The sequence below is a fragment of the Amblyomma mixtum genome, chromosome 10, assembly GCF_055824585.1.
Source record: "Amblyomma mixtum isolate Tamu chromosome 10, ASM5582458v1, whole genome shotgun sequence".
NCBI lineage: Eukaryota > Metazoa > Arthropoda > Arachnida > Ixodida > Ixodidae > Amblyomma > Amblyomma mixtum.
In genome coordinates this window covers 6,312,093-6,568,352 of record NC_143021.1, presented here as the reverse complement: position 1 = coordinate 6,568,352, position 256,260 = coordinate 6,312,093, and the positions used below count along the sequence as shown (strand labels likewise).

The 256,260-nt window shown below is 47.8% G+C and overlaps 4 protein-coding genes and 1 pseudogene across 6 annotated transcripts; 4 read left to right on the top strand and 1 right to left on the bottom strand.

Annotated features, from left to right (window-relative positions):
• Positions 1-45,113: 45,113 nt before the first annotated feature.
• Positions 45,114-98,977, bottom strand: Bem46 (abhydrolase domain containing 13-like protein Bem46). 3 transcript variants are annotated; one of them, XM_089563691.1, is made up of 8 exons: positions 98,593-98,976; positions 89,991-90,222; positions 82,604-82,704; positions 77,984-78,237; positions 74,683-74,787; positions 55,927-56,034; positions 52,814-52,927; positions 45,114-47,820 (listed from the first exon to the last, which is right to left on the bottom strand). In XM_089563691.1, the coding sequence occupies exons 1-7, from the start codon at positions 98,858-98,860 to the stop codon at positions 52,841-52,843; spliced, it is 1,155 nt and encodes a 384-aa protein (XP_089419817.1). In that variant the 5' UTR covers positions 98,861-98,976; the 3' UTR covers positions 45,114-47,820; positions 52,814-52,840. The 3 variants fall into 3 exon arrangements, with proteins under 3 accessions (XP_089419817.1, XP_089419816.1, XP_089419818.1); XM_089563690.1 differs by having other exon boundaries at positions 45,114-45,198; XM_089563692.1 differs by lacking the exon at positions 74,683-74,787 and having other exon boundaries at positions 45,114-45,198; positions 98,593-98,977.
• Positions 98,400-181,205, top strand: LOC149325055 (epoxide hydrolase 1-like). Its single transcript, XM_089563687.1, has 12 exons — positions 98,400-98,553; positions 127,526-127,667; positions 141,032-141,330; positions 152,198-152,360; positions 159,231-159,363; positions 165,576-165,787; positions 166,000-166,228; positions 168,307-168,640; positions 176,266-176,340; positions 176,478-176,540; positions 179,036-179,170; positions 180,993-181,205. Exons 2-12 carry the CDS (start codon positions 127,526-127,528, stop codon positions 181,095-181,097), a joined length of 1,890 nt encoding a protein of 629 aa, XP_089419813.1. The 5' UTR covers positions 98,400-98,553; the 3' UTR covers positions 181,098-181,205.
• On the top strand, positions 98,567-100,142 carry LOC149325058 (zinc finger HIT domain-containing protein 1-like). Its single transcript, XM_089563693.1, has one exon. The coding sequence runs from the start codon at positions 99,391-99,393 to the stop codon at positions 99,868-99,870; it is 480 nt and encodes a 159-aa protein (XP_089419819.1). The 5' UTR covers positions 98,567-99,390; the 3' UTR covers positions 99,871-100,142.
• Positions 100,425-115,529, top strand: LOC149325057 (uncharacterized; annotated as a pseudogene).
• LOC149325056 (uncharacterized) lies at positions 129,573-138,271 on the top strand. Its single transcript, XM_089563689.1, has one exon. The coding sequence runs from the start codon at positions 129,583-129,585 to the stop codon at positions 131,008-131,010; it is 1,428 nt and encodes a 475-aa protein (XP_089419815.1). The 5' UTR covers positions 129,573-129,582; the 3' UTR covers positions 131,011-138,271.
• Positions 181,206-256,260: the final 75,055 nt, after the last annotated feature.

Here is a 256,260-nt window from a genome sequence, read left to right as displayed (position 1 = left end):
AAGTGAAGCCTATATCGTCGTCGAAAGTGGAGGGAGCATGAAATGTATGGCAGTCACGGCGTAGCATATTTTAAGACGGCACCCCCACCGTCAAGCGACACCTTCGAAGGGCCGCACAGGGACGGTGCCAGGGCATTCGTGGTGAGGAGGCTCAGAGAGGTAGAAGATGAGCGGGAGGGCGCTATGTTATGATGGATAGGCATAATGCTCCAAGGCCTGTGGCATTGCTCTTCATAAACTTAAATTAATCAACAAAACGCAGCGGTGATTGAGAGCAACACATAAGGCCGAATGCCGACTGCAAGGTCTGATCGCGACAGATTTTTCTGCGGTCCAGTAGACCTTCGGCTCCCTTGGCGCTCTCATGGGCCCGCACAGCGTGCTTCCACTCGCGGCGCGCCTGTTACGAGATCAGCGGGAGGATCGAAATGTTCGCTTAAGGTTCTAAAAGTTCTAGCTCATGTTCCCTGTCCTGTGCGCTGCTGTGCGTAGACGATGTTCGCTAGTTTGTCCAGAACGGAAACTGGAAGCACTAAATGCCTAAATTGTCCGTGTGTTGTGCGAATGTCAGTGCACGTTAAAGGACCCACGATTGCCGAAAATGGTATGGAGTCCTCCACTACGGTGTCTCCGATAGCTCAGGTTTAGCTTTCAGACATTAAACGCCGTATACCGCAGCATTTAACTTTTTTGTAATGGGTTTGCACAGGTACCTTCTGCTACTCGCTCAGTTTTGGAGAGCTACGTACGTCGGGGCAAAATAAAATTTTTGTTTTCTTCCCTTTGCTCTTTGAGCTTCTCAAGCTCTTCTGGGACCCTAATTAACTTCAGGTCTCCATCATTACCTTTCTTCCAGTTGACACAGAGGTTACTTCAAGAAATTGCTTATTTTGGTCTTGTTTTTTGCGCGTAGTTTCGTGCGTAAAGTAGAATGATTTCGCGCTGACAGTACTCCGTTTCAAAAATATGCAGGGTGTTTCACGTAACTTGAACCAAGGATTTAAAGAAAGCGGTACACCGCAGCCAGCTGAAACCAGCGATGCATTGTTCGCCATCATGTGGCGCTCCTCAGAATATTTTTTATTCCGCTTAATTAGTTAATTCACTAAGATGAATTACGCAATTTTTCATATATTCACTTTAGTGCCAAGACCATTACGTTAGGTTGTAGAGCAGGTTTATAAACAACGAATACAGTTTATTGTAGCATCGTATCTCCTACGGGCTCCTTTTTTCCAGCATCTAAAGAAAGCCCGCGAAATATGAAAAAATACCACGTGACTACACTCGTGCGCTACAAAATTGCAACGCTCTCAACGGCGTTTTCGAGCAAACTGAGTGTGCCCGCTGACCGTGGCGAAGTGAACGGCCGCCGCTCTTAGCAGCGGCTTGACAGTGCGTCAGCACTTTCCGCAGCGGCGCGGCGGCCGTAATAAAATCAATAACTCTTTTTTTTTTTCAGGTGCGAGTGAACCAATATTTTTCTCGCCGCTGCATGTATGTTCTCGGGTGCGAAAGATGTAAACCATGCCTCAAAGTGCAATCCTCAAAAGCGCATACTATCGCTCCCGTCAGAGCGTTTCTACTACCTTCATAATTAGATAAGTTGGGATCGCCATGTGGAATGTTGCCTTAACAATCGCGTCGATGCATCAGTGAAACGTGGATAAAATGCCGAAAACGCATGTTACTGCTTCACACGTGCACGTGTTGTTGTCACAGGAACCACGCCAACACATTTTGGCCCATAAAACGCACGAGCTACAGCTATATTTTATGTTTTTTACAGTTCCCTTCCCCAATTAGTCCGGCATGCATAACTGAGGTGAAGCCAGCTTTACATTTTTTTAAAGGAACACCCTTGCCTGCACTGGCGGGTATTTTGACCATATGCACCCGCCCCTGAGATGGTAGGTTGCAGACGGGTGCAGGACGGGTGCACGAGTAACAGAAACTCCTATTTTGTCGGGTGCGAGGGTGTGTTAGTCAGTATGTTCCCTTTAAAGGTGTGAAATTTTTTACAGTGTGGCTGGCCCCCCTGGAAACAAGCGCTGCGCGCTCGCCGACGCTCAAAGCAGGCCCAGACTTTCTCGGACAAGTCGCGACATGCAGCGTGACTCATCCCGACACCGCGGCGCCGACACGGACCCTTCCTCCTCTCCTCCTCTCCGTCGGTGCGAACTCCTCAGACGCTCGCCGGCTCTCGACCATTGGTCTAATTTGAACGGTGGCCAGTGATTGGAGGATTTGAACGGCTGGCTGCCGTAACCGTTTCCAGCGGCTTTAAAAGCGGAGCCGCGCTGAACCCGAGCAGCAGACGGGCAGCAGAAGAGCCATCACGCCGGAGCTACGCTCGCCGCCGGGGCCGCCCTTCTTCTGTGTGCCTGCCCGTGGTGCTCATGACCCTTGTATCATGTAAAAGCCCTTGTACATACTGTACATAAACGTCCTTTTACTCACCGTCGCCTCGACCGTTTCCTGGCTCGGACTCCTAGTCCCAACAGTGGTGACAGCGGTGGGATGCCACAGTCCCAACAGTGGTGGCAGCGGTGGGATGCCAAAGACCCAACAATGGTAATGTCGTCGGCATATATTGAGTGTTTAATGTGAGGTATCTCTTCCAAGAGCGGAGGGAGGCCTCTCATTGTAGTGTTGAAAAGGAACGGAGATAGGACTGCTCCTTGTGGTGTTCGTCGGGTGCCTAGTGTGATCTTCTCGCTGTGGAGGTCTGCAATGTGAAGTTCTGCTGTACGGTTATCAAGAAAGTCGGCGATGTAGTTGTAAGTGCGAGTGCCTACATTCATTTCTGAGAGGTTTGCCAGGATGGAAGCATGTGACACGTTGTCGAAAGCCTTGCTGACATCTAGGCTTAGGATGGTTCGTGTAGCTCGGATGGGTCTCGGATCGAGGATGTCGTGTTGGATTTGCCACATAATGTTTCGAGTGGAGAGGCACCGAGATATGAGAGTTTCCTGGCGCACTGTTTGTCTTTGTTTGTTTGTTTTTTGCGCCTCTCCTGTGATGTCTCTCGGTTCTGCGCATGCGCAGCTGGGGCTAATCCTGGTCACGGAGCATACGCCAGACTCGAGTTTGAATAGCCTAGTGAAGCTTTTCGATTCAAAAACAATGAGCCTATAGAGCCTGAGACAGCGACAGAGCTGCGCTCAAATTTTTAATTAGGGATTATCGTAATCGATCTTAAAATTTTTGTAAGTAAAGTTGTCGGAAATGCATACGTCGACCTATGCGGGAGCGGCACATTTGCAGGATATATGGTTAGTAACGTTACGGGAAATTCTCATCGCCTTCCATTCAGTATGCTCTTGTTGCATTCGCCGCCGAAAACAAACGATATGTAAGAGAGTAATCACAAAGTGACCAAGTGCTGAGGATGGACCACGGGCAGGCAGACAAGGACTGAAGTCTCGAAAGGTTAGAAGGGGGCTTTAATGAGTGCACCACAAACCAAGATGGAGTCCAGAACGTCCAAGCACGTGTCTCCTTGCGCACACTCCCAGCGGTTCCTCTTCATGGCTGGATTGGCAGCGAAGATGGTGAAAAAATTGGAGGCTTATCAAGGTTAAGCCCAGTGGATGCGAAGCATGTCCTTAGAGTTTGGAGGCATTTTGACCGCATACACGCCCGGCGCTAAGACGCTGGCGCGGTTGCGAGCATAGACGCCATCATCCACAAGGCAACTAAGTGAGCCCTGGATCTCCCGGTGGCTACCTCTAATGCCAAACTCCTATCAGGAGCTGCGGGAGGCCCACCTCGTGAACCAATACACGCGGCTCACGCAGACGGCTCCTGGGCGCCGCCTGCTAAACCGCTTACACATCCAACACGACTGCACTCCAGAGGAGGCGGAGCGTATCCTAGTACTATGGCTGGTTTCAGGTTTATGGGGTTTAACGTCCCAAAGCGACTAAGGCTATGAGCGACGCCGTAGTGGAGGGCTCCGGAAATTTCTACCACCTGGGGTTCTTTAACGTGCACTGACATCGCACAGTACACGGGCCTCTAGAATTTCTCCTCCAAAGAAATTCCAGCCGCCGCGGCCGGGATCGAACCCGCGTCTTTTGGGTCAGCAGACGAGCACCATAACCGCTGAGCCACCGCGGCGGCGCCATATGCTCTGGGTCTCCCCGCTCCCCCGTAACATGGACACCGACATGCATGAAAACAGACGACAAGCGACGGCTCGGGCTCTTGAGAGACAACACGGCTCCCGACCCGGTGTATATTATGTTGACGTAGCAGGGCCATCGCCCACGAGATTTTACTCGGCCGCTGTCGTTCACCAGGAAATGCACGTTGATGGACTCTCCTTTCGAGCCCCGAATTCAATGCGGGCCGAGGAAGCAGCGATAGCGCTTGCTGCCGCCCACGCCAATTCGAGAATAATCATCACGGACTCCCGAAAAGCATGTGAACATTACTTGGCAGGGGAGATCTCCCCCTTAGCTGCTTGTATTCTACGACGGACTGCCACTGATCCAACACCCAAACGAATCATTTGGGCTCCTGGCCACCAGGGCTTACGAGGTAATGAGGCCGCTGACGCGGCTGCCCGAGCGCTTACTCACCGGGCTCCTCATCCCAGCTCTTCTGGCTCGGAGACTAACCAGCCGCTGCTGCGATTCAGGGAAATATTAACACATTATAGCGACAACCGCCGCCTTTTCCCGGCCCCTGCAAAAGGGCTGAGTAAGACGGAGGAGCGAACTTTAAGGCGCCTGCAGACAGGTACTCTACTCTGTCCTGCAATAATAAAACATTACGATCCTAACACGGATGGGCGATGCCACACTGTGGGGAGACCTGTGATATCTTCCACATGGTGTGGGCATGTACTCAAAATCCCCACCTCCCCCCTTCCCCTACCCCTTCCAGAGAGGCATGGGAGACTGCCCTCCTCAACTGCTCCTCGCTTGAGTCCCAAAGGGCTCTGGTGAAACGGGCGAGAGACGGGGCCTCGTCATGCGGTGTCCCGGACTAGGGACGCCGACCATGTAGCGGGGCCACTCTGTGGCTCCCAAACTCTTTTTAACAAAATAAAAGGTTTCACCACCACCACCGCCTCATCCCTGGCGTGACGTCACATATCACGTGATGCAGCGATGGTGGCGCCGCCGCCGCGTCGCGCTCGACGGCGCGAACCGAAGCGTGGAGGCCTCCGCCGGGCGACGTCCGACGGCGTGATATGAGGCCCCATCTGCAGCCGGTGTGACGTCATCACGTGACGTCACACCGTGACGTCACGTGAAGATCACATGAAGTAAGATCATGTGATCTTACTTCAAGGTCAATTGTGGCCACCGCCGGGAGGCGACCGACGGCGCGATATGAGGCCCCATCTGCAGCCGGTGTGACGTCATGTCACGTGACCTACTTGAAGCTCACTTGAAGGTCAATGGTGGCCACCGCCGGGCGTCGCGCGAAGGCCCGAAACCTACGTTAATATGCTTCCCATAAAAGATTCAACACTCCCGGCTGCGAAATATCAGTGGTTAAGTTCCAAGGGCACAAGCTTCTCGATTGCGCTTGTCGTGACGAATCCATCGACGAGCTTTATCTTGCAGGAGCGAATGTACCCATCGGAACTCTTGTAAGTCCCTAAGACTCGCGCTAGCTTCCACAGCTGCCGTGGGACGTTTTCTGCGTGCACAAGCATGACGTTACCGGTGTTGAGCTCAGCGGAGAGTTTGTTCTTGACGTAGTGCGCAGAACGAAGCTGCAGGATATGCTTCTTCATCCGAGTCCTCCAAAAAAATTACGAGGAACTTTAGCGGCTAAAGTGGTGAAAGGCGAAATCTGACAGCTGCATTCTGCTACGCGATTGTTCACTGCAGATTTTGTTGGTGTAACTGCCAATTAATGAGGCTTAAGCTTCGCCTTTCGGAGTGGAACGCGACAGCGTGTTGTAGCGCTGCCACGGAGTCCAAGGAACGCCACCACCCGTTCGGCGCGATGCGTTGCCCTTTGAACGCAACGCTTTTTGAGGAAAGGTTTGGTTTGGTTTATGGGGTTTAACGTCCCAAAGCGACCAAGGCTATGAGAGACGCCGTAGTGAAGGGCTCCGGAAATTTCGACCACCTGGGGATCTTTAACGTGCACTGACATCGCACAGTACACGGGCCTCTAGAATTTCTCCTCCAAAGAAATTCTAGCCGCCGCGGCCGGGATCGAACCCGCGTATTTCGGGTCAGCAGCCGAGCACCGTAACCGCTGAGCCACCGCGGCGGCGGTTTTGAGGAAAGGAAATGGGGCTGTAATTCTCTGTCGTCTCGGTGGACACCTGAGCCGCACTGTGCAGGAAGGGAGGAAGTGTGAGTGAAAGAAGAAAGAGGGGCCGTAATGAAGAAAATGAAAATTGTATTTGAGGAAATGAAATTACGCATTAACTGTCTCGCAGATATCAGTAGACACTAGTCGAAAATTGTATTTCAGGAAAGGAAGTTGCGCAGTAACTGTCTCACATATTTCGGTGGACACCCGTCAAAATTCGCGCATGGTGACGTCATGACAATTTGGACCAATCTCCAACGCGGACAAATACGCCTTGCTCGTTGGTAAATTGGTTTTTTGAGGAAAGGATGTGTATCTGTCTCTCATATCTCGGTGGACACCTGAACCTCGCCGTAACGGGAAGGGAGGAAGATGGGAGTGAACGAAGACACCGTATTCACTAGACGCACCTTCGTTCATTCCAAACCATCGGGCTGGCATGGCGGAGTGGTAGCGTGCTCGACTGGCACTCTGGAGACCGGGGTTCGATTCCCAAGCTCGGCCAATTTCTTACTCGGTTTTATTTATTTATCTGGTCTGACTAGAAAGGCTAATTAGACAAATTGGTTAAGTAAGCAATTAACTAAACTCGGTGGAACTTACTTGGAGCATCCCTATACGATCCCTTTAACTGGTTGCATGGTTAGTAGCCAAAGTACAATTGGCCCCGTTTGAAATTCGCACAGTGACGTCACGACCGTTTCGACCAATTGAAAAGCGTGACATTTCTGTCGACAGCTCCTGCTTACAACGATGAGGCATTAAAGGCTTCCGCCTGCTCACCGGAGAGGTCGGAGCTCCTCATAATCCGCCCCACAACACGAAACTGCCCCACAGCCCCCATCACCGTGACACTGGAAAAGCGGCCCATCCCGGAGGTAAACACTCTCCGGGTACTTAACCTCCACATCCAGAACAACGGGAAAAACACTCACCATACGGAAACTCAAGCAGACAACTGTGTCGATATCACACCTAATCCGCCGCGTTTCTGCACACCACCGGGGCATGAAGGAGCATGACCTATGTCGTCTCATTCATGCCTTCGTCCTCAGCCGCTTTATCTTCACGCTCCCCTACCTGAAACTCCAGGCCGGGGAAATCTCCACCCTGGATGCCATGATTCGAACAGCATTTAAGACAGCACTACACCTGCCCCTAAATACCTCAACCGAAAAACTCTTTCAACTAGGCCTGCACAATACGATAGGGGAGCTTATTGAGGCCCACCGACAGACACAATACATACGTCTCGCGAGAACCACCACCGGGAGACACATCCTACACACCCTCGGTATACGCCTACCAGTTACCGATCCCACACAGCTCCAGGTCCCCCGCCTCATTCACCGCGATTTATTTATTAAACCTCTCCCCAAGAACATGCATCCCACCTACCACGAACCGCGCCGCAGAGCTCGCGCACGGGCACTCCACAAATACTATGGCACGGAACCGTATGCCGTTTGGGTGGATGCCGCATGCACGGGCGAGGACGCGGTTGTCGCCATGACGAACCCCTCCCTCCAACCCATTGCCACCCTTCACATAACCCCCTACTGCCACTTCGGAGGAGGCCGAAGAGGCCGCCATTGCCCTGGCCATCACCCGCACGGAGGCCCGATATATACTGTCAGATTCCAAAACTGCCATACTAAATTTTGCTCGCGGGAGAGTTCACGTCCCTGCATTTCGCATACTGGACTCCCTCGCCGCGCACCCGCCCCGCCATGTGGAGCTGATATGGGTGCCTGCCCAATCCGGGAATCCCGGAAACGAGGCCGCCAACGCTTTAGCCCGAGCTTCTCTCAACCGGGCACCGGCGGCCTCCGACCTGGGGTTCTCGCGGGAGCGCATGCACTCATTCAGTGAAATGACGCAGGCCTACAAAGCCGAGCGTCGGCTCTACCCCCCACCTCATCCTTCCCTCGACAATTACCATCAGACACTTTGGAGGCGGCTCCAAACACGCACTTTGCCCTCCCCTTATATACGCTCGCGATATCACCCAGTCCACACGAACCCTTCCTGTACCCTCTGCCACCACCCCAAAGCCACTCTCGACCATATTCTTTTCCTCTGCCCGGCGGATCCTCCCCCGCGGGGCCTGGAGCACCTTACCACTTGGGAGACCCTACTGCGCTCCGAGGACCCGGCCAAGCAAGCCATCGCCACCGGCCGGGCTGCCAGCGTCATGAGCCTCCGGGACATGAACGTTTGAGTGCAGTGGGGCCGTGCGGGGGCCCAAGGACCGACGTGTCCAAAACTCCCTTGTTACAAATAAAGTTTTCATCATCATCATCATCATCCACCTTAAAATCGTCTGTGGGTCGTTGTCTGTATGCGCATCTTCGTACTGCTTCCACTCTCGTCGTGGTCGCTGTTACATCGACATGCGCTTCCTGCCGTAGAGTCCTTAGCCCTCGTCCCAGCAGTAGGACGGGGGGGCTTACCGACGTCTGACTCTATGAAAGTAATCGGTCTGGAATACACCGGCTTCTACCTCGGTTAATACTGTCGTTAGCTCCTGAAAGCAAGACTTGCTTTCCCCAAAATCTTCCGTAGTGAGAGCTTTCTGGTTCTATGGTGTATGAGAGCCAGGCAGACATCATTGCCCGGTGTCCACAAATATATATTTTAGGCCCACTTCGGCAGGCGCACAACCAGACTGTGTGCCGACACTTCTGTCTGCGCGCACGTGTAAGTTGTCGCTGGTCTTCTGTTTCGGCCGGACCATCGTAGCAATCACGTGGTAGGCCGCGCTACAGGGCTCCCCGTCTAGCGAGGAAGCCGTGAAGGTGACGAGTGGGAAACAGGGCGACATGCACCGGCCAGGTCAAGAAGAGATGCAGCGGCGCAATTAGATGAGTCTTCAGAGTCGAAGTAAGCAGGCTTGATTAATGGAGATATACTCTCCCGGCCATTGAGAAGCAGCAAAAAAATTCAGGGGGGCACTTTGTTGACCTAAAGTGCGGAGAGGCGAAAGCCTTAAGCGCGTTGTTGCTGCTTGTGCCAGTTATGTGTTGTTAAGATGTAAAGCTTCGCCTCTAAGAGCGAAACGCGAGAGCGTATTGCAACGCTGCCAGGGAGTCCACGGAACGCCATCGCCCGTTCGGCTCTATGCCTTGTTCGTCGGTAAATTGGTTTTTGAGGAAAGGAAATGCATCTGTCTCGCATATCTCGGTGGACGCCTGAACCTCGCCTTAATGGGAAGCGAGGAAGATGGGAGTGAACGAAGACATTGCATTCACTAGACGCGCCTTTGTTCACTCCAAACCGTCGAGCTAGCATGGCGCAGTGGTTGCGTGCTCGTCTCGTACTCCGGCAACCCTGCTCGACGAATTTTAAGGCGAAAGCCTTTAATGTCTCATCGTTGTAAGCAGCAGTTGTCGACAGAGAATGTCACGCTTTTCAGTTGGTCGAAACGGTCTTGACGTCAGAGTGCGCCAGTTTCAAACGGGGCCAATTGTACTTTGGCTAGTAACCATGCAACCAATTGAAGGGACCATATAGTGATGCTCCAAGTAAGTGGGACTGAGCTTAGTTAATTGCTTAATTACCCAATTAGCCTAATTAACTTCTCTAGTCAGGCCATATAAATAAATAAAACCTAGTAAGAAATTGGTCGAGCTCGGGAATCGAACCCCGGTCTTCGGAGTGCGAGACGAGCATGCTATCCACTCGGCCATGCCAGCTCGTTGGTTTGGAATGAACAAAGGCACGTCTAGTGAATACGGTGTCTTCGTTCACTGCCATCCTCCTCCCTTCCCTTCCGGCGAGGTTTAGGTGTCCACCGAGATATGAGAGAGAAATACATTTCCTTTCCTCAAAAACCAATTTACCGACGAGCGAGGCGTAGAACCGAATGGGCGATGGCTTTCTATAGACTCCCTGTCAGCGTTGCAAGACGCTCTCGCGTTCCACTCTTAGAGGCGAAGCTTAACATCTTAACCACACATCAGTGACCACACTTTAGGTCAAAAAAGTGTACCCCCCCCCCCCCCCCCTGAATTTTGACGGTGTCCACCGAGATATGTGAGACAGTTACTGCGTAATTTTCTTTCCTCAAATACAATTTTTATTTTCTTCATTACGGTTTCTTCTTTCACTCCCACTTCCTCCGTTCCTCTACGGTGCGGTTCAGGTGTCCACCGAGATGACAGAAATTTACTGCGCCATTTCCTTTCCTCAAAAACCGTGGTGGCGTTCCGTGGACTCCCTGGCAGCGCTACAACACGCTGTCGCGTTCCACTTCTAAAGGCGAAGCTTAAGCTTAAGCTTAATTAACAGTTAATTAGTATTCAGGCATTAATCAGTAATTAATCATTAATTAGTGATTTGTCATCACTTAGTAATTAGTACTCAAATACATGTGACGCCACCAGTGCCACAGAAGCACTGAAAGTGGTGCGGAAAACGCTTTCGTTTCTACGCACTTTAGGCAGTCAAAGTGCCCCCTGAATTTTTCTACTCGGTTTTATTTATTTATCTGACCTGACTAGAAAGGTTAATTACGTTAATTGGTTATAACTAAACTCAGTCCGACTTATTTGGAGCATTACTATACCATCCCTTTAATTGGTTGCATGGTTACTAGCTATGTACAATTGGCCCCGTTTGAAATTCGCGCACTCTGACGTCACGACCATTTCGACCAATTGAAAAGCGTGACATTTCTGTCGACAACTTCTGCTTACAACGATGAGACATTAAAGGCTTCCGCCTTAAAAGTACTTGCTGTGCCGCTTGCGAACATTGAAGGGGTCGGCGTAAGGGGGACGTCAGGCAGGACGCACGGCGTCGTTTCGCGTGCAGCTCTGAAGGTCGGGAGGATGATGCATTGTAGCCAGGAAGGGAAAACTGAATTCCATGATCTTGTCGGCTAGCTGAGCTAGTGAGTCCAAAGTCGTGGATGCAGACACAGTCAGCAGCATGCGCACCTGCTGTGGTAGACGCTGCAGGGAAAGTGCCCGCAGAAGGGCGCTGTCGGCGTGTGTGTCCAGGTCGCCAGCCAATTCGCGCATGTGACGTAGTAAGTCTGTAGGTTTCCGGTCACCGAGCTCCTCGAAGGCAGTAAGTTGCTGCAATCGACGCTGTTCTGTGTCGGTGGTGCGCAGGATGAACACAGCATTTATATATTCTCTAGGTCGCTCGGCTGGGGAGGCATAGAACGTCAAGAATAATGGCAGCAGTAGTAGGCGTGAGTGCTCCGACGATGTGGTAGCACATTGTCAACTATGAACTGACGCGGTGAGGACGGAACAATGATTTTATCCTAATGAACCAAAGTTCGCGGTGTCCGAGGACCAGAATTCGGGAAGCTTGGGGGCAAATACCCCGGAGTCAGGAAGGAATGGCTAGGGTGGCGAAGAAAGCGGCGCCAGGGCTGTGGCATGTTGCAAGTTGCGCGTCCGCGCCGAGGGTGGCGCCATGGTCGAAACGATTGCAGCGATCCTGGTATCGGCGGTAAACGCGGCTGCAGTTAAGACTAATAAAAGTGAAATTTTTCGACCACTATCAATAATAAAAACATGCTTATTTATTTATTTATTTATTTATTTATTTATTTATTTATTTATTTATTTATTTATTATTGATACCCTCAGGGCCAAAGGCATTTCAGAGGGGAGTGGTTACAAATTACAGAAAGTGAACAAAAACAAAAATTCAATATACAAGCGTCATGTTCCTGGTTATACAATTCAGTAAAAGAAGTAAGCATAATATGTAAGTGCAAGGTAAGAGAACAAACAAGGGAAACTAAAGTAAACAAAGGAAATGGAGAATGATCAGTACATTTGTTGTGAGCCTTAGTATACAATGTTAGCTAAATTGTTACGGAAGAGCAGGATGTCTTGAATGCAGGCTGTCGATCCGGGAGGGTGGTTCCAATCTGCTGATGTACGGGGAATGAACAACTGAGAACAAGCTTTTGTTTCGTGCGACGTTACACCGACCTTGTGAACGTGATCTAGCCGTGGAGAGATGAAAGACGGAGGAGATATCAATTCATCGCGTAAATTGGGACAGTTGTAAAAAATTTTATGAAATAAACATAACCGTGAAAATTTTCGACGGGAGGCTAAGGGTGGGAGGTTGAGCGTATTTTTCATGGAGGTGACACTTGCAGTACGATTGAAGTTAAGTAGGATGAAACGGGCAGCGTTATTTTGTACAAGCTCGAGTGCATTAATTGAATTTGCGTAGCTGGGGTCCCAAATTGCAGATGCGTATTCTAGTTTACTACGGACAAGGGTTTTATATAACATGAGTTTTAGGGAGGTAGGGGAATTGGAGAAATTCCGGCGTAGGTAGCCTAGCATGCTGTTAGCGTTGTTAATTATGACGTTAATATGTAGCGACCAATTTAGAGTGGAAGATATATGAACTCCGAGGTAGCGATATGACGTGACGGATAATGAACTAAATTATAAACAGCCATAGGTATTAAAAATAAGATATCAATGAAATTAGTTGCGAAGATGACGACGCGGGTAACGCGGCAGCAGACGACAAGCATACGACGCCCGGTCAGCCGCGCAAGCGAAAACGGCGACGTCGGCGACATTCGCACTGCAGCAAGGTCATTGGCGTCATGTCGAGTCGCACAGTGAGCTTTTCTCTGAGTCTTTATACTAAGAACTAGCACTGCAGCCTATTATGTTGTCCCTGGCCCAACGCATTGTGGTTTCTTCTACACGAGTCAAAGGTTGAAAATGTTCGTTGCCTTTCTCTGCGTGTGTTTATTCATAGCCGCAGACTGATGCGTTTCAATACATGTCAGATGCTATACTCCCCTGCTATTTACCTAAATCTCTTACAAAGTCCCGTACAAACCTACATTCAGTCATGTAGCACTTTATTATGTATACTGTACCTACCTTGATACCCTTTTTTTATCCCCTATATATTCTCTGTGCGCTCATGTCTTCTAGGTTGACAATGGAGTGCATATTGCAACCGCGCTAAAACGACGCAGGACAAGAAAGGAAAGCACAGGACAAGACGCGGAACTTCAACTAAAGTTTACTACGGGAAAACCACATTTATACAGGAACCGTAATCACACCAGATAAACAGCCGAAACCATCAAATAACACAGGCACGAGGGCGCGCGTGGCACAAGTTCACATCTAGGTAGTTTAACTCTTTCTTAGATAAAGATACTGAAGTGGAGCTGATGCAACGGTCATTTTCTTTTTTTATGCAGTAGGCTTCAAAGATTTCCCTGCTAAGCTGGGTCGTCAATTTTTTTAAGACAATTGTGTCGCGGAACCAGGGCAAAACATTGTCGCCATTGTAATAATTGCACACCCAGGTTCCGCGACACAATTGTCTTAAAAAAAAAATTGACGACCCAGCTTAGCAGGGAAATCTTTGAAGCCTACTGCATAAAAAAAGAAAATGACCGTTGCATCAGCTCCACTTCAGTATCTTTATCTAAGAAAGAGTTAAACTACCTAGATGTGAACTTGTGCCACGCGCGCCCTCGTGCCTGTGTTATTTGATGGTTTCGGCTGCTTATCTGGTGTGATTACGGTTCCTGTATAAATGTGGTTTTCCCGTAGTAAACTTTAGTTGAAGTTCCGCGTCTTGTCCTGCGCTTTCCTTTCTTTTCCTGCGTCGTTTTAGCGCGGTTGCAATATGCACTCCATTGTCAACCACCAACTAGCCCGCCTTCACTTGTTACATGTTCTAGGTTTACATAGTGGCGTTTTTTTATTTTGATTTTTAGGATGCCTGTTACTGATACTGCAATGCCACTGATGCCTAAAATCTCTTTTTGAACATCGATTCTTACTGCTGATGTTCTTTTAATAAATTGTTCTTTGTACAAAACCATTTACGCTTTTCGTTCTCGAGCCAGCGCAGCTGTTAAGCAGTCGCGCCGCTCGCCACCATGCATCAACAGACACATCGGAATACAAAAGCGAGTGAGCAGATTCCGTAAGTACTTAGGAAATCAAGCGTGAATGCAGCGCGGGAGCAGTTAATCACCAGTATTTACAAAGCTTGGATCGAGCTAGCGGCCACCAGCACCAGGAACGCGCGAGTACAGTGCACGGTAGCGCGAGCAACCGGCCACAACCAGCCGCCTAAACACGCGCCGCCATATTGGATTTTTGATGCGTTTACCGCCTCTCCCAGGTGCCGCCACCATCGCCTTCGAAAAAAAAAAAACGTCCCCATTGGCTCTATGATAGTGTCACTCCCTTGGCGGCGCATCGGGGGCGGAATCCGGGGCCATGGCGCACAAGAGGTACAAAAGGCGAAGAGGGCGGGGCTCGGGCTCGAGCAGCGGGAGGCCTAGCAAAGCGGCTGAGGCAGAGGCTGGGCGGGAGCTGAGAGCGAAGGCGCGAAGTACGCAGTCACCAATTTGTGGAGTATGAGAACCAGGCAGACATCATTGCCAGGTGTCCACAAATATATATTTTTAGGGTCACTTCGCCAGGCGGAAAACCAGACTGTGTGCCGAATTTCTTCAGCCCGCGCGCACGCGTAAGTTGTCGCTAGTTTTCTTCTTTTTCTGCCGGACCACCGTAGCAATCGCGTGGTAGGCCGCTACAGTTCTCCCCAGGCGCTCCTACCAGCCGCCCCACCACGGGGCGTTAGGCACAATTAACTTCCACGTTACACCGGTGTTACTAAGGTGTCCAGCTACATCCTCGCTGGACCGCAGTTGATGTAGACGATGGAGATCGCAAGAAGACTTTTTAAATGCATTGGCATTGTCCGGGTATATGGCATCAGACGGCGACGGGACGGCGAAAGCACATCAGAAATGCCTCAGTGGACATGTTAAATACCAATTCCAAATGAACGGCCCGGATGTGAACAACGCAATGTAGCACCTGGTTTCTCCGCTGGGCAAGGACACAAAAGGTGATCCCGCGAAGTCAATGCCTATGACCCTATGACCCTAAGACGGTGATTCGGGATAAGCGCAGAGGGAGCGCTGCCTGGTTTGTTCGTGAAACGCTGGCATAAAAAGCAGCTCCTAAATGTGAAGCGGTGACGAAAGGATGGCATGGTGCTTGCACTCTTCTACTGAGGTTAGGCGTGAAAGGCATCCGTCAACTCGAAGGACCCCACACCGTTCAAGAAGGAGACTTCTTGGACACATACGGGACTTCAAGTCGAACAGAGCTCCCTTGGTCAAGCTCCTGATCTCTGCACGGCAGGCTTCCTTTTGAACGCATGACTCAGTGTCGCTCGGCATATAAGAGGTCTTCGGCTGTCAACAGAACAGTTTCTTTAATTATGCGTTGAGAAATCGAAATATCCATGCAGTGACCATAAGTAACCCCTGTATCGTACTATAACGTTAGCAATCAATCACCGAACTCAGAATCTCCACAACAGCAGCAGTATGAACTACAAGCATTTCACTGCTGGCGCATCTGTCGAGAAAGCCCGTCGGTTGCAACGGCCATTGCTCTGCTGGTCCTTCAAGCCACTTGGGTTCCAGCCACCATATGGGGCTGGACAAGATCTTTTCAATGTACACTCCACGAGTTAGGAGGTCAGCGGGATTGTCCGGTCCGGGACAATATTTCCAATGCGATGGATTGGTTCCTTCTGATTTCTGTTGGCCTGTTGCGGACAAATGGCTTTCACTTGACTGCGTCGCCGTGTATCCAGGTCAGAGCGATTGTAGAGTCCCTCCACATGTGGTAGTCGACCTTGAAACCCAGATAGCTGCTGCATACATGGTTGGGCAACCTGGAAGAAGTAAGCGTGCTTCTCTGGGAGTGGTCATCATGACGTAGATCGCTGCCCCATATGCTAGCAGGCTTGCATCACAAAATACGTGTACTTCTAGTACGCTAGGTAGCCTGCATCCGCCACCGATGTACCGCGGGATTGAAAGTGCTTGTGTTTTCGGCAGCTGTCGTACCCGTTCGTTCTGAAGGTATTCAGGGAGATTCACATTCCACGCGACACCACGTGACCAGTTTTTGGAATATGGGGATGGTAAAAGGGCCAAAAAACCCAGGGGGTCGAAAATTCTTAAGATGCTTGTAGGACGAACCGCCTTGTGTTCGACTTTGCTTTAAGGACAGCCAGTAGATTCGATATTTGTTCTGGACGCCAAGCAATGCCGAGAATGAGCGGTTTATTTATTTATTTATTTATTGAACCTCACAGGCCCCAAGGGGCATTGTGTAAGGGGGGTTACAATATCAAAAAGGATTTTAGTAACAAGAGGCAAACACTGGGTATATCAGTTTCAAAACAGAACATAATTCACAGGGACTAACAGAAAACTACATCGTACCTACACAGCGCAATACTTACAGGTGCATACATACATATTGATACATGGCGTCATCGCCTCCAGTTCGCGGCGCACGATACGGGTTAAGTTAGCCGGATCGGAAGGCTGCCGCAATGTTGGCAGATCTTCACAGGAGGAGCTAGCAGCAGTGTTCGGCAGCCGGTCAAAATGGTGAGAAATGAGCCGGTGTTTGGCTTGCTCGAAACGCCGGCACACTTCAAGAACAGAAGCGACCGTGGAACAGTCTTAGCATATAGAAGCAGATTAAAGGCATCGTCGGCAATGCCTTTCAGTATGTGGCCAACTCGATCTGTCTCGGACATGTCTTTATCAACTTTACGGCACAAGGCGAGGACGTCTTGTATGTAGGCTATGTATGGTTCGGAGGAAGTTTGGGCGCGTGACGCGAGTGCCTTCTTGGCGGCGAGTTGGCGGCCGATGGGTTTTCCGAAGAGGTCGCGGAGCTTCTGCTTACAGATGTCCCATGAGGTCAAGACATCTTCGTGGGTTTCGAACCACACTCTCGCGGTGCCGGTCAGATAAAATATCACATTAGCGAGCATCAGCGTTGGATCCCACCTGTTGTGCGTGCTGACGCGTTCGTAAAGGGCGAGCCAGTCGTCCACATCAACGTCGTCTGTACCGCAGAACGTGCCCGGTTCGCGGTGGTGGGCGACGACGACCGCTGGCGGTGTTGACGGAGAGGGAGATGGCTCGGACTCGTTAGACATGGTGGCGAGACGACGGCCACGGTGGAGAGCCAGCTTGACGTCGGGGATCGAATTTAGCGACCTCCCCCAAATGATACGTGACGGCTAGAAGCAGCAGTAGAAACAGCAGAGGTAACCTGCTACGCAAGGGACCGACGGCTTGGAGTAGTCTCTCAGCACACAAGCGCGCACCTCAGCGTCGTCTTCGTTACAAAACCACTTCGTCGTCCTCCCAGCGTCCGTGGCAATATACAAAGAAAAATAAAGCTACCATGGTAACACATGTACGTTGTACCGAATAAAACATGTACTTAGTGCTAGCAGTACACGTTTAACGCATGTTCACGGAATGACGCAGGTTTAGGTAACGATGCAATTGCATCAGGAAGATATCATTCCGGTATGAAATGGCACGAGGAAGTGCAGATGAATTGAACGGTTTTGTACGGCCGAAGATGCGAGAAAAACTAAGATGATTGTGCAAGCGTCGAGACGTGCGCAGTGGATTGCTGAGTGGCGGAGGTGATGGTCTATATGTGTACACGTACTTGTGTATCAAGCATAGAAGCGAGACTTGGCGGCGTTTTTCTAAGGGTGGGAGATCGTGTTCTTTTTTCATTTCAGACACACTTGATTGGCGGGTATAATTGTTAGAAATAAATCTGGCAGCTCTGTTTTGTATCGACTCTAATTTTAAGTTCAGCTAGTTTTGATGTGCATGCGACCATATCGGAGAGATGCATATTCAAGCTGGGGGCGAACGTACGCTAACTTGCGAACATGAGCAGGCGCATTTTTTAGGTTACGGCGGAGATAACCAAGTGAGCGAGATGCTTTAGCACAGATGGAAGTGATATGCTCGGTCCATGAGAGCTGCGGTGATAAAAGAATGCCCAGGTATTTGTACGAGGTAGTCTGAGCCACAGGCACTTGTTCAGAGAGTAGCAGAACTCGGAATTGGAACGTTTACGGCTGAAAGTCACTGTTTTGCATTTAGAGGGATTCAGCATCATGAGCCACTTTTCACACCACCTAGAAATAATATTAAGGTCCTGCTGAAGAAGGTGATGGTCATCAGTCGATTTTATTTCACAGTATATTTAAAATCATCAGCAAACAAGCGCACAAGAGATGATATGTTAGTTCGCAGATCATTAATATAGATAAGGAACAACAAAGGACCAAGTACACTGCACTGAGGAACACCAGAAGTAACAAGATGATGGCCAAAGATAATTATTAACAAATGTAAACTGTTCGCGAAAGGAAAGGAAGTTACGGAGCCATGATAAAGTTAAGGAATCAAGACGAAGTGCTGACAACTTGGAGATTAGACGGCAGTGGGCTACACGGTCAAACGCCTTCGAAAAATCAAGAAAGATGCAGTCTGTTTGTTCATTTTTATCCATATTAAAATTTAGATAAGCTGTTAGCTCGAGCAGTTGAGTGTCACACGAATAACCTTTTCTGAAGCCATGCTTGTAAAAGAAAAAGTTATTAGACACAAGGTGGCGACGAACACTAGAAGAAACAACATGCTCAAGTAGTTTACAACATATACATGTGAGCGATATTGGTCTGTAACTGTCAGGAGAATTTCTATCACCGATTTTAAAAACCGGAATGACTTTTGCCATTTTCCATTCTGCAAGGAGTGGACCTGTCTGGAGTGATTGCTAAAATATACGACGAAATATTTCGCTAGAAATCGGCTTCGTATTTTTCAGTACCTTGGAATTGGTATTATCAACGCCACACGAAGTGGAAAGGTTGAGGTTGTCGATTAGAAGTGATATGCCTTCGGAAGTAACAGCAATGGGTTCCATATACGGCCAGTCAAATTCGGGGACAAATGGTACACTGGAATGATCTTCCTTCGTGAAGACGGATGAAATGAATTTGTTGAACTCAGAGGGGATATCATTATCAGGAACAGGAACATGTGCGTCTCTACACAGAGAAATGTGATTACTATTTTGATGCGGCGCAATCAACTGCCAAAACTTTTTAGGCGCAGATTTTAACAATGCGGGGAGATCCTAAGAAAAGTATTTATCCTTCGCGTCACGCATGGCAGCACAATATGATTTGGTTTGGTTTGGTTCATTGGGGTTTAACGTCCCAAAGCGACTGAGGCTATGAGGGACGCCGTAGTGGAGGGCTCCGGAAATTTCGACCACCTGGGGTTCTTTAACGTGCACTGACATCGCACAGCACACGGGCCTCTAGAATTTCGCCTTCAAGCACAATATGATTTGACAGAGACCTTGTAAGTTGTCCAGTCATTCTGATTGCTAATCAGCAAGGCTTTCCTATATAATCGTTTCTTTTTATTTCTAAACCTTCTAAAGGATTCGTTAAACCAAGGATTACACTTATCATTGCTCACACGGACTAATGGGACGTGCACTCAACTAACTCACAGATCTTTTCCCTGAAAAGGGCCCAGTTTTCATGCACCGTTCTAGAAGAAAAGTATGTCAGAAATGTGAACCGAAGGACGGTGTCAACATAAGTGTTAATCCGAGAGTAGTTGGCCTTATCATAGTCACGTATCTTTTTAGTTTCACGACCGGAGTGCATATTAATGATTGTGATTGGTAATTGCATCAACTTGTGATCACTGACGTCATCAAAATATGTAATATCGCCTATGGAATCAGGAATGCTACTAAAAATTAGGTCTAGAGTATTTGAGCCACGTGTTGGATGGTTGACAATTCGAGACAGGTTAAAATCCAAAGTCAAATTTATAAAATCTTGGGATGTGCTGCTAGCGGTCGATAAATTAGACCAATCAATATCTGGAAAGTTGAAATCACCGAAAAGGTATAGGTGATCGCATGGATATTTCAATAGCGGCATCAATGCTAAGGTGTAACTTCTCAACAAAGCCGTGACTCTGATCGCGGGGTCGGTAGCAGGCACCAATAAGTATCTTTGTCGATGACGAGACGAAGGCTGTCCAGATAATTTCAAGGGGAGAATGTGTTTAGACTACAAACGACCCGATGGTTTTCTTGATGACAATCAAAACGCCTCCTCCTTTTCTTTCTGAGCGGTCATGACGATATATGCAGAAAGTATTTCTGTCAGGCAGAACTTCACTGCTGTTTATATCAGGGTGTAGCCAGGTTTCAGTTAGTATGATATCAGTGTTGTTGTCATCGACGAAAGAACATATCTGATCGCACTTCGGAAGCAAGCTACGAATATTAGCGAATGTTACTGACAAACTCGGCACCGATGCGCTTCTTGCAGCGCCTGTATGTGTATGAGGACCTGATATCCGAGCTAGCTATAGCTAGCTGCAAGAGATTACGGAATCTGTTTCACTCTCCCCAGCAAACCACAAACCTCCCAGAGATGTCCAGATTAAGTCTGAACGTCTATGTACCGAGGCAAAATCTCTCAGACGTCTTATTTACCAACATTTTTTTTTTCGTGGAAAAGCTGGATACGTACCTACGACATTATATCTGCCTTAACCTAGACTCCTCGTAGATATTACTTGTCACGTCCTGGGAATGTAAGTGAGATATAATTTAAGAATTCCATATTTTTCCATCGTTCGATGTTTTGTATTGCCTTAGTGCATTTAAAGTTGGAAATTTCTGTTGACTACAAATTGGGGGCATGACCAGCGCTGCCCGTGTTTTTGTGTGTTTTCGTGCTCGCTTCACGGCAACATTATCCTACCTAAAAAGAAGAAAAATGCGGGAAGTAGTAAAGAAAAATCTGAATGCACACCCATCAGGTTTCTGACTCAACTGTACGCAGTTGGTTCAAAATGCCAGTCATTTTGGTCAGGATTCGCACTGTTATTTTATTAGTATTCTTACATTCAATTTATACCTTGTGCTACAGCCAATGCAAGCTATCTCAACCACACTGAAAAGTGAGGACACACTGAAAAACTTTTTTTTATTCAGCAGCCAGGACTATAATAACCATTTTTTCTGATTAAGCATGTTTTATTCAACTTATCCAACTATTTAAACTAAAAAAATTGTTTCAGTTCAATTTTTGGGAGTTATTTTTTCTCAAAAATGTGTTAAATCTGCTAATCGCGCTAGTAATGAAAACTAAATATTGGAATGTTGAACTGAGGAACGCTTTGTTTGGCATTTGTGTATCTGAATTTGTGACCTCATATTTTTTGGGAATAAACTTTCTTGAATCCAACTTTTTATCACACCAGCCTATGTCCACTGCTGGCCACAAATTTCTCCATTTAACCCTGTCCTGTGCCAGTGGCGGCCACCTTATCCCAGCAAACTTCCGAACCTCATCTGCCACCTGACCTGATAGTCTCTGCTGTGCTTGCATTCTCTCGGAATCCAGCCCGTTACCCTAATGATAATTAGTTGTCTTGCCTTTATGTTACATGCGCTGCCCATATTTTGACTATGATGTTTTTAACTTAGGTTAATAACATCGTAGTTGAAATAACAAAGCCGGCATGGGTCAAGGAAAAATACGCAATTGGAAGCCAGCATAGTAGCAACTGGGAAACATCGTTTTCCACTTGCTGGAAACTGGGAAACATCGGAAAACTGGGTTGGGAAACATCGTTCCCCAGTCGAGGGCCAAATGAGAGGAAGTGGGGACCACCTGGGAAGTAAGTGAATGGTAATTATTATTTTATTAATTTTATTATTTTATTAAGTTAATTATTATTAAGTGAATGGTTCCACTTGTGGGTCAAGTGGGAAGCAAAAATTCCCAATTGAGGGCCAACTGGGCAGAACTAGCCGTGGGTAAAAACCAAATGGGAAGTTTTTTTACGGCTTGGAGGGACGATGAGAAGGAAATGAATGCTGCTGTGGATCAGCAGTCATTAGGCGCAGAAATGAACGTAGTGTGAAATTAGATTGAAGCTGGCTTATCGGCGAATATCAATCCGATAGCACTGTGTGCACTGCGTGCGAAAATGACGGTAGGCGCTCTCCCGGCGAATAACGCCACTTTCCTCAAAACTCTGCATTGCGAGTTTAGCATGGGTCGCACTGAGCGAACATATCGTGTGCCCGCGTTAATAGCAATGCTATTTTTTCTTCTTTTTATTAAGCCCGCTCTCTTTCTCTCTCCAGCCCGTTGTGACATAGGCGTTTCGAGCAGGGTAACATTATAATTATTTATTTATAACTGCCCAACCACCAAAACGAATGCTAAGACCGTGATTACCGAGACATGCCATGACAGCCGCGAACCCGCGGCGACGCGGAAAGTGCGGTGAAACTGTCAACGCCACCATCGCGTTGACGTTCGTATCGTAGTAAGACATGATGTTGGGCTAGTCGGTTCATGGTTAGAGCGAAACAAAACTGCGCGAAGACGACGGGACAAAAGAAAGGCACGAATACACACACACAAAGCGCAGTTTTGTTTCGCTCTAACCATGAACCGACTAGCCCAACATCAACTGCGCTTTGTGTGTGTGTATTCGTGCTTTTCTTTTGTCCCGTCGTCTTCGCGCAGTTTTGTTTCGTTCGTATCGTATTTTATCAATAATAGCGCGAACTGCGCATGGCGATTGCAGCTGTGAAAAACGTAATATGCTACAATTTAAAAAGTTATTAACTTACTTCTTGTGCCACAGCAAGCAGACTACTAAGTACAAAAAAAGAGACGATACAAACATGCGTCAGTTTCGCACACTCCGCATGAGGGTCGGCCATGGCGGCAGTGGTTGAGCGCACGGCGTGAGTGATTTCTCATCGTATTCCGTGGGAACGTTGTGTTTGAAGAACTTCGACATAGAATTAATTATTCGCTTATTACTGCTGGCGAGATTGTTCAACAGTTCTTTCCTTGAGAGAGCTGAAGGAAGACAGTTTGCTTGCTCTTACTACTGCTTGCTTTTACGGTTTCCAATATCAACATCTCCATCAACGCTGCAGAGGCAATGGAATTTGAAATTTCGTACAGCAACATTTCGAGTCATCTCCTTATCATATACCGCCCACCGTCTGGAAACGTGGCTAATTTTATCACAGCATTGCATGACGTTTGTAAGCAAAGGTTTAGCCAAGGTAACCTATGCATAATGGGTGACTTTAATATTGATCTGTTGAAGCCTGAGAGAGCATCTGCGCAAAACTACCTAAATGCCCTTGCTGATCACGGTATAGAAACACTACTTTCAGATCCTACTAGAGAAGAGATCGTAAATAACAGTTTGTGTAAAACTTGCATAGACCACGTTAATGTACGCGCGTCGGACTTGTCTTATGTTATGGCAGCTGTCATTCGAAAGAAATTAGCGGATCATTACTTTACACTATGCCACTTTGCTAAGGTCGATTCTGCACAGAAACCTAATGATAGCAGGTGGGTTATAACTACTAGATCGAAAACTATTTGACAGTAAGGTGTCATCCTTCGATTGGAACTCATTTATATCACGAAATAACTAAGATACCGCCTACGATAACTTTGTTTTGGTTCTTAAAAATTTAAAAGAATCCTGCAAAAAAAAGTATAATTGTCAAAAAACGAAATAATAAATGCTTCTGGCTTACAGCTGACATTCTCGTTGCCATTAGATGCAAAGAAGCGCTGTGGTCAAAATGTCGCGCTTCACCAAAAAATGCAAACTTACGAAATTAATTTCGGGCTTCTAGGAACAAAGTAACCGCTCTTCTTCGGTCCTCTAAAAGGCGTTACTATGCTAGCCAGTTTCGCAATTGCCACCATGACGTGGCCAAAACTTGGGCTATCGTGAACGAACTACGTGGGCGTCAGCGTAGACCGGTCAAGGACGCAATAGAGCATAGTTTTGGTCACTTGACATCCTCTTTGGCAAATGATTTTAACAACTTTTTTTCTAAAGAACAGCGCATTGCCCGTGCCACATCACGTTCGCCGTTACTTCCTTCTTCTGTGATTGACTCAGCATTTCTTCCACACATAACAGAGCCAGATCTTTTCAGCATAATCTCCAGTCTACGGCATAACAAATCAGCTGGAATTGATGGAATATTTATCAGCGACCTTTCCAGAAACTTCCAAAGCTTGAAGTGTGTCCTTTTTATGCTAAATGATATGATTGAAAGTGGCTTCTTACCATGCTCTCTTAAACAAGCGCGTGTTATACCACTTTACAAGGGTGGCAAAAGAAATGATATCTCGAATTATCGCCCAATATCTATCGTGTCGTGTATATCACAAATTTTAGAAAAACACGTCTTATGTGTAATGTCAGCATTTTTGCTGAGGCATAACGTGCTTAGCCCACATCAATACGGATTTGTTGCTGGTTCTGGTACCCAAACGTTATTAGAAAAGATGTCGGATTCCGTTCATTCTAGTTTTGATAAAAATGAAGTGGCATTTGGTCTCTTTCTTGATGTCAGGAAGGCATTTAATACTGTTCACCATGATATTCTCTGTGAAAAGTTGTTTCGCTACGGTTTTCGTGGTCCTTTTCAAATGTTACTAAGAAATTATGTGTCTCAGCGATCTCAAATGGTGGAACTTGGACCTGTGCAAAGCAGAATTATAGACTTATATAGTGGTGTTCCCCAGGGATCCATCTTATCACCCCTCTTATTTAATCTCTATGTTAATGACCTCCCCAGCATTATAACGTCATCACAGATTTATCAACATGTAGATGACATCCTCCTCATGTCATCTAATACAGATTTTTCTTGCGCACTCCGTCAACTTCAACAGGACGCTACTAATCTATATGATTGGTTTCAATGTAACCTGATTGATATAAACCCCCCAAAAAACTCATCTAGTGTGCTTTAGAAATGCACACAAGCCAATCCCGAAAAACGCTGTGGTTTTTTTGCACAGCTCCAGTTGCACTGCATGTTCTTGCTACCCCATTGCATGTGTTCCGTCCGTGAAATACCTTGGCATTTACTTTGACAGTGATTTATCCTGGAACACGCACATGGCACACCTCAGTAAGAAGCTTAGAGGCGTCGCATGCTTGCTCTACGCTCTAAGGGCCTACCTGCCATTTGCCATAAGACGTTTAATTGCACAGTCTTTGGGATATTCTCTGCTGAGATATGGCATGTGCTGTTTCTTCAACTGTTCTGCAACATGGAAAAATAGGATAAACCGTATTCTCAAGAATATGGCTAAGAGTGTCATCTATTCAATACCCCATAAACAGCAAAGTGTATTCCTTTCTTCAGGTCTGCCTTCCTTTGACATTGTGTTTAAACAAATCACTGTACTCAGATATTTCTGGAACTCTGAATTTCGGTTCCAAAACGTTAAACCAATCCCATTAAGAAAAGTTTCTGGATATATTGTCCCTGCAGTGCGAACTCATTTTGGTATGTCTATGAGGTCATATTATATCCCATGTATATTCAATGAGATGCCTGATAATGTTTTCAACTTGAACACTCGCAGACAGTTACGGGATGCTATTGCCGAGCTTGAACAGCTCTAGTGCATATGTTTTAATTTACACAAAACAAAGAATTGATTGGGTAACAGAGGTTGTTGCTGCTGCCGAACGGCGCCCTACAAGCCCAATTGAGGCTATGGCGCGTCCGCGTCTTGTATTGTTTCTTTGGAGTAAATAAAGTATTTATTATTATTATTACTCGGCCAAGTGGACCCGTCAGTACGAATTAGGACTACAAGTCGTTTTCACCGGCTGGGATCGCGACCTTTCCTGGTGCGTACTCAGTCTCAGCTCACTCATTGAAGTGTATTTTATGCTATTTTTGCGTTCGTAATGAAAATTTCTAACGCATTTATCGGCACGTTATATTTTTACGCTCACTCGTTTGGCTGTTTTGCCAAACTCGCTGTGTATTGAAACAAAAGCTGGTGATGTATGCAACTGGCCTCTGCTACCGAAATGAGGGCAAGCGTTCGGATGGTGTGCCGAAGTGAATGTGGAAGCACACCCTGCTCAGCACGACTGCCTTTTAGAGCCGCAAGGGCAACCTTTGACGCTTCATAGACTTGCGTCGGTAAAAATGGCAAAAAATTACTGGGCTTGTTTGTTGTGGTTGCTGTGCTATTCTATTGTCACCTATAAAAGTGAACAATTATGCTCTCTTTTGCAGCAACCCTGACTTATTGGGCTCGGCAGAAGAGTATTGATGCCACCGCAGCTGTAAACCTGACGATTATGCTCAACGAGAAGATTCAAGATTCAGTGAAAGCGCGGAGCGCAATAAAGCACTGACGCACTCAAAAGTCATCTGCAGTGTTTTGGGCTCCCGTGATGGCCATGTACTCGCTTAACTCAACTGTATTTGAGCTAGCTGGAGTGCTTGGACGTCCCGACGACTCCATGCAGTAGTTCTCCATACCATCAGGAATTGTAACAGGTGTCAGCTGCATCTCGTATTGCAACTGGTTCCAGTCGCAACTGGTTTAAGGAACAAATTTCCAGTTGCTAAACCGCAAAAAGGTTGTTCATAGTATACCCCCGTATTATGCGACCCACACAACATTACGCTCCAGTTTCAAGCAGTTACGGTGAAAAAGGCACGCAAAAATCTGAGTTTTCAATACCGAAACTGGAAAAACGGGCGCCATTGCCGCCCGCCGAAAGTGACGCAAGTTTGAGACTGGAGTCCGGACGCGTATTTAGGGCAAATGCACTGCTCTCCTCCTTGCATCGGATCAGAAGTTAATCGCGATACACAGTCATTGTACAAAGTATGAAGTTGCAACCAACCTTTAGCAACAAACAGTTGTCACTCAACCGCAGAATAATACACGAGCCACATGGCTGTTCGCAGCAGCCTGTGAAACGGCATCTCCCTCGCTTGTCCCATTTCTCCGCTTCTGGAGGAGCGCCGAAGTGGAGGGCTTCAGAACAGACGTCATTTTTTACCAAAACGAGAGTGCAGGGCAAACTGGCTCTGTGCACAAAAAGGGTAAGCAAAGCGAATTCGCCGAGATGCCCGATCGACTGACGACGCGAACAGCCATTTGCAAGCAAAACACGAGCACGCGAGCAGCGGCGTTCCAATGTTGTCATGACAACGCCGGATGTGACATCTCAGCCAATCAGGCGTCAGATGCGTCTATGTACGCTGAAATGGAAATACGCGTCCGGACTCGTCTCAAACATGCGTCACTTCCGGCGGGCGGAAATGGCGCCCGTTTTTCCAGTTTCGATATTGAAAACTCCGATTTTTGCGTGCCTTTTTCCCGTAACTGCTTGAAACTGGAGCGTAATGTTTTGTGGGTCACATAATACGGGGGTATACTATGAAAAAACAACCTTTTTACGGTTTGAAAAATTTCGGTCAAGTCACGTACAATGGCTCAAGTAACTAACCTGAAAAAGCAGTAGGTTGAGTGCCCCATTCCGGCAGCAGTATCGTGTACAGTCAAGGCAGGTGCAGGTCGGCGTTTATATGCCGCGCCGAGTATGTCGATAGCGCCTGCTGACGTTGAATGCCGGTGTGAATGTTCCTTTGCCGGCCAGGCTTGACCAAGTGTAGCATGGCCTGACCGAGCACAAAGTATGCTCCTCGAAGAAAGTGTGTCGGGTGACTTTGTAACTTGTGACTTTTATCTTTGAACTTTTTTCCAGAGATTTCTACACTTTTACTTGTAATTTTCCTTTCTTTGTATCAATATCCCACCCTGCTAAAATGCCTTGCGTCATTGCACTATTCATAAATAACTTTGACTGACGTCACTCGGAGGACGATCATACCTTTGCCAGTTGAGTGCTGTTCCTGCTCCAAGTCTTTTATTAACCGGTATGACTTCGTAGTCCAGTTCCAAAGGGTCCTGCCCGCTTCTTGCATTAGGTCTTGCGCCTCGCGGCACAGTTGGAGGGCTTCATCGTCTGTGTCCACACCACTTATGAGATCATCGACATAAAACGATTCGGCAAGCATTTTGGCCGTCGCCTCTTTGTCAGTGGGTGCTTGCTTCAAGTGGTAAAGAACGCTCGCCGTTAGTAAAAACGGACTGCAGGTTGCTCCAAAGGGCACGCGTGTCATTCTCCACTGTTGCATGCTATTTTCAGAATACTTGGAAATGACGCCTTCTCTGAACCAAATGAAGCGAAATGCCTCTCAATCTTCCTCTCGAATGGAGATCTGTAGAAAAGCCTCTCCGATGTTGGCTGTCAGAGCGATGCGGTGTGTTCGAAAGCGCAGCAGAATCTTCACTATAGGTCTTCGTACAAATTGTCCCCCTTTTCAAGATAGTCATTAAGAGAACTGCATCCTTTGGCATGTGAAGATGCATCAAATACTACCCTCACCTTTGTGGTCACGGCATGTTCTCTGATAACTGTACTTTGCGCGGCATGTAAAGTTTTGCGGGGTGTGTAACAAGGCTGTCAATCACTTCTGCATGTACCGCAGTGAGGTATTCTCTTATCATCTTGTCATAAACATCGAGCAAGTGACCGTTGCTCGAAAGTCGGCATATGAGCTCCTTAAGTCTCGTGACGGCTATGCCTGGGTTGTCAGAGAGCTCGGCTGCCTTCTTCCACGATACTGCGCCTTGATATCTTCCATCTCGACATCGGATATTTCGTTCAAATTCTCGCATAGTCGCACTAGTTGATTCACGCTTAACATCAGGATCTGAGATTCCCAAGCTTTTAGTTCCCCAAAAGAATGGAGCCAGTCGCTTTCTGCTGCGTCCGCTCGCAGCACACAAACCATCATTCGTGCCACGCCTCGCTCTGCTCTCAAGTACGACGTAATACCTTGGAAAGACCGAGTTTGGCATCCAAAGCTATTAGTGACTCAGTCGTGCCACATCTGCAGACAGTCCACATCTGGTCTGAGCCAATAAGTGCGCTCTCACCATCTCGAGTGACGATGTTTGGATACAGGAGCTCGTCTGCGTGCCACTCTGCTGAAACGATTCCACAAAAGACGAATCCATGAGCGCCTTCTATATCTTGGAAAAAGTGAGGGATCTCAATGGCACGTAAATTTACCTCAGTTTCTGAAAAATGGCTTTTCAAACGCCGTTCTACAATGCATCGCTTCTTAGCCACCCGATTGGAGACGCTTGCAAGCGGATTAGGGGCAATGGTGACAAAGCCCACAGGCTTCAACTGCAAATTCCTCGACAAAGCTTCAGTGAAGAATGTGCTCCGACTGCCATAATCGAATATTCCTCTAATATAGCGGCATGCGTTTCCGCCCACTGCCCAGTCACGGCACGTTTGCAAAAGCACGCATGAGTGCGATACGAACGGCTCATGGGGCCTGCTAAGATGTGCAGACTGTCGTTGGAGTGCATATTGCAACCGCGCAAAATGACGCAGGACGAAGAGAGGAAAGCACTGCGTCGTTTTGCGCGGTTCCATTATCAACCACCAACTAGCCCGCCTCCACTTGTTACAGACTGTCGTGTCGGTGCTCATATGGGCCTCACCTTGACCAGTTTTCTGGTTCGCGCCCGCGTTGCACATACTCGAAGCATGTCGACCCTTGCAGGTAATCCTGCTACGGCAGTCTCATGCTCGCTGCCCCTTTGTAGTGCAGCTGCGGCAGCACAAGTTCTTAGGAAGAACTTTCTAACGGAAGGTAAAAACAGCGCTAAATTTAACACAAATAACACAGAAAGATGGACAGGACGGGCACCCATCCTGTCCGTCGTTCTGTGTGGTTTGTGTTAAATTTAGCGCTGTTTTTACCTTTTGTAAGACAATGCTCCACCAACCAGCCCCGCAAGATGCACTGTTAAACGAACCTTCTTAGAAAGAAGTTCTTTCTTCTCCGGAACAGAAAGTTTGACATGGCATGGCTCTGTGATGTGGGCAGTCGACTGACAAAACACACCGGCCTCTACGATCTTTGGGGATGTTCTCATGATGGACAGTCGACGAAGGTCTTGTCCCTCTCTCGTACTGGCTGGCCGGGTTCTGCGACCTGGTTAGTGATGGATATACCCGGTCTCCGCGGTCCTGGTAGTTAGCCTTCTCCAAGCTCTCGATTTCAATTGCCAGATACACCAGCAAGCGATCCAACTCGGACGCAGTCAGCGCGGTGTTTGGCCATAAGTTGCTGCGCCAGTTGCACATTATCGATGGTACTGCAGGACCATGGCATGCGGTAGCGTCCAGATAAGAACATCGCAGAACATCGAGAAAAGTTATGCTTCGCGCACACCCATCAGCCCTGGCCCTCTGATGTTGGTATGTACTTGCATGGTCCAGGAGCTTACGGAGTCCGCCGCGTCAGTTGGTGAACGAATGGGTGGCAACATGCGAAACCTGGAGAAATACTCCTGCTACAACGTGTCTTGTCTTCGAAGCGCTTCTTGAGCATTGAAACTTTCGTTTGTGGGAAGGCCCACGATGGTTGAGGCTACGTTTCCTTTCAGGAACAGTCTCAAATACTGAAACTTCTCTGTTGCAGTGAGAGCAACGTTTTGATGTATAATTTGCCGAAATTGTTCCCAGAACTCACTCCAGCGGCTCAAGTCCCCAGAGAATGGAGTGATGATCCCTTTCGGTAACTTGGTTCCAGATCGTTCTAGAGATGCGGTGACAACTCGCCCAACAGCTCCGGAAGGCGGGATCACCGTGGACGAAAGACGCTTCTGATAACTGAGAAGTTCGGTCAGGCTGTGCATCGCGCGGTCTTCATACTCAATGACCGTCGCGTACTCGGCCTCAAAAGTTTAGTCATCGCAGATGTGGAGGTGGAGCTCGACATCAGTCCTCTTCAGTTCTTCGTTGTTTTCCTTCAGGCGCTCGTATAGGCAGTTAGTTCGCTAATTTTAGCATTATCGGAAGTCAGAAGAGCACTTGCCTCGTTAATAAGTCGGGTGCTCTGCGCCCGCCGAGCCGTCCGCTTGGATTTCAGCCTCTCTATAGGGAAGCCATGCTCGGAGCTGTCAGCAGGTCCAGGATCCATCCCTACTCCGCTTCCCGGGTTTCGGCACCAAAACGTTGAGGATGGGCCACGGGCAGGCACTCCAAGATTGAACTCTTGGACGGCTAGAAGGGGAGCTTTAATGAGTGCACCCTAAACCAAGATGGAGTCATGAACGTCCCAGCGCTTGTCCCCTGGCGCACACTCCCAGCCGTTCCTCTTCGCTGGCTGGGCAGCGAATACGATGAACAAGATTCAGCACAAGGGAGGGAAAACTTCAAGGCGTATGCAGTCGTTTCGACAAGAGGACTTGACGTCGTTTGGGCAAAGCATTGATCATTGGCAAGGTTTAAATAGGCTTATCCCTCCGAGCAGGAAGATCCGGTATAACCCATGTATATAGCCCATGTAGCAAGGAGCCCTCCCCATAATCGGCGGCAGCCCCTAGATCTCAGCCCCGCAGGGTCATGTTGCCTCACAGCTGCCCACCGTGCGCTACATGCTATTGCAACTGAAGAAAGACTGAAAAGGGAAGTGCACGGACCTGTCGGCTGCTTCAAGCTGAGCTACAATCACTGCCAAATGCAGGATGATGAGAGGTTGAGATTTGAGGAAGATGTGTGTCGTAACAGCCACGTCCTCCGAAGAGAGAACTGCTTCAACTGCGTATACCCCATGTAGCAAGGAGCCATCCCCATATTCTGCGGCAGCCCCTAGATCTCAGCCCCGCAGGGTCATGTTGCCTCACAGCTGCCCACCGTGCGCTACATGCTATTGCAACTCAAGAAAGACTGACAAGGGAAGTGCACGGACCTGTCGGCTGCTTCAAGCTGAGCTACAATCACTGCCAAATGCAGGATGATGAGAGGTTGAGATTTGAGGAAGATGTGTGTCGTAACAGCTACGTCCTCCGAAGAGAGAACTGCTTCAACTGCGTATACCCCATGTAGCAAGGAGCCCTCCCCATATTCTGCGGCAGCCCCTAGATCTCAGCCCCGCAGGGTCATGTTGCCACACAGCTGCCCACTGTGCGCTACATGCTATTGCAACTGAAGAAAGACTGAAAAGGGAAGTGCACGGTCCTGTCGGCTGCTTCAAGCTGAGCTACAATCACTGCCAAATGCAGGATGATGAGAGGTTGAGATTTGAGGAAGATGTGTGTCGTAACAGCCACGTCCTCCGAAGAGAGAACTGCTTCAACTGCGTATACCCCATGTAGCAAGGAGCCCTCCCCATATTCTGCGGAAGCCCCTAGATCTCAGCCCCGCAGGGTCATGTTGCCATACAGCTGCCCACTGTGCGCTACATGCTATTGCAACTGAAGAAAGACTGAAAAGGGAAGTGCACGGTCCTGTCGGCTGCTTCAAGCTGAGCTACAATCACTGCCAACTGCAGGATGATGAGAGGTTGAGATTTGAGGAAGATGTGTGTCGTAACAGCCACGTCCTCCGAAGAGAGAACTGCTTCAACTGCGTTTTTTTTAAAGTAGTTCGGACAGCGCGAAAACAACAAAGACAAAGGAGACACGAACACAACAGGACGGGCGCCAACTTGCAACTGAAGTTTATTGCACCAGACCCCTACATTTTATGCATCACCCCAGCCATATCTCGCAAGCCTATCACACATCAAAACGAAATTGTCATCAAAAGTCCTAACACCGGAAGTAGGCGCAACTATTACAGACAGATATGCATTCTGCACTATACACATGATAACATTTTCCTTATTTTATAAGTCTCAAGATTAGAAGAGCGCGCAACCCACATGAAAGCAATTCTTTCTGAAAAGAAATACCTAACGCTTGAACAAGGCAACCAGAGCGCAAACTCAACAATCCTGATTTAACACAAATTGTGATAATGAAAGAATGACCAACAACAAACGCGGAAAATTTTTGGTGGACATGAAAACGCAAACCTTCGGGGAAACCTCCCAGCGTCAATGAACTATTTCTAGCGTCAAAATCATTGAGAAAACCTCCCAGCGTCAAAGATAAAACGTAAAATCTAAAGACAGCCTTCGAGAAAAGCCACCTCAGCTTCACTAATTGAAATTGAAGGCCTACTCACGCATGCGTATAGTGCAGAATGCATATCTGTCTGTAATAGTTGCGCCTACTTCCGGTGTTAGGACTTTTGATGACAATTTCGTTTTGATGTGTGATAGGCTTGCGAGATACGGCTGGGGTGATGTATAAAATGTAGGGGTCCGGTGCAATAAACTTCAGTTGCAAGTTGGCGCCCGTCCTGTTGTGTTCGTGTCTCCTTTGTCTTTGTTGTTTTCGCGCCGTCCGAACTACTTTCAAAATATGAACCAACTAGCCCAAATCGAAGTACTTCTTCAACTGCGTATACCCCATGTAGCAAAGAGCCCTCCCCATATTCTGCGGAAGCCCCTAGATCTCAGCCCCGCAGGGTCATGTTGCCTCACAGCTGCCCACCGTGCGCTACATGCTATTGCAACTGAAGAAAGACTGAAAAGGGAAGTGCACGGTCCTGTCGGCTGCTTCAAGCTGAGCTACAATCACTGCCAAATGCAGGATGATGAGAGGTTGAGATTTGAGGAAGATGTGTGTCGTAACAGCCACGTCCTCCGAAGAGAGAACTGCTTCAACTGCGTATACCCCATGTAGCAAGGAGCCCTCCCCATATTCTGCGGAAGCCCCTAGATCTCAGCCCCGCAGGGTCATGTTGCCATACAGCTGCCCACTGTGCGCTACATGCTATTGCAACTGAAGAAAGACTGAAAAGGGAAGTGCACGGTCCTGTCGGCTGCTTCAAGCTGAGCTACAATCACTGCCAACTGCAGGATGATGAGAGGTTGAGATTTGAGGAAGATGTGTGTCGTAACAGCCACGTCCTCCGAAGAGAGAACTGCTTCAACTGCGTTTTTTTTTAAGTAGTTCGGACAGCGCGAAAACAACAAAGACAAAGGAGACACGAACACAACAGGACGGGCGCCAACTTGCAACTGAAGTTTATTGCACCAGACCCCTACATTTTATGCATCACCCCAGCCATATCTCGCAAGCCTATCACACATCAAAACGAAATTGTCATCAAAAGTCCTAACACCGGAAGTAGGCGCAACTATTACAGACAGATATGCATTCTGCACTATACACATGATAACATTTCACTTATTTTATAAGTCTCAAGATTAGAAGAGCGCGCAACCCACATGAAAGCAATTCTTTCTGAAAAGAAATACCTAACGCTTGAACAAGGCAACCAGAGCGCAAACTCAACAATCCTGATTTAACACAAATTGTGATAATGAAAGAATGACCAACAACAAACGCGGAAAATTTTTGGTGGACATGAAAACGCAAACCTTCGGGGAAACCTCCCAGCGTCAATGAACTATTTCTAGCGTCAAAATCATTGAGAAAACCTCCCTGCGTCAAAGATAAAACGTAAAATCTAAAGACAGCCTTCGAGAAAAGCCACCTCAGCTTCACTAATTGAAATTGAAGGCCTACTCACGCATGCGTATAGTGCAGAATGCATATCTGTCTGTAATAGTTGCGCCTACTTCCGGTGTTAGGACTTTTGATGACAATTTCGTTTTGATGTGTGATAGGCTTGCGAGATATGGCTGGGGTGATGTATAAAATGTAGGGGTCCGGTGCAATAAACTTCAGTTGCAAGTTGGCGCCCGTCCTGTTGTGTTCGTGTCTCCTTTGTCTTTGTTGTTTTCGCGCCGTCCGAACTACTTTCAAAATATGAACCAACTAGCCGAAATCGAAGTACTTCTTCAACTGCGTATACCCCATGTAGCAAAGAGCCCTCCCCATATTCTGCGGAAGCCCCTAGATCTCAGCCCCGCAGGGTCATGTTGCCTCACAGCTGCCCACCGTGCGCTACATGCTATTGCAACTGAAGAAAAACTGAAAAGGGAAGTGCACGGTCCTGTCGGCTGCTTCAAGCTGAGCTACAATCACTGCCAAATGCAGGATGATGAGAGGTTGAGATTTGAGGAAGATGTGTGTCGTAACAGCCACGTCCTCCGAAGAGAGAACTGCTTCAACTGCGTATACCCCATGTAGCAAGGAGCCCTCCCCATATTCTGCGGAAGCCCCTAGATCTCAGCCCCGCAGGGTCATGTTGCCTCACAGCTGCCCACCGTGCGCTACATGCTATTGCAACTGAAGAAAGACTGAAAAGGGAAGTGCACGGTCCTGTCGGCTGCTTCAAGCTGAGCTACAATCACTGCCAAATGCAGGATGATGAGAGGTTTTGATTTGAGGAAGATGTGTGTCGTAACAGCCACGTCCTCCGAAGAGAGAACTGCTTCAACTGCGTATACCCCATGTAGCAAGGAGCCCTCCCCATATTCTGCGGAAGCCCCTAGATCTCAGCCCCGCAGGGTCATGTTGCCTCACAGCTGCCCACCGTGCGCTACATGCTATTGCAACTGAAGAAAGACTGAAAAGGGAAGTGCACGGACCTGTCGGCTGCTTCAAGCTGAGCTACAATCACTGCCAAATGCAGGATGATGACAGGTTGAGATTTGAGGAAGATGTGTGTCGTAACAGCCACGTCCTCCGAAGAGAGAACTGCTTCAACTGCGTATACCCCATGTAGCAAGGAGCCCTCCCCATATTCTGCGGAAGCCCCTAGATCTCAGCCCCGCAGGGTCATGTTGCCACACAGCTGCCCACTGTGCGCTACATGCTATTGCAACTGAAGAAAGACTGAAAAGGGAAGTGCACGGTCCTGTCGGCTGCTTCAAGCTGAGCTACAATCACTGCCAAATGCAGGATGATGAGAGGTTGAGATTTGAGGAAGATGTGTGTCGTAACAGCCACGTCCTCCGAAGAGAGAACTGCTTCAACTGCGTATAGCCCATGTAGCAAGGAGCCCTCCCCATATTCTGCGGAAGCCCCTAGATCTCAGCCCCGCAGGGTCATGTTGCCTCACAGCTGCCCACCGTGCGCTACATGCTATTGCAACTCAAGAAAGACTGAAAAGGGAACTGCACGGTCCTTATAGAGCCACTGAGCTTAAGACCGCCACGCAGCAGCCGGAACATATGCGTTCCCGCCGGCCTGCAGGCTGTTTGTCGACGCGGTTGACACGGTCGCGCCGACGAGTGCCCGCGCCGGAGAGCTAGCCGGGTACGCTTTGCGTGAGTTACGGCGCTCCAGCAGTCTCGTCTCGGTCCCTTTGAAGGATCCCCGCCGCGAGAAACCCTAAACGGCACTTTCACCCGCGCCGCTTTTCGGGGGAACGCTCCTTTTTCTTTTGCTTGTGCGTGTGTGCGCCGACTCCGCGTATTCACCGTGAGGGACACGGCGCCGCTTCTGGGTGACGCGCGGGAAGCCGGGAACACGGACTGTGTTTGGTCGGTGTCAGTGGCGCGCTTTCCGAACGCTGGAATTTAGTTTTCTTTTTCTTTAAAGCAACGGGCGGCATCGGCGGCGGCATGCCATAGTTCCTGAGCTGCGCGGACAGATATACGCCTCAGCTAGGCTCATTGCTCGAACTTGCGGCCTAACGGCGGCGCCGAGACGATTTTTCTTTTGGCCGTGCGCTTTTGTTTCCGCTGGCTGGCGCCGCTTCGAGGAACAGAGGGCAAATTACGGTTCTGTTCGTGTGTATTCCTGCCTCTTTTCGTGAGCGCAGTCCGACTTCCTGAGGGGAAGATACTCTGTTATGGTTTCGTTGCGTTTTGCTTGTGTTGTATCTTATATAAGTCACGTGGGTCTCGCTGTAAGCACTGTGGGCCCACCTAAATACACGGCCACCAGCGACTGTGACGTCACGAGACGGCCGGCCCAATCAGCGATGAGCTGAGGGGTTAAGAGGAGATGTTGGCGGGAATCTGGGGGTTCTTTTGACCGGGAGAGCTCTGGCGGCTCCAGTCTGTCGTTGCTCTCCCTTTGTTTTGATTCTGTCTACACTGTACCATCATGCTAATCTCATGTGTATAAAGTTTTTTTTTGTTTCTACAACGAAAATCGTCGTCATCGTCCTTCGCGCTAATTAATGCCAATCACAAGACCGGGCCGTAACGACAACGAGACGGCCTGACCTCGCTATGCAACAGCAAGCGAGCAGAAGAAAAAATAGTGAAAAGAACCCCAACTGTCCTGTCGACTGCTTCAAGCTGAGCAACAATCACTGCCACGTGCAGGGTGATGAGAGGTTGAAATGTGATTAAGATGTGTGTCATAACAGCCACGTCCTCCAAAGCGCCAACTGCTTCAACAGCATATACCCCATGTAGCAAGAAGCCCTCCCCATAATCTTTGGCAGCCCCTAGATCTCAGCCCCGCAGGGTCATGTTGCCACAGTCGGCTGCTTCAAGCTGAGCTACAACCACTGCCACGTGCAGGATGATGAGAGGTTGACATGTGAGGAATATGTGTGTCGTAACAGCCACGTCCTCCAAAGAGAGAACTGCTTCAACAGCGTATACCCCATGTAGGAAGGAGCCCTCCCCATAATCTGCAGCAGCCCCCAGATCTCAGCTCCGCAGGGTCATGTTGCCACACAGCTGCCTACTGTGCGCTACATGCTATTGCAACTGAAGAAAGACTGAAAAGGAAAGTGCACGGTCCTGTCGACTGCTTCAAGCTGAGCTACAATCACTGCCACGTGCAGGATGATGCGAGGTTGAGGTGCGAGGATGATGTGTGTCGTAACAGCCACGTCCTCCGAAGAGAGAACTGCTTGAACAGCGTATACCGCATGTAGCAAGGAGCCCTCCCCATAATCGGCGAGAGCCCCTAGATCTCAGCCCCGAAGCGTCATGTTGCCACACAGCTGCCCACTGTGCGCTACATGCTATTGCAACTGAAGAAAGACTGAAAAGGGAAGTGCACGGTCCTGTCGACTGCTTCAAGCCGAGCTACAATCACTGCCAGGTGCAGGATGATGAGAGGTTGAGATGTGAGGAAGATGTGTGTCGTAACAGCCACGTCCTCCAAAGAGAGAACTGCTTCAACAGCGTATACCCCATGTAGGAAGGAGCCCTCCCCATAATCTGCAGCAGCCCCCAGATCTCAGCTCCGCAGGGTCATGTTGCCACACAGCTGCCTACTGTGCGCTACATGCTATTGCAACTGAAGAAAGACTGAAAAGGAAAGTGCACGGTCCTGTCGACAGCTTCAAGCTGAGCTACAATCACTGCCGCGTGCAGGATGATGCGAGGTTGAGGTGTGAGGATGATGTGTGTCGTAACAGCCACGTCCTCCGAAGAGAGAACTGCTTGAACAGCGTATACCGCATGTAGCAAGGAGCCCTCCCCATAATCGGCGAGAGCCCCTAGATCTCAGCCCCGAAGCGTCATGTTGCCACACAGCTGCCCACTGTGCGCTACATGCTATTGCAACTGAAGAAAGACTGAAAAGGGAAGTGCGCGGTCCTGTCGACTGCTTCAAGCCGAGCTACAATCACTGCCAGGTGCAGGATGATGAGAGGTTGAGATGTGAGGAAGATGTGTGTTGTAACAGCCACGTCCTCCGAAGAGAGAACTGCTTGAACAGCGTATACCCCATGTAGCAAGGAGCCCTCCCCATAATCGGCGAGAGCCCCTACATCTCAGCCCCGAAGCGTCATGTTGCCACACAGCTGCCCACTGTGCGCTACATGCTATTGCAACTGAAGAAAGACTGAAAAGGGAAGTGCACGGTCCTGTCGACTGCTTCAAGCCGAGCTACAATCACTGCCAGGTGCAGGATGATAAGAAGTTGAGATGTAAGGAAGATGTGTGTCGTAACAGCCACGTCCTCCGAAGAGAGAACTGCTTCAACAGCGTATACCCCATGTAGGAAGGAGCCCTCCCCATAATCTGCAGCAGCCCCCAGATCTCAGCTCCGCAGGGTCATGTTGCCACACAGCTGCCTACTGTGCGCTACATGCTATTGCAGCTGAAGAAAGACTGAAAAGGAAAGTGCACGGTCCTGTCGACTGCTTCAAGCTGAGCTACAATCACTGCCACGTGCAGGATGATGCGAGGTTGAGGTGCGAGGATGATGTGTGTCGTAACAGCCACGTCCTCCGAAGAGAGAACTGCTTGAACAGCGTATACCGCATGTAGCAAGGAGCCCTCCCCATAATCGGCGAGAGCCCCTAGATCTCAGCCCCGAAGCGTCATGTTGCCACACAGCTGCCCACTGTGCGCTACATGCTATTGGAACTGAAGAAAGACTGAAAAGGGAAGTGCACGGTCCTGTCGACTGCTTCAAGCCGAGCTACAATCACTGCCAGGTGCAGGATGAGAGGTTGAGATGTGAGGAAGATGTGTGTCGTAACAGCCACGTCCTCCGAAGAGAGAACTGCTTGAACAGCGTATACCCCATGTAGCAAGGAGCCCTCCCCATAATCGTCGAGAGCCCCTAGATCTCAGCCCCCAAGGGTTATGTTGCCACACAGCTGCCCACTGTGCGCTACATGCCATTGCAACTGAAGAAAGACTGAAAAGGGAAGTGCACGGTCCTGTCGACTGCTTCAAGCCGAGCTACAATCACTGCCAGGTGCAGGATGATGAGAGGTTGAGATGTGAGGAAGTGTGTCGTAACAGCCACGTCCTCCGAAGAGAGAACTGCTTGAACAGCGTATACCCCATGTAGCAAGGAGCCCTCCCCATAATCTGCGGCAGCCCCTAGATCTCAGCCCCAAAGGGTTATGTTCCCACACAGCTGCCCACTGTGCGCTACATGCTATTGCAACTGAAGAAAGACTGAAAAGGGAAGTGCACGGTCCTGTCGACTGCTTCAAGCCGAGCTACAATCACTGCCACGTGCAGGATGATGCGAGGTTGAGGTGTGAGGATGATGTGTGTCGTAACAGCCACGTCCTCCGAAGAGAGAACTGCTTGAACAGCGTATACGCCATGTAGCAAGGAGCCCTCCCCATAATCGGCGAGAGCCCCTAGATCTCAGCCCCGAAGCGTCATGTCGCCACACAGTTGCCCACTGTGCGCTACATGCTATTGCAACTGAAGAAAGACTGAAAAGGGAAGTGCGCGGTCCTGTCGACTGCTTCAAGCCGAGCTACAATCACTGCCAGGTGCAGGATGATGAGAGGTTGAGATGTGACGAAGATGTGTGTTGTAACAGCCACGTCCTCCGAAGAGAGAACTGCTTGAACAGCGTATACCCCATGTAGCAAGGAGCCCTCCCCATAATCTGCGGCAGCCCCTAGATCTCAGCCCCGAAGGGTTATGTTGCCACACAGCTGCCTACTGTGCGCTACATGCTATTGCAACTGAAGAAAGACTGAAAAGGAAAGTGCACGGTCCTGTCGACTGCTTCAAGCTGAGCTACAATCACTGCCACGTGCAGGATGATGCGAGGTTGAGGTGTGAGGATGATGTGTGTCGTAACAGCCACGTCCTCCGAAGAGAGAACTGCTTGAACAGCGTATACCCCATGTAGCAAGGAGCTTTCCCCATAATCGGCGATCCCCTAGATCTCAGCCCCGAAGCGTCATGTTGCCACACAGCTGCCCACTGTGCGCTACATGCTATTGCAACTGAAGAAAGACTGAAAAGGGAAGTGCACGGTCCTGTCGACTGCTTCAAGCCGAGCTACAATCACAGCCAGGTGCAGGATGAGAGGTTGAGATGTGAGGAAGATGTGTGTCGTAACAGCCACGTCCTCCGAAGAGAGAACTGCTTGAACAGCGTATACCCCATGTAGCAAGGAGCCCTCCCCATAATCGGCGGGAGCCCCTAGATCTCAGCCCCGAAGCGTCATGTTGCCGCACAGCTGCCCACTGCGCGCTACATGCTATTGCAACTGAAGAAAGACTGAAAAGGGAAGTGCACGGTCCTGTCGACTGCTTCAAGCTGAGCTACAATCACTGCCACCCTGCAGGATGATGCGAGGTTGAGGTGTGAGGATGATGTGTGTCGTAACAGCCACGTCCTCTGAAGAGAGAACTGCTTGAACAGCGTATATCCCATGTAGCAAGGAGCCCTCCCCATAATCGGCGAGAGCCCCTAGATCTCAGCCCCGAAGCGTCATGTTGCCACACAGCTGCCCACTGTGCGCTACATGCTATTGCAACTGAAGAAAGACTGAAAAGGGAAGTGCACGGTCCTGTCGACTGCTTCAAGCCGAGCTACAATCACTGCCAGGTGCAGGATGATAAGAAGTTGAGATGTGAGGAAGATGTGTGTCGTAACAGCCACGTCCTCCGAAGAGAGAACTGCTTGAACAGCGTATACCCCATGTAGCAAGGAGCCCTCCCCATAATCGGCGGGAGCCCCTAGATCTCAGCCCCGCAGGGTTATGTTGCCACACAGCTGCCCACTGTGCGCTACAGGCTATTGCAACTGAAGAAAGACTGAAAAGGGAAGTGCACGGCCCTGTCATCAGCTTCAAGCTAAGCTACAATCACTGCCACGTGCAGGATGATGAGAGGTTGAGATGTGAGGAAGATGTGTGTCGTAACAGCCACGTCCTCCAAAGAGAGAACTGCTTCAACAGCGTATACCTCATGTAGGAAGGAGCCCTCCCCATAATCTGCAGCAGCCCCCAGATCTCAGCTCCGCAGGGTCATGTTGCCACACAGCTGCCTACTGTGCGCTACATGCTATTGCAACTGAAGAAAGACTGAAAAGGAAAGTGCACGGTCCTGTCGACTGCTTCAAGCTGAGCTACAATCACTGCCACGTGCAGGATGATGCGAGGTTGAGGTGTGAGGATGATGTGTGTCGTAACAGCCACGTCCTCCGAAGAGAGAACTGCTTGAACAGCGTATACCGCATGTAGCAAGGAGCCCTCCCCATTATCGGCGAGAGCCCCTAGATCTCAGCCCCGAAGCGTCATGTTGCCACACAGCTGCCCACTGTGCGCTACATGCTATTGCAACTGAAGAAAGACTGAAAAGGGAAGTGCACGGTCCTGTCGACTGCTTCAAGCCGAGCTACAATCACTGCCAGGTGCAAGATGATGAGAGGTTGAGATGTGAGGAAGATGTGTGTCGTAACAGCCACGTCCTCCGAAGAGAGAACTGCTTGAACAGCGTATACCCCATGTAGCAAGGAGCCCTCCCCATAATCGTCGAGAGCCCCTAGATCTCAGCCCCGAAGGGTTATGTTGCCACACAGCTGCCCACTGTGCGCTACATGCTATTGCAACTGAAGAAAGACTGAAAAGGGAAGTGCACGGTCCTGTCGACTGCTTCAAGCCGAGCTACAATCACTGCCAGGTGCAGGATGATGAGAGGTTGAGATGTGAGGAAGTGTGTCGTAACAGCCACGTCCTCCGAAGAGAGAACTGCTTGAACAGCGTATACCCCATGTAGCAAGGAGCCCTCCCCATAATCTGCGGCAGCCCCTAGATCTCAGCCCCAAAGGGTTATGTTGCCACACAGCTGCCCACTGTGCGCTACATGCTATTGCAACTGAAGAAAGACTGAAAAGGGAAGTGCACAGTCCTGTCGACTGCTTCAAGCCGAGCTACAATCACTGCCACGTGCAGGATGATGCGAGGTTGAGGTGTGAGGATGATGTGTGTCGTAACAGCCACGTCCTCCGAAGAGAGAACTGCTTGAACAGCGTATACCCCATGTAGCAAGGAGCCCTCCCCATAATCGTCGAGAGCCCCTAGATCTCAGCCCCGAAGCGTCATGTTGCCACACAGCTGCCCACTGTGCGCTACATGCTATTGCAACTGAAGAAAGACTGAAAAGGGAAGTGCGCGGTCCTGTCGACTGCTTCAAGCCGAGCTACAATCACTGCCAGGTGCAGGATGATGAGAGGTTGAGATGTGAGGAAGATGTGTGTTGTAACAGCCACGTCCTCCGAAGAGAGAACTGCTTGAACAGCGTATACCCCATGTAGCAAGGAGCCCTCCCCATAATCTGCGGCAGCCCCTAGATCTCAGCCCCGAAGGGTTATGTTGCCACACAGCTGCCTACTGTGCGCTACATGCTATTGCAACTGAAGAAAGACTGAAAAGGAAAGTGCACGGTCCTGTCGACTGCTTCAAGCTGAGCTACAATCACTGCCACGTGCAGGATGATGCGAGGTTGAGGTGTGAGGATGATGTGTGTCGTAACAGCCACGTCCTCCGAAGAGAGAACTGCTTGAACAGCGTATACCCCATGTAGCAAGAAGCTTTCCCCATAATCGGCGAGAGCCCCTAGATCTCAGCCCCGAAGCGTCATGTTGCCACACAGCTGCCCACTGTGCGCTACATGCTATTGCAACTGAAGAAAGACTGAAAAGGGAAGTGCACGGTCCTGTCGACTGCTTCAAGCCGAGCTACAATCACTGCCAGGTGCAGGATGAGAGGTTGAGATGTGAGGAAGATGTGTGTCGTAACAGCCACGTCCTCCGAAGAGAGAACTGCTTGAACAGCGTATACCCCATGTAGCAAGGAGCCCTCCCCATAATCGGCGGGAGCCCCTAGATCTGAGCCCCGAAGCGTCATGTTGCCACACAGCTGCCCACTGTGCGCTACATGCTATTGCAACTGAAGAAAGACTGAAAAGGGAAGTGCACGGTCCTGTCGACTGCTTCAAGCTGAGCTACAATCACTGCCACGTGCAGGATGATGCGAGGTTGAGGTGTGAGGATGATGTGTGTCGTAACAGCCACGTCCTCCGAAGAGAGAACTGCTTGAACAGCGTATACCCCATGTAGCAAGGAGCCCTCCCCATAATCGGCGAGAGCCCCTAGATTTCAGGCCCGAAGCGTCATGTTGCCACACAGCTGCCCACTGTGCGCTACATGCTATTGCAACTGAAGAAAGACTGAAAAGGGAAGTGCACGGTCCTGTCGACTGCATCAAGCCAAGCTACAATCACTGCCAGGTGCAGGATGATAAGAAGTTGAGATGTGAGGAAGATGTGTGTCGTAACAGCCACGTCCTCCGAAGAGAGAACTGCTTGAACAGCGTATACCCCATGTAGCAAGGAGCCCTCCCCATAATCGGCGAGAGCCCCTAGATCTCAGCCCCGCAGGGTCATGTTGCCACACAGCTGCCCACTGTGCGCTACAGGCTATTGCAACTGAAGAAAGACTGAAAAGGGAAGTGCGCGGCCCTGTCATCAGCTTCAAGCTAAGCTACAATCACTGCCACGTGCAGGATGATGAGAGGTTGAGATGTGTGTTATATCCTCCAAAGCGACAACTGCTTCAACAGCATATACCCCATGTAGCAAGGAGCCTTTACTATAATTGCCCGCAGCCCCTAGATCCCAGCCACGAAGGGCGGTCAATGTTGCTATACCGCAGCCCACCGTGCGCTACATGTTGCGACTGAAGAAAATGTGCACGGTCTTGTCGACTGCTTCAAGCTGAGCTACAAAGACTGCCACGTGCAGGACATGTTGTGAGGAACATTAAGAGATGGGAGTGGCAACAGCCATGTTCTCCGAAGCAACAACTGCTTCAACAAGATATACCCATGTAGCAGGGAGCCTTCGGTCCAATTTCGGGCAGCCCCTAGATCCCAGCCCTGAAGGGCCATGTAGGCACACAGCCGCCCACTGTGTGCTACATGTTGTTGAGACTGAAGAATCGAAAGTACACGGACCTGTCGACTGGCTCAAGGTCTGCTACAATCACTGCCACGTGCAGAATGATGACGGTTGAGACGCGCGTCATAACTGCTTCAATAACAGATACCCCATGAAGCAAGGCAGCCCACAGCTAGGCTGTGTTGCCAGACTCGCCCACTGTGCACTACATGTTGTGTGTAAAGGAAGAACTAAATGTGCACAGGCCTGGCTCAAGCCACGTGCAGAGGAGAGCTGAAAGAGATGAGAGAGGAAGGATTAAATAAGAGGTGCGCGCCGGCACAACCGCATCCATCGGAGCAACGATGACGGCTTCAGGAACAGATAACCCTTGCAGCAAGGAGCCCTCGCCAGACAGCAAGCACTAGTATGTGAGGCTGAATCTGTGCAGGAATTTCAGATGCACTGGCAAGCTGACTTGCGGGCTCTGCAGCCCTTTTATATTATTAGTATTCCTATGGTTTACGATCATGTCGGAAAAGTGCAACCATAAAAATTCTGATGGGCTGCAGCTAAGATCAGCATGTTGATTATCAAAAAAACAAGAGGCAGGTTGTTAAAGCACAGGTAAAAGTGCACTTGTTTATTATTGGCAACCATGAAGCAGGGAAGGCATTCTTGTGGGCAGATTTTCCATGCTGCAAAAAGAAGAAAAATAGCCTGAATCATCCCACAGAAGCAAAGAAGGAAAATGCTGCTCTCCTTGCCACAGGTAAAACCTGCGTGAATGAGCTAGCAGTCACTGAAACTAAGGAAAGCTTGGGAAAATTTTTTTTTTTAAAGGGGCTCTGGAACACCTCAGGGGAGTATATAACCTCACTCAATCACTAAATATCTCGTCATAAACACATAGCCAAATAACACGGTTCTACATGAAGCAGAGAACCCACAATCTCGTGTGAAGATTGGAGAGTCCTTTCCGGCGACTCTTTCATGACCTTCCGTCGCACGCCACTGCGTAATTCTGTTGAGAGGTGGCTTTTGGTTAGGTTCTGTCAGGCGTCATGCAGCTAACATGGCTGTGGCCAGTCGGCCGCTCCAGCTGTTGAGGAAGCTCCGCCTCCCCTGAAAATTCTCGTGCACGTCAGCAACCGGCGGAGAAGCACAGACTTTTGAGCGTGCAAGGTATGACGAGAGAAGACGAAAGGAGAGAAATTCAAATTTTGACTACAGAAAACTAAGCTTCTATAAAATGCATCGAAAATTCGTGCTAGAGGATATTCGTAAAGCAGCGTCTTCAGGAATACCGCACCTTTACTGAGAGCCCTTTCAGAGAACCCCTTAAAGGGATAGTGAAGAAAATATTTGACACCGAGATTTCTGGCCCAAATGACAACTGCAGCAATGAGAGTGACCAAGCATAAATAAGCGGAAAGTAATTAATTTAATGAAAGTTTCGCAAACCGCCGCACTAAGTTGCCGCCTATGGAAGCTCTGATAACACGGGATAGACGTCAATCTTACCCGCTGCACAAACTGAAAGAAAGATGTGTCTGAAGTGCTTTTCCTTCATTGTACAGTGCATTTCGTTCAGTTTCCGTGTGTCCACGCTTCAAGATTATCTGCCTGCAGCTCATGGTTGTATACTCTAGGTGACTACTGCGAAAGCAGTTTTTGCAGGTGGACACCATGCCAAGCATCTGAAAGCGCGATTGAAAATGCGTTTCCTTTCCATTCGTGACTCGTGCACAGATGGAAGGTGACGAAGGTAACGTGCAATGCACAGCGCAAGAATGTGTTGCAGTTCAACACGAGGTATAATTGGCTGTGGTGATAGCATAGTGCTCTCTCTTCAGTGGCCAGCAAAACTGATGTGTCTGCGCTGCCGCAGATTCGAAACTTGGTCGTGGCAATATTTATTTTATTTCTCTATGTTGGGCCAGGTCACCCTCATTCAAGGTCTTGTTTTATTTTTCCGCCATTTCCTGCATCACATGACTAACTTCAGAGGCCTCACTATACACTGGAATTTTCCCGGTTAAGAGGTCAATAGTGCTTTCGCGATAACAGATTCACATAGTCTACATGACCACGATACAAGAAAAGCATGATTTCACAGAAATGGTACCAACAGTGTCATCTCACGCCTGCCAGAAGGATGAGTGACATTCTGATGTTCAGGGCATGAGCGTGCTTGAGCCTGAACCACTTAACCCGCATTCACTTAACCCGGTTCATCAAAAATACACGTCTCCTCTTCCGTTAAAAGCCTTGGTGTCACATTCCACGAGAACTTATCTTGGGATGTTCATGTTGATAATACAGCTGCCAAAATTTCAAGAGTAGTAGGTATCCTCTCCAAGTTTCGGTACTACTTTCCACAATGCATAAAAAAACTTTTGTACGACTCTTTGTTCACCAGTGTTATAACTTATTGTTTCTTAGTCTGGGGTAGAACCACTGTCTCCAATATTACAAAACTCCATGTACTACAGAAAAAAGCAGTTCGTGCAATTAACAACATTCCAAATGATGAACACACCAAACCTGTCTTTGAGGCATTACACATTGTACCTATTGTGCAATTGTACTCTGTCCTGCTACGCAAAAAGTACACATCAAATATTAATCAAGGAACTGCATTCCTCGCTGATTTGTCTAGACTAACATGCAGAGAACGCCCCTACAATACGCGCATCGGAGACAACTGGTATTTACCGCGAACGCGAACTAACTACGGCAGACAAATGCTGTCCTACAATATCCCGTCCATTTTAAACAATTTGTGAAAAACTGTCATTAGTGAAGAGTAACAGCATATAGTTTCTTTCTTTAGTGTACTAACTCAGCCTGCTTTTATGCCTTCCCTCTTTACGTGATATGTTTGATGGTTATGTGTTTTTTGATGCCCTGAACGTGTTCATTTTCGATACAATGTGCTTTTGTTTTAAATATGTCACAGGCATAACATATAATGCACCGTTGTGTGATTGTGAGTTTTTGTGCACAATGTAGTTGCTGTAGGGGGCGGGGACCTCCGTCAAGCCTCTATAGGCTTTTTGTCCCCGCTCCCCACATCCTTGATGTGAAAATAAACCTGATTGATTGATTGATTGATTTATATCTGGCCTCCACGTGTGATGCCACACCTAAAGCAGTATTTGATATTTTTGGTGTCAAACACTCTCCAGCACGAGATGAGACAGGGAATCCTTAACTGCGCACTGCCAGCCAGCTTGCCTACGGCAATATGCTGAGGGTATGCTTGATGCTGTGTCCATCAGCTCGTAACCAGAAGCACGCTGAGTGCAGGCCGACATCTGTGCACAAAAATTAGTGGAATGGTGACTGCGCATTTGGGTAATTGTATCTTACGTTGAAAATGTGATGCTTTCACAATATTTTCGGATCCCTTTAAACTGTACTGGTAGACAAGGAGCATAATAATTTTCAGACCAAACATAATTGAACACAATGACGAAGAAAAGTCAACTATATGCCGCCAGTGGGATCCGAAACCAAAACTTCCGCGTGTCACCACCATTACAAAAAAAAACAACCTTCCCCTCAGATTTCTTTAGTTTCCATTCACATGCATATGTAAGTAGAGAAGAAAAGGGAAATGGGCTTCCATTTGCACGGAGGCCATTTCTTTACCCTTAACTGTTCAACAAGCAAAGATGCGGTTCAGGACAAACTGGCAGTTTGATGCATGAGGGATGAGGAAAATAAACTGAACTGAACTGAACTTCAATATAATGCAAAATCAAAAAACCTACAGAGCTACGCTCAAATTTCGCATTAGGGAATATGGCAATCTTCCTTGGAATTTTTGTTCCATCAATTAAATTTGCTGCGGTGCAAAACAGTTTCAGGAAGTTTTCTATGAAGCCATTCAACTTCTTGAGCTTTGGATGATTCACACCTTTTTCTCATCCCTTGCGGTTCTTACTCCATTGTGAGACCAGCACATTATTGATAAGTTTGTTCGACCACAATTAAACTTACCACTGATTTCCACCCATAATTTACATTGTGCTAAAGCATTTAGCTACGTTTGCAGATCCAAAATGCAATTCGTATACACAGATACCGATACAGCAAATCTGCGCCTGTGCCGTGTATTTTCTTCCGCTGTGTCCTCGTTTCTTTGTGCTGCATTCAGTCTTGGATCATATTAAGGCCCACTTCCGATAACAAAAACCTCTGTTCCCTTGAGGCTTGAATTAACGAGAGTATTTCCCTCTCCTGCCACAGCCACTACCTTGGGGGCTAGCAGTATTGTAAATAAATAAAATTACGTGCCCTGCCCTAATGCCCACTTCTTGCTCTTGATTTCAACCGGGACGTCATTAACCTGTGTTTATTCCCCGACCACCCACTCTGCCCTCTTACTGCGCCTGAAGGGGGGATGAGGGGATCGAAGGCAACTTTTCTATTTTTCGACTTAGAGCGATGAAATTTGGCAGACTGGCTTAAAACAGCACCAAACAACCAGATATGAAGTTTCACAATGACAGCTTCAGTTAAGCTTCAGTTGGCTCCCTTTTGTCATTCTTTATATGTTGTCCCCATGTTGCTTGCTTGTGGAAAGCCTAGCATGACAAAGAAACAGGCTACAGGTTTGTAAATGCTTGTAATATTTACTAAGAAGTGTGGTGTAAGTCAAGGCTCTGTTAATATTTTTTAAAATTTCTCTGCTCTTTTTTATAAAGGACACAATATGCACCTTCTTTTATGTTTAGAATGTATCATGCTCTAATTACCATGTAATAAAAACATGCCAGCCTAAATGGTAAATCTGAGACTGTCTTGACGCAGACCACATTTCAGTGATCACAACAAAACAAACGGGGTAAAAATCCATGCACCCATTGCTGTGCTACGCTTTCCACAAGCAAGGTATTAAGCTCAAAACAAACTTTCGAGAAAACAAGCCTGAAAGTTCTAAGCTAGCACACACTGTCTATGTGTAGATGCCGACAAATATATTTATTTGGAGCGCTTAAGTTTATTTTTGGATGAAATATTTTGGTACAACATAGAAACAGTGTTGGAGATGCCAAAAAGTGTACTTTTCAAAAATCAACTTTTTTCGTCATTTTGTGATCTGATCCCCACATCCCTAACCCTTTCAGGCGCCACTTTTCGTTTTAACTGCACTAAGTAGTATATTCAGGCCTCAAGAAAGGGAATTTGCTAGTTTTTGAACATGAAAGACCAACAGGTATGTTTTTACAATGATGTGCAGAATTCTGTACAGAGTGTCAGATTTGTTGGAAATTTGGAAATAGTAATATCGAAATGCTCTTGTGCGCCAGGGAAACACCCTAGGGATCGTGGAACCGCTTTGCATTTCGAAGATGCACATTACGCTCGAAACTGAGCAAAACAATCAATGTTTTAACCCTCAGCAAAATCCGTCTGCACAAAAACGGCAGACAAAGTGCTACCTAGCTCACTATTATGTGAAATATTACTTACTGCATTCGCTACATGGCACAAAACAGCATCTTATTTGCAACAAGAAAGATACTCAGTTTGACTGAAATAATGAAATCACTGCTAAGTGCTCCAGTTTCTCAGGAAAAGCTGTAAGTTTGCCGTTTACACAGTTGTGTACAAAGCGCCTGAAAGGGTTAATGCTAGAGCCACCACTTTCCATAGCTTCACCCGTTTCTGTAGCCGACACATTTCCATGCAAGGCACAACCCTGTCATGCTTGCCTCTTGAGAGGCACTGGCTATTGATGAATGAACATCTAATGCACTGTACCCCATTCTTACTGTCCCCGCTGTTTCTCTACCACAGTCTGGACCTAGAGTCACGAGACAGATGCACCTAAATTAGCACATCCAGTGCTTTGATGCTCACAGTGTTGGAATGCAGTGCAAGATTGGTTTGGTTTATGGGGTTTAACGTCCCAAAGCGACTAAGGCTATGAGAGACGCCGTAGTGGAGGGCTCCGGAAATTTCGACCACCTGTGTGGCCCAGGAATGCAGTGCAAGAGACTGGGCCACACAGAGAAGAGCCTCACACACGGCACACCTGGTCACAACTAGAAGCCCACCAAAAGCACACAGTGCATGCAGACGAAGGAAGCCGGCAAAAGTAAAAACAACAGATTGAAGCATCCCCCTGTGCTTTCCTTGGTTTCGGAGACTGCTGGCTCCCGTCACATGGATATCATAACGAGGCCCTCATTTCCCGACCCTTGTCTGTTCAGTGGCTTAACGAGGGCCTAGGTTCCAGCAGTCTTGACACTCTTAGTAGCGTAAGAGGGTTCCCACACAGCTTCTGCCCACACCATTCGATCACTTTCCACGTGGCACTCACGGTAATACAGGAAACACAACCCGCCGCGGTGGCTCAGTGGTCACGGCACTCGGCTGCTGGACTGAAAGACGCGTGTTCGATCCCAGCCGCGGCGGCCGAATTTTGGTGCAGGCAAAATTCTAGAGGCGCGTGTACTGTGCGATGGCAGTGCACGTTAAAGAACCCCAGGTGGTCGAAATTTCCGGAGCCCTTCACTACGGCGTCCCTCATAGTATGAGTTGGTTTGGGATGTTAAACTACAATAAATCAAATCAAATCAAATACAGGACATGCACTACATCCGCCGCTATGGATGAAGGTGGCATTGGTGAACACTCTCAACGTTAGGTCACACTCAACACAACCAAACGCGAAAGCCGAAGACTGGACAGCTGCCATCGCAGCTCAGTTGGTAGAGCAGTGCGCATTAAATACGGAGATTGCGGGTTCAGATCCCACCAGCAGCACGCATTTTTTTTTTCTTCCACTTTCTAATCAATCATGTTTAAGCCATAAAGTAACTGCACTATTAACTTCTCACTGATCAACACCACAAGTCAAAAAAAGCAAAAAATAGAAACACTCCCCAGTGCTTTCCTTGGTTTCAGTGACTGTCAGATTTGTCATAAATGAGCCCCCCATTTCCGCTTCCCTAGTCTGCTCAGAACAGGCTAGGCAACAATGGCAGAAACAAGAAATAAGTAAACAAGATAAAAACACCCCAAACAGAGCACACAAATACAGCTGAGCTCCTGAATGTGATCTCCGAAGGATGTCATGCAAGTCGTGCGTGTAGCCGCAAATGTTGGCTAATGCCCCTTGCATTTTTCCATACTTATCACAGTTTTGTAATGAGTGCACTTAAATTAAATGCAGCTCACTGAATTGCACTGAACATATGCAAGACCTATACTGAGCAGCCAAATGTTTAGTTGTTGCCCGACGTGTTCTCTTAGCCACGTAATAACAAGTGTTTGTAAGGTGTGTTGCTGAGCGAGTTGGTTGGGGTACATCTCGAGAAAAACAGCGCTTGCAGACAAAGGACCAGAACTTTGTTGATCTTTACGCGTGCGCATCACTCCCTCTGGTTCTGCATAAAAGGTGCGAATCGGCTGCCTTCCGAAATAAAGTTGTCGGACAGCGCAGTTGTGTGTCCCTCTCGTCCTGGTCCTTTGTCTGCAAGCGCTGTTCTTCTCAAGATGTACAGTGTTTGTACTCTGCCTATGCATTCCAGGCCACAAGACCAGCCCATCTACACAGTAGTATAAAGTACACTTCTGGGCTCACAAGGCAGACCAAACTTCACTCAGTTTTGTGGGAGAACTGAACACAACATATAAGGCTCCTTCCTACTTTCCTGTGGTTCCTCAAAAAAAAAAAAAAAGCACATTTAAGTACTTTTTGCAGAATTGTGTGTTTGCAGTCCCATTCACATCTTTGATTTAAAAAAAAACTACTGTGTTACTTTATTTACGTGAATATAATGCACAGTGGAAGTTTGAGAACTCCATTCAGCTTTTTCCACCACCTTATTTCCATATTCATAGCCGCACGCACTTGCATGCTTTGCCCCATGGTCATTAAAAAGCTGGCTTCTCCTACTGGCTCTCAAGTCTAGTGGCAAAGGTCCCTTCAGCTACCTCGAAAAGCATGGCAAAAAACCAAAAAGAATTCAAACTGTGTTCATACTTTGGTTCAGAATACAATGCGAGGTGTGATCTCTCCATCATGAACTTTTCATTCTCAATTAGTAAAATTTAAAGTTTTCTTCCACAGGGAGTCGGGGGCATCAACAACATACAATATCAACCCTTTTAACCCAATTCCGCAGGCCACACTAACCCTGTGCTTTCCGACGCCTCAAAGCATTTGTGAGGTGGTGGTCAGGGTGGGTTGGGCCCTTGGGGGTGAGCCAACTTTAAAAAGCTATGGCAATGTCGCAGGCTCTCAAGTTTTCACCACAACTGTTGAGGCTCGACAGGGTTACCACCACCCACCGAATGTGCTGAGCAGCGCAGGCGAACTCAGATGATGTCGGCCGGAACGTGGATGCAGGTTTGTCCCACCGGCCACTCGGGGGCGCCCCGCTGCAGGTGACTGTTGGCCACCAGCTGAAACACACAGGGAGGCACACACACATCGGGCTGCGTTGTGCACAAGAGAAGAACGCCTGTAGCCGAACAACGCAGCAGCCCATGAACTGCACAAAGACGCCATAATGAGCATCCCTGGATTACGGGTAGATCGACCACAGGCCTCCAAACCTTACACTGTCGTACCTTGGCCAAGCACCTTGGTGTAGCAAGCACCACTCACTAAAAGGTGCACTGAACAGGAATCTGAACTTGTCTTTTTGCCTTGGGAACTCAATCTACATATTCCCAGCATTCTTAGAAACTTCGATTTATTGCCCCATGCAGCCGATTTCCCTAATTAAATGTGATGAACATCCAGCTCCCGCCATTTTTTTTTCTGAATTCCCCGCATACGGTGGGAGGAGTCGACCAACGCGTGGAGTGCCTTGCAGCCAGTCGCATGGAGATTTTGCTTTCGCTCTTCTTTTCTTTCTTTTAGGTTTCCATGAATAAATAGGTCTAGTCAGAGACTACATAGCTGCAAATTAGGCCCACAGAAATAAAAATACGCGTGGACTCTTTGCTTTCGCCGATCACTACATACCACTCCGCCAGTGGCAGAGCGGCAAGCTGCCACGGGACTGGCTGACAGATTGGCCGACTTCTCCCACCGCATGTGGGGAATTTAAAAAAAAAGGCTGGAGCCCGCGTTAATCAGATTTAAATTAGGGAAATCGGCCGCACAGGTCAATAAATCGAAGATTCCAAGAACGCTCAGAACGTGTAGATCGAGCTCCAGCGGTAAAAATAATTCCTCTTCAGTGCACCTTTAAGTTGGTCTGCACACATTGATAAAATCTCTGTGTCAACACGAAGAAGCTAGGTTTGACAAGACATGGACGTAAGTTGTCTCATTTTGCCTTTAAATTCACATTAATCAGATCTCACCTGAAATATGCGTGTCAAGTTTGGGAGCCTTTTGCTCCCTAACTATGTAGTGACCAGAGGATGGTGAGATCTCAAATTAGCTCAGAATTGAAGAGGGAACGGAGGAAACTAGTGAAGCGGAAGCCCATTAACAAGTTAGCGGTAAGCGCTAAAGTAGAAGGATTCAGGATATCGCTTCTGAATACATATTCGACTTTAACTGAGGATGAGGACCTCAACGTTCATGCTATGAACAACAATCTCACAGCTATCATTACAGAGAGAGCAGTGAAGGTAGGAAGGTTGGACAGGATACCAGCATGGTCTCTCAGGAGATGAAAGATCTGGTTAAGAGACGCTTAAAGCATGAAAGCATCAAACCCCACAGACAGAACAGAAATGGCAGAGCTATCAAAGCTGATCAACAAGTGAAAGGTGACTGGTGTAAAGAAGTTTAATATGGAGAGAATCAACCATGCCCTGAAGGACAGAGGCAGCTTAAAAGTGATGGAGAGAAAACTAGGCATAGACAAAAATCTGATGAATGTGTTAAGTCAGGGCACGGGTCGCCCAGCCCAGGTTGCAGCTCTTGCGTCCGCTCAGCAGGCAGTCTTGCTGTGTTAGTCAACCACTGACATCGCTCCTCCAGTGAGGAGGCCACGCTTCACGATAGCATCCCGTAAACTCCTCTGCTATGCGAGCAACAACTCAAACTGCGAAGTTAATATATATTAGACTTTTCTTTACTGACAGCCACTGTTATTCAAAAAACTGCGAACAGAGTACTATTCTTCAAAATAAAGTCTACTGCTATTACTATCGCATGATTCTTGCTCCCTTATTTAATTCATAGTATAGGGCTTACAGGTGTAACAAATAATGCTGATGATGGACGAAAACAAAATTCGTTTGCAATATATCAGTTTTTATTCATTTTTTTTTTTCATAGTTGTGTTTTATGAAAAAGTGTCTTTCTTTATACTGAACAACGTGTGCTGATACTCGAAATTATACAATTCAATTTGTGACCACTGTATTCACTTCACATCTAAATATTTGTTATTCACACACTCCTAATAAATTAGTCTTTACTGCATATGTTTCACAGAACACTTCATCTCTAATTTAAATTGGCAGTAATAGTTCTTACTTCAATTTGCACTCAATTTTTAATATTCCAGTTCCCTTTGCGCACAATATTTTGCTATTTGCACAGCACTTACAGGTCACTTACGCATTTAAACAACTTCAATTATATTTATTAATTTTAACAAGTTTTGTTTTACAAGCATTTGCCTAACCCAAGCTCGCATGAGAGAAGTAAAATTTCACACCATTTCCTAATGTTTAGGTCCTTGAAATGGATAATGGAACACATATTTGGTTTCATTTCTAAGTGCATAATTTCAAAGAAAAATAAAATAATCAAAAAACGCGAATATTAAATTTTTCCAGCCCACTTTCCCTCTGTCTCTGCACCTTGTCCTCTGACGCCCAGCAGCTCTGCAAATATGAACCAACAAGCCCAACTTCTGATGTCAGTATGTTCATCAATTTGGAAATAACCATCCACATAACGATGGTTTCGAAGGCACAATCATTAATTAAGGAAATCATGCAGAAACACAGGGATGAAAGATTGGTTGGTTTGGTTTTTTAAGGTTTAACGTCACAAAGCGACTCCGGCTATGAGGGACGCCATAGTGGAGGGCTCCGGAATAATTTCGACCACCTGGGTATCCTTAATGTGCACTGACATCGCACGGCACACGGGCCTCTAGAATTTCGCCTCCATTGAAATTCAGCCGCTGCAGCCGGGACCGAATCCGTGTCTTTCGGGTCAGCAGCCGAGCACCATACCCACTGAGCCACCGCGGCGGGGACAGGGATAAAAGCGAGGACACAGAGAGAAAGAATAAGCACTAACGATTTGGATGGTGGTCCGACAACATTTATGTCTTACAAATTGCCACTCTTCCGGAATTTGTCTCGTGTACCTGCCCAACCTCCAGACAGTTGGGGCAGTGAGCCCCATCACACCCCGTCCACAGGAGCACGGAAGATGAACTCCCTCCGTGAAGAAAGAGCGACACGGGTGGTGGTCTCACCTCGTTGATGAAGAGCGCCAGGCTGTGGTAGTAGCCCCGGCACTCCCAGGTCTCGTTGTGCGTGCCCGACTCAAACGTCACCAGCCGCTTCATGGGGCTCGCACAGCTCTGCACGGGGGAGACACAGGGGGGGGCACTCGGTCACACAGGAACGGGGTGGAAGGTTCCACTCCATCCAGCACAATTTCCTCCTCCAAACACTTTCCGAGGAGAGCCCACACCAACTCGCTCAACCCCTACACTGTGTTGTCATGAACACCTGAGCCAATAATAGGCTTCTACACGCGGCAGAAAACCCACCATCAAGAATGAAAGTTGGTGAGCCTTTTCGGCGACTTTTTCACCCTCGTGTCCTCCTCCGTCTCGCGCTCCAGCGTATCTCTCAAGGGGGGATGAGGGTCTTACAAACTTGTTTTTTTATTTGTCGATATAACTTGTTGAAACTTGGCATGCAGGTGTATCATAGAACACTGATTTCAAATGTGCATTTAAATTTCAAATATCTCACCTGAAAAAAAAATTATCACAAAAAACATCCAAATAAGGCCATTTCTTACGGGCCTTTATAGTAATTTATCGGTTAAAGAAGATTTTTTAAGAATATGCAAGCATTTCCAAAGGTCTGCCACACACCCTAAAGCTTTCATTTTTTCTTAGGCCAAGTTTGGGCTAATTACTGCCACATAATTTTTTTCCTTCCAACTTTGTGATTTATTTATGATCAACAAAATGATTTTATACACATTTTGTTAGCTTTAGGATGTGCCGTAGGCCTTTGCAAATGTCTGCTTACTCTTAAAAAATCTTTGATAAATTACTAACAAGGCCCTGTAAGAAATTATTATCTCAGCCGTAAGGCTTTATTTGCTAAAACCTTCTTATATGAAGGAAACAGGCAGAAAGATACACCACAAAAAAAAACCAGAACTAAAGACACCCTTGAAAATGAGCACGACAGTCAAGCATTATGAAGAAAATCCATCTCCTTATCAATCAAGGAAACTGATGGTTTGCTGAGGCAGCTTTTTTTTTTTGTGTGTGTGTGTGCAGGGGTGGAAGCAGGCTCCAGCTCTTTGGAGCAGGCATGGGAGCAGCAAAAGTCTTATTTTGGAGCAGCTTTGGAGCAGCAAATGGCCCATTTCAGAGCAGGTTTGGAGCAATTTGCAGGCTATTTCGGAGCACTTTTGGAGCAGACTGGCGACATTTAAATGCGACTGAGAGCAATTTTGTTTGCAACTCTTCCAAAAACTGCATAAATGCTGATCATCAATCCTACAGGCCAGAATTCTTTAAAAGGACTGAAATTGTTCAAAGATATTTGCTAGAGTTCATAAAAAAAAATAGACATGTGGCAGCTGCTACAAACAGTAGTTGCAGTAAATTAGCTGTTATCAATTTCAGTTCAGAAAAAAAAAGAAAACAAAATAATGGCGACAGTTCGTCAAAACCGTCAAAAGAGAGCAGTAGAATCTCGAATATACTATGTGAAGACCGAAAAAAAAAATCAATACCCGCCAACCGGTGGATTTTAAAACTCGGAAAATTGCCGCAGCCAAACCAACAAGAAGGTACTCACAGAATTTGAGCCCTCGCATAAATGCGCACCAAGGTTTTATTACCCAAGCGTATATGAAAAAAAAAAAATGCACCAGCGTGCACGCGGGTGCACGCTAGGCAGTCTGCGGAAAATCGGCGCGAACGTGTTGCTGTGTACGGCTGTGAAAGGTGCGAGTAGAGAGGGGATGCCGGCCGTGCCGCTGTGAAGATGTAACCCCGTAACTGGCCAGGCCAAGCCCAAGCAACGTCAAACGCGTGCGACGTATGAGCACGACGGTACCTCGCACGACGGGTAGGTGTCCATTCCCTGGCAGCTCCACGTATAAGTTCGTAATTCGTTTGTTAAATTATCTCCGGTAAAGAAAATTATATTTGTGGGCCGGACACCTTGTCCTTCACAGGACAAGGTGTCCGGAATCCTAAACAACCTAACCGTCGGTTCGGTTTGCCGCTAGTCAGCCGGGCCTATCGCGAGGACACCGTTTTAGCGCCGTTTAGAGATTCTAGATACAGTGCCTAGAAAACTGTACTCCAGAATTTTTCCTTCCTCCAAGAGCGAACCCAACTGTCGATGACAATGCGGTTGCGTCCGTTTCGTAGCGAGCGCCCAGTGTTGCCCAGCCGACAATAACACTCGGCTAAATTTGGCTCAGTATACTTGCAATGGGCGTAAATTGCCGTTCAGGCGGAGCTTGGCGCAGATCAAATTGGCGCAGCATGGCGCAATTGGCGCAGCACTTCCACCCCTGCGTGTGGTGGTGTATCTTTCTGCCTGTTTCCTTCATATAAGAAGGTTTTAGCAAATAAAGCCTTTAGTTGCGAGCCAGCACTTCTCCTGTCTCTCTCTTACTCTGGTTCCTCGTCTTTTTGCGCTGTGTTGTCACCAATGAATCTTTACCAACTAGCCCAGTTAAACGCTTTGCTAATAGGGAAAGGTGCAAAGACACTGAACAACCAATGACTACTGATAACTCAGCCTCTAACTAATGCATCAAAAAAAAATTCCTGCTGGAAGATGTTTGTGAAGCGGAGACCTTAGACATCCTACAACTTCAATGAAAGCCCCTTTCAGAGTGGTTAGCTGCGTGCTTGCCTACCATCGCACTGATTTCAGCAGCAGTTCAACCAGTGCAGCCAGGTATAGGTGGCTCCAGTGAGAAACGAAGCGGACAATCCACAGGCGAGAACAAACTAAGTCATTACTTCTCCACTCAAGTTGAAAATGTGCCGGGGGCAATATCCGTCCAGACGAAAACTAATCGGAACAAAGGTAAAAGTATTGTAACGGGGGGTTTATTACGAGGTAATGGGGCGACAGGAACGGCGACAGCAACAGTCCAGGATCAGGTCAGCGAAGCACACACAAGCGTAAAGCTGGCAAAACACGAGTTTTTTTCGATCATCAGACGCATCTCCTTCTTTATCCTTACAGTATGCGTTTAACTCGTATTTACCCACTGGTCGTTGGTTAATGGGTTTCCTTTCATAGCGCAGTTAGCTGTACCCACCCATGCAGGGCACAGAGTAACAGGGGGAAGCAGTTATCACACACAGTAGTACACACAACTGACCCAGTTGGAATCGCACCTTAGAGAAAAAAACAGAGCTAGGAGGACTTGGACAGAGACTAACAAGAGGCAAAGCAGCCCAGCTAAACAGAAAGAATGGAGAAGGAGGCTCTCATTCCGTGGAATATCTGGCAGCTTCACCTGCCACCTAGGTCATGTGACTTTGTGACATCATCACAACCTACCCACTGGACGAATGAGCAAACAACCCAAGATGGGGCAGGTGGCAATTAAATTAATGACTGGTCGCGAGAGTTTTGCTCGGGAAGAGCAACCCGAGTCTTGGAAGCCCCCATGGCCGCTCTGTTTGACAGAGCCACCCGTGGGGGCAGTGGTGCATCATTTATAGCGGCCATGACAGCCTATTTTCGCTTACATCCTGCTAAATTGCATTTAATTAACAACATGCTAAATTAGAATTCCCCGACGTTTCAGTTCATTCTGTGAGCCAGATATTCTTAAAATGAGTTTTTTCCATTTCTCTTGCGAACTGCTTGCTGGTCTGGCAACCTCTGGTCGCTCATGTCACAAGGGCATACCCGCCTCAGGTCGTCTGCTGCGCGCTGTTCGCTGCGTAGAGATGCTAGCATGCACACCGTGGACGGCAGTCACTCAAAAAGTTTTTTTTTTTTTGCTTAGCGAAATAAAATGCATTTTCCATGTTTTCTTTTCGGAAGCCTCCAGCATAGTACGCAAGCTTAGCAATTCTTGGGAAAGCGGACTTGCCCGTGGTGACCGTTTTCTGATTCTTGAGAAAACAAAAATCGATGCAGAGCTGCTTATTTACACTTAGAAGCATGTCATTCATATGTAATGCGTGTGGTCTCTTTTCAGCAGTCCAGTGTTTCCGTATGTGAAAATTAATCGTGAAGGGTGTAGTATTCTGTCACTGGCTGAAGTTCTTGCCCACTGTTGGTTGGCTCGATAATTAAACCAAAATTATACCACAGTGGCACTACAGTAAGCTTGTGGCACGAGAAGAGCAGAGAAAAGTGCCGAATGAGACGGCTTCCCCGCTGCATGTGTGAACACACATTCCTTTTGGCTCGCAGATCCCTTTTGCAGAAGCGAACCGCTGGCAAAACCCAACGCGACTCGGATCTTTGACTGCCTGCACCAACAAATAGTCGCCGCCGTTTAAGTGAGTGCTTTAAGATAATAGTGCATCATATAGCATTTACTGTGCGTGCTCAAATTCCCCCAGGAATGCGATGATTACGACAACTGCAGCCCTGCACTGAGGTTTTTACGTAGCTGTGCACAAACAGTACAGTCGAACCTCGTTATAACGAGGTAGCATAGGGACCGTAAATCAGTTCGTTATATCCGATATTCGTTGTAACAGTAGACATAAATAACGGCTCTGACAAATTCGTAATTTGGCTCGCACAAATATTCTAGACACTAAAATGCATTATATACTTGGCTTTGAACCCACTACAAACGAGGTAATCCTTACCTGTCTCCTTGTGGCATTCAATCAAAATAGGCCAGAATATGGGAAGGTCGAATTAAACAGAACAAGGTTTGTTTGACAAAACAGGTTTGCATCCGTTTATTTGAAGAAAGATGTTATCTTTGTCTGGTGGCTTTTCACAGCGCTGCGCAGAATGAAGTTTTCTACATTGTCCATGCTCAAGAGGGCCTTTTTTACGTCAGCAGTTTTGGTCGTCGGGAGTTTTTCCAAATATCCTTTCAGCCTCCTGGCCATGTCCGCGGCATCCGCACTGCTCATTGTTGGTTCATCCCGTTCACTCTCACCTTCGCTATCGCTGCTGCTGTCATCCTCAGGCAACAAAACACGATCCACAATTTCTTTATCCGTCAGCTCGGGCGCCATGGCCAAGTTCTCATCGGCCGAAACGAAATCGTCGAATTCGACACCTGAGACTGCCAGCCGATCCCAAGTTCTGTTCAGCTCTGCCTGGTCTTCGGGCTGCACTTCTTCGTAGGCAGGCAGAACAAAACCGGCATCCGTGAAACAGTTCCTTAATGTTGACTGCCTCACCTCATTCCATGACCCGTACAACATTTCGAGTGTCGTCTTGATGTTTATTCTTGTCGATCTATGTCGATTGATGTCAAACACCAGCTGCGTCACCAAACACTTCCGATAATTGCACTTAAGCGAACGAATAATGCCTTTGTCTAAAGGCTGCAAAGCAGAAGTTGCGTTCGGTGGCAGAAACTGCAAGCGAACTGCCTTCAGCACGATCGAAACTTTATGCGCCGAACAGTTGTCCAAAAGCAATAGGACCTTCCTGTGCTGCCTCTCCATGTCCTGGTCGAACGCTCTGAGCCAGTCCTCGAAAAGCTTGGTCGTCATCCACGCTTTTTTTGTTCGACGTGTATTCAACCTGCAAATTACGGACGCCTTTCAGGCACCTCGGATGTGCCGACTTGCCGACGACGGTGAGCCGTCTTTTGTCGGAGCCGTTCATGTTCACGGCAACGACGACAGTCACCCGGTCTTTGTTTTTCTTGACCCCATGGCAGGTCTCGTTGTTCACCGCCAGTGACCGCTCTGGCAACAACTTGAAAAACACGCCGGTTTCGTCGACGTTGTATACGTCGCACTCGTCGTACTCCTGGAGCAGAGGATGAAAATTCTCCAGCCACGTTTGACATGTCTCCATGTCAAAAGCGGACCCTTCGCCAGACAAAGTGTGGCACGCGATCTCGTGCCTGTCTTTGAAACGTTGCAGCCAACCGCTGCTTGCACAGAAATCGTCATGCCCCAGTACGCAGGCCAGGCTGTGGGCCTTCCTTTGAAGAAGTGCTCCCGATACCGGCAAATTTCGCGCCCTCACGTCTTTAAACCACGAAAGCAAAGCCGCTTCCACGTCCGGGTGATGGCAAGGCCTAACTCGTTTACGGTCGGCTTTTATGGCGTCCTCGGTGTTGCCCTCAATCTTCTTTCTAGTGGCCAAAATGGTGGATAACGTACTTGGGGGAACGCCGAATTCTGAAGCAATATCCTTTTTCTTGTGGCCACTGTCCACAGCTCTCAGTATCTGCAGCTTTGTCTGGAGCGAGATCGCTTTCCTCTTCGATGCCATTTTGAGCGCTGCAAGAACAAGACTGGCCGCTGTGCTGATGTCAGGTGGCCGGCCTCAAAGTTGCCAATGTTGCTGCGCTTGCCTTTCTTTAACGCTGGACAAGTGGCGCCGCCTTTTGGCCCTTTGTCATCTCAGAGTTTTCGCGCTCTGTTCACAGGTGGCGCGACCATCCAAACGCGCGATTTTTGTGCCAGACGGCGAAACTTTTTCAAACGATAAAAAAAAAAATTTCAGCTGTGTATCGGCCTCCGATATTCATTTTGGTTTTTGTTTTTTTTTCATGCTACTTTCAAGTTCTAAGCCTTGTGTAAACCAAATATTTCTTCGTTACAGCCGATATCGCGGCGGATCTCGCGTTTTCGGTTTCGTTATAAAAGAATAAATGTCACTGAAATGAAGCATGACCAACCAAAATTCGTAATTAGTTCGCTATAACCGATAATTCATTATATCAGTGTTCGTTATAATGAGGTTCGACTGTACTGCTTGTCAGCTTTACATAAAACGCAAGATGGGCTTTCCTTCTTACCTATTATCAACTTTTGCTATGCTGTTTCAGTTTTACTCATATACATGGTACAATAGTACTGCAATTATCTCTGATCGATGATGCTATAGCCTGCCGGGGAAACGCTTTGCGTAGGACCAGCGCTTCTGGCTAATTGTATGCTTCCTCCGATATCACCCAATACTTGATGTTAAGTCGCTTCACCTAATTCTATGTTTGGACACCACTTGCGTTAATGAAAACGGCCAAATTTGTTGTCCACAGTCGACGCCGATGACTGCTGCCAGCTGGTGCCTTCAGCACATGCTCTGCAGTGGTCAACATCGGCACTTCCCCCTTACTGTAAAAGATCATGTAAGGTACAGGTATAGATGACTAACAACGATTATCTTGTCAAGTTCATGATGTGTCAAGGAAAAACACAATGCAAGGCACCAATCAGTGAGCACGTTTCACACTATCGCCTGCTGCCTTGAATCTAAGAAAGCAAAGTCTTTTCTTGATAACGACACCGAAGGATCACTGACACAATTTTCCAATCCCTCTTTTCCCATCGCCGCATCTTAAATTATCTCCCTCGCTTTTTTTATCACTATTTTTTCCTAACACTGAACACTCCTCGAACTTAGGCGCGCACTTGTGGCCACGGCATTGACGAGCCAAATTACCTGGCCCCTCATCTCTAATGTTTCTGTGGTGCTCGCTGAGTCGCTTATTCAGGCACCGGCCTGTCTCTCCAATATACAACTTCCCACATGAAAGCGGCAACCTGTATACAACGTTATCGGTGCAAGCTGCGCTATGTATTGCGCGGTGTATTGCGCGCTATGGATCCTCATGTTGACTGCCCACTAGCCCTGTCTGCATGCCTGAACTTGTTTCCAGCTCCTTGGATGTGTGGCAGATGCAGAGAGGACTGTGATGAGGCGCCAAAATGGACTTTCCTGGCTGCTCCACTGTCCCCTGTGTACTTCATAGCACTTATAGCGGCTGTCCCCTACATTTACCCGTTGTGTCTTTGTCTGAGGCCTGCTTTGTGGCAGGTGTGTGTGTTTTTGGTTTGTGGGGTTCACGTCCCAAAACAACTCAGGCTATGAGGTAAATTGTGCGTGCCGTGAGTGTGTGCGCGCGCATGCACGTGCTTAGCGCCATCTGTCAAACGCAAAACAAAACCTTGCTCATAGCGCCGTTTGTGCGCAGCGGCAGTAAAATGAAGTAAAGACAACGCATTTGGATGTCAGCCACCCGCCATATTGCTGGAGCTGAGTGAGCTGTGGACAGACAGCGCCGTAATTCCGGGTGGCCTAACCTCAGTGCTGCAGCCACTTGACGTCCCAGTCAACAAACAATTTAAGGACAACGTGCGGCGGCTGTATGCTGAGTGGATGGCTGTGGGCAACCACAACCTGACACCGGTTGGCATCGTTAATCAAAAGACTAGCGCATAAAACTAGGACAAAGACATAGAAGGAGACAGGACGAGCGCTAAACATCAACTGAAGGTTTACTACACCAAACAGGTACTTAAAAACACTTCAGTGGCAGTTCGGCACGGAAGATCTTGGTGTGAATCACCAAGATCTTCCGTGCCGAACTATGGAGACACATCCGTTATTTCCAGCTGTGCTTGCGTGTGCATGCCGCGACCAGGACAAGCTGCAAGGTAACCTGTGATGCAATGATCAGGACTTGGGCTAGGGAGTCAGCTAATGTTACCGAGTTCCTGTGGTCTTGTGGGCTGCCATCTCTGTGTGCTTGGAAAAAAGCGGAAGAGGACTCTCAAAATGTTCCTAAGCAGGAAGTGTTGTGTTTAGCAGGATGTGGTCTCCCTGATAAAGTTCGAAGGGTTTTGAGCTGCGGGCCTAAATTTTGTAATGAAGTTAACGAGACCCCGCTCGGACTCCTTACCATGGTTAGGAAAGTAGGGCAATGTGCAGACGTGGAAGAGAAAGCTAAATGTATTTCCGAAGATGTCGACTGCTTGTTAAGTAAAAAACCATGTCCACGTGTGGAAACGCTAGCAGTGAGCAATACGGTTCATTACCTCAAGAGGAATAATCTTTCTTTGTTGACTGCTGATAAAGAGGGGGGATTCGTCGTGTTGCTGAAAACAATGTATCATGAAAAGGCTATGCAGGCTATTGACAAGAACTTTGTTCTCCTAAAAAGATCTGGCAGGAAAGTAAAGGCTGAGGCATTAAAGCTTTGCGAACAGATCAATTTGACAGGACTTCATAAGTCAGTAAAAGCAGCGAATATGCAGGGGCTGAACGTATTCTTTTCCGCGAAAACACACAAACAGGGCATGCCTCTCAGAGCTATTGTATCAGAGAAAGAAGCCTGGCAAGGCCTGGTGTCAAAATACCTACAAGAGCACCTTAGCCAACTAGACGTAGAAGACCCTTTTCGAGTGCGCAACTCAAAAGATGTGATAGACTTTTTGGCAGCGCAAAGTGGTGCTTCAGGAGCTAATTTCGCGTTTTCAGTTGATGTTGAGGAGCTATTCTATTCCATACCACAAAAAGAGTTGTTAGATGCAGTAAGAGAGTGGACTGAAAGCTGGGGGGGCTGTGAAGTTTCAGAATAGTTGCGGGGTTTCGGTAAATGATGTTTAGTTATATGGGGTTTTATGGCGCATAAGCAACTATGGCTATCATGCGCCAAACACAAGGTTAGATGATGTTATGTTAAGTGTATAGAAGTTACATTATATTAAATTTAAAACATTGGCTTTCTTTAGAAACTTACAAACGAGTGAAAACTCGACGAGTGTTTGCTCGCCTAAAAGCAATGCGGGATGAAATGGAATGTGTTCATTGTAAAATACCCTAAAAAATTTTTTTCGAAGTTCTTCGAGATGCGAACAAGAGATTAAAATGTGATTCACTGTGAGCTCCTCACCACACATTTCACACACAGGTTTGTCTTTTTTTGTTAATAAGAAGTTATGGGTGATGTGTGTGTGGCCTATGCGTAAACGACATAAAATTACTTCGATAAAACGTTCTTTATGACGGCATGATTTCCATTCTTTTAAAATGGGCTTTATGGTATGCAGCTTGTTGGTTCCTTCATTTTCCCAAGAAGCTTGCCACTTGGCTCTTAGTCTGCTATGCACTAACTTCAAGTAATCCCTCGGAGGCAAACCCACATGTTTCACCTCCATGGCTCTGGCTTGTGCAGCACACGTGTCGGCTCTCTCATTATCCCTAATGCCAACGTGACTGGGAACCCAGCAGAATTTTATAACATGTTTTTGTGCTGTGACCTTTACTATATTGTGTATGATGCTTCCAATCAGTGGCTCCGTGGCATTTTTGGAGTTTAATGCTGTAAGGACGCTCAGTGAATCTGTATAAATGATGCTCTTTTTGATGTTTTCATTTGTTATTTTCTGTACCGCAACATTAATAGCATAGCACTCCGCGGTGAAAACTGTAGCACATGAGGGAAGTCGTACTGCATTTTCATTTTTTCCTTGTATTACTGCGCTTCCCACATGAGCATGAGTTTTTGACCCGTCAGTATAAAATGCAGTGTAATTTCTGTATTTTTCTTGTAGTGCTAGGTATTCTTGTATTATATGGTGGTGTGGTGTACAGGTTTTCCTGAGGCGTGTTAGTGTGACGTCACACACTGTGGGGAGAGTGCATGTACCACGGTGGTAGCGCTTCGTGCCTGGGAGCAATATTTTTAATTTCGTTTAGTATGTTCAGAGCTTGGCATTTTTCTTCGAAGCGCAAGAGCAACGGCTTAATCGCGTTAGGCTTGTTGTTGAAGAGTTTTCGGGATGGGCATTTCGTCAGAATTGGGTAACAGAGATGTCTGGGCTGAGACAGGATTTTGAGGATGTATGTACAAGTTAGTGCAGTTCTTCGATCTTCGAAGGAAGGTTCATTCGTCTCCACATACAGACTTGCTATTGGTGAAGTTCTGTAAGCACCGGAAGACAGCCTTAAACCAAGATTGTGGATAGGATCCAGTCGTTTTATGTAGGATGGTCTTGCTGAGCCATATACTATGGACCCATAGTCTAACTTAGAGCGAACCAGAGAACGATATATATGTAACAGGCATGCCCTATCAGACCCCCAGCGTTTTCTTGGCAGTAGTTTCAGTATATTGAGGGCCTGGGAACCTTTTTTCTTTAAGCTATTTATATGTGGTAAGAAAGTGAGCTTTTTATCGAAACTTACTCCTAGAAATTTATGCTCTTGTTTGACAGGTAATGGGGTCTGGTTTAGATATAGTGTGGGGTCGGCCTGTAGGCCTCGTCTCAAAGAGAACAGAACCGCTACTGTTTTCTGAGGAGAAAATCTAAATCCGTTTCTATCTGCCCAGGTAGCCAGTTTATTTATTGTTATTTGTATCTGTCGCTCACAAGTAGGTATGCTGGAAGACGTGCATGCTATTTGGAGGTCATCTACGTAAACTGAATACATTATGGATTTTGGGATTACTTTTCCTATGGAGTTCATTTTGATGATGAATAAGGTCGTGCTGAGGATGCACCCCTGGGGTACGCCAGTTTCTTGTATAAAAGTGTTGGAGAAGGTTGCGCCTAGGCGGACTCGGAACGTGCAGTTGGTTAGGAAGTCGTTCAAACAGCTCAGCATCCTGCCGCGGATACCTAGGTCCGCTAGGTCACGGAGGATACCGAACCTCCACGTGGTATCGTAAGCCTTCTCCAGATCGAAGAAGACCCCGATACAGTGTTGGTTGTGGATGAACGCTTCCCGGACTGTGTTCTCAAAGCGAACAAGGTGATCGGTTGTGGAACATGTCTTTTTAAAACCGCACTGGTGTATATCTAAAAGTTGCCGGGACTGAAGTATGAAGGTTAGTCTGATGTTTAGAATGCTTTCGAATGATTTTGCTATACAGCTAGTGAGTGCTATTGGCCTGTAACTGGTGGGACTAGTTGGTGGTTTGCCAGGTTTTAGAAAGGGTACTATGATTGCTTCTCTCCATGCTTGGGGGATTTCTCCACTCATCCATATTTTATTGAAAAATTTTAGGAGAGCCTCTATGGCAGTCTCAGAGAGGTGAGCAAGCATGGCATAATGTATATTGTCTGGGCCTGGTGCTGTCTTTTTACCGGATGTTAGTACTGCGTTTAGTTCATGCATTGTAATAAGCTGATTGTAGTCTTCATGTATGCATGTTCTGAAGGGAAGTTTTTGTTTTTCTACTATTGTTTTGTGTTTTTGAAAGGAGTGTGTGTAGTTGGACGAGCTTGAAATTGTAGAAAAATGCTCACCCAATATGTTGGCCTGTTCTTCTAATGTTGTTTGAGTACCGGGTGTTGTTAGCATTGCAAATGTGAAAGGAGTAAAATTTCCAGTGAATTTCCGCACCTGCTCCCACATTTTTTTGGATGTTATTGAGCTGTTTATCGAGGATATGTACTGTTGCCATGATGCCCTTTCTGCGTTGCGTCTGATGTATCGTGCTTTTTGCTCTTGCTTTTTTAAAGTTTATGAGATTCTCATGTGTTGGATATCTCCGAAAAATGCCCCAGGCTTTGTTTTGTTTCTTTTTTGCATCTTTACATTCTTTTGTGTGCCAGTATTTGTGATTTTGTTTTACTATTCCAGAGGATTGCGGAATAGCTAAATGTGCGGAAGCTAAGATATTATTTGTGAACTTTTCATTGATCTCATTGATGTCAGTATTTTCTAAAACTATGTTCTCTAATGTGGCTTGTGCACTAAAAAGTTGCCAGTCAGCTAAATGTAGCTTCCAACACCGTGGTTTTGTGGGAATAACTGTTAGCGAGGATGAAAGACTTATTACGACAGGGAGATGATCACTTCCATATGGATTGTCTAAAACACTCCAGTTAAAATCGTTAAAAACAGACGGTGAACTAAAAGACAAATCTAAAACACTCATTTTCCCCGAGGTTGGGGAGCAGTATGTAGGTTTATTAGAATTGAGTAAACAGACGTCATTGCATAAAATAAAATCCTCTACGAGATGGCCTCTAGCGTCAGTTTTCTCGCTTCCCCAAAAACATGAATGTGCATTAAAATCTCCAACTATCAGGTATGGCTCTGGTAGCTGCTCTAAAAGATCCTCTAAGTCATGTAGTATTAAATTAAAGTGCGGATCAATATATAGTGAGCACACAGTGATGGTTTTATGGGCAACCAGAGTGGCTGCGGCAGCTTCGAGTCTTGTTTTTAGTTGAAGCTCTCGTGCCGGGACACCGTTTTTTACTATGATGGCTGCGCCTCCCGACAGCCGGCTCGCCTGTACCCGATCGCGGAGGAAAACAGTGTAATTCTTAAGAAAGTTATTTTTTTGGGGACCTAAATTTGTTTCTTGCAGACATAACGCGACAGGAGCGTGTGCTCCTAGTATGTCTTTTATGTCACTGTAATTGTTTAAAAGTCCTCTACAGTTCCATTGTATTATGAAAGCCATCTTAATTTTGTGTTTCTATAGGATGGAAAGGTAGATCAAGTTGTTGATGGCCCCGTGACTCGGGGCCTGTCTTTTTTTGATCGATCCAGAGAGCTCCGCCGACCATCCGACGTGGACGGTGCGGGGCTGCCCGGGGCCGTGTCCATCGCCTCTGCGGAGGCGCTGGACGACCGTGCAGAAGGCACGTTCGCGTTCGAGTTTGACCTCGACCTGTGAGAAGAGGTCTTGAGGCCCGCCGAGCCGGGGGTCTGCGCAGCCTGACTTGCAGTTGGCAGAGCAGCTAACGCTGCTCTGCCTTGGGGCGCGGATGGCACCGCCACAGGCGCACTGCGAGTGACCTGGATGGGTGCCGAAGCCTGGTGTGGTGCGCCGCGCCCACGCACCACATCGGCGAAGTTTGTTTTTGCACTGAAGGAGAATGTGTTTGTTTGAGCATATCGCCTTCTTGCTTCCTTGAAAGAAATGTTCTGTGTAGTCTTGAGAGTAATGATTTCTTTTTCTTTTTTCCAAGAAGGACAAGCTCTGGAATAGGCAGCATGGTCTCCATCACAGTTTGCACACCGCGGTGTAGCAACACATTCTTCAGTTTGGTGTTCCTTTGACGAGCATTTTGCGCAAGTTTTGCGGCCGCGACAACTCTGTGAGCCATGGCCGAATCTCTGACAGTTAAAACATCTTCGTGGGTTGGGTATATATGGTCTTACATTTATTTTCAGGTAACCAGCTTCAATGCTTTCAGGCAGTGTGCTGGTATTGAAAGTGAGGATCAGGTGCTTCGTGTCTATTTCCTTGTTATCCTTCCGGATCTTTATGCGCTGAACATTTATGACATCTTGGTCAGTAAGGCCTTCAAGCATTTCTTTCTCAGAGAGGTGGATAAAGTCGATTTCAGATATGACGCCTCGGACAGGGTTCAAAGATCGATGTGAAGTGACAGAGACTGGGATTTCCCCAATGGATGCAAGGTTTGGGAGTTTAGAGTGTTGGACAGTGTCACGAAGTTCGAGCAGTAAGTCACCGCTGGCCATTTTGGATACCTTGTACCCGAGGCCCAAGGTGTCTGTAAGGCACTTTTCTACTAGGAACGGGGATATCAGTCTTGCTTGTTTTCCTTCTGCTTCGCTATGGACAACATGAAATTTTGGGAAAGATAGTTTTCTTTTCTGAAAAAAATCATCTGCATCGTTCCGCCCTCTTTTGAGAGAGCGATCTGGTTTGGAAAATGGGGGAGCCATAAAATATTAGTGTTTTTCGGTCATGGTGCCAGCCACCCACCATGGAGCCCAACAAGGGGACGGGACAGGAACTTGCGAGCAAGTCCTGCCCACGCCAGCTGTACACCTTAACTATAACCTAATATGACCCAACTCAGGGTAGTTGGTCACACACGGTTAACCCTCGCCGCCAGGAAAAAGAGGAACAAACGAAGAAGAGAGGAGGAGACAGGAGAGTTGTAAGAAAGAGATAGGAAAGTGAAAGATAGGGGGAGGATAGGAAAAGGCGACTGCCGATTTCCCCCGGTCGGGTCAGGCCGGAGGTGCCGTCTACAGGAAGCTGGGGCCAAAGTGGTGTGTTGCCTCCGCCGAGGGGCCTTAAGGGTCCAAACGCTCAGCATCGGCTCAACCACCAGGATCCCCTTTTCCCCGGACACGGCGATGCCACACACGGCTAAGCGCGGATGCTCGGGTCCGTGGTGACGCATTGTTCACCATCATCCCCCTGCGGGGATGTCCCTGCGGATGCTCGGGTTAACCCCGTGGTGTCGCCACTCACCAACGTCTGCATGCTGCAGACGCCTCCCTGCGGGGAGTTTCGGTAAATGACTTTATAGCCTTAGTTAAATGTTACCTCTCATCCACTTACATTTGTTTTGATGACCGATTGTTTGTGCAAAAAGATGGCATTTGCATAGGGTCTTGCATAGCCCCGATTCTTAGTGAAATCTTTTTAGGACAGTTTGACAAGCACGTTGCAGCGTGCATTGAAGACGAAAAGCGTGTTGTTAAGTGTTTTAGGTACGTGGATGACTTTATTGTGTTTATGCATGTTAACAACGAGAGCGACAAACCACCGGTTGTAAAAAGTGTTCTAGAGATTGTAGGTGATTGTTCTGGCAAGCTGAGGTTCACGCATGAAGTTCCAGTGGACGGGTGCCTCCAGTTCCTCGAGCTACGTTTGTTCTTTGGCACTGGGCACATCTGTTGGTCGTACCAGCCTCGCACAAAAAAAGAAATTTTAGCGTATAATTCGGCCCATTCTAAATTGGTAAAACGGGGAATTGCAAAAAGTTGCCTGCAGGGTGCTCTCGAGAAGTCCTGCCAGCATAAGATTGAGGACAGCTTGCAAGCGCAAGTGCACCGGTTGAAGAAGGCCGGTTTCCCTAACGACACAGTGATGGCTGTGGCGGAATGCCTCTTGAAGGAAGTCAGGGCAGGGGGCCGCCCTGGCATGGCCGCCGGAGAAAGTGCCAAAAGGCTCAGGTGTACGGCCATACTGTACGTGCACCAGCTTTCGCACCGGCTGAGGAAAGTTGGAGGGAAGTGCGGTGTGGACGTCATGTTCACCGCCCCCGAAAAGCTGGTGCGCTTGTGCAAAGCCACCAATGAGAAGAGGAAACCGGTATGCACCATAAAACACGTGTGCAAGTTCGTTCCGTGCACTGCTGGCATTGTATACCGCATACCCCTCTCATGCGGTAGATGCTACGTGGGACAGTCTGGACGCTGCCTAAATGAACGGCTACGAGAGCATCGCACGCTGGTGGATTCATTGGCGGGGGGCAGCCATTTGGCTACGCACTGTAAGCGGTGCGGGTGCGTGCTGGCGTTTAATGCCACGTGTGTGCTTGGTAGGGGAGGCACAAGGTTAGGTCGTGAGATTTGTGAGGCTTATCACATTATCAGGGAAGGTGACAAGTGTGTAAGCATGACGTCACTTGCCCTGACCAGGAAAGAAACCATGTGTCTTCGAAACAGTTTGCCACTTCTTGATTAGTTTTTTGTAACTCAGTGTGCGCATGTGCCACTGAAGTGTTTTTAAGTACATGTTTGGTGCAGTAAATCCTCAGTTGATGTTTAGCGCTCGTCCTGTCTCCTTCTCTGTCTTTGTCCCAGTTTTATGCACTAGTCTTTTAATTAACTATGACAAACCAACTAGCCCAACTTTCCGCCCTGACCGGTTGGCAAGATACGAAGGCCAACCATGCTTTGCTGATGGATTTTGGAAGCGTGGAATTTAATTACCCCCGAGGTGATCATCTGCAGCTTCAAGAAAACTGGAATCTCAAACTGCTTGGACGGCACAGAAGATGACGCTTTGTGGGACAATGACGACGACGACGAAGTTGCGAGCGTCGCGAGCGAAAGGCTCGACTCAGAGAGCAAGGCCAAGTGATAGTGCGAGACCAAGACAAGCAGTGTAAATAAATTTTTTTTATTCACATCGCTTCGTGGTTTTTCTATAGAGGTAAGGCTGCGATTGCATTTTTCATCGATGTTGTGATATGAAATTTAATTGCCCGAAAAATTTTGGAAAAAATTTTTTGCCACATAATGAACCCCCCTCAACTTGAAGTCAATTTTTTGGGAAAAAAAGTGGGTTCATTACGCGAGTATATACGGTAACTTGCATTTGGCCTAACTATGCAAATCGACCATCAATTCTTTTTCTTACCTTTGCTTGAACGATTTGATGGTAAAAAAAAAACCTTACATGTTTCGCCTTTTTTGCATTCGCAATTGCAGTGCTTAGTCAAATTGACCCTGTGCTTTATTATGTCCGAATCCTGTATGCCCTGCTGCCTTGTAATGGGCCCCGGGCCTAGTCAGGCTACTCTGAAGTAGCTTTTTGCCTCGGGGCCTTTTTCTCTTTTACAGAAATAAAGAATATGTGTATGTGTATGTATTACCCAGTGCTCGTGTGTTCAAGCAGTTTCTTTTAACATAATATACTTTTGCCACTGCCTATTCTGTTCAGAAATCTGCTGTTTCAAGTTCGTGCGGCAGTCTCTGTACACAATACACCACACACGTGTGTGCGCGTGCACACGAATGCGCACACAGACACACAAATAAGAGGGGGAAGCACCAGCTGAGGCTCAACACTGTCACCATCACCTCGGCATCAGTGGCCGAAGGGGAGAAGGGCGAACTGGACGAGAGAGAACTCAGGCTGGAGGAGACTACAATGAAATCTGCTCTGGAGTTTCAGTTGTCCTGTCTCTGCCTGTGCTCTACAATACAATGCAAAAACTTTAGGGCCCTTCTTAGCCACATTCTTAAAGACGAAAATGCGATTGCGTTTATAGGTGCACTAAAGAGGACACTGAAATCATCTTTTTGCCGAGGGAACTCGATCTACACACTCCGAGCATTCTTCGAAACTTCGACTTATTGTCCTGTGCGGCCCATTTCCCTATCAAATCAATTTAAACGTCCTGGCTCCCGCCGTTTTTTTTTTTTATCCTCCTCCGAAAAGAGCAGGAATTGACCAATGTGTTGAGTTCCTTTCAGCCAGTCACCTGGCAGCTTTGCATTAGCTTTTAATTTGTTTTTTTTAAATCGCATACTACAAAGCTGCAAATTAGATCCACAAAGAGCAGATTCTTTACTTTCATTGATCACTACGTTATCACTGTGCCAATGGCAGACGGCTGGCTGAAAGGCACTCCACTCATTGGCTGACTCCTCCTCTTTTCGGAGGTGAGTTAAAAAAGAAAAAAGGTGTCAGCTGGGACGTTAAATCCGATTTAACAAAAAAATCAACAGCACAGGACAATAATTTGAAGCCTCCAAGAATGCTTGAAGCGTGTAGATAGAGTTCCCGCTGTAAAAAGACGAGCTCGGAATCCTCTTCAGTGCCCCTTTAAGTTGCCTGCTATGGTGCCTTCAATGAGTGCCTTATGTTGTTCTTGTGATTTTCCCTCCAAAACTTTGATGTGCGCATGAGTCATCGCCCTCTAAAATGTTCAGAGCACCTTTTATTGAACCATCATATGGGATTATAGTAATCATATCCATTGATTCACCTTAATCCATTTTCTGGGGTGGGCCTACTGCCAAAATTTCGGAGGCCCTCAGTATTTCAAATTTACCGGTGCCCTACGATTGGTCTGCTGGTGGTCACATGGTTGTGAGGTCGCAACCCTCTTGACCAACCAGAAATTTTGTGAACAGAAATTTTTGAAGCGAAGAGCCTCACTAGGCTAGTCAACACCGGGTCTGGCGTATGCTCTGTGATCAGCATTAGCCAGAGCTGCGCGTGCGCAGAACAGAGTGACGTCACAGAAGAGGCGCAGCTGATCGGAGCGGCCGCCGCCGCACGCTACTGCGCATGTGTGCCACCCCTCACCACCGCTACTATTGCACGCTCGCCTCCTCGCCACCGTTTGACCTTTCGTTGCAGCCGCATGTTTACCACAGTTGCTACGCATGCGCAAGGAGGGCTACATAACACGCCTGCCTCCACCGTTGTCGTGGTGCTCCCAGTGCATTGTGCGCCAACTGCCACAGCCATGACATCAAACCAAGCACAACTGCAGCTTTTCCCTTGTACATCCAAGCTTGACCAGGGCTAAGCCCCTGCCAATTTTTTTCGTCAGAAACTGCCAATCTGCCAAGAGAGAGAGTGGTCCCACCTGGTAGAGGCGCTGTGTCATGGAGGGTGGGATGAGGGCGTCCGAGAGGCCGCACACAAAGAGCACGGGCACCGTCACCCTCGGCACCTTGTCAATGGAGCGGAACTGCATGGAACAACAACGGGGGGGGCCTTGATGGCAGCAAACTTCCCGTTCAGGTCGTCGTCATCATCATCAGCCTGACTACGCCCACTGCAGGGCCTCTCCCGTGTCTCACCATTTAACCCTGTCATTCGCCAACTGCATATGGCGCTCAACACCCCCTGCTATGCTAGTCTTCTCCTAGCATCCACTCGGTTACCTTAAGGGGGGACATGGGTCTTAGAGCATTTGTTTTTTATTTACAGACCAAGTGCAATGAAACTGCACATACTTATTCAGTTTTTTCTACGGGATTCTACGCAGAATTCCTCTAGAACGGCGAGAGCCTCGGCGGCCTCCCGCACAGTGCGACGTCGCGGCGGCTGATCTGGATTGTCATCATCAGAACACTCATTCTCCTCTACACCGAGCACTTCCGATATGATGTCATCGTCAGTCAGCTGGCCAGCCACAGCAACAAACACCACCGTCAATGGCAATGTAGTCGGCAAGCTGGACATCAGCAGGCAGGAGAAACTCCAAGCTCCTGTCATCCGTCGCTTCGTCACCCATCCTTTCAGCGTCCTCGGGAGGCACATCTACATCACAGTCGTCAGGGCGGACAAACCCGCTGTGCCCGAAGGAGTTCGCAATGACCTCCGCCGACGTGTTGCTCCAGACATGGGCTAAGATGTGGACTGCGCTGAGGAGGGTGATGTCCCATTCGCGCTCAGCCTCCTTGCAGAGCAGCATCCTTTCCATCACGTGCTGGATGACGCCCTGGTCCAGCGGCTGTAGAGCAGCCGTCGTGTTTGGTGGCAGGAATGCAAGCTCGATGCATTCCAGCCCTGTCACCCTGGTGTGTGCGCTGCAGTTGTCCACGTTGGCGGAGAAGCGCCGGTCGAGCTGCCGCAGCCAGGTTTGAAAAATATCCATGGTCATCCACGCCTTTCTGTTAGCTTTGTATTCTACAGGCAGGCAGCGAACGTTCTTAAAGCACCTAGGGTGATTTTCTTTGCCTATCACAAGAAGTGGTAGGCGCTCCGTGCCCAACATATTTGTGGCGAGGAGCACAGTTATCCTTTCTTTGCTCCTCTTGCCTCCAACGCACGGGTCACCCTTGGACGTGATCGTTTTGTTCGACAAGGCCTTGAAAAAAGTGCCGTTTCATCGGCGTTGAAGATGTCGGCAGGTTCGTAACAAGCCAGGTATCGGGGAAGCTCTGTCGACTTCCAATCAGTGATGCATCTACCGCTGCCTTCTCACCACATACGTTCCTGAAGACCAACCCATGTCTTTCTTTGAAGCGCGTGAACCATCCTTCAGACGCACTGAAAGAGTCAATGTTCATTTTCGCTGCGTATCTCTCAGTCTGCTGACAGATCAGCGGCCCGCTCAAAGGAAGTTGCCCACTGCGCATATCTGCGATCCATCATAGCAACACACTTTCTAACGCCGGATGCGCTGCCGTCCTGAGCCTCTTTCTTGCTCCGGTGAACTTCCCGCTGTCAAATGCTTGGAGAACTTTTTCTTTGTTCTTCACGTAGTCACTCAATGTGCTACGCTTGAGTAAACTTTTTCATTATCTCTTGCCGAGAAACGCCTTCACCGACCTCCTTTAATATCTTGACCTTCGTTTCTAAATTATTGGCCGGCTGCTGTTGCCGCTTCGCTGGGGGGGCGGCCGCCATAACAGCAAAGCGTGAAGGCAGAGACAGCAAAGCGTGACGGCAGAGACAGCAAAGCGTGACGGCAGAGACAGCACGCATCAGTCCGCGCGCAATGCGGCTTGTCACACTCGCAACTAAAAAAAAAAGCAGCTGCAGCGTCGGCGTAGACGTGGCGGCAGTTACAGCACGCACCAGAAGTCGAACGCAACGGGCATGAGTCCGCACACAACACGGCTTTTCGCAGGCTCGCAAAAGAACCCAGCAGCAGCGCACGCGTAGCGTGGGTCGAATGGGCTGAGCAGCATGCGTGTAGATCCGGAGACAAAGTAAGCCTAGCAAGCCGTCCTGTCGTCCTTTGCAACTTTTAGTGGTTGCTGGATGGCGGAATGCTCGACCAGTGCGCTGGGTGGTGGCTAGCGCCACCTGGCCACTGATTGCTCTCTCACTATCATCATCACATCTCTCGCCTCCTGCGGCCGTTTCTCGTCTTGTTTTGGTTTGTGTGGCTCTCCTCGGCTGCACCGGCTTCGTGGTCGGTTAGGGGTGTTTGAACATTCTGGCCGCCGAGTATGGACGTTTCGATAGCTCTCGCCAGGGTTGTCCGAGTTAACCGATACGCGGCTAAATGCTGCCGAGTTAACAAGTGTTTAACACCATTGAACTACACACATTTTTGCCGGGACCGCGGTGCGTGTCCGAGTTAACCGAATTTCCGAGTTATCGAGATCCGGGTAAGTGAGGTTTTACTGCAGAAGGTTTGAGCACTGTCCTTCGCACATGTCCTTTACATTATGTAGTAATCATTTCATTCCTGACAGCTCATCCAGCAGCATTGATAGACTAGCCCCGCTCCATAAAGTTCTGACATTAAACATAGCCAGGTTCACTTTCCAATGCTGGCCTGTGAACACCGGGTAGCCTTGATCAGATGCTCTGCAGCCACTGGGGACCGAGGGCTACTGCAGTGGCAGCGGCATCCAAGCCATGGGTCTCTTGCACATAAGGCATATGCACTGTCTACTGACTAACAGTGCACCATGTTACGTTGCACTGACCAGTGTGGGATTGGATCAACTGGAGAGACATGGGAGAGGCCCTTACCCTGCAGTGGGCGTACTCAGGCTATGATGATGATGATTATAGTTTGTTTATTGGGGTTTAACTTCCCAAAGCGACTCAGGCTATGAGGGACGCCGTAGTGAAGGGCTCCGGAAATTTCGACCAACTGGGGTTCTTTAACGTGCACAGTACACGGGCCTCTAGAATTTCTCCTCCATTGAGATTCGACCACCGCCGCTGGTATCGAACCCGCATCTTTCGGGTCAGCAGCCGAGTACTGCAACCAATGAGCCACCACGGCAGGGCGATGATAGTTATAGTGGGAAAACATGAGCAAAGCCTAATGTGAGGTCACTCCTCTGTTGTCAGGTGAAGGCTGTCACGGTGCTGAAACCCACCGTCGTGCAAAGTCTCTTGTTCCCAGCCACGACCGCCACTACAACACATCATCATCATCCGAAGCCCCTCGGCTGGGGAGACAAAGAGGCTACCTGGTTCTTGTAGCAGCAGTCGGGCAGCCAGCGCAGCAGCCGCCAGCCGAAGAGCACGCGGGCCATCTCGGGGATGGAGCAGAAGGTGTTCTCCACAATGAGGCCCAGCAGGTGCTGGGCCTGGTCCGGCCGCGAGGCCAGGTCGAGCGCCACGGCACCCCCCAGGGACCGGCCAAACACCAGTAGCCGCGTCTGGTCCAGCCCCGGGTGCGACAGCAGGTACTCCAGGCCCGCCTGGGCGTCCAGGTACAGCCCTGCACATCGGTGTCGGCATCTCAAGGTTCGTTTATTGCATGTTTATGGCACCAGAATAAAAAAATTGCTGGGGTTTAGCTTTGGTTAAACCAGGTAGGTTGCGTAAGCATCCATAGCGTTCCATTCGCGATCATCACCGGTTGTAGACGATTCGGTTTTGATAGAGACCCGTCTAGCAGCGTCTTGAGCGCGCCGCTTAGCAAGGCGCTGTTCGCGTTCTTCATCTGTCTCCGTTGTCATTTCCTGGCTTCATCAAGCCGACATAGCCTCCCTTTCTGTTTATCAGGCGGCATAATGATGGAGCCGGCAAGCGAGCGAATGCATTTTATACCCCCCCCCCCCCCCCCCTCTCCGTTCTCCGGCGTCCTCTCCACACTCCGGCACTGGCGACAGCGCAGCAAGGGCAGCGCCTCCACTCAGCAGCGACGCGGCTACAGTTAAGTGCACCGCGCCTCGCGCCGCCCTTCAAGGTCAAACGTGCCTCGTGGCCGCCCCGACGAGACGGGCTGAAACCTGTCATAACATTGCTTATGCAATAAAAAACACTGGAATACAGAAGGAGGTCCCAAAGTCAGAGACTGTGGACGGGACCTCCTGTGAAAAGAATTGTAAGAATGAATATAGAGACAGCAGAGGCAAAAAAATTATAAAGATGTTGGCATCAGTAAAGAGCAGTGAGTGAGGTACAAGAAAGAATGCAAACACTTATTTGAATGAAAAAAGATTACACACCTAAAAGCATACAGAACAACACAAAACAAGAATCATAGAGTGATACAAATGACAAAACTAGTACCATTTACCATAAGAAATATTATCAGAAAAACTGAGAAAAACTGACAGATTGTAAAAACTCAGCATTGTTGACGGTGTTGTCGGCACTGTAACACGAAACTCGAGAATCTCCAAATAAGAAACCTTGTGGAGATACAGGGAATCAAACTATGGTAGTGCAGAACATGCTATGAAGGCTTGCTGGTTCGAAATAAATAAAGCTGCACCTAGTGAATGCGTTGTGGTATTTGACTTTGTGAAGTGTCTCTGTGTACTGATGAGTACAGGAGTAATTATGAGTGTGCGAATTTTTAAAAGGTCCCAATAACAGTCTCGTTCTACTCTATAAACCATTTCAACTGACTGCCATGATCTGTGGCAAAGCAGCGCCATCTATGTTGTAGAGATGAAAGTAAATGAGAATAGCTTCACTGAGGTACAATAGGTGGTGTTATGATAGTGTCCGATTTGAGCTTGGGTTTATAGAGTTCTATGTTCCAATGTAACTCAGGCTATGAGGGACGCCGTAGTGGTGGGCTTCAGTAATTTTGGCGACCTGGGGTTCTTAAACCCCACTGATAACGCACTGATACCACACAGGCATTGTGGATTTGAATAGACGATGTGCGAAATGCGCAGCGCCATCTCTCGACGCTCCGAGAACTAAGTCCTCCATGTTGGCACGGTACAGAAAACGAAACCGCTGCCCAGCGTTGGGTTAAAACGGCTGCGCTTTGTTTGAAAAGTAAAATGCCGATGCAGTGTTGCGCTACCCTCTCCACTGTGAAAAGACACTACGGTGCGTGCCAGAACTAGGTGCGTTCCAGCTTTTCGCTTTTTTTATTTTTTTTACTCCGTCCCAACGTTTTAGTAACACAAAACGCCATGCGAGGTATCATGTGTCAGCGCGCGGATCAGTGCGCAGCTTTCGCTTTCTGCGCTGATTTTTGACAAATCTCTCGAGGTGATTTGCGTTTAAATTAAGAATAAGGACCACAGCCTTTGTTGTCTGTGATCAAAATTAGAAGCCGATTTCGTGCATTTATCAACTCCCCGGTCGGGCGTGAATATATATAGACGCATACTTGAACAACGTAATAGAGAAGGTAATTTTTTTGAGCGGGCCAATCGCTCGTGCCGTGGCGAAATAAGTTCACTCGAAGAGCCATATGCCGATTACAGCTTATGAAGGTAAAGGATGCGCAATCAAAGGACGAACCACGAAGAAAGACACAGGGACAAACACAAGCGCTTGTGTTTGTCCCTGTGTCTTTCTTCGTGGTTCGTCCTTTGATTGCGCATCCTTTACCTTCACAACATCATGTACCAACTAGGCCCTACCCAAGTTTTGTTGAAGATTACAGCTTAGTTTGCTACGTGTTCAGTTAAGTTTTTCCCGCGTTCAATTAGTTTTAGAAGGGCGAGCAAACTCTCTGGACCATACGCATATGAAGCAATACACCCTACGTATAAAAACTGAGGTGCGAATGCTTTATTTCTTGAGGATTCCTATACCTTCCATATCTGCGGCGCCGAAAATCTAAAAAAAAAAGCGAATAATATAGCTACTTTATTATGAAGGAGGGACGCATTTCTAAGCTAGAAAGTTCGTGCAACAGTGTTCTGAAAACGCTTCAGGCCATCAGATTTTATTATCGTTGTGGCAAGCTTCAACAGCTTGCTTCGCAACAAAGCCATTTGTCCAAGTTTGGGAGTAAGCTAATTAAGTTTCGGAAGCAACCGAACATGCTAATTTCGCCCCTGCACACACAGCTTGACCAGCGTATCGAGTCCGTGCATGCACCTACAGCTGTAGCATCTTTCTCTAATCAAGGTGCCGCGGTGGCTCAGTGCTTATCTGAAAAAAAAAAAAAAGCTGCGTCTTTGCTTACAATATTTTGAATTATATGTGCATGCCTACTTTCCTCTTGTTGATGTCGACTGACTGACTGCGTCTTAAGCAGGACGCGGTTTCAACGAATTGTGCCGAAAGTCAACCGACGCCGGGCTCTGAAACGGTGACGTTGAAAACCGCGGATGCGCATTACACATTACAGTAAATGAATCGAATTACGCAGCTGGTCGAGGGTCTTGTGTGATTATACTGCAATGCACGAAGCTCCTGGCGTCGGCGCGAATGAAAGTTCGCACTGTCACAGAAGTTTGTCAACACACGTGAGCACTCACCGCAAAATAACCGCTCGCTACCCTACCAGATGAATTTGCGTCCACCTGGGAATAAAATAGCCATGATAATGCGTGATGCTTGAACTGGTGCTTTAATGCGAGCATTAAAACGGCAACAGCACACGGTCACGGTTCGACTTTCCAACCCACTTTCGAGTGCCGATTATTGCGATCATCAGCGCCAGACTTCAAGCGAAGCTGAGGACGCGGTAGGAGTAAGCTGGCGCTTATTGAAAGCACGTATACATTTAGTCAAAGATCAGCTGTGAAAACAACGCAGCAGCTGAAGCTTGCCTGTTGAAATTCCACTCGCAAGAAGAAAGTACGCATAGCAAACGATGCACCAGCTCGACGAGCTCGACCGCGCCAAGATGGAAACCGGAAGTTGTGGGCGCGGTGTTGCCAGACCACCAAGCAATTTCGCATATCGTCTATTTGGAGGACCGCCAGACAAAACCTTTGAAGACGTCACTGGTCCTAACATGGCGCCCGCTGATAGCACGACGGTTTCGCCCCTGCGGGTGGCAGCGTAGGTGCAACCCTTTATGACCTCTTCGGGCTTCAGACTCGCACGTAGCGGTGACCGGATCTTTGTGCATCATGTTTCTGCTATGCCATGGAACTTGAACTGACCGAGCGCCTGTGATGTACGCATCTGTGTGCTGTTGTGGTTCATGCAGACCTCCATTACGGCCTCTCTTTCTGTCTTTTCTCTTTCACTACAAAACTTCCTCCCTTCCCACGCGGCATGGTTGCGGTGTCCACGGATATGTGAGACAGTTACTGCGCCTTTACTTTCCTCTAAACACAGAATCACAATGGAGATGCACAGCGGCCAATTTAGAGAGCAGCGTCACTGCAGCCCGGTCATGATCTCTCCGGGAGGCAGATGGGCTTTCACAGGCCTCCTAGAGCCTCCGAGCCATTTGTCCAAGGGGCAAGGATTCGGGTCGAATGAGCAATTGCATTCCGTGGACTCCCTGGCAGCGCGCCAACACACTGTCGTGTTCCACTCTTAGAAGCGAAGCTGAAATGTCCTCAATTTTTTTTTTTTTTTAAGGCTTGCTCTCTAGCACACCTCTACAGCTCTAGAGCCTCCCACAATACCTTGGTGAGCACTAAACACAGTGCCCATGTATCTCAATGCTGCAACCGTCCAACGTGGACTGAACTCTGAATACATCACGTGCAAGCACCTCTACCACCATTTATCTACTCTCACACCCTCAATGAACTGCTCGTAATGCACGGCCCCACCATGCCCAAGGAACTTGACCATCTTGAACCTGTCCACTACTCCTACACTAAGGAGGGAACGACCACCTGTGGTCTACAGGGAAAAGAGAACTTTAGGAGTATTATGTCGGGGCAGCCCCATAAATGGGAACAGCAGAGCCCCCTCACCTTCCTCGCTGGGCGTGCCCTCGCTGCGGCCATAGCCCCGGTACTCCAGCAGCAGAATGTTGCACCCACACCGGTGGAACAGACCCCCGACATTGGGAAGCCTGCGTGTGTATAATACCACAGTTAGTTCCAGGCATAACCGCTTCCCCCCCCCCCCCCCCCCCCACCTCCAAACAGAAACGCTACCGCCACTGCACTTGTACTCAAGTGCCAAACACAACAGTGCTCGCACAAGGGCCCTCCTCCATACAAGTCCCACTCATTCAAGAGCAGCCACTCTTCTATCAAGGCAGTCTTGTAAGCCCACCTCTCATGCAAGGGCCTCACTCAAGCTCATCATCATCATCAGCCTGACTGCGCCCACTGCAGGGCAAAGGCCTCCCCCATGTCTCTCCAATTAACCCTGTCCTTTGCCAGCTGCGGCCACCGTATCCCTGAAAATCTCTTAATCTCATCTGCCAGCCTAACTTTCTGCCGCCCCCTGCTACGCTTGCCTTCTCCTGGAATCCACTCTGTTACCCTTAAGGACCGACGGTTATCTTGCCTTTGCATTACATGCCGAGCTACTCAAGCTACTGAATGAATAAACAGCCCAGCAAGGTGCAAACCTTGGTGCAGGTGAATACAGCACACAATCTTATCTCCCTTCCAAGCAAACAAGCTGACCCATTCTGGTGGCTAACCAAACAGCAAGCACAAAAGAACACGCCCTAGGAGGCACAGTGCTCTGCACGTGTTTCACTCTCCTGGCTGTCATCAGGGTGCTGCTTGCCTGCACAGAACGAACCACCACAAACTAGCCCAGCCTGCAGTTTTCGCAAGCAGGGGAATCCGGACAGCCCATAAGACTCACCTGCCATGAGCAGAGGTGTTCCCCCTTCTCGTCGTGTGTGTTTTGTCTCTGGACCGCGCTGTCCTCTCAGTCCTCAAAGGAACAAACTGCTCAGTAACTGGCTAATATGGCAGAACTCGTGCTCATACTGAACAACCAGCTCATGTGGCACCATATAGCACGGGACAACTACAACGTTCATAGCCTACCGCTTTTTAGGAATTTTAGCACAATGCATATCTCTACTAGCAGTTTGCCGCAAGCAGAAAATAACTACCACTGACAGCACAATAGCCTCACTTGCCAATTAAAAGATGCACTGAAGAGGATTCTGAGCTCTTCTTTTTATCACGAGAACTTCATCTGCACGCTCCGAGCATTCTCAGAAACTTCGAATTATTGTCCTGTGTGGTCGATTCCCCCTATTAAATCGAGTTAAATGTCCCGGCTTCCGCCTTTCTTTCTTTAACTCGCCTCCAAAAAGAGGAGGAGTCAACCAACGCGTGGAGCACCTTTTGGTCAGCTGAGTGGCTGGTTGCTGCTCCGTCATCAGTGCAGTGATACGTAGCGATGGGTGAAGGCAAACAGTTGACACGTATTTTTATTTCTGTGGGCCTAATTTGCAGCTATGTAGTCTGCGACTGAAGCTACTTATTCACGGAAACCTAAACACAAAATAAAAGCGAAAGCGAAGCCACCACGCAACTGGCTGAACGGTACTGCAGGTGTTGGCTGACTCCTCCTCTTTACAGAGGCGAGTTAACCCCTTCACCATTTTTTTATATCAACGAATTTCTTAACACAACTGCTTATTTTTTTTTATTCCTGATTTCGATTATTATTGCAATAAAAAGCACGCATTCGATCTTTGAAAAATATTTGGAGCAAACACAAAGTCAAATTAGCATATTGAAGTTTATTACTCCTCACAATACAGAAAACCAACTTCCGGCTGGTAATGAGCGATAAAAATTAAAGAATGACCATCATCAGGCTAGCTTACAGTGAATGTCTTGCCAGGAACTGCCAGAAAAGGAAACTGAGGGGGTCGCGTTGGTGTGCTACTGGCACTGATCTTCATCTACTGACGCACGCCCGCAAAGTTCGCTTCTGAGCTGTCCTCTTCTTCATCGGAAAAACTGCTCAGCATAACGTCATCACTGTCGTCCTCGCTCCCTGAAACAATGTACACTTCAGTGTCTAAGTCACCATCGTCTCAAGAAGATGACAACGAAGAAAAGCGTCTTTTCCGTGAAGACGGGCCAGGAATACACGCGTCACCTCTGCCGGGTGCCATTTTTAAACCCAGGTTGCCACACAAAAAAAACGTTTATGCGGTAGAAGAAAACGAAATAAACAGGTCAGTGCTGCCATCTGCTGAGCAAAATGCCATCTAAGCCACACACGAGCGCTGATCGTCTGAAACGCTGAAGGGAAGAACCTATTCAGCGAGGACGAGCTACAGTCGTCCAAAACAGTTTGGGGACGGCTTGGCAGGGATGAGCACAGCTCATCCAAAACGGTTAAGGGGTTAAAAAAAAAGGCGGGAGCTGGGGACGCTTACTCAGATTTAATAGGGAACTTGGCCTCACAGGACAATAATTTGAAGTTTCTAAGAATGCTCGGAGTGTGTAGATTGAGTTCCCATGGTAAAAAGAGCATTTCAGATTCCTCTTTAGTGCACCTTTAGCAGCACTTAGAAGAACATATGCTTAACAGTAAACAGATAATTGGATAATAACTTTCTCACAGACAATACATGTCAAATACACGCCTCCGCATGTTCTGCCCTCACGGTTAACTACCATATATTGCCGCGCATAAGTCGACGTTTTTTTTTTTAAATGTCCTTCCAAAGTTGGGGGGCCGACTTATAATTGGAGTCGACATATATGTGGAGTCTTAAAGTCGGCCTATATGCGGGGTCAAAAGTAAATTCAACCGAGTCGCAGATAATAACACGCCCCGTGCGCTCGTAATTCCGTAATAGTTGTCAGACACGGTGCGAAAGTGGATCTGCTTAAAAAAACTTGAATTTAATTGAGATATGCACCAAAGGTTTGTTTTCATATGATAGCAACTTGTTATCGACAAACCGTGGGCATTCCATGGAAAAACGGCCAAAGCTGGGCGGGCTGGCAATGTTTGATGCAAATGGGACAGCTACAAATCCAATCCAATCCAAAACTAGACCACACGTGACCAGTCACATGAGACGAGAAGCATTTTCGCGTGTTGTTCTGCAATGCTGTTGAGTGCCTTTCGCCATTTCTGCACGTCGCACCGCCTACGAGACAGCTAAGAGCGGTGTATGTGGTTTGTGTCAATGCCCAATGGAGAAAAGTGCTTGAGAGAAAACAAAGAAGCAAGCTTTTTGCATGCGCTGCTACACGCCGTTCCTTTCACGGGCCAAAGTCCATTCAGGAGGCGGTTCAAGAGTGGGTTCACGACCAGGGAAGCAAGAGTCTGAGTGACTAGTGGCAGCAGTGGCTCATAAAATGATGATCGCGACTGTGTCCTCACAAGCGACGACGAGCCAGAGATGTTTCGTGCACGAATAAATGTTTCTTCAAGACTCGGCCCTCTGAAAAACTTTTTGGGCGAGCTAGGACCGCAGGGTGCGGCAGCATCAACCTAAATTCGGAGTCTTCACTTTTTTTTGCCCAAAGGGGGTCGGCTTATAATCGAAGTCGACTTATAATCGGCAATATACGGTATTTATGCTACACCAAAATAGAAAATGTTGATAAGAAAACAATACTGTCACTTTTTCTCATACAAATGTAGTTTTTTTTCTCTATTTTTTTTCTACTGCATTTCTTGTATTTGATGCTATGTTGGTCTGGTGTGAACCATCGTGGCCTAGTTGTCTGGGCGTCCGCTTAGGCTGTGGGAGATGGGCGACTCATAAACCCAGCTGCGCCCTTTTGGGGGCAACACAATTTTGAACACATCGGGCTGCAAACGTGGTTCGTGTTACCGTATTTGCACGGGGGTTCTCACTGCGAACTGGCGAGTTCAAGCTCATACACTCGAGCCAGCGTGTCTCAACAGACATACAGGTTCATCTGGCGCTCGTATTTTCTGCCCCTTCGTGATGTGTTGTAGCCTTGAAGTTTGCACATGACAGAACAATACATATTGAATATAAAATGTTAGTAACTGTATTCGGTATTAATTACTGTCCCTGCTGAAGGCGCATTAAGTTTTGTAATTGGAAACCCGCTGCCTTGACACGTAATAGTGCCCGAGCACTGTCAAGTGAATTAACATTTCACTTTCTACCTCGGGTCCCTCATTTCTTATGGAAATGAAAATAACCTTCAAACTAATATTGAAAAGTGAACTTTTAAACTATATTACTGACAGTCTTCTTATTTACTGAAAGGCATGCAGCCCATCGTAAGTAATATCCATGTCAGTTTTTAGGATTTCAAAAACACAGTTACCCTCAGGGTTGTGGCCCTAAATATTTTTGCTATTTTGACGAGTTACGGCACTGGAGGGGTTACTTAGCCTGCAAGCTCCTTGAAAGTGCACGTATTTTGGCACGATGTAGCCAAAATTTGTTGGGCCACAGTGCCAAAGGGTAACTGTGTTTAAAAAAATAACTGAGAAGTTTTGCCTAAATTCTACAAGCGTTTGAAAGCAGAATTGCATGAACAATAATGACGATGATGAAGGCAGAGAATTCTCCGTCTGTCCTCATGCTGCAGATGGAAGTTGGTGAACACCACGATGTGCAATGCACAGCGCAAGAGTGTGTTGCAATTTAAACGAGTATAGACATCTAATTTTTACATGCATGTTTTCTTGTTTGTAATGACGTGTATGGCATTAGTTTTATAAATGGATTACCACACGGTATTCTCCTATGACCGCTAAATAATTTATAGTCAAATTTCTTTCTCGTGCTGTTTCGGTTTTGGTTTCAACAGCCGAACGAGGACTGTGACGTCAAAGTGTGGTTGTAGGTCATGGAGGCATGAAAAAACTGCCATATAATCGCTGCTTCCACATTCGTTGTCATTCTGCCTCTTGAGGAAGTCTGGCTTCAGCACTGTATAGTGAATTAAAATGATGAAGCGGCGATTATATCGCAGTGCTTCCATGTCTCACGTGACGTATAACCACACTCTGACGTCAAAGCCATCGCTCGGCTGTTGAAACGGAAACCGAAAATGCATGAAGGAAAAATTCGATTATAAATTATTTAGTGATTGCAGGCGAATACCACATGGTGATTCATGCACAGTAGTGTCTTCCGCATCATTGTAGAGAAGAAAACATGCCACCAAAATTAGGTGTCTAAACTCCTTCAACACGAGGCGGGCTCAGCTGCGGCCACAGCCTAGCATTCTTGTACACCGGCCACCGAAGCTGAGCTGTTTGTGCTGGCGTGGCTTTAAATCCCTGTCGCGGGAATATCTATTTGATTTATTTTTATTCATTTGACTTGGCACAGACCAGCAAACATCTCAAGACCTTGCTTGGGGTTTGCCTATCGAATAGTGGTTTCGCATTAAAACTGATATGGATATTACTCATGGCGAGCTACACATCTCTCAGTAAACAAGGAGACTAACAGTAATTACTGAAAGGTTAGCTAACTACTCAATATAAGCGCACCAACCTACTAGTTAGCACGTCTTAGCTGTATTGTGGTGCGCTACATTACTGACAATTGCAATGCCAAAAAAAGCACTCTAAATCAAAAAGCTAGGCTTTAAAAATCGCAGAACATCTTAGGTGAAACACCTGGTATAATGCTAGGACAGAGTAAGTTGGAGAGACATGCGAGAGGTCTTTGTCTTGCAGTGGGCGTAGTCAGGTTGTTGTTGATGATGATGATATAATGCTGCACTAAAATGCAGTACTGCAAAGTAGTTCATTTGGCACCTAACCGCCAGCGTGCAATGACAACCCTTTCCACCAGCGGCTTTCCACTTTTTACAGACAGAGAAGGTAACCAGGGCTACATTAACCTTTTCAGTTGCTTTGTACACAATTGTGTAAGCGGCAAACTTAAAGCTTTTTCTGAGAAACTGGAGCACCTAACAGTGATTTCATTATTTCAGTCAAATGGAGCACCCCTTCTTTTTGCAAATAATTTCATTTTTTGTGCCATGTAGCGAATGCAGTAAACAATATTTCACATAAGAGTGAGCCAGGTAGCACTTCATCCGCCGTTTTTGTGCAGACAGATTTTGCAGAGAGTGAAAACATGGATTGTTTTTGCTCAATTTCGAGCGTAATGTGCATCTTCTAAATGCAAAGCGATTCCATGATCCCTAGGGTGCTTACCTGACACACGAGAACATTTCGATGTGACTATTTCTAACGAATCTGACACTTTGAATGGAATTCTCCACATCGTTGTAAGAACTTACCTGCTCATCTTTCACGTTTTAAAGCTAACAAATTCCCTTTCCTGAGGCCTGAATATACTACCTAGGTGAAAAAAAATAACTGATTTCAGTCAAAACAAAAAATGGCGCCTGAACGGGTTAGCGCATTTGATTCCATGAGAAGGTAAGGGCAGCAGAGTATCGGTGGGTAACGTTGACGGATGAGACTGATACAGGACAGGGGTAACTGGAGGGGTTCACAGTAGCAGCATTAAGCAGGATTTGGAGTGGAACTCCCTTAAGGAGTGCCGATTACAGATTAAACCAGAATTTCTCTACCACATTTATTTTAATAAAACTGCCATAAACCCTAAAACATATATGCTGCCACCCTATTTCACATCGAAACGATGCGATCATGAATGGAAAATATGCGAGACGGAATATTGTACTGATGCTTTCAAGCACTCTTTCTTTCCGCATACCACCAATAAAGGGAATGAGCTGCCTCATGCTGTTGTTGAATGTCGGTCTGAGAATGCTTTTTGAGCACTGTTTTAGAGCCTGCGGCGTGTGTGAATGCTCACTTACACTTCATTGGCTTTCCTCTGTTTTGCATTGGTACCCTAAGTAAACCTGATATGTGTGCACAAAGTTCATGCCACTACTTTCATTCCATTTCCTTCTTCATTACCATGCATCACTGACTGGGTAGCCCATGCTGTTTGTTTGACATGTATGTAGTATGTATCCCCCCTGCAATTATGCTGTCACGGCACTGCAGGAAATTCAAATAAATAAATAAATACGCCTCTGTTCTGCAGTGGGCGTAGTAAGGCTGCTGCTGATGATGATGTCACCTGTGTCCAATGTTGCCCGCATTCACATGCAGGTAGAGCACTCTGCCAGAATGAGGGACTGATACAGGACAGGGTTAATTGGAGTGGTGATGGAAAAGGCTTCTGTTCTGCAGTAGGCGAGTATGACAACGATGATCGCCGTTGTGGTGATTATGATGATGATGATGATGTCACCTGCGCCCAATGTTGACCGCATTCCCGTGCAGGTAGAGCACTCTGCCAGAATAAGGGACTGATATGGGACAGGGTTAATTGGAGGGGTGATGGAAAAGGCTTCTGTTCTGCAGTAGGCGAGTATGACAACGATGATCGCCATAGTGGAATTATGGTGATGATGATGATGTCACCTGTGTCCAATGTTGCCCGCATTCCCGTGCAGGTAGAGCAGGGTGGGCGCCTGGCTGAACAGCTCGGGCGGCTGCTTGATGAGCCACGCGTGCAGCGTGATGCCATCGCGTGTCTTCAGCTGCAGGCTCTCCGCGGGCAGGCCCAGCATGCCGGGCGAGGGCACATACAGCCGTGAGTGCGCTGGCTGCTCCGGGTGGTAGAGCAGCCAGTCCCCAACCTGGTACACCAGCCCTGAAACACACCAGCACCCTCAGAGGTCACCGGAATCTTCGCGAGAGACACGAGAGCGCAAAACGGCAGCACGGACGAGTAAGAGAACAGGACGAGCGCTGCTTACTTTCAACAGGATTTATTCAAGGAAGAACGTTTATATAGCCTCTGCCCTTATCCATGCCCCTAATCGCACCTGACAAACATTCACCTCTCACAGATATGCATCAAGTGAAATGCTGTTTTTTGATGCATATCTGTGAGAGTTCACTTGCACTTCATGCATATCTGTGAGAGGTGAATGTCTGCGATCAAGAGCATGGATAAGGGCAAAGGCTATATAAACTTTCTTCCTTGAATAAATCCTGTTCAAAGTGCAGCGCTCATCTTGTTCCCTTACTCGTCTGTGTTGCCGTTTTGCGCTCTCATGTCTTTCAAGAATACGCACCAACAAGCCCAGCTGCAAGTACTCCTTCACTGGAATCTGCATTTTAAAAGGGACGCTAACAAAAATGTGGCACAATATTTGCTCTGAACAAAAACCAATTCTACAGCCCTTTGTGCACATGCTGCTATTCATTCGTTTGGTTTGCGCAGTTCAACAAGCGACACATGGGCTTCTTTTACACGCCCTGACATTCACGGGTGTTTTTGCATTTCACCGGCACAGACGTACAGTCACTGCGGTCTGGATCAAACCAGCGGGATCGGCAGCTGAACGCCAAAGCCACTGAGCCAAAGAAGTGTGGTTTTTAACGTGAAAGCATTAGACGACTCATCGACAAGATTTGGTTTGGTTTATGGGATTTAACATCCCAAAGCGACTAAGGCTATGAGAGACGCCGTAGTGAAGGGCTCCGGAAATTTCGACCACCTGGGGTTCTTTAACCTGCACTGACATCGCACAGTACACAGGCCTCTAGAATTTCTCAAAGAAATTCAACCGCTGCGGCCGGGATCGCACCCGCATCTTTCGGGTCAGCAGCTGAGCACCATAACCACTGAGCCACCGCGGCGGCTCATCGACAAGAAGATCCAGCATCGCCAAAAAGAGGTGGCCTTCTCACAAAACAGTGTGACGTCATCGAAGGAGGGAAAACATGAAATGTTATCAAGGCGGAAAGCTGGGCTAGTTGGTTTGACATAGTTAATTAAAAGACTAGCACATAAAACTAGGACAAAGACAGAGAAGGAGACAGGACGAGCGCTCGTCCTGTCTCCTTCTCTGTCTTTGTCCTAGTTTTATGCGCTAGTCTTTTAATTAACTATGAAATGTTAACCTGTAACAGTCAGTATCAGCACTTACAAATGTATCAACTACAATAGAGTAGAATAGAATCGAATAGAGTTGGAATGCTTTCACAGTGCTCGCACGTAACTCCCTCAACTGCCCCAACCCAGGTAATTTTTTAGCCCACCAGCAAAAGATGCATTTACTGCCAAGGAAATTGCATTCACAAAATTTTCCCACAGCTCCACTTAAACTTCTGAGCTTCGACACTGAATGAAAAGGCCTCCGTGACCGCTGTTTTCAAGTGAATGGAAACACAGCCTAGCCTCAGAGATCCACACCCTAAAAACTGTCACCATGCAACAGCTTATTTTTGAAATCAGCGAGTGGTGGCAACACCCGAAATCCATTTATCGATGTTTTCTACGTTACGAAAGTGCTACTTTCAACGTGAATGTCTTTTTCTTTAGAAGGCATTAAAGGTCAACTTTAGTTTCCTCTCAGTGTCGGGGGAATGTGGCTTTCGGAGGAGAATTTTTTATTTTTTAGTGTAATGCAATGAAATTTGCTTAAATACAAAATTTCACTCAAATATCTCAGTAGTTGTGACAGTTCATATTTCTATATGCTTCATTGCCATACCAAGCTTGCAGGAAGCCTTGCATGACAACAATACAAGGTAATAATAGCCTGTAGTCACTAAGTTTTACCCAAAGCAATGGTTGATACAATGACATTCTGCGAATAATTTTAGTAGCTTGGTATTTTTATACACAGAATGTTATATGGACGCTTGTATAATGCACTCATTACTGTCATGTAAAATTAGTGACGAAATAAAAAAAATTATAATGTAATTTGCCGCAGTGGATCAATGGTTGTGGTGCTCGGCTGCTGACTCAAAAGACGCAGGTTCGATCCCGGCCGCAGCGGCCGAATTTCTTTGGAGGAGAAATTCTAGAGGCCCGTGTACTGTGCGATGTCAGTGCACATTAATGAACCCCAGGTGGTGGAAATTTCCAGAGCCCTCCACTACGGCGTCTCTCATAGCCTGATTCGCTTTGGGACGTTAAACCCCAATAAACCAAACTAAACCAATCAAAAATATAAGAACATCACTGCATAAATAATTTATCAAGAGCAAAATGCAACAAACAGCACGAAAATTCATGAAGCCATTGCTATGCTTTCTGTAAGCTGGAAAACACTCCAGCAAAAAAACTGGAATTTGAGAAGCTTTCAGCCACCTTTTCGGTACCTACAGTCCCGAAAACATTTTTTTAAAGTAACTTCTGAGCTGATTTCAGGTAAAATATTTTGGCATGTGATTAAAATAACCTTACAGATATGATATCTGGTGTCTACAATAATTTGATTTTTTTTTTATTATTTTCCCGATTTGAAAGTCATGTCCTCCCTTAAGAAGTGCCATCTTGAAATGCGTCTTCAAAGGGGACAAGTTAAAAGTTCGCCGGTAGGGATAAATTACAAACTTCTAAACAGAAAGAGATTAATCACACTAAAAACAGAGCTTTTATAACATAGAAAACACCGATTACGAATTACTGATGTTGCCAGCACGGGCTTATTTGTGCATTTTCAGAGTTCCTATGCTGCGGATCTCTGAGGCTAGCCTACGCTGCCATACCCTTCTGCACAGCATTCATGGAGTCCGTGTTGTTGCTGAGTGGGCAAGTTTGAACTGTGTGCAAAGGAAAACATAGGTACAATTTTAAGAGCCTGAACTCTTATACCCCTGCCACACGGCAAATTTAATGTCATTCTCATCGAATGACATTTGTTCGACTTAATGTCATTTTTTCTGCGCGCTGCTACACGGCAAAAACTAATGTCATTTGCAAATGATGGCGATTGCGATGGAAAGAGAGTACAGTGAGTACAGCATACAAAAATTTCGATGTATGCTTCAATACGTTGCCAAAAGTATTGCTTTGCTAATGGAAACCGATTCTAAAATCTTCATCCTCATTTTAATCAACGTATTTAGATAGGCGCGCTGTGCGAGGGATCTAAAAACGTTGATTTCAATAACGTGTTGATCACTGCTATCCACCACAAGTCCAAGCCAAGCCAAACCTCAGCCAGCGGCGGCAGGCAAATGGCGGGCGTCATATTGTGAAATGCTCTCTATGGTGAAATTAGACAGTATTAGCTGTGCGTCCGCAAAAGCTTTGCGCATGCTACAGGCGCACCTTGCGCGCACTGCCGCCCCTCCTCACAACAGTTTTAGTAGGGAGCACGGTGGTTGGGTGTGACTAGCGTAGCGCGCGAGAAGCATAACATACTGTGGCGCCATCTAGACGATAGCGAGTCAAACCTCCTGAACTCAGTGCCGAAAAAAAGTTTTTCTCTTTTATTAACGGCAGTAATGAATGCATTCGAAGGCTTTGTTTTTTTTTAATGTAAATCAATTGGATGAAATGAAAATGTAGATTCTAGTGCAAAGTTGGAGAAATACTTCGCTCGGGGTCGTTGCTATGACGACAGTGTACGCCGTGCATAGTTAAGCCTAGCATCAAGAAATTCTGAAATTTATCTCAAAAGCGGCTGATATTTCAAACCTATATTGTTAAGGAGGGATGAGAATGCACAAAATAAAAGCGAATACAACCGTTTAGAGCAAGCTATCGCGTCGAAAAATGCAGCGGCGATGCAGTATTCGGTCCGAAGCGGGTGAGCTGGGCGTCGCCATGTTGTGAATGTTAACCACGCAAGGCTGGTAGCGAGAGTGAGTTTTATTTTTTTCCAATTCTATTTGGCATTTTTATATACATAAATGAACGACAGCACAATCGTAGGGACGCGGAAATATTACAGTGCTTGTGACGTTTTTGTAATCGTGTTTTTCGGTGTATATTCTCACCAAGCCTCTGGTGTCGAGGGAACACATTAGCTCGGACGTCGCAGGCGAATGTGTTCAGGGAACTCATTCGATACCTAATGTCGTTTTCATCGAATGACATTAGATTTTCTCGTGTGGCAGCAAACTAATGTCGTTTTGAACGAATGTCATTCGATGGGAATGACATTAAATTTGCCGTGTGGCAGGGGTATTACTCATCACGTTTCGAGATTTCGAGGGGTCTGCTACCACCCCGAGATCACAGGGCCATCTGGGGGCAGCAACTAGAAAACAGCACATCTCGCATTGAGACTTGTAGCGCCATCTACAATAGCACTGTGGAAACGACCACCTAGTAAACCAAACAGCTAACGCTTGTTACTTCAACATCTTCCAGACAGTGGCAGCCTTTTTTTTTTTTTAATCTTTTTCTGAGCAATAATGGCATTTTGCTGCTGGAAAATTTTCAACAAAGCTTGAAAGAGCCAATAATCCATTTTTACAAGCAAAAAGGAATTGATGCACTTGTTCTCAGGGTCCCTTTTAAGATACGAGGGCACTTTCGAAACTCAGCAGTTTTTAGAAAAAAAAAAATCAATCTTTAAAAATTTGTTACACCAAAATACTCGCTTATTTGTGAATAAACTGTAACAAAATTAAGTTTCTAATTAACACTGTTCCAAAGATACAGCCACAGTTGTAACCCCCACTGCATCTCCCAAAACAAAAACTACATGGTTTACACCAAAATAACTAGTTAATTTTTGCAGCTGCAGACCTAGGAGTATATACTGACAGTGAAGTCAACTTTCAGGCCCATGCAAATTATTTAAAACCCCCCCAAGTTTTCAGACTTTGAGCACAGTCGCGCGCTTAACTAAGCAATTCAAATGCAAAGACTGTTTTCTCATGCTCTACAAGTCTCTAGCATTACATGGAACTCTGACATCTGTACAGCGCACAATGATTGACCACGTCCAAAGGCGGCTGGCTTGTATCCCATTTGATCGATATATCAGGAGGCGATTCTACTCCGATTACGATCGATTACCGTCTAAACTGAATCTTCTTCCACTGTCAACAAGGCACGAACTCCGTGGTGGTTTATTCTTACAGGAATGCTTGCAAGGATCAATAGACTGACCTGAGCTAATCGCTGCACTTAAACCGACAGTGCTTGGGCAAAATGCAAGAAGCCATCGGGTGTGTCATGCTGGCAACCACAGATGTCTCTATCACTGCGCATTCATTACAAGGTTAATACATCTACACTATTCAACAATGCAATTGTGGGCATTTGTTGTACTCTTAAGACTACCTATTTCGCCTACACATCGGGCATGCTTGAAGTGTTGTACCATGATTGACTACAATAGTGCACCACATCCCAGGCAGGTATGCTGTTTGTAGGCACCTAAAGTAGGCAAATAAATAAATAAATAAACTTCTTTATTTCTCAGGTTAGACTAACAATAATTGTTTCTTACCGTCTATGTCTCCTTTTGTCTGTATTTAACAAATAAAACACTCACATTTAGAACACATGGGATGGTTATATGCCAGCCTACCAGCACTGAAGTTTGTAAGGTACCGTGTCATGTCAACAACGGCAACTCAGGGACACGACATTTTGAAGCACATCAGGATTAAATTTCGTGTGCACACACTGAAAGATTGCTTGACACATGACAAACAGCGTATCTCGAAATGTGCATTATAGTAGATTTTAACCGTCCTGGACACTTGCTTATGGGATCTGTAATTATTCTGTAACTTCTTTGTCGTTTTTCTCAAAACTCACTTTTTCCTAACTTTATCCTTAAAGAAAAGGTTTTTTAATTATTTATTGTACCCTCAGGACCACAGGCGTTATAGAGGGGAGTGGGTTACATAAGATAAACAAAACAATGAACACAATACAGTGAATTAATGTTATTGGAAAACAAATTCCTCCTGGATATACAAAGTTAGCTAGTACCTCGCGAAAACCTAGGTTATCTCCAGTGGCTGCAATATCAGGGGCAAGGCGGTTGCACTCGACGGAGGTGAGACTGAAAACAGGTGCTGGCAAGGCATTTTGCAATCCTGACCTTGTGACAATGGAACGGGAAATGTATGTGGGTGATAAAAGGAAACCTTCATGCAGCGTAACGTGGGGGTACACCTTGTGAAAAAGAGTTAAGCAACTGATTTCCCAGCGAGATTGTAAGGATGGGAGGAATAGGTGAGCTTTCTTGGCCGAGATACTTGCGGTGTAGTTATAGTTGGGAAAAAAAGAAGTGAACGGAATTATTTTAGATAAGTTCGAGAAAAGTTATGAGGTTTTCATGCATAGGGTCCCATATGGATGTTGCGTATTCAAGTTTAGGACGTATTAGTGTTTTATGAATTAAAAGTTTCAGGGACGACGGAGCGGCCGAGAAGTTGTGATGTAAATGCTCTAATATGCGATTAGCGCTATTAGTCATATATTCGATACGAGCACGTCATGTTAACTTTCACGCAATAAGAATGCCTATATACTTATATGCTGTGACCGAATCAAGAGGAATGCCATTCAAATAATATGAAGGAAGAATTTTAGACATGCGGAAAACACGCATGAACTGACGTTAATGTTTAATTCCATTTCCCATGTTCTGCATCAGTGAGAGACAAGATTAAGATCGTACTGGAGAGTGTCTATGTCATTGTGGTCACTGCTTTCCCAGCAAAATAGTCTGCAAAAAGATGGAAGGCAGAGGCTACAGCAGAAGGAAGGTAATTAATATAAATTAAAAATAAATGCGGCCAAGGACGGATCTTGGTGGTACACCAGAAATCATGTTAGTAAGCGGTGAGGTAGCGTCATTAGATACCAATTGCCAGCAGTTAAGCAGGAAAGATTCAATCCATCTGGAGACATCAGGATCGAGATCAAGATGGCATAATTTATGAAGTAACAACTGATAACACACTTTATCAAAGGCTTTCGAAAAGCCTAAAAAATGCAGTCTGCGCAAGACGACTTATGAAGTATGCGGTGTAGCTGTCAGTGAATGACAGTAATTGTGTTTCACATGAATATGCTCGATGAAAATGTCATGCACTATGCAATCGTGGATTAGCAGACAGACAAGAACTAGATGTGGGATTCCTGATCAAACAAGATTTAACTGGCAACACAGAAGAATTCTACAGTAGAATTGGCAATGAGCAAAGTAAAAACACCGGACAGTGTACTAATGGGCAATATCAATGCCCAGGTAGGGAAGAAGGAAGCTGGACACCAAGCAGTCAGCGACTGTTATACAGGCTCTAGGAACAGCAGGGGGGGGGGGGGGGGGGGGGACTTATTAGTAGAGTTCACAGAAAGAAATAATTAAATAATTCATGGATCATGAATACCTTCTTCCACAAATTCGAGAACAGGAAATGGACATGGAAGAGCCCCAATGATAACACTAAGAATGATAAAACTTCAGGAGGGTGACGAAAAGGGTTCAGCTTAAGTTAAAGACAATGCAGTGAGCTATGGAAAGAAAAGTGATAGGTGTAACGTTAAGAGATTGGAAGCGGTTGGAGTGGGTGAGGGAACAAACACGGATCAGTGACATCCTACCGAAACCAAGATGAAGAAATGGGCTTGGGCAGGGCATGTAATGCGAAGGCAAGATAACCGCTGGTCCTTAAGGGTAACGGAGTGGATTCCAAGAGAAGGCAAGCATAGCAGGGGGTGCCAGAAAGTTAGGTGTGCTCCTTGGCTGTTATCCCTTGCTCTTCCTAATCCAATCAATGAAACCCTCTTGTAAACTTATGCTGGATAATGGGGGAGAGATTGTGCTTCCCACTGTGTCACCTTTTCTGACCAGTGTTTTCTCACTCTTGGAGGTCGCAGAGTGCACGCATGACTAGTCTGTGCAGAGCTGTGGTCGCTGTCCTCTGAATCGCGTCAACTGAATCGAACGCAATCCACTCAGGTGTGGTCTTCGATGAATGAGAAATTTTGTTTGGACGCCTTATTCTGTACTCACAACCAGTTATGGCCAGATTTACGTTCACCTGCACTCGACGGGGGTTCGTCGTATCGTGGGGCCGTTTGAAAAGCGCATGACACCCGCGAGCTATCGGCGCCAGAAATACGCCCGCTATCTGGTAGGAGGAAGCAGCAGCGGACAGGTTGCCTCCTCCTCTCCCCGACACGGCCACAAGGCCGCCGCCTCGTGTTAGCAGCAGCAGCCCCACACGCCCGCTACTACAGCTACGAGACGCCGCAACGGTGAGTGGTGCGGGGATAGATTGGGGCGGGCGGTACTACCTGTGATTGCGAAGACTAGCAGCAGCAGCGCTAGGATGCTGCTGCAGTACCAGTAGATGACGAATATCGTGACGAAGGAAACCCCGCAGACCATCCAGCACTTCCTGAGAACGAACAGCACCACGCGACTGACGATGCGGATGGTGGCAAAGTCCGGGTTGCTCTCGGGGACCTTGCAAGCGGCGATCTTTGGGGCGCGCGGCGGCCGCACGCCCTCGGTGTCCGATGGCGTCGATCCATTGCCCTGCGGAGGGTGTACCTTAACCATCGGCGGGCTCGACGCTCATGACAAACGCATCCAATTTGGTTCTAATGGCCAGAAACCGAAAGAAATATCTCCGGGCCCCCACTGCACGACCAGGCGCGACACTGGGCACTAATAACCTGCTATCAGCGGTGGCGCTCGCGTCGCTCTCTTTTCCGCTGCGTGCCGCACCGAGCGCTATTCATAAGGTGCGGTTACAGTGTACTAGTGCGGTTGTTGTTGTTGTGGCGTGCGTTGTAGGCTTTCGATCTTTCCTTTCGCATCTCGTTGTTTCGACTGTATTCTTTCGGCATACGGCACCGATAGCGGCCCATTTAGAACCAGTCGACTCGACAAGCCCGTGCACTTTCCTCTTCATTCTATCACAACAGCAGCAGCAGCACTATCGTGACCATCGAATCGCACGCGCTGGTCGGTTCGTGCAGTGCAGTGTTCTAGAAGGCCTTCTGGAACAGTGTAGTAGGTGCTGTGCATACCGAGGTGCCGTATTGTGGGACAGTCGGAGGTAAACCCTAGGAAGTTCCCGGCGCAAAATGAGTGCATCCTTCTACCAGGTGAGCGACAAGCGCGAGTCGGGGCGTGTGAAAGACGCGAACCTGCGGCGCGTGCTCGACTCTGCGGCCCGCATGCGCCGCCAGAAGAAGGCCGTGGACGGGCTTGAGGACGACAACTTCCACGACGATCCGCACGCCAATCTGGTGATGCACAAGAAAGCGCCGAAATTCGAGGAAACGCTCGAAGCGAAGCGCAAACGCCGGAGCAAAGGCGAGCCGTTCAAGGCCCGCTTCAAGAAAGGTTTCAACGCCCTGCTGGAGGAGCACCAGGCGAGCAACCCGGAACCGCCGAACTACAGCCACGCCAACGTGCCCCCGTCGAAGCTGCCGCCGAGGCACTTCTGCGCCGTTTGTGGCTTCCAGTCAAACTACACGTGTGTCTCCTGCGGTTCCAGGTACTGCTCTACCAAGTGCCTCGGGGTGCATCGCGACACGCGCTGTTTGAAGTGGACGGCGTAGTTTCTTTTTCGCCCTCTTGCCGCTGTTGAACCTTTGCGCAGCTGAGCTGGTTCGGTTTGCTGGTCTGTGTAACCGTGCGCGTGTAATGACCTTGAAGACAGTGTTCCTCTTTGCACGTGCGTCTCTGCGTCTCGTTTCTGTCGACGTTCCCACTTATTGAGATTTTGCCTTTTTCGACACCATAATCTGAACACAGGCAACTGTGCAGGCTACAGTGAAAAGCGTCATCAATTAGTGATACCCTGCAATACTGATTTATGCTTGTGTGATGATGCATTATTGAATTACTGCCAACTTTGCGCCGTGATTAAAGGTGCACTGAAGAGGAATCTGTACTCGTATTTTTACCGCCGGAACTCAATCTACACGTTCTGAGTTTTCTTTGAAACTTGGAATTTGCCCTGTGCGGCCGATTTCCCTAATTTAAATTTGAATTTAAACGCTCCGACTCCCGCCTTTTTTTGTTTATTCCCCACAGACAGTGGGAGAAGTGAACCAACCTCTCAACCAGTCACGTGGTGGCTTGCCGCTCTGCCATCGGCGGAGTGGTACGTAGTGATCGGTGAAAGCAAAGAGTCCACATGTATTTTTGTTTCTGTGGGCCTAGTTTGCAGCTGTGTAGTCTCTGACTGGACCTATTTATTCACGGAAACCTAAAAAACAAAATAAAAGCAAAGCCACCACACGGCTGCCTGAAAGGCACTCCATGCATTGGTCGACTCCTCCTATCATCTGCGGGGAATTTAAAAAAAAAAGGCGGGAGCCGGACGTCAATCCGATTTAAATTAGGGAAATCGGCCGCACAGGGCAATAATGCGAAGTTTCCAAGAAGGCTCTAAGAATGCGGGAATTGAGTTCCCACGGCAAAAAGACGAGTTTAGATTCCTCTTCAGTGCACCTTTAAGGGCGATCCTCACCTTTATTTTTTGTCCTTTCGTTTATTCTGACTAGTTCAATTTTTTTGCTCCACGTATTGGTTCACTGAAGAGGAGCACATGTAGCACTTCAGACAGCGACCAAAGCAGATAGTGACAGTTCCTAGCTGGCGTTTTCAGACTTCCATTTGCTGGGAAAATGTGCTACCGCCCTGCAATAACAAAACCAGGAATCTTTCAAACTGCAAATACTAATACCCATATCACACGGGCATTTCGAAGGCCCTCGAGCTGATAGTCTTATCGAGTCAACGGAGCAGCAAGGAACTATAGAAATTTCAAGGGCCTTCGAGCGTTGCTCATTGTTGCTATAGCATTGCTTCAAGCGGCACCAACACGCACTTTCTTGCAAGATACATAACCATGAACAAACATTATTCTCCTAAACTTTAATAGTAAACTGGTTTTTGAGGATAGGAAATGGTGCAGTGTCTGTCTCACATGTCTGAGGGCGCACACCTTACAACTGAATTTTAATTCGAAAGTAAGCGGTCATCTTATACGCGTCTCGTCAAGCACAGATGCACTGCAACCACGATAAAAACTGATGAAGAAAGAATGAACAGGAAAACCCCTTCCAAGGCCCGTGCGCAATTATCTCAACCCACAGTTTGTGTCGTCTCGTCCCCTGTCTGTGCTTGTTAGCGCTGGTTTTTTATACAAGGGATCATCACCCAATCCTCAGTTCTTTGCATATGTTGGTAAACACCTCAACCGTGCGGTAAGGGAAGGGTGTAAGGTGGGAGTGAAAGAAGGAATAGAGAAAGAGGTGCCGTAGTGGAGGTCACTGGAATAATTTCGACCTCCTGGGAATCTTTAACGTGCACTGACATCGCACAGCACACGGGCGCCTTTTGCGTTCTGCCTCCATCGAAAGGCGGCCGCCGCAGTCGGGTTCCAACCCGGGTACTCCGGCTCGGTAGACGAGCGCCTTAACCACTGAGCCACCGCGGCAGGTATAAACTTCAACTCAAGCAACAATATTAGTTTATACAATGGCATAAAAATTGTGCCGGTCTGGTTTAAAATGCATCAATTTTATACTCTCCATCGCAGAAGACAAACACCAGCCGTATCAGTGTGGCCAGAGCTTTACAAAACTGCGACAGCAAATCGTACAAAGGTAGTGTCTTTTAAGACAGCGCAACTGGCCTTTAATATGAATTAAAAACATCCTGTGGCTCTGAAGTGTATTTTGACATTCTGTTAAGGTCTCTAAAAATATTTTAATTGCGCAAAATCGAAAGTAGTGATTGTGGCGCCATACAAGCTTGGCGTAAAGCACGAGAGCCATTTCAGTGGCCATTGAGATTTGATGTGCAGCAGCGATACAACTCGTTAGAGTTGGATAGTGATTGAGAATCAAGAGGCTCTTGACTCAATGGCTGGCTGTGTGACAGGGGTATAACTGTAGTGCTGCCCTTGAATTCAGGTGTGCTCAGATACACACGTCATCACTGACCCAGCCTTGAAACGGCTTGTAATGTGCATGGCACTTAAGTCTTGCAGGTTATCCATTCAGTTTTAGTGCTTGTAGAACTGGTAACAGTGCTAGAAAGTGAGCTTGCTGCATGGATTCTAATTGATGAACTGCAGTGCAAACAACGGTCAGGAATCCTCGCTTAGTGCCAGTGCATAGCTGTGTTTCACAGTTTGCATTACCACTACCATTAAGTTTACTCTGCAAATGCAAGTCGCAACAAAAGCTTTATTTTAGAACATTATTCACACAAGATATGTTTACAGCAGTTACCCACAGTTTCCTTATATCCCTTTCAGGCGCCATTTTTTGTTTTGACTGAAATCAATTATTTTTTCACCTAAGTAGTATATTCAGGCCTCAAGAAAGGGAATTTGTTAGTTTTCGAACGTGAAAGACCAGCAGGTAAGTTTTTACAACGATGTGGAGAATTCTGCACAAAGTGTCAGATTTGTTAGAAATAGTAACATCGAAATGTTCTCGTGTGTCAGGTAAGCACCCTAGGGATCGTGGAATCGCTTTGTGTTTCGAAGATGCACATTACGCTCGAAATTGAGCAAAAATCAATGTTTTCACTCTTGGCAAAATCTGTCTGCACAAAACCGGCGGACAGATTGCTACCTGGCTCACTGTTATGTGAAATATTACTCACTGCATTCGCTAAATGGTACAAAAAAGCAACTTATTGGCAACGAGAACGGTGCTCAATTTGACTGAAACAATGAAATCACTGTTAAGTGCACCAGTTTCTCAGAACAAGCTGTAAGCTTGCCACTTACACAGTTGTGTACAAAGCGCCTGAAAGGGATATGGAGCAGCTTTAGATGATTCCTTTGTGAAAGTCAAGACATTGTGGGGGCACTAGATGACTGACTGACACTGGGGGTGTCGTTAATCGCTCCAACCTGCCCACCGTTGCATTCACTAAGTTTGGAGGGTCGCAAACAAACTTTTCCACCCTGCATGCAAAAGAAGAGATTTGGACTGCTGGCTGGCCATAGGTTCATACCTGATTAGCCACAGACCGGAGGTACGAAGCATAAATGGCAGATAATTCAGCAAAACCCTTTACTTTGCATCCAGGTGTAACAAAACACTATTACGCGCAGTGCTCAAGACTAAATGCAGAATGCAAATAATACAGGGGTATTAATGACGCAAGAAATGTGTTAACCACAAGAAAAATGTACAATAATGTTAAGCAGTGGGGGGAATATTATGCAAAAGAACAAGAGGAGAAACATAGTGAATAAAGAAAACAATGAAAAGAGCAAGAAGCGGTGGTTTCACTGTGTAGCGACCAGGTCTGGTCACAGGGAGCACCGGGCTACAGATGCTCGCTGCAGGGCGGATGTAGGGATGCGGGTGATCAAATACTTGTGTGCGCTGGTGACCTCAGCCTCCCTTGCATTGACTGGAACTCTAGATATCGCAGGGTGCCAAAAGTGTGCATCTCCTTCTTTATGCAACATTTTCTCATGGCCTCACACAACTGGTGACTGCTCCTACCCGGGTCAGACAAACAGCCGCGGCAATCCCTGATCTTATATTTGGTAAAATTTATTCCTGAAGACCGCATTGTGTCTGTCACAGATGGTATTGCTGATCACAGGTCAGTCCATGTAACTTTAAGCGTACAGGGCAGCAAAGTAGTGCTTGCTGTGAAAACTTGATTTTTCGGCTGCACATGGTGAATCGGTTCCTGATGTGTCGCATTTAATTTTTCCTGACTTCAAACATGGTGGAGACCTCTTTTACCCTTGGAACAGGTTCAGGAGTGTGGTCATGTTATGCGTGAGCAGATCTTTTCCCATCCAGCATAAGATAGTGAGGCATTACAGTCAAAGAATTCGCCGCATATTGTCCACTTAAAACAGCTTTTAGTGTGGAGGCAAAATTTAAAGGTTACCATTGCTGAGCTGTGTGCTCTTAAAGAAGAGCTGGTTTTCAAACTATGAAGTGCCCGCAGAAACTTTTTTGCAACAACATTTGCTGCTTTCGGGAACAATTCACCTGGCATGTTTTGGTGCACTCTGTCCAGTAGTAAGCAGGCTGTCAGTTAAGGAAATATTAATGAAAATGTTAATGTAAATGTTAGACATTGTCAATGATTTTAATATTACTCTTCAAAGAGCATTCACATGGACTTTTACCACCGCATATTGCTGCAATGTTAATTTATTCCCTTCTTGTCCTAATGTACCGAAATTGGTTATAGCCACGAGGGCACACACACACTCTTATTAAATATAAAAAAGAAAGTCAAATGATGCTGATGGTATTCCTAATGCTCTCCTGCATCAATACTCAGATATGGTCCTGCTACCCTCATGCCATTGTTAATGGCTTTCTTGATTGGAGTTGTCAAATCGGTTAGTCGCTATAATAGTGCTGGAAACTACCGACCTATTTTGCTAATAAGCACAAGGTCCAGGTTGCTTGAGCACATGATAGCCCACCATGTATCCAATCTTATCGAATCGGTCAACTTCATAAAATTTGAGCGCAATTTCTGCAAAAACATATCAGCAACGACGCAGCTCTTATCTGTGAGTCATGATTATTCCTTGGGTATTGATAATCTTGAACAGATAGGTGCGATTTTCCTAGATTCGTCAAAATCATTTCATTGTGTATCTTTCTGCTTGCTTACTGAAAAGCTAAAAGAAACTGGGATACAAGACAAGCTTCTCATTTTTATGCAAGCGTACTTACAAATCATAGACAGTTTGTAGAACGTGCAGGAATTGCGGCTGAGTGCAGGTTGTTTCCATCATACTGTAGGGATCAGTGCTGGGACCGTTGTTGGTTCTTACATATGTCAGTGTTATTGCTCAGTATGTTGATGAAGATGTCACTGTAAAATTGTTTGCTGATGACCGCGTCATTCTGTCATATGAATGCTTCCAGCCAGTCTACTAAATACTGACCTTGTAAATTCACGGATTGGTGTGAACAAATGACGACGAAAATTAACTTTTCATGGACTGTCTCAATGACAATTACAGCAAAGAAGCGTCCCCTACATCACATTTTAAATTTGAGATCACTGCATAAATCCAGTCACTTTCATTAATTTTCTTGCTAGGTGTCAGCTCAGGAGAAAACAAAGTGAGGGCACGTAGGACAACACTGACACCAACAACAGCTTCAGGAATTTTTTTTTTGTACACATAAAATCACCGGTGATAACAACAATGACAACATGACAACAGTCATAATAACCTCTACCTGGTGTAAACAACATGTCAGGAGTTGTGCGTGGTCAGCGATGCAGCAGCGATGGCGTTGAGGTAGAGCATCCACCTCGCGTGCACGAGGACCGGGGTTCCAATCCCGGTGCCGCGCAGTTCTCCATCGGATAAAAAAAGGCTTCGCGTGTCGATGCAATCGCATAACCAGGCCTGAGGCCTCATCTTGGTGACCAGGACCAACAACTCACTCCCTCACCAGAACAGGATTTGGCCACCGTGGTGTAGCACTTGGCCACAAACTCTGTTATGATAAACCAGTCAACCCTCAGTCCCCAGCGGATGAAGGGCAACTGACCAAGGTGGCGGTCAGACGTGTGAAGGTGCGGAGGGTCTCTGGCTCCGGACAGGCCGCCATTAGAAACTCAACCTGGCAATGTTTAAACTTATCCAGTGAGGCTAGTCTAGCAGTGCTGTTCGAGGAACTAGCGGGCATTAAAAAGGATGTCGTAGGGCTTAGTGAGGTTAGGCAGACGGATGAGCACATGATATGCTACCGTGTATTAGCGGACAGATGAGAACCAAGTGTGGGATTCTTTATCAATCAGGATATAGCGAGGGTGGCAGTTATCGTAATTCGGCTTAACAAACTGAAGGTGGTATACGCGAATACATCGAGCCATGTTGACCAGGTCGTCGAAGGCTATGAAGATGTGGAATAGGCAGTGCACAAAGTAAAACACAGTAGTACACTGTGCTGATGGGTGACTTCAGAGCCCAGGCAGGCAAGAAGCAGGCTGGTGACCAGGCAGTAGGCCACTGTGACATAGGTTCTAGGAATAGCAGGGGGAGTTATTAGTAGATTTCGCAGAGAACAATAATTTACAGATCATGAGTGCTTTCCTCCACAAACAACAGGAGGTGGACGTGGAAGAGCCCCAATGATGAGTCCAAAAATGAAACAGACTTCATACTGCATGGTCACCCTGGCATCGTGCAGGATGTGGAGGGGGTCGGAAAGGTGCGTTGTAGCAACCACCGAATGGAAAGGCCTCGAATTAGCCTAGACTTGAGGGGGAGCGAAAGAAATGAGTGGTTAGCAGTAAGAGGGAAAGTAGAGGAATTTAGGATCTCGCTGCAGAAGAGGCATTCGATTTTAACGGAGGACAACGGCCTTAATGTTCAAGCAATGAGCGATAATCTCGCAGCTATCGTTACAAGTGTGCAGAAGTGAAGAAAAGATGGTTCGACATGATATGTGCAAACTCTCTCAGGGTACGAAAGAAACTCCCAAGCGTGAAAGCATAAAACCCCTAAGAGAGAATAGAACTGGCAGAGCTATCAAAGTTGATCAATAAGCGCATGGTACCCGACATAAGGAAGTTGAATGTGGACAGAATCGAGAATGCTCTAAAAAACAGGTAGCCGAAAAGCGGAGAAAAGGTAGCTGGACATAGGCAAAATCAGATGTATATATTCAGAGACAATGAGGGCAATGTTATTAGCAATATGGATAGCTGTGAGAAAGCTGTGTAGCCTTCTTTGTAGCCGTATAGCTGTGCTTGGGTGGATGTCAATGAGTAATTAGTCCGTTATTACAAATCTACTCCACCTTGGGGGATTCCCCCTAAACATTTGACGAACACTGTTCTCACTTCAAGTTATTGATCAATTCGCTCTTGCACTACCATAACCTTGCCGTCCCGGTTATCTCAGTGGGTAGAGCGGCTGCTCCGGTGAAGCAGTGGTTCCGAGTTTGAGCCGCGGACCAGGATGAACTCTTCTTTAACTGTGGAGTTTCTGAGAAAGCTGTGTAGTGTCAATGAGTAATTACTCCCTTATTAGAAATCTACTCCACCTTGGGGGATTCCCCTAAAATCATTTGACCAACATAGTTCCCACTTCGAGTTATTGATCAATTCGCTCTCGCCCTACCGTAAGCTTGCCGTCTCGGTTCGCTCAGTTGGTAGAGCGACTTCTCCGGTGAAGTGGTGGTCCCGGGTTCGAACCGCGGACCAGGACGAATTTTTCTTTAGCTGCGGAGTTTCTGAGAATGCTGTATAGCTTTCCTTTGCAGCCGTATTGCTGCGCTTGGGGGGATGTCGGTGAGTAATTACTCCCTAATTACAAATCTACTATCTTGGGGGATTCCATTAAACATTTGACCAAGATAGTAGAAGAACTTGCTTTGGGGCTAGTTGGTTCATGATTGAAGTTCAGAATGGCGCAACACTGGCCAGACTGGCCGGTGTTTCAACGAGAGAGCTAGCGAGCACAGAAGAACAATTAAAAACAATGACAGGGGCAACCCGCCGGATCACTGTAGGGATCACTTGGTGGCTGTGCCATGGCAAAGACCACTAATCCGCTCTTCCTGACAATGCAGGTGCTTGTAACGATCATCGTCGCATTTCTGCCTGGCTTGACGACTGCGCAGTCGGGTTCGTCATCCCTACCGATTTATCTTGGCTGCGGCGGATTTGAGGCCGGCTGCGTCAACGTCACCGCTGCCGTCGACACGCCGCCACGGATCTGCCCTACCCTCGCTGCCTCCTGGATCGCCCCATCACAGTCGACATCATCATCTTCAACTATAAAACCGCTGCATCCGTCAACGACACTTCGTGGGCTTGGTGGCTGTGCCATGGCAAAGACCACTAATCCGCTCTTCCTGACAATGCAGGTGCTTGTAACGATCATCGTCGCATTGCTGCCTGGCTTGACGACTGCGCAGTCGGGTTCGTCATCCCTACCGATTTATCTTGGCTGCGGCGGATTTGAGGCCGGCTGCGTCAACGTCACCGCTGCCGTCGACACGCCGCCACGGATCTGCCCTACCCTCGCTGCCTCCTGGATCGCCCCATCACAGTCGACATCATCATCTTCAACTATAAAACCGCTGCATCCGTCAACGACACTTCGTGGGCTTGGTGGCTGTGCCATGGCAAAGACCACTAATCCGCTCTTCCTGACAATGCAGGTTGGTGAACAATACAGCCTGTTCGCAAAGAAAACTAGTAACTGCTTCTTAGTGCAGCTACCAAGCCCACAGTGTCTGAGTGCTATCGTTGCCGATTTTGGCCGTTCTCTTCTGTTGTTGTTATCCGGTGATATTGAAACTAACCCCGGTCCTGATACTGCCGCCATTCTTGCCGAGCTGCAAAAAATTTCAGCCAGTCAATCTCAACTCATCGCCGATGTGGGTGAACTAAAAAACCAACTACTAACGACAAACCAATTCATCTCCAATCTGTACGAAAGAATGACTGATCTCGAGAACCACTACCAAACCCTAAAAACCTTACAAACAGACCTCGATACTGTCCGAACTAACGCCGCCCAGACAGCCAGCTTAGTCTCTGCACTAGAAACACGCCTAGACGACGCCGAAAATCGATCGCGGCGGAATAATCTAATATTTTATGGCCTTGAAGACACTAATGCGACCGAAACATATGCTGATGCTGAAGAAATCATCATTCGCCACTGCCAGGATCGCCTTAACATATCAATCGACCCTAAAGAAATAGAACGCGCTCATCGCCTTGGACGCCACTGACGACCGCTGCCGCCCAATAATAACCAAATTCACGTCCTACAAAACAAAATACAATATTCTCTCAAATGCCCGGAAACTAAAGAACACATCCTACAGCATCGGCGAAGACTTCTCTCGTTCTGTCCAAACCGCGCGTAGCCACCTTGTAGCATTTGCCAAAGCAAAAAAAGCTAAATTTTCACTTTGCTACAAGACATTGCACATTGGTACTAAGCGTTACATCTATGATATCTCATCGCAGATGGTTAAAGAGATACCGTAGCGGTCACCTCCCCCAAATGTAATCAATACCCGTCCCCGCACTTTACCAAGTAATCATCTTTCGTTCTCTGTAACCTACACTAATATTTGCAGTCTAATGCCGAAACGAGAACGCGTGTCTAGCTTAGTCACATCATCTAACAGCAGTATACTGTTATTAACTGAAACCTGGCTTACTAATGATATCACTGATGCTGAAGTTATTGCCGATTTGCCGAATTTTTCTGTTTATCGGAAGGACCGCACAGATTCTCGAGGAGGTGGCGTGCTGATCGCTGCTGGACCAGAATTATCTTGTTCACCCATCCATCTCGCATCTAACTTAGAGATACTGTGGCTTTTGTGCTGTACTTCACCGCATTCAGTCATAATCGGCGTGTGTTATAGGCCTCCGCATACTAGCCCAAACTTTTCTCGTGAACTGAACAATATGCTAAACCAGCTCATGATATCTTATCCGAACGCACATATTCTTCTGTTTGGTGATTTTAATTATCCAGGTATAAACTGGCTCAACCGTTCTCATTCACAGCCAATCAGTGCAGAATCAAGGGATTTTCTAGATGTTTGTTTGAACTTTAATCTTTACCAACTAGTAACCAGCCCAACTCGCATCGCAGGCGATTCGAGCAACATTTTAGACTTAATACTAAGCTCTCATCCTGACAGTTTGTCATCCATTACATACTTAGAGCCCATTAGCGACCATAAAGTCATTCAAGCAGATTTTTCCTTCCGCACCGAGCGCCATGAAACACAAAAGAAAACAATCACCCTGTATGACAAGGGTAACTACAATGCCATTAATCATGAACTGAGCATTTTTCTCCCACTCTTCGAAGCCGGTTATAACCAGAGATCTGTTAACGAGAATTGGCTAATATTTAAAGATAAACTTCATGAACTAACACAAAAATTTATCCCTAGAATAACTTTTCGTGAAAATCGCTCTAAACCCTGGTTTTCTAAGACACTAAAAAGACTGGAGAATAAAAAGAAGCGGCTTTTTCGCGCTGCCAAATTTAAAAGCAATTCCGAAGCGTGGGAGAAGTACTTTTCAGCCGAAAAAGAATACTTGACTTCCGTCACCAACGCTAAACACTCATTTTTTAACAGCGACCTACCGCGCATGCTATGCGATAACCCCAAAAAATTTTGGCGCATCATCAATCCCGCACCATCACACTCAATCACTCTCACTCATGCATCCGGTATTCAAGCCTCCGACACAGAATGCGCTAACATCTTCAATACGGCGTTCTCGTCAGTTTTCACCCAGGAGCGCAACCCGCCTCCAAGGATACCTCCTACTAATGCCACCTCACCGATGGACGCAATAACTTTTTCTTCAACTGGCATCTCGTCTTTAATTGAGAAAATGAAACTTTCCTTGTCAGCCGGCATCGACGAGATAAACACTAAACTACTAAAAAACACGAAATGTATCAGTGCAGTGTGCCTTGAATTATTGTTTTCGCAATCACTCTCTACAGGTCTCATTCCGGAAAACTGGAAAGTTGGGAAGGTCGTTCCTCTCTACAAATCAGGTGACAAAAATTCCCCTCTGAACTACCGTCCTATTTCTCTAACTAGCGTCCCCTGCAAGATCATGGAACATGTCATATACTCTCATGTAATGGACTTCTTAGACGCTAACAATTTCTTCCATCCATCCCAGCACGGTTTCCGCAAGGGGTATTCATGCGAAACACAACTAGCCATGTTCCTCAACGACTTACATGCTGACCTGGACGCTAACCTTCAAGTTGATGCCATCTTTCTGGATTACGCTGAAGCATTTGATAAAGTTCCACATCAACGTTTAATACAAAAGCTTTCTATTCTAAACCTTCATCCTAACGTGCTAAACTGGATCAAGGCCTTCTTAAGAAATCGGTTTCAGTCAGTCGTTGTAAATAACCAGTCTTCCAACCCTCTCCCTGTAACATCCGCCGTCCCACAAGGCTCTGTTCTTGCACCCCTATTGTTTTTAATATATATTAACGATCTCCCACAGTATGTATCCTGCCAAATTCGAATGTTCGCTGACGACTGCGTAATTTACCGCCAAGTAACAAACATAACTGATCAAGAAGCCCTCCAGCAGGACCTTAACCAAATTGAACAGTGGTGCGCAGATTGGCTTATAACCCTCAACCCTAGCAAATGCAAGCTTCTTTCCATTACCCGTCGCAAAAAGAGTCACGCCTTCCAATACAAAATCGCTAACGAGTCCGTAGAATCTGTATCATCTCTCAAATACTTAGGCGTCACATTATCTAATGACCTAACATGGAATGCACATGTTGCTAACGTGATATCATCTGCTAACAAAACTCTGGGATTTCTTAAACGTCACCTTCGCTTCACCTCGCATCACGTGAAATTGCTCGCCTACAAGTCACTCATTAGACATAAACTTGAATATGCATCCGCCATATGGGACCCGCATTATATTAACCTCGTAAACGATCTAGAAGCCGTTCAAAACCGCGCTACAAGGTTCATTCACTCTTCTTACTCCTATGATGTCAGTGTTTCAGCCCTAAAAATTAAATCAGCACTATCGCCTCTTTCCGTTCGTCGTCGCATAGCCACGCTATCACTGTACCACAAGTTCTTTTACTCATCACTTAACCGTGTCCCTTACATCACGCCAGCATCATGCATTTCTCACCGCACTAGCCACACGCTTCAAGTTTTTCGCCCACGTCCCCGAACTGTTACTTTTTCAGCCTCCTTCTTCCCACGTGCAGCTAAAGATTGGAACGGCCTTCCCCAGCATATCGTCGACATCACCTGTCCTTCATCATTTGCAAGAAACCTAAACAACATTTTTTGTTCATGATCACATGTCTTGTACCTTTTCTGCTAATCCCACCCCTTATGTAATACCCCGCGAGGGGTCTTTAAGGTAATAAAATGAAATGAAATGAAATGCAGAGACTGCGGACGGATGCTGGAACAGGCAACGTTTATCGGCAGAGGCAGGGAGCGATTTGAAAGAGAGACTATAGACGCATACCATATACAGAAAGCTGGGTCCAATTGCATTAGCACTTCATCGATTAAACTATGCCGCCAGGAGCTGGGTTTTATAGACGGGCACGTGTAGTTCTAGATTCTGTTGTTTTTTTTGTTTTTTTTGTTCTTGTAGCTTTTTCTTTTCTGCCGATGGTGTTTTGAAATGTGAATTCAAACCATGAATATGTGTTTTTGCTGCTTCCGGTTCGTGGTTGATATGTCTAGCCGTATAAAAGAGGGTGTTTCCACAATAAACTCATTTGGTAGTAGGCGCTCTTTGTGTCATCCCCTATTTTTCCTGTGTTGTGTCTTTTGCGCCATTCTGAACTTCAATTAGTTAAAGTAGCCGCAATGTTCCACACAAATCTGTACAGTAGCCAATGTAATCAGAACACTAATTAGGTAGCAGTGCATAGCGATGCGTTACCCCGTCAGTGACGGAAGTGGAAGTAAAGAAAGGCTTAGGAGCAAAAAGAGCAAAAGCAGCTGGTGAGGATGAGTTCACAGCAGATCTGTTGAAGGACGGAGGGGAGATTGTGCCAGAAAAACTAGCCACCTTGTCTGTATACACAATGCCTTACGACCTCAAGCGCACCAGAAGCTTGGAAGAACGCTAAGATTGTCTCATTTCATAAGAAAGGATCGAGATAGAGACTTGAAAAATTACAGACCGATCAGCTTGCTGTCCGTTGCCTGCATTGTATTTACTCAGGTAATAGCAAATAGAATCACGACAACCTTAGACTTCAATCAACCGATAGTGAGGCAGTCTTTCGTAATGGCAACTCATCACTACGCCACATTCACACTGTCAGTCAGGTGCTGCAGAAATGTTTTATTTATTTATTTATTTTTATTTCGATTTACTGCAGGCCAATGTTTTGGCCCAAGCAGGATGCGCATACAAATGTAGAATACAACAAGAAGAGCATATACAATGCGAGAAAGAACACATGGGAAGCAACACATTTCTTAAAAGAACAACTATATAAAAAAACTAATATTGAGTAATAAATGGCAACAACACATCTCACGTATAATAAGAATGCAAAATACATGACAAATAACTCTTTTGGAAGGAAAACAGGATATGTTAAGTATGCAAAATATGGCTTTCTATTCCTTTCACAAAATCTTTGCTCTTAAAAATGTTGCGTGGTAAAGAATTCCATTCAGTGATTGTGCGGGGAAAAAAACTATATTTAAATGTGTTAGTGCAAGCGAAGATTGGGGCTAAAGGTTGTTCGTGATTATGCCGCGTTGTCCTTGTACCAGCATGTTTAACAGATTCTGGTATGGGTAACTTGATCTTTCCGGAAAGACCGTTATAAAGAAATGCAAGACGGCTAACTTTCCTTTGCGCTGCTAAAGTAGGTATATTATTGAGCTTTTGCCGCCGCGGTGGCTCAGCGGTTATGGTGCTCGGCTGCTGACCCAAAAGACGCGGGTTCGATCACGGCCGCGGCGGCTAGAATTTCTTTGGAGGAGAAATTCTAGAGGCCCATGTACTGTGCGATGTCAGTGCACGTTAAAGAACCCCAGGTGGTCGAAATTTCCGGAGCCCTCCACTACGGCGTCTCTCATAGCCTTAGTCGCTTTGGGACGTTAAACCCCATAAACCAAACCAAAAACCATTATTGAGCTTCATAAAATTAGGAGAGTCTGAGCATTTATATATTTTTCCAAAAATAAATCTAACTGCTTTTCATTGAACCTTTCCAAGCTGCATAATATCTTTTTTACAATGAGGGTCCCATACAACAAAGGCATATTCTAGTTTCGACCTTATGCGTGCATTATAAGCTAGAATCTTTGTACAAGTTGGTGCACTTCTGAGTTTTCTTTTCAGGAGCCACAGCTTTCTAAGAGCGGCTACACAAATATCGTTTATATGCTCGGACCAGGTTAGCTTGTTAGTCAGTGTAACACCAAGGTATTTATACTTATCAACTACGGAAATAGGCCTGTTATAGAGCGAATATGTGAAAGTATTAATTGACTTTTTCCTAGTAACACGCAAAAGTACTGTTTTATCTGTGTTCAGCTCCATCCCACAGCAATCACTCTATCGTGCTATTGCTAGAATACTGTTCTGAACTAAAGTATGATCGTTAGCAGAGGTTACATCTTTGAAAACAAGACAATCATCAGCAAACAGTCTTATAGATACTTCACCAGGGATCACATCCACTAAAGCATTAACATAGATAAGAGACAACAGCGGCCCTAGAACACTTCCCTGTGGTACGCCTGAGGTAACAGGAAGCACACCAGATGCACAAATTCTTATTTCTACAAATTGGCTTCTATTGCAGAGGTATGCACTGACCCACTGAACAATAAAAGAAGGAAGACCAAGGCGTTCTAATTTATGCGGTAGTTTACCGTGAGGCACTTTGTCAAACCCTTTGAAAAATTTAAAACAGAATGTCCACCTGACCACACACATCAAGCACACTCGATAAATCATGCAGTTGAAACCAGCTGGGTTACTGTCGACATAGCTTTTCTGAAGCCATGCATATATGACAACAGCAAAGTATGGTCTGCAAAAAGATCTTGAATGTAACATGCAATAGTATGCTCCAACAGTTTACAACATGTACTTGTAATTGAAACAGGACGATAATTATTTACAGAAAGTCGGTCACCCTTTTTATGAATTGGCGTAACATGTGCAATGTGCCAATCAGCTGGACTGTCACTTGTAGCAACCGACAAGTTGAACATATCAGTTAGAAACCCTGAAATCTGCTCAGCATAATGTCTAAGAGAAGCGTTCGGAATGCCATCAAGGCTTGTGGACTTTTTTGAATTCAAATTAAGTAACATGGTAATGACACCTTTGGAACAAAACCAACTAGTATATTGCCGCGAGTCTTTGTAGCGTTTGTTTGTTGTGTTTATTTGTTCATGCTTCAAGGCTGCCGGCACGCCGCTTTATCGCTTCGTTTGTGACGCAAGACGCGCCTAGAATAATCTCGATTGATCGCATCCGGACGGACCCGATTCTAGTTTGTTCCAGAAGGTTCTAGTAACTTCTCCTAAGCTTTATCTCGAATGCTCGCTATCAGCTTTAAAACGAGCACGGCCGACAGCGGCGGGCATTCTGTTCGACGACCGCCGAGCACGCTTGTTGCTACGCCGCCGCCGAGTGATTCAGTTCTCTGCGGGCGCAAGTCAGCCCGAATAAAGAGTTTCGTTTCGAAGACATTCTCGCTGTGTTCCTGTTCGCCGGACTCCAGTCACCACTACGTGACAATATATAGGTGTTAGATAAATGTTTAGAATAAAACCAACCCGTGTAATAGCCTTCATTGATTACGGAAAAGAATAATTGGGGCAAAGCCATTCCCGAGCCGCCCCCCGGGGGAGGTGACGAGAGCGCGCGTTTGCTGCGCTCGTTTCGCTGCCTGGAAACAGAAAGCCAGCGGCAAGGCACGACGGGTCTCCGTGCGCCTACCGCGGATGGTGACGAGAGCGGCTGCAACCGCTCGTGACGCTGGCTGGATTGCGAAGAGGCCTCTCACTGGCTCCGTGGAGCTCCGCGTAACCTTCGAGGCGGCGCTCCTGTCGCTGATTGCGCTTACCGGAGATATCCTACTCGTCCACCCGGCGCTGTCCTGGCCACGATTATCAAGCTGGTCGGCCGCGTCGAAGACGAAGGGGGAAACAGGTTTTCTACGAAATATAAAACGCGGGTTAACGGCATCCTAGTCGAAATTAGGAGGAAGAAATGGGCTTGGGCAGGGCATGTAATGCGAAGGCAAGATAACCGATAGTCGTTGATGGTAGCGCACTGGACTTCAAGAGAAGGCAAGCGTAGCTGGGCCGGCAGAAGGTTATGTGGGAGGACGATAGTAAGAAATACGCGGCGATACGGTGGCCGCAATTGGCAAAGGACAGGGTTAATTGGAGAGATACGAGAGAGGCCTTTGCTCTGCAGTGGGTGTAGTCAGGCTGATGATGATGATGATGGGGTGTGGTCAGATCGGTTAAATCACCTGCTTTCGCTTCTGAACCTGTTTTAGACGTGTTCATCGTTCCCCGTCCTCCTTCGGATTAAATATACCTTGGTACACATCGTACCTGCTGCCAACATTATTAGAATCTGCATGATTTGTTTATCAGACTAGAAACCCGTGCGCCGATTACGTAGCTACGCATGGAGATGTGTATAGGACGCTGTATAGGGCACTTTTCGCTGTCTGGTCTCCGTCGGTGAGAAAGCAGTTGTCTGGCCAGTGACCTCTTGTACGCGGAATTCCGGCTCGAGCGTCAGCAGGGGCTTGGCGCGGGTCGTTTCGGTGCGATAGTTTACGTTTCGTTGCCGCCTCTGATTCGTCGGTCCCGGGCCCAGGGCTGTCTGGGGACGGTGAGAGAGAGAGGGGGACACTACGGGGGGACTGTGGAATGTGGCGGAGAGCAGTCGAGGTGGAGATCTTGGATGTGGCGATGTGCTGGCTAACCGCGCGTGTGTGTGAAGTGTCAGCCGAGAGGTGGCCGGCTCGTCGCGAAGTGTCTGGGCAACGAGTAGCGACTCCCGAGACCCGACATCGACAGCGCGACGCCCATCTGGGACCGGACCTCAACCACCCGAACAGCTGAGCCACCGCCACTCCCACAATCTATACCCTAATTTCTTTCCTTCAAAAGTTCCTGTATTTCCTCCCACCTGTCATATTTGATGCTGTGTGTCAGAGCTAAAATTGGTTCCGTCTGTCCGGTGTCTATGCTATGCTATTCCTGATGACACGGTGAAAATGTTGTTTCTCTTTGTTAATTAAATTCTATTCACTCCCATTCCCGACTCCTGTATCGTGCCTCCGGTCAGCAGTTGGTCAGGCGTGGACCTATCGCCGGTTAGCCACTCGGTTCCGCATAAGATCTGGCACCTGGGTGGAGGTGTTTGCCTCTCCTCCCCTAGAATTGGTAACAGAGAGTGTGGAGCCCATTGGAGGTGTGCTCCCACTTCGTGACAATATGCAGCTGCATTGCAATATTTAAACTTGAAAAGGAAAAAAACACCTAGAGAGTCGCGTCGCCATCAGAAACGTGACACCAGAAAAAATTCGCTGTGGTGCGACCAATGGCCATCCCGAGTAGAATTGCGGAAACAACGGCGCGGCAGTCGCAGCGGCGGCAGCATCTCAGGGGGCACTTTGACTGTCTAAAGTGCGTAGAGGCGAAAGCGTTTTTCGCACCACTTTGACTGCCTCTGTGGCACTGGTGAAGTAAAGTTCAGGTTCTACTTCTTTCTTGCACCCGAGGTGCCCCGCCAGAGACGGTTAAGACTGAATCGTTATCTTCGCACCAGGGGTGCCCCGGTCTTACGATGAGTTGGAACGCAGAGATAAAGAAAGGAAAACTTGAAGATTTATATACAGATATTTACATCACATACAAATTTAGGCACTGGAGACAAATTTAGCGGCAAAAAGAGAAATTAAGCAACAAAGATACAAAACAACCAAAAACTGGATCTGGCTAACATTAGGGGAGGCCCCTACTCGTCATAGCCGAAGATGCATAGCATCTCACCTTAGCGCAGAACTCCTTATTCCGGCTTCGGGGTGCGGTTTTAAAGACCTAGAGGCCCGGCCCACCTTTAGTAGCACCCAATCATGTTATACTCCTAACACGATTGCTTCATCGAGAGCATGGCCAGCCCTCTAGCTTCCGTAAAGTAAATAACTTTCTTCACCACAAAATACAAGTAAAAACAAACACACGCACAGACGTGCCAGCACGTGCGAGGTAGAACATTCTCTTCCTCGCAAAAAAAAAAGAAAAGTAACTGCAAACACCCAGTCGTGCTCGCAAGTGCGAGGTAAGACGTCCTTTCCTTCGCACAAAAGTACACGTGGGGCGGGGGGCACCCGTACTTCCCGGCGCATTCGCGAGCGGCCGCGTTCCGAAAAAGGAGACGCTTCGGTTCGAGCGCCCCGGCGCCCCCCTCACGCCGGTGGCGTCCATTGAAGACGGCAGCTAGAGTAACTGTATATGCTACTCTAACGGCAGCTGGTGGGGTTGTGAGGGAGAATAACCGGTCCCGATGACCCCGCGTACACTACCGATCAGGTGACGTCACCACTGGATAACGTCACACATAATTAAGTACTAATTACTAAGTAATCACAAATTACTGATGGGTGACTAAATACTAATTAGTGGCTAATTACTAATGACTAGCGAACCGGTTAGGCATAAGGAAAGAAGGAAGGTTGTTGTTTTGCCTTATCTCCATCAGGTGTCGCACAACCTCCGGAAAATTGGAAGTAGGGCAGGTGTTGAGGTAGTATTTTCAGCGCCGGAAAAACTGTCCAGGTTGTGCTAAAAAGTTAACTGCACGACTAACGAGCCGCGCAGGTGTAAAGTTAAACACGGGGATCGTTTTGTCCCCTGTCAAGAAGGTGTGGTGTATTCTCTGCCCATGTCCTGTGGGAAAACATACATCGGGCAGACTGGCCGCTATCTCAACAAAAGGCTAAAAGAGCACAGTGACAATGTCGCACGTGTTGCTACCTCAGGCCACGTAGCCAAACATTGCAGGGACTGCAGCGCAGAAGATGATAGCGACGATAAATGTGAACCTATATACAGGCAATGCAGTGTCATAAGGAAACATCGAGACGCATTAACAAGAGAGATAATTGAAGCTAGTATGATTATAAGACTGCAGGACGAGTGCATAAGCGCACCATCAGTGGTATTGTCCCAGAAAGAAATCAAATATCTGGAATGTGAAATCTGACACGTGCCGGCTAACCGCCGTTCTTGTACCCTTGCGCATGCCTGTAGCCATGTTGTATGTGTTTTTCCTGTTCTGATCGCCAGGTGGTATAAAAACCCTACTTGTCTCGAATAAAATTTAGTTGACAGTCAGCGCTGTTGTGTCCCCTTCTTGTTGTGTGCCGTCGTTGCGCTGTAATAATGAATGCAAGAAGTTCGGCTGGTTGGTTTCCATTAAAGTGAATTTAGCGCGAAGAAACGGGACACACACAAGGAGGAGGAACAGGCAACACTCGTGCTCTCTGTTCTTCCTTCCTCTATCCTGTTTTTTGCTCTAAATTCACTAATGCATGTTTCCAAGATGGACAGGACGTCTCAGCTTACTCCTCGGACATTGGTTGAACAATTTTAAGACGTCTTGACAACGGCTTGCAAGAGATTTCAAGACATCTTGAAACAGCCGGTAGTTTTCTGCTGGCTTAGCTGATAGTCCCAGTTTTTGAACTGCAGGTTTTGCAAGGCATCTTGTGAATGCTTCGAAGAAAAATTCTTTGTCTACAGAAAGCTTGCATGACGATCTACAGCATCAAACATGCGTGAAAACCACAGTCTGAACAACTCATTTTGGCATGTCCCTGAAAGTTCTGCCTGGCCGCTCAATGAACACTGCACATCTAAGATACAAAAAATTAGATAGTGACACTTAAGAGTCAAGTCTTCTTTCGTGTGCGAATTGCGAAAGCTTTACTATTCCTGGGTGCATTGCTGCGCGTATTGTTTGTACAGCCGTTAAAGTTCTTTTCTGCGAGTTATGTGTTTGCGTATCGTTTGCGCACCAGATCGCAGACGTTCAGACCCTCTCGCTGCACGGCGATGAGGTTGGCTGAGTTAGCACGTCATGGGTGCAAGACGTTGACGTTTGGTTGTTTGGAACCACACACACGGGCTTGCATCACACCGCCCGGAAGGCAGCATGACATACGGTTGCATCACCATTTTGATACGAAAATCTGGTAAGGCATACAATTGAAGGTTCATATGTCATCGGTTCGAATCTCTGTCGCAAGCTAGCCTCCAACTTGACAAGCACATGTAAGCTACATGCAACGAGAAATCATAAGACATCACCCGGAACGCTGTACAACAAACGGTTCCTTGACATTCTTGGTACGAATGTGAGTAAAGTGCACATGGCGGTTGGCCAGAGGCGAGTATGTATAGACGAACGGCATGTATAGTATTATCTGAAGTGGCGGTGCTCGGCTTGCTGTATGCGTCATACGGTCGCTTGATGACGTCACCCTATCTTCTTGCCATCGCTGGGATTTTCTATACCATCTGCAAGTGCACATACACACACGCACTCGCGCTGTTTTTTCTTTGTCATGGGACTAGTAATGCTTTAGCATTAAAAATCTAAACTAACCTAAAATATTTAAAACACCCCTCGGTGAAGGTAACACAACACTTTGGGCCCCGCTTTCTGTAGGCGGCTCCTCTGGGCTGACCCGATCGAGCCAAATCGGCAGTCGTCTTTTCCTGTTCTCCTGTTTAAAAGCACTGCGGCCATCCCCTGCATCGTATTCCCTGAGTAACGGATGAATGAACTCGTTAAATACACTACACAAAGCATTTACATATATTCAAATTCTTTCACCGTTATTTCACTTTCCTGTCATCTTTCTCTCAACCGTCCTGTCATCTCCTCTCTTCTAGGTTTTTCCTTTTTATGGGCGGCCAGGGTTACTCCTCCTGTGTGGCTAACTACCCTGAGTTGAGCCTTATTTGCTTATAGAGGGGGGGGGGGGGGGGTGAACAGCTGTCATGGGCACGACTTACTTCCAAGTTCCTGTCCCCCAAAGTGAAATTGCCCCATGATTGGTGAGTCGCCGGCCTTGAGTTGGTAGCCGATGTTCTCGGCCGACTAAACTCAGGCCGGCGTCGGGCAACGGCTGGCCAACTGGAGTGTCAGCCAGGGGTTAGCAAAAAGCAAACTCACTCCCGGCAAACGCCTGGCAATAGTTGGAGGAATGCGTAACCGGAGGGTATTTATGACCGGACTCGTCGGGAAGGTGGCTGCTGGGGAAGGAGGAACGTATGACGAGAAGGAAGGCATCTTTAACTGGCGCGTGGTTACCACCGGTACCATCGGGAGTGTGGTTATCCTAGAAGGAGGAAAGTATGGCGAGAGCGCGAAGGAATGCACAACCGTTGGGTGGTTGCTGTCGGCTGTCGGGTGGTTGCTGTCGGCAGTCGGCTCTCGGCCGTTAGAAAGAGGAGGTCGCTTGTACTGTGAACCCCTGTCGAAACGTCTCGTCACGCAGAATAGTCGAGCGTTTACTGGATCAGTGATACGTGATCAAATTTTGAGTAAATCTTGGTAAAACGGGCAGCGACTCACAACATGATTAAGGAGGCCTACGGTGACGCTTCCATGGGTAGATCAGGTGTTTTTTGAGTGGCACAAGCTTTTCCGAGAAGGTAAGGAAAGAGTGGAGGAAGACGACCGCTCCAGACGCCCTTCGACCAGCAAGACCAATGAAAATGTGTAGCGAGTGAAACATTTACTTAACAGTGATCGTAGAATGAGCATCAGAATGATTGCTGAAGACTTGAGCATTTCTCAAACCAAAGTTTTCGAGATCGTAGCAGAAAACTTATCCATGAGGAAAGCGTGCGCGAAGTTGGTTCCGGGAGTGTTGTCAGAGGAGGAAAAGGCTAACCGGTAGGATATTCTTCATCATGTGAATGAGGACCCCGATTTTTTGCCCAGCACAAGGCGGCAACGCTGCCTCAGCCCCACTACAGCCTCGACTTGGCCCCGCCAGACTTTTTTCTATTCCCGGAAATAAAATCGACGCTCGAGGGGAAACATCACGGATCGGTAGAGGTGGTTCAACAGGCCGTGACGAGGGAGCTAAACAGCATTCCGGTCCAGGCGTTCCTGGAGGCGTACGAAAACTGTAAAACTCATTGGCAGAGTACTCAGCAACGCATTGGCAGCAGCGTGTAGGTGCGGAAGGGTGCTACCTTGAAAAATTGTAATCGTTTGTACTATTCTCTTGAATAAATTTTGTTTAAAAAAAATGAGTCCTACTACTTTCAGAACAGACCATGCATGTTCTTGCGAGGGCGTTGGAGCGCGTGTCCGGTGGATGGTTACCATGGGAGGAGGGGGGCTGGGTCAAGAGCGAGGTAGGCGCAACCGGAGTGTGGTTTCTTCGGGAAGAATGGGTGCCCTGGTAGGAGCTCGGGAGAGTATGGCGAGAGCGGGGGACCGTGAGTCACGGGCGCGCGCTTTTTGAATGGCATAGATGAGCCACGGCGGCGAGGGTAATCGCGTTTTCGGAATACTAAAAACTGATATGGCTATTACTTCAATAAAATGGAGAGTTGAGCTAGTTGGTACATGTTGCTTGGAAAAACAGCTCTATTACTAAAACTGGCTATTACTAAAGGCCGGCTAGAAATCTTTGGTTGCACGCGGGCGCTTCGGTTAAAAATTTGAATATTATAATTTAGTGAATCACTTTACTATAGTAGGATACAACTTTAAAAAACAGCAGTTGCTAATTCTGAGCAGCGGGTGCGACGCCTTGTATTACTCCACTCGCCAATGGCAGCAAAAAACGAAATCAGCTTTTTAATGTTTGACTATATCAAACAATCCACGTGCCAAAATTCTAGAGCTCATAATTTTTTTTCTTGTGATAAGTTGCTTGTTTAGGTATACAAGAAACGTTTAAGCAGCGGACTACTTTTTCGTCGTGGAGGAATTCTGTGCGCGGAGGCTGAATGTGGGCGGAGCATCACTGCAGACTTAAGTTGTATCCGACTATAGTTCACATGATTCGCTTGTTCTTTGACCGCCAACACTGGTATTACTGTGGCACAAAAGCCTTCTCTTTACCTCAAAAACCCTATTTTTAAGGATTTGTGGCGGGCTTCCCTGAAACACCTGGTATACTTACATGCTTTTTATAACGAAGGAAAGACCGAAGGACAAAGTACAAGGCATTGAACCGCGTGCGTCGACACCGAATTTCGGGCGCCCATCCCAGAAGCTATCCCACACCGCCACTCACTTCCGTCCTTCTCTGAGTAGACGTCACGAGTTTGAACCGAGAGGCATGAAAATTGTTGAGAGCAACTTTATGAGCTTGTAGGGCGCAAGCAGCTTGAAGATCCTCAGACAAGATGAGGCGTCTGTGCAGTTCAGCCGTTTATTCTCTGTGTGGTAACGGAGCTGCGGCGGGGGGCGCTTTACTGCAAGAGGGAAAAGGGAGGAGGACGAAAGAGCGCCCCAGAACAAGGTGGCTTTGTCCAGACGCATGAGCGCGCGGGGTGCTGTCTGGTTGGTCTGGATCGTTTCAAGCAGTGTTGTCGGTAACGCGTTACAACTAACGGCGTTACCGGTAACGCGTTACTTTTTTGGGTAACTTAGTAACGTAATCGTTACCATTTCGGAACTGTAACGGGTAACGTACTTACGTTAACATTTTCCGGTAACGTGAGGTGTCACGTTACTAGTTTTTATTTCAATTGTCCCCCTCCGCCTTTTTTTTTTTAAAAAGTCGAAAATGATGTTGCAAATAAACCACTCACACACACACAACTCTCTTAAGAGTGGACGCTTGCCCAGCCACCAATGGACCATTTGCAGAAATCTGGAAGTCAGTTTCTCCGTAAGCTTGTTTTCCAACCAAAAGGTCTCTTTCACAGGCGGCACTCTCGCATTCTTTGTGGAAGCAGTTCCCTCTTCTGAGTAAACTCGGGAATGTCGCCAGTTTACTTCCAAGAAGGCCCCAAGAGAGCCGTTGACAGAGTACAATGGTACAGCACAGAAAAGGGGATTGCAGTCAACCGGCTGTAGCACCGAAGTAGAGGAAAAAAAGGAAATGGGCCTTTGTTCCTGTGCTGGCAGTAGTGGGCTACCTCAGACTAAACTTTCTAAAAATTTTCTGCTCGACAACACCGTCGCTCCAACTTTCTCCCGTCATAGTCATACCCCCCCACCCCCTTTTCTCCCCTAGCCAGAACAAGGAACAACGCACTCCCCACAGCACTGTGACAAAGGACGGCCTCCCTCCTTTTCCTGCCTAGACTCTGTTGCAAGCAGAGTGCGACCATCCGGAGTTTCTATTCGCTTGGAAAACAAGCCTTGCAGAGAAGATGAGTTATAGGTTACAGTCACAGCGAAGACGCATTGATTAAAATTTATGGCCATGGAGTAACGGCAAAGTAACGTGCGAGACTTTTTTTCGGTAACGGTAATGCGTTACCTTTTTTTGTAGGTAACGTGGGGCGGTAACGCGTTCTTTTTTTTAGTGTAACGAGCAGTGTTGTAGGCGTTATAGAAAAAAAGTAACTATAATACGTTACTCGTTACGCTAAAGAAAAAAGAACGCGTTACCGCCCTACGTTACCTACAAAAAAAGCTAACGCGTTACCGCTACCGAAAAAAAGTATCGCACGTTACTTTGCCGTTACTCCATGGCCATAAATTTCAATCATTGCGTAATCGCTATAAGAACTCAAGAAAACAATTTTATAAAGCTCATATTTCACATGATTTCAACTCCAAAAAGAAAATATAGCTGAGCTAAACAAATTTACAGTAATTCTGGTGTGCTTCTTCTTACGAAATTATCCACAAATTGTGTAGCAATAAAGAAATGCTTAAATTGCATAGTTCCGGAAAAAATATATTTGCGCACATAAACATTTTTTTTTCACCTGAACCTGCATAATTATCGCGAAAATGCGAATGTTTATGTCAAGGTGTTCAAGGTCACCTTCGCTCGGTTTAGGAAGTAAATAAGCAGAAACGTAGCCGCAGTTGCAGATATAAATAAGCAAAATTTATTGTGAAAACAATGTTGATGAAGGGAGAAAGTTGGAGCGACATTGTTGTTGAGCAGAAAATTTTTAGAAAGTTTAGTATGAGGTAGCTCACTACTGCCGGCACGGGAACAAAGGCCCATTTCCTTTTTTTCCTCTACTTCGGTGCTACAGCCGGTTGACTGCAATCCCCTTTTCTGTGCTGCTCCATTGTACTCTTTCGACGCCTCTCTTGGGGCCATCTTGGAAGTAAACTGGCGACATTCCCGAGTGTACTCAGAAGAGGGAACTGCTTCCACAAAGAATGCGAGAGTGCCGCCTGTGAAAGATACCTTTTGGTTGGAAAACAAGCTTACGGAGAAACTGACTTACAGATTTCTGCAAATGGTCCATTGGTGGCACGGCATGCGTCCACTCTTTACAGAGTTGTGTGTGTGTGAGTGGTTTTGGGGCGAACAAGTGTGTGAATGCGTGTTCGTGCTTTTTTTTTTTAGTTGAGTGCATCGTCAAGGGCAGGTGTTTTCTGGCATGCATGCGAGCCGCAACAATAAGGGTCGTCGAGAGCACCTGGAAACTGTTTATTTGCAACGTCATTTTCGGCGTTTTTTTTTTTCTGAAGAAGAGGCGGAGGGGACAATTGAAATAAAAAGTAACTAGTAACGTGACACCTCACGTTACCGAAAAATGTTAACGTAAGTACGCTACCCGTTACAGTTCCGAAATGGTAACGTTACTAAGTTACATAAAAAAGTAACGCGTTACCGACAACACTTGTAACGTATTGAGATACTTTTTTTCATTAACGGCCTACAACACTGGTTTCGAGTGACACCTCTGCAGTCTCCGACCGCAACCGCGTTCACGGGAAAGAAGCACGCATACGTTGTGCCGGCGGGGGCTGGCGCACTACAAGCTACGAAGGCGTCTTTTGCGGTCGAACAGACGTTAGCTTCCTGGGAAAAAAATCCAGATAATCAGTTTTTAGTGAGGATAGAAATTCGATGGAGTTGCCCTCAATTTTCCTTTATTGAGAGCCTCGGTTTTGGCAGTCTTGAAGCCGTAGGTAGCGTGTTCTCACACAGCTGCCGTCCTCTCCGTTCGATCACATTCCTACGTGGTACTCGCGGTAATATAGAACATTCCATGTGCGCCGCTGTTGCCCAGGGTGGCGCCGGTGAACGTCCTGAATGTTAGTCTACATGCAACATACAAGCGAAAGTAGAAAGTTGGACAGCCGCCGACGTAGCTCAGTTGTACGCGACACACGAAGGGCGTGGGTTCGGATCCTACTGGCAGCATGGGGTTGTTTCTTCCGACATTCTAACTAGTTATATTGTAGGTAAAAATGATTACGCTACTAATTTTTCACTGATCTGCTCCAAACGCACGCACACACGCCCCCACACACGCCCGCACACACACGCACGCACGCGCACACACATAAACACACATGCACGCACGCACGCGCACACACAAACACACACGCACGCACACCAACACACACAAAAACACAGACACACACGCGCGCACGCACACGCACGCACGCACACACATTCCTTTATGCTCTTCTTGGTGGTTTCAGTGAAAGTTGGCTTCGCTTCTATAATATGCGGGAGCATAGTAGTTTAAAACAAATTGGTAATATCTGCCTGTAACAGTAGATAGGTCCGTTCTGTGTAGCGTCTAAGGGATGTATCTGAGGTACTGTCACGGCCTGCTGATATTTTAATGATGACGTTAAGCTATATGTTCACGATTCCACGTTCCGTGACCATAACGTCTAAAATTGATAAGACTTGCTCCAGAGTGCAGTCGCACGAAGCGCTTGAGCGCGCACGGCAGATTGGGAGTGAATTGAAGCAATTTTTTATAGTGCGGTATTGTCACTAACGCAGTCCTCTATATTTATTTTAGCCACAGCACTTTCGTACCTCGAAAGGTAACGGCGAAATTTTCTTGCTGATGCGTCATAAAACGCTGCGCGTGATCCCGGGGTCTGTAGTCTTTGTTTTTTTTTTAGTTCAGTTTAGAGAAAGTTGCATTCGCAATATATAACTTTGAATCCTAATTAATTGTCGTTAACGTCCAAAGAAAACTTAAATTACTCTAGGCTGTTTGCAAAGAGTCTTAAAAGCTAACGATTCGCACTAGTCCTGCCCTTGGAACGTGATCGAGCATTTAGTCTAAACTTGATATTGACATTTTCTGGTCCCAAATGCCTTCTACCAAGTTAACTGCACTCTTTAAGCGGCTTTGTGACAAGTTGCGAAAGTGAGACTGAGAAGCTAAGCTTTCAATTATCAGTGTTTTTGTTGCTGAAAGTTAGGCTGTCCTAGTCTTTTGTCGGCAAACTAAGATCCCTGCGGATATGAGCTCAGTATGCAACTGCTGTGAACTGAGCCTAGATGGTTGTACAGGGCGCTTAAAACGCTCCACACGCTGTGTATCTGTCATTTTTGCCATGTTTGCCGTAAAGTGTATAGAGCATTGTAAACATCGTTAGTGTGCGACGAGTCATCTTGCCAGGAATGTGATCATGCAGATGCACGAAGGGTAGTCAGGAGAAGAAATGTTTGCTTCTGAACAACATTCAGGAATGCTTGCTGTTTCCACTTCCTCTTTACCGATGCAGATGTGCTCGTGCCGGCGGGTTTTCAGCTGCTTTCTGGTGGGCGGCATAGTCGCCGCCGTCCTAGTGGGATTCCTCAACCAGGCGCCCGAGCCGCTTAAGGTCAACCCCACCGGCTACTGGGGGCCCGCCACCGTCAAGAACGGTGAGTCGCCTTCCTGCGGCGCGATCGAGGGTGTCGGCACGAAAACCAGCAGGAGAGAAGGGAGAACCCACAAAAGCAGGAAAAGTGGCGGGAACCCAGCCGCGTCGCGCAGCCTGCACGGCCTTCGCGACGCGCCAAGGTTCGTTCCCCGCGGACACGCGCGTGACTCACCTGCCCACACGGAGATATTTGCGACTCTCGCTTCCATGTATTCTTCATGTCACAAGTTCACTGCTGGCTGAAAGGTACGCGTGCCAGCCGCCGGCCTCCAGACTTGTGCGTAAGAACAGTACGAAGCCGCGGCCTCTTTGCATCGCGCCACAAATGCCAAGTCGGTGCCGAAACATCGGGTTTCACCGTTTGAGACCTTTGGTTAGAGTTGAAAACTTTTTCTTTGCAGTTCGCCTTCCGACCAGACTGATTTCTGCTCAAATGTTTACGTTCCACGGCGTGACATGCACTGGTGCGCGCAGCACCCGCTCTGCGGCCGTTGAAAAGGACAGGGGAGAAGATAAGGATAAGATCCCAGATGAAAATATTCATTCAATCAATCATTCATTTTATTTCCTTAGAAAAGGAGGAGTACGGGACTAAAAGCTCGAACAGCTTGACGAGGTCCCGACCCCTTCCCGACGAGGTCCCGAAAATATGAAGTGGGATTCCAAATGGTCCCACTTGCTTTCAAGTGGTGCCACTTGAACGCAAGTGGTTTTGCAAATGGTCCCACTTGCCTTCAAGTGGGACCATTTGAAACAAGTGGTTTTTACATGTGGTCCCACTTGCTTTCAAGTGGTGCTATTAGAAAGCAAGTGGTTTTCAAAGTGGGACCATTAGACTGCAAGTAACCACAGCTGGGCATCAAGTGGAACCATGATCCATGTGAACATTTTTTTTTATACAAACAAGGCAGAACCATAATCCGACTCTTAAAATAAGAGCTGCCAGCAGCTTAACCTAATAAATTGTATTCATTATTTGCTCAATCACTGAGGCCGAAATTATATAAATAACTGCACTCAATAGGCAAGCGCCACTGGCCCCAGTATGAGAGTCTCACAAGCAGGGTATATATGTATGGAAGCAAAAGAGTGTTGTATGGATGTGTACACATGAGTCGATGTTATCAGTGTCTGACTGTATCTCCTTCTGTGTGATGTATGTTTGTGCATGTGTCTTGATTTCCATGACAGTATATGCAATTCTCAGTATCAGTTCTCCTGTGAAAATGCACCATGCAGGCTCAGCACTGCCCTGCAGTCCTCACAAATCAGTTTTCCTTTTGCACCTTAATAATATGCAAAGGCACAATTGGAACCCATTTCAAAACCCAGTTGGAACCATCTGAAATATCAAATTTCATGGTTCTAATTAAAATTTCAAACTTTTTTATTGGTCCTGTTTGTCAAGTGGTCCCACTTGCTCAAGTGACCCCTGTCCAATAACCCACTTTAAGTGGTCCCACTTGCTAAAGTGGTCCCACTTGTCAAGTTGTCCCACTTGCTCAAGTGGTCCCACTTGCTCAAGTTGTCCCACCTGCTCAAGTGGTCCCACTTTGCCAAGTGAACAGGGTGAGCTCACGGGCTAGTTGGTTATTCATAATAATTTTTTCAACAGCGCATGCTACACAAGGACACAAGACGAGGAAAGACACACGAGCGCTGAACTGCAACTTTATTTGAGAAAAGGCGCCAACCTCTACATATATACCCTCAAACAACCGCCCACTAGGGTAAAACCTAAAATCACCTTGGTCACCTGTCTACTGTATGCTTAACTCTTGAATATTTTTTCTTGCTTGTGGCTTGACACGTGCAGTGATTTTAGGTTTTACCCTAGTGGGCGGTTCTTTGAGGGTATATATGTAGAGGTTGGCGCCTTTTCTCAAATAAGTGGGCACGGCGGAGGCGTTGGAACCATGCGGCTAACAAATCCGTTCCTGTTTTTTGTCCAGGCCGTGTTTTTCGTGAACGTGGAACCCGCATCACAGGGGGCGTACCACGACAGCACTGGAAATTGGACCGACCATCGTGTTTCCGGCGTGATTTCTTCATCGGAATGCATCGCGAAGACCAAACTGATAGGACTGCGCAACTGGACACCACTACTGCATGCGCATCGCACGCCACCATCGACTACGTCACCAGTCACAGCACATAAAAGAGAAGCTTCTGCCCGGTTCGCGACCAGTGGGCACGGCGGAGGCGTTGGAACCATGCGGCTAACAAATCCGTTCCTGTTTTTTGTCCAGGCCGTGTTTTTCGTGAACGTGGAACCCGCATCACAGGGGGCGTACCACGACAGCACTGGAAATTGGACCGACCATCGTGTTTCCGGCGTGATTTCTTCATCGGAATGCATCGCGAAGACCAAACTGATAGGACTGCGCAACTGGACACCACTACTGCATGCGCATCGCACGCCACCATCGACTACGTCACCAGTCACAGCACATAAAAGAGAAGCTTCTGCCCGGTTCGCGACCAGTGGGCACGGCGGAGGCGTTGGAACCATGCGGCTAACAAATCCGTTCCTGTTTTTTGTCCAGGTAAGAGACAAACAGCCTGTTTACTCTTACCGCAGTGACAATGTGTGCCTACTGCTTCTGCCGTGCCCACGGCCGTTAGTTACGCTCCTTACAGCAATGTATCATTGTTTTGTTGACGTGCTTGCTATGTGTGGTGACGTAGAACCAAACCCAGGTCCTTCGACGCAGGAAATGCTGCAAACAATAATGGAAGATCTTAAACAGCTGAAACAAAATACAAGCTCTACTAACACGAGACTGTCTGCTATCGAAAAGAAGCTAGACGATATTTCCTCAACGGTTACTGACTACACCTCTAAAGTAGAATCACTGGAAAAAACTGTCGACAGTCTACTTATGAAAGTAGACGACCTAGAGAATAGAAGCAGGCGGAACAACCTAATTGTGTTTGGCGTTAAGGAAACCGAGGACGAAACACCCCAAGACCTTGAGAACATGGTCTGCAAGGATGTTCTTCTGGACCGGTTGAAAATTTCGGATGTGGCTATTGAGCGTATCCACAGAATAGGGAAGCCAGCTGAGGACAAATGCAGACCAGTTATCTTTAAGCTAGTTGACGGGAGGGTCAAAGAGAGAATTCTCAAAAGCTGTAGAAATCTGAAAAACTCAGGCTATAGTATATCCGAGGACTTCTCCCCTCGCGTTCAGTCAATACGAAAGAAGCTCTGGGAAAGTGCGAAAGAGGAAAGGTTGAAAGAAGAGAAGGTCATGCTCAAGTTTGACAAAATTAAAATAAACGGCAAACTGTATCGATGGGACGACGCCCGCAATGAAAGAGTTCCCTGCGCTCCAAAGTGATGGTCTGTTTCCAAACTCGTGTCCGCACAAAGTAACACACAGAGCTCAGGAGCACTAAGAACACAGACATCCTTGAATTCCTTTTCCGTGCTTAACATTAATGCTAGAAGCATAGTAAATAAATTCGACGAACTTGAAAGCCTCCTCTTCACACACGATCCTGACGCTGCTGTTCTGACAGAAACATGGCTTCATGATGCAATTCCGAATGATGCAGTTATCACATCCGATCAATACGAAATCGTTCGTCGCGACCGCACTTCAAGAGGGGGCGGTGTCGCTATTCTGATAAAGAAAGGCATTGACTATACGCTGATACCGCATCACACCAACACTGAAATGGTTTGGGTTGTTCTCCGTCTTCTTCAGCTTAGTCTTTTAATAGGTGTTATTTATCGACCACCGAATGCTGATACTTCTGTACTGGACAACTTGCACGACTTTTTAAATGAACATACAAAGCGCTATAGCCATGTTATCGTATGCGGCGATTTTAACTTGCCAAACATCAACTGGGATTCTCTGTGCGATCAAACTTTGTGCGCTAACTCGGATGCTTTGCTCAGCATTGCTTTCAACTATAACTTAAACCAGGTTGTTCAGAAACCTACGCGCATTACAGAAAGTACCAGTTCTCTTCTTGACCTAGTGTTTATATCGGACCCTGTTAGTCAATTGGGCTTTTCGACAGATGTCTTTCCCGGAATATCAGACCATGAAGCGGTGCTCTTTAAAAGCGAATTGCTGCGACCAGTAATTGTTCATCAGGCAGGAAAAGTGTTTCGCGACTTCAACAATGCTCAGGATGAAAGCGTTCTAGATCAGCTTGAAGTTACGTATGAATCCTTTGCCAAAAAATACACTGATGGGCGTACAAGTGTGAACGACTTGTGGTTAGAATTCAAAAGTACGGTTCATCAATGTATCAACAAGTACGTGCCGCTTAAACATAAGAAGCTGAAAATCGCGTGTCCCTGGATAACACGCGAGATCATACAGTTAAAACGTCGCGTGAAGCGCTTATCAAGGTCAAGCAATAAAGTTGGTGGTGCTTTGCCGGCTCTTCGGGCTGAACTGCGTTCAAAAATAAAATCTTCACGGTACCACTTTTTTAATGTCAAGATGCACAATTTTCTAAAAACTGACCCCCAAAAGTTCTGGAGGCATCTGTCACAGAAAAAAGACCCGGTTAACAAACTTCTCCTTAACAACACAGTTGTTACCGACTCCCTCCGTTTAGCGACTGCCTTCAATGAGCACTTTTCTTCTGTATTCCTGAGTAACAGCAACTCAGTCTCCGAATCTCGAACTAGCCATTTCAATCTGCCAGACCTAATTATTAACGAGGAGGGTATTGTTTCGGCTCTATTGGAGTTGAACACAAAAAAATCCTCTGGACCAGACGATATCCCTAACGCTTTTCTGTACAGATATGCTGAGTGGTGCGCTAAATACCTTTTCATTATTTTTACTGAAAGTCTCAGGACAGGAGAAATTCCAAACGACTGGAAAACAGCAAAGGTGGTACCCATTCACAAATCAGGAGACAAGCTTTGCGTGAAGAATTACAGGCCAATTTCTTTGTTATGTACGTCCAGTAAGGTATTAGAACATTTTATTTTCAAGCACATAAGTTCATTCCTAGAGGGAAGCGGTTTTTTTATTGAAAGCCAGCATGGGTTTCGGCAAGGCTTGTCGACAGTGACGCAGCTTATTCATATTACCAATGAAATTATGATGTCGCTAGACAATAATGGACAGGTAGATTTAATTTTCATTGACTTCGAAAAAGCGTTTGACCGGGTATCGCATGGCAATCTTTTGTTAAAAATAAGGTGGTGGTTAAATAATCGGCAAGTAGTCCAATGGTTAGATTCCTACCTTACACAGCGGCATCAGTTTGTTCAGATATCTGAATCTAATTCCACAAAAGCGCCAGTACTTTCAGGAGTTCCCCAGGGCTCAGTCCTTGGGCCGCTTCTCTTCCTTATTTATTTGAACGACCTGTCCTTCAACTCACGCATACGCTGTCGGTTCTTCGCCGACGACTGTGTTATATACCATAGTATCACATCAGTCGAAGACCAGACACTCCTAACCGACTACTTAACAGCAGTTTCCAGCTGGTGTTGTACTTGGCAAATGGGTATAAACAGTTCAAAATGTGGAAAAATGACAGTAACACGAAAGAAGCAACCGCTCCAATGCACATACAAAATCAATGGCCTTCCGATCAACTCAGTGACTCAGGTGAAATATCTTGGGGTAACCATGACATCCAACCTGAACTGGAGCGTACACATCCAGTCCATTGTCTCAGCAGCGTCCAAAAAACTTCGGTTTTTAAAGCACCGCCTAAAGCATTGCACGAGCAAAACTAAACTGACAGCATACACATCACTTGTGCGTCCAGTGCTCGAATACGCCGACGCTGTATGGGATCCGCACACAAAAACGGATATAAAAATTCTTGAAGGCGTCCAGAGGAAAGCACTCCGGTTTATTTACCACGCTTATGGTCGGCAGGTCTCGGTATCTGATTTGCTCAACAGATCTGGGCTTCCCACGCTTGAATCCCGTCGAAAGCAGCACCGACTAAAAATGTTGTTCAATATCATACATAATAAAACAAAACTGAATTTTCAGAGTTACATGCAATACAACACAACACGCCCCACCCGTAACAAACACGAACGGACTATCTTGATGCCACGATGCCGAACAAAAGCATATTCTTGTTCCTTCTTTCCACGCACCATTTCCGAATGGAACCGACTGCCAAGCGATATCACCAACCTGGTATCTTCAGAATCTTTTTTGTCTGCTGTTTCGGCTCATGTATCGCAGTAGCGCGTCTAGTACACAGTGTATTTCGATTTCCTTGTTTTTATTCTGTTCACTTAGTCTGTCTGACGTCGGATGATTTGCCTGTACTTTTTTGCTTCCCATTGGTCTTATTGAATTTTGTTCTCGTACTGTAATCGCCCTTTGTTGCTGTTATTTGGTTGTTACTACTTTGTAATTTTTTCTTTTTTTTTTCTTTGTGCACTCCTGCCTTGACCGCCAAAGGGCAGTCGGCAGTATTTATGAAATAAATAAATAAATGAAATAAATAAATAAATAAATAAAGTTGCAGTTCAGCGCTCGTGTGTGTCTTTCCTCGTCTTGTGTCCTTGTGTAGCATGCGCTGTTGAAAAAATTATTTGCCAAGTGGTCCCACTTTGCCAAGTGGTCCCTGTCCAATAACCCACTTCAAGTGGTCCCACTTGCGAAATTTCCACCTGGGAGATTTGAATAAATATAGGAGAGGCAGAGACATGATGGATAGCGAGATAGGATAGCGGGAGGGAGTATATAATAACTAAGTACAAGGTTCCCTGTTAGAAAAAATGTTTTAGTAACATCCCTTACAAAGTCTGTAGACAATGTTAAGATCATTAAAACAAACAGAACCTATATTAATTGTCTTTATACTTACTAGTAACATTCTGTCAACACCTTTCTGTCAACTGGCCATAGTTATTGAGTTTGCCTGTGTGCATTCATTCTTTGTACTCTATATCATTCAGCTTCCTGTGACTACAAATGCACTTCCGGGAACCTCTACCCGGGAATTTCTCATAACATGGCAGGAGCTAACGGCACGGCATTACATTTTTACTGCAACATTGTAGCACTATAAATGCAGTTCATGGAAACTGTACTGTGAAACCTTCAAACAAAAGGATACACTAGTGAAATGCACACCACACAAGCACTAATGTCCAGTTAATGCAACTACAGATTCCAAGAGAAGGCAAGCGTAGCTGGGGGCGGAGTAACATTAGGTGGGCGGATGAGATTAAGAAGTTTGCGGGGATACGGTGGCTTTAACTGGAAAATGACAGGTTTAATTAGAGAGACATGGGAGAGGCCTTTGCCCTGCAGTAGGCATATTCAGGCTGATGATGATGATGACAGAAAGTGAGGTACGTTTTATCTCACCTTTGAACGTCAATCAAAGGTTTTATTAACGTGTAAAGATTATCTAAAGCTTATGTAATGTTTTGTTCGTGTCTTATTGCCGTGACAAAAATATCTTTTGAGCAGAAACAGCATTATTCGTGTAGTAAAGCGCGCAAAAAATCATTTCACCTCAAAACTTTTGCAGCAGGCTAGGGTAGTGGATGCTTCTACTTCCTGGCATGTCTTAGAACAATTTTAGAATATATTAAAGGATAATACAGTAAAAAAAGAGGACGGAAGCACTAACTACCGGCTCATTGTATTTGTGAACATACGTGTAATTTTATCCTTTACTAATAAACCAGGTTTACGTGGGATCAAGATTACCTCTCGAAGACACCAATTTTTAATAATGAAATGCCAGAATACAGTCTCAGCCTAATTTCGGCGTTCAGAATTTTTTTGGGGCCTTTTCCTGGAAACAGCATTTCAACTTCCCATATACATTGCAAAAAATAGCAAGCCAGTTATCACGCATATTTTTCTTTGCTGAAAAGTGCCTCTTATCCCTCACTTGGCTTAATTGTAGAGCACGGCTTGAAGCATAAAGCAGTACCTGCTAAGTAAATGTAGTGGATACATGCTAATTACTTCTGTGTCTTTAGTGGTAACTGCGTTGCTCTTCCCTCTGTATCGCTTGACTCGTACGACTTGGTTAATCTGAGTGGAGATGGGGGAAAACGAATAAAGGAACCTTTAGAGTTTGCCGTTTCATCGCCCTTTCCTTCTTAGATGATGAGACGAGTGTAGAACATTGGTCTTCTCTGCACCTTTCCCTGCTTGACCACGAACCTGCACTGTCCTTGTGGGGATGCTTCACCGCCCATGGTTTCAGTGAGTGATGCCTGTATTTTTCACGGCAGCTTGCTTATCGAATGCAGACATAAAGCAGGCTGTGATACCGCTTATCAAAAAGCCAAGGAAGTTTGTCTACAGGTCGTTTTGGTTGTTTCTGTTTTCGCTTTAAATGATTTCTTGGCTATGCCAGCGCGCTTGCGGAAGTGGTATTCGTGAGAATTACGGCACCAATCCTTCCTCTGTAGAATTGCGCTTCAATCCCACCACTGCCACCAGTGTTGGAGACGGAGGGGCCCTGGTGTTGACTGACTCGTTCAGCGCCGCAGGTACCGGCTCCGAAGGACGGTGTCCTACTCCGTTATGGAGGAAACTGTACAGAAGGTTTATTTTACATATTTACAGTCTAGATGGGACTGCTTCGGTCACAAAACAACATTCCGTTAAATACGCTTCGTATTGCCCAGGTCCCTGACTAGGGAATAAAGTTCGGTGATTGATCTCCAATCAGGCGGGCAGTTGTGGACACTGGTGGTACCACCCAGGGCAGGGAGCAGTGCTGGGCTCTATCGCTCTCTCGCAGCTCTGTCGATGGGAAGGGGAAGACAGAGTCATCAAACACTGATGCGTCACCTGACCACTGCTGCAAGTCTTCTGTGCGTTGCCTCCGCTGGAAAGGGGTCTCCCGCAGTCTCCCTGCAGGTGAACGTCCTCGAACTCACCCGCCGGACGTCCGAAACACGAGACCTCTGTCGAGGACACAGCCGCTTTTCGGTCAACAGCAACCGCGTGACCCTGCGCAGCACCACTCCGTCCGGCGACCCGAGAACAGACTCGGCCACTTGCCGCCGTCGCCTCTGCTTCCGCCGCTGCTGCCGCCGTCGCCAACCCTCGACGCATCTTTGCTTCGCGATGGGTCACGTCCAGTACTAATTCTTCCCAGGCCCGTGTACTCCGATCTTAACAACGAGTAATTGACATTAGAGGCAAGTACGGGAAATAGCTGACACTTAGAAAATCTGAGCACAAAACAGGGTAAAGCCTAAGAAAAATAAAACATACAAAACAGAACTGCATGGCAATGCTATGGCAGCGGCAGCAGCAACATTGTAGATTGATTCTTAATGAAATAATAAAAGTGGTTTTAACCTATAACAAGGAGGATTCCACTTTTACAGGTGTTTCCACGAGCTGCCACCGCTGCCAAAAAATCGTGGAGTTTGTAGAGTCCTTTTGGTTTTTACGTCACGAGTTTGAATGAAGAGTGCGAAAAAAAGTTACATTTTTAAATCCAACTTCCTCGACAATAAATGCGTCATTTGCTGCCGGACGAACATGAAGGCAGACAGAAAAAAGCCATCTTTAAACCACATTTAGCGCGAGACATGCGCTAAATGTGAAGAAAGGCAGGGCAGGACGAGTGCTAAGTGGCAACTGATGCTTATCGTCCTGTGTTTCTGCGCTGGGTCTCTCTGAGAAATGCCACACCAATTAGGGGAACTCAATCGAAAAAGAAGGATAGAATCATGTACAAATACCACAAAATGCTTAGTCGTAACGACAGATTTTTCTATTATTTGGTAGTATTTGTAGTACTGTGTTTTTTTCTGCATCACTTTTCTGTAGTCTGTAGAGCTTTGCTGTAGTAACTGCACAAAATTCCGTTGCTATACAAAAACTTTTGTTACCGACACAAGTTAAAGAGCAAAAACATTACAAAAAATTGTTGGGGTCATAGAACATTGTTCATTAAAACTTCCTGTTGGGCGAGTTGGTAGTTCATTGGTTGGGCGAGTTGGTAGTTTATTCCATTCCCCTGTCTTGTGGAAAGTTTTATGTAGGCCAAACTGGACGTTGTGTCAACGACCGTCTAGGGGAACACGCCCTAAATTTACAAAACAAAAGTGATAAATACAAGCATCTTGTTGCACATGTAAGTGCATGTGTGGAGCATGCGTGGCCCGGTTGGAGGAGACAAAGGTTCTTGGTAAGAGTAAAGACAGGACAGCACGGATAAGCCTAGAAGCCTACCACATACAGAAACTTGGCAGCGAGTGCGTCAGCGAACCTTCTTTATCTCTGTTCCAGGCTGAGATTGACTATTTTAATGCAGCTACTTGTTGATTAGATCGAAGATAAACGGAAGTGTGATGCCCTTGCCTACCCGCGCATGCGCTCGCGATTTGATGGCTCTGACACAACCCTTGTTTTTTTTGTCATTTTTTTTCTCTCACGATCCTTCGGCCTATAAAAGGTGTGGCTTTCTACGAATAAATTCAGTTGACAGTTAGCGCTTCTGTTTGTGTTTCGTCTCTCTTGTCCGTGTCTTTGTTTGCGCTATAACATTTCTAATTCAAGAAAACAGAACATTGTGTGTAGTGTTTTCAGACCTTGACAAGCTTGCTAAGGAAGAACCATGGGATTAGTATATAGGGAAAAGAAAGCTGCATTTAGTACATGACCTCGGTGCCCTTTAATTCGGGAGGGGGGGGGGGGAGCTGAGCTGCTGCGGCAGGATGCGCACCATGCAAGGGTGGTGTCGCCCTTGTGTGAACAACGCTAGAAACAAGACGTGGGCCCCGACAGGAGTGTGCTGCTGAAAGCTTGATTGCCTCACATTGCAACACACAGCCCTGTACAATAATGCTATTTCATGCATTACTTGCTAGTTTGCTTCTTTGCTGTAACCTTTGTGAGTGATAATTTAACTTTTTATTTTTTTTTTCAAATCAAAATTTTATTTGTCTGTATACGTACACATTCATAAATTCTGATCTGCCTAAGCACATTTTGCTTGTTGGCTGATCAGGCAGCAGGTGGAGAAATACCTTCATATGTATACTTTACTTGTCTAAACACTCATACTAACATAGAAAAAAAAACAATAAACCAAACAAAACACACACAAAAAAAAACTTTTGAACACAAAATTGCACATACGAAAGAACTCAAGCTATACACAGGGAAATACATTTGCACACAAATTTCTCATGTCAGTCATCATCCTACGTTTGTTACTTGCAATACATAGATCATCGGGAATTTCATTAAATACAGCCGGTACATAATAACTGCGCATCTTTTTACCATAGTTTGTGTAAACCCGTGGCTTAAAAAAGCGTTCTGTTTTTCTCAAGGTGACATCTTTTTTTACGGGAGTCTTATATTCATTTGAATAATAATACCGTGTTAACACAACAAAGTGAAATAGTTCACGAATTTGAAGGATGCCTAACTCATCGTATCTCTCTTTCATGTCAACCGAGTGTAGTTTTGTGCCGTACGATATAGTGTTGACGATTCTTTTTAGGATAACATTTAATGCTTCTTTCTTGTATTCGGAGCAGTTACCGTATAGAGTAATGCCGTACTTTAAAACAGGTTCTACTAATGCTGTATAGATCAGTCGCCTAAGATGGAGCGGAGCTTTACCACGAAGGTGATACATCATAGCCGCAATGGCCCTTATCTTTCGAGAGAGGTAGACGATGTGGTCGCTCCATGTAAGGTGTTGGTCAAAGTGGATGCCCAGATACAGAACTGTTCGCTCTATTTGCATAGCTTTACAATTACACTGGTAACAATGGGATGTATGAAGATACAGTGGTTGGTTGAAAGCAACAATTTTATGAGGGTTTTTAAAGCATGTCAGTTTTGTTTTGTTCACGTTTAAAAAAATGAAATTTTGTGAGAACCAGTCAACAACTTCACTTATATCTGTTTGAAATGACTCCACGCCTGTACGATAATCAGTAGCTTCAAGCGCTAGCGCTGTGTCGTCAGCGTACTGAAAAACGTTTGACTTAAGCTGTAACAAACCCAAATCGAATACATATATGTTAAAAAGTAGTGGGCCAAGTGTACTTCCCTGAGGTACACCGAATTTAACATTTTTTAAATCTCCATGCGTATTATCAAGCATCACACACTGCAATCTACCTGTAAAATAATTGACAAAAAACTTGTTAAAATGACCGCGGAACCCAAGTGAGCTTAATTTTTCGAGTAGTAGTGTATGGTCTATTGTGTCAAATGCCTTAGTTAAGTCCAGAAATAAGGCTAACACGATGTGATTATTTTCAAGTGCATTGTAAACATAGTCAGAAAATTCTTCAAGAAGTGTAGTCGTACTTCTATTCCTTGTGAAGCCAAACTGCGCATCATTGTTCAAAGAGTATTTTTCACAGAATGATTCCATAACATATGCAACATGCTTTTCCATAATATGTGCTATTGATGACAGTATTGCGATCGGCCTATAATTTGTAAAATCACCTTTCTTCCCGTGTTTGTAGATTGGCCTGACAACAGATATCTTAAGTTCTTCGGGGATATCACCAGTTTCGAATATACCATTCAATATGTTCATAAGCACTTCTTTCAAAGCGTCAAAGTTTCTGCAAAGATCTCTCAGACGAATGCCATCATACCCAGGTGGCTTGAACTGCTTCATTCTGCACATGATGCTCCATAGCTCGTCCACTGATATCAGTGGCAGATATGCAGTATGCACACATGTCCGCTTCGGTCGATGTGGTACAGGCCTACTGACAACTATATTCCGCAATTTTTCGGTTGTGTGTATAAACACGTCATTAAATTTTTCACACAGCACTTTCACGTTCTCTTTTGGAAAATTCTTTTTTACTGCTTCATCAACGGAAGCTTTTCTCTGTCTACCCATCAGTTCATTGGCAATTTGCCACGTTTTCTTTCCGTCATGTTTGTTCAGTGAAAACTGTCGTGCGTAGAAGGATCTTTTCGCCAGACGCATTTTCGCCGTTACCTGATTCCGCAGAGCGCGATATTCATCTCTTCGAGCTTTATCTTCAGGTTGCTTCCTACATTTTTGCCACGCTTTATCTTTTGCACAGCACAACTGTGCTATCTCGTGAGTTATCCACTTCTGATCTGGTCTTCTTATTTTGATGTTAACAGATTTAGTTGACTGTGCATAGACGTTGTGAAAGATTTCAATAGTTTTGCTATATTTGTTGTTACTGAGCCTAGCCGTGCCCTGTGTATTTTTGGGCCTTCTATTGTATAACCAGTGCTCAGTGCATTTTTTTTCTGTTCTTGCCATAGTTTGAAATCATGCTTGTACCACCCTGCTAAAATCGCCGTGTGGTGATTGCAGTATCTACAGATCAAGCAATCCGCCTTTAATCACGAACCCTACAGCAGACGACAGCCTGCTCACGCTCTCTGCCGGGCGTCGCAGTGCGCGCCGCGCCCGAGGACGACCCGACCATCTCCCGCTTCACGGTGCACGCGCCGGAAGAGGCCCTCGCGGACCTGCGCCGGCGGCTGGCGGCCACGCGGTTCGTGGAGCCGCTGCGCGACAGCCGCTTCGAGTACGGCTTCAACGCGCACGAGCTGCGCCGCGTGGTGGACCACTGGAAGGACCGCTTCGACTGGCGCGCCCAGGAGCAGCGCCTCAACGCCTACGAGCACTACCACACCACCATCGAGGGCATCCGCGTCCACTTCATGTACGCCAGGCCCCGGCCGGAGCCCAAGGTGAGCGGCCCGCACAGCTGGCGTCACAACCTGACCTCTTGAATAAGCACGCCGTGGTTATGAATATCATTACTGACAGTTCTTCAGCAAGGTGTGTTGCTGGGCGAGTTGGTTGGGATTCATCTCGAGAAAAAACAGCGCTTGCAGACAAAGGACCAGAACAAGAAGGACACACAACTGCGCTGACTAACAACTTTTATTTCGGAAGGGGGCCGACCCGCGCCTTTTATACAAACTAGAGGGAATGATGCGCACGCGCACAGATCAGCAAAGTGGGAGCATGGAAAGAGCCAACACATAGACCAACTATTCTTATCGTCACTGATAACCAACAACGCAGCCAAAACAAGCGAGAGAAGAAAAAAGAAAAAAAAAAGAGATAGAAACAACGGGGGAAACAAAGGCAGAGAGCGTAAAGAAACAATTCCAAAAAGTTCTAAAAAGATCCCGAAGAAGCCAACAACCAACACGGCTAAACGAATGACGATGAAAGGTGACAGAGATGAACAGACAAGCATAAAAAGTGCAGGAAAAGCCTGCGGAAGATGTAAAAAAGCGGCACAGCTAAAAGATGACGGAATTAAAAGCGTTAAAACAGATACAAGCAAAAACCTGAGAAGCCGATGAGAATAAAAACAAGCAGGAAAGGTGGTCACTAAAACATGAAATTGAACAGACAACAGATCTCTAAAAACAAGCAGTGAATCGTAAAAAACGTGTGGGCGATAAAACCTAAGGTGAAATAACAGAGAAGTTTTTACAGAAAAGTTTAAAGATCACTTTGCTGATCAGAAAAGATCACTTTGCTGATCTGTGCGCGTGCGCATCATTCCCTCCAGTTCTGTATAAAAGGCGCGGATCGGCCCCCTTCCCAAATAAAAGTTGTTAGTCAGCGCAGTTGTGTGTCCTTCTTGTTCTGGTCCTTTGTCTGCAAGCGCTGTTTTTTCTCAAGTTCTTCAGCTCAAGCCTTTAAAAAAACATTAACACATTTTTTTATGAGCACAGAATTTTGACTATTTCCTTTTTTTTCTGGGTTCTAAGTAGACACCAGATGGTTTTTGTTATGAATGCTTTATTGTTCATGCTTGTTTGTTTTCTCTGACTACATGCCACTTATTTTAGCTGTTTGTTTCCTCGCAGTATGACTTGGCCCTGTGTGCTGTGCTGTCTTAATGTGTTCCTTTTATGGTGGTGATTACTGATCGGAACTGTTCAACGATGTGACTGTAACTGCTGTTGAGTGATGTGTTTGGGAAGGGGGCCGACACTGAGTCAGGCATTAATTTGCCTTTATGTCTGCCTCCTAGGCACCTATTACTGCTGCCTGAATAAAATGACTGACTTAATTTGGCGGCCAAGTTCGGTCGGCTGCTGTGCCCGAGGTCTCGTTCTAAGCCGCCTCTGTGTGCGTGCTGGTGACGCCGAGTGGTCGCAAGTACGCCTATCCTTTATCTTCTTTCACTGGCTCCCGCATTACTTGGCTCATGGCACAGACTCCACCGAGGACTGCGTTTTTTCCTTCCTTTTTCTTTTCATTTTTTAGGTAATTGCACGTCCCATAAACAGCTTCAGGTGTTAAATACACCCTGCTTATGGGAAAGACCAATGCCGCATCCATTCAGGCCGGCTGTGCTGCCCAAGCAGCGCCTGCAGTAAAGTTCCTTCCGTACCCCCGTGTCAGGGAAAGCTCAGGAGAGGCCCTCGCTGTCCGAGCTGCACGCCAGAATTTGTGCTGGAAGTCACGCGCTTTCGCAAAGACTACAGGCGACGGCGAAGCCGATAGTAGACGACACCTTCAGCAATAGAGAGTTTTAGCGCCACCGCACGGTAAACACAGTCAACTGCTGCATTAAGGCAAATGCTACCGTACGGCAAATATGTGGCTGGCAAGCCTGGCAACGGTAGTAACGGCAGCGCGTTACCGTATTTACCGTACGGCTGTCTGGTTACGCTAAGAGAGATTTAGCATACCGGAGGCGTACTACCGGAGACGTATACCGGTTTTACGTACACCTGTTGCGCTCGCGAAGCGGTGCTACCCGACCACGCCTTTGCGCATGCGCAGCTGTCGCACGTAAACTAAGATACAATACGTCCCCAGTATGCTAAATCTCTTTACTTGGCACCTTTAGCATACCGTGCTACCGTTGCCCTTACCGGAGTACCGGGCTACGCGTCACGCGTCACGGAGTACGCGTCACGATAACCGCGCTGACGCGCGCGGACCATCCGCAATCCGGTCAGCTCGTCTGAACCCACCTTTATCGTGACGCGTGACCAAGCTCCGGGAGACGGTCCGGACGTCGAGCATTCACACGAACGCAGCGGATAATCCGCGCATCCTCTCGTCCACGGCGTGCTTGCGCTGTTTGCGTGGCTTCGAAAACTCAGCTGCCGAGAGCTTCAACATGAACGCCGAGTGAAAACGTCGTCTCGCCGCACTGGCTGTAGCCATTGAAGCGTCTGAGGACGAGGAAGGAAGGAAGGAAGGGAAAACTTTATTTACACTAATGGTTTTTCCTGCGGTTTGGGGGCATCTTCAGAGACGTCTTGGTTCTACCCCCAGGAGCCTTCTCTGCCGAAGTCGTCCGCCTCTAATCAGTGGTCGGTTGCCCTCAGTCCAGGGCTCCGCTGGCCACTGCCGCCCGTTGAGCTCGCTGTACCAGACCTTGTTGGTCTTCACAGCGGTCGCTGGACAGCAGAGTCTCCCACTGCTCCGCACTCGGGTTTTGTATTTTGGGGACCACGTGTATGTTTTGGCAGGCCCATGTGATGTGGTATAGAGTAGGTTTTCCGTCGCACCAGGGACATTTGTCCGTGTATATCGTAGGGTGCATTTTGTTTAGTATATGTAGGTTTGGGAAACAGCCTGTTTGTAATTGTCTTCAAGTGACAGCTTCCTCTCTGCTGAGAGATTTGTGCGGCGGGGGATATCGCATTCTTCTGCCTCTATAGTTTTGTAGTATGGCCGAATATTCCCTGGGTGCTGGCGCGAGTTCGGCGGTCTCGTCGGATGCTCGGAAAGTAATGTATCCTCGAGCTATCCTGTCGGCCTCTTGGTTCCCTGCCACCCCCGTGTGCCCCGGTACCCACACAATTTTGTGTGGGATCTTGTCGTTTTGTTCTTCCTGGTTTTTAATTCTGTCGCTCGCTGCGAGGAGTATACGGAGCGCGTGACGACCTATCCTGCCATTCATGTAATTTCGGCAGGCTGTTTGAGAGTCCGTGAGTATTGTTAGTGACCGCCCGGTTCTATAGCCCTCCGCCACCGCTAGAGCAACGGCTACTTCCTCGGACTCTGCAGCTGTGCAGCCTCGAAGAGACGCGCTGGTCGTTTCGCGTAAAGACGAATCGACCACCGCCGCTACAGCGATTTTGGTATCTCCTCCTCTCCAAGACGCGTCTTTATACACGGTCGTGGCTTGAGGAGCGTATGTTTTCTCGATGAATTCGGCCCTCGCTTCTCTTCTGCCTCGATGGAGGTTGGGATCCATGTTTTTTGGTATTGGAGCTACCTTGAGCGTCTTGCGAAGCTCGTCGGGGATCGTTGCCGTCCTCGACATTTCTCGCATCTGCTCGCAGTATCCGAGCCTCTGCAGGAGCGCTCTTCCAGTCGTTGTTTGCAACAGCTTAAGATAGCAGAAATTACGGCAAAGGCGGAAGAATACGCGATGCAACTCGCGAAACAAAATTGGGAACAACTCAGCGACTCGCTTAGGGGAACTCTAGCACAGCCAGAACCTGGAATCTCTTAAGAGCACTAATCGATCCGACCAAAATAAAATCAGAAAACAATAAAGCCATCCACAGGTTCATCCACTCCTTCGAGGGATCAGACATCGCCCTACTGGAGAAGGCACGAGAAAAATGTTTCGGCGATCACAATCCCCCGCGATACCAAGGAACGTATCGAGGAGCCGAAAACGAGAACCTCGACCGCCCCATAACTGTGGAAGAGGTTTACGCGGCCATAAGAAACACCACCAGAAACACGGCAGCCGGAGCGGACAGAATCGACAACGCCCTAATCCGCAACCTGAGCGACGACCTCATACAAGAGCTCGTCAGCTTTCTTAACTGGGAGGCGGAGACGGTTCCCGAAGATTGGAAACACGCCAAAGTAATAATGATACCTAAACCTGATAAAAAGCTACAAATTGAAAACATCAGGCCCTTATCACTCACGTCGTGCCTTGGCAAGCTTTACGAACGGGTTGTAACTTTAAGACTGCAAAATTACATGGAAGATAACGACTGTGTACCACATACCATGTTCGGCTTCAGAGCGAAGCTCTCGACGCAGGACGTTCTCCTCCAAATACAAGAAGATGTCCTGCGAAACGTACCTCGGACGGGAGAAAATGTCATAATGGCCCTGGACATCAAGGGGGCATTCGATAACGTCAGCCACGAAGCGATCCTTACGGGCCTAGACAACCTGGATTGCGGACGCAGAATCCACGGCTTCGTCAAAGCCTTCCTGTCCGATAGAACTGCCACCATCGGCATAGGAGACCTTCGATCGGACAAAATTCGCATTCCAAACAAGGGAACACCCCAAGGGTCAGTTATCTCACCCCTACTCTTCAACGTAGCTATGATAGGCCTAGCTCGAAAACTAGAGAACATCGAAGGCATCAGGCATGCAATGTATGCTGACGATATAACAGTCTGGACAAACACGGGCTGTCTCGGAGAGAAGGAAGAAAGGCTACAGCAAGCGGCCTCTTGTGTAGAGCAATACCTCGCTGAAAGAGGACTCGCATACTCGACCGAGAAATCGGAACTGCTGAGAGTCTGGAGAGGCAAGCAACACCGGACCGTCCCAACCAACGAGGACCTAAAACTCAACGTCTACCTAGAAGGGACGCCCATACCCGAAAAGACACCGATAAGAATATTGGGCATGTGGGTTCAATCCAACCAGCGCAGTACTCACACTTTTACCCTACTGAAAGCAGCAACGCTACAAGTCGCACGCATGATCACCCGCATCACCAACAGGCGACATGGCATGCGTGAAGAGGACAGACTAAAACTAGTCAGAAGCCTAGTAGTTAGTCGAATCACGTACAGCCTACCCTACCAGTGCCTCAACAAAAACGAAATACAACAAGCGGATGCCTTGCTACGCAAAGCGTATATGACTGCGCTCCGACTACCACGCTACACGTCTACAGAAAAACTCATGGCCCTGGGATTACATAACACCTTTGAGGAGCTACGAGAGGCGCAGCTTGAGTCGCAAAAACTGAGGACGAGGAGGAAGCTTTCGTGGCTAAAAGCTGTTATGCTGGGCGAAGTCATGGTTGGAAAAAAAGTGCTTGGGCATGCAGGACCTGCTTTACGAGGACCTACTCGAATGCGACCCGGAGAGTACAAACGCTTGCTGCGGCTGAGTCCAGAGCAGTTTTACCAGATACTGGCTCACTGAGCGCCTTCTTTCCAAATTCGCTCAAATTAGACGAAACAACAAAGCAAAGCGGGTATTTACGCACACGCTCAAATACACACTACGTCGCAGCGCAGCATACGCGGAGTGAACAGCGCAGTGAGCGAAACACGAAAAGCAGGACACACATTGCCGCACTCGAGCTGCAAATTCGGCGAAAAGCGCGCCAAAACGAAAGGCGCCAGCACGGAGCAAAGCCGACTTCATTCAGGATAGCTAGCCAGACGAGCGCGCCTAGAAGCAAGAAAGAGCAAAAACAATCCCGGTCCGCGGCTGAGGCTCGGTCTGCGCGGATTGAAAAAGGCGCTCGCCTTTTTCACTCCGTCCGCGATCCGGGGCCGGAAAAGTCTGTGCCGCCCGCTCAAGGTCGCTCAGAGCCGTGACGTTCCCGTCATGTGGCGCGCGGAGTGCGCTGACGCGCCCGGGCCATCCGCGATCCCGTCCTCTCGTCTGAACCCACCGTTAGCATACCGTGTATCGTGCCACCGTTACCGCAGTAACGACAGCCCGCCCACCGGCGGTGAGCGCACGCTGATTGGTCCCGATGCTGCGGGCACGCGCGCAGCTGCCGGGTACCTGGAGCCGCCAAGATTACTCCAGTACCGGTAACATGGTACACGGTTTGCTAAAGGTGCCTATTAGACACCTTTAGCATACCGTGCACCGTGTTACCGTTACCGGTACTGGAGTACCGGGAGCCCGCGCGCAGCCAATACGCATGCGCAAATGTTGCGCCTGCAGCATCGGGACCAATCAGCACGTGCTCACCAGCGGTGGGCGGGATCCCGGTACTCCGGTAACGTTAACGGTAACATGGCACACGGTATGCTAAAGGTGTCTAATGTCTAATACAATGTTACCATTATCGGAGTACCGGGAGCCTGCTCACCGCCCATCCGCACGTGCTGATCGGTGCCCATGCGGTAGGCGCGCGCGGAGCTGCCGGGTACCTCGCGTCATCTGGAGCCCTGAAAGCGATATGCGCATCCGCACTGACGGCGCGCGTGCTGCCGGTACTCCGCTACCGGTAACACGGTACACATCAGACACCTTTAGCGGACCGTGTTGGACAGAATAGAACTGGCAGAGCTGTCAATGTTAATAAATAAGCGAAAGTTAGCCGACATAAGGAAATTTAACATGGATAAAATCGAACATGCTCTAAAGAACGGAGGTAGCCAGCACATGCCAGGATATACTGATTTATAAGCGATCGTTACTGGTGGGACAACATTGACCAGCGCATCCCAAGATGTGTGCTACATTGGCTACCCATCGCAACCGGTGGGGTAATATTGGGCAGCGCAGCCCAGTGTGATATATTGTTGGGAAGCCATCCCAACTGGCAGGACAATACCGACCACCTTATACCCAAGGTATGTCTGATGTTCACAGGTCTAAAACTGGCATGATGACATTGACCAACGTCTGCCATGTAGTATGCCACTCTGGCTAGCTATCGTAACTGTACGTACAATATTCGCCAGCGTATACCATGTTGTGTGCAATAATGGTGTGCCATTGTTCCTGGTTGGCCACCGTTGAACAACGTTCGTGCCAATGTTGGGGAAGACAGGGCATGACCGTGCCACTGGTGGTCATGTTCTCGAAGATGTCGCCGTAGGACTACGGATCGCCAACAGGCGATCAGTGCGATTGATGCCGAGGAGAATGCAAGAAGTCCGATTTCCTGAGCAATTTGTGTTGACAAACTGAATTGATTAACGTCGACAATTTAAGCTCGGTACATGATTTCTCTGCATGTTAACCAATTATTTGAAATCACTGGGGATGGTGTCCAGTTTTTTCGAATGAGATGTGCAGTAACCATCAAACGTATACTTCAAAAACCAGCCACGCTTTCGAACCTTGGATCGCGCGTCCAAGTGTCCGCGTGTTTGGATTGCTTCGCGCATGGACGGAAGTTGATGAAGACATTATCCAAAACACAGCGTGAGAGGCTGGCACTTTATCACGCGGGCAGAAAGACCACAGCGATGGCCGAATGGAGCGGCAAGCGAAGTTGATCTGCTGCCGCGGTTTGAATCCCGCTAAGCTTTTTTTTTTTTTCTGCTCCCGCGCTCTCAAAGGCTTCAAGACCAACGCCGCACAGAATTCCCAGCAGGTGGGTTTTAATGCTAGCGCTCTGAAAGCAGGCGGCGGAAGACTCGCTGCAGTGCCTGTCTGCAATTTGCAGAAACGCATCGGGCCTGCCGATAATGCCAAGCTACGGTTGGTAAAGCCCCTCAATGAAACAAAAGTAACGAAAAGCTTTCAGCTTTCCGACACTCCTCCTCTCCTAGCGCTCCGCCGGATAATCGAGCCTCTCATTGGCTGAGGCGCCATGGTCACGTGTTAGCGCGCGCTTTTTGGCTCCGCAGCAGACGACGGTGCCATTGCCGGGGGCTGCGTTTCCGTTTGGTGCAACACAGTTTTGGCGGGAGCGTTTTCCCAGCTTTGATGGTGTGTTCGCGCTGCGACGCCGAGCTTTTGTTGCGCTTGCGGGTGCAACAGCCGAGGAGGCAGTGGGAAAGGTTTTTCGTCATTCCGTCCGCAAAAAGCAATGCGGCTCGCCGAAAGGTTTGGCTGCATAGGATCGGCCGGGAAAGCATTGATAATGAGCTGGATCGCCATCTTTACGATGCGATTGCCGTTCTTCAGTTGTCAGTCGCGTTTTTTTTTTTTTTTTTCAGAAGATTTGGTATCAAGCGCGAGCGACTGCAGTCTTTCTTCGCAGTTAATGCCGTCGGGCATAGTTTTAGATGGATTCGTTCGCTCACGGGCTACGAAAGCCTTGCTTTTCGTTGTCCTAGCCCTGCCTTCACGCTACTGGCTCTGCTAGGCTCTGCAGGCATAGCTTTGATGTAGCGCGCGTTACGTGGCACATTCGTGGTTGAAGTCGGACTCATCCGCGGGCTCGACTCGAAACTTGCTCTTAATGTTGTTTAAACTCTGCTGTTTACGCTGCTCGCGGTGCAGGTCTAGCTTTCATGTTGCGCGCATCGCTGGACGTATTTGTTTTGTTGCAGTTGGACTCCTTCGTTCACGGACTTGATACCAAGGGAGTGTTCTCGCTGTTGAAGCCCCCGCTGTTCATGTTGCTCGTGGTGCAGATCTGGCACTCATGTTGCGCGCACTGCTGACCGTATTTGTTCTGGCAGGGTTCATACCAAAATCGGTTGTTACAGTGCCCAGTAATGTTAACCGAACTATATTTTGAATGCTCAATATCTGCGTGGATAATACTTGAGAATGCAAGCGAGGACCTCTGTCAAACATAGTTGCATACAATTTTTTTTGTGTGTTTTCAATTTTCGCGTGAAGAAACTTCCTAAACGAACAACATTTCGCTTCGAACAGGACTGAGTTAATTAAAGGTTCTGTTTTTCAGCTCGAATTTTTTTCGCGCTGCTTCGACCGAGCGATTAATGAACTGCGGCAGCTCAGACTGCTGCGCATTGTGCAAGGCAAATACACGATTGAAGAAAATGTCCTCTTATTAGCCATTATTGCGTATGCTGACCCAATATGACAATCACTTAAACAAACAACATTCTAGTGAGTCGTGCAGCGCTGTAGCTGCGCACGATGCAGCAGTTAAAAGCCTTTTTTGATTGCTTTTACCCAACCCACACAATTAACCGTACATCAGAATTCTTCTGGTCACAACCGTGTTACAGTGTGAAACTATGGCACCGTATTCTCCTAGGTATTTACGAACAAACAGTAAGAGACTACCGTCAGTCGGTTCCTTTTAACGTTAGCCTGCGAGGTGTCCGAGATATAGTAACTCCGAAATAACCGATAAGCTTTCCTGAACTAAAAAAAAACTTAAACTGAGGTGAGTAGGAACCTACGCATAGCCGATTGCACGAGAAAACGCGCTTCTGAGCGAAGAATATATTATGGCAGCATTACACTGCCAACCATTCATATATAGCCTAGGCCGCACGTCTATTCTTATGTCGTACCACTTCCTCTAGGCGGAGTTAATTTTTGATTAAGATTGGGCAAAAGACGCCGGTCGAAAACAATATTACGAGGATGTTCACTGCTGTGCCGCGAGCTCGCTCGCGCATGCTATTTCCACCGTGCGCACCGCAATCAAAGCGATCGCAGTTCCGATAAAACAGTGCAGTTGTATCATCGGGGCAGTTGTTTTAGTATACCTATAATTTTTTGGTCTCCCATACCATGATCGCATTGCGGCTGAATCGAAGGCAGAAAATGCAAGAAATTGATTCGAGCGCGCGGTCCACTGCGCGCCAAAGCGCGAGTATTGAGAAACAACACTCTGAGGATATCCTGGGCCGCGCACGGCACCTCCACACCGAATAAAATCAATCGCAGTTTCGATAAATGAATCCAACGTTGCTCGGGGCAGTTATCTGAGTGACTAATTCTTTAACCTTTCAAGCCTTGATCTCATTTCGAGCGAAGCCAAGGCAGAAAATGCACGCCAAAGGGCGAGCGTTGGGAGCGTCTGCTAGCTTTATCCGGCCTAGGTGCCGCCACCGTCGGCGCCCGGGAAGAGCCGAGAGAACGAGCGTCGGCATTGGAGGAGGAGGGACGAGATGTCGTTACTTTTAGTTTATTGAGGGGCTTTAACAGTAGGCAGTAATAGTTTGCGGATGCGGGTTGTTGCGGAGAAAAACTATTACTCCTGCTGCATGTGTTGCGAAATGTAGTGACAGATAGCGTAAAAATAGTCATTATTTCTTTTCCCTTTCCTTCCCCTTCTTCATCTCTTCCGTCTCGGCAGGATTCTCATACCGGTTCCAGGCTTTTTATTTCTTATAGGATTTCATAACTACTACTATAGCCACCTCAAGCCGTTACTGCCACTCAAACTACCGTTTGTTATCTACCCCTCGAAGCAACTCCGTTGTGTCGCCTGTGGCTGGGAGGGTTGTTCAAAAATTTTTATTCCAGCCTCACCGAAACCACGGACTCTGGCCTAAATGTGATTTCTGGCCGGTGCATAATTTTCTCTGTGCCGCCTTTACGCTTCCTCTGTTCCTTACAGTTTGCTCAATCCTCTCCAATGTACCTCTGTGCGTTGCTTTCCTAACATTGATTGATCAGCTTTGAGAGACGGTACTGGCCCCCACCTAAGTTGGCCAGCATGGCAGAATACTGAAAAGTCGCGACTGGGCTAGTTGGTTAGTGCTGGATGAAGAAACCGATTTCCTCATCCAGTGTGTGCCAGCTGGCCCAGGCCTTCACTATTCTGCACTTCTTTGGTCCAGTATCGGTTCAGTGCAGGGGCATCTCATGTTTGCTCCATGCAAGATTTCTTACCTCGGAATAGTAAGGCAGGGCTGATGAGAGGCTGATGAACGTTTTAGAAAAGCAATTAAGGGGCATCACAGACGCCTGTAGCGGGGACGGCAGCTGAAACTTTCTCGCGCGCAGACCAAGGTGTACACGCTGGTGCTGATCCACGGATGGCCGGGTTCGGTGGTCGAGTTCCTCAAGATCGCCGGACAGCTGACGCAGCCGAAGGAAGGAATCGCCTTCGAGGTCGTCTGCCCCTCTATCCCGGGATATGGCTTCTCCGAGGCGCCGCACCGACAAGGTACGCTGTTCACTGCCGCTCGCTATAAGGTTTCCTACGAAAGGGGAATGTTAAAGAGCGACCCCGACAGGGAACTAGCTTCAAGTGCTTAGTTCTGGTCAGCCAGCATTCCAAGAGTCTTGTCTGGGCCGCAGTAGTAGCACTAGTTGTTCTCCCAGGCTAGTCATTCCCACTCACGCCATGTACACTCACTCGGTTTGTGGACCCCAACACGTCGTCGTCGACTGCAGCGTGAGGCCTAAGCCCATTATTGATCATTTATGCGTCCCTGGAGGCCTTTTCTGCGCGTGGTGGCGGCGGCAGTGGCGACATATTCAGAACCGCAGCGTTTGCAGTAGTCGCGCCGTACACGCACTTAAATGGTGCTATTTCGTGGCCTTTTCTGCTCACAGCGAAGACTGCGTCTGGTGTTCCGTTTTCCTCCCAATGTGACGGTGCCTAGTAAAGGTTTCAGAACACAGAAAGCACGGAAATTTTGAAGCGACAAGCTTCACTAGGCTAGTCAACACCGCGCTTCGCGTGGGCCCCGTCGTCAGAAAAAGCCACAGGTGCGCATGCGCGAACTGCGTGACGTCATGGTGGACACCAGAACCGCGCCGTAAGGGAAGGAAAATGAAAAGAAAATTGGTTTTAAGGAAAGGAAACGACGCCTGTCTCTCTCATATCTCGGTGGATACCTTGAACCGCGCCCGTAAGAGCCTTAAGAAAAATGAAATGAAATGAAAATTGGTTTTAAGGAAAGGAAATGCCTGTCTCTCATATCTTGGTGTACACCCGAAAGGAGTGACGTCACACGCTGCACAAATAAAAAATAAAAACAGACAAGCAGTGCGTGAGGAACCTCTCATATCTTGGTGGACACCCGAACCGCGTCGTAAGGAAAGGAAAAAGAAAAGAGAATTGGTTTTAAGGAGAGGAAACGACTCCTGCCTCTCCCATATCTCGGTGGATACCCAAACCACGCCGTAACGGCGTTAAGGAAAATGAAATAAAAATGAAAATTGTTTTTAAGGAAAGCAAATGCCTGTCTCTCACATCTTGGTGTACACCCGAGAGGAATGCACAACCTTCTAAGACAGCACTGTATTCTCTACACGCGCGGCTCCTCCTCCGCCTTGCCGCAGCTTTTCGCTTCGACATATCCAGGCTTAATCTTAGCTAAGCCATAGCCAATTTTATTGCGAAAGCAATACTGCTTGCACTTTTCTGCCATCGATGAAGGTTCATCCTTCGCTCCGGCGGAGCTGCGGCGCGCTACCACGTGACCGCGTGACGTCACGACAAGAAGACCCGATAAATAAATAAAACCCAATAGAAAATTGGTCGAGTTCGGGAATCGAACCAGGGTCTTCGGAGTGCGAGATGAGCTAGGGTGCCTCGATGCCAGCGCCGCCGTTCAGGGTGGTGCCATCCTTTGACCGCTCCAACGCCGCCTCTCTCTCCCTGCGGCGCCATGTTGAATCACAGCGGTCGGTCGGGCTGGTCGCCGTTGCTTAGTGCAAGCAGCTGAGCTTCCGTTTTTCGAGGCCCAGTGGCTGCGGACGATCGCCGGTGGCTTTATTTGTTTGACAGTGCTCTACCGCGTGATTGAGGATCTTCTCAGGTCCACCGAGGCAGCATGACGGGCTGTTGTGTTCTAATGTGCGCCGGGTCAACGCGTAAAGGTCTACGCTGTTTTCGCTTCCCCCGAGACTCCGAGCGAAGGAAAAAATGGGAAGCTCAAGTAAAGCGGGATCAGCCCTGGAGTACATTGCTTTAAATGTTACACCTCACTGTGCTTTTTATCACTCTGTCTCGTTCTGCTATTTCGTGGTTTGCATCTTTTTTTTCATACTTTGTTTTCATGTTTACGGCGAAGGTTACACCACACTGGGCACAAGAACATTTTTCCCCTAGGTCTTGTTAACTTATTTCGTGGTTTGAACCTTTTTCATGCTTTATTTTTATGTTTTCCTTTAAGGTTGCACCCCACGGTACATGCCCCACTTTTCTGCCCCAATGTCTTGCTTACTTATACTGTAGTTAGTTCGTGTTTTTTTCATGACCTACAATTACAGTTGGCATTAAATGAATAATTTGCATTGTCTTTTGTTTTGTTCTCTGTAACCTCTGTAAGAGGGTAGGCTGAAAAGCTATGGTACATATTTGTCTTCATCAGTATTAAAGATCAACTTTTAGGTAGGAGTTGTTTTTCTAACAGCCTAATCCATCTGCACACAATTTTGTAGACAGAATAGGTATATACACTGATAGCCAACGCTAAAACCGCGTTTTTTTTTAACAAAACCCTCTATGGTCGATTTTTTTCGAAAAGCGTGACTTTTTAATGTCGATTAATTCGATTTCGAATTTAAAATTTTCAGAATTACTGCAGTTTTTTAATGACTAAAATCCACCCTTTTTTTGAACAGGTTTACTTGCATGGTTTATTAATGAATACCGATTGGCTTGAACAAAAAAATATGAAAAAATATGCGTAAAATTGTGTTTCACAAACTGAGGAATCGCGGGAGAGCAACCGGTGCGTATGTCCAGGGCGCAAGCGAAGTGTGCATGCGAGCGCACGCAAGAACATTCGGTGGTTGTGCACCCCTCATAAAAAAGAAACGAGTGAGAAACTTTCAGTAATCCTTCATGCTATCGCCAACGAGGGGCGATTCGTTTTCTTTGGCCTCGAGAAAGAAAACGCAGGAGCAGTGGCAACGTCGGTATACGGCGGCATCATTTGTATATACCAGCGACCACCCCATAAGCATATGTAATTGCGCCCTTGTGAGCAATAAACGGGCGAGCAACTCGCAGTTACCCTTTGAAAGATTAGAAAGAAGACAGACACCGGTTTTTGCGAGCAAAAGGAACGGAAACAGCCCGCGCGACGATAGCGAAACCAGCCGCAGTGCTCGGGCGGCTGACGGCACGCGGGCGTTAACAGAACGTGCGAATTAAAATCCAAAATATCGTGAAAAAAACAGAGGCAGCAATTTATTCTATCCGCATGGAGCAGCGGCACCTGCCCGGCAACTGATCTTTAAAATATCAGCGCGTTTTTCAAACCAACAGACGGAACAGTAAATGTTCAACCTCGACCACCTGGGGCTGTAAAATTAAGTCATGCAATTACGCCTTCGACCCTCGGATGTTAAAATGGCTATTATGAGGTTTACAGATACGCAGTGCGATGTTGATGAAAAAGACTTCTAGTCAAAAGCACACTCACGCCCGCCGAGAGTAAGAGTGGCGCCGTTACACACGCTAGAGCAGCTGATCCCATGTGATTCAATATGGCGGCGCCGGCGATGTTGTCTCCACACTGAACGGCGGCGCTGGCATCTAGGCACTCTAAGATGAGCACGCTACCACTCCGCCATGCCAGCTCTTTTTTTTTGTCTTTATTGCCTTCCGCCATGCCAGCTCGATAGTTTGGAATGAACAAAGGGGCGTCTAGTAAATACGGTCTCTTCGTTCACTCCCATCCTCCTTCCTTCCCTTACGGCGAAGTTCAGGTGTCCACTGAGATATGTGAGACAGACACATTTCTTTTCCTCAAAGACAAATTTACGAGCAAGGCGTAGAGCTGAACGGGCGATGGCGTTCTGTGGACTCTCTGGCAGCATTGCAAGGCGCTGTTGCGTTCCACTCTTGGACGCGAAACTTGACATCTTAACTACACATCTCTGACACAAGGAGCAACACCGCGCTTAAGGCTTTTGCCTCACCGCACTTTAGGTAAACAAAGTGCCCCCTGAATTTTTTTTATTTGGTGTGCAGTCTAACGCATGCCACCACGAACTGGACAGTGTGTTCTCTATTAGAACAGAGAATCAGGAACAACTCAGCTGGAAGAGAGCAACATCACCTACTACTCGGGTGATCGAACCGCGCCATAAGGGCCGGTCGATCAGTGGTAAGGCGCTTGTCTACCGAGCAGGAGTACCCGGGCTCGAATCCGACCACGGCGGCCGCGTTTCGATGGAGGCGAAACGGAAGAGGCGTGTACTGTGCGATGCCAGTGCACGTTAAAGATCCCCAGGTGGCCGAAATTATTCCGGAGAACTCCACTACTGCACCTCTTTGTCTCTTTCTTCTTCCACTCCTACGTTCCTCCCTTACCACGCGGTTCAGGTGTCCACCAATATATGTGAGACAGATACTGGGCCGTTTCCTTTCCTCAAAAACCAATTTTCCAATTTTTGCCTTAAGGAAAATGAAATGAAAGGAAAATTGGTTTTAAGGATAGGAAATGCCTGTCTCTCATATCTTGGGGTACACCCAAAGGGAATGGACACCACAGTATGTCTCTCAAGCAACCTTCTAAGACAGCACCGTATTTACCACAGGCGGCGCGTGAGCGTCTCCTCCACCTTCCCCTGCTGCGGTGACTGCTCGGCTGCTGACCCGAAAGACGCGGGTTCGATCCCGACCGCGGCGGCTGAATTTCGATGAAGGCGAAATTCTAGAGGCCCCTGTGCTGTGCGATGTCGGTGCACGTTAAAGAACCCTAGGTGATCGAAAATTGCGGAGCCCTTCACTACGGCGTTCCTCATAGTCTGAGTTGCTTTGGGACGTTAAACCCCAATAAACCAAACCAAACCTCCTCCGCCTCCATACAGGCAGTGTGTGGACGGCCGAACGCCTCCACCGTTATCGTGGTGCTCCCAGTGCATTGTGCGCCAACTGCGACAGCCATGACGTCAAACCAAGCACAACTGCAGGTTTTCCCTTGTATATCCAGGCTTAACCAGAGCTAAGCCACTGCCTAATTTTCTATTTTATAATTCAGTGCTTGGAAAACTGAGATTTTTCCTTTTAGTGTTTTGTGCCCCGTGAAAGTCAGTCTCCCTGTGCCCATGAATCATGTCCGGAGAGAAGAGTGTTCCGGAGTGTGTGAAGCGTCATGCCATTCCTTTCATCAAGTACTTATTTAGAGTTGTATACGAAGTTTACACAGGCCAAACGGGCCGTTGTCTAAATGAGTGGCTAACGGTACACCAGGAGTCAATCAAAAACAAAGCAGGCCTTACTTATTTACTTCAAGGTACTGCAGACCTAAAATGTTTGGCCTATTCAGGTGGAGAAATCCAAACGAAACAAATGCAAGAAAGCACAGCGAAAAGGCATTTCAGTAGGTCACAAGTAATGCACAGAAATAATACAACACTAGTAAATCTTTAGCAATAGTTGTCAGGCTGGTTAGTCTGATACTTTAAACGTCATGAAAGTTGTTTTTTTTTGCCCCAAAAGCAGGCACATAGATCTGGCTATTTAACCAAGGACCTTAGGAACATAAATATTTGAGTGCAGTGGGGTCCTGCCCCGAATTCCTCTTCAATTAAAGTTTTTCTCTCTCTCTCTCTCTCCAAGAACCAAGATCCTGAATGGTCCTAGCGGCGGTGAGTGAAACCCTCCTCCAGAAGGTGAAAGGAAAAACGCGCAGAAGGGCTCGAAATGAAGGTGCGACACCTGCGGTAGTAGCTTACACGCATAAGGTAGCAGTGCGCAACTTGAAGAAAATAGGCAATAAGTACCGAGTACTGATGAAGTTCTCAGCACCTGCGCAGCTGGGCCAGCTGTGTTCTCTCACAGCAAAGGAGAAAACCAGGCAGAATGAGTGCACCAAAAAGCATGGCAAGCCCTATGTGAGATGCGCGAATGGAACGGTTTATGAAAGTTCACTGACAGGAGAAAAGACTACATTTGCCAAACTGGGCGCTGCATTAATAGCCGCGCAGGGGAGCATGGACGCACGTTAAGAGATCGGGATAAAAAGAATTTACAACGTGCGGGAGTCGGCCACGACTGGCTGAGAATAAGATTCTTCGCAGGGAAAGCAGCCTTACTGAAATCTTTATTGTATGTTGGGGTGAGGATGCACCTTTACCAGACATGCTGTGGGAGAAGCTGGCACGCATGCACCGACTTGTCGCATATTTCGAGGTGTCAACCCCTGACTAAATGAGTTAGTCGCTGGAACTGCATAAATCAACAGAATTCGTTGAATGGCGTGAAGAGAGCTGCCCACGGCCATTTCTTGTTCATGTCAGCTGCGATGTCATTAACTCGCGCTCCCTCACCCACACTGCTCTTGTCAGTCTCCGGTTATGAGGGGATTAGAAAGGGGAAAAAATTGGCAGTGGCTTAGCTCTTGTATGCGAGGATATACGTAGCGTGAGGTACTGGTATATATTGGTTAAGTTTGTTGTTATTAGATTGGTTTCCTCTCTGTTAAACCTTGCAATTCCGGTAGGTGTAACTATGCTAAAGTAAAGACGAGACAATGTGCATTATCAGTTGTGAAGCGTATTTATTTCTTATGGTTTCTCCTGTTCTCCTCGCTGGGGAAGCTATAGGCCGTCGGCGTCCGTTGTGTTCATTGGCGTTGACCACGTTTTACTCTCCGATAATTTTAAGCAAAGGAAGTGCGCATAATGGCTCCCTGGGTCAGTGCAATGCAAGGTTGTGCCATAAACGCGGCGCTGAAGCCATAGGCCATCGGCGTTCATTGTGTTCATTGCCGTTGGTGTTTTTCCTCCATGGAACACAGCTCAGTAGCTGTGTATCCCGCCACATTTGTACAAGCGGCGCAATCCCCTCGCGCATGCGCAGTAGCCCGCAGCGGCGAGCGCGCGCGGCGAGGCACGCCAGCTGTGTGTAGTGACGTCACTTGCTCCTCGCGCATGCGCAGTGTGGTCGAGCAAGAGAGCACGCGAAATGGCGAGAATGTGAGCAATGTAGCTCAAGCTACAAAATTATGGTGTCTTGGCAGGGCGCCCGGCACACGGAGTGGTATACCGTGAGCGGAATAATGTGTTTACGCAACGTGCTGTAGACGCAGAGCACTGCCCCAGTGAAGCTCCCCTGTGATCGCTGCAGGGTTCAACGGGCTGGAGGCAGCACGCGTATTCGTCAAGCTCATGGACAGGCTAGGGAGGAACAAGTTCTACGTGCAGGGAGGTGACTGGGGGGCAATGATTGCCAGGCTGATGGCCACCTATTACCCTCACCGGTGAGTACTTTTGCATGCAGGTTCGAGAGGCGTGTGGTACCGCTGGAGTGCCAGCGGACATGGCTGTTGTCGCCTGAAGCTTTCAGCACTGAACACCTTGGGGCGCTGTATCGCTTCGCTACGTCCTCAACGCGTCATTAATGCAGTGGCGTTAAAGGCCCCGTTCACCAGAAAATGCTGTGTCAGCGTGGTGAGCGAAAAATCACTGGCATGGCTCAGGGTCCCCAGAGAGCAACCTAGGAGGCAGGTGGGCCTCTTTAACGGAAAAAGACGGGCTAGTTGGTGCTTTTGATTCGCTAGCCGAAGATGGTTAGCAGCGCTAAAAAACACAAGGGACAGCGAAAAGATACCCACGGGACACACGCTATAGTCGGATACAACTTAAGCCTGCAGTGAAGTTCCGCCCACACTCAGCCTCCGCGCACAGAATTTCTCCACGACGAAAAAGTAGTCCGCTGCTTAAACGTTTCTTGTTACTTAAACAGGATGCTTAGAAGGGTTGTTTTGTAGTCCAGTTGGTCATACATATTTCAAGAAATGCTTCGGCGCGGCAGACAAGGACAAAACGTAGAATAACACCACAGAGCGCCAACTAACAACTGATTTTATTGGAACCCGCGTCAACGAATATATGCTTTAAGCTCATCACGTGAGCAATCCATCAGTGGCGCTTCTCAAGAGAGAATTAGAATTCCTATCAGAATGATTAGATTTGGGGCATGACGATGTACGCGTGTGCCACACGTGCCATGGGTGCTGATCATTTTTTGCCTAATGCTGTCTTCACTGCATGTTATCTTTTTTTTCTTTTCTTTTCTTTTTTTTCTTTTTTTTGTCATTGATGAGCGCAAAGCATATATTCGTTGACGCGGGTTCCAATAAAATCAGTTGTTAGTTGGCGCTCTGTGGTGTTATTCTACGTTTTGTCCTTGTCTGCCGCGCCGAAGCATTTCTTGAAAAAAAGATGCTTACCACAAGAAAATGATTATGAGGTCTAGAATTTTTATACACGGATTGTTTGATATAGTCAAACATTAAAAAGGTGATTTCGTTTACAGTTGCGGTTGGCCAGCGGAGTGATACAAGACGCCGTGGACCGCGGCCCAGTGTTAGCAACTTCTGTTTTTTTTTTAAGTTGTATCCTACTATACACATCAGTTGATGTCTAGCGACTTGATGAGTTATATCTAGCTTCTGTACCGTCGGTATCTTCTCGCTGTTCCCTGTGTTTCCATTTATTTATTTACCTTAAATACTGCAGTTCATGCATGCTCCTAGCAGGAGGGGCGCAGTTGAACAAAAAATGACAAGCGTATGCAGACAACAAAGGGGAAAAAAAGGCAAAAAGAAAATTAACGAAGACAGACATCGTCTACAGAACTAAAACTCCTGAAACAAGGAGGTGACGTTGCAATGCTGTTGCAATATTACTTGACGGAAAAATGTGAGAAGGTAGGGCATTTCATTTGGTCTGGAGTATGGAGCTATATTTAAATGTGTTGGTGCGGGCGAAAATGGGTGCCAGTGAGTGTTCTGAAGATACTTCGGCGCTACGAGGACAACACAAAAAGAAAATGACAACACGTCCGCACATGTGAGTGTTCCTGCGCGTGTCTCGTCTGCCTCGTACAATGAGCTTGACGCATTTATGAAGGAAGCCAACAGGCACCGAAACCGAGGAGCATAGGGGATTTTTTTATTTTGTTGTTTTTCATCAATGGGAAATTGATGAAAGCAGAAGAAAAAAGAAATCCGAGCCCACGACCTCCAAATTACGCGTCCGGTGCTCTACCAACTGCGCTACGGAGGCGGTAGCCGAATCTGCTGCTTGGGGGGGTATTAATGTGTAGAGTAAGCGAACCAGCGCCGCGCTGGTCCCCTTATGAATGAGGGCGGCGCTGGTGAACATTCTCAAGGTTCGCTTACACTACACATTACTACCCCCGCAAGCAGCAGATTCGACTACCGTCTCCATAGCGCAGTTGGTAAAACACCGAACGCGTAATTCGGAGGCCGTGGGTTCGGATGCCACCGGCGGCATGGGTTTGTTTTTTCTTCTGCTTTGTGCTGTTGTAATAGGGGGAGATAAATACCTTCTCCCCGGTTAAGCGCGGCTGAAACAATGCAAAACCGTTGGGACCCCACCCCGTGATCGTGCGCGCTACCGAGCGCACGCCGACCACGACGGGCGTTGCTCTGAGGGAGCAAAGAAACGGCACGGTGGCTGACAAAAACAAGGCATTTATTGCTACAACAACAATAACGCCAGCTAGCAACACAATACTCTGAGGAATCGAGTACGTCCGACTCACCAGCACGGTTACGAGCGAATGTTCGCCCACGCTAGGCAAGGGATTCTCCGCGGCCGGACGAGACGAGATGCGGGAGAACGTTCCACCCCACAAGGCTTCGTCCCATCGGCGATGAGCGGAGCGCGGTCCCGACACGTCGAAGAAGGCCGTTTCTTGCGCGCGCGTGCAGCAATCTCGACATCTGTGGCGCTCGTATCACTGCGATGCTGGCGCCCTCTCTTGTTAGTTAAAGTAACTAACTATGTTAGCGAGGATGCATCGCGGGGAAGCCAACCACGGGGTACCGGGGGGGGGGGAACCGGGGGGGGGCAGCACCTCCATCTTTTACTAATATCCCATTAATGAAAAATTGCAAATTAAAAAAAAAACATCCCCTATGCTCCTTGGTTTCGGTGGCTGTTGGCTTTTATTAGTTTGGTGCATTTAGACAAATTCATTTTTATTTTTCCTTGGAGTCGCCTCATCTAACAAGATGAGGCGACTAACTTTCCTTCGGGATTCTATAGTGCATACGTTGTGCTCTTTCCTTAGCACAGATGGTTAATCATCTCTTCTATATTTATCAAAAATAAACCCAGTAGCGCTAGTAATAATGTTTCAGCCTGTGGGCCACCTAGGCCATGCGCCTTGCGACGTCTTCATAACCTACGGACAGGATAGTGAGCAAACTGTCCACCGTAGCAGGTGGCAGTTAAATTAATGATTGGTCGCTTGGTAAGAGCAACCTGGGTTGCACAAGGCCAACCGCTGACTCAGCGGCGCTGAAAGCACCTGCCATCCCAGGGCAGTATCGCACCGCTCAACCGCTGCACCACTGCGCCAGGAAGGGACTCCTAGGTATCTATGAATGTGAAGTAGAGATTGACCTCATTCATTATGAGAATTAACCCATTACACTATCGCGTCATGCGCTTAAAGCAGAGCTTAAAGGGACCCTGAAATGGTTTCTTCAATCATATTTATTGCAACAACTCTGTAGAGGTGGTCTCTGCGAGTATTCTAGTCTGATTCAGAAAGCTGCGCGTGGAACCAATAATTTACAAACAATTTTTAAAACTTGCCGCTCACAGCCGATTAGGGCGACACCTCACCGCACGTTTTTAGCCGCCCCTACCACATGACGTAAACTGGGCAGCCTTGGCCATGGACTGAGCGACCCTTATCATTGGCTCTGCCCAATGACGTCACGCGCAAGTTTTGCAATAATTCATTTGAAACTGAACACTGATGCTGCTTGAAATACTATTTTATTGATTGCTTATTATTTTTTAAAACACGTATACAGAGGTAAGAATCCAGCGCATTTCTTGAAATTAATGTAGTACTTTCGGTGCAGAAGGAAATCCGTCTGTTCACAAAAGCATGTGTTATCGTCAAATCTTTGCGCCCGCATTTGCGAGTTTCCTAGCTGCGCCGACGAGTCGCTGCTGCCGTCGCCCTGTGGGTCTCGGTATGGCGTGTACTGAAAGGCTCGAAGCCCATCTCAGCAGTGGCTGCACTCAGCCGCGCTTCGAGCTCCGGATCCATGCCGTTCGAGCAGCAAGCAGGAGACACGTGCGAAAACTTGGCCGGCGCGCCGCACCGATCGTCATCAGAAAGACTGTCAGCTATACTCGAGCAGTGACAAAGCATGCCTGCTTATGCTGGGAGCTTTCGGCAACGGCACCGTTCGCGGGCTCTCCGAGCGACGAGCTCTGCTGCTGCCTGGCTGCCGTGGTCGTCGCTAGGCCTAGAGCTCGTTTCGCGTCGAAGCCGCAGCGGCCGGCGCTTCGGAAGTCGCCTGCGCTATAATAAAAGGTCTACTCTACACATCGCTTTACTGTCAGCAGCATCATTTCACAATAAAATAATAGTACGGTCAATTTCCGTGGCGTTTTCAGCGGCGGAGATAGCGGGCGCCAGGCGAGCCGGACCCCAATGTCGTGCCAGCGGCAGCTGCAAGGCGGGTGTGGCCAGAAATTTTCTCGTATCACAGTTGTTACCTGCACCAGCAGCTCAGTATTGGTCAGCGATCCTCAAAAATGACACATTTTTCACATTTCTTGTCCCAAGACTTATTATTTACATCACGAACACTCTTTAGCTCATTTTTTATGACGCCAGCAGACGTAATCCAGGCTGGTCGGCCGGCCGGCATGCGGCGTACTTGACGTTCGCACAAGGAAATACAAAACAGCCATTCTACCAGAGATGATGCTTCCTAAATTCTAGCAACGACAACATGTCTGTTCAAAAGTGCATCATTCGGCAACGACACCGACTGCGGCAACGCCGGGCGACGAACTGCGCGCTGGTCCCAGGCTGCCCTAGTCGTCGCTAGGCCTAACTGGTTTCGCATCGAAACCGCGGCTGGCGGCGCTTCGGAAGTCGCCTGCGCTATAGCAAAAGGCCTACTCTTCACATCGCTTTACTGCGAACTAGTCCCATAATAGAAGGTATATTCGATTTCCACGACGCCTTTAGCAACGGAGCTAGCAGGCGGCAGGCGATGCGCCGCAGTAGCACCAAAGCGGCTATGGATGAAATTTGCAACGAGCGTCAGAAAGGATGCATTTTTGACATGCATCTATCCCAGGGCTTGCTATAAACGCGAAACAAACAATACTACAGCAGTTTTCAGTCGCCGGCGGCCGGCATCAAGGCTGGCAGGCCGGCCCGGCGTGGCTCGGCCCCGAGCGCCCTGAGGAGCGCGCTGTACGTCATCACGACGCTGCCGCTCTCCGCGCTCGCTTTGGCTCCCGCTTCCCGTCGTTGCGTTTGCCGCGCGCGGCTCGTCGTTGACATCTAGCAAGTTGCACGCAAGCGACGAGCTGCGATCGGACGTTGCGACGCCGTTCGCAACAGCGCACCGCAGTGAATCGCACTCACTTTTCGCACATTTGTCTGCGAGCACCGGAAGTAAACAAGCAGAGCGCCATTGCTTGACGTACGCATGGGCGGAGCATCGGCCCGTCTTTTCTTTTTTTTTTTTCGGAGCGAGCCCCGCGTGTATGAGTTGAGGGTAGTATGTGGGGGAGAGGAGGAACATCATTTTTAATCGGCAATATCTTCGGTGTTGATGAAGTTCGCGTAACAATTTTTGCGGTGCGGTGACAAGTGATGGAATGCCGATCTCTCGTGCGCTTTTGCTAACCTTGGCAAAGAGCTTTTCAGGGTCCCTTTAAATGTCCCGTCTAATTTTTATTGCGAAAGCAATGCTACTCCCAAGAACGGCCTTTCGCGTAGCGGCGGCCACTTGGCATGTTTGACCTTTAGAATGACCCCTGACGTCATGCCGTGCCTAGTGACGTCACAGCATGACGTCATACCAGGAGCGAGAGACTGTCTAGCAAGTCGGCTCGTCGTGTAACGGCGGCCGCATGGCACGGTGCGCCGCGTTCTTTTCACTGCTTTCGCAACCAACCAGGCTTAACCAAAGCTAAGCCCCCGCCAATTTTTTTATTAGTGGTAACTTAAGCTCCTACGTACTTGGCACAGCTAGCTTCGAGCAGGCAAAAGCAATCTTCGCAGCTCCTTTAAGCAGCACTTCTATGCAGGTCCTAGAGCATAGCTTAGTGGCATAAGAAGGGCGTCGCTTTCAGCAAGTTCCCTGCAAAAGTTGTTGCTCACTGTTCTCGCCACGGCAGCCATGCGGTACCTTCATTGCCCGGCAACGCGAGAAATCGGAACAGGTGGTAGGACTGCTGGAACTTTTATTGGCCGATCAGTTGCGGCTGATCGGTCGCGCTAGAGGTGGACAGAGTGGGAGTTTGGGCGCTTCTCCCACACGGAGTGGTATTGTTGCAAGACTGGTAGTGAGAGGGGCAGGGAAGATGTGCTTAAAGTGGAGGTTCGGGAAGGAGTTGGAGATCTTTTTCTGCGAGTTCCCCGCTGAGCGATGGAGCGCCTTCTTCCATGCAGAGTTCTGGGCGCTCACATGAACATGATGGAGGTGGAGATGAGCCCTCTGGTGGGGCTCAAGCTGCTCGTGGGCTCCTTCTTCCCCCAGCTGGTGCTGGCTGAGGGTGAGAAGCTGGAGGCCGCCCACGTGCTGCCCGTGTGGCCCAAGCTGCGGCAGCTGCTGCGCGAGAGCGGATACATGCACCTGCAGGGAACCAAGCCGGACACCATCGGTGCGTATATGCCTCCCAGAAGAGGCCTGAAAAGAAGATTGTTCCAGGCAGAAAAGAAAATTCTGCTTGAGTGTTTCACTCCTTGGAAAAATAGGCGCTAGCAAACGTAGGCTTTCCTTGAGATCCACTTGTCTTCCAATGCCGCGTTAGGTTCACACCGAGACTCGCACAGGCTGCGTGATGTCGCGATATCCTGAGGCACGCGTGCGCAGGTCTGGCGCTGCTCAACTCCCCGGCGGGCCTGGCCGCCTACCTGTTGGAGAAGTTCTCCACGTGGACGCGCGCCGCCAACGTGCATCGCGAGGACGGCGGTCTGGCCGAGAAGTACACCTACGACGAACTGCTCACCAACGTGATGCTCTACTGGCTCACCGACAGCATCGGCTCCAGCATGCGCTTCTACAAGGAGAACTTCAACGCCGGCATGGGACGTCCCACCAGGTACGTTCCACAAATTTCCCCCACAGTGCACGATCCCTGTGGTATCCTTCCAATCATGCCGCGCCATGGGCAAATTAGAGCATATTTAGCAGCCAACCGCTGCCTTGCTCGCCTTCACACGCGTTGTCTCGGTCTACTGTAAGCAGACTTTCAGGGAGACGCTTGACAGTCCCATTCCTGCATTTTTATACTTTTTAAGAGTTTACCTCATTCAGATTATCTTTGCTATGGGCAGGGAACTAAAAAATATATAATTATCTGGCCCATGTCCGGAAAATGAATACAAGCGAAAAGTATAAAACAGCTGTATCTTACCGGTACTCACCTATGGGGCAGAAACATGGAGGCTAACAAAGGGGGTTCAGCTTAAGTTAAGGACAATGCAGCGAGCTAGGGAAAGAAAAGTGATAGCTGTAACGTTAAGAGATCGGAAACGGGCGGAGTGGGTGAGAGAACAAACGCGCGTTAATGACATCCTAGTCGAAATCAAGAGGAAGAAGTGGGCTTCGGCAGGGCATGTAATGCGAAGGCAAGATAACCGCTGGTCCTTAAGGGTAACGGAGTGGAATCCAAGAGAAGGCAAGCGTAGCAGGGGGCGGCAGAAAGTTAGGCGGGCGGATGAGATTAAGAAATTTGCGGGAATACGGTGGCTTCAACTGGCGAAGGACAGGGTTAATTGGAGATACATGGGGGAGGCCACTGCCCTGCAGTGGGCGTAGTCAGGCTGATGATAATAATGATGACGGTGTTTAAGTTTGATAGCGCTCTTTGGCCACATCTGTAAAGATGTGGCCAAAGTGGCTTCAGTAAAGATGTGGCTTCAGTAAAGATGTTTGTTCTACTTTGCCAAATCGACAACCGGACCTTTTCATGGTGCAAGCAGCGTCGATTTTTATAGGAGAAATGTCGGAATACATTCGGGTAGTCGTTTCTTCTCATTCAGCAGAATGTTAAGAGCAACATTATTAGAGAGGCCATAGAATATGAGGTTACTACGCCTCCATCGTCGAAACGGGCATCCTGATGAAGCAGGTGTCCTGATTTTAGGCTGCTGCTAGAGTCTATAAATTCGAGACATGATTTAAATGTTTATGTTTTTCATGCTGGTTTCCAAGTCAGGTAGTCATTTAGTCAGCTCAGAAGTGCGCCATGAGTGGCTTTTTATTGATTTTTGAGAAATGCTTACTTGAGATATTATCTGCGATTGACCAATGGATAGCTTTTGCGACTCACAGAGGATAGTTTACTTTAGTGTTTACTTTAGTGCCTTGAGTTTACTTTAGTGTCGCCTGCAACAAATTCAACACTGGACAGATGCATCAAGCAAGGATGCTGATCATACCTTTGGTCAGTTCAGGAAAAGAATCATTGCGGACTGCACAGATGCACCAAGCAGTAGTTACTCTGTTCTTGGCAAACAAGTTACTGCGGCTATTAACCTGCTCTGCAAAGAAAAATTCATTGGCGATACGCGTGATGGCTCAGCCCCAGAGCTGACACAGCGTTGTCATAGGCCGTTGTGCTTTTATGCCAGGCGCGCCTTCGTTATGCATGTACCCTAGGACATCAGTGAGGCTGCTCGCAAAGTTAACGACATCTGAACTGATACGGAGATTCGCTAAAAAAACATATTCAGAGTTGCTGAACACTGGAAGCGAGTCATCTTGGGTATACATCTCTTAATCCTGAAGCAGCCTGATTTTGGTTCCCGCCCCGGAGCATTGGATCCTAAACGATTAAAAAGTAAACAATTTTTTGCTTTTTGAATCCTGTGCCGTATATTGCCCGTTTTTTTACCCTGTACGCGCCCTTTGCCCATTATCTTTAACCGTGTACTTCGTCATCATCCCTACAGCTTTCACTTTGCACCTAACAAAGACAACTACTTGACCCAACATGAACAGGTGTTGTAACGTGAACTGTTTTCTAGATGCCTTGCTCCCTTTAGTTGCGTGCATGCTGTTTTCCTTCGGGTCCATCCCACCATCGTTTATCTGCAATGAAAAAGAAAAGCTACGCATGATGGCTGTATATGCCCTTGAAGAAGCGCGAAAGGTCAGCGAGTGCCCGGCGCGCAGGGTGCCCGTGACTGTGCCCACGGGGTTCTCGGTGTTCCCCGAGGAGCTGATCGTCTTCCCCAAGTCATTCGTGGGCCACACGTACCACGACGTGGTGCTTTTCGAGCAGCACCCGCGCGGCGGCCACTTCGCCGCCTTCGAGGAGCCCGAGCTGCTCGAGCGGGACGTGCGCCGCTTCGTGGCTGCGGTGGAGGCGCGAAACGCCTCAGCGCCCGGTCCCTTCCCGGCCTTCCCGTCCGTGGACGTCGGGAAGAAGCTGTACCGCGCCGCGGCCGCCTTCGGCCCTAGCCATCCGGCCGGCGGGCAACGCTTCGAACCCAGGCCGGAGACCCAGGTCAGAACTGCTTTTCTTTTAGTGCCCTATATCTTCCGTTCAGCCGCCTAATGTGCGGTCTCTCTGTGTGCTCTTAGCCGAGAGGTAGGCCGCGTAGGCCGCGTGACCTTGGGATGTCATCACAACCTGCCCACCTTGGCAGGTGGCAGTTCAATTAATGATTGGTCGCGAGACGACGTCCATCTAGGTCAGCGACGATGTTCAAGGCGGTCAAGGTGCAAAGCGTAAGTGGTATAGCGTCTCGTAGCACCTGCAACCAATATAGTGCAGAAGAAACGAAGACTGATTCGAAAATGCAACCCCAACCAAGAGGCGAGGGGTACGCAGGAAGTCGGAGCTGCAGTTCAGGACTGTTGGTTCTGGGTTAGTGACATCGGCGCCTCCGGTGTGGTGTTGGGCCCGAGTGAACGGAGATAAATGTGCTTTATGTGAGATCCCGGCCATAGAAAGAAGCAGATGCAGGCTCCATACGGGACGTGATTATTATGTGTTATATCAAAAAGGCGCGATGAGCATCAATGAATTTGACAAATCTTGTGCCTGGTGTCGAATTTGTGCTCTCAGTCTGTGAACCGCAACGTGGATAGTGACGGAATGCTCCTGGGCTATGAGAATGAGTTCCAGCCTAGAGCGGTGCTTCGGTAATGCTAACGACATCCGTGCAGCTGGAACTACTTCGGAGAGCTAGGACGTTTGCCTATCTAGCTTTCTCAAGTACAGGGAGACTACCACAGGAATGCCAAGAGTAGTGCAAAGTAGGGTTGTTGCATCGACCGCAGGAATGCACCCGACAACTCTTTTCCTGAAAAAAGAATGAGTGTGGATAGTTGCAGTTAGTCTGTTTTTCATCTACGGGATATGGGTTTATGCGAGAGCTTTTGGGTCAGTCTTTGATAACGCCAAGAAAGCCCCGGTTATTTCATAGGCACTGCTTTGCCGCACTGTCGATACATGAACGGCCGCGTCAAAGCCTGGACAAAATACCGGGGCGCATTTGGTACCATACCATATTGTTAGTGCAAGTATTGTTCTTTGCATGAGTTTGCCGATACAGATGACCAGCACAGTTCAGCGGTATGATCTAAGGTTGAAACCTCCCAGGTTGTAGGAGAGGAACTGTATGACTGGTGCCGCACATGTTAGGAAGCGCTACCTCACAGCAGGACATGTGATGTTCAAAATGCACAAGGTTTGAAAGTACATTATACGTCACACCATCGAGTCCCGGTGATGACGACTGTCTGTTGCTGGGCAGAGCGGTGTCTAGCTTCTTTTTGGCGAAGAGAATATCTGGTCAGCCGCCGCGGTGGCTCAGCGGTTATGGTGCTCGGCTGCTGACCCGAAAGACGCGGGTTCGATCCCGGCCGCGGCGGCTGGAATTTCTTTGGAGGAGAAATTCTAGAGGCCCGTGTACTGTGCGATGTCAGTGCACGTTAAAGAACCCCAGCTGGTCGAAATTTCCGGAGCCCTCCACTACGACGTCTCTCATAGCCTTAGTCGCTTTGGGACGTTAAACCCCATAAACCTAACCAAACCAAACCAGAATATCTGGTCACGAATTTTTGAAGCCAGGAACGTCGCTGCAGTTGTTGGGACTTCTGCCCTAGCGTAGAAGCCTTTTAATACCTCGACCTCGCGACTTTTTTTGTGTGTGTAGCATGATAGACTTGAGAACGTGAACCTATTTAAGCGACATTTGATGGCCATGCACGGCACTACAATTACGTGAGGAAGACTAGCGAGGGTCAAATTATTCTCAAAACGACTTACAACGTGAGTGTTGGGTCTACCGTTTGATGTTCAGCGCTAGATTTTCTTCTGCAGGTCGAGAGACGACGATTTGCGCTGGTATCGACGTTCTGCCCGCCGACAAATTGATGCAAATCGTGTGGTTCCACATCGAACTTTTTACTGTCTGACATGCCTGAGGAAGCATGCCTGAAGCAGTATGTCGTGTTCCCTTGCCAGGTTAAAACTTCGACCAGTCCAAATGGTTTATGGAACAACTCCCAGTTTGTTGCACTTGGAATCAACTGGGAATTGAATTGATCCCTGTTGGAACTAATTGGGAATTGTTCCATAAACCAGTTGGACTGGCTAAGATTTTCACCTGGGATTTGGCCTGTTTGATTTCATCTTGCAGACCTAGGGAGAAGCGTTCTTTACATGCATGGTCCAAGCGGGTTTTCAGCACTCACCATTCACGATCTGCAGAACAAAGGCATCTCCCATATCCCTTCTAATCCTTCGCATATGTTTGACAGATGTGGTCATGCAGCCCAGACCAACAATCTTGAGCTGCGTGGGTACGTGTTCGCCATCATGGGTTTCTACCCTATTTGCTCGCGTAATGATCGTACTTTTTTTTTGAAAAAACGGACGAAAATTTAGTGGTGCGATCATTTTGAGGGGTAAATTTTTTACGAAAAATTTTTGAGCACCGAATACGCAAACAAGTTGCAGGCAGACAACCCTTGTCACAAGGGCGTGCTACCCGCGGTTACGCCGCTAAACGCCGTTATCGCGAACCGAGCTCGGCGATCTCGGCTTACGTCGTTAACCGAGATGGTGAGCTGGCCCGCTTCAAAAACGTACTTTCTTCGCACTAAATCACGTTCCAAGAGCAACGCATCAAAATAGGCAGTGTGTATAGTGCTTCGCGACGGCGCTTTTGTGCAGCCTTCGATCTCGTCCGATTGCGCAGCAACAGCGTACAACAGCAACGTCCCGCGGCGCTCAAGCTACGCATTTTACCGCCGTTTCGCCGAAAAATGTCCGGTCCCTGCCGCATCATTGATGTACTTAGGTAACACGTTCACAACGCTCGGAGCACTGGATTCCGCGCGCTTACCGCAATGGTGCCGCCCGCGAGCGCGGCGGACGACGGCGCTCTGTACTCCGTAGCTAGGCCTAACTTGTTTCGTATCGAAGCCACAGTGGACGGCGCTTTTGAATTGACCAACGCTATAATGAATGTTCTACTTATGGTGCTGCCTTAATGACAACCTAATTGTCTCATATTAAAAGAAATATATACGTTCGATTTCAGCGACGCCTTAGTAGCGGAGCTGGCGTGCAAGCAGATCGGGTCACTCGCGCTGCAACGGCAGCAGCTGCTACGCGGCTGTGAACGTAAAACTACCTTGTATCGCAGTTATTACTCCTACCAGCAATCCGGTACAGGCCAGTGATCCTCGAGGAGGATTCATTTTTCACTGTTCCGTATCCCAGGGCTTATTATTATGAGAACAATGAAGTTTAGCCGGATCATCGCGTCACTTCGTTCGTTGCACCGCAACCCGGAACGGTGGCGAGCCTCGACAACGGCGAACCGTGATTCTAGATAACTGCGGTTAAGTTTAATTGGTATCCGCGATTAAGCATAAGCGCATTTAGACTGCCCGTGTGACTGCAGGTCAGCCAACAGGCAGCTGCCGCTGCAATGCTGACAGAGGAAGATTGTCATCTGCACGTGCCATCTGTCAGACAGATAAATACGATCATCGTCGGCTAGACGCAATCAATCAATCAATCAATCAATCAATCAATCAATCAATCAATCAATCAATCAATCAATCAATCAATCAATCAATCAATCAATCAATCATTCAATCAATCAATTTTACTTCCTTAAAGACCCCTTTTCGGGAGAATTACATAAGGGGTGGGTAAAACGTTTGGTGAGACAAAGTAATCATGCGTTATGATGATGACAAAAAGCTGTTAGTTCTGCGCGCGAAGTTCGCGGGACAGATTATTAGGCCATTCCAGTCGGCGGCGGTGCGTGAAAAAAATGAAGCTGCGAAGGTGATGGTGCGTGCACATGGGCGGCTGATCTGGAGTTGATGGAGAGTGTGGTGAGATATGCGTGAACATCGGTGAGATATGCGTCAACAGACTCAACATCGTCGACAAATTGCAGCGGCAAGTTCGGGGTGCGATCATTACGGGGGGAATAAAAAAATTGAATTTCGCCAACAAAATTCGGGGGTGCGATCATTATGCGAATAAATACGGTATATCTAAAAATCACCAGACACTAGCTGGTGAGGTGCTGAGTAACAAATGTCTAATCTGGACATCTGCTGTAAAATATTCCTCGGACGCATACTGGAGCGCCGTTATTGAGGCGCGCATTACGCACTCGAGTATTATGAGGCGAAATCAATGATATTAAATCACACGTGCAGTTTACTGTGAAGCGGAGGAGAAACATTCATTGGAACGAACGTTCGAGTGGTCGAGTGGGTATCTTCTTCATTCTGGGACTCCACTGGCCATGGCTGGAGCTTGCTAGACGAGTACTTCTTCTCCCGCCAGGGTGTCGACGGACAGCTGTAACTTCAAATGATGTGCTGGGCGTCTTTAAGTGTTGGGGTTCTCACTCGCACTCCCATGAGATGTGGGAGAGTGTGGGACGTGTGTCGGCGCACCAGGGGTAGACGCCACGATATATTAGGGGGTGCATCTTGCTGTATCTGTGTAGGTTTGAGAATGTGCTTGTTTGAAAAAGTCTGAGAGCTACGGCGGCTTCAGTGCCGAGGTTTTTGCGAAGGGAGGATGAATCCTGCTGTTAAGTCGCTGGAGGCGTCCATCCTAACTGAATGGCAGGGGCACGAAGGTAAAGGGTGGGGATTGATTGGACGGTTGCTTTTGCCCCGCTAGTTTGGTTAACGCTCGAACCAAGGCGTTCGCCCTTTCGTTTCCCTCCAGTCCCGCGTGGCCCGACGACCACTTGATGTGATGGTACTCTTCCGACCTGGGGCCCACCCCAGTTAAAAAAAAGATCAGTATGTCGCATTGGGCATACCATTTGGTTCCAGTTGGAACCAGTTGGACCCAATAGAACATCCAGTTGGGCTCATAGACCCAGTTGGGTAGTCCGTTTGGTTTCCCTAGTTCCAGTCGAGCATTCCAATTGGTACTGCATTTCTGTTTGGACCACCCAACTGGTTCCCCAGGTCCCAGTTGGTTCTGGCACTTCCAGTTGGAATGCCCAATTAGGACGATTTGAATCCGATTGGAGCTCCCAGCTGGAACCAAGAAAACCAGTTGGAGGCTCGTCTCTCGATTGGAAGCGCCAGTTGGTTCCAATTGGGCATTGCAAGAGGAAAATCTAAGTGCAAGTCATTGATGTTCTTCACTGAGATATGTATATTTGAATATCTATAGCTGTCTATAAAAGAGAACACCAGTCTATAGGTTCTTGTAATAGAGATATTAGAGCTTAATCTTTTGAATTGTTTTCATCATTCACCACGAGCATTCTTAAATAAGATAACTTCGCTTAACTGTAGTCGTCGCTTCCCGGCTCTTATCCGCCGTGCTCATCTCAGAGGGGTGACGGTCTGTTGAGCCGCTCGACCACTGGGATGTCTTCCCCCTCACCCGCCGTGCTCGCGAAAGGGTCTGGCAGCCTGTTGGGTTGTGCCTGCTGGCACCTTGGAGAGAAGCTGGGACTTGAAGATTTTACTCCGTTCATTTCATCTCCTCTTTGCTGTCCTGCCAAGCACACCTGTAAATAACGTTCCAAAACAAAGGACAACAATGACACCCATGCCCACGCCCTGGGGCGTAGCGCTACGTTCCCCTCTTCTGTCTTTCCTCTTGCCCTTGAAGCGGGCGACCAATCGCTATGCCACGCGCTCTCTCGGTGGTCACCACGTCGGCGCAAAGTTGCCGAGTCACGGGGTCGGTTGCTCGTGCACCGGCGAGCTGTACGTCACTCCAGGGCTCCAGGAATTCGGGGTCGTTGCCACGCACCTTTCACCGCCCTACCTCTAGCTGTGATCGGGTCCGGCCGCAGGAAGCCGCCGCTCTCCCGACTGATCCCATAACGGACGAGGGGAGCCCCGCGGGATGCTTCGCGTTCCCACAGGGTTCGCTCAAGGTCGCGAGTTGCGTCGATGGGAGACGGTGCGTTGAGAAGCGCAACAGTTGTAAACCGTTACTGGCCTCGGCAATAGGGTCTCATGATTGGGGTATGCAGGGTGTTTCACGTAACTTGAACCAAGGATTTCAAAAAAAAGACGGTAAACCGCAGCCCGCTGAAACCAACGATACATTGTTCGCCATCATGTGGCACTACTCAGAATATTTTTAATTGCGCTTAATTAGTTAATTAACTAAGATTAATTATGCAAATTTTCAAATATTCATTTTGGTGCCAAGACCGTTACGTTAGGTTGTAGAGCAGGTTTATAAACAACCGATCCAGTTTATTGCAGCATCGTATCTCCTACGCGGCCCTTTTTTCCGGCACCTAAAGAAAGCCCGCGAAATATGAAAAAATGCCACGTGACTACGCTCGTGCGTGCCCGCGAAGAAAGCCCGCGAAATATGAAAAAATGCCACGTGACTGCGCTCGTGCGCTACCAAATTGCAGCGCTCTCAACGGCGCTTCGAGCAAACGGGAGCGTGCGCGCTGACCGTGGCGAAGTGAACGGCCGCCGCTTTTAGCAGCGGCTTGACACTGCGTCAGCACTTTCCGCTGCTGCGCGGCGGCCGTTCACTTCGCCACGGTCAGCGCGCACGCTCCCGTTTGCTCGAAGCGCCGTTGAGAGCGCTGCAATTTGGTAGCCGTTCACTTTGCCACGGTCAGCGCGCACGCTCCCGTTTGCTCGAAGCGCCGTTGAGAGCGCTGCAATTTGGTAGCGCACGAGCGTAGTCACGTGGCATTTTTTCATATTTCGCGGGCTTTCTTTAGGTGCCGGAAAAAAGGACCCCGTAGGAGATACGATGCTGCAATAAACTGGATCGGTTGTTTATAAACCTGCTCTACAACCTAACACAACGGTCTTGGCACTAAAATGAATATTTTAAAATTTGCATAATTAATATTCGTTAAGTAACTAATTAAGCGCAAATAACAAAATATTCTGAGGAGCACCACGTGATGACGAACAATGTATCGTTGGTTTCAGCGGGCTGCGGTTTACTGCTTTTTTTAAATCCTTGGTTCAAGTTACGTCAAACACTCTGTATAACTGACTGCAAAAGTGTGTTCCGTGCGCGCATGTTGAGAATTTATGTTGTTATAGTGTTTACCAATAGTGTTCCTGTATGTGATGCATACGTGTTGGTCTCGCTTGATTTTCATAGAAGTGTGTCATTATAATTTCATTTCCCTTAACTGTAGAAAGGTTGACAGAAGTCTCGCAGAAGAAAAGCCAACTGGTCCCAAATGGAATTAAAATATTTTTTCTGGCTGGACAGTTCAAACTATACACCACCTGCCAAACGTGGCAGGTGATATACGGGAACACTTGGGAAGAGCATCTGGGTCTGTACGAGCACGGACAGAGTTACCGCTGTCGCTGAGTTTCCCGCACTATGAAGCAAGGCGTTAGCAAAAAAATAAACATGTGTGCGCATCATCGTTGTTTGCTTTAGGTTGCAATGGTTGTGATCTTTCGTCCATCTTTTACTATATGGGTATGGCATAAGAGAACACTAATTGGCTCTAATTTAAGTCTTTTTTTTCTCCTGACATACTGAGCTGTACTTGTAAATGCCTCTTTTTCAAGAAGCTGAAATGCAGCTCGCAGGATTACCTATGTCACAAGAGAAGTTGTTTGGGCCTATGACGCAATTTTTTTCTTCAATTTACCAAATACTTTCTGCAGCCATCCCCAGCGAACATCCGAAAGGAGGAAGCCAAGCCAGCAGCCAAGCCAGCTGCCAAGCCAGCAGAGCCAAAGGTTAGTGTGACGCCATTTCATGTTTATCAGAGCGATCTGGCACGGTATGCACCTTGGAGGCATGCCCACAAGAACAAGGGAGGCGGTTGGAGTAGCAGGCAGCTTCCTCTGCTCAAGTTCCGAATTCTTTTGTGCAGCCATCCCCACCGCCGGTCCGAAAGGAGGAAGTCAAGCCAGCGGCCAAGCCAGTCGAGCCAAAGGTTGGTGTGACTTTGATGCTTTCATGTGTGTATAGTTTCGACTTTTTCCTTCAGGTATTTCGCGTGCACATAAAAGCATGTGAGATTACGAGAGGAGCCAAACGCCCTGCCCCACACTGGGTATTCTACTCTCTATGGATACGAAATTAAAATAAATAGAGCAACGTCTTTATCGCAAAACCTTGTATGCGTAGTTTAGCGCTCCAAAAACTACTCCGCAGTTTCAACAGCTGTATTTTGGAACTGAAATCAGAGGTGACTAGCTTTCCCATCGCATGATAGATATAATCAACTCTGCTCTCAGCAGTGTTGTACACGTTGCGGAAAATAAATAACTTTTGCAGTTACTTCTTCTGAAATGTGATTGATTTCAGTGACCAATTGCAGCTCATAAAAAGTAATCGAACAGTTCCAGAGAAAAAGTCGATTACTGTTACGTTATTTATCATCCATTTTTTTATTACCAGAACGTTCTTGCGGGCTATTGGTTCATCTTTGATGAAAGTTAGAAACTCAGGAGGTAAAGAAACGAATATGACACTATGGTGCAGTGTAAAAAAGCAAATGTGAGGTGATGCCGCTTGCTCGATCTGTCGTCAGTTGCAGTACATTGTTTTTCTAATCGCGGTTGTTTTTCTAATCTTTAGTTTGCATTTTTTCACATTTCCTTGCGATCACATCCGTAGCGGCTCTAAAAAGAATCTCGCTGTACGCGCCGGAGAGAAGTGCGCTGCTATAGTGCACGCATACCTTGGGCACCACCTCGAAGCTACACACAGTGACGCGCTTTGACGTTGTTTTCACTCCGGGAGGACAAAGCCCAAGCTCTATAATGTGACATCGAGTTGCTGCATTGTGGTGAAATTGCGAAGTGTAGAACACGGGTCTATTGACATGTAGATCACGTGAGTTTGCACGTGTAGACATCTCAGCACATGCAGGTTCTGCGCAGCTCGACAGCTGTCGCTCAAAGCAAAGGAGTTCCGTGTTCCACCAGCTTTTGCCACCGAATTCTCGGTTGTCGAAATTACAGCAGTGGGTACAACGTTTTTTTACAATAAAATGAGACGGATTACTAGCACGGAAGAAGTAATTAAATTACCGAGAACGTACGTTACACCTTAAAAAAAGTAGTCAGGGCAGTGCAAAACTCTAAGTACTCAGTTACTTGTAACGCGTTACCTAAATACTGGGTCTCAATAGGGGTAACACTAATCGAGACACTATCTCTCCGATGCTATTCACCGCCTGAATACAGGAGGTATTCAGAGGCCCAGACTGGGAACAGTTGGGGATAAGAATTAATGGAGAATACCTTAGTGATCTGTGATTCACTGAGTGCTATGTTACTTGGGTCATGAAGTGCAAACCATGATCAATGATTTGGACAGGCAGAGCCGAGCGGTGGGCCTAAAAATTACTATGCAGAAAACCAAAGCAGTGTCCAACAGTCTACGAAGGCAACAGCAGCTTAAAATTGGAAGAGGTAAGGAAATACGTCTATTTAAGGCACGTAGTGAGCGCAGATCCAAATCACGAGAGCAAATTAACTAGAATAAGAATTGGGTGGAGTGCATTTTGTAGGTTCTGTCAGATCATGAATGGCACTTTACCGATATCACTCAAAAGAAAAGTATGTTACAGATGTATCTTACCGGTACTCACCTATGGGGTTGAAACATGGAGGCTAACGAAAAGGGTTCAGCTTAAGTTAAGGACAACGCAGCGAGCTATGGAAAAAAAAATGATAGGTGTAACGTTAATAGAACGGAAGCGAGCGGAGTTAGTGAGAGAACAAACGCAGGTTAATGACATCCTAGTCGAAATAACGAGGAAGAAGTGGGCTTGGGCAGGGCATGTAATGCAAACGCAAGATAACCGCTGGTCGTTAAGGGTAACGGAGTGGATTCCGAAAGACTGCAAGCCTAGCAGGAGGTGGTAGAAAGTTAGATGAGCGGATGAGATTAAGAAGTTTTGCGGGGATACAGTGGCCGCAACTTGCAAACGTCAGGGATCATTTTAGACATATAGGAGAGGCCTTTTTCCTGCATTAAGCTACTCAGGCTGATGATGGTGATGATTATGAGTTAGTATTGAGGGTCACTGCTGAAAGCATTAAGGTGGAAAGATTTGCATGTGGTGGACTTAATTTACGAAGTTGTTCATAGCAACCATATTCCTACTTTTACATGCTGTTCTGTTGTTTTTATTGTTCTTAGTTTTGGTTTGCTTTCTTTGGTACTTATTCTTTTTATTTTAAAGACAAACTTTTGGTGCATTCTTTCTGTGAAGTGTAGGCACTCCTCACAATACTCCTGTACCGAGCTCTGGGGTTCCTCCTTTGTAAAACATATAGCGTAAGACTTATGACTAAGAATGAACATTTCTTACTGTTGAGCTTCTGGGATGTGATACAGCTGGGGGCATGTCCACAAGGGAGTTGATTGGAGCACCCCGCAGTTTTCTTGGCCCAAGTTTCGAAATGTTGTGCGCAGCCATCTCCACCGCCCATCCGAAAGGAGGAGCCCAAGCCAGCAGCAAAGCCAGCAGCGAAGCCAGCAGCGAAGCCAGTGGAGAAGCCTGTGGAGAAGCCAGATGCCAAGCCAGCAGCCAAGCCTGTGGAGCCAAAGGTTCGTGGGATGAATGGTGTGATGTGATTGCTTGTTGAGCAGTCTGATCTTAAGCGATGCGCTTTGGAGGCAGGTTCTAACTAGATCAACAGATTACCTTGTTCATTAGGTAGATATGCCATTATGTTGTTTGTACCGAAAACACGGCTTTGGCAATCCGGAATTTCACGTGCGAGGGAATGATTTCCAGTGACCCGACAACCCAGCTTCGGCAAATTCGGTGGTCCACTTGCATTCTTGATCCTTTAAGACTTTAGGCCAGCAGTCGCGGGGTGCTGCTGCGCACGTGTCAGTTCCGTCATGAATGCTGTGAATGGAGCAGGCGCATTAGAGATTTTCTGGAATCAGGCGCTCATATGTCACATCTCTTCTTAGAACACGTGGGTTCAATCGCGGCCGCGGCGGGCGACTTTCGACGGGGGCGAAATTCTAGAGGCCCGTGTACTGTCAGTGTAGGTTAAAGAACCACCGGTGGTCGAAATTTCCGGAGCCCTTCACTCATAGCCTCAGTCGCTTTGGGACGTTAAGCCCCCTTAAACACTCTTGTTTAGTTGAGACACCCGCACTGCCCGGCGGCTCAGTGTTTCCTTTCCGAGCGGCTTTAAGTGCATACTCTAAAACATGTGCGGGTGCCCCGGCCATGACGGTAAATGGCGGCACGTCACGCGTGCTACACACTGTCGGGGGTCAGCAGTTTTTCTGGGTTTATGGCTCTTTTGATTCGCGTTGTCACACAGTTGCAACTGAAGGTAACAAAAGCTTCGTGGGTCTGAACATGTGCTTTAGAGATCGACTCAGAGATCATTTAATTGCCTGGGAAGACTGTTCAGCTCTCGTGAAACTTGCACGGCGTGCACTCATACACAGACAGTTGCATACTGACAATCTGCGTATGATTGCTAAAAATTAGATTTGTTCAACCTATGTTTGTTCCCTTATCCAAAACACAACTGTGAGTGCTAAAATATAGCGGCGGGAGAGCGGTGTTTTTTTTTTACATTATATAGTGTGTTTTTATATTTCGCTGGCTTTCTTAAATACGGTATAAAGGACCATGAAGCAGGTGCTTTGGTGAAAAAAAAAATAGAACTGGTGGTTTTTGTACCCACTCTGCAACTTCACACAACGTGCTGGTAACTAAAATTGTTAAAAATCAGAAACTTTGCAAACTTTATTTTGTTCTTAGAGAGCATTATATATCGAAGTCAGAATGCTTGACGTGACTTTTATGACAAGTTTTTACCACGGCGGTAATTGTCGTGTAGGCAGCTATTGTTTCCTTGCAAGCTGCTTAAGCTTGTGCATTTTTTCCTTTATTTGTTCCTCAGACAGTGTCTAACAGGAGGCCAAGGCTAAAGGCTAAGAGCCTTACTAGGCCTTGACCCCTTGTACAGATTTCTGCAGCAAATTTTGCAACATGCTTTCTTGAGTGCGATGTTGCAGAAGTTTATGGTTTAAGGGGGTTTAACGTCCCAAAGCAACTCAGGCTATGAGGGGTGCCGTAGTGAAGGGCTCCGGAAATTTAGACCACCTGGGGTTCTTTAACAAGCACTGACATCGTACAGTACACGGGCCTCTAGAATTTTGCCTCTGTGGAGATCCGACCGCCGTGGCCGGAATCGAACCCGCGTCTTTCGGGTCAGCAGCCGTGCGGCATAACCACTGAGCCACCGCGGCTGCGTATCTCCTAGAGGCTTATGCCAGTTACTGTCTTTCTGCAGACACCGTTCAGATGTTTCGATACAGCGCAAGATGTGTGCAGTCATTTGTAGTTGTTTCAAGACGTCCCAACTACTCTCTATGTTTCGCGGGTCTGCCGCAGGTGCCGACCAGCAGCAAAGGAGAGAAGTCCACAGGGGAGCCCAAGGCTGCGCCGCCCAAGCAGGGCTCGGCCGGGCCCCAGAGCGCACCGTCCCGGAAGGCCTGAGGACCGTGACGCAGTGCCCGCTGCCCACCAGTCATCCCACAGGACAAGTCACGCTAGATCCCGTACAGGGCGTCTTAGAATGCAAATAAATGTTTTTTATGAAACGCTTTAGAAGAACTTTTTGTTGGGCTAGATGGTGCATGTTGTCCTCTCTTGTGTTCGTCTTGGTTGCGCTACTGTTCCTTTCTTATGAAACGCCTTGTTGTGAAAGTGGTGGGAATAAATAAAGCTCTAATGACTGGCTTCCCGAAGCTGTATGCTCTCAAGAAATGGGAAAACAAGAGAAGATGGAGTATGAAGGCGCCACTGCCTTTTTCAAAAGTATAGATCCCTGGGGTTTTTTTTTGGGCCATGCTGTGGCTTGTTATAAGCAACCAGCAATATAAATGTTTTGATTCGGTAAGACGAACTCTTTTCCTCAGTCCTCAAAAAAGGATCTTCCACAGGTATTACAAAAGCCCCACTACACGGCTTTGCATCTTTACTTTTGGCAAAGGCTTTACATGACTGCTGCAGATTTCGGATTATTTGCACAAGAACTGGAGAAACTTCATTATGATCCATTCAGAATTACGGTATCGAAAGAATGAGCTAAATTTCTGAATGGACGCATTCAAGTAATTTGCTTGGTAGTAAGTATTTGTGTCGATGATATATTTTTCCTTGTCTTATGGAGCCCTTAGGCTGCTCTGCTTTAGTGAATGCATCACCAGACGCATTAATGATGTGGTGTATTGGTGCGGCAGTTTGTGCAGCTTGGCAGTTTTTGTTAGTGCCGAGGAGGCACCAGTGCTATCGCATTCTTCCAATGCTGGTCGCCGCAGTGATCTCGAATTGCTTTTTCCGTACCCTCAAGGGCCATGGCATTGTAGAGGGGAGTGGAGAATAAAAGCAAATCGTAGCAGCAAGTCTATTTTGCTTAAGGTAAAGTGGTTAGAAAATGAAAATCAATGTAGACACATATGAAACATACAAGAAGTAGAGAAGAAAATAACGCTCATAAAATAAGCAAAGCATAAAAGCTACAAATAAAATGCATAAATGCTTATGCAATTTGTGAAGATTTCTATCTTGCTACAGGAGTAAACTTTGCCAGGCTAGTTGGTTGATACTGAAGTAAGGGTTTGCTGCTCGAAAGGGTAAGACAACAGGAAAGAACAGATACGGCGCTAAAGTGGACAGTCTCTGCTTCTATGCGTCGTATGTATTGTTTCCTGTTGTCGTACTCTTTCGCGAAGCATGACCTTATTTGCTATCAGGCGCATCTCAAAACTGATCCAGTATGCACACGATAAACCCCTCATTTATATTGCACTTCGATCTTCTCTTCTCTATGATAGCAGGAAAAACAAGGTGAAAGAAATGAAGAAATAGCTATATGACAACCATTCTTCAAAATCTGAAACCTCGTGTGCGAGTGCAAAGAATGTGACTCTTCTCGTGACCTTTCACCTAAAGGGATCCTGAAAAGCTCTTTGCCACGGTTAGCAAAAGCCCACGAGAGATCGGTATTCCATCACTTGTCGCCGCACCGCAAAAATTGTTAAGCGAACTCCAACAACACCGAAGATATCGCCGATTAAAAATGATGTTCCTTCTCTCCCCCACATACTACCCTCAACTCATACACGCGGGGCTCGCTCCGAAAAAAAAAAGAAAAGACGGGCCGATGCTCCGCCCATGCGTACGTCAAGCAATGGCGCTCTGCTTGTTTACTTCCGGTGGTCGCAGACACATGTGCGAAAAGTAAGTACGATTCGCTGCGGTGCGCTGTTGCGAACGGCGTCGCAACGTCCGATCGCAGCTCGTCGCTTGCGTGCAACTTGCTAGATGTCAACGACGAGCCGCGCGCGGCAAACGCAACGACGGGAAGCGGGAGCCAAATCGAGCGCGGAGAGCGACAGCGTCGTGATGACGTATACGCGCGCTCTTCAGGGCGCTCGGGGCCGAGCCACGACGGATCGGCCTGCCAGCCTTGATGCCGGCCGCCGGCGAGTGAAAAACGCGCTAGTATTGTTTGTTCACGTTTATAGCAAGCCCTGGGATAGATACATGCCAAAAATGCATCACTTCTGACGGTCGTTGGCCAATACCGAGCTGATCGTAAAAGTGATGAATGCGATACTAGCAAATTTCATCCCATAGCCGCTTTGCTGCTGCGGCGCTTCGCCTGCCGACTGCTAGCTCCGTTGCTGGAGGTGTCGTGGAAATCGAATATATATTCTATTATGGGACGAGTTCGCAGTAAAGCGATGTGAAGAGCAGGCCTTTTGATATAGCGCAAGCGACTTCCGAAGCGCCGTCAGCCGCGGCTTCGATGCGAAACCATTAGGCCTAGCGACGACTAGGGCAGCCTGGGACCAACGCGCAGTTCGTCGCCCGGCGTTGCCGCAGTCGGTGTCGTTGCCGAAAGTTCCACTTTTCAACAGCGTTGCTCGAATCTAGGAAGTATCATCTCTGGTAGAATGGCTGTTTTGTATTTCCTTGTGCGAACGTCAAGTACGCCGAGCATGCCGGCCGGCCGAGCGGCCTGGATCACGTCTGCCGGCGTCATAAAAAATGAGCTAAAGAGTGTCGTAAATAATAAGCCCTAGGCCAAGAAATGTAAAAAATGTGTCATATTTGAGGATCGCTGACCAATACTGAGCTGCTGGTAAAGGTAACAACTGTTGATACGAGCAAATCCCTGGCCACAACCGCCTTGCAGCTGCCGCTGGCCCTACGTTGGGATCCGGCTCGCCTGGCGCCCGCTCGCTTTGCTGCTGAAGGCGTCGCGGAAAGTGACCATACTCTTACTTTATTGTGAGATGATGCTGTCGACTGTAAAGCGATGTGTAGAGTAAGCCTTTTATCATAGCTCAGGAGACTTATGAAGCGCCGGCCGCTGCTGCTTCGACGTGAAACGAGCTATAGGCCTAGCAACGACCACGGCAGCCAGGCAGCAGCAGAGCTCGTCGCTCGGAGAGTCCGCGAGCGATGCCGTTGCCGAAAGCTCCCAACATACGCAGGCATGCTTTGTCGCTGCTCGAGTATAGCTGGCAGTGTTTCTGATGACGATTGGTGCGGCGCGCCGGCCAAGTTTTCGCACATACGAGGTCTGTTAAAAAAGTATCCGACTTTATTTTTTTTTACGAACACCTGACGAATATGAAACAAGCGCGCTTGCATCACGTGACCTTGAACCTTCGTGCGCCTGCACGAATTTTTTCCCGTCTGCCGATAGCGTCAGTCGCTGGGACGCAGCGTTTGAGTGAGGCGGTGTGCAGTGCTCTCGTCGGTTTTTTATTGCAAGGAAAATGGCGGAGTGACAGGAGCAGCGCTACTGCATCAAATTTTGCCATAAACTGGGCGACAGCCAAGTGGAAACCATTCGGAATATTCAGACGGCTTTCGGCGACGATGCTATAAGCAGCACACAGATACACAGATTAAGCAGTGGTACAATTGATTTAAAGATGGCCGCACATTGGTGGAGAGCGAGCCACGCTCCAATCGGCCATCAACATGCCGAAATGACCAGGTCATTGCCGAACTGAACGCTGTAGTGATGCGACACCGTCGCGTGACTATCCGAGAAATTGAGGAAGAGGTGGACATGAGCAATTTTTCCGCACATTCCATTATCACCGAAGATTTGGCCATGGAGAGAGTTGCGGCGAAATTCGTGCCGAAGCTGCTTACGGTGGAGCAAAAGGAGCTTCGTGTTGAAGTCTCACAAGACATGCTGGATTCCGCAAACAGTGACCCCGACTTCATCAACATCATAATAACTGGTGACGAGTCTTGGGTGTACAGGTACGACCCGGAAACCAGACCCAGTCGTCACAGTGGAAGCATTCCACGTCACCAATACTTCAGAAGGCCCGCCAAGTGCGCAGCAATGTGAAAGTGATGCTGACTGCTTTCTTTGACACCCACTGTGTGGCAGACCACGAGTACGCACTCCACAGGGTGAAACAATGACCAAAGAGACTTCAGGGATGTCCTTTGTTGCCTACGTGATGCTGTGCGGCGCAAAAACCCGGAGTTGAGGTCAACAGGAAAGTGGCACATCCATCACGACAATGCTCCTGCACATGCCTCGCACTTGATTCAGACTTTTTTTGGCAAAAAACCAGACTCCTGTAGTTCAACAGACTCCTTACTCTCCTGATATGGCCCCTGCGATTTCTGGCTGCTTCCCAAAATCAAAAGGCCATTGAAAGGAGCGCGATTTCAGACAAGGCTGCAACGGCATTATGGCTGCAACGACAGCTGATCTAAACTCCATTCCGAAAGGGGCCTTTTCGGAATACTTCCCAAAATGGCAGCACCGCTGGGAGAAGTGTGTGGAGTCCCAAGTAGACTACTTTGAAGGTGACTAGGTTTGGAACGCTCCAGTTATGCAAGTTTTTCTTCTACGGCCAAAGGTCGGATACTTTTCTAACAGACCTCGTATGTGTCTCCTGCTTGCTGCTCGAACGGCATGGATCCGGAGCTCGAAGCGCGGCTGCGTGCAGCCACCGCTGAGATGGGCTTCAAGCCTTTCAGTACACGCCATACCGAGACCCACAGGGCGACGACAGCAGCGATATATATAATTCTAGTACACTATAGCAGCGACTCGTCGGCGCAGCTAGGAAACTCGCAAAGGCGGGCGCCAAGATTTGACGAGAACACGTGCTTTTGTGAGCAGACGGATTTCCTTCTTTACCGAAAGTACCACATTAATTTCAAGAAATGCGCTGGATTCTTACGTCTGTATACGTGTGTTTTAAAAAATAATAAGCAGTCAATAAAATAGTATTTCAAGGAGCATCAGTGCTCAGTTTCAAATGAAATATTGCAAAAATTGCGCGTGACGTCATTTGGCAGAGCCAATGATAAGGGTCGCCCAGTCCATGGCCAAGGCTGCCCAGTTTACGTCATGTGGTAGAGGCGGGTAAAAACGCGCGGTGAGGTGTCGCCCTAATCGGCTGTGAGCGGCAAGTTTGAAAAATTGTTTGTAAATTATTGGTTCCACGCGCAGCTTTCTGAATCAGGCTAGAATACTCGCAGAGACCACCTCTACAGAGTTGTTGCAATAAAATATGATTGAAGAAACAATTTCAGGGTCCCTTTAATATCTTGATTGGTAACTGGCGAAGCATGAGAAATAAACTGAAGGGGTTTGCCATTGTGCATTCATGTGTGCAACTGCATGTATAGCTATCACAAATGAATCTTGACTCCATGATTACATTGCAAACAGTGAAGGCTTTCTGTGTGGTTATGCTGTTCACCTGTGTGAGAGGCACACACGGGGTGGCGATGTTTTCGCCTCATGAATGAATGCCTTCAAAGTAGTGAACTACGCCGCATGAAGACGCCGCCACCCAAAAAAGCCCCGACGACACGCCCTACCCACGGTTCACATGCCCGACGAAGCCGTGACCCGACCTCAAGGACAACGTGCAGTGCAAGGAGCGGGACATTCGACCTGGAAGTGGCTGTCGACTAGCATAAGCTTACCGCTCTCGTCAACACAGGGGTCGATTATACGGCGATATAACGAAGGAGAGCCACGACCGCTTGGGACGACCCACATATCTGCACTGCAGGCCACCTTTTGTAACATACATAGCAACAAAGCACAGCGCGAGCGTCAGTGAACGCAACTATCGTACGACATTCGTTGCGCTACAGCAATGCTACCGTGACATGAAATGAGGCATTATGGGGGTTTTAATTGGGGGGAGATAAATACTTTTTTTGCGTTTGAACGCGGCTGAGCCAGTTCAAAACCGCTGTACCACACCCCTTGATCCCCTACGCTACCAGCGCACGCCGACCATGGCGGCAAATTTGCTCTGAGGGAACAAAGGAACGACACCCTGGCTGACACAAACAGGCATTTATTGTTACAACAACAATAACGTCACCTAGCAACAAAATACGCTGAGGAATCGAGGACGTCCGACTTACCAGCACGGTAAAGAGCGTGGTCCGCACTCGCAGACACCCTAGCTATGGCAGGGGAGATACTCCACGGCCGGACGGGAGAAGATGCGGGAGAACGTTCCGCCCCTCAAGGCTTCGCCCCGTCGGCGGAGAGCGAGCTTTGCGCATGAACGTCAGCGCGCATTCAAGTTCACGAGCTGAAGAGCGCCGTCTTCCCCGCGCGCGTGCGCAGCAATCACGCCATCCGTGGCGCCCCTGTCGCTGCGACGCCGGCGTCCTCCCTTGTTATTTACGGTTACTGAGCCCGGGGGAGGGAAATGCATCGCGGGGATGCCAACCACAGGGGACAAGTAGGGCCGCCTCCCAAATTTATTTAGTGTGAGCATCAGGCGATCATTGACCTTGGATCTCATCACGCTTTCGGCGGACGAAGCTATTCCTCCCATGACATGCCCTCCCTGAGTGTCCTGGATGAACAAGTGACTCCCACTCCACTCAAGCATCATGATCGCCGCAGGTGCATGGAAGCCAAAAACATCTAAGCCATCAATGAGGGGTACACGGAGCTGATTCTATACCGGCGAATCGGATCTCGCAAGACGCATCGCCTATTTTAGCCATTGCCAAGCCGAAGTGCTGAGAAACTTTGGTGAAGAACGCCGGCGTGTCAGCAAAGGCACATCGATTGTATTTGGGGACGAATTCACCGATAACTTCGCCCTATTCTACTCATTCGGAAAAGATCCGCTCTCCAGAGACCACACTTCTACCTACATCATCAAGCCAGCGCAGCCCGGACAAGGACAAGACCAGATCAACAGTCTCCTTCAGAGTTACATCATCATCATCATCATCAGCCTGACTACGCCCCCTGCAGGAGAAAGGCCTCTCCCATGTCTTTCCAATTAACCCTGTCATTTGCCAGCCGCGGCCACCGTGCATATTCCCGCAAATTTCAGAGTTACAGCGACTGATTTTGTGCCTAGCCAAAGGTCCGACGGACATCTGTTGGAAAGCGTCACATTATAACCGGTGATGGCACTCGCCCTCTTCTCCAAAGCCACAGTGTCTCGATGTGCGACCACGAAGCCGTCCGGGGCCAAGTTGAAGAAATGCTACACGGTGATGCCATCCAGCCATCCAAGAACCCCTGGGCAGCCCCGGTCATCCTCGTGAAGGAGGAGGGCAATAGCTGGTTTTCTATCGATCACCACCTATACCCTATCAGATCATGAATGACAGTTCATCAATATCCCTCAAGAGAAAAGTTTGTAACAGCTCTATCTTACCAGTACTCACCTATGGAGCAGTAACGATGAGGCTAATGAAAAGGTTCAACTTAAATTCAGGACCACGTAGCAAGCTGTGGAAAGAAAAATGATAAGTGTAACGTTAAGAGACAGGACGAGGGCACAGTGGGCAACGAACGAAATGCGGGTTAATGAAATCTTAGTGGAAATCAAGAGGAAGAAGTGGGCTTGGGCAGGGTATGTAATGCGAAGGCAAGATAACCGCTGGTCCTTAAGTGTAACGGAGTGGATTCCAAGAGAAGACAAACGTAGCAGGGGGCGGCAGAAAGTTAGGAGGGAGGATGAGATTAAGAAGTCTCATTTTGAAATATACCTGCGCTTAAAAGACACGGACTGAAAGATAGAGACACACACACATAGCGCTGGACTTACAACTGAATCTTTATTCGGGAAACACTGCTCTTTATGCACACCAGCAGCTGATAAAAAATGGAAGATGGTAACACCCGGATGATAAAAAATCGACAAACTGTCTCGTCACATGTCCAGTCCTACCTTCCCTTTTGCAAAAATGCCCTTTCCTTTGATAGTAGTGAAAGGGACGTGCTACTCACACATGCATCCCACTGTCCGCTATGCTCATGGCTTCATTCATTATTACAGCGCAAAGACGGCACAGAACAAGAAGGGGACACAACAGCGCTGACTGTCAACTAAGTTTTATTCGAGACCAGTAGGGTTTTTTTATACACCTGGCGATCAGAACGGGAAAACAAACATACAAGAATAGCTGTAGGCATGCGCAAGGGTACAGTGACGGCGGTGTATAAAGTGACGGCGGTGTGATCGCCAGGTGTATAAAAACCCTACTGGTCTCGAATAAAACTTAGTTGACAGTCAGCGCTGTTGTGTCCCCTTCTTGTTCTGTGCCGTCTTTGCGCTGTAATAATGAATGTAGGTAACCAACTCGCCCAAAATGTTGTATCATGGCTTCAATTATTTCACGCGCCGTTTGGTCACGGTTCCTGCTTACTATCTTCGTCTCGTTATAGGAAGGTACACATTTACACTCTTGACAATGAACCACTAAATTCCCATCGCCTTTCCGTTCCATGTTCTTCCGATGTTCCCGGAGCCGCTCGTTCAAACATCGCCCCGTTTGGCCTACATATGCTTTGCCACATGTAAGCGGCAACCTGTATACCACTCCTTCTTCGCATGCGACCATGGGGACTTGGTGTTTCTTTTTACACCCCTTAGTTTTTCTTTCTGGGTACGTTACTATTTTGCATAAGTTTTCCAATTTGTCCGGGGCTGAAAAAACGACCCTAGTTTTTACCTTCGAACCAATTCTTTTAAGATTATGGGACACCCCATGAATGTACGGAATCACCACCGTTTTCTCCTTTTGTTTTTCTCCCTCCTTGCTAGGCACCGTACCCTTTTTGCCAAATTTCTTGAGCATGCTTTTTGCCACCGACACTAAAACCTGATCCGGATAACCTGCTTCCCTTAGCCTCACCACCTGCTGCTCAAAACTTTCTCTGACTAATTCCGGGCAAGATTTCTTCAACGCATTTTGAAAACATAACCTCACGATTGCCCTCTTCACTAATTTTGAATGTGCAGAGCTGAACGGAAGCAAACCTTTGTTACCTCTAGGCTGGTACATCCAAAATGTCCCATCAGACGCCAGTGACAGCTTGATATCGAGGAAGCGTATCGTGCCTTCGTTCATTTCTTCATATGTGATTATTAGTGGGTTAAGGGTTTTACTAAAAACAGCAAGTAGCTCTTGCACAGCAGAGTCGTAAATACCGTCAAGGTGATTAAAGACCACTAAAAAGTCATCCACAAACCGGAACACTTTAACGCCATCAACTTTGTTTTGATCTCGCAACAGGATAGCCAACTTTCTGTCACACTGGGCAAGGAAAATGTTACTTAGAACTGGCGCGATACACGACCCGATGCAAACACCTTTCTTCTGCCGATAAACCGCATCATTCCAAGTGACGCACGTGGCAGCCAAAGGATCTATATTATTCCTTGCCACATCAGGAGTTGCTTCAATGCGTGGCTGATTGCATTGATCAGTTTGGAAGTGTAGCATTCCAAAATGAAACGGGAATGTGCGTGAGCAATTTTCTGGAAATGTTGTCCTTCTATTTGGCTGCCACGTGCGTCACTTGGAATGATGCGGTTTATCGGCAGAAGAAAGGTGTTTGCATCGGGTCGTGTATCGCGCCAGTTCTAAGTAACATTTTCCTTGCCCAGTGTGACAGAAAGTTGGCTATCCTGTTGCGAGATCAAAACAAAGTTGATGGCGTTAAAGTGTTCCGGTTTGTGGATGACTTTTTAGTGGTCTTTAATCACCTTGACGGTATTTACGACTCTGCTGTGCAAGAGCTACTTGCTGTTTTTAGTAAAACCCTTAACCCACTAATAATCACATATGAAGAAATGAACGAAGGCACGATACGCTTCCTCGATATCAAGCTGTCACTGGCGTCTGATGGGACATTTTGGATGTACCAGCCTAGAGGTAACAAAGGTTTGCTTCCGTTCAGCTCTGCACATTCAAAATTAGTGAAGAGGGCAATCGTGAGGTTATGTTTTCAAAATGCGTTGAAGAAATCTTGCCCGGAATTAGTCAAAGAAAGTTTTGAGCAGCAGGTGGTGAGGCTAAGGGAAGCAGGTTATCCGGATCAGGTTTTAGTGTCGGTGGCAAAAAGCATGCTCAAGAAATTTGGCAAAAAGGGTATGGTGCCTAGCAAGGAGGGAGAAAAACAAAAGGAGAAAACGGTGGTGATTCCGTACATTCATGGGGTGTCCCATAATCTTAAAAGAATTGGTTCGAAGGTAAAAACTAGGGTCGTTTTTTCAGCCCCGGACAAATTGGAAAACTTATGCAAAATAGTAACGTACCCAGAAAGAAAAACTAAGGGGTGTAAAAAGAAACACCAAGTCCCCATGGTCGCATGCGAAGAAGGAGTGGTATACAGGTTGCCGCTTACATGTGGCAAAGCATATGTAGGCCAAACGGGGCGATGTTTGAACGAGCGGCTCCGGGAACATCGGAAGAACATGGAACGGAAAGGCGATGGGAATTTAGTGGTTCATTGTCAAGAGTGTAAATGTGTACCTTCCTATAACGAGACGAAGGTAGTAAGCAGGAACCGTGACCAAACGGCGCGTGAAATAATTGAAGCCATGAGCATAGCGGACAGTGGGGATGTATGTGGGAGTAGCACGTCCCTTTCACTACTATCAAAGGAAAGGGCATTTTTGCAAAAGGGAAGGTAGGACTGGACATGTGACGAGACAGTTTGTCGATTTTTTATCATCCGGGTGTTACCATCTTCCATTTTTTATCAGCTGCTGGTGTGCATAAAGAGCAGTGTTTCCCGAATAAAGATTCAGTTGTAAGTCCAGCGCTATGTGTGTGTGTCTCTATCTTTCAGTCCGTGTCTTTTAAGCGCAGGTATATTTCAATATGGCAAACCAACTCGCCCAGCAAACCACTCTGCTAAGAAGTCTGCGGGGGTTGGGTGGCCACAGCTGGCACAGGACAGGGTTAGTCGGAGAGATATGGGAGAAGCCTTTGCCTTGCAGCGGGTGTAGTCAGGCTGATGATGTTGATGACTAAGAAAGATGCCTACCGCCTTCCCCGCATCTACGACATCCTAGATCGCCTACGCGACGCCAAATTCTCGTCAGTTGACCTAAAGGTCGTGAGAAGACCGCCTTGTCACGCCCGACGGCCTCTACTAGTTCAAGGTAATGCTGATTGGACTTTGTTCTGCCCCAGCAACATCACAGCCTTTAATAGACGCAGTACTGGCAAACCTAAAATGGCAGATTTGTTTCTTATACTTAGATGTTGTGGTCGTCTTCTCGACTTTGGATGATTACCTAAAAATGCTTCGGATGGTCATCAATGTTCACCCTGAGGCTAGAGAAGTGCCACTTTGATGACAAGCAGCTGCTGTTTTAGGCCACGTCGTAAGCAATGATGAAACACATCCGCTGCTGTCGCACTCTTTCACAGTCGACTGACAAGAAAGCTGTGCGCGTATTATTAACGTTCTGTGAGTAACTTATAGTGCATCCCCGGACTCTTGACGCAGCTAACGAAGTGAGATGCGCCATTCAAGTGGGAAGCTCCTCTTCGACGAAAACGCCGAAACCGATATCCATACAGATGCAAGGAGCGTGGGGCTAGGCGCCGTTCTCATCCAACAATGCCAGAAGCAAAAGTGCCACTAGGGGGTACTAGCGTATGCAGCCTGCTTTTTCGCGACGGAAAAGGAGTGCCTTGCGATTGTGTGGGCTATGTCGAAATTCCGCCCACACTTGTACGGCAGGCCTTTCAAATTTGTTGCTGTCGATTAAAGGGATACTGAGGCGGTTTTCTAATCAGCAGATTTTTTAGTATTTTGAAGTAGTGTCATTGCTGATCACGTCTATTCAATTATTTTTTCGATGTTGGCTAAAACAGTGGCGCAATCACCAATTAAAAACCCGATGTTTAAATCTCCCGCGCCCCGCGCTAGCGCTGGGGAGGAGAACAGCGGAGAGGGAAACCTCGTCCATGTCGGCCAACATGACGTCACGTTGAGGAGCCGGGGATACTTCGGCCATAGAGTAACATAAAAGTAAAGAGCGGACACTCGGGCCCTTTCGCGGCCGAGTTCGGCGCTTCCCCGTTTCCGCCAGATGGCACTGAACGTGCAAATAAAAAAAAGAAAAAGAGTATGGTTCGCTGCCGTAGTAGGTTCACTGCCGCTTGCCAAGCGCACGCGATGCGTGGCATAACGCCTTTGCGGCTTGTGGGTGACGTGTTCGCCGCGGCGTCCAGGCAAGCGATCAAAGCCAAACGCTTTTGACGAGCGTTGCACGTCGAAACCTGGATAATCGTTGCGTGCTCCGTTATCGTCACGCTGGTGGCCGGCTGCTCAGCTGCGCAATGTGACACCGCCTCCTCCGCGAGAGTGGAGAACGCACAAGACGCAATGAAAGTAGAGCCTCGAAGATTCCTGTTAAAGCCTGTCATCTCTGAGGCCAGTGCGTTTCCCCGGGTCCGCTAGGTGCGCTGTGCACAAAGGTCGGCCGCTGGGGCCTACGGGAGTGTCCGCTCTTTACTTCTATATTACTCTTATGCTTCGGCGCACCCGAGCGAGCTTTCAGCGCGCGTTGTTTCTCGTGCTGCATGCGTTGTTCCTCGTACTGCGCGCGTTGTGACGTACAAAGCGTGTCAGCCGACCTTGAAAATCAGATTAAACATGAGGTACTACTCTGCGGTCGTGTCCACGAACAACTACGGCCGCGACTGTGTCGTCTTCCACTGTTTTCCGCAATATCATAAGCTCGCAGCGCAAGCGCTCGCTGCTGCGACGATGAATTCAAGCCGACCAAAGCAAGCCTACTCTGCTCGAAGCACTTTTGTTAGAGCGGCTACATGCAGAGCTTGTTCCTAATGTGATCTCTGGAGATTTCTGTCGAAAAGGCGCGGCTGAACTATGACACAGTTCCTTCGATTTTCTCGCGCATGAGAGGCGTGTCACCATTCCCAAGAAGCGCCTCTTCTGAAAGTAGAAACATGCTCACTTAGCCCCTGCAGAAACCTTACAGAGGCTCAAGCATGTGTCGCTCTCCTCAGCTTAGGTGCGGCCAGACCACCTGAGGCGTGCTCAGCAAGGCTTGGTTAGTGATTTTATACTCGGTTCGACGTGTCCAAGCAAGCAAGCAATGAAAAGCACAATAAAGCAAAGCAAGCAAGCATCGAAGTTCTTCATAGGCGACATCTCGTTTAATCGTAGCTAAGAGATTAAAATGAAAGCGTTCTACGTGCTGATTTCTGATGCAAATTTAAGAGAGAAAGGAATGCCAACCAAGTTTTTGCCAAAAAAAAAAATGTTTCGCAACCTTACTCGATTTCTTCATGAAGTTGTGGCAGCGGGCGAGTTGCAGCTAGCTTGGCTTTTAAACACACATATAGTTGGCCACTACTTCACTGAACCTAAGCTGCATATCTAGGAAGGGCGAACGTTTCCGAGGCAGCGATTAATATTTCCTGGTGTCTGCTGAACGCGCCACGAGTGAAGCAGCAGCCTTGTGCGCGTATTTGGCTTGGCTTCCAGCGCACAAATGATTGCGTCACTATCCTGTGGTCACATTCCTCGCAGCGCTTGGCCACTGCGCTTCGGTCATTTTGACATCAACTTTGTGCTGCTTCATCGTTTCCTTGAAATACTTTCTTGCCCCAACCTACAACGCCGGGTACTGAGAACAGGATTTTTTGTACACAGCGCTTTGGGCCTTTTCTTTAGGATGACGCTCTTTCGGGCGAGCCAGGAGGCGTCCGGTGGTAGTAATTGACTTGAGTATTGTTCGAACCCCTTTCTTTCCGAGAATACGAGCCGAGGTCGTGCTGGCACCCTTTACGCATGGTCTGCATACGCGCTTTTCACGCTGGCGTATGCTTTTGCTAGGCGTAGAATTTTTTGCTTGTGTCTTTTTTGCTTTCAGGTGATACGTGGAATGAACAAACTGTAGTATCCTTTCCTTTGGAGGTCAGTAAAAAAGTAGTCGCCATATTCGCTTTTACAACGACACGGAAAGCTGCGACCTGCACTCAACGCAGCGCCGTATCCGCATCGGCAGCTTCTCCAGTCCTCAAAGTGACGTTACGACCTCTCTTGACCAATCACGGGCGGCGGCGCGCCGCACGGCGTGCCCCGCGGCACAGGCCGCATATTTCTTCTAAAAAAGGCAATTCTCGCTTGTTTTTGCCTTATTTCGATGCGATATTCCAGTATACAGCATGAAAAACTATACGACGGCGCTGCCAGCCTCATTTTCAAAAAAAGTGCTTCAGTCTCCCTTTAAGGTAGCTTACGAGGCCATAAAATAATTTCACCCATGTCATCACGAGGTGGACAGCATCCGGATCCGAAGGTGCACTCAGTGCCCAAGTCTCCACCACAGCACTTTCGAATGCGGCGAGCCGGCAAGATGCGCTCACTATCCCAGACGGGGCCACGAGGAATACAGCAACGAGGCTTGCTGCCTCATTCGCACGAACCTTGGAAGAACGGAGGGGGAAGCAGCCATGCTGAGTGTGGACTGCCCCTCCTTTCAAATCAGATTGAAGGAAAATCTTGCAGAGGCTCAACTAAAATCACCTTCAGCACCATGGCGGAACAACACAGGCTACGGAAAGAACTGGATGAAGAAGCGGCAGGTAACACAGCGGAGCTAAACAACATTGAAGCAATGAAGCAACCAGTCGCAAGTACCCAAGTAAACATACCATACGCACAAGTAACTGGGAAACAAGTAGGAAAGAAGGGAGCAACATCAAGTAACCCTCGAGTAAACGTGAAGCAAGGAACCAAGAAGCGCATCAAAATTGAAAAGAACTCAGGCAACAGTAACGTAGCCCAGCCTAGCGGGAGCGCACTGCCCAGCCGGCAACCCCGAGCTCCCAGGGTGCCTTGCGCGTTCTCCACAGATCGGCGTGCGCCGCAATAAGCAGCCCGCTTTGTTCAGCACTCGCTTTGGCGCACGTGTCGTTACTCGCGTACGTTACATGGTGTCAGAAGTGGCAGCGCCGTTTCCGCGCAAGCGACCGTTTCGATAGCGAGCTCGAAATTCAAGCGTACGCAAGGAAGCCCTGCCGCCTCCTGCTCCGCTGGTGCTCGCTGAGAACGCGGCAGCCAATGGGAGGAAGTTCAGGCAACGCGTCGAGCTGTATTTCGTAGCCACGGGAAAAGAACGTACCAGCGCGGAGAAGGCAGTCATTTTTTTACATGTGGCCGGCCAGGAGGCCATTGATGTCTTCAACACTTTTCGACTTGCGTCTGCCCAAGCGGAGGACTACGATGTGCTGGTGCGCAAGTTCGAAGAGTACTGCGCACCACAGCAGAATGAAACATTCGAGCGATACGTCTTCCGCATGCGACTCCGGAATGAAGGTGAGCCATTTGAACAGTTCTTGAGGGACGCGCAGCTCAAGGCGCAGTCGTGTAACTTTAGCGATCTCAAAAACTCCATGGTGCGTGTCCAGTTAGTTTGTGGAACTCGGGACAAAAAGTTGCACAACAGACTGCTGCGCGAGAAGGACTTGACACTCGAGAAGGCCATTGATTTCACCAAAGCGGCTGAGGCTGCCACGAGTCAGGCGCGAGTCTGGGAGCAGGCAGAGACGGCACAGGTGGTCGGCGCAGTGGAAGGAAAGTTTGACGGGCCGGCTCGGGGCAAGACTTTGCCCCGCATGTGAGAAATTCGGCTTTGTAGCACGAGTCCGGTCAGTGTCACAAGAGGAAGGAATGGACAAGCAGCGGATTATTGAAGCGTTTCCCGCTCTATTCCGTGGCCTAGGATGTACGAGGTGGAAATACAGGATCAGCCTGAAAGACGATGCGCGACCTATAGCGCTACCCTCGAGGAGGGTGCTACACGCACTGAAGGAGCCCCTGCGCCAGGAATTGGACCACTTGGAGGCGGAGGGCATTATGACCCGGATGCAGGACCCAACTGACTGGGTAAGCCCGCTTGTCATCATAACCAAGAAAAATGGGAGATTAAGAGTGTGCATGGACCCACGGCGTGTGAATGAAGGTATCCGAAGGGAGCACTACGAGCTGCCCCAAAGAGAGGAGATTGAGGGAGAGCTGGCAGGAGCGAGGTATTTCAGCAAACTGGACGCTAATAGAGGCTTCTACTAGATACCTCTAGATGACTATACGTCCTGCATTTGCACGCTTAGCACGCCGTTTGGCAGGTACCGGTTCCTGAGGCTTCCGTTTGGGCTGAGTTCAGCGCCGGAGGTTTTTCAGAAAGCCATGAGAGATGCTCTGGACAACCTCCCGGGGGTGCGGGTCTATATAGATGACGTCTTAGTATGGGAAGCAACCAGGGAGGAGCATGACGCCCGACTGAAGGCGGCGCTCAGAGCAATTGAGACTGCAGGGTTTACCCTTAACCCGGAGAAGTGTATAGTGGCCGCTGACAAGATCAAGTTCCTAGGTGATGTGCTCTCTAAAGAAGGAATACGGCCAGATCCGGACCTGGTGCGATGCGTAGCCAGTATGCCCTCACCCACATGCAAACAGGAGATGCAAAGACTACTAGGCGCGGTCAACTGTTTCGGCATTTTTTCCTTGTCTGTCTGAAAAGACACACATGCTACGCTCCCTCATGAGGAAGGACTGCGCATTCGAGTGGACAGAGGCGCATGACAAGGAATGGAAAAAGTTGTGCGGCATGCTATCTTCTGCCCCCTTGTTGGCCATTCAGAGGCCCACTAAAATGTCAACCGATGCGTCCAACTTTGCCTTGGGTGCTGCTCTCCTCCAGCTACATCAGTGGGTTTGGAGACCGGTGGCATATGCCTCGCGTGTTTTAACGCAAGCGGAAACCCGGTATTCTCAAAATGAGAAGGAGGCACTAGGAATAACATTCGGCTGCGAACGCTTCAGAAAATTCATCGTGGGGTCTCTTGTCACCATAGAAACAGTCCATCAGCCCCTTCTGCTATTGCGAAAATGGGACTGAATGAAATACCCCCTCGTGTTCAGCGTTCTTTCTTGCGTCTGATGCAGTTCGACTTCACCCGGCAGTTCGTGCCCGGAAAGCAGCTCCTACTGGTGGATGCACTGTCCCGTCTGCGGATCCCACCAGACTCAACTCGGGCAGAGGAATATAAGATGTAGCCATACATGCTGTGAACGTACTTTCGACCCTCATTAGTGACGCCATGATAAAGAGGCTGCATGAAGCGACGGCTGAAGATGAAGACCTCAGACGAGTGATGACCGCTCTCGAGAATCATGAGGCCATGCAAGGGCAGTTATCGCCTGTGGCAGCAGAGTTGTCGGTTGTGAATGGTATCCTTATGAGAGGCGCTAAAGTGATAATACCTAAGAAGCTACGGAAATAAATGCTGGATCGCTTACAAGAGGAGCAGCTCGGGGTAAACAAGGCAAAGGCGAGAGCTAGAGCCCTAATGTATTGGCCGACTATGCAAAAGGACATTGAGGAAAAAACGTCAAAATGTGAGACCTGCTGTCGCTACGCGTATCGGCAGCCATCAGAGCCAGTACTAATGAAGCCTGTCCCTTTGTTGCCGTGGTCAAGAATAGGGTTGGACCAGTGTGAGCATATGGGAGTGCAATACTTAGTGGCCTCTGACGCTCACTCAAACTACCCAGAAGTAGAACAGCTGACTCAAACAACGAGCCACCAAGTCATCCAGAAACTTGAAAATGTGGTTTGCCAGGCATGGGATACCTTTAGAAGTGTGCACGGATGGGGGACCGCAGTTCACCTCGAGGGAGTGCCTAGAGTTTTCCAAGCTATGCGACTTTCGATACGTGGTTTCGAGTCCGAAGTTTCCAAGGGCAAATGGGCTAGCCGAGAAAGGAGTACAAGTGTTCAAAAGACTCCTGAAGAAAGCAAAGCATGCTAATGAGCCTCTGTGGCTTGGACTTCTAAGCTACAGGTCATCGCCACTAGAGGATGGAAGGAGCGCTGCGCAGCTGCTGATGGGAAGACGACTTCGAGGCCGTCTTGCAGACTTCTCCACCCCTCAGGCAACCGAGGTGAAGAAGCAGACACAAAGGCACCGGCCAAGGCCGGAACTACCGCCACTCAGGACAGGAGACACCGCCCGCCTTTTAGAAGATCAGGGTTGGACTAGTCGAGCGAAAGTAATGCGGCAGGTCACACCACGGTCATATTTGGTGGAAACCGAATACAGGAGCCTGCTGCGTAGCAATCGGCAGCACATCCTGCGGATGGCAGAGCCGTTCCACTCGCCTAGTGACACAGCCGACAGCACCCACCATCCTCAGAAAGCTAATGGCAGCGGCAAAGAAACAAGCCCTGCAGGCACACCAGAACGTCCGCCAGCCTCTGTCCTGCACGACGCAGCAACTCCCATGCGCCGCCCCGTGCGGGCAAGTAACCCGCGAGTGCGTCTAACTTACGATGAGAACTTCGAGCAAGAACCTGGCCCCTCACGTGGAAGTGAGGGAGGTGTAACATAGCCCAGCCTAGCGGGAGCGCACTGCCCAGCCGGCAACCCCGAGCTCCCAGAGTGCTTTGCGCGTTCTCCACAGATCGGCGTGCGCCGCAATAAACAGCCCTCTTTGTACAGCACTCGCTTTGGCGTACGTGTCCTTACTCGCGTACGTTACAGAAACCAGACAATAAAGAGAAACAGAAGAAACCAGTCAACAAGCAACAAGAAGGCAAGCAATGTACAGCAGCACACAAACAACCAATCAACCAACAAGTAAACAACCAACACAAACCATATAAACCACGGGAGATCATTTAAAGGAGATCAAACACTTCAAGAATACCAAGATGAACATCAACAACATTTCAGCCATTCAGGAGCCATATGATCTAAAGAACCAAATCATCCTGTTCCGCCGCCGCGATGGCTCAGTGGTTATGGTGCTCGGCTGCTGACCCGAAAGACGCGGGTTCGATTTCGGCCGCGGCGGTTGAATTTCTTTGGAGGAGAAATTCTAGAGGCCCGTGTACTGTGCGATGTCAGTGCACGTTGAAGAACCCCCAGGTATTGTGGGTTTTTTGCGCAAAAAACCCGTCGTGTCTTTTGCGCAAAAAACCCACAATGCTTAGGCACCAACTAGCCTGCAAAAACATACTCGCAACCCCCAGGTGGTCGAAATTTCCGGAGCCCTTCACTACGGCGTCTCTCATAGCCTGAGTCGCTTTGGGACGTTCTTAATTTATATCAATGATCTTCCTTCTCATGTGTCCTCTAACTTACATTTATTCGCCGACGACTGTGTGATTTTTCGTGAGATTAAAAGCGATAACGATATCAACATCCTACAGCGCGACCTTACGGCTATAGTTAATTGGTGCAATCAGTGGCTAATGGAACTAAACTTTAACAAATGCAAGGTCTTGCGTGTATCCCGTTCTGCTAATCCGTCTCCCGTGTTCTACTTGAATGACATTCCACTTGAAAGCGTCAATTCTTATAAATACCTAGGCATTCACATTACTTCTAACCTATCTTGGAGGCTTCACATAGATTACATAATCAATAACGCTAACAAAACTTTAGGTTATCTGCGACGTAATTTTTCTCGCGCGCCTTCTTCTTTGAAATAAATTCTTTATAAAACATTAATACGTCCGAAGCTAGAATACTCACCAGCAGTCTGGGTTCCTAGCCTTGACTACTTTATTACTTCGCTTGAACGTGTTCAAAATAACTCCGCTCGCTTCATTCATTCTAACTATAACCGAGGAGCCAGCATAACGGAAATGAAAGCTAACCTTAGTCTTCAGTCATTGGCTTCGCGACGAAAAATTTGTCGGCTAACCCTATTTCACAAGTTATATTATCACCCCAGCCTACACAATAATTTATTTCATAGACCTTACTACTTATCTAGCCGCATTGATCATCCCCACAAAGTTGCCATCCCATTATGTAAAACAGTTTCTTTCTTACACTGATTTCTCCCGCGTACTTCTAAGGAATGGAACGATCTTCCTGGTGAAATTGTATCTATTACTGACGTAAATAACTTTCGCAAAGCTTTGGCTGGTGTTGTGTAAACTCTATTTTGTTCTGCACTAATGTATTTTGTCTAGCTAACATTGTATACACAGGACTAATCTTTGATGTACCCGTTTCCCTTTTCTCCATTGTTTTGTTCTATATTTTCTGCCCACTCCCCTCTGTAATGCCTGCAAGGCCCTGAGGGTAAAATAAATAAATAAATAAACCAAGCAACCAACCATCCTGTTCCATTCTAAACACAGAATAATTACAACAGATAACCCAAAAGTAGCAGTTAGTCATTCATGATGAAAATATTCAGGTATTTCCTATGAAAGTTCAGAACTGTTTAATTGTTGCAAAATTACAAAAGATGACAAAGCAATAGTGTAGTTAATGTTTATTGTCCGCCTAACGACGACATCGTTCCTTAAGTATGGCACGCCCCTAAAACATGCTCTACAGTCTCTAGCAGAATTCGTACAATGTTATATCAAGTAAAGCATGTTATACAGGAAGGAATTCAACTCCAAATCGATTTTAATTTGAAAACGAAAAAGGCAGTAGGGCGTTGCTCGCCGCTTCGCACGTTGTGACGCCTGCCCTGCATTTAAAACTGCGGCGGCGGGCCTATGGCGCACCGGTCGGCGGCGCTGTCGGTGCTGGAGGACTCTGCGGCGCACACGAGGCGCCTGGGCGAGCGCGGCTTGGCCACCGGCGGCACGATGGGCAGACTCACGTCGCTGGGCGCCACGGTGAAGACGGACGAGGGCCGCCTGAAGCTGCTCGCCGTGAACAGCGGCGACGTGGAACCGCTGCTGGCAGCCTGCGCGGAAGCGGGATAGTACACGCTATGTCACGCGCTACACGAACGCACTCGAAAGTAGAAGGGGAGAAAAGCCGCCGAAGTACGCTCAGTTGGCAGAGCATGCGGACGTCGTGGGTCCGGTTAACACCGGCTATTTTATTCAACCTTCTAACTGCCCCTGTAGTCCTGGGTGTGTGGTACCTTTAACCTTCGACATCGACCGCCATTGGCTTTCCGCACAAACGCGGTTTAACGCTTCAACATCGCCTCGTCGCCAGTATCTGCAAGTACTGAAACGCTGTAGTCCAGGAAGAGACCCCGCCGCGGTGGCTCAGTAGTTACGGCGCTCGGCTGCTGACCCGAAAGACGCGGGTTTGACCCCAGCCGCTGCAGCCGAATTTCCAGGAAGGTGAAATCCTGGAGGCCCGTGTGCTGTGCGATGTCAGTGCACGTTAAAGAACCCCAGGTGGTCGAAATTTCCGAAGCCCTTCACTACGGCGTCCCTCATAGCCTGAGTTGCTTTGGGACGTTAAACAACAATGAACCAAACCAAATTAATCCAGGAAGACATGACATACTTCACATCGCATCAAGTGCCAGCTTTAAACGAGCGAAGAGTACAGCCTCACGTTCAGTTTGCATCTTCTTCTACGTGGCACTAATCCAGTGTTTCTGGTTGGTTGGTTTATGGGGTTTAACGTCCCAAAGCAACACAGGCTATGAGAGACTCCGTAGTGAAGGGCTTCGGAAATTTCGACCACCTGGGGCTCTTTAACGTGCACTGACACCGCACAGTATACGGGTCTCTAGAATTTCGCCTCCATCGAAATTCGACCGCCACGGCCGGGATCGAACCCACGTCTTTCGGGTCAGCAGCCGAGCGCCATAACCAATCCAGTGGTTCTGACCCGAGCAAAAATCGTCTCGCATGTCCGCAGCTGAACTAAGGCGAGCGCTACGTACCGCGGCATTATCCGCTCATCGTCGTCTTCTACGTGGCAGTATTCTCTGCTTTCACATTGATTCGAATGTAGTTAACATTCTATATACTTTCTTTTATAAATGTACCTCTATTCGCTTGGGGTGAACTTTGATAATACAGACCCTATTGCGACTGGGTTGACGAAGGACGATGTGCCTCCTCATGAATCCAGATATATAAGAGCGTAGCCTTAGCAGAGAAAACAGGAGAACCGGCTATATATTGATTTTCTTTAAGAGTGATTACACATATGTAATTCTTGATGACATAACAAATATTTATGAAAATTGCGAAAGCGATAGGTGCTTTGCACAGAGCGCCAACCGGCATTGCAAAAACTACAACTAAACGAAAACTAGGAAGACAAAGTAAAAAAAAATGAAAGCAATAAGAAAGTAAAACATCAAAAATTGAAGGAGCAAGTAAGAAAAAGGCTTTTGCATTTGCGCTCTAAAGCAGACAAGTGAAATACCGACGCATGAGGGCGACAAAGAAACGACAGTTTTCGCCACACCCGATGGCTTATACGAATTGAACGTTATTCCAAGAGCTGCAGCTAGGGCCTAACTATATTCGGGCCTTCTGAACGGCTGCACCGCCTCCCTGCATATAAATTATATACAGACCCCCTCCTTCACCGTTGGTAACATTGGCACCCGCAAGGGGAAGTGCTAATAACCCTTCCTCGTCCCCTCGCCAAGGCTCTCAGCCGCATCCCGCACTTGGGGCACACACTTTACGCGGATGATATAACGGTTTCAACCACATACGGCTCGGATGGCGACATAGAATCGACCCTTCAGGAAGCAGCCACAGCTATAGCTACGCACGCGGCAAAAATTTGCCTTCAATGCTCCCCCAGAGAGTCTGCAATCCTCATAATCCGACCGCGGTGTGTCCCTACCTCCCCCATCACGATTTATCTGCATGACACTCTCATACCGCACCTTCCGCAGTCTTGGCCTGTATTTACAGGACACGGGGAAAACAACCTTACCCTGAAAGCACTAAAACAGTCCACTTAATCCGTCAGCCATCTTATAGAATAGTTCAAACTCACGAGCAGGTCCAGACGAAGCAATCTCAAGTTGCTGCATGCCTTCGTGCTGAGTAGCATTCTCTATGGCTCTCCTTACCTGAACTTCTCATGTGCGAATAACGATAAAATAAATGCTCTATTCCGCATGGCTACCAAACCAGCGCTCAACGTACCAAACAGCACTAGCATGGAAAAGCTCTTAAAATTATGAATGCACAACTATACAAGAAAGTATAGCGCCACATCGACAGGCACTGTACCTTCGTCCGACTGGCAGGGAAACTGGACGGCATATAGTGAATTCTCTGGGAATTCGCATACCCGCACAAGCTGCAGACTTAATCTCTCCCCCTCGCGCCATTAACAGCACGCTTATCTTCAGACTCTGTCATAAGAACGTCCACCCTGAATACCATTAATACCGCCGAGTCACGCGAGCCAAAGCTCTCCATAAAGAATATGGCACTTCAGAGGATGTGCGTTGGGTGGACGCATTGTGTGATCCAGACCATTCAGTGTCTCTACCTTACCATCCAGCAGCCCCCCAAATCACCCACTTCATAGACCTTCCCGGAAGAAGTAGAGGAAGGAACTATAGCAATAGCCATCGCCCAAACCAGTGAGGCTTAAATAGTTACGGATTCCAAAACAGCCGTTCTTAATTCCGCCCGCGGACGCGTCCATACCCATGTGTGGCAGATATTGAGGATGTGCACCCTAAATTCCGATGGGTGTGTTGAGCGCGTGTGGGTGCCGGCTCACTCCGGCAATCCCGGAAATGAGGCCGCCGATAACAGAGCCCGAGGAGTTAACTGCCGTGAAAATGGCGACCCCAGTCGAGATTTGTACAGGGAACGGGCACACACGTTCTCAGAACTTACACAACAAGCACGCCTAGACCGTCGACTATTCCGCCCTCCCCACCTCCCGCTATCCTACTCCGAACAAATCATCTGGAGGAGACTCCAGACGCGAACTCTTCCCACCCCTCAGTTTCTATCCTACTTCCGCCCCGTTTCCTCACAGTGCACTGTCTAAGGAGAATCGCATGCCACCCTAGACCAAACCCTCTTCGGCTGCCCAGCCGGTCCCCCCCCCAACAGGGACAGCCCGCCATCGGAACATGAGAGAAATGGAAGGCCTTCATTGCCTAGCGAGGCACAGGGGTGCCAGTGCTATGGCCCTACGGGGCCTGGACACATGCGCGTAATGTGAGGGCTCTGCGGTGGCCCTGAGCCCTTGGAGGGTCCGAACTCGCTTGCAAAATAAAGTTTCCCATCCATTCAACGTTATTCCGTTGGCCCTGTGCAATGCTCCGGCAACGTTCGAACGCATGATTGACGCCATTCTCCGCAGCCTGAAATGGAAAACTTCTCTGCTATCTGCACGACATCGTCATTTTCTCCTCGACTTTTTCTGAGCGCCTTGATTATCTCGATGAAGTTTTAAGTGCCCTTTCCGAGGCCGGCCTTCAGTTAAACACAAAGATATGTTGCTTTGCGTCCACTTCTGTCAAAGTCCTCGGCCACGTCATTAGTCAGAAGATATGAACAAGGAAGACGACAGTCGACCACTTTGTTATTGTGTTCCGTTCATTCTTCCGCTGTATCCTGCAAACATGGTTAGTCAGAAGGGTATGAATCCTGATCCGGACAGAGTGGCTGCCGTTCTGCATTTTCTTCGCAGATCGCGCGTTAAAGACCTGCACAGTTTTCTTGGACTAGCGTCATACTTGGTTTGCGGTTTTGGGGTTTAACATCCCAAAGTGACTCAGGCTCCCGAAACGTCATCCGCAGTTTCGCCTTTCATCGCACACTGTCAGATACGTTGTCCACATATATCCAGCCGGACCACTTTAACTGTGACATCAGGCTCCGCTTCTTTACTTTTGTTTACAACCCCGTTTTGCACAAAAGAAACAGCTTTTCCACGTTTTTTCTTGTGTATGGACGTCCACCTACCTTCACTCTCGAAGCATTTATTCTCTGCCCTCCCCCCCCTTCCCGCCCCGCCCCCCCTACATCTTCAGCACTCTTCCATAGAGAATTTGCTTCCCGTATTGCCTGCTGTCATACTATTTCCCGCCTCCAGGAAAAGCACCTGGAAAAGCAAGCCTCCAGGAAAAGCCCCTATGGCTTTACACACCATGCTGTGTCATTTTTCCCAGACGATGAAGTGTTGCAGTTGACTCCAGTGCGTACCTCCAACTTGTGCGTAAAATTCCTCATCCGCTATATTGGTCAGTACACTGTACTCGAACAACCGTCCCCTGAGCACTTTCGCGTTGGCCCTGACCATCCTGTAAATGATCGTCGTTGCCGCGGCGCAGGGATTTTTTATTAATGTTGAATTCATAGCGCGATACCGAAAATGACAAAAGGCACGAAACGACAGGGACGGGGACAGGGACGCCCGTTCCTGTCGTTTCGTGTCTTTTATCTTTGTCTGTTTCGCACTGTCAACATGGACGGTCATCAGCTTGCCCAATGGAGAATTCTGAGATTGATTGTTTCGCGCATAAAACCCTTCTCCCGTCACCCTGCTGGGCTAAAACCTGCGGCCGGGGCGGCCGCTTTCGTCAGCGAGGGAAGAAAGGGCAAGCACAGTGTGAGACCTTCTTCACGTGTGCATATTCATCATCATCACTCATAATCATCTTCCGAGAAGTGGCCACCATAAATTGCGAGAGGGAATAAAGCTCGCTCCGTCCTCTCTCACAATATACAGGGTGTTTCATCTTTACACAATTTTTTTAAATATGGCTTTTCAGTCGGAAGACTGCTTTTTTCGGCTTAGTATTGTGAGTGGTTCACTACATATGAAACAAAAGACGTGTTACTTGGCAGGCTGCTTACTAATACTGAATAGTCACCTTTTTAACTATCACTGTTAGGGTCCTTAATTATTGAGAGGCATGTAGCCCACCATAAGTAATATCCATATCAGTTTTTAGAATTTCGAAAACACGGTCTGCCTCGGCGCTGTGGCCCAAGAAATTTTAGGTAATTGGACGAGTTAGGTGCACTGAAAGGGTTTCTTTGCCTGCAGGCTTCTCGAAAGCGCGCGTATTTTGGCGTGATGTGTCCAAAATTTGCTGAGCCACAGCGCCGAGGGCAACCGAGTTTTCAAAGTTGCAAAAACTGATATGGATAGTACTTACAGTGCGCTACAGGCCTATCAATAATTAAGGAGCCTAGCAGTAACAGTTAAAACGATTATCTATTTTATATTAGTTAACCAGCCTGTTAGTTACACGCCTTAATTGTATTCAAATGTACTACACCGCTGACAATGCTCTGCGGAAAAAAGCGCGCTTGTAACTCAAAAAGCATATTTTTAAAAATTCTGTGAAATATTTGATGACACACCGTGTATATAATTGTCATGGAATAAAACGCCAGTATAAAATTTGCGTGTGTGCGTGTCTTGTATCTCGTCTTGTCTTACTTTACGTGATACCGTTTCAAGTAATATATGATCAACATGTCCAAGCCTATTTTCTGAAAAGGAAGCGTTTTGATACTATTTTTTGTTTTGTTTTAATGACTGTAGCCATGCTTCACTGCCGGACTGTTTGCAACAGCTGCGATTGTAAGACGCAGTTTTTGCCTTCAGTAGCCCTTTCACTTGCTCAGATGGCATTGCTTTTCGTGGAAGACTGAAGACGATACCAAAGGCGAGCGTATGTTTTGCTTAGCTTTGCAATCTGGAAGCAAGGGCAAGGTAGCTAAAATCAGCAAAGTACTTTTCCTTCCGCGCCTATACTCATTACAAGCAAATCATGTTTTTTACGAATGCATGCGCACAATTTTTTATGTTATGTTGTAAAGCAGTGACAAAGAGGTAGTCATGAGAAGTATATTCATCCATACTGGTGAACAGCGCAAATATTCATCAGCGGATGAAGCTAAGTTAGCTGGTTTTTTCTGGGTACAAAATTAGCGAAAAAAAACAGGACATACAGAAGAAGATAAACCAGAGAGAAAAGTATGTCATCTCTCCTGTTGTGTACGTCCTGCTTTTTGCTCTAATTTTGTAGTTGAGTATATTCAATTGAAAGAATAAGTTCGAAGGGCGATCTTACTTCGGTCGAGTGTGCTGCTGGTCCACTGCTGTCTACCTGCACGAAGACGAAGCGGAAAAAGTTTGCTCAAGCAGGCTCGCATGATCGAGCTATTCAGCTTCAGTTCATTGATTTAACATTTTTACACGAGTGCAAACAAAAGGTAGTATAAAAGGAGGTCCCAACGATATAACTGTCTAAAGCACTTCCTGTTAAAGGTGCGTTAAGTAGCGTTATTAACACGAATGAAAATTTAAAAAATTCTTAAATTTAAAAGCAAATAATGCAGCACGTGGCAGCGAGCGCAAGAAACGCTTTTCGCCAACCGGACTGCAACACATGTTACGGGCCAGAACAGCAAGCCATAAGCTTTTCGGAGAGCCCCTCGCGTGGAAAAGACCACCAGAGTGAGTGGAGTGAGGGACCCAGGTGGCCACTCAGTGTCAGCGGCCATAGTGGTCTTTTCTGTGATTGCCGAGGTGACAGATTCGGGGCCGGGGTAGTTGGCCAGCGTGATCGGCAAAGGCATATTCAGAAGGGCGAGCACCAGAGGCAGGCAGCAGCGTGTCCCGAGGTAGCGCTGGCTTGCGGCCGTACAGGAAGTAAGAAGCTAACATACTGTATTGAGGCCTGGGGCCTTACGTATCCATCGTATATTGAACCCGTGGTAAGGCTGCAAAAAAGGGCTCTTAGAATGATCAATTTTGTAGCACCTAGAACTCCATCACTGCCTTTATTTAAACAAAATAACATTATGCCACTAACTAACCTAAGAAACTATCGTTTAGCAATTTTTGTAAAAAATGTTATCTGCAACCCTATCACCTTTCCTTTAGTTTCATACAAGGCTCCACCGTCCAGTTCTCGCTCAGCCACTCATGGAAAGTTCTTGCTTCCAGTATCTAACAATCATTATGGTCATCGATGTCTCCGTTTTTCTGGTGTCAAAATTTGGAATGCTATCCCATGGTCAGTCATATCTTCACCTAATACATTTAGAGCACTGAAGAATTTTTTCCTTCAAACAGAAGCGTCTCAGTGAAGCGACACTATATGCGTCTGTGGCGTGGCATAATACTACTAATCTATTGAACGTGGCAATCTGAATGTAGAATGACATTTATTTTTTATTTGGTTATATGAATGTCATACGACAGTGTTTCAGTCTGTATTTTGTATTGTATTGTATTTTGTATTGTATTTTGCATTGCAATTCAATTCAATTCAATTCGTTTATTTCACCATATGCATGGTAGGAACTCTTCGGCAAAAAGCTGCTCGAGGCAGCTTGACAGGGCCCAAGAGACCACAACAAGGCAGGCCAGCGTGGCAATACAAACACCAAGGGAGAAAAACAAATATAAAATCGAAGCTGACATGTTCATACATGAGGACACGCAATACAAATAAAGTAGGTAGACAAGCAGTTAGTATTGCAATAGTGCAGTCAGTCATCAGTGAGCGTATTACATTAGATGTTCAGTGTACATTCTAGATGCTGGAGAGACAACATTTTCAAAGTTAATTATTATACTAATTTCAATACGGAGTCAGACATTTTATAATGTGGCACATAAAGAAAAACATACTGCATTTATAAGTGGAAATAATAAAAAAGAAAAACCAGCTTACACATCTTTAATTTCAAAAGCAACAACTACATTAGACATAACAAAACCAGCATTTTTGAAGTGAGAAACAATCAAGGTAATGTTTAAAACTTTGTCATAATGTGTTAAGAAATTGCTGCCTCAACTGGTTTATCGTAGGCTTAGTAGGAAATATGTATGTGTTTAGAACCGAAGGGAGATTATGTTTAAGTGACTGATGTTTATAATTAGTTCGAAAGCGCGGAATGTACCAGTTATCAATGCTTCTGGTAGAGAGAATATGTTCGTGGCGCTGTAGTGATGCGGTTGCAATTACAAAGTCACGAAATGGGCCGTTTGAAGAATAAAACGTGGGAAAAATTCGGAAGTCGTACAAGTCGTTCATGCTACACCGACAAATGTGTGTGTGTTTTTTTGTTTTTTTTTTTCCTCCTGAATCGTCAGTAGACTTATTTGTATTCCTTTTGGGATCCACGACTAGCCTCTGGCTAAGGATCCTTGAGTGTCTTCATGTAATTACATGTGTACTTTGAAATAAAAAGAAAGAAAGAAAGGTGAGCAACCGGCGGTGTCGTGGCGGGAGGAGTTAAAGGCGAAGGTGACATATGGGAGAGCGATGGTCCGGATATACGTACACTGAGAGCATATCAGTGAGGGTTCTGTTGAGACTCTTGGCAAGTCCGTGAGTCTGCGTATAATAGGCGGCGGTTAACTTTTGTTTGGTGGAGCAGGAACGGAGAACGTTGCTGACAATTCAGGACCGCAAAAACAGCGGGCGCGGACGATAAGAAATTGACGTGAAGAATCACGTCGTTAACGAATTCATGAAGCAGAAACTTTGCAACGCCAGTAGCCCTGATGGTGGGGATCATCCTTATGATCGCGTAGAGAGTCGCCCAGTCCGTGGCGACTGCAGTCCATCTGTTTGCGGAGCTGGAACGCACCAAGGATATATAAGGAACTTTTTGATCAGGGGGACTATCAGTTAAGGAGATAGGAGACTAGTGGGGCTCCAGTGCGCACGCGTAGAAGAATAACCAGAAGGCCGCTATTGTTCTGCTCTTGCGCATTAGCGCCCCAGAATTCTACTACCTTCCTAATGAACAGAGTACGCCTATGCTAAATCTCTCTATAATCCCACGTGGTTGAAAGGCTTAGGCGGAGTATCTATGGGCTGGAGAAGGGCCACGGGGAGAGTGGCAGGTCTTGTCCTCCTCTGGAAGTGGTCACATACAGCAACACAGCGGCTTGTAATGGTATACAGGAGGGGGCCAAAAGAATAGGCATTGCACACGCCCGTAGCTGCACGAGAGACGCCCAATGACCAGCAGTAGGAATACCGTGGAGCGCGCAGGTGCTTGGGCATTGCGAGCAGAAGTCGGGGGCCATCAGGGTTGCGCGGCTATAAGGCGTCATCACGAAGGAACAAGCGGCGTACCGAAGGGTCAGATTGGGTGGTTGGTTAAAACAGATGCTTGGGCAAGTTGGTTGGCTTTTCTCGTCAAGGAAAAACGTGTTCCAACGTACGTTCTGCAGCTGTTTGGAGGATTCCAGCCTTCGCAGGGCCATTGCTCAAGAATTTGCCACATCCTGAAAGCTGAATGGAACAGACAAACTCGGTTTTACAGGCGCAGTCTTTTTCTTCTGCTGCAAAGAACCGAAGCCCCACCACATAGAAAGAAGAAATGGAAAGAGTTTTCTGATTTAGCGAACACAACGGCTGACTTCCTGTGGCACCAAACCCTTTTCCAGCTCCGGGCATCTCCGACCAGAAAGAAGCACTCGACAGAGAATGTCATCCACACCGCAGGGAACGTGTCGCTGCCTACGGAAGTGCGTCGTGTTCTCTCCCAGGGGCCGAAGTGCGCCACGGAACCCAAAAGATCGCCCGCAGAACTTCTGAGCATGGTGAGTCAGGTGTCCAGGTTGGCACCGGTGGCAGAATCCGATAGGTGCGTGTCTGAAGGAGTTGATGCGCTTCTGCGTTGCAAGGCCCCAGTGAACACCGTCTCGGTCAGCGCTCGTGTGTGTCGTGTCTCCCTTCGTGTCCGTGTCTTAGTGCGCGCTTTTCCGGTGAAAATGGGTGGTTGGGAGGCGTCCGATAATGGAGTGGAGCTCTATATGCTGGCACTGCTCTTCTTCGAGCTTCAGAAAGGCAGAAATTGAGACAAAACCGGAGTCGGTGTTGCTGTATACCAGGAGTGTCGGACAGGCCAACAAGGTAAGGTGAACTGCAATCTGCTTTTGTGCGTGAACGATCGGATTGTAGACAACGCTATAATTGTACTCTTGTAGGCGCAGCGCTCAACAACCAATGCAGCCCATGGTATCTTTTAAAGAAGAGATCAACACAGGGCATATGGTGATCAGTTACAACAGTAAAAGAGCGGTCGTATAAACGTTGGCGAAATTTCCCACCAGCCCGTACTAGCTCTAAATACTCAGGCTCAGTCACGGAATAATCACAGCCGGTTATGGGAAGAAGGCGGCTGGCGCAGCTATTAAATGGTCGCGGTCACATTGTCGCTACGACAGGACAGCGCCTGTAAAAAGGCCACTGGCGTCAGAATCGATTTCGGTGAGGGCTGCCACATCGAAGTAGACCAAGATTGGCGTGGTGATCAGCTTCAAGGTCAGCATTGTGCATGTTCCTTCTCGTGTCTGGAGGAAATCGGCGCCTTTTCTGAGAAGATCGATGACGGGATGGGCCTTCCACGAAACATCAAAAGTACGAGCTCCCAGGAAGCCCCGGAAGTCTTAGTAGGAAAGCGACACAGGGAAGTTCTCTACACATGGATCTTAAACGAATCGAAATGAACGCCTGTGGCGTCAACGCAATTGCTCGTGGTGGTGATTTCACGATATGCGAAGCGGCATTAGGAAGAACCGAGCCGGAGATCAGCATTTCAAAACGAGGAAAAAATTTCGCGAAAGATAGTCACAAAGAACGCCCAATCAGTTAGTGATATCAGTTATCTACCACAACATGTGCCCAGACACGATAGACTGAATGCAGACGATTGTGTCTACCGCCCCATCACTTGTGAATCAGATCCGGAATTACTGCATGAGGGCTTTGAATGTTTATCGGAGCGGAAAGCTCCATTTCTCGCATGGAAAGCTGAAGGTGAAATGACGCTTGGATTTGACCTCTATCTGGAGGCTCGCCGCCGGTGTGGCTGTGACGTCATGTCACGCGACTTGTCGCAGCTGTTCTCGCGCGTTCCGCTGCTGGGCCGCTCCGCCCGCTCGCTCTCGCCAGTTGTGTCACGTGACTAACCACGTGATTCCCTCTTGCTGAGTAAAGGTCAACGCTCGCCGCCTAGAAACCGCAGAGAGACGGAGCCAGAACCGGCCACAGGGACGAGTTGCTCCTCTGAGCATTGCAGGCGCCGGGCTGCTTCTAGCGATCCCTAGGACAGAGAGCGTCACGAAGCCGCGTTGGCTCGAGATAAGTCGCGAACGCGGGGTCGTCTAGTTGATAAACGCGATAGAGAACGGGAGGTAAGTCCGTCTGAAGAAGAAGCGGCACATGCAACAAGAGTATCTCAAGCGGAAAAGGGCCAGCCGATGCTGCCAACGTCTGCGCGCCGACATCGGCCACAGTTTCAGTTGCCTTTCGCTCCGTATAACCTGGCTCAGCCGAGTTGAGCCATTTTCCTCTTTGGATTTCCTGCTATCACTGAAAAATCATCTGAGCCTTTCAAGACATAATACACTCACGTTCAGAACAAAAGACAGCCTGGGAATGCATATACTAGGTGACATATACGTGTCTTTTGTTTCAGAATGCAAATATGTGGGGTTTATGCTTACAAGTGACCTGCTCTAGAACACCCCGGGACATTACTTGTCCAAAGCTAGTCCCGCGCTCCACTTGATCAGACAAAAATTGGAGCAAACACCTAATGAACTGAGAAAAATATTACACGTTACTAACGTCCGCCCTGACTGGAATACGGTTGTTCTGCTTGAGACCCTTAAACAAAGCAGAACGACAATGAGCTGGTGAAAAAATGTGTAGCCTGGTCTCTCTATCAAGACACAAAAAGCGAAACATTTATTCCAGAAGAGTTCCTTTGGCCTCTGATAGCAGAAAAGAGTAGTTACCTTTCATGGTGACTGTTGACATAAGTTACGGATAGAATTGACATTCTAACGGAGTGCAGGCCATGAGCTTGCCTCCTCGAATAGATCATACAATGAAAATTAATAATGGCAGATGTGGGATAAATATATCAAAATACACTTTCTTTCTGAAAACGGTTCGTGACTGAACATATGAAAGAAGCCAACAGCTACCGAAACCAAGGTGCATAACGGAATATTTTTTAATTTGTGGTGTTGATTAATGGCAGACTAATACTATGATTAATCTGTCGTGTAAAGACAATTAATGATAGAGCGGAAGAAAAAATGAGTATGCCACCATTGGGATCCGAACTCACGACCTCCGAATATCGCGTCCGGTGCTGTCGCGTCTGGTTTCTAGAGCACCGGACACGAAATTCGGAGTTCATGGATTCGGATGCTGACCACGACATAGTTTTGTTGCGAAAGCAACACTACGCTAGTCGCCGAGCCATTTCGCGGAGCTCTGAAAGGCCAAGCTGCGCATGTGCGAGGAGCGGGTGACGTCACACGGCGCACAGCTGGCGCGCCGGGGCCGCCGCCGCGCGCTTTCCATCGCCTAGCCGACAGTCTCCCTCCCTCTCTCTCTCCCTCTCTGATGCTCAGCAGCGATTGCGCATCGCCATCTTCGTGGTTTGTGGTGTATATAAATTTGGGAGTGGCTTAGCTCTGCTATTTATTCCAGGATATACGTAGCGTGAGGTGGGGGGGAGGAGTCCGCATCTCGGTGGACACCTGAGCCAGAGGTAAGGCGCATAACTGCCCTCTTGGATCAGTGGACACCTCAACTATGCTTTAAGCTACGTGGCGGTAGTGACAGGTGTGCGCTGCATGCGTTGGCATTGACAACGTTCAGCCAGAAACGCGGCACTGAATCCATAGGCCGTCGGCGTTCGTTGTGTTCATTGGCGCTGGCGCTGACCACGTTTTACACTGCGATCATTTTAATGAAAGGAAGTGCGCATAATGGCTCCCTGGGTCAGTGGACGCCTGAATCGTGCTTAGGTACGTGGAGTGATGAGAGAGAGATGCGAGCTGCAGGCATTGACAAGGTTGTGACAAAAACGCGGCACTGAAGCCGCGTTTCGATGGAGGCGAAACGCAAGAGGCGCCCGTGTGCTGTGCGATGTCAGTGCACGTTAAAGGGACACTGAGGAGAGCACTATTAATATTTTTTTTATAGTAAAATCCGATAGTTCGGCATGTCATGGCTTTGTTGCCACTTGGCCGGCAGCGAAAGATGCATTATCTCTAAGAAATTTGGATTCGAAGTTGAAAAAGTTTTTCCCACCGCTCTGATTCAAACTTGGGATTCGTCTATGACGACAGAGGACTAAGAGACGTGAAACATGACGTGCACATGACGTAACGCAGACTCCGTGATTTCTGGCGGCCAGCAGTGCGGCCTAGCAGCAGCCGAAAAGAAAGCTACCGCCGGCCGCACGTTGAAGGCATCTATCGGCTATTGCGGCCGTCGCTACAGTCGCTTCGATTACGTTTGCACTGGCGTTTTGCCAGCGTTACGATGGATCTCGTTCTCGAAGTCGTCAACGAAGTTCTCGCAAATAGACACCTTTAGCATACCGTGTACCTTGTTACCGCTAGCGGAATACCGGTAGCCCGCCTACCGCCGGAAAACAGGCGCCGATTTGTCCCGATGCTTCAGGAGCGCGCGTAGCAGCCGGGCACGTGGCGCCATCTCGCGACGTCAAGGAGATTTGCGCATGCATTGGCGGCGCCTCAGTGATGCATGGTTTCTCGGTTCCTGGTGTTGCTAGAACCATTCGTTCTAGCAACACTGTTTTGTTCTATGATCTCATCACGCTTGTACTTGCGAGTTTGGCCTGTGGCGGCGATACCTGTATTTTGGTTCTTGCTCTTTTCTACGTTACAAGAGCTTTGTTGTCAGTATGAGTGGCGTTTTTGTAATCAGGAGCTGGTATTCTGTCGATACAAGCCAACTTCAATTTCTCCTCAGTGTCCCTTTAAAGATCCCCAGGTGGTCGAAATTATTCCGGAGACCTCCACTACGGCACCTCTTTCTCTATTTCTTCTTGAACTCCTACCTTCCTCCCTTCCCTTACGGCGCGGTTCAGGTGACCGCCGAGATATGTGAGACAGATACTGCGCCATTTCCTTTCCTCAAAAAAGCAATTTATTTAGCCATAGTTGTTGTTGTTGCGAATGAGAGAAGGATGAAAAGGAAAGTGCACGGGTCTGCCGACAGGCTCAAGCCGAGCCACCACCGCTGCCACGTGCAGCTAGAGGAGAGTTCAAAGATAAGAGGAAAGAAAGAAAAGAAAGGAAATTAAAGGATGCGCGTCGCAACAACCGCGTCCGCCACAGCGGACGCTGGCTCAAAAAAATCAGGGGGCACTTTGTCTAAAGTGCGTAGAGGCGAAAGTGTTTTCCGCACCACTTTGCCTATGTGACACTGGGGACGTCACCACTGGATGACGTCACACATAATTGATGACGAAGTAATTTACAAATTACGAATTAGTGGCTAATTACTGATTAATGACCAAATACTAATTAACAACTAATCAATGATGCTTAAGCTTCGCCTTAAGGAGTGGAACGCGACAGGGTGTTGTAGCACTGCCAGGCAGTCCACGGCACGCCACCACCCGTTCGGTGCGATGCCTTCCCTTTAAACGGAACGCTTTTTGAGGAAAGTAAATGGCCACGGCACGCCACCACCCGTTCGGTGCGATGCCTTCCCTTTAAACGGAACGCTTTTTGAGGAAAGTAAATGGCGCAGTAAATCTCTGTCATCTCGGTAGACACCCGAACCGCACCGTAGAGGAAGGGAGGAAGTGGGAGTGAAAGAAGAAAGAGGGGTCGTAATGAAGAAACTGAAAATTGTATTTGAGGAAAGGAAACTACGCAGTAACTGTCTCGCATATCTCGGTGACACCCGTCAAAACGCGGACACATCTGCCGACACGGCTGTCGACACGGCTGCTAACGACAGTATGAGTCATTAAAGGCTTTCGCCTTAAAAACAGATAAGCGGCCGAAGCCCTGAAGCCATGGGCGTTCATTGTCTTCATTGGTGTTGGCGTTGTCAACGTTTTGCACTCCGATCATTTTAAGTAGGGGTGTGCGAATATTCAAAATTTTCGAATATATTTCGAATATTATATTTTTAGTATTCGAATTCGATTCGAAATCCAAGTATTCGTGTTGTTTCGAATATTCGACCCGACGCGAATATTCGTATCTAGCCGAATATTCATTGTGAGCACCGGCGTGCATTTCGGTCCGCAGCCCTATCGACAGATATATAACTACATGGCGGCGCCTACACGGAAGGAAAATTCTTTCTTCCTCCAATGGCCATGCCGTAGCTGACTGCGCTGGTGAGTTTTTTTGTGGCTATACCTGCGAAGCTGCTATGGTCAGAGCTGTGCACGAAGTACCTCGCAATACGTGCCAGGTCAGTGCGAAGTGAGAGGGCATTTTCTGTGGCTGGAGGAGTCGTTTCAGTTAGAAGGGAACTACTTCTGTCTGACCATGTGGTGCAGCTGGTTCTCCTTCACGACAACCTTTTACGTCATCCCAGCAAAGCGCTTTTGTGCTGATGGCAAGCTGGCCTTAATCAATGCTGTGTACTAGCCATCTTCTCTGATATTTCCACTCTTCTAAGAATAATGTTCGAGACTTTGATACTTTTTGTGCAGCCACACACACCTTTTGTGTTCATTTAATCATCGATAGTTGAACTGTGATGTTCTTGGATGCCCAAATAAATGTTTTGTAGTGATTAAATGCGTCCGTCCTTGATTATTCGATATTCGATTCGATATTCGGAACTAAGTATTCGTATTCGATTCGTATTCGAAAAATTTGATATTCGCACACCCCTAATTTTAAGGAAAGGAAGGCGAGCGCGCGCGGCGAGGCACGTACGCCAGCTGTGCGTAGTGACGTCACTTGCTCCTCGCGCATGCGTAGTATGGTTGTGCAAGAGCACGCGAAACGGCGAGACTGTGGGCAATGTAGCTATGGCTACGCGTAGATGTTGCTTTCGCAATCCTCCAGGTTTAACCAGAGCTAAACCACAGCCAATTTTTTTTTCTTCTGCTCTATAATTATTCTCTTCAAGCGACACATTAGTCACAGTATTATCCTCTCATTGATCAACATCACAAATTAAAAAATATTGCCTCATGCATCTTGGTTTTGTTGGCTGTCTATGTCAAACGTAGCAGTCCACAAGCGATTCGTAAAAGAACAAGGCTAATTCTCTATGCGCGATCTCGCTAGCCAAGTTTGTCAAAGCCTTGCAGGTCAGCAAAAGGTTTCAGCACTGCGGGACAAACCTGTTCCACCGTCGCTGCACCGCCAAGCTCCTGCCTCGTCACCTCCATCACCAGCTGCAAAGGAATGGGAAAGACAGGTCACTCTGGGCGACAGCGCACGTTGGGTGATCGCTTGAAAGCTGCGAGAATTTAGACGGGTAGCCTGCAAGTATACTCAGCTAATCACCTAAGATCAAGTAAACGTTTCTTGAGTTTTATAGCGAAAAGGTACGCCTGACCCGCAGCACATTATTTTACCCATGCGTAGTCATTTCTACTTAGTTTCTCGCTACAGAACATGTGGCTCTTTTCATCATCTAACTTTCCGTGTGCCTCGGTGGACACTGGGCAGGGGCTTCTGGTAGTTAGTGCCAAAGGCGCACTAGGGAATATACTTATTCTAACCAAAGAATAACGAAGTCTAAGGCTAACCGATTCTCGAGCGGTAAATATAATTTTTGCTTCGGACCATACTATGGTTTCATCATCGCCGCAACCAGATTTTATACTTGTACCAAACTGCCCCGCTGCTGTGTGGCTAGTGTAGTGTGGGTGAACTCTATCAGCACTGATGTCTCCTGCAAAAGGCATGCAACTAAGACCATTTCATCCGCTAACAAAACTCCACGGCCTCATCTTACAGTGCTCCCCATAACGTCGGACTGCGCCAGCCTATGTGAGGAAATAAGTAAAACATACATCGCCTATTTGGCACCCATAATAAGCTTACCTAAGGCACCCCAGCTACTGCAGAACCGCGTCACTATAGTAGGATACAACTGCAGAACAGGGTTGCCAGGTGCTAAACTCAAAAAAGCGCCACAAAAATCGCAAAAGTAGCCAAAAAGTAGCCAACGTGCCGCCGGAGTGTCAAAAGTAGCCAAAAAAGCGCCAAAGTTGCAGAAAAGCAGCGCAACAAATTTGTAATTCTTGCCGAATGCAGGTTAACACTGGATGCGAATAACTGAAGTATAAAAGCATCAAATCAAATGGAAGGAAATACATGAAGACCATGGGACAGGACCACGGAAACGCGCGAGGAATTTCTAAAGGGAGTGAAAGTGTGGGAAAGTAACCAGAACAGTTTTTCTTCTCTGCAGAGGAGAAATAATTTGGGTTCCTAAGCCACTTCCATAACAATTTGCATTCTCATATAAATATGGCATGCATGGCTTTTTTTTAATGAAATTTTTTCGCTGTTCTGTAAACAAGGGCGATTTCATATATGCGCCTATTTCTTGTTCCGTTTTTCTCTTGCGATCTTTTTTTCAGCTTTCTATTGCAAAACAGACTGATCGCCACGTGCAGTTGTATGTATTGAAGGCATAGAAAGCACGCGGCCTTGGCCAAAGTTTTTCAGGTCAAATGGGTTGCTTTTCAGCCATTTATGGCTCCCCAGCTCTATATCGCTATGCGATACGAAGATCCTTCGTCATCACATTTCAAAACTTCTTGGTCTTCCCCGCTCGCCACTAATCGGCTAAAAAAAAACCATGTGCCTTGAAAAATTTCAATCAGGACTGTAATTCTCAGCATCATACAAGTGGCTGTCGGGCTGGCATGTGCGGCTGATCAACTCGCTTTGAACCAGTTGTCAACTGAGGACACAGGTGCATCAGATAAGTAGCAAGACACTTCCGTGTTTACCTGAGGTGCATTCAGTGACTGGAGATATGACATTTCTTATTGCTAGTTCTAAGGAAGCTACATATCCGCATTGGTTTGGTTTGGTTTGGTTTATAGGGTTTAACGTCCCAAAGCAACTCAGGCTATGAGAGACGCCGTAGTGAAGAGCTCCGGAAATTTCGACCACCTGGGGTTCTTTAACGTGCACTGACATCGCACAGTACACGGGCCTCTAGAATTTCTCCTCCAAAGAAATTCTAGCCGCCGCGGCCGGGATCGAACCCGCGTCTTTCGGGTCAGCAGCCGAGCACCATAGCCACTGAGCCACCGCGGCGGCATATCCGCATTGCATAGCAGAGCCAGAGTTTCGGAGTCTCGGCTGGGAGAACAAGTCCGGCGAGCGTTAAGTGAACACAGGAGCGAGAAGTATTTTATGTCTAGGAGATGATTACAGGTACATTTTCAACAACAGGGCAGGCACCGCAGAATAATAGTGTTACATGTGGCGTTCTAACGCACTCTAGCAAAGATGCACTGGGAACATTGGCGAAAAAATAGGTCTATTATTCAGTGCTGACTTCGAATTCAAATGTAGCCAAAAAGTAGCCAAGTAGCCAAATTCAAATTTTTGTCGCCACGGGGTCCCAAAAGTAGCCAATTTGGCGCAAAGTAGCCAAACCTGGCAACCCTGCCAGTGCAGAACGACGTTGCGAATGGCTCTGAAAAGAAGCCCTTCGGCCAATGTTGTCCTCTGGCTGTCATAACTTCCATTGTATTTGTTATAAGAAGCACCCCTAGATGGCGCCAGCTACATCAGCGACGCATCGATGCCGCTGCGTTCGAAGCAGCGAGCAACGCGCCAAGCGCTTTGCCCTAAGCTGCCGCTTTCCTCTTCACCCTCGAACAAGTATTGTGTAGACGACGACTGGCATTACAAGGCGTCGTGTCGCAGGCTGCTGCGCAGCAGACCTTTCTCCACATTCTTCGTAACGGTACCTATGCATCCTCGAATGAAATAAACTCTCAGTTGTCTCAAAAAGAAGTCTTCAGTTCATTGGACTATCCAGTAATAGACCGGCTCGAAACATGGTGTCAGGAGCGCAAAAGTGCCGTCAGCGCTTCAACCATGCAGATGATTGCACCACCTCCAAAATTCGACTCCCCTGACAGCGCAAAGGAACAATGGTGTGCCTTCAGGAAGAGCTTCACACTCTACCTCGAAGCAACCGACAGAGCGAGCGTGCTGCCAGACCGTCCGTTGCATAGAGGACTGCTTTGTACCGTAGGAGGTTGCACACTTCCAGGCATTTATAACACTGCGGAACCGATAGAAGCCAGACCACAATTGGTCTACACGCATACATTCTGTCTTTTCGAGGCGCACTTTCTACCAAAGCGCCGGGAACTGTACTCGCGATATGTCTTCCGCTCACAAATGCGCCCCCATTAATTTCCTCAGGCACTTGAAACTAAAATCGCGCGATGGCGGGTCCGGAAACGAACGGGATCAATTGACCCGCGACCAGACCACCTGAGGAAATCAGGACAAGAGAGCGAGCACGGAAATCCTAAAGCTCGATAAAGGCTCGTCGAAGTGTGTCTTTCTCACGAGGCTATAGAACGACAGATGAAAGCATTCAGAGGGATCGGCTGCAAGCGACAGTGAAGCCCACGCTGTAAAGAAGCATAAACGTCTCACGTTTAACAGTTAAAGCATGAACGAAATAGGAGAAACCAATTCGATGGGGGTGCTACGTACATAAATTCCTGTCACCTTACGAGAACGTTTTTGCAGGCTAGTTGGTGCATACTGAAAAGGGTTCACAACGCAGACAGACGGACACAGGAAGAAACGAATGGACAGAAGAGAGCGCTGGCTAAAAACTCCGGCATTTTATTGACTGATCAGTCGCTTATACACCGATCAGTCGCTTATATACAGATCAGTCGCTGATCGGTCAATAAAATGCCAATGCCAGCGCTCTGTTCTGCCCATTCGTTTCTTCTTGTGTTTGTCTGCGCCGGAAACCCCTTTCCTGTCACCTTGTTTGCGGCACTACATGTAAAACAAATCTAATGATAATACTCGCCCTCCAAGAGAAGGCAATAAAACTTATTGCTAGTGTGCACTACACGGCTCATAAGGGAACGTTATTTCCACGGTAAAGGATTATTCGCGTGCATGTCACGTTTGAGCATCGCTTACTGCATTGCCTTAGGTTCTCGCCACCCTGCGTACCATATTTTCTGAAGGTTCTTGGTAGACTTAAGCTTAAAGAAAAGGGCTTCTTCACCAGAAGCAAACAAGAATGGGACGTTCTTCGAAGGACGACATTATATGGCATCGCCTTCGATTCACTTTATGATACATGTTAAATCATCATTGTATAAACAACCGAATCATTTCAACACCACCCATGAAGGACTTTAAATTGTATTTCTAAACAGGACGGCATATAATGAACTCTCTGGGAATTCGCATAGCGGCACACGCTACAGAATTAATCTCTCTCCCTTGCGCTATGCACGTCTCGCTTATCCTCAAACAGCTTCCTTAGAATGTCCACCCTGAATGCCATCAATTCCGCCGAGTAGCGCGAGCCAAAGCTCTCCATTAAGAATATGGCACTTCAGAGGATGTAGGCTGGGTGGACGCCTGGTGTGGTCCAGACCGTTCAGTAGCTGTGGCTTACCATCCAGCAGCAAAGAAGCAACCCCCGCCCCCCTTACCCATTTCATAGACCCCCACTGTACCCCGGAAGAAAGAGAGGAAGCTGCTATACATCTGCCATCGCCCAAACCAATGCGGCTTAAACAGCGATTCCAAAACAGCCATTCCTAACATCGCCCGCGGATGCGTCCATTCCCCGCGTGGCAGATATTGAGAATGTGCACCCTAAATACCAATAGGCGTATTCCAAATTTGTTGCGCAGTAACCCAAGAAAGTTATGGCTAGTAATAAACCCTCACCCACAACGCGCTATCACTATCACCAATGATTTACAAGAAACCATTACCGATGCTGAATGTGCCGACGCTTTCAGTTCCGCATTTGCCACTGTTTTCACGAAAGAAATCGAAACGCCCTTTTCTTTTCCTTTTTCCAATATGGAAGGTACCATGCCAAACATCACATTTTGTGAAGGCGGAATTTCATCCATAATCCAGAAGACTAAGCTGTCGTAATCATTTGGCATTGATGGTATTAACTGGTTATGGTTTATGGGGTTTAACGTCCCAAAGCGACTAAGGCTATGAGAGACGCCGTAGTGAAGGGCTCCGGAAATTTCGACCACCTGGGGTTCTTTAACGTGCACTGACATCGCACAGTACACGGGCCTCTAGAATTTCTCCTCCAAAGAAATTCCAGCCGCCGTGGCCGGGATCGAACCCGCGTCTTTTGGGTCAGCAGCCGAGCACCATAACCGCTGAGCCACCGCGGCGGCTGATGGTATTAACTCTAAAATTCTAAGGAACACAAGACACACGGTTACTTCATACTTGTCATTGCTGTTCTCCCAGTCACTTTCTTCAGGAACCATGCCAGATGATTGGAAACTGGGAAAGGTCGTTCCAGTCTACAAAACAGGCAACAGAAACTATCCATTAAATTACCGACCTATCTCCCTAACAAGCGTGCCATGAAAAATCATGGAACATGTCATCTACTCTCAAATTATTTCTTTCTTAGACAGTTTAGTTTAGTTATATGGGGTTTTATGGCGCATAATTCTTAGTAACAACTTTTTTCATCCCTCGCAGCATGGGTTCCGCAATGGTTTCTCCTGTGAAACCCAATTAGCTCTTTTTGTTCATAACTTACACACTAGCATGGACACTAATGTGCAAACTGACGCAATCTATCTGGATTTTGCGAAAGCCTTTGATAAGGTATCTCACCAGCGCTTGTTACTAAAACTTCAACTGCTGAACCTAGAACTTAACGTTATAATGTGGATACAGGAATCTTTGTCCAATCGTACGCAAATGGTTTTAATGAACCGAAACTTTTCTAGACCCCTCCCAGTAACTTCCGGCGTGCCCCAAGGATCTGTCCTTGGTCCTCTGTTGTTTTTAATATACATTAACGATTTACCTCAGTGTATTTCTTCTAATATACGCATGTTCGCAGACGACTGCGTCATTTCCCGCACAATCAAAAACATATCTGACCAAAATGCTCTCTAGAACGATCTAATCAGCGTTTCAGAATGGTGCAACAATTCACTAATGAGGCTAAATGCCAACAAATGTAAATGCATGTACTTCTCCCGCCGGCGCAGTCCCTTTTGCTTCCCTTACACAATTCTTAACACACCCCTGGAACTAGTGCAGTCTTACAAATACCTAGGTGTAACGCTCTCTCACGATTTGTCTTGGAGCACACATGTCACATGTCACTAACGTTATCGCCGCAGCTAACAAAACCTTAGGCTTTCTGAAACGTAATCTGCGAAACGCCCCGGAACATGTAAAATTACTAGCTTATCAGGCCAAAACTGGAATATGCGTCGCCCATTTGGAATCCGCACCAAGCATATTGTAACGTACTTGCTGACGAAGGGGGGCTTTATTAGCAGGAACGAAAGGGAAGGCCAGGCAAGCTGGGGCAACAACAGCGACAGACTCCACACGGCGCGAGCCCTACTTCGTCGTCGTCGCCCTACTTCCTATGCGCCACCTGGCAATACTAGGTGGCATTATTCCCCCCTTATGAAGAAAAAAAAAGCGCTGTCGCTGTCGACGTAAGGGTGACACAAAAAAAGACAAAAAAAACAAGCAAACTGCCGCAACTGAAGCGCGCGAAAACATCAGCACGGTTGCGTCACCGTGTATAGTACGGCTTAAGCCGCACAACGTGCACAATGTCAGAGTCGGGCTGTCGGCGTCGCGGTTGCGCAGCACCGTCCGGAACCACTTCATAGTTAACCTCACTCACACGCCGTACCACTCTGTAAGGGCCAAAATAGCGGGAGAGCAGTTTCTCACACAAGCCTTGGCGACGAACAGGAGTCCACACCCAGACTTGGTCACCGGGTTTGTAGTCAACCTGTCGGTGGCGAAGGTTGTAACGGCGCGCATCCGAGCTCTGCTGTTGCCCGATGTGCACGCGGGCCAGCTGACGGGCTTCTTCAGCACGTTGGGCAAACTGTTGGGCGTCTGGGGCGAGTTGGTCATCCTCTGGGCACGGGAGCATGGCATCAAGCATGCTCTGGACTTCGCGTCCGTACACAAGGCGAAACGGGGAGAAGCGCGTAGTTTCCTGCAGGGCGGTGTTGTAGGCAAAGGTGACATACGGCAGGACCTCATCCCAAGTTTTGTGTTGAACATCTACGTACATGGACAACATGTCCGCAAGGGTCCTGTTTAATCGTTCGGTCAAGCCATTGCTCTGCGGATGGTAGGCCGTGGTCTTGCGGTGTGTTGTGCAGCTCAGCCGAAAGATGTGGTCGATTAGTTGCGCTGTAAACGCCGTCCCTCTGTCTGTAATCACGTGCGAAGGAGCGCCATGTCGCAGGACGATGTTGTGCATGAAAAACTCTGCGACTTCTGAAGCTGTGCCACGAGGGATCGCCTTGGTCTCGGCGTAGCGAGTCAAATAGTCGGTAGCAACTATGATCCACTTATTGCCGCCCTGCGACAAGGGGAAAGGGCCGAGGAGGTCCATGCCGATCTGGTCGAACGGAGCGCGAGGGGCAGTAACGGGCTTGAGAAAACCCGCCGGCTTAAGTGGTGGCGTTTTCCGGCGCTGGCATTCTCGGCAGCTTTTAACGTATCGTTTGACATCAGCAGAAAGTCCAGGCCAGTAATACATGTTCCGCACTCTGGCGAGCGTACGTGAAAAGCCCAAGTGGCCAGACGTGGGCTCATCGTGGCAGGCGAAAAGAACGTCAGATCGGAGGTCGGCTGGAATGACGAGAAGGTAAGGTCTATCGTTGCCTCTCGAGTTCTTCTTGTACAAGAGACCTTGCCGCAAACAGAAGGAGCCAAGACGTCGAGAGAAGTGGCCAGGTATAACCGTATCACTACCTTCAAGGGCGTCAATGAGAGGGCGAAGGTCCGAGTCCGCCCTCTGCCGAATCAGTAGGTCGGAGGCGGTTAGAGTACCAAGGAAGCCGCTGTCGTCATCGGGCGCTGCGTCGGCAGGATCAACTGGTGCACGCGACAGTGTGTCGGCGTCTTCGTGTCTGCGGCCGGACTTGTAAACAATAGTAATGTCAAATTCCTGGAGCCGTAAGCTCCAGCGTGCCAGGCGTCCAGATGGGTCTCACAAATTTGCCAGCCAGCATAGGCAGTGGTGATCGGTGACCACTTTGAATGGGCGGCCGTAAAGATAAGGGCGAAACTTCATGGTGGCCCACACGACCGCAAGACATTCTTTTTCAGACGTGGAGTAATTGCTCTCGGCGCGGGAGAGGGTACGGCTAGCATAGGCGATAACCCTCTCAAGGCCGTATTGGTGTTGAACAAGGACAGCGCCAAGACCGATGTTACTGGCGTCGGTGTGAACCTCGGTATCGGCATCTTCGTCGAAGTGCGCAAGAACGGGAGGTGTTTGAAGGCGATGGCGGAGCGTAGAGAAAGCGGTCTGTTGCTCAGTGGTCCAGACAAAGGAGGTGGTATTCCTTGTGAGGCGCGTCAACGGCTCAGCAATCGTGGAAAAGTCCGCAATAAAGCGCCGATAATACGCACAGAGACCCAGGAAGCGCTGGACAGCTTTCTTGTCGGTCGGAACGGGAAAACGTGCGACGGCGGCAGTCTTTTCGGGGTCCGGCCGCACTCCCTCAGCGCTCACAACGTGACCCAGAAATTTGAGCTCTTCGTAACCGAAATGACACTTCTGGGGCTTCAGGGTAAGGTCTGCCGAGCGGAGGGCTTCGAGGACAGCCCGCAGGCGCTGGAGATGTTGGTCAAACGTTTCCGAAAAAACTACGACGTCGTCCAAGTAAACAAGACAGCTTTGCCACTTGAGGCCTGTGAGGACGGTGTCCATCATCCGTTGGAACGTAGCCGGGGCAGAGCACAAACCGAAAGGAAGCACTTTAAATTCATAGAGGCCATCTGGAGTCACAAAGGCGGTTTTTTCGCGGTCCCGTTCGTCTACTTCAATTTGCCAATAGCCGCTCTTTAAGTCAATGGATGAGAAGTACTTAGCGCGCCGTAATCTATCCAGCGAGTCGTCAATGCGCGGCAACGGGTAGACGTCCTTTTTGGTCACACTGTTCAGTTTGCGATAGTCGACACAAAACCGGAGAGTGCCGTCCTTCTTCTTAACAAGGACTACAGGTGAAGACCACGGGCTTTGGGAAGGTTGAACAACGCCGTCGTCAAGCATTTCCTGAACCTGAGTTTGGATAACCGCCCGTTCTTTAGCAGAAACACGATAAGGCTGCTGTCGTATAGGGCGAGCGTCGTCATAGGTGATGATGCGGTGCTGCGTGATGGGTGTTTGACGAACCTTCGAGGAGGAAGCGAAGCACGACTTGTATTCCTTCAGCAGCTGTTCCAAAGCCAGGCGTTGCTCCCGAGACAGGTGGCAGTTTATGTCGACGTTTTCAAGGGAAGGTTCGTCAGTGCCGGCTGCCGCGGACGCAAAACAAACGGGAATATCGGTAACAGGTTCGGCAGAAGCGATAGCCGTTCCTGCAAAAAGGTGCCGGTACTCATTAGAAAAATTAGTGAGCAGGACCGCAGACCGGCCACCACGAAGCGTCAGTAGACTGCGAGCGGCGCAGATGCCTTGAGTAAGCAGGAGTGAACGGTTAGCCTCGGCGACTGCTTCTGCGTCATGCAAGTCGTTGCAAGTGACTTCAACCAAAACACTGCTCCGTGGCGGCAACGTGACACTGTCTGCAGAAACACGAAGGGCGGCACTGCGGTGGCAAGAGTCGGCGAGGTGGGTCGCGTTACTGGTCGAAAAGGTGATGATTCGTCGGCGGAGGTCGATGACAGCACCATACTCCCGCAGAAAGTCAATGCCGATAATGAGATCGCGGGAGCAATTGCACAGAACTACACAACTGACGACGAACGTAGATCCCTGAATCTGAACGCGAGCCGTGCAAATACCCTTTGGAGTAACGATATGACCACCGGCAGTACGGAGATGCACTACAGAACAAGGCGTAAGGACTTTTTTTAGGAGAGTCGCCAATTTATCACTGATAATTGAATAGTCGGCCCCGGTGTCCACTAATGCACTGACTCTGTGACCGTCGAGAAGAACAGGTATGTCCAAGGAAACGCAGCTGTTTTGGTCAGATGACGGTACTATCTGTTCACGGTCGGAGCGTAGCGGCGGCGGCGGGAGGTCTTCAGCGCAGCGACTCCCAGCGACCTCGCCCCCGAAGGTCGCTGGTCTCAGTTTTCCCGGCGAGGGCTCGGCGAGCGACCCTGTACTGCTCGCGGGGAGCTGTGCGGGTTCGGGGAAGAGCGCCGCGGAGAAGATGAGCGCGGCTGATGCGGCGCACGGGCTGAAAGTCGCTGTTCCGCGAGGAAGTCTTCAATGGCTGGAGGCCGGTGGCCAAACCGGGGTCTGGGCGAATCGGCTCGAAAGCCCTGCCGACCGAGGCGTCGATAAGAGCAATTGCGGTAGAGATGGCCTGGTTCTCCGCAGTGAAAGCAGAGTGGCCGGTTGTCAGGTGTGCGCCAGACATCGGCCTTCCGCAAGTGCACTCGGCGATCGTCGAAATACGGGACTGGTGGAACTGGGGACAGCGGTGCAGGAGGCGTTACTGGAATCGGCGGTGGCGAAGCTGCAGCCGGGCGTCTCGCAACTTCGGCATAGGTGGGGCGGCTGTAGTCTCCCGGCAGAGGTGGTGTTTCGACGGTAGGACCCCTGAACGCCTGTTGCACCTCCTCGCGAACAAGAGCGGAAATCGAACCAAGTGCAGACTGCGAAGGGCTGCAAAACTTGAGGACCTCTTCACGCACGATGGTGCGAATCAGTTCGCGCAAATCGTCAGGGTGGCTCCTGGCTGTGGCAAACGATTCGGTGACTGCAGCAGCATGCACGGGCCGGTTGTAAGTCGCAGAACGTTGTTGAAGAACCTTTTCCATCGTCGCGGCCTCGGCAAGGAATGCAGCGACGGTCGATGGTGGGCTGCGCACGAGGCCTGCAAAGAGCTGTTCTTTGACGCCGCGCATGAGTTGGCGCACCTTTTTCTCTTCGGGCATGGCCGGGTCAGCTCGCCGGAAGAGCCGAGTCATATCCTCCACGTACATGGCTACAGACTCATTCGGCATTTGAATGCGAGACTGCAAAGCCCGTTCAGCCCGTTCTCGGCGATCCGTGCTGGTGTAGGTCTCCAGCAGGCGTCGGCGGAACTCATGCCATGATGTTAGCGCATCTTCTCGGTTCTCGTACCACGTACGTGCCCCATCCTCCAGGCTAAAGAAGACGTTTCGAAGCTTGGCTGCGTCGTCCCACTGGTTGAACGAGGCCACGCGTTCAAACTCGACCAGCCAGTCTTCGACGTCTTCGAGCTGACTGCCATGGAATGGTTTGGGCAGTCGCGGATTCTGCAAGGTATAGTAGGCTGCAGCTGGCATAACAGGTCGATGGGTGGGTGCTCTTGCAGACTCCAAAAGCCCGTGTTCGGGAGGTAGGCCTTGGTTTCTCCGGCTAGCACGGTGCGCAGGGGTGTCCACCAGCGAAGGACTGGAGCCCAGGGTATGCGGAGGAGTATTAGACATATACAGGGATCTTACCCAGCGCCTACACCAGACTGTAACGTACTTGCTGACGAAGGGGGGCTTTATTAGCAGGCACGAAAGGGAAGGCCAGGCAAGCTGGGGCAACAACAGCGACAGACTCCACACGGCGCGAGCCCTACTTCGTCGTCGTCGCCCTACTTCCTATGCGCCACCTGGCAATACTAGGTGGCAATATCTCACCGACGCATTACAATCAGTTCAAAATCGCGCTGTTAGATTTATTCATTCATCGTGCTCACATAATATCAGCGTTTCATCTCTCAAAGCAGAATCTGGTTTATCACCGCTTTTCTGTCGACGTCGCATTGCCAGCCTTTCACTGCACCACAAGTTCTTTTTTTCGTCCCTTAATCAAGCACCATAAATCACAGCAGCAGCACGCATATCATATCGAACCAGCCATCCACTTCAAGTTTTGCGCCCACGTGCCCGGACCACCACCTTCACTGCCTCATTTTTTTTCCGAACCGCCACAGACTGGAACGGCCTTCCCCACGAAATCGCTTCTACTACCTGCCCATCTTCGTTTGTGCAACTTGTACCTGACCATTTTTTCAATAACTGTTTACCATGATCCTTACTGTTTGTATAAAAATCCACCTTATGTAATGCCCCTACGGGGGACTTTTAAGGTAATAAACTGAACTGAACTGAACAGCGCGTGAGGGTGCCAGTTCAGTCTGGAAATCCTGGAAATGAGGCCGCCGATAACATAGCCGAGGATTTATTTGCCGGTCAAATGGCGACCCCAGGAAGGATTTCTCGAGGGAGTGGGCACACACGTTCTCAGAACCTACACAAGAAGCCCGCCTTGCCCGTCGAGGCTCTAACACCTCCCCACCCCGCCTATCGCACTTCGCACAATTCGTCTTGAGGCGACTGCAGACTCGAACTCTTCCCACCCCCCAGCTTCTATCCTACTTCCGCCCCGTTTCCCCAGAGTGCACTGTCTACGGGGAATCACCCGCCACCCTGGACCACATGCTTTTAGGCTGCCCTGCCGATCCTCCTCCGCAGGGACAGCCCGCCATCGGAACATGGGAGGAATGGGAGGCCCTCATTGCGTCGCAGGACCCGGACACCCAACTTCGCTGTGTGAACTGGGATGCCAGTGCCATGGCCCTACGTGACCTGGACCCATGCGCGTAATGTGAGGACTGTGCGGAGGCCATGAGGCCTTGAAAGGTCCAAACTCGCTTGTTTAATAAAGTTTTCCATCACCATAATCATAGTCATCATCATTCATGGACCTCCATCATTGTTTTGCGTGCCTAGGGGTGTATTACTTTACGCGCTTAATTTCTTAAGGTTTTAGCCATGGAGTTTTGCTTACAGCTCGACGCTTAAGAAAAAAAAAACCAGCCAAAGCCAAAAAGACGGGGACAAAAGAGAGACGAGGCTCACACAACGACTGGACTGTCAACTGTGCCTCGTCTCTCCTTTGTCCCCGTCTTTTTGGCTGATTTTTTTCTTAAGTATGTACCAAGTAACCAAGATTTAAACTCTCCTGCAATGCTCGACGCTCTTTGGTGGTTTACTGTTTTTCTTTTTATTTTGATTTTTGTTCGATGAGCGAAAATTTTGCTGTTCTGTGCTATGTCACGACTGCTGCATGTGTATATATTTGCCTGTGAGCGTTCCCATGCTCTGTTGCTGTGTCTTCTTATTTTTATAAGGTGAATTGCTTTCCCTCCGACAAGATGACCAGGCGCCAGCCTACCGTGGAGGGATTCAGAAGTGTCATGCGGGCGGACTGTGTCACTTTTGCCAGTTGCCGTGACTGCGTGACGCGCAGTAGCACGCGCATGTTTGACTATATATGGCAAGGAGGTCAGCGATTAAACAGCGTTTCGTCACCAGCCCCCTCAGCCTTCGTCTTCTCTCCCCAGTCACGCTCCTCACAATGTAAAGAAAATAAGTGCTGACGTACGCTCGTGGTCTTCGGCACATTCCTGGGGGATAGAGCGCTCGCGCGCTAAATGCCGAATCGCGTAGTATTACAGACTTATAGAATAAGCGCCATCCGCTAGCGTGCATCGCCAGTGAGTACGCGCTGAGTGGTCCCAAGGCGGCAGGCGATCTGCAGATCTGCCGGTACCTGGCGAATCTACACAATACAATACATCAATACTTCTTTATTTTCCAGAAAACAACTGGATGGTCTCTTGGGCTAAAAGCTACACAAAATCTTGACGAGGCCCAAGAGGCCACTACAAGGCAGCAGCGTAATGAATAGACTGGAAAGTACATAAGTAGACAATACCAAAGGAAATAATACAGTTACTGTGACAAGTAATAATGATGTCAATCACATAAAGCAGCCAGTAATCAACTGAAACCAAAATAAAACAACTGAAAAGCACATACGCGGAAACAAGAAAAAAAATTAATGGATCAGAACTGCACGAAATAGGAATGTAATTGTTTTTTGTTCAAGCCCTCTGTGTGTCCATATTTGTTTAGTATTGTAGGGAGGTTATGGGTAAGTGACTGATATTTATAAAATGTACGAAAATGAGAAACCGCCCACGCATCAAGATTCCTTGTTTGCACGCTAATATTTCACTCTCTAAGGATCCCAAGGACGTTAGAAGGTTAGTAACTTCAGGGGAGGAAAAGTAGATTAACTGTAATAGACGAAATTCATACAGCTTGTCTACACTTATGATATTGTTACGGGGATGTTACGGCGGTAAGTCTATATTGGCGGCTGCTCTGAGATGGCCAGCACTCAGCTCAGACACCGAGGGCCCAGCTACCAACTGTCAACGTCGTCGTCGTTCAGCGCACCGCCACTTCTTCGTTCACGATTCGTCCACTTATTGAGTAACCAGTTCATCGGTAACACTATCCCCTCGGCTGAAGGCAATGTCCCGGTGCGTGTTAGGCGTGCGATGTCGATGGTGGGTGATAGGGCTTGAGGCGAGCTACATAAACGACTTCGGACGTCGGACGTCGACTTTGGGTGGAGCGGCGTGATCTCATACGTTACGTCGGTCACTGCCCGTAATACACGATAAGGACCTGTGTAGCGCGGCAGAAGTTTTTCACATAACCCCACACGACGGGATGGGAGCCACAGCAAGACGAGAGATCCGGCAGGGTAGCGCACATCACGGTGCAGGCCATCGTAGCGATGTTTTTGAGCCTCTTGGGAGGCGGAGTGCTTGTAACGAGCAACCTGGCGGGCAGCGTCTGCTCGGGCGATAGCGTCACGCGCATATGTAGTGACAGGGCCGGCTGTGGGCAGCAGAGTGTCGAAGGGCACTCTCACAGCACAAGGGCACAAAGCATTGCAAGAGCTGCCCAGGTTGCTTTCCCTCTTTGAACCGCACGAAGATTTTAGGAAGGGGTAAAGATAAATTGGCGAGGGAAATCCTGAAAGCTCATGAAATATCACAATGCGGTAATGACACGTGCATTAGCACACCATCTATTTATCTAATGGAAAAAGAAAGAGACTTTCTAAGACGAACTTAATGTTTGTAAACAGTTTCATGACCGGTGGCTATTCCACGCCTTTTCATCTTTTTCTTTTTCTTTTACCGGTTTTTTCTAGTTTATCACAGTTTTGTCATTCTTTCAAGTTTGCGCATGCGTGTCTTTGCTCGAGAAGGGATGTGTCTTTCGTTTATCGATTTCATTCAGTTGTAAGTTGTAGCCCCGTCCTGTCCTCATCTTTCTGTGTCCTGTTTTAAACGCTACGTTTGTTCGTTCAGATTATGTTGACCAACTGGCCCCACAGTGTACTCTGTTAAACTTCATTTCTTCTACATTGGGCACTTTTATTTGTTCTCGTCCCCTTCAAGAGCAATGTGCGCTCTGCGCAAGCCTTATTGCCGTTTCAACATGCCGAGCCCGATTCTTCAATTACTGCCTACGGAAACGTTGCTGCCCTCCTGAACTAGCCGGGATGTTTGGAGTCGTCGGGGCTTCCACAGGCCACTGGATGCGGATTGCGAAAATCATAAAATCGGAGTGCTGGAGACAAGTAGGCCTTCTTCAGGACTGGCTGCGACTGCTGTGTTTGAACTCGCAAGGAGCTGGCTCGTCTGGCTTCAAGATGCTCAGAGATTTCCAAGGTCATGCAACAGCGGCGACGGAGTGGTTGTGGGGGAAACAACTTCAAAACCGCCCGAAGACGCCCAAGAAGCAGGTAGGAAAAGTTCCAGTTACGTTCTTGGGGAATGCCTCAGTACCAAATGGAGTTCAGCGCGTTCTGGAAAAGGGCCCCAAGTTCAGTCTGGAGGTCACTGTCCCGAAGCATGAAATGCTTGCTTCTTGTCACAGAATAGCAGAGAAGGCCAGTGGCGAGGAGAGAACACATTGCATTTCGGAGTGTGTTGACACTCTCGAAAAGGCCTACACGTCTCAAACAAGAACAAGAAGACACTCAAAGGTGAACAAAGTCGTTGGGCACTTTCGTGATTCAAAGCTGTCTCTGATGAGAGCCGATAAGGATGGAGGCTTTGTCGTTCTTCCTCGGGAGATGTATGATGGCAAGGCTACAAAAGCAATTGAAAAGAACTTTAAGCGCTCGCTTCTTAAGCCAGCTAAGGCTAAGGGTAGGGCGTTGCAGTTGCTAAAAGAGTGCAAGCTGGACAGGCTGGGGAAGGAGGTGAGCAACTGCAAAGGAGATGCACTGAAAGCTTTCTTCAACGCAAAAACCCACAAGCCCGAATGTCCCTTCAGAGCCATTATCACAGAGCGACACAGCTGGCAGTCACGTCTAGGCAGGTTCCTCCAGCGTCACCTGAACAGCCTTTGTAGTGTGGACCCCTTTTAAAGTCGCCTCCTCAGCCGTCTTAGTTGACATTCTACGGAGTGACGTGTGCGGTGCAAACTCTGCATTTTCAGTGGATATAGAGGTACTTTTTTACTCGGTGCCGCACGATGAACTGTTCATTGCTGTGAGAGAGTGTATTGAAGAGGCGGGTGAGGTGTCTTTTCAGAATTCATGTGGTGTTAGTATTGAATCATTTCTGGAACTCTTGGCCCTGTACCTCAATTCTACAATCATAAGCTACAAAAAACATTTCTATGTCCAGAAACGTGGGATATGCATTGGCTCAAGTGTCGCCCCTGTGCTATGTGAAATTTTTCTTGCCAAATTTGGACGTTTGCTTCAGTCTCAGTTGAACGATGAGCGCGTTGTACGTGTCTTTAGATATGTAGATGATTTCCTTGTTCTTCTCAACCTTTCGTCTAGAGATGACTTGAGTGTAGTTGCAGACTCGATTTTAACCCGATTCAAAGGTACCATGAAGTCACTGAATTTTTCCGTAGAACTTCCGGCTCACGATTCCATTCAGTTTTTAGATATTCACCTGTATTTTCATTCTGTTGGTCATTTTTGCTGGGCTTACGAGCCACGGTCCAAGAAAGCGCTTCTACCTTACGACTCTTCGCATTCGAAGCTCATTAAGCGAGGCATAGCAGCCACATGTCTCAGGTCGGCGCTCCTCAAGTCATGTCCGCACAAAGTTTGTAGTAGTTTTGACAACCAGGTTAGAAGACTTAAAGAAGCAGGCTTTCCTGGCGATGTTCTTGTGGCTGTCGCAGAAACTCTGAAGAAAAAGTTGCACAAAGCAAGAGAACACACACAGTTATCTAAGATAAATGTACCCGGACAACAGAAAAGGAAGTTTGAAGTTGTGCCCTATGTACACAGGCTCTCGCACAACTTGAAGAGAGTGGCAGCAAAATTTGGTATTGATGTAGTATTTTCAGCTCCCCTCAAGCTTGCAAAGCTTTGCGCTCTGGCAGATCATGACAGCGCCAAGAATTCAGGGTGTAGCACAAAACACAAGAAGCCACACGTCTCATGCGCCACAGATATTGTTTATCAGATCCCTCTACGCTGCGAAAGTGTGTACATTGGGCAGATGTCTAAACGTAAGGCTGAGTGAACACGCATCTTCGCTTCGTCAGAAAACTGATGAGCACTTGCCAAAGCATTGCAAGAGCTGCCCAGGTTGCTTTCCCTCTTTGAACCGCACGAAGATTTTAGGAAGGGGTAAAGATAAATTGGCGAGGGAAATCCTGGAAGCTCATGAAATATCACAATGCGGTAATGACACGTGCATTAGCACACCATCTATTTATCTAATGGAAAAAGAAAGAGACTTTCTAAGACGAACTTAATGTTTGTAAACAGTTTCATGACCGGTGGCTATTCCACGCCTTTTCATCTTTTTCTTTTACCGGTTTTTTCTAGTTTATCACAGTTTTGTCATTCTTTCAAGTTTGCGCATGCGTGTCTTTGCTCGAGAAGGGATGTGTCTTTCGTTTATCGATTTCATTCAGTTGTAAGTTGTAGCCCCGTCCTGTCCTCATCTTTCTGTGTCCTGTTTTAAACGCTACGTTTGTTCGTTCAGATTATGTCGAAGGGCAGTAAGGGGTCTCGTCCATTTCCCTTAGCGAAAAAGAGGATGTGCTAAAAATGCATTTCAAACGTATTGTATTAATTTCATATTTATTTCGCAGTTTTTTGTCCCTATGCTTAAACTGCAATACGAATGCTTTCTAAGTATACTAGGAATAGTATTTTGAATGTTCTTAAATATACGTGAAAAGTACGTTTTTGCCCGCTCAGTATATTTATAATGCATTAAAAATATAATAAAAATATACATTAGAAATATACTAAAATATACATTTAATACATTAAAAATATGTTAACTCAAGTTTAAAAAAGGCATACTGGGCGGCTCCATGCCATGACACGGGTTAATGCTTCAACTGCAGAACAAATTGTACACGGGTATTTATCATCAATTAACAGGAGTCTGAGATTTTAAGGTCACGTAACTGAATGGGAATGGCAGATACCTACACGCAGCATACCAAGACGACAGTGACACAGCAAACAACAACTCCTCTACAAGCGCTATACTTGGCTTGCCCTATACCGGTTGTTTTTTTTTAGACGGTCCAAAATTTAAAAAAAAGGTAAATTGCTTTAGATTTATTTTAGCACTGGGGCTATAGTGGAGGCTACGGCGGGCGCCAGGCAAGAGGAAAACTGCTTTAATTAGTTCGCTGATTAACTTAATATCTCAATTAACTTTTCTAATTTTTGCCTTAGGGGATATGTTGTATTCGCAGAATTTGAGATCGTCCTCTAAACAGTCCAACCGAGAAAAAACAATTTTAATTAAAAATTTTTCACGCACGTTACGAGGCGCGAAAAAGTCACCCTGGTAGGCATCTTCACACCGTAACGCAGCGGCGGGAGCGCCTCTGACGTAGTTCACTCCGCCCTGCGCTTTGCGTCACGCGTCCCGGACTGGCGGCCTGCGCTATCGCAGCTTATCTCGCTTCGCTCCGCGTCCTCACGGAATGCCGCGCTGGAACAAAAACGCATTGACACAAAGTGCAGGGCGGAGCGAGCTACGTCACAGGCGCTCACAGACGCTGTGTTACAGTGTGAAGCTGCCTACCAGGGTGACTTTTTCTCGCTTCGTTACGCGCGCAAAAAATTTTTTCATGAAATTTTTTTTGGCTGGACTGTTTGGAAGACGATCTCCAATTCTGCTAATACAACATATCCCCTAAAATAAAAATTATAAAAGTTAATTAACGTATTCAGTTAATCAGCGAACTAATTAAAGTAGTTTGCCTCTTACCTGGTGTCCGCCGTAGCCCTCAGTATAGCCCCAGGGTTAAAATAAATCTAAACGAATTTACCTTTCTTTAAAAATTTTCGACCTTCTGAAATAAAACACCCGGTATATACTCATCAAGTGCGACGCGCTATTTTGTCCGGTGAGGCCTTTTTTTGCGCGAAGACTGTGGGCTGCCAAATTATCGAAGAAGTACCCTACTGGTCGCGTTCGAATCTGGGGTTAATTGAGAACGGAATTGCTAGTTGAAACTTGCGTCAGGCACAGGCCAGGAGTCGAACTGTCAACCGATAGATACATGGGCGTGTAAGGGAGCCGGTGTGCCCTGCCAGACGGGGTCCTTTCCGCTGGCTTATTCGGGGGCCCAGAAGTACCCAAGGCGCTTTTGCTGGTATAATGCTATCACGTTCTCACACGGAAATGTTCGAATGACATTGAGTGGAATGACATTCGAGAATAGGAATGAGATTCGGACTCGACGTACTGCCGCGGTGCTGCACGACACTTTCCAAACGCATTCGAAAGCCTCAGCTCGTTTTCAGTGTACAGCGACGACGACGACGGCGGTCACACTAGTCCGACAACGACAGCATATATCAAGCTGAACAACAGCATGTAATTACAGTGAAATATCTAGTTTACTATAATATGATTCTAGAGGGACACGTTTTTCAGGCCAGCGACACCGACGAATCCGGTCGGCGGACGGTCAGCCTTGTCGGCGGCTGAGCGAGAGCACGGTGATGAGGCGGCGGTGTGAATATGCTCGCGCTTCTAAATGAGCGAAACGAACGGCTATATTTCACATGTGCACACCTGAACACTCACCAGCGATAAGCGCTTACCAAATCAATTTCAGTCGACGACGGCTCTGTTCCCTTCCGCGACAACTAGGCCCAGCGAGTTCGCAGGGTTGGATCTGTGATTGCGGCGGTTGTGAAGGGCGAATCACAAGCTTTAGCGAATGCAAATGGTCACCAGGTGTAGTTTTAGCAACAGTGACCTGAAATCAACTATTGCTTACATCGCAGGGCACGCGTACGATGAACGGGAATCGCCGGTGTGACCCAGACTGCCGAGCCGTGCTTTACGGCCAGCAGCTGTCGTCGCCGTCGCTAGCTTGTGGATAGCAAGTTAGGCCGTTTCAGTTAAAGCGAACAGTCGCCAGACATACTTCTGGATAAAGTAGTTTAAAAAAAAAGTACTGGTCATGTCGGAGAAAGCCGAGACAAGAAGCGAGAAGCGCCAGTCCTGCGCCATGCCAACAACCCGGCTGCCAAGTGTTTCTCAGGCGTGCGATCGCATCATCGCTTCCCACACATTGTCGAACTGCGTAAACAAGCACGAGTACAACCAGTAAAAAAGAAAACAGATTGTTGAATAGAACGAAAGCGCAGATTGCGTTTTATGATATGTAAACAAGCGATGTAAACAACAGTATGAGTGCTGTCGTCCTCATCGGCGCACTCCCGGGGAAATTTCATGCTCACGCGGTTAATATTCATTGGCGTAATATTATCTTCAAGCACTCCCTCAGACAGAACACGTGTAGCATCGTTAGATGACATTCGGTTGGAAGGCATTCGAAGCGCTCGTGTAGCAGGGGTGTAAGTGGTGATCGCCTTCCTGCTAGAAGTTTGAAGGAACAAACAGCGCGACGAAACACGGACACACGTAGAAAAGACACACACACGAGCGCTGTGTGTGTCCGTGTTTCGTCGCGCTGTTTGTTCCTTCAAATGCATTACCAACTAGCCCGGAACCTTGCTCTGCTAGAAGTTACCATAAACGAAAGGATGACAAGAAAGGGAAAGTTTTCACTCTTCACTGAAACGTCATTTCGATACCTAGATTGTTCCACGGTAGCTTGAAGTGTAATGCAAATATGTTTACGCGCACAACCCATTTGTTAGAATTTAAGTGTACTTCAGACGGATTAATTGCGTATTTACGAAAGTACACTTTAAATACATGGCCAGCACCGAAATGCGATCCCGAAACTCGATTTTGAGCACTCGACTGTTCAACGGCAGCTAGAAGTGTGCTGCAAAGACGTTTAAAAGGACTGCCCTTTTGTTAGAATTGAACTATATTTCGGATGAATTAATTTCATATTTACGAAAGTTCACTTTTAATACATTGACAAGATGCTAAAACTGCATACATATACGTTTACAAGGACTGCCCGTTTTTTAGAATCGAAGTATACTTTCGATGAATTAATTGCATATTTCCGAAAATACACTTTTAATACACTGACAAGATGCTAAAACTGCATACATATTTTTTCACGTATTTGAAAAGTGCTCGAAGTATGCTTTTATGAGGTATTTTTGGCACATTTTAAAAATATATTTCGAATACCAAACATGAAATTTCAGGAACGTATTTCCTACATATATTTAGTGCATTCATGAATACAAAATACGTTTAAAATACAATTTAAATAGCCCACCGTATATTCCAAACGTATTAGTTTTTGCTAAGGGAAGAGAAGATAGAAGGGCGAGTAACCAGCGGTGTCATGGCGCGAAGAGTTGTAGGCGAAGGTGACAAAAGGCAAGCTTACGTCCCAGTCCCGGTGGTCGTCGGATACGTACATGGCGAGCATGTCTGTCAGCGTGCGGTTGAGACGCTCCGGAAGGCCGTTCGTCTGAGGATGATAAGCAGTGGTGAATTTGTGACGAACGGAGCACGAACGAAGGATTTCGTCAACAACTGGGGAGAGGAAGCAGCGGCCACGGTCGGTAAGGAGTTGACAGGGAGCGCCATGGTGTAATATGACGTCGTGCAGAAGGAAGTCAGCGACGTCAGTGGCGCAGCTGGTTGGAATGGCGCGAGTGATCACGTACCGCGTGGCATAATCGGTGGCGACGGCAATCCACTTGTTCCCCGAGGAGGACTCCGGGAAGGGCCCAAGTAAATCTAGCCCAACACGAGAAAACAGGTCGGTCGGGATGGGAATCGGCTGCAGGTGTCCAGACGGCAGGACAGCGGGCTTCTTTCGGCGCTGACAGACGTCGCAAGCGGCCATGTAACGTTGGACGGAGCGGTACAGACCAGGCCAGAAGAAACGCCGGCGCACGCGGTCGTACGTGCGGGAGACGCCAAGATGACCAGCCGTAGGTGCGTCATGCAGTTGTTCGAGGATAGTGGACCGTAGGTGTCGGGGAACAACTAGCAAGTGCTCAGCGCCATCAGGTCGCATGTTGCGGCGGTACAGCGTGTTCCCGTCCAGCAAAAACCGGGCCAGAGAAGTGTCGCGCCGGTCGGTGCTGACGCGGTCGATGAGAGAGGTGAGAGTGGGATCCAAGCGCTGTTCGTCGGCAATGTGGGAGAGGTCGGAGATGGAGAGGACACAGGCATCCGACTCACAGTATGTAGAAGGAGGATCGACGGGATAGCGTGACAGGCAGTCTGCATCTTGATGGAGGCGACCGGACTTGTGAACCACGGAAAAGGTGTATTCTTGCAATCGCAATGCCCACTGGCCAAGACGGCCAGTAGGGTCCTTGAGAGAGGAGAGCCAATACAGGGCGTGGTGGTCGGTTATAACAGTGAATGGGCGGCCGAACAAGTATGTGCGGAATTTTCCAATGGACCAAACAAGATCCAGGCACTCCCGTTCTGTGATGGAGTAATTTTTCTCGGCGGAAGAAAGAAGACGGCTGGCGTATGCAATCACGCAGTGCTGGCCGCGTTGTCGCTGAGCAAGGATGGCGCCAATTCCGTGACCACTGGCATCGGTGCGAAGTTCAGTCGGGGCAGACGGGTTGAAATGGGCCAATACAGGAGGGTTGGTGAGGACGGCGATAAGGCTGGAGAATGCAGTAGCCTGCTCTGGTCTTCAGGAAAAGGGAACGCCTTTCTGCAACAGATTGGTGAGAGGGCGAGCGACGGCTGCGAAGTTCGGGACGAACCGGCGAAAGTAGGAACAGAGACCGATGAAGCTGCGGACATCGCTGGGCGAGCGGGGACAGGGAAAAGCACTGACGGCAAGAACTTTATCAGGGTCTGGTTGTATGCCACTCTCATTCACCAAATGGCCGAGGACTTTGAGTTCGCGGCGGCCGAAAGTACATTTTTTTGAGTTGAGTTGAAGACCTGCGTGACGGAAAAGTGCCAAGATGGACGAAAGGCGAAGCAGGTGGGTTTCAAAAGAGGGCGAGAAAACAATTACATCATCTAAGTAACAAAGACAGGTCGTCCACTTGAAGCCCCGGAGTAACGAGTCCATCATCCGTTCAAATGTGGCAGGGGCGTTACAAAGGCCGAAGGGCATGACCTTGAATTGGTAAAGGCCATCAGGGGTGACGAAAGCTGTTTTCTCGCGGTCTCTTGCGTCAACAGAGATTGGCCAATACCCGCTACGAAGGTCGATGGAAGAAAAGTAGCGGGCGCCATGTAAACAGTCCAGGGCATCATCTATGCGCGGGAGGGGATAGACGTCTTTCTTCGTGACCTTGTTGAGATGACGATAGTCGACGCAAAGCCGCCAAATTTGGTCTTTCTTTTTCACGAGCACGACAGGAGATGCCCAAGGGCTGTTTGAAGGCTCGGTGATATCGTTGGCCAACATCTTGTCCACCTCCCGCTGGATGACCTGGCGCTCTGGTAGTGACACACGATAAGGTCTCCGGTGTATAGGTCTTGCATCGCCGGTGTCAATGCGGTGAGTCACTACCGATGTTTGATCCAGAGGAGCAGAAGCGAAGTCAAAAATGTCGGTGTAGGACACCAAAAGGTTGTGAAGATCCTGTGCATGCTCGGGGCTCAGGTCAGAAGCAATCATCGCAGAAATTGATTGCGGAACGTTGGCCGGGATGCCGGGCGCTTGAGAGACAGTAGAAGGCTGTCCAGGTGAGAGAGCAGTGACGGTACAGTCGGTGAGAGGAGACAAAGTAGCAAGCGATATTCCTGCAGGAAGAACTTGTGGTGACAAGCTGAAGTTGAGGACAGGAAGGTAGGTGCTATTCTTGGTGACGCTCACGATGAGGTGCGGAAGAACAACATTGCGGGAGAGAACGACATCGGCGCTTGGGCAGGCAAGATAATCCACATCAGGAACCGCAGGAAATGGTGACATAGGCAGATAAACGGCAGAGTCGGCGGGCAGGCGAGCGTACTCGGTGGAGCGAAGGCGGGGCGTGGAGCTTGAGGGTGTGTCGGCTGAGCTGAGACGCAGGTCCAATCGTAGAAGGCCGCTGGAGCAGTCGATAAGGGCAGAGAGCGGTTAGAAAGCCTAGACCAAGGATAACATTGTGAGGGCAGTGTTCGAGGACGGTGAACAAAACTGGGATGTGATGATCGGCAAGAGTGACGCGGGCAGTGCACAGGCCAGTGACGGCAGCAGTGCTGCCATCGGCAACGCGAACGGTGGGCGAAGCGGCAGGGGTCTGAACTTTTTTGAGGCGACGGCGAAAGGATGAACTAAGAACCGAGACTTTGGCACCAGTGTCAATGAGGGCAGAAACAGGAACACCATCCACAAAAACGTCGAGCAGATTAATTACAGGGCGAAGGCTGGGTCAGTAGAGGATTTTCAGGTCGGGGCACCAATGCAGCATCACCTCCGGGAGCTGCACTGGCTAGTTTCCCGCGAAGCGGCCTGCAGAGGACGGTGAGTAACTGCGGTGCGGAAGAGGTGAGCGGGAACGGTGGGCTGTCGGGGAGGGATAGCGGCTGGTTCTACGAGGAGGCCGTGGGGACTCGGCGCTCGGTGGATCATTCCGAGTCGTGAAGCGACGGGGTCCATAGTCATAACGGCGGTCAACGTAGGGCAAAGGTCGGGGTGGTGAGGACCAACGGCTGCGGCAGTGGCGAGATATGTGGCCTACGCGCGAGCACGTAAAGCAGATCCGCCGGTCATCAGGGGTACGCCACTCATCCGGATTGCGATACCTTGTGTAACTTGGGACGAAGGTGTTGCGGGCCGTAGCAGTAGCGACCACGGGAGAGATGGGGCTCGCACTCCGAGGTTCGACGGGACGATGGCTGGAGGGCATGCCCAAGTTGGCGACCTCCTGGCGGACGACAGCTTGAATAAGGGATATTGTGGCCAGGGTGTTGTCCGCCAAGGGCGCGTTGGTCGTAACTGGAGCCAGGGCCTCCAGTTCACGGCGCACGATGCGAGTCACGTTGTCGGGGTTTGAAGGCTGCCTCAGTGTCGGCAGTTCCTCGCACGTGGAAGTGGCAGCTGTGTTAGGCAGGCGGTCAAAGCGGTGTGCAATGCGCCGGTGCTTGGCCTGCTCGAAGCGTCGACAATATTGAATGATTCAAATGCACCCTTTGTAGTTTCCATGGGCTCAATATTTGCTATGTAACGGATGATTTTTTTCTGTTAAACCAGGCGTTTATTTAAATTGTTTTTTTTTTGTGGTTGTACACCAAACAAGACTACAGTATCTGAAATGGGAGTTAAACAAAGCATGATATTCTTGAAGTTTTATCTTGGGTGGAAGTACTGTACGACAGCGTCATATAACTGCTGTAATGGAGGAAAGTTTTTTACGAAGGTGACCAATATGAGCATCCCAGCTTAGATACGAGGAAAAATGTACACCTAATATTTTATGGTTGTGAACGATTTCAATTTCTTGGTGCTCATAGGTTATAGTGTGATTGATTTCAACCAATTTGTTTTTAGCGCGGACTATAATAGTTTAGTTTTAGTGCAATTGATTTGAGGTCTGTTTAACTTGGACCATGTAGATAGCTTAGCTAAAAATTCATTACACTGCATAATTAAACCATCAGCATTAGGGCCAGAAATAAGAATAGTATATCATCAGCATATACCACTAGTTTTAATGTATTATCAATATTCACCAAGTCATTAACGTATGTATTGAACAACTGGCAACCTCAGGGCGATCTTTCTTTTCCTATTTATCTGGTGTGCAGATCACTGTTGAGGATCGCGCTTTATTATAACTCTATATTATCTTGAAGCATTAGTTCAGCGCCTCTTTTTGGGCTAGTTGGTGCATACTTGAATTAGAGGAAAAAATAGCGCCAAACCATGCACACCACAAGAAAGGAACGAGGACGACACGCAAGCGCTGACTCACAACTGAAACTTTATTGAAGCCAGAGAGCACATTATGTAAGGTAAAGTTTCAAGGGGAAAGATAGGTGACATGGATGAGAAGGTGAGCAAAGGCAACCATCTGGGATCGCGGAAACAGGCAGGCAGCCAAACAGCGCGAAAGAAAAAGAATAGTTACCTGATAACGGCATCTAGAAAATTGAACTCAGAGGCAAAAAGAGATAAAGATGGAGTGCTGACACACCTACAGCCAAATTTCTTTATGTAGAAAGCCTCCAGACTAACGCGTGCAATTTTATCCATGCTCTTGCCAAAAACCTTTGTCTCGTTTTACCGAGCCTCGCAACCGTTGCGCAACTAAATGTGCGCAACTAAATGTGCGCAACTAAATGTGCGCAACTAAATGTGCGCAACTAAATGTGCGCAACTAAATGTGCGCAACTAAATGTGCGCAACTAAATGTGCGTACTTATCTTTCATATCTGATAAATTTCGGGCATGGTCCCCCAAACGTTCGTTGATGCAGCGGCCAGTCTGGCCGACATTAAGTTTCCCACACGTTAGGGGTTAGCGTAAACCACTCCTACGGAACACTTGGTAAACGGAGTACCGTGCTTCATCTGGCAACCCCGCTTTCTTGAGTCGCAGATTCGAGGGCACAACTTTTCCAGCTTGTTAGGCGACACTCACGCCGAAAAGGCGAAAAGGCGACACTCACGCCATACCTGTTGGCCACTTTCCTCAAGTTGTGCGAGGTTTTGTGTACGTAAGGCACAACTAGCGGCTTCTGTGTCCTGTGACGGTCCTCTCCTGTATTTCTTCGTGTTCCGTGCTTAAGTTTTTGAAGGAGGGTCTCGCAAACAGCAACCAACACAGAGCAGGGGAACCCAGCCGCCGAAAGTCGGCTCATCTGATTCTGGAAGCTGTCTTGCAACTGGTGCGGGCACGATTTCTTGAGAGTAGACTCCAGCCAATGCGACGCTATTGCTCTTTTTACAGTCTTGGAGTGCATGGAATCATAAGACAAAAGGTCTTCTTTTGCACGCGGGTAATAACCCCAGTAAACGTGTCTTTCAAGGAAGGTAAGTTTCAAGTCTAAAAACTGTAAACCATTATAGTGTCGGGTAGTTCATGGGTAAAAGTAAGCCCAAGTCCATGTTTGTCAAAAGCGTTTAAAACTTTGCCTGCTGTTGAGTGGTAGGCGAAGGACGTCTGCTTTTTGCCAGGCTCGGTTAAATGAGACAAAGATTAAATTTCCTATTCAATTTCAATTTCAATGTCCTAGATTCCGCTATCAGGTAACTGTTCTTTTTCTTTTGCGATTTTTGGCTGCCTGCCTGTTTCTGCGAACCCAGATGGTTGCCTTTGTTCACCTTCTTGTTACCCTTCTTTCCCCTTGAAACTTTACCTCATACAATGTGCTCCCTGGCTTCAAAAAAGTTTCAGTTGTGAGTTAGCGCTCGTGTCTCGTTCCTTTCTTGTGGTTTGGCGCTATTTTTTCTCTCTAATTCAAGCCTGCAGGGACTGTCTGCTAAACAAACAGCTGAAAGAAAACGATCAGCAGACATTAAAGCAACTGCCACGAGAGCCGGGGCGGGTCGAGTTGAAGATGACGACGGTTGGCACGGACACTGAGGCACCGTGTCATTGCAATATGACAATAGAATCGGCCGACCGCCCGCCTGACTACTGCGCTGTCGTCTACGGTCACCGAAGCAACCTTACAGCGAGAAACGGCATCAGCGTAATGTCACAAAGGCAAAGAGCGTGGACATTGCGTTGGCTGACAATCTGCCGACTGAGATCGGCTCAGGTGAGCAGCTTGGTTTGAGAAGTTCGTTGCTTAGCTTTTCCCAATATATCCCCGCACCGGCCAAGTTTGCTGGCATTTCAAATGGTGCTGGTATCTACAGCATGTGTAGAAGAGCCGACAACGCAGCCTGTGTGTGGGCCCCACGTGACCAGAGTTGCTGCTATTCGATAATTCGGACGTCACAGCAAAGCGAGCTGCTCAGAAATCGGAGTCGCTCAGCATAAATAATGCAATGTTAAATTAGTTAGCGCGTATACAGGGTCTTGAATATATGGGGGCCGGGTTTTAAAAAATTCCAATGAAAAATCTACTACCCTATTCGAGCTAAAATAACATTCACAAAGTAGCAAAATGAGGTCTACGTTATCTGATAAGTGATTCAACATCGGTAGTTGCCTAGAATTTTTGGAATGGACGGAAAACTGCTCCCGACGGCGTGCACAATTTTCGCAGAAGCGAGTCGAGAAGCTGCGTTGACATGGTGCGCCGTCTGTCGAGCAGACGATCTGCACCTTCGAAGCAAGCGCGCCAACGGCCTTGCTGGAGATGGCGGTTGCCTCGCCGCTCGAAAGATGGCGCACTATGTCAACGCAGCATCTCGACTCGCTTCTGCGAAAATTCTGCACGCCGCCGAGAGCAGTTTTCCGTCCATTCCGGAAAATCTAGGCAACTACCGATGTTGAATTATTTATCAGATAACGTAGACCACATTTTGCTACTTTGTGCACGTTATTTCAGCTCGAATGGGCTAGTAGATTTTACATAGGAATTTTTTAAAACCCGGCCCCCAAATATTCAAGACCCTGTATATGAATCCCTAAGCGTGTATCCCAAGTTGTGGAGCAATGTACAATGTTTAAAAAAATTTGGTGCGTTCACCGCTTTAAGATAAAGCCTTATGCTTAGTTTAAAATGAAGGTGGTAAAAGTGGTAGATAAACTTTCATCAGAAGGTTATTCTGCACGGTGAGAGTGGTTGCTAGTTCGCCTTTATCTTTAAATGGGATATGTTAGAGCAGGGGTTCTCAAACTTTTTTGCTTGGAGGAACCCCAAAAGCCTTCAACAAGTTCCAGGGAATCCCCCCCCCCCCCCCCCCCCCCCGCTTTCACTTACCAGCAATGTTGTCGAGTGCATTTGCAAAGAGAGAGTTGCAAAAGTTAAATGTGTATTGCACAGATTAATACAAATACTAATGTGATGGGTGGTACTGCTTCCCTTTTGAGAGCAAGTCAAAGCGTGGCTCAGTAGCACTCAGAGCCAGTCTCATATCAGCTGCCGGGTCAGGGTCGGTGAGGGTTCTCGCGGAACACAAGAAGACAGCCCGCGGAACCCCTGTGTTCCGCGGAACCCAGTTTGAGAACCCCTGTGTTAGAGCAATGAGTGCACACCAAATATCTAAATCGTAGAGCCGATTTCTATATTCTGAATGTACGGAAAGAGAAAAAAATGTTTCTTTTTCAAATACACTTCTACCAGCAGCGAATGCGTGCCTTGCTGTCGCACAAGAATCAGCATACAGAAAGAGTCACAAAATCGAGTTTTACTGGGGCGAAAATTGGCCGAAGTTGTATCTATGCCATTTCTGCGTTTTACGCCCATTCTGACACGTCCATGGAAGGAAGACGCTCTTCAGGCATGAGAAGCACTGCTGGAAAGAACTGCACGTGATCCGCCTCTTTCACAAAACATGGCGTCCTCTGAGGAACTCGCCAAAACTCTACTGCTAACCAGAAAACTGCCTGAAATCAAACGCCCGTCCGCGGAGCACCATCCGGTTCCAAGAGGCGCCAACTGCACGTGCGGAGTGACAAATATTTTGCTAACAGCTGCCGTCACTAGCGCCTGTCACTAACATGAACTGCGCACGCGCAGTAGAAGCTCGCGGTTTTTCAACCACTAGAGTTCGAGGAAGAGAGGCGTGCATGCGCAGAGCGCTGATGTTAGAGCTGCGCAAGGGCAGCTGTGGCCGAAGTGCGCCATGATGCAGGGTATTCTTCTTTTCATACGGCAGGGTGAAACTTACATTTTGCAAGTATTTAATCCCAGAGAAGACGAGCATGAGGCCAGTGTGTAACCCCTATCCTATCGCGGGTGGAAACCCGGCATGCGCCTGGCATCTAACCCCTTTTATTGGTCTTCTCAGAAAAGGTAAAGAAAACACAAAAGAAAGAGAGAGGATGTCTGGACCAGCAAAGCTTTGCCAGGCTTCACGCCAATTCAAGGTAAATGAAAAAGAACTAAATGTTTCAAAGAAGAAAAAAAATTTAAGCGAAAAACAGAGCAGTAAAAAAACACAAAAGAAGAGAAAACAAAAGGCTCATCACAGTAAAAGTTAGTCGCAGGCAGACAGCCAAAGCACAACGTGCAGTCCGCGGAATAAATAATAATAATAAAAAAAGAGAAAGCCGAAGTCACTGCAGTCATGGTCACAGTAACAGTTAGCAAAGATCTGAGTGCCGTCCACAAAAGAAAAAATAAAGAAAATAAAAACATAATCAAAACAAAACAAGACAAAACAGAAGTCACAGTCACACAGTCAAGGACACAGTCACAGACCCCGCACCTGCGGCGTGCAACGGCGCGGTACTCACGGCGAACAACTTGGCCCAGGCCGCCGTGGTGTCCGGCGTGAGCTGGTGTCCCGGCGGGCAGCGCTTCTCCATGACCGCGAGGACCGCCTGGAGGAGGCGCTCGAAGTGCTCGATCCGCACTCCGGGCTTGGCTGCGTGGCTGGCGGCGTTCTTTCGGATCAGCTCGTTGAGCAGCACGGGGTCGTCCAGGGCGTCCACGACGGCCGTGATCTGGGCGCCCACCGCGCACCCGTGCGCCTTGAACCTGTCGGGTACATGGGGCCCCAAGCTTTGTCCACAGTAGTCAGAAAGCTGTTGGCGCATTATTATGGCATTATTATGTCACACCAAACGCGCTTTCTATTCGTTTGTCCCTAGCACTTATGGCAGTTGGAACCACCTCCCCAGGCTCATTGTCGATATTACTGACCCAAATGCCTTTCAGACTGCCGTGTGTAATCTCTATTTAGAGATTTTAGTCAATTTTGTTTGCGTTGGTTTTCGCTGTCATATTGCTGTCTGCCGGAAATGTTCTTTGTTTTTGCCTCACTGGTTCGTTTTCCCACGTTTATTTTTTGCTTTGTTTTTTTTTTCGCTCGCTTTTCGCCGCGTTATAATTTCTTCTATTTTGTTTTTCTGCTGCACTGCACCTTATACAACGTATATCTTTCCCACTCCCCTCTTTAATGCCTTCGGGCCCTGAGGGTATTTAAATAAATAAATAAACAAATAAATAAATAAACACTGTAGTGCCGCAGACGAGAATGGCACAACGAGAAACGCAATGAGAGAGGATACAGCGCTGGGGCTGTACGAACCTCCCACTGCGTTCTTAGTCATTGCATACTCTACAAGATCTTAGAAACAATGAAATGCCTTCTTCTGGCTCGGCTAATCTTGGTTAGGCAGGAAAAGACGCGTTGATTGCAGAGAACACTGGAGTTAAAATGAAGTACTGGGTGCGAAATTGGTTAGTTAAGATCGGGAGGAAGGCTCTGCGATCCCCTTTTGAAAGCGAATGGCTTTGTAGCCTGGCCTCAAAGATCTGCAACCGGAAAACGGTCTTCACGTCACGCATTTTGCTCAAAAAGACAAGCACCGATGGCTGTACCTGTGTTTTATTTTTGGACTCTTCGCGGTTTATAAACGATCAGCTATCAGTAAAAGTGGAATCTCGGTTACTAGAGTGCGAGAATGTTTTCACTAGAGAAAGACTTAATTGGCATAGTGGAGGGCGCCGTATGAATTTCGACCGCCTAGGGATCTGAAACATCCATTGAAATCACACAGGGCAAGGGCGTCGTATGCATTCCGGCTCTATGGCAACATGGCCGCCGAGGCCGAGATTCGATCCCGCATCTTCAGACTTAGCAGCCGACTACGCTAACGGCATGGGAGAGACATGGAACAAATCGCTGGCTGGTGTTTGAGGAAGTCTTTCAGAGAATTTAGGTTCAGTGACGTTGACTACTTTTTCTGCCTCTAACCTACACAGAACGGAAGATGTGGGAGGGTAGTGATCGCATTCCAGCTTGCCTCGAAAACAAGGAGGCTGAAAAAACCTTGAGAAAAACAGCGCTTGCAGACAAAGGACCAGAACAAGAAGGACACACAACTGCGCTGACTAACAGCTTTTATTTCGGAAGGGGGCCGATCCGCGCCTTTTATACAGAACTAGAGGGAATGATGCGCACGCGCACAGATCAGCAAAGTGGGAGCATGGAAAGAGCCAACACATAGACCAACTATTCTTATCGTCACTGATAACCAACAACGCAGCCAAAACAAGCGAGAAAAGAAAAAAGAGAAAAAAGAAAGAAACAACGGGGGAAACAAAGGCAGGGAGCGTAAAGAAACAATTCCAAAAAGTTCTAAAAAGATCCCGAAGAAGCCACAAACCAACACGGCTAAACGAATGACGATGAAAGGTAACAAATATGAAGGCACTAAAAACTGAACAGACAAGCATAAAAGGTGCAGGAAAAGCTTGCGGAAGATGTAAAAAATCGGCACGGCTAAAAGATGACGGAATTAAAAGCGTTAAAACAGATGAAGGTAAAAAACTGAGAAGCCGACGAGAATAAAAACAAGCAGGAAAGGTGGTCACTGCCGCCGCGGTGGCTCAGCGGTTATGGTGCTCGGCTGCTGACCCGAAAGACGCGGGTTCGATCCCGGCCGCGGCGGCTAGAATTTCTTTGGAGGAGAAATTCTAGAGGCCCGTGTACTGTGCGATGTCAGTGCACGTTAAAGAACCCCAGGTGGTCGAAATTTCCTGAGCCCTCCACTACGGCGTCTCTCATAGCCTTAGTCGCTTTGGGACGTTAAACCCCATAAACCAAACCAAACCAAAGGTGGTCACTAAAAATGAAATTGAACAGACAACAGATCTCTAAAAACAAGCAATAAATCGTAAAAAACGTGTGGGCGATAAAACCTGAGGTGAGATAACAGAGAAGTTTTTACAGAAAAGTTTAAGATGGAAAACATCGCAAAAAGTGGGCGCCAACAAAACATCGCGGGATGAAACCAAAAGAATGCACTGAATCAAATCGATGCAGAGAGGAATGGACACTCTTTGTCTAACAGGGCAACTGACGGTGTGCTAACGTACTCATCTTTTCGCTTGCTAATAGAGGCTGCTTCAATGATTTCTCGGGTCAGTTGATTTAAGTTTTTTGCCAGAATATCTGTTTCCTTGAAAGTGGGGGAAATGCGTCGGCAAGGACTGCAATCACGGCAGTGGATGGCCAAATTACCGGACCTTTTATCCTCAGCATTAGCTTTATGCTCTAGTAACCGCTTGTTGATACATCGGCCTGTTTGGCCGATGTACTTCCTGCCGCAGGGTAAAGGGATCGAATAGACAACACCCGACGAGCATGCTACGAACGGATCCCGATGCTTAACTGTGCAGTCTGGAATTTTTTCCCCAGAGCCGTTGACCTTTCTGCAGAGTCTAGAAAGCTGGTGAGGAGCAGAGAAAATAACGTCTACCCCTGCCCTTTTTCCAATTCTTTTTAGATTGTGGGACAGTTGGTGGATGTAGGGTATTACAGCTACCTTTTTATTGCGACTCTGCCCTTCCCTTCAGGTTAGGTTCTTTCCTTGCCTCGTTTTCAACATTTTTTGAGCAACTGAGGAGAGGAGTAAGGCCGGGTACCCAGAGCAGAGAAGCCTCTGCGCTTGGTTAAAGAAACTGCTCTCGAGACTGTGCTCACAGGACTTGAGTAATGCGTTATTGAAGGTGGCCTGGATTATGTTTCGTTTGACCAATTTCGAATGCGCTGACTCATACGGTAAAAGTGGCTTATTGGCCCTTGGTTCGAAGATCCAGCATACGTGATCGGGGGAGAAGTGCAGCTTAAGTTCAAGAAAGCGAAGACAGCTATTTTCCGGAACTTCATGCGTTAAAACGAGAGGATGAAAAGACTCTCTAAAAATGACTAGTACCTTGGAAACTTCAGTCATGAAAGCATTGCATCTTAAACTTTTCTGTAAAAACTTGTCTGTTATCTCACCTTAGGTTTTATCGCCCACACAATTTTTACGATTTATTGCTTGTTTTTAGAGATCTGTTGTCTGTTCAATTTCATTTTTTTAGTGACCACCTTTCCTGCTTGTTTTTATTCTCATCGGCTTCTCATTTTTTTACCTTTATCTGTTTTAACGCTTTTAATTCCGTCATCTTTTAGCCGTGCCGATTTTTTACATCTTCCGCAAGCTTTTCCTGCACCTTTTATGTTTGTCTGTTCAGTTTTTAGTGCTTTCATCTTTGTCACCTTTCAAAGTCATTAGTTTAGCCCAGTTGGTTGTTGGCTTCTTCGGGATCTTTTTAGAACTTTTTGGAATTGTTTCTTTACGCTCCCTGCCTTTGTTTCCCCCCGTTGTTTCTTTCTTTTTATTCTTTTTTTTCTTTTCTCGCTTGTTTTGGCTGCGTTGTTGGTTATCAGTGAGGATAAGAATAGTTGGTCTATGTGTTGGCTCTTTCCATGCTCCCACTTTGCTGATCTGTGCGCGTGCGCATCATTCCCTCCAGTTCTGTATAAAAGGTGCGGATCGGCTCCCTTCCGAAATAAAAGTTGTTAGTCAGCGCAGTTGTGTGCCCTTCTTGTTCTGGTCCTTTGTCTGAAAGCGCTGTTTTTCTCAAGATGTACCCCAACCAACTCGCCCAGCAACACACCTTGCTGAAAAAACCTGACAGCATTGCTGTTTGAGTACTCACATGTCTGTGTGATTTTTTATTTTCTCACGGTAGAGAATTTTTCGAATAACGCGCGCCTATATATACGGGCATAAATTTGTAATCGCACGCACGCATGAAAAGCTAAAAGGGCGAAGGCGCCTTTTATGCTATACTGTTAATTCTTGGGAGCGGCAGCGCCTAATGTAAGAAGTTACCGCATAAGGTAAGTACGTAACAAAATGGCGTCCCTGAGATGTGACTACCCTCTGTACTATTGCACACAGTTACAGTGGTGAGGTTCCTCGCTGACACAGCATTGTTTATCTGCTTCCGTATTTTGATATATCTGCCGTAGCTCAGTGGTTATCTTGAAAGTAGTTCGGACAGCGCGAAAACAACAAAGACAAAGGAGACACGAACACAACAGGACGGGCGCCAACTTGCAACTGAAATTTATTGCACCAGACCCCTACATTTTATGCATCACCCCAGCCATATCTCGCAAGCCTGTCACGCAACAAAACGAAATTGTCATCAAAAGTCCGAACACCGGAAGTAGGCGCAACTATTACAGAAAAATATGCGTTCTGTACTATACACATGATAATATTTTCCTTATTTTATAAGTCTCAATATTAGAAGAGCGCGCAACCCACATGAAAGCAATTCATTCTCAAAAGAAATACACACGCTTGAACAAGGCAACCAGAGCGCAAACTCAACAATCCTGATTTAACACAAATTGTGATAAAGAAAGAAAGACCAACAACAAACGCGGAAAATTTTGGTGGGAATGAAAACTTAAACCTTCGGGGAAACCCCCCAGCGTCAAAGAACTATTTCTAGCGTCAAAATTTAAAACCATTGAGAAAACCTCCCAGCGTCAAAGATAAAATTTGTAAACGTTAAAATCTAAAGACAGCCTTCTAGAAAAGCCACCTCAGCGTCACTAATTGAAATTGAAGGCCTACTCACGCATGCGCTTCCCGCTTTCTTAATAAAAAATGCCTCCACTACTTCCCGCTCAAATCTGTCTTTACCGCTCTTCAAAAAAACTGTTTTGCTCAATTCCGGACTACACCCTTTGCAAGTCTTGCAGTGGTCTGCAAGGAAACTTCCATGTTGTTGGCGCACATTCCGCATGTGTTCGCTGGCACGTTCATTAAAACATCGACCGGTTTGCCCTATGTACACAAGATCGCAGCTTAGAGGAATCGGATATACCACTTGTGATCTGCATTTCGTGAACTGTTTTTGATGTTTAATAGGGCAAACCGGTCGTTTCTTCTCCGGTTTTGACATAGTGCAAATCTTTGACAACTTTGATGGGGCCGAGAACACAACCTGCACCTGATGTTTGCTTGCGACTTTTTTAATGCCATGGGAAACCTTATGCATGTAGGGAATCACAGGGACTGATTTTTTTTTTCTTGCTTCTAGAAGTTTCTCATCCCGAGGCTGCTTCAATCTCTGAACTAACATTTCAGAAACAGCCAAAATCAAATGGGGCGGGTAACCGGCTTCATGCAATCTCTGAATTTGGGCAGCAAAGCTCGATGACATCCTGTGATGGCACGACTTTCTTAAAGCACTCAGAACGGAATTGACGATTATTGCTCCTTTTACGAGTTTTGAATGAGCACTATCAAACGGCAACAGCCCTTTCTTTGATCTGGGATTTTATGCCCAGCATAGGTGATCCTTCATGAAAACCAATCTAACGTCTAAAAACTGCAGTTCACGATTCACTGGCAACTCTCACGTGAACTTGAGGCCCTGGCTGTTATTGGTGAAGACTGATAACACACTTTCTGCCGCCGAAGCTAGATCGGACTCATGAACATTCTTCATGATAACCAAAAAATCGTCCACATATCTAAAAATGGATACTACACGTGGGTCTATAAGATGACTTTTAATTTGGTTCCCAACAGCTGACAAGAAAATATCACAGAGTACAGGTGCCACTGAAGACCCTATGCGTACACCTTTTTTCTGGACAAAGAAGCTACCTTCAAATGAAATGGCTGTCGAGCCTAAGTAAAATTCTAATAAGGCTACAAAACTGTCACTGCTAATCCCAGCTGCATTTTGAAATTGAACTTCACCTGTTGTGATGATCTTTTCTCTGACCGCGCTTAGGAGTCCATGATGAGGAACAGAGTAGTATAAATCTTCAATATCAATGGAGAAACCAGTGTATTCGAGGGAGGGCAAAACGTTCAGTTGCTGCACGACGTACGAAGAACTGCGAACCATGAAAGGATCATCTTCCACCAAAGAACTGAGATGCTTTTGAAGGTAGCGACTGAGAACGCATTGCCATGTCCCTTTTTCCGATATGATGGATCTTAGTGGCATTCCAGGTTTGTGGGTTTTGACCGTGAAGAATATTTCGAGGAAGCCCCTCTCTTCATCTTTTGCTCGCTTCTTGATGGCATCCAGGTGCAAGTCATCCAAGATTTTGAGTGCTTGTCGTTTTCTGGTTCGTGCGTTGAACTTGACCAGTTTAAAGTTTTTGTTGATGGCTGCAACCGCCTTTTGTTGGAACAAACCCTCAGGTAGGACAGCAAAGACACCATGTTTGTCTGCTTGGAGCGCCAGGAGACCTTTTTCTTTGAGGGCATTGGACACCTTTTCAAGAGGCGGGTTTTTCGGGGGGTTAGCCCCGACGCACCTCGTCAGGCAGGCGACACCGTCATCTATAATCCTCTCTTTTCCACGCTCCGTCGCATGGCCGGCCACCCTTCTAACCATGCCGAGCAACTCCTGCCGCTTGGCATGAGCCGGGAAGCAGAACTTTGTCAAAACCGGAGAAGAAACGACCGGCTTGCCCTATTAAACATCAAAAACAGTTCACGAAATGCAGATCACAAGTGGTATATCAGATTCCTCTAAGCTGCGGTCTTGTGTACATAGGGCAAACCGGTCGATGTTTTAATGAACGTGCCAGCGAACACATGCGGAATGTGCGCCAACAACATGGAAGTTTCCTTGCAGACCACTGCAAGACTTGCAAAGGGTGTAGTCCGGAATTGAGCAAAACAGTTTTTTTGAAAAGCGGTAAAGACATATTTGAGCGGGAAGTAGTGGAGGCATTATTTATTAAGAAAGCGGGAAGCGCATGCGTGAGTAGGCCTTCAATTTCAATTAGTGACGCTGAGGTGGCTTTTCTCGAAGGCTGTCTTTAGATTTTAACGTTTACAAATTGTATCTTTGACGCTGGGAGGTTTTCTCAATGGTTTTAAATTTTGACGCTAGAAATAGTTCTTTGACGCTGGGGGGTTTACCCGAAGGTTTAAGTTTTCATGTCCACCAAAATTTTCCGCGTTTGTTGTTGGTCTTTCTTTCTTTATCACAATTTGTGTTAAATCAGGATTGTTGAGTTTGCGCTCTGGTTGCCTTGTTCAGGCGTGTGTATTTCTTTTGAGAATGAATTGATTTCATGTGGGTTGCGCGCTCATCTAATCTTGAGACTTATAAAATAAGGAAAATATTATCATGTGTATAGTACAGAACGCATATTTTTCTGTAATAGTTGCGCCTACTTCCGGTGTTCGGACTTTTGATGACAATTTCGTTTTGTTGCGTGACAGGCTTGCGAGATATGGCTGGGGTGATGCATAAAATGTAGGGGTCTGGTGCAATAAACTTCAGTTGCAAGTTGGCGCCCGTCCTGTTGTGTTCGTATCTCCTTTGTCTTTGTTGTTTTCGCGCCGTCCGAACTACTTTCAAGATATGAACCAACTAGCCCAAATCAAAGTACTTCTTCAGTGGTTATGATGCTCGGCTGCTGACTTGAAAGACGTGGGTTTAATTCCGGCTGCTGTGGTCACATTTCGGTGGAGCAATGGAGGAAGAATGCTAAACGTCCATGTACTGTGTAGTGTCAGTACAATATCGTGCACTGCCTCT

What these genes read in the sequence shown, in the direction of transcription:
- Bem46 (XM_089563691.1), bottom strand. Translation starts at nt 98,860, where the DNA reads ATGGTTAAGGTACACCCTCCGCAGGGCAATGGATCGACGCCATCGGAC. An exon ending in ACTGCTGCTACAAGAACCAG is followed by an intron (nt 74,788 to 77,983) that starts GTAGCCTCTTTG and finishes TGTTCCATGCAG; the next exon opens with TTCCGCTCCATTGACAAGGT. An exon ending in TGGCGCTCTTCATCAACGAG is followed by an intron (nt 52,928 to 55,926) that starts GTGAGACCACCA and finishes TGTGTGTTTCAG; the next exon opens with CTGGTGGCCAACAGTCACCT.
- LOC149325058 (XM_089563693.1), top strand. Translation starts at nt 99,391, where the DNA reads ATGAGTGCATCCTTCTACCAGGTGAGCGACAAGCGCGAGTCGGGGCGT.
- LOC149325055 (XM_089563687.1), top strand. Translation starts at nt 127,526, where the DNA reads ATGTGCTCGTGCCGGCGGGTTTTCAGCTGCTTTCTGGTGGGCGGCATA. An exon ending in CGAGGCGCCGCACCGACAAG is followed by an intron (nt 152,361 to 159,230) that starts GTACGCTGTTCA and finishes TGATCGCTGCAG; the next exon opens with GGTTCAACGGGCTGGAGGCA. An exon ending in AACCAAGCCGGACACCATCG is followed by an intron (nt 165,788 to 165,999) that starts GTGCGTATATGC and finishes ACGCGTGCGCAG; the next exon opens with GTCTGGCGCTGCTCAACTCC.
- LOC149325056 (XM_089563689.1), top strand. Translation starts at nt 129,583, where the DNA reads ATGCGGCTAACAAATCCGTTCCTGTTTTTTGTCCAGGCCGTGTTTTTC.